The 243,793-nt window shown below is 36.5% G+C and overlaps 2 protein-coding genes across 2 annotated transcripts; one reads left to right on the top strand and one right to left on the bottom strand.

The window, feature by feature from the left end:
- Positions 1-64,491: 64,491 nt before the first annotated feature.
- On the top strand, positions 64,492-243,011 carry LOC149783494 (uncharacterized). The gene is made up of 13 exons (XM_089931748.1): positions 64,492-64,507; positions 147,741-147,812; positions 228,834-228,849; positions 232,030-232,050; positions 234,909-234,929; positions 236,592-236,612; positions 237,161-237,181; positions 238,052-238,072; positions 238,388-238,408; positions 238,768-238,788; positions 240,482-240,499; positions 240,863-240,883; positions 241,725-243,011. Coding segments are annotated over exons 1-13 (306 nt in total). The 5' UTR covers positions 64,492-64,506; the 3' UTR covers positions 241,756-243,011.
- LOC149783495 (E3 ubiquitin-protein ligase TRIM56-like) lies at positions 112,150-113,744 on the bottom strand. Its single transcript, XM_089933128.1, has one exon. It carries the CDS (start codon positions 113,492-113,494, stop codon positions 112,496-112,498), a length of 999 nt encoding a protein of 332 aa, XP_089789254.1. The 5' UTR covers positions 113,495-113,744; the 3' UTR covers positions 112,150-112,495.
- Positions 243,012-243,793: the final 782 nt, after the last annotated feature.

The following is a 243,793-nucleotide window of genomic DNA, read 5'->3' on the forward strand; positions in this document are numbered from 1 at the left end:
ATTATTTACTCGTCAGCAAGTCGTATTTTGACACTGTCAACAATGCTATAAAAGGAGACCTAGGACAAAATATTTCATTCACCAAAGGAAAAGTCACGGTGAAACTCCATTTTCGAAAACGATTCTCTAACGAATTATAAGTCATGTGTCCAGTGTACAGAGGCGTCGCTCGATAGTGAGGACACGGTTTAGGACATATGTTAAAATCAGCCTTTCGTTCGGTGGCTCCCGTGTTGAAACTGATGGCGACAAGAGGATTGCAAGCTTTGAAAGATGCCGCGTTGGCGCAAGGCAAAGAATTTCTCCACAATGTCATCATCGACAACAAAACCCTAAAGAAGCATTCTTGAGAGCAAATATGTCTTGCAGCAAACGGGTAAAGACATTTTGGGCCGACGAGAAACGCCTATAAATGCACTGAGCGCTGACATGTCAAGCATTCCTGCTTCCCTGACACCACAGCAAGGACAAGGCAGAAAGAGACGGTGAAGAAAACACACCTTCAGGTGACTTCTTACACCTAAAGATAGAAAGACTGAGAAAATAAGAACTGTATGAGACTTAGACGTTTTTGATTATTAAAAAATCATAGAAACAAGCAATGATATACCGAGAGTCTTGTGCCTGTTCCAAGTCGGAACTGGATATGTTTCCCATGCCACCCACCAGGATTACGATGCAACAATCCCAATGGGTCGAATGCATCCTGTCTTCTCTTTGGCAGATTCAGCTCCCATCGAGTTTGAAATCATAGGACAGCCCGAAGATTACATTGATCTGAATAGTAGTTACTTTCACTTGAATGTACTAGTGAAAATAAAACGGCAGACAACTCAAATCCTGGAGAGAATGACAATGTAGATCCCGTCAACATATTTATGCATTCCGTGTTCAGCTCAGTGAATTTGTCCTTGAATAACAAACTGGTCAGTACAGCATGGGTACATAACCTTACCAAGCGTACCAGGAAAATCTATTAACGTACGTAGAAGAAGCTAAGAACACTCATATGGATGCTTGTGTGGTATGGAAACCTGACACAGCAGGTGAGAAAACGTTTAATGACCGAACAATTGAAACAGAAGAACGCGATCCTCACAATACGGGATATATCGCTCGACGACTGAAAAGGACGTAGTTTAGAACTCATGGATCGTTTGCATTCGGACATGTGGTTGCAGGAAAAGTATTTGCTGAATGATGTGGATGTTCGCCTGGGACTGAATCTCAGCATTTGATGGCTGATGTTGCCAATTACAAAACCATTATCCAAGAAGCCCGACTCTACGTGCGACGCGTGGAAGTGGTACATAAAGTGGGAAACGACATCAGTCACACTCTGAGCAGAACGACTGCCAAGTATCCGATACGACTTGTGGAAGTGAAAACTTTCACCATTCCCGCTAACTATCAATCCATGATCGACAATCATCTGTTCCAATGCCAGTTTCCCAAACATTTAATCCTTAGCAACGTGAGCAATACAACCTTCAACGGAGTCGTCACTGCCAATCCTTTTGAGTTTAATCATAACAACGTGGCCAAATTCGAAATCAGTCGCTATGGCAAAATGTTTGCGTACCCGACCCTTCGAAAATAACTTTCCTCAGAAGAATTATTTGAGATCGTACTCGTCACTGTACGAAGTCACCGGACAGTTAGGAACCAACGCCAGTGACGGCATTACGTACGACGATTACGCAGGAAGCAAGCTTTGTGGGCTTTTGATTTCACTATATGCCAAGGAAGCGACGAGGGACATTTTAACCTTATAAAATCCAGCCAGATTCGAGTGGAACTTCAGTTTGCTACAGCTCCAACCGAGACTGTGAACATGATCCTGTATGCTGAATTCTATAATACCAAAGCAATTTACAGTTTGAGAGTAGTCATTCTAGACTATTAGAAGCTATGGAAGACTGTTAGTCCTCTTTACACAGTGGATAGTCTTTGTACATGGAAAGTGAGGAGACCATGCCGGTGGAAGACAAAGACAAAGACGAAAAGGACAAAGTGATAATGTTCAGATGGCCAGAACAAGAGCAGCATTTAGTTTCCTTATTTGCCAAACATTTGGCATAAAAAGAAGACATTTATCAAGAAAGATTCTATGGATGTCAAACGATCATCTCAGTCAAATTCAATACCAAAAATGTCTGATGCTGAGTCAAAAAGAAAAAATTCGACGAGTAACTGGAAGAAGCGTCTCGTCTCGTCTCGGAAAAAGCCGTGTTACATCAGTGGTATAAAGGCTTGCGTGAACATTCTTATCTTCCATTTACGACTCTAGAGATATATCACATCGAAGCTCTCTTGGCTCAGGGTGAAGAGGCAAAACGAAGAAACGGTTACTTGTCACACAAATTTAAAGAGAAAGTCAAAATTGAATTGATCACTTATAATTAGCTGTGAAGAAGATCAAGAAAATGAAAACAACACAAAAAATGGATACCTGGGAACTCTATTACCTTTTGAACCACAGTTTGTACACTGCTTCTTCTAATCATGTCGTGTGTGCTAAAGATGAACTACCTCATTGCGAACATCGAGGTTATCAAGCTTATGTTATCAACACGGACGACAGTCATCTCCCAGGAACCCACAGGGTAGCCGTCTATGTTCCTAAAGAAGGATGTGAAGAGTATTTCAATTCGTATGGATTGATCCCTTTGGAAGACATCAAAACTTTATAAGACGAAATGCCCAGACGACACGATTCAATAATGTGAAATTACAAGGCACATATTAGTAGTGAAGGGGGGCACTTTAGCCTCAATGGGAATTAGCATTAAAAACACCCTTGGGTTAGATTAGCCTCAATGGAAATTTAACATGGAGAAAAATCATGGGTCAGATTAGCCTCAATGGAAATTTAACATGGAGAAAAAATCGTGGGTCAGACTAGCCTCAATGGAAATTTAACATGGGAATAAATTGTGGGTTAATATACGTACAAGGGGAATGGAACATGGGATTTTAAAAAAAAAATTTTTTAAAAAAGGGGTAGGCAATTCAAAGGCTATCTCTTTTCGAGAAATATGGCTGGCCCTGAAAAGGGCCTTTGGTTTATGTTAATATGCCCTTAACATAAAGGGCATTTGCGACATCTTCTTGTCCTCAAACTTCGTCTTACAGCAGGGCCATACATCAGAGTCCTCTTGAGGCAACCTTGTCTCTCTATATAGACTCTTCTTATCCACAGGCTGCTGCTGGTCCTGTGGACAACGGTCCACTTGGATCGGACATACATGAGCATGTCCGTCCTGAACATCATTGTTGACACAAGGGTTGAAGATTCAACGTCGGTCCACATGTTGAGGCTCCGAGAATAGGTGAATCAATGCACTGAACTGCGCTTATTTATAGGCAGAGGTAGGATTGAAACGGATTGAGTTCATTCACCAATCCGAACACGCGTTACAAAATTCAGTCAGCCCGCATCCAATCCGAAGAGAGCAGTCTGTGACGTCACGTAGTCTATATAGATTCGCTAGCGCTTGTGTGCAGTCAATCTATGCGACAGTGATTCAACATGACGGAAACTCAGAAAACGATCCAATGGGGTGCACCAACAGGGGAGACCGCCCAAGGGAACCCGGACTTACTTTCAGAAGAGGTGAATTGGGATTTTGTGGATTTTCTCTCCTCGCAAGAATTTGTTCCGGAACCTTCGTTACCTTCTTCATTACCGCAAGTGGAGAATTTTAGACAGAGACAGAAAGAAGAATTGGAGAAATTTATACAACGACAAAAGGAAGCGGAACAAGCTTTTCTCCTACAGCAAGAAGAAGAAGAGGTAAGAAAAAAAACAACAGCAACAACAGCAAGAAGAAGTAGCAGCAAAGAAACAAGAGGGTGAAAATCAAACGGTCACGGTACTGTTGGACATTTTAGCGGAGTTAAGAAGTCTGAAACAAATGTATCAGACTTCTTTATTACGACCGAAGAGAATACGACCTTCCCGAGCTAAACACGTCAACCCTGTGACTAAGCCTACCGTACCACCCTTAGTGATTTCAACCCAATCATCATCAACATTACGCAGTTCAGAAGTAGGCCTTGGCCGTGGCAAAGGCATAAGACAGTTAAAGTTGATTGCTTAAACTCACCCCTACACCATAAAGAAAAAAGGCCCTTTTCAGGGCCACCCACATTTCTCGAAAAGAAATGCAATTTCAATTTGCCAATAACTCAATAAAAAAACCCACCCATTTTACCCTTATAGTACGTGTCTGTGTATGAGTGCGTGAGTGTACGTTCTTATTTTAAAATCAAAACTCAAAGACACTTACCTTTTATCATTAATTTATTCTTTTATCCATTGTTGCAATCCAATTCACAATTCACAACATAACACTTTAATTAAAAGTTCATTGACTTCTTCTTTTCTCCTTTTTTAGTCTCTCTCTTTTTTGAATTTCTTCACCGTCTTTTCCTCATTTTCTTCCCTTCTTCTTTTCTTCTTCTCCTGTTTCTTTGCCTCTTGTAAATAGAATTGTCTTTTTTCTTCCTCTTCTTGCTCTGAAGAATCCCTCTCTTCTTCCGAAGAATCCCTCTCTTCTTCTGAAGAATCCCTCTTTTCTTCTGACTCCTCTTCTTTCTTTTTTGGGCAATCTGGAGACCAATGTCCTTTTTCTTTACAATAATAACAGGTATCTTGACTTTTGTCTTTTTTAGTCCCTGTTTTTGTTCTTTTTTGACGGTCTGGACACTCTGAAGACCAATGCCCTTTCTTCTGACAGATATAGCAAGTATCTTGACTTTTATCTCTAAAGGAAGGAGAGTAGTCCGTAGGCTGGTCTGAAGAGAATTTTCTAATGACCCCTCGCAAAGCTCCGACGAAACGTTCCATCTGGTTAGTCTCTTCCATCGTTGTGCTCGGCTTGAGAGTGAAATGAATAGTGAAAGGACAAGACACACACCCTTTTATATACGCTGGTCTGCTATGACTATAAAGTAGCTCATGGTGTTTGAAATTGAGTCATTTGACTTTTTGCTTTCAAGATGAAACGATCCCATTCATTCGAGAAGAAAGAAGAAGAAGAAAGTAAGAGGCAGAAACGTGATCTATCGCCTCGTACCAGGGCTGAAATCTTGGCACAAATTCATGCCAGTGATTTTGAAGAGGACATGAGTGAACCAGAATCCCAACCCTCTAAACCAAGTTCACCACCCTTAGTCAACCCTGAAAACTACTATTCCATTCGAGAGACGGAAAAGTGCTCCTCTAGAAAATTTAGAACTACGGCTTACAAATACACGGTGAAGTTTAAAGATTTCAAGGCTGAAGTGCCGTTAGAGAAAGCAGAAGTGTTCATCACTGGGGTGTGGGATTCTTTGCTCACTGCACTCAAGCGACAATGTCAACCCAAAGAAGACGATCGCTTGAGACTTTCCATACAACACGACGGTTTGAAATGCCCTGTTTGGATCGAGTTTAGCACCCCTGCAGAATTGACTGCTTCCAAAGTCATGGACAAGATTCAACACGTACAACAATCTAATGACCAGTTTGACATCACCGATGGAAAAGCCACACTAGACATGACCCACGTCTCTCCTCCTCAAGGGACAGGACGCAAAAAGATGTTATTGGTGAACGACCTTCGCAGCACCATAAAGAGTCTCGTCCAAATTAACAACCCTCAAGACCAGATGTGCTTAGCCCGAGCCATCGTGGTGGGACGAACCTATGCCAACAAGAACGACACGGCAGAATGGAAAAGAGCCTGGAAAACTATTCGACAATCGGACCGAGCCAAACAACGAAACGAAGCAGAACTCCTGTTGCAACAAGCTGGCCTGTCCAAAGACACACCCTGTGGCATTCCTGAAATGCAAAAATTGCAAGATGCCCTAGCTCCACGCTACACCTTGAAAGTGCACCCTCAAGAAGTGCGCGGACCTCTGTTGTTTCGAGGCCAAGACTTTAAGGACGGAAAATACATTCATGTCTATTATCACGATGAACATTTCGATACCATTACCAGTATCACCGGATTCCTGGGATACAGTTATTACTGTGAGAAATGTGACCATGGTTATAACAATCGAGAGCAACACAAGCATTGTGGATCGAAATGCACAGGATGTTTGGCCTCTTCACCCTGTCTGAGCGAAGAACCAGTGCCTTGTTCAACTTGTCTGCGCACGTTTGTCAGCCCTACCTGTTACCAACAACATCTGAAAACTCAAGGTTCACAGAAGAAATGCGCTTGTCAACTGCTGAGATTGTGCTCTACGTGTGAACAATCAAGGCACACGTATGTTCAGGAAAGAAAAAATGTCACATTTTTCAGCACATCGTGGACTTGGAACACCAATGTTACGTGCAAAAATACCAACCCCCACCAGAGAAAGAGGACGGTCACAAGAAGAAAGGCAATTTCATCTTTTTCGATTTCGAATGCATGCAAGAAACCGGCATTCACATTCCTAATTTCTGCGTGGCTCATCGAGCGTGCGAGAAGTGCATTCAAGAACCTATCTTCAGTCATTGCCCTCACTGCAGCAAGATTCCCGGAGGGCGTGAAAAAATCTTTCGGGGACCCAACACGTTAGCCGATTTTGCCCAATGGGTCTTAGACCCCGTCGACAAGACGTGGAGCCAAGAGGACATCGAACGTTACGGAGATTGTCATCGTCATGCCACGGTGATGGCTCACAATTTCTCCGGATACGATGGACAGTTTCTTCTCAGATACTATACGGAACAAGGCACCGAGCGTCCTAAAGTGACTTTGAACGGAGCCAAAATCATTTTCATGCAAGTGGGACAAGTACAGTTTAAAGATTCGATGAGCTATTTGGCCATGCCTTTGAGTCGAATGCCTAAAACGTTTGGAATGACAGAAATGGCTAAAGGGTACTTTCCACACTTTTTCAATACGGAAGCCAATCAACATGCCGTTCTACCCCATTTACCTGAGGCTCACTATTACGACCCCGACAACATGCGTACCGAACAACGAGAAGCTTTCTACGCTTGGTACCAGATTCATGCCTCGGACCCTTTCGACTTTCAGGAAGAAATGCTAAAGTATTGTCGTTCCGACGTGGACATTTTACGACGTTGCTGTGGAAAATTTCGAGAACTGTTCATGGAACACGGAGGGGTCGATCCTTTGAAAGAAGCTTGCACCATTGCCAAAGCGTGTTCCTTAGTGTATCGACAACGATTCATGCCTGAAAACACCGTGGCTGTCATCAACCCTCAAACGACCCACTATGTCAAACGTCAATACTCGGTCAAAGCCCTACGTTGGTTACATTACTTGTGCGACAAGGAAGACAAGTGGATTCAGCATGCCCGCAACGGAGGGGGCGAAAAGACCATCGGAACGTATTCGGTCGATGGCTGGGACTTAGAAAACCCCAAGATCGTGTACGAGTTTAACGGTTGCTTATTTCACGGATGTCCCGTCTGTTACCCTGACCGTGGCACTAAAAATCAGTTTTTGCAACGAACCATGGAAGACGTGTACCAGGACACTTGTCAGCGACGCCTAAAGTTAGAACAGCAAGGATACCAAGTGGTGGAAATGTGGGAACATGAGTACGATCACCGTATGAAAACCGATCCCGAGTTTAAACGCCTCGTGGAAAGTTACCAGTTCATGGACCCGCTGAACCCGAGGGATAGTTTGTACGGAGGAAGGACCAATGCCACCTGTTTGCTGTACCAAGCCGACGAAGAGAAAGGAGAAGAAATCAAATACTTGGACGTGTGTTCGCTGTATCCCTACGTGTGCAAATATTGTCGCTTTCCTGTAGGGCACCCGCAATTGCTGACGGAACACATCGACCTGGTCAACATTCGACAATACGAAGGCTTGATCAAGTGTAAAGTTTTGCCTCCCACGAACCTATACCATCCCGTCTTACCTCACCATTGTCAAGGCAAACTGAAGTTTCCCTTGTGCCGTACTTGTGCCGAAACGTGCAACCAAGACCAACCTTGTCAGCACAGCCAGGAAGAACGGGCCTTGACGGGAACCTGGGTCAGCGTAGAATTGTTCAAAGCTCTGGACATGGGATACCAACTGTTAGAAGTGTACGAAATTTGCCACTTTCCCAAGACACAACAATACCGCAAGGGTGACCCTACTCAGAAAGGCATTTTCGCCGACTACGTGGATGCCTTTTTGAAACTGAAGCAAGAAGCCAGCGGCTATCCTTCCTGGTGTCACACTCCCGAAGACCAAATAAAATTCAAAGAGAAATACTACGAACAAGAAGGCATCACTTTAGACCACATCGAGAAAAACGAAGGCAGGCGATCGTTTGCCAAAGTGATGTTAAATTGCTTGTGGGGTAAAATGGCACAACGACCGTGTTTACCCAAGACGGAATATTTGACAGAACCTTCCCGCTACTTCCAGATGATTCACGACGAAACCAAATACATGAAACACGTGGACGTCGTTCGAGAGAATTTAATCTTGGTCAATTACGAAGAAGATCTGGACTTTGTACAAGACGACCCTTTTGGAAATGTCATCATTGCGGCTTACGTGACAGCTCATGCTCGCTTAAAATTGTACGAAGCTTTAGAACTGTTAGGGGAACGCGTCCTGTACTTTGACACGGACAGTTGCATTTACATCCATCACCCGATTCAACATCACCCTGACATCGAAGGAGACCGTTTAGGAGCCTGGACAGACGAGCATCCCGACGACAAGATTCTAAGTTTCGTCAGTGGCGGTCCCAAAAATTACGGCTACGAATACCGTGACAAACAAGGAGAAGTGCACACGACGTGCAAAGTAAAAGGACTGACTCTAAATTATCGTACCAGTCGAGTGGTCAACTTTGGGGTATTGAAAGAAGCCTTGCAATCGGGAGAGGATGGAAACTTTAAAGTGACCACTTACCAACCGAACAAGATTGTACGTTTACCCACTCACCACATCGTCAGTCGACCTTTGGAAAAAGTTTATCAAATCGTGTACCAGAAGCGAGTTCGACTTCCCAATCATTTCACCTTACCGTATGGACACGTTGGTATAAAACATTGGTTGTAAGAGGATAGTTACCCCACCAGAAAGATGACTTCGCCACAGCAAGAATCGAGTGAGAAACCCGATGAGAACTCCAAGTTCAAACCCTACCATTTTCCAGTCTTCTTACCTGACTATTGTGATTGTGCCCGTCGATTGGACACGTTTCAGAAATGGCCTACGGATAGGGAAGGATTACCTTCTTCGCATGTTTTAGCTAGAACAGGATTTGTCTACTTGGGACCTGAGTCAGGATTGGGATACGAGGTACAGTGTTTCGCTTGCGGACTGAAGTTACGAATGGATCTATGTATCTATAAAGATTCAGCTATTCTGGAACATACTCGATGGTCTCCGCACTGCCCTTACCTTTCTATGGCCTTTCCACCCATCACACTACGGTACAATGTTGACGGTACCTTAGAGATGGTGCCTTCCAGAACAGGACATAAAAAACGTAAAAAAGGAAAGATGTACAAGCTGGAGACTGCATTGCGACTAGTATAAAAAGGGGGCTATGATCAAGATCGATAGTTCATTGTGACTACCAAGACCGAGCGAACAAGATGAATACTTTCAGAGAAACACAGAACAAGTTGTTTAGAAGGGCACAATTCAAGTGTGAGGCTTCGGAAGTGGAATGCGATTGTGAGCCTTGCGATGGGTACGATGCTGTACCTTGTGACCTGAGAGATGCCGTAAAGCATCATGGGAACTTTAGTGTCCCTACCCCTATCATGGAAAGTGATGCTGTGCGTGTCAAACCTGTGGGATGCGAAAGTGATGCCGCTCGTCCTCTTGGACATTTTACTGGGTTTCGTTTTAAAGGGGAATGTTCACCTTCACGTCTACCCCCCTACGGATGTCATCCAGCCCTGAGCAAACTCCTATCCATGTCACTCAACCCTCATCGAAACGAACCTGTGAAAGACGAATATTCGTTCCCTGTGCGTTTGTCGGAATACTGCGACTTTGAAAATCGTCGTCAATCGTTCAAAGGAAAATGGCCTAAGTATCTGGGAGGACCGACCCCCGAAGAATTAGCCAGAGCCGGATTTTTCTACTTGGGCGAAGGAGATAAAGTCAAGTGCTTCAGTTGCGGTGTGTCACTTCACCACTGGGAACCGCAAGATTCGGCCTACGTTGAACATGCTCGATGGTCACCGAATTGTCATTACTTACCCTTAGTGGGACCGAGACATTGAAGTAACTTCTTACCATAATAATCTGTTCATGGATACTTTACAAGAGAACATTCGTGCTTTGCCTGTGGAGTTGAGAGAACGCATTTACCGAGAGCTGGTCAAAATACAAGTGAAACGTAAAGAACAATTGCATCCGTTATGTCACCGGTGTTTGAACCACTGGTACCTGAAGGCTATACAAGGATTGATTCAATTGAAAGTGTTCCATCGGACAGACATTGATCAACGATCCTCTAGTTTTAAAAAGGATTGGTTTGGTATGGACGATTGTAGTTACATCATTGTAAACGTACTGCATCGAATTCCAGAGGAAGAGTTAACGAATTACCAACATCTTGAACACAATGTCAACTTGGTGAAAGAGGAAACTTCTGAACGAATTGTAATGTGTAGATTAGTGACTCAACGATTTAAATTCGACACTGAAGTGAAACCATGTTTGTGCAAAGAGTACATTTCTTGTGTCAGACCAAAGAGGATTTAGTATGACCTATTCATGGATACTTTGCTAGAGAACAGTCGTGCTTTGCCTGTGGAGTTGAGAGAACGCATTTACCGAGAGCTGGTGAAAATACAAGTGAAACGTAAAGAACAACTGCATCCGTTACGTCACCAGATCTTAAACCACTGGTACCTGAATGGTATAAGAGAACTGATTCGTCAGAAATTGTTTCAGTGGTCAGACCTTGTTCAATACTTCCAGGCCCCCGATGATTCACGTGTTGATCATTTTGGTTACTTCGAGATTCACCTAGAGCAACCCATTGAGGAAGACAAGGTAAAGGATTACCAACATTTGTTACGTGGAATCTACTTAGCGGAAGAGGAAACTTCTAATCGAACTCTGACGTTTCGGTTACAGTATGCAAGATTTACATTCCCAACTGAAGAACGAAGATCTCTGGCTAGAAAGTACGTGTATTCTTTTCGAAACAAAGAGACTATAAAAACAGGCTGCTATGCCACGACTTATGTCGTATGTAATCCAACAGATTCCGTGGAAGGAACTCAATGACCATATTCAAACTGTGGATCATTACCATCGATTATTACAAGAACTGTATCCATTCAATTTGGGACGACAAGTGGTGTGTGTCTTAGTGACTTGTTTTCTGGGATTTCGTTTACCAGCCGATTCTTTGTGGACTCTTTACGATCAGTACTTACCACCTCAATGGCCTTAAATGGTCACGAAAAACTCCTTTTGCTCAAAGCCTTGCGTTTTCATCTGGATACTTCTCGACCTCAACAGGAAAAAAAGATTCGTCAACTTTTAGCTACCCAAGACGTGTATGACGATGTGTGTGTAGCTTGTGACTTACATCCCCATTGGACAGATGTCCGTGCCTGGAAAGAATGGGGTTTTGAGGCTTGGACCCAAGAAGTGGCCCAGTATGCACGAGAGTTGTTCAAGGAAAAAAGTTACTTTTCAACCCGTGCCAGAAGAACCCGTCACCCAGGACAGGACTGTCGTGGACAGGCCTGAAAGACCCTTTCGGGAGGACACTTGTGTGACCTTACCCCCTACTATAGAACTGGTTAGAACATTACCCAAAACATGTTGTACAGACACTTGTGTTTATTCCACGTTCATAGTTATCATGTGCCTTTTATCCTTGTACTTAAGCCTTTGGCTTTTATGTATTTTTGTCTTTCGTATTCATGTTTGAAAAAAAACATTCAATAAACGTGTTCTGAAAAAGTATATAAACTCTTGTCTTGTTTGTTTTTCGTGTCACAAGTGACATTTCTCACACCATGGCTACGTCTGCTGTCTCTGCTCCCTCTTCCTCTACTGTCAAAGTCATCGACGAACACTTAGATCGTGCCAGTTGGGAGGCTTTGTATCTTCGCCATCCCTTTAACATGCTCATTGCTGGACCTAGCGGTTCAGGCAAAACCGAATTCGTCAAACGTTTGATCGAACATAAACATCATTTGATCGATCGGCCCCCTCAACGAATCGTGTGGTGTTACAAAGAGTGGCAATCGGCGTACAGCCTCTTGCGAGAAAGTCAAGGCGATTCCATCGTGTTTGTGGAAGGCATTCCTAAAGAAGACGATGACATCGTCTCTGACTCCCGTCTAACCCATTTGGTCATTTTCGACGACATGTTAGGAGAAGACGAAGAAGAAATTAAACTGTGGTTCACGCGCAAAGGGCATCACCGTAATGCCAGTGTCGTTTACATCACCCAAAATTTGTTTCAACAAAGTAAAAGCCCATCGCACCATCAGTCTCAATGCGCATTACGTGGTCTTGTTTAAAAGCCCTCGAGATAAATCGCAAGTGCAAGTCTTAGCCAAACAGTTAGGAACGCCTTGGCTGACTCAGGCTTACGACGATGCCACTCAAACTCCACACGCCTATTTACTCGTCGATTTGAAACCTACGACTCCCGAGGATTTGCGATTTCGTACCCACTTGTTTCACCACTGGTGCCAAGACGGAGGGCCTGTCCTGTACACGTCTCCGTCCTCGACTTCATTTCACTCCCCATGAAAAAAAAATCTATAAAAACCTCAGACCCTTTCTCGTCTGCCTCACACAGTGTGAACATGACGTCCCTTCAGTCGCATCTTCCCGTCAAATTGATTCGTGCCTTGTATGGCATCAGTCGAGAAAAAGATCCACAAACACGAGCTCGTGTCTTAGAAGCTAGTCTCAAAGAAGTCTTACGATGGTTCACGGTGACGGCACGTCAATTACTCCAAGGAATCATTCAGATTCCTCATCAAACCAAACGCTTTTTCGATCGAAACAAAGTCGCTTTGGTCCAACTGGCCGATCTCCGCATCGACACTCAAACCAAAAAAACAAATCATTTTGAAACCTGGAGGGAGCGGTACTCTAGGAGGGGTCATCATTCACTCACTCTTAAGATGGGATCCTAATGCCCCCAAAGTTATCCCCAAGACAAAAGTCCAACGAAGCCCCAAGAAGAAAAAGAAAAAGACCAGGTCCCCAAGAAGAATAACTTCTCCAGTGGCGGGACCCTCCTCTTACCAGACACCACCACCCCGGAAAAAGAAAAGAAGCCCCCAGAAAAAGAAACAGAAAAAAAGTCCCCAGAAAAAGAAAAGTCCACAGAAGAAAACTAGTCGCAAGAGAGGCACCTCGGCCAGGACGATACCTTACACTCGCAAACCACGACCTGCCACGGCAGTGACTGCGTCTCCGGCAGCCTCACGTTTGTCCACTTCTCCGTTGATGTCACCAGGAACTGAAGAGTACTTGGAGACGTTGATCACACCAAGAACTTCTCCGTTGATGACCCCCAAAAGAACTTCCCCAGTGGCAGGACCTTCCAATTTAGCGGCAGTGGCTGCTGCTCACAAAGTACCTTCTCCCAAAATCAAAGTCCATGAAAGATCGGGCATGTTAGAAAGTTTACTGGATTTGTCCAAGCAAGAACTGGCTCGATTTAGTCCGTTACGTACCCCTGCATGACGTGTCATGCCTGTCCTCAAACTAATACGCCGTAAAGACAATCAGTGGCGACGTATTCCAGTATAAAAAAGGCCTGTGACCGAGTAGGGTATCAGTGTTTTTTGGTGCTCCGAAAGACTCAAAGATGTCACCCTCCAGAAAACCCCAAGCAAAGAAAAGGAAAGGACTGCCACCACGTTTAGCCAAACATGGGGACCTGTTATCTGTCCTGTCCAAAGCTTCTCCACCCCTACGAAAAAAACTCATTCAAACGGCTTCCAAAGAGGTCATCGATACCGTGTGCGAATGTTGTTTGAACGTCTTGAAAGGCACGATCCCTTTGTCCAAACACCAGAAACAATGCTTAAGCAAGCATCGTCACGTTCTTCGCCAAATGGTTCGAAAAAAAATTCCCATTCGTCAAAAAAAGAAGATGTTGGTCCAACGTGGAGGCATTTTGCCTCTCTTGTTAGGCCCCATACTGAAAGGGGTCTTGGGAACCATGTTGGGAGGACTGGTGGGAGCAAGATAAAAAGGCCTTCGGAAGTCCCAAGATCTCAGAATCGACCCCTGACAACCCCATGGAAGGACGAAAACTAGCTTTAGTGCCTTACAAACGATGGATGGAATACCATCGGTGGCAAGAACAACGCACCCCGCATTTACCTCCCAATCCCAATGTGAGCGAGATGTCCCAGTTACAACACGAATTACAGTCTTTGATGGATCGCCAAGATTTGTCCGAAACAGAAAAATTGCAAAAGTACGGTCAACTCTTGCAACGACTGCAACTCTTTCACCAGAAAGCTTTAGACGAAACAGATATACCCACTTTGAAAGATTTTAAGACCTTGATGAAAAGTCCAGCACCATCACCAGTACCAGTACCAGTACCAGTACCAGTGGTCAAGACAGAAAAAGGAGAAGAAGAAGAGGAAGGGTTTCTAACTCCACCAGAAAAAGTACACAAGTTAACAACACCACCTACCTCCAGAATTGGATGGATTAAAAAGATGATGGCCACCCCTTCTTCATCACAAGAGAAAAAGAAAGTGAAGACAGAAGTGAAACAAGAACCGATATCCCCTGCTCAGACATCCTCCTCCTCTTCGACACCTATTGCCGGTCGCACACGCAAAGCCTTGCAATCCAAGAAAATACCCCATGAGAAAAAGAGTAGCCTCTTCCAAGAGTGGGTGCCTTATTAACACACAAACACAAAAAATGGAAAAAGTCTTAGCCAGCATTTACTACGATCCCTCGCATCCTGCAGGTTACGCAGGAGTTCAAAAATTGTATCGTGCTGCCAAAACTCGACTGAAATGTCTCCGTTTACCTCAAGTGCAACGATGGTTACAAGAACAAGCTACCTACACTTTACACAAACCCATTCGACGCAAGTTTGCCAGAAGTCGCACCCGAGTGGAAGGCATCGATCATCAATGGCAAGCCGATTTAGCCGATGTCTCTCATTTGGCCAGCTACAATCGTGGCTACAAATATTTGTTTTGTGTCATCGACGTCTTTTCCAAATTTGCCTGGGTCGTGCCCTTGACTTCCAAATCGAGCAGCGAGTTAGTGCGAGCCATGCAACGGGTGTTGAAACAAAGCGGTCGTCACCCTCTTCGATGGCAAACGGACAAAGGCACCGAATTTCTGAACCAAGCTTTCCAAAAAGAATTAAAGAAACGTGACATTCATTTTTTTACCACCGAGAATCCCGAAACCAAAGCCAGCATCGTGGAACGTTTTCAACGCACTTTGAAAGAACGCATGCGGAAATATTTTACGCATCAACACACTCTGAAGTACATCGACATCTTACCACACCTGGTGCAAGCGTACAACCAATCTTACCATCGAAGCATCGGACGTGCCCCGCAAGACGTGACTCTCGACAACGAAGTGCGAGTGTTTGAGCGTCTGTTTGGTACGTCCCCGACGAGGGCTGTCCCCAAGAAAAGTGGAGAGTTGACCGTAGGAGATTGGGTGCGCATTGGCAAAACCAAACGCACTTTCGACAAAGGTTACTTACCTAACTGGACGACCGAATTGTTTCGCGTCACTGGACGAGTGCATGGCCGTCATCCTGCCGTCTATAAATTGGAAGACATGAACGGAGAAGTACTCAAAGGAACGTTTTATTTACCCGAGTTACAACGTGTCACCAAAAAAGAAGACGACGTGTACGACATCGAAAGCATTCTCGAACGCAGAACCCGTAAAGTGGGCAAACGACGTGTCAAAGAAGTCAAAGTACGTTGGAAAGGATATCCACCCAGTTTCGATTCTTGGATCGACGCTTCGCAAGTCATCGACTATAAAAAGAAGTGACCATCATGCCCTTTCACACAGCAGACGCAGCTACGTCGACCACTCCTTCTTCACCTAGTTCTTCTGTGCAAGATTTACAAAAACAACCCTTGTGGGTGTGGTGTGGAGAACGTGTGCCTAAAACGCAAATCGTCTTTTTCTGCCAAATCTTCGTGGTGTATTGCGTCATCGGGGCAGCCATCGCCAATCTAAGTTTGCAACAAGGAGACAAACAATTGTGGACCATTTTATTGAGCAGTTGCATCGGTTACCTGCTTCCCAATCCCTCCCTGAAATTCTCCTCGAACGGGAACCTTGTGTCCAGTGCCAGTGCCAGTCACCACTCCAACCACAACCAGAACCCCATTTTGGGCGGAGACACGCCTCTGACGTCCACTAACCCCTCGGACAGCCACAGAACTCTTGAATTATGAGTCACGAAAACCAATTTTACTTAACCTTACCCAGTGACAGTTCCATGGAGGTGTTTCCCCACAACACGTTGTGCTGTTACACGGCTAAATTACCTCAGGCCATCCAGTTAGATCACGAAGCCCATTGGGAAGTGGCTTTAGTAGAAATGATTCACCCGACCCAAGTCCTCAATGTCCTTCCCAATCAAAATAAATTTGATGTGGAAGTTCATGACGAGCAAATGCAACAGTGGATGGATACCCATAGCAAATATGACAAGAAAACCCGTACACCAAATCTAAAGTGGACCACCTATCACTTGTTCATTCCCCCAGGCTATTATTTTAGTGGTCAACATTTGGTCAACACCATAGCCACCAGGTTTAATGGTGTGTTTCTGAAAGCTTTGGAAAGTGTCAAAAAAAGTGTCACCCTGGAGTACCACAAAACAGCTCGTCGCTTCCTGATAAAATTTCCTGAGGGGCCCAAAATCATGTCTTTCTTATTTCTGAATTTGTCCATCCTCACTATTTGCCTGTCAGCAAGTCGTATTTGGACACGGTCAACATTACTATAAAAGGAGATTTGGGACAAAATATTCCATTCACCAAAGGAAAAGTCACGGTGAAACTCCATTTTCGAAAACGGTTTTCTCACGACTCGTAAGTAAGTCATGTATCCAGTGTACCGAGGGGTTGCTCGACAGCGAGGACACGGTTTAGGAGATATGCTGAAATCAGCCTTTCGTTCGGTGTCCCCGGTGTTGAAACCGATGGTGACAACGCGGATTGCACGCCTTGAAAGATGCGGCACTGACGCAAGGCAAAGAATTTCTCCAAAATGTCATCATCGACAAACAAAACCCTAAAGAAGCCTTCATGAGGGCAGGCAAAAATGTCTTGCTGCAAACGGGCAAAGACATTTTAGGCCGACGAGAAACACCTATAAATGCCCTGCACGCTACAGAGTCAGGCATTCAGCAAGGACAAGGCAGAAAGAGACGACGAAGAAAACACCCTTTCACCAGACTTCAAGCTAGAAAGGCCAAGTAAAGAAGAACCGTTCGAGACTTAGACGTTTTCGATTATTGAGAAAGAACAGAACAAAAAAATGATGCACCGAGAGTCATGCGCCTGTTCCAAGACGGAACTGGATCTGTTTGCCATGCCCCCACCACCATAATGACGATGCAAGAATCCCAGTGGGTGGAATTTCACCCCGTCTCCTCATTGACAGCCTCAGCTCCCATCGAGTTTGAAATCAAAGGACAGCCCGAAGATTACATCGATCTGAATAGCAGTTACTTGTACTTGAAAGTCAAAGTTGTCGATGAGGACAATTCGACCCTAGATGGCGATGAGGTAATAGCTCCCGTCAACAATTTCATGCATTCCTTGTTTAGCGGAGTGGACTTGTACTTGAACAACAAACTGGTCAGCAGCAGCATGGATACTTACCCTTATCGAGCGTACCTGGAAAATCTCTTGACGTACGGAATAGATGATAAGAACACTCATCTCAATGCCTGTGTGCTATGGGAAGCTGACGAAGCATGCCAGTTTGAAAGATTCGAAACTGATGCAAGCAAAACACCAAACAATGACGGATTTGTAGAACGAAGAGACAAAATCAAAAACGGACAAAGTTTAGAACTGATGGATCGTTTACATCTGGACATGTGGTTGCAAGAGAAATATTTGCTAAACGGGGTGAATGTTCGCCTGAGACTGAATCGTAGCAGTGCCGCTTTCCATTTGATAGGTACTACTGTTTGCAAAACTGTCATCGAGGAAGCCAGGCTCTACGTACGCCGTGTGGAAGTGTTACCTAAAGTGGGAAACGACATCAGTCAGACGTTGAGCAGAACGACCGCCAAGTATCCCATACGACGCGTGGAAGTGAAAACGTTCACCATTCCCAAGGGACAGCGATCCATGATCGAAGATCATCTGTTCCAAGGACAGCTACCCAAACGTTTAATCGTTGGTATCGTCGAGAATACAGCCTTCAACGGAGCTGTCGAAAAAAATCCTTTCTACTTTCAACACTTTGGCGTGTCCAAGATCGAAGTCAGTCGCGATGGCAAGACCTTGTGTACCCGACCTTTCGAACCTGACTTTGAGAAGAAGAATTACTTGAGATCGTACTTGTCCCTGTACGAAGCCACCGGCCAGTTAGGAACCAACACCAGTCACGGCATTACGTACGAGGATTACGCAGGAGGTTATGCTTTGTGGGCTTTCGATTTCACTCCAGACCAAGGCAGCGACGAGGGACATTTCCACCCTATAAAATCCGGCCAAATTCGTGTGGAAATTCAGTTTGCAAACCGAGACCCTGATGTAACGGTGAACGTCATCCTGTATGCCGAATTTGATAATACCATAGAAATCAATAGTTTGAGAGATGTCATTCTAGATTACTAGAAGCCATGGAAGACTGTTATCCCTCTTTACCTAGTGGAGAAACTTTGGACATGGAATGTAAGGAGACTGTGGAAGAAGAAGAAGTGATCATGATGAAATCGAGATGGCCAGAACAAGAAGCCCATTTAGTCTCCTGTTTTGCCAAACACTTGGTCGACAAAATGACGGAATTGATCAAGAAAAATTGTTATGGATGTCAAAACGATCATCCCAGTCAAATTCAACACGATAAATGCCTAATGTTAAGTCAAGAAGAAAAATTGGACGAGTATCTGGACGATGCTTGGAGTCTCATCTCGAACAAAGACGTGTTGCACCAGTGGTATAAAGACTTGCGTGAACATTCTTGTCCACCATTAACCACTCAAGAGATCCATCGTATCGAAGCTCTCCTGAATCAGAGTGAGGAAACAGAACGAATAACCGTTTATTCGTCAGACATTTTCAAGCAAAAAGTCAGGATCGAATTGACGACTTATTATTACCTGTGAAGAAGAAAAAAACATGGATACCTGGGAACTTTATTACCTTTTGAACCACAGTTCGTATACGGCTTCTTGGAATCCTGTCGTCTGTGCTAAAGATGAACTCCCTCATCGCAAACCTAAAGACCATCTAGCTTACGTGATCAACACGGACGACAGTCATCTCCCAGGAACCCACTGGGTAGCCGTTTACTTTCCTCAAGAAGGATGTGTGGAATATTTCGATTCGTACGGATTGCCCCCTTTGGAAGACGATATCATCGACTTTATGAGAATAAATGCTCAAACCACCCGATTCAATAATGTGAAATTACAAGGCACAGATTCCTTGGTGTGTGGACAGTATTGTGTGTATTTTCTTCATCATCGCAGCCTGGGCTATTCCTTAGAACATTTAGTGACTCATTTTGATCCTCGTTCTTCTGCTAGAAACGATGTGAAAGTAGATCGATGGTTTTGTGACCATTATGCTTATCTTTTGTCTCAAGCTAGGAAACGTAGTGTCCATCAATGGCCTAATGATTTCCAACAGTGGAAATCACAATTTCATTCACAACGTTGTCAGCCCTGTTTAAAGTAGATTGTCCATTGAGAAAAAAAATGTTGGTGATTTGAAAAAAAATTGTTTGATGTTATAGTGTTGGATTATTGTTAAAAAATGTTAGAGTTGTTGTTTAGTGTTAAGTGATTTTTGAATAAAAAATGTTGTTTTGAAAAAAAAATGCCTTTGTCTTTTGTTTAGCTATAAGAATGTTGGATTGATGCTCTTTCATTTCTTACTATCCCTCTCATGAAACTCACTGAACGTTGCGACTCGAAATCCGTGTGGGGATGTTTTCCTTCACGTCCGCGCTTTGACTTTAAGAACCGGGTTGTTTCCAGTCTAACCATCCATTGTCGACTCATCCTCCTAAGAAGATGTGCTCCAAACTAGCTAAGCTCAACGAAGCCTACGTGAATTTGCATAGGGTCAGACACAGTCTGATACCGAAGCCAGAAGAAATAGAGAATGTGAGAATGTTAAAAATCACTGAAGACCTGATAGAAGAGCTCTTCAGAGAAGAAATGAACAGGGAAAAAGAAGAATGGACAGAGAAGTACAGACTTCAGAGACAGCAGCAACAGCAGCAACAACAACAGCAGCAACAACCTGAAGCTGACAGAGGCTTTGTCGATTGTCGTATCGACACCAAAGAGTTCTTCTTTTCTTTCCGAAGAAGCAGACCTATCGCCAGAAAGTCTATCCTCAGAGGACATCGCATTCTTAGAAACTAAAAAAAGAATGCCATAGCAAACAAAAAAAACAGCCCTTTTCAGGGCTACCCAATACTCTAGAAAAGAAATAACTATCCATTTGCCAATGTGTGTAGGTAGAGTAGTGTGAAAATAAACACTAACTCTTTATTAAAAAATGTGAGGGTATATGTTTGTGTGTTTGTAAGAGCTCATGTAAGTTGGTGTGGATAGTAGATTAAAATGATGTCTTTTTTGGTGTTTGAGGTGTTTGAGGTGTATATTTGGGTTGGATTGGATTGCTTTGCGTATGTGGATAGTCTATTGAAGTGATTTATGAAAAAATTTTAAAATAGTGATGGGTAGCATAAAAAGTGAGTGAGTGTTTCTTTTAGGTCCGCGCGTTGTTGTTTTTGTTTTTGGTCATGATCTAGGTAAGATGAATTTTATGTTTTTAGGGGGATGTTTTCCTTCACGTCCGCGCTTTCAGTATAAATTAAAAACTAATCGTCAGTTGGACCCATCGTCGACCTGTTAACAGCAAGACAATGAATACAAGGATTGTGAAGCTGCTAGAACTCCAGATGCACCTGGAATATGCCAGGCGCATAGTAAACGAACTATCAGCGGAGGCTATCGTAGAAGAAGCAAGAATGAAGAAAGAAGAGGAGGAGAGAAGAGAGAGGGAAGAAGAGGAAAAGAAAAGAGAAGAGAGGATGTCGTTCAATATTCCCGAGACAGAGGATTGGGGTATTGAAGCGAATCATCCTCCCTCTGCGCTCCCCAGAAGAAAGGTGAAAGAAGACTGGGGAAGAAGATGCGTGTGTGGCGCCAGGCCAGGAAGGTGCAACCATTAGATAGGTGCATCAGGAGTTCAAAAAAACCAACAGCCCTTTTCAGGGCTACCCAATGCTCTAGAAAAGAAATAACGATCAATTTGCCAATGTGTGTAGGTAGAGTAGTGTGTATATAAACACTAACTCTTTTTTAAGATAGTGTGAGGGTATGTGTTTGTGTGTTTGTGTTTGTCAGAGTAAATGTATGTTTGTGCGAATAGTAGATTATGGGTTTCTTTATTGTTTCTTAGCAAATGTGAAGAGTATAGTTTGGGTTATATTATATGAAATGAAAAAGTAGGGGGATGTTTTCCTTCACGTACGCGCGTTGTTTGGTCATGATCTAGGTAAGATCCATTGTATGTTTTTAGGTGGGATGTTTTCCTTCACGTACGCGCTTTAAGTATAAGAACCCACAGTATTCGTCGTTCAAACCATTCTACATAGAAGATGGCTTCAAACCACCTGGATAAATTTCAATCCTTGCAAGACGTCCTTGACAATTTGGGCATGATAGAACAAATGCTCGTACGACTCGTTGAAGACCACTATTCTTATAGTCCGCATAGAGTAAAAATGGAAATTAACAACTTAAGAAAAGCAAAGGACATGATCAGTGGTGTGATGAAGGAAATAAAGGAGGAGAAGGAGGATGAAGAGGAAAAGATAAGAATAAGAACATGGAACGAAAAAATTGAAAAAGAAGAAGAAAATGAGAAGAGGAAGAAAGAAGAAGAGGAGGAAGAGAAGAAAGAAGAAGAGGAGGAGAAAAAAAAGAAAGAAAAGAAGAGAAAGAGTGTTGGAGATAAAATAAGAAGTTGGTGGAGGAAAAGAAGAAATTAGAAGCAGAAGAAGAAGAAGAAAACCCAAAGGCCCTTTTCAGGGCCCCCATATTTCTCGAAAAGAGATAGCCTTTGAATTGCCTACCCCTTTTTTAAAAAATTTTTTTTAAAAATCCCATGTTCCATTCCCCTTGTACGTATATTAACCCACAATTTATTCCCATGTTAAATTTCCATTGAGGCTAATCTGACCCACGATTTTTTCTCCATGTTAAATTTCCATTGAGGCTAATCTGACCCACGATTTTTCTCCATGTTAAATTTCCATTGAGGCTAATCTGACCCACGATTTTTCTCCATGTTAAATTTCCATTGAGGCTAATCTGACCCAAGGGTGTTTTTAATGCTAATTCTCATTGAGGCTAAAGTGCCCCCCTTCACTACTCATATTCATTGGTGTGTGGACAATATTGTGTGTATTTTCTGGATCAACACAGTCTTGGCTATTCTTTAGACCATATAGTGACTTATTTTGATCGTCGCTTCTCTAGAAACGATGGGAATGTAGATCGATAGTTTTGTGACCATTATGGTTATCTTTTGTCTTTAGCTACGAAACATAGTGTACATAAGTGGCCCAATGTCTTCCGCCAGTGGAAGTCTAACTTCACTTCACAACGTTGTCAACCTTGTCCAAAATAGATGGTTAATTGAAGAAGAAAAATATTTATTCTTGAATTGAATTGTTAATTAAAAAAAAAATATTGGCTTTTAGTTATTTGAATAAAAAATATTGTGTTTTGACAAAAACGGTGTCTGTTGTTTGTTTGCAATTTGTATCATGAACCATGCTCTTTGGCTTCTCTCTATCCCTCAAATCGAACTATTTGAGCGTATTGACTTTAAATTGTGAAGGGATGTTTTCGATCGTATCCACACCTGAACGATATAAAAGCGGAGTAGTCTCAAATCTGACCATCCATTGTCCACTCATCCTCCTATGAAGATGTGCTCAAAATTAGCGTAGTTGAACGATGCTTACGTTAATTTGCATCGTGTCAGGCTAAGTCTGATACCGAAGCCTGAAGAGACAGGGACTGTCAGAATGTTAAAAGTAACTGAAGACCTGATAGAAGAGCTCTCCCGAGAGGAAATTAACAAGGAGAAAGAAGAATGGACGGAGAAGCACAGACTTCAGAAACAACAGAGAGAGAGCAGCAGCAGCAACATCAGCAGCAGCAGGAACCTGACAGAGGTTTTGTCGACTGCCGTGTCGACACCAAAGAGTTATCCTTCTCTTTCCGAAGAACCAGACCCTATCCAGTGGTAAAGTATGTTGCCAGACAAGGCCGCAATCTTACATCATAAAAGATTGTCATAGATCGTCGTCCACAAGAAAACATCCCTTTTCAGGCTACCCAGTATTCTAGAAAATAAATACTAATTCAATTGCCAACGGTATGCTATTAAATTAGAAATGCGTGTTTAAGCACATTATTTCTTTATCTTTTTAGAAGTGCCCTTTGTTTCCGTAGCTTATCAAAATTTTAAATTAGTGAATGTTAGTAAAAATAGGCGTGAATGTTTCTTTTAAGTTCGCACGTTTATTTATTTATTTATTTTTTTTTTTTTTGATAATATGGGTAACTTACTTACTTACTTGGATTAAAGTGACTTTCGCTCCAATGGAGCATGTATCACTGTTTAATGCACGCACAGCGTGCTTTTTAATTACTTCTGGGGAAAGGAATGAAAGTCACATCCCCCAGGCTTTTATGTGTTCATGGAACACTTATTAATTAGGCCTTCAGATTGAGGTACTATTTGGTTCCTAGCGATCTGAATGTATGGCCGAGGTGAGCGGGATTGGACCCAGCACGCACTCGTTGCTTAGGTTGCTTTGCTTTGTTGATTGGTGCGAGTGGGATTGGACCCAACGCGCACTCGTGTATATTGCTATGGGGGCATGCACTGCATGCGTGATGTTTTGATGATGGTCGTGGTAGAGGAAGAAGAGGCTTATGGATCGGGAGGCGGTTCATGGCACATTTTTGGCGATTCTAAGTTCCAGGGTATATTTTCTAATTTGGAGGATAACTCTGTGCTGTTTTTAGAGTAGGTTAAGGATAGATACCCAGGTTGACAGTCGTGGGTTTTGATGTTGCGACCTTGTGTAGCAGGCCCTGATGGTCTTAAGTATTTGAGACCACCTTGATTGGTCTTGGTTTTTAGGGTCTTAGTATTCTAATTAGTGTTGTTTTTCGTTGCAGCTTTGTGCTGCTGGATCTGATGGTCTTTGGGTTTTAGACCACCTTATACATGTTAATTTGGGGTTACACTTCCTTGAGCAGAGAGTTTATTATTTTGCAGCCTTGTGTTGCCTGATCTGATAGTCTTTGGAGTTTAGACCACCTTATATATCGATAATTTGGGTCGTATTGTTCCTGATCTGTTTAAGTGAGGACGATCCTGATGGTCTGTGTTCAAGACCACCTTATATGATCTGATTTAGGGTCATGTCGGTACTTCTAGTTATTTTTTGATTGCTGGCTGTCATCTGGGTTAGAAGGTGGTCGCAGAGGTGTTAATTTTCATGACAAGAGACTATACGATGCTTAAAGAGTAAGGAAGGAAGAAGGTATAGATAAAAAAATTAAAAATGTTTTGTTTTTATTTTATTTAATTTTTTTTTTCCCTCAATTTTACGTCTAGAATTCCTTATTTATTATGATTCCTTGTCTTATTGGCTTGGAGTGAAAAATTGTTTTATAGTTATTTGTATGTTATTATGTAGCCCTGTTTGAATTAATTCCTATTTTCCTATTTTAAGTTTGTGTGGTCTTAACTGGTTTTAATTATTAGGGCTATGAACGGCAGTCTCAGTCTGTGAACCCACGAGACCAGGCCGTCATGATTCCCAAACAGTGATTTTGTATTATTTTTGACTGGTCTTGATTTATTTGCATTTCTTTTAATTATAATTAGATTAGATTCGTCCTTAGTTGGTCTTTATTATTCGGGGCTATAAACGGCTGTGGCAGTTTGTGAAACCACGGGACCTAGCCGGCCGTCATAATTCCCAAACAGTGATTTTGTAATATTTTAGACTTGTCTTGATATGCTTTTTTAATTTTTTTTTAATTAGATTAGATTCGTGTATAAAACTTATGATGTTTTCGAATGTTAGATTGATACTGGGCTTGTGTTTATCATGAATTCTGGGTATGTGACTGGGTATCCAATATTAGGTTGTTTAATTTTAAACTTAGTCCTTTCTTTTTCAAGTGTGTGGCAGTTGTTAAAAATGTACTTTATGTCTTCTGGGACCTTGCAGTGGCAACATATAGGGTTACGTGGTTGTGGTCCTATGTACTGTCCGAAGCTGTTGGCCAGCTTGGTTTTGCCTGTGAGTATTCTATTTATGAATTGTTGGTCATTGCCTTGTTTTGGGTGATTTCCTATTTCTGCAGACTTCTTTAATTATGTTTTTTTGCTTCCTGCCTTGGGTGTTTATGTTCCATAACTCCTGTCATTTATTGTCAATGAAAGTTTTAGATATGCTATAGAGTTCACATATGCTATAATCTAGGTCGATGTGAGTGGTTTCGTTTAGTTTTTGTTTAGCTGTTATATCTGCCATATCGTTACCTGGTATGTTAATATGGGACGGAATCCACATAAATTCTACTTGTAAGTTATTATTCTTTAGGTATTTTTTAAACAATAGATTGGTTTGTCTAAGATAATTTTCTTTTGATTTGGTGTTGTTATTAAGTATGGAGTTTATGACGCTTAGCGAGTCACTTATTATTACCGCTTTGGATATTTTGTTCTCTTCGATCCATTTGAGTGCTTCAAGTATGGCCCATAATTCAGCTGTGTATATGGACCAGCGGTTAGGTAGTCTTCGTCCTACTTTAATGTTATGTTCGTGAATTACGTAAGCTGCTGCTGTTCTGGGTGGTTCTGCTATTTTTGATCCATAAGTTTAAATCTTAATGTAGTTGCAATATTTTCAGTTGATATCTTCTGTACAGATTGTGATTAGTTTGAGTTCTTGTTCGTTTTTATTTCCATATTTTGTAATGAGGGTGTTAACTGAAGGGTTGGTATTTATCCATAGATCATTGTCATAGTGATTTGCAATTTCTGCTTGGAGGTAGTCTATAGGAAGTTGTTTAACTAATTGATGGACTAATTCCCCTGCTGGTATGTGTTTTGTTAATTTAATTCCAAAAGGTATGTTGCATTTAAAGGTGTGTTGCATTTATTTATAGCTAGCCGGGGGGGGGGGGGCGGTGTGTCGGGGTGTGTTGTTAACCTGGCTGCATATCCGAGGGTGAGTTCTTGTCTTCTAAGGTGGAGCGGCAGTTCTCCAGTTAAGATTTGAATCTCCACCAGCGATGTGGATGGTAGTGCTCCAGCGCAAATAATTAGGGCCTTTCTTTGTATGCTATAGTTTCTTGAGGTTAGTTTGGGGTGCCGAGTTGTAAATTTGGCATCCGTAATCTAGTTTAGATCTAATTATTGATTTATATAATGCTAGTAAGGCTTTTTTGATTGGATCCCCAGGTGGTTCCTTTAAGGTTTGTAAGGAGGTTAACGTCTTTATTGCACTTTTTTTACTAGTTCGTTTATATGATGTCCCCAGTTTAGTTTAGAGTCATAGTGCATTCCAAAAAACCGTACTACCTTTACGAATTTAATTTCTTGATTTTGGATGGTTAGTTTTGGAAACTGATTTTGTGATTTACTTTTGGCGGTGAACATTACTGCTATGGTTTTTTCATGTGATAATTTGTGTCCCCATTTATTAGTCCATTTCCCTATTTCGTTTAAACTTGTTTGAATATAGCTGATTAATTTGTGGTTGGAGGGGTTTCCTCCTCTCCATAGTCCACTGTCACCAGCAAATTGTGAGAGTTCAATTAGTTTTGAAGTTAAGTTGGTTTCCAAGTCATTAATCATGATGTTGAAAAGGGTTGGGCTGAGTACGCTCCTTTGTGGTGTACCGTTTTCAAGTGTGTGTGGTTCAGAGTAGGTGTTACCGACTCTGGTTGTTATTTTACGGTCGGCGAGAAAGTTTTCAATGAAGTTAAACATTCTACCTGTGATGACATAGTGGTTGAGTTTTGCTAATAAGCCTTTTGTCCATACAAGGTCGAATGCCTTTTCGAGGTCAGTAAATACTGCAATTAAATTCCTATCAGCTTTGCGTTTGGAGGTGAACGCTAATTTGATTGCGGTTTCCAATCGTATTAGCTGATCCGTGGTGGATCTTTTGTTTCTAAATCCGCATTGATTATTGGAGATTAAATTATTGCTCTCTAGGTGGTGTTTGAGTCGGTTGGTGACTATAGTTTCCATAATCTTACAAATGTTGTTTGTTAGGGAAATGGGTCTGTACGAGCTAATATCGTTAGGGTATTTTCCTTGCTTGGGTATTGGAATTACTATTGCGTGCATCCATTTATCGGGTAATTTGTCTAAGGTCCATATTTGGTTTAGTAATTTAATAATTGTTTGTTTAATGTTATTTGGGATATATTTGTATATTATGTACCCTATTTGATCTTCCCCATGGCTAGTTTCGTTTTTGGTTTTCAATGCTAGGTCCCATTCATAAGCTGTAATATCTTTATTTAGGTTCGAGACTTTGGGACCGGGGTCTTTAAAGAGATTATTATGTGTTATTTCTACTTTGTCCCTATGTAATTGAAATGCTGGGGTGTGCTTGGTGTTACTACTCATTTCTGAGAAGTGCTGAACTAGTCGGTCAGCTTTTTCTTTATTAGTAATGACTCCCGCTCTTTTCGGGGTGGTGTTAGTTGTCTTCCCTCTAATTGTTCTAATCTTATCCCAGACTTGTTTAGTACTAGTTGTGATATTGGTGCTTGTGCAGTAACTATGCCATGTTGTTTCCTTAGACTGTTTAAATAGGTTTTTAAAGGTTTTCTCCCTTTCTTTTTAAGTCGTGAAATCAATACAATCTTTAGTGCGTTTAAATTTATTGAGGGTTTTTTTCTTATCAGTGATGGCTTGTTTGTATTCTTCATACCACCATGGGACTGCTTGTTTATTTGGGTTACCACTCGTTTTGTGTATGTTGATGGTGGCTTTAGTATAGTTTTCATAATAGTTATGAATATTATCATTTTCTATGTTTTTGGTGTCTACTTTACTTAGTATTTCATTAAATGTGGTCCAATCTGCTTTTGAACATATCCATGTAAGTTTTTGTGACGGGATGTTTTCCTTCACGTCCGTGCTTGGCCAATATATAGGGAACACTAGTTAGTCTGGCTATCCATCGTTGATTTGTACAGAAGGAAATACGAGTAGCAGACTCACCAAACTTACTGAACTCCAGATGCATCTGGAATACGCCAGGCGACTCATAGATGAGTTGGCTATGGTAGCCATAGCCGAAGAGGCTAGAATAGAAAAAGAGGAGGAAATACAGAAGAAGAAAGAAGAGGGGGAAAAGAAAAGAGGAATCCTACCTCACGTAATGATGAGACAAGTGTGTGAGGTTAAACCCGAGGTGAGGATAACTCAACAAGCAGAACCACCACAATCACATCAGCTACAGCCGCTACCACAACCATTACCGCCAGTAGCAAGAGTCGAAATCCCACAGATGGAGTTGCGAGAACAAATACGTCGACAACAACAACAACATCATTTTCGGATCTGGCAGCGTAGGAGAAGACAGGGGGAATGTTACACTATCCCAGAGACAGAATATTGGGGTGCTGAGGCTAATCATCCAGCCTCTGCACTCCCAAACACAAGGGTGAATTGCGAAGGGGATTGAAGTCGGATATTTGTCTGTGGTTCCAGACCTGGAAGATACAACCATTAGACAGATGCATTTGGAGTTTCTTTAAAAAAACAGCCCTTTTTAGGGCTAACCAAAGCTGTAGAAAAGAGTCACTAATAACGTTGCCAATTTGTGTGACTGTGGAGTAGTGTGAATATAAACACTCACTCTTTTACTAATATGTGTGTGTGTGTGTTTGTGTGTGTTTGTATGAGCTCACGTAGGTTTGTGTGGATGGTAGATTTTTGGGGTTTGTGAGCGCTCATGTACGTTCGTGTGGATAGTAGATTATTGGGGTTTGTAAGCGCTCGCGTACGTTTGTGTGGATAGTACAGTGTGTGGTTGATTAACTTTCCTTCTGTTTGGATAGTATAATTAGGTTTTGATTTTGCCTCTTCTCGTGTGTGGATAGTATATTTGGGTTTTGTTTTGCTCATTTCCGTGTGTGAATAGCATATTTTGGTTATGTTTTTTTGCTTCTTCGCGTTTGTGGATAGTAAATTTGTGTTTTATTTAGCTCCTTCCCGTGTTTGGATAGTATATTTTGGTTATGCTATTTGCTTCTTCGCGTGTGTGGATAGTAAATTTGTGTTTTGTTTAGCTCCTTCCCGTGTGTGGTTAGTATATTTGAGTTTGTTTTGTTCGTTTTTTTTGTTTTTTTGTTTTTGTTTTCTGCTTCTTCGCGTGTGTGGATAGTAGATTTGGGTTTGATTTTGCTTCTTCGCGTGTGGATAGTATATTTGTGGTTAGGTATCTGGCTCCTCACCTCTGTGTGGATAGTAGATAATATGTGTAGTGAATGTAAAGGATATTTTCCTTCACGTCCGTGCTTGACAGATATAAAGTCAAAGCGTTCGTCGTTCGCGTCATTCTACGGTATAAGCAACGAAGATGGCAGCGGTGTCTGATTTATTTAATAGCTTGAGAGATAGCTATTTTTGATAATGGTTAAATAAGAAAGGGAGATTTCCAGGCAGCCTGAACTATGTGACGTGCCTCAAAGTAGCGAAAGACCTGGTAGAAGGAACACTAGAGGAGGAAGTAAAGAAATTAAGAAGATTAGTTAATCCCTCCTATGTGAGAATGGGACGTTTAAAGGAGGTACTGGATCATGTCATAGAATTCAAGTAGTTTTTAGAAAACATTGTATTGGATAGAGAGGTGGTATGTAAAGTGGGGTCTCAACCAGCTGATAAAAGCAGAGGAAATGATGATAAAGGTGCTGTGAGTAGAGGCAAAGAACATTAAAGATAAGTGGACAAAGGAGAATAAAGAAGAAGAGAACAGAAAGGCAAGAGAAAGATTTGAAAGACTAAATAACAACTGGATCAGGATGCAGGATACATTTAGGGCTATGTGCCATCCTGAATGGATGCCAGATACAGAGATAAAGAAAAAGAAAGGAATGATGGAGAAGGTAAGAAGATGGCTGAAGAACTTGAGAAAATAGAATAAGAACATAAAGGCCCTTTTCAGGACCACTTATATGCCTCGAAAAGAATTGCTATCTTGCCTCAATTTCTTTTAAAAATCTTGTGTAGGTGTTTGTCTATTGTCTGTGCTATATAAATATAAGTCCCACTCCTTTGCTCAGTAGTGTGACATCACCTCCCATGGTTACAATATTGTAACCTATCTCCCATACCATGACGTCAGACGCTATACAAACTCCACTTTCCCTTGTCCGTAAACATGCCCAATATTCCCCATGTTCAATTCCCATTGTCGCTACACATCTTGTCCCTATATCGTCCCAGGGGTTCTGTAATGTATTTTCATATTGTCCCTATAAATCTTGTCCCACATCATCCGGGGAGGAGGGTCTGTAATGTATTTTCCCATTGTCCCTAAATCGTCCCACTTCACTACTCACATTACTTATATACGAGTATATGTTTCTACCTGGATGTTGTACCGTTTGAAACCGAATAAGTTTATCTAAGGCGGCTGGGATATCACCAGGTTGGCTCTTTTCTTTGTCTTTGTTCGTTGTATTTTCCTTCTTTACTTTAACCCTGCATAATCAACCCACAAGCGGGTCGGCTTTACGTGTCAGAAATGAAGTGCCCTTTATATTTACAATAGGTGAACACAGGAAGAGATACGCATTTCTGATTAGTCTTATCCAAAATTTGATCCTTAGAATTTTTGCCTGATTGAGATTTGGAAATGCTCTTATGAGACTGAGATTAATTTTGTTTATGGCGAGAAAAAAATTAAGAGGAAGATTTATTGATAAATGAAACTTTTTGGGTCAAGGAATAATGATCATATCTTCGAGCAGCATCTTCCAATGTTTACACTTATTTCTCATCATGATAGGTCTTGACATTGCCATTGTTGCAATTGTTGAACGCTTAAACCATCATGAGGTGTCTGGGGTTATTGTAAAACTTATTAACCTTCCTCTAGGAACACCCCGCGTCAAATAGTTATGTTATCATGCAAACCAACAACCTTTCAAGATATATTACTTAACCACGTCATAATCAGCACTCTATTGCACTGATAGTGAAATGTATGTATTACTATCTCTGCAAATGAGTACACTTTGTAATAACAAAGTACAACGATAGCCTCTCCAATGTTTTCAACAATTTGTCACAGAGAAGAACATATTAATCAACTTATTTTTCCTAAAAAAGGGATACTAACTTAATATTTCTGATAACATAGAAACTTGAAATTGCATGCAAACTGGGTCACATGCTCAACGTGCCTGTTCTGATATTTTTACATTCGATATTGCATTTCATTTTTTTTCTTCTCTCTCTGTGCATTTGTATTTAACTCCTTTTTTTCTCTGCCTCCCCCTTCTCTGTCTCTCTGTTATTGTATTTCTCTTTTTTTTAACTGCATCTGCATTTGTTTTTCCTTTAAATCTTTCTGAATTTGCTTTTCAAAATTTCTGAAGCTCAAACTTTTGAACCCTTTTTTCTTCTGTTATTTTTCAAGTACAATGATGCTAATTTTCAATTAAACCAGATACATACTTACTGACCAAACTCAAAAGCACCTGAATCCACAAATGTATTCCATCAACATATATAATCAAATTAATATTTCCCCCCCCCCCAGTCTAAAGATTATTTTACTTCCAAAATAGCAAACTGCCTGACAAGCTAAAGCGAATCGTCCCTTTTCAAAGACTGATGCTTCTTAAACTTTCGTATCCTGGAAGAGACCCCGATTTTTTTAACGTCTTTATGGTCTTAAACTAAGTAACAGAATAAGCAAAATTCAACAAGCTTAGTAAACTTCAACAAATAATGTATTGTCCAAGAATACAGATTGATAATGTGAAAGGAACAGTAGATTATTGTAAATTCAATCCCAAGTAATCCAAAAAATTGTAGCCAAACTCCAAAATGTTAGTGTTCCCAAAGAATTCCAGTACTGAATGTGCTGACATGCCAGAAGCGTGAGTGAGCATATGTGCTAGCATTCTTAATGCATCACAATTACAAAATTAAAAAATTTCTCTGAGTTCACAATATAGTGTTTTAGTTCAAAAGTCAATAGGCTGTTTGTAATTCCAAAGAATAATTTAAATAAGTAAATCCTCTCAAATTATAACTTAGAACAACCAAAATTGATTCAATTAGACATGTCAAACAGGAATTAATAATGTTGATATAATTGACCTGTAGCAGCAACCTTTTCTGAAAAGATCCATCATCTTAATGGAACGTTACCTCCAACTGTAAACAAGGCTAGGTCTGTTTACATAAATTGCAGCAAATCAGCCTGACAAACATCAGATACATCATGGTTATTTCCAAGGAAGACACCAATCTTCTGAACTTGAATCCATGTAAACATGTTGCTTACAAATGATATACATAACACTTATACCATTTAAATAGTTCTAAAAATGATTGATAGCAATTGCCATAGTCATTACTCTATGCAGTACTATATCTTAGTTTGTTTTAGAAGCTTTTGCTACATTAACGTAGGAGTTTGTATTTTCCAGTTTGGAGATTTGATAGCACAGGACCTTGTCCAGGTATCCCTAGACTACTTACAAGTTAAATCCAGTTTTGTAACATTTTCATTGCAGTTTCAACAATTGCATGTAAGCTTTCTCACACATTTCAAAATATTTTTTTTCATAATAGAATTTCGAAAATATGGAGGAACCTTGACAAATTCAGTACCTTTACCCTGGAATAGCTAGGTCCCTTGACATTTCTGAAGAACTGTTCTAATTTCAAATGCAAGTATATTGCTTATCATGAAGTCACATTTGTTTGTGACAACGAAATCCATCCACCCATTCCCTCTTATTGTATTTCTGCAGTATGTTTAACTGTTTGATTCACAAGTGTTTGCATTATAATAAAATTGCATATTTCTCTCAATTACTGCAAGAGATATATTATCTTCACTTTGGTATAGGGGATTTAGATTCCACTACACTTTTCCTGGATCAATATATATATATATATATATATATATATATATACACATACCTGCTCCTGTCACAAAGTAATGTTTTCAACGTGGTGTTTAATGTTGTTCACATAAAATATTATTTGGGTCTTTTACTAGATAGTAACCGATTTCCATCCCATGGCTTGCCTTTAGTTCTGTCACTGATCTGGACTTGATTACTTTCCATCCACTCTGACCGTTACTGGAATGTTTAAAATCTGTTCTGCAATATTTATTTCATCTAGAGTTTCCTCTCCGTTGAGATTTGAATTGCTATGTTAAAAGACAAAGCCCTCAGATCTTTATTTGCCTGAATTTGGGTATTTTTTTTAATTCTTCTAACTGTTTTACCAGTTATTGTTTCAGCGAAATTTTCTAAGGTTTGTTTGTTGTTCAATACTTCCCATGCTTTATTTTAGGATTTTACAACCTTTACATGCATTCCCTAAACATATCCTACTGGTCTTTTTTTTCAGCCAGTCAAATATTGTTCACATTAATGATTTCTTGGTCAATGCATCATGCCTCCAATATAGTCTTTGAAATTTTCCCCTCTTCAAATTTTGTTCATTGATGATTTCTTTGAATTGAAATTTTCTGACACTTAGGAATTATCTACCCTTTCATAGCAGCAAGAAATAAACTTTGCACAAACGATTCCTGCTCTGTTTAGAAACCCAAATCTGTTCATAAATGATTCAACATTAGTATCATAGTCAATGATATGTTCATATTTAAGTTCATTAAATGGTTACTGACCATGACCAGATAAGCTATTAGGAGGGCACAATGCTTTTGCACAAAGATCTGAGCCATTTACGTTTTCATTGTTTCCCCTGTGCAAAATATTCATTGATTTCTATCTTAAATTAAATAAATCTGATGTCATTTTTTATTTGATTTACTACTTATTGTGTTGAATTTACTTTCTATTTTTGTTTAATCTATCCATGCATTTCATATCATTTGTGACCAAGGCTATGTGTTTCATTAAGTCAGTTATTTGTCGCTAAGACAAACATGTATCTGTCATATCATGACTAATCCCACTCAAATATCTATATTGTCCTCAAATTTAAACAAAGTCTTCATTTAAAAAATTTATATATCATTCCTGTTATGAGTCCAGAAATAAATTTAAAAAGCCAGTTGCATCCCCAAAGACTCTCAAGTACATAAATCTGATATGTGTGTTTCTTCTGCCATAAGTTCCAGGTAAAGTAATGAATTTTCAGTACTTGACGAATTCAAAATGGCAACGTTTATTTGCTAAAATTATCTTTTGTTATTTCTCAGGATCCCACTTTTGACACCACTTATTGCATTTTTTCATGTTCCTTAAACCGCCATAATGACTTCTGGGTTAGCCTGATGAATATTTAAGGTAATAAATTTGGAAACATTGGCATGTCGTTTTTGTAGATATATATGAATAACAAAATCATGATAAACAGAATATATAACAGCAGAGAGGTGAATGAAAAATTGTGTGATATTTACTTATGCCCAATATATAAAGACTTATGTTTTCACATTCTATTGCATGATCTCTCGTTTTTCTCTAGTTGCAAAGTTACAATTTTCTATAATATAATGAATATTAACTTATAGTTATAGGCTTAACATAAGAGGGATTCCGCATCAAAACAATTGTATGAGTATTTGTATAATACATATTCCCTTATTACAACAATTATATGGAATTTAAATATTTTCCTAAATTATAAATTTTATCGTTTAGAACTAAATTTATAAGTATTTTATATAATATCGACATCCCTTATTTCTTTTTACCTTTTTCATATTTTTATGTTAAAAGTTTCTTTTACACTCGTGCTTCCCAATTTGTAAAAAAAACAAAATATTCTTTCTGAACTCCCATATTAGTTTGACAACTAACCTAGTCTTATTTATAAACACCCATATTTGCCTGTGTCTTATTTATCAAGACCCACATTTGCCTGTGTCCCAACTGCCAGATAAGATGTGAGTTAAAAACTCACAGCAGCATCCCAAATATTATTATACTTTTTTTTTAATTTTATCTTCAAACTTTTTTTTAAGCTTGCTCATCCCAATTGTTTACATTTTTTCTTAAACTTTCTGTATTCCAATCCCAGGAACAGCGAATAACCTAGTCATATATATAAACACCCACATTTGTCTTCTGTCTTTCTTTCTGTGTGTGTTATTGTAAAACTTATTAACCTTCCTCTAGGAACACCCCGCGTCAAATAGTTATGTTATCATGCAAACCAACAACCTTTCAAGATATATTACTTAACCACGTCATAATCAGCACTCTATTGCACTGATAGTGAAATGTATGTATTACTATCTCTGCAAATGAGTACACTTTGTAATAACAAAGTACAACGATAGCCTCTCCAATGTTTTCAACAATTTGTCACAGAGAAGAACATATTAATCAACTTATTTTTCCTAAAAAAGGGATACTAACTTAATATTTCTGATAACATAGAAACTTGAAATTGCATGCAAACTGGGTCACATGCTCAACGTGCCTGTTCTGATATTTTTACATTCGATATTGCATTTCATTTTTTTTCTTCTCTCTCTGTGCATTTGTATTTAACTCCTTTTTTTCTCTGCCTCCCCCTTCTCTGTCTCTCTGTTATTGTATTTCTCTTTTTTTTTAACTGCATCTGCATTTGTTTTTCCTTTAAATCTTTCTGAATTTGCTTTTCAAAATTTCTGAAGCTCAAACTTTTGAACCCTTTTTTCTTCTGTTATTTTTCAAGTACAATGATGCTAATTTTCAATTAAACCAGATACATACTTACTGACCAAACTCAAAAGCACCTGAATCCACAAATGTATTCCATCAACATATATAATCAAATTAATATTTCCCCCCCCCCAGTCTAAAGATTATTTTACTTCCAAAATAGCAAACTGCCTGACAAGCTAAAGCGAATCGTCCCTTTTCAAAGACTGATGCTTCTTAAACTTTCGTATCCTGGAAGAGACCCCGATTTTTTTAACGTCTTTATGGTCTTAAACTAAGTAACAGAATAAGCAAAATTCAACAAGCTTAGTAAACTTCAACAAATAATGTATTGTCCAAGAATACAGATTGATAATGTGAAAGGAACAGTAGATTATTGTAAATTCAATCCCAAGTAATCCAAAAAATTGTAGCCAAACTCCAAAATGTTAGTGTTCCCAAAGAATTCCAGTACTGAATGTGCTGACATGCCAGAAGCGTGAGTGAGCATATGTGCTAGCATTCTTAATGCATCACAATTACAAAATTAAAAAATTTCTCTGAGTTCACAATATAGTGTTTTAGTTCAAAAGTCAATAGGCTGTTTGTAATTCCAAAGAATAATTTAAATAAGTAAATCCTCTCAAATTATAACTTAGAACAACCAAAATTGATTCAATTAGACATGTCAAACAGGAATTAATAATGTTGATATAATTGACCTGTAGCAGCAACCTTTTCTGAAAAGATCCATCATCTTAATGGAACGTTACCTCCAACTGTAAACAAGGCTAGGTCTGTTTACATAAATTGCAGCAAATCAGCCTGACAAACATCAGATACATCATGGTTATTTCCAAGGAAGACACCAATCTTCTGAACTTGAATCCATGTAAACATGTTGCTTACAAATGATATACATAACACTTATACCATTTAAATAGTTCTAAAAATGATTGATAGCAATTGCCATAGTCATTACTCTATGCAGTACTATATCTTAGTTTGTTTTAGAAGCTTTTGCTACATTAACGTAGGAGTTTGTATTTTCCAGTTTGGAGATTTGATAGCACAGGACCTTGTCCAGGTATCCCTAGACTACTTACAAGTTAAATCCAGTTTTGTAACATTTTCATTGCAGTTTCAACAATTGCATGTAAGCTTTCTCACACATTTCAAAATATTTTTTTTCATAATAGAATTTCGAAAATATGGAGGAACCTTGACAAATTCAGTACCTTTACCCTGGAATAGCTAGGTCCCTTGACATTTCTGAAGAACTGTTCTAATTTCAAATGCAAGTATATTGCTTATCATGAAGTCACATTTGTTTGTGACAACGAAATCCATCCACCCATTCCCTCTTATTGTATTTCTGCAGTATGTTTAACTGTTTGATTCACAAGTGTTTGCATTATAATAAAATTGCATATTTCTCTCAATTACTGCAAGAGATATATTATCTTCACTTTGGTATAGGGGATTTAGATTCCACTACACTTTTCCTGGATCAATATATATATATATATATATATATATATATATATATATATATATATATATATATATATATATATATACACATACCTGCTCCTGTCACAAAGTAATGTTTTCAACGTGGTGTTTAATGTTGTTCACATAAAATATTATTTGGGTCTTTTACTAGATAGTAACCGATTTCCATCCCATGGCTTGCCTTTAGTTCTGTCACTGATCTGGACTTGATTACTTTCCATCCACTCTGACCGTTACTGGAATGTTTAAAATCTGTTCTGCAATATTTATTTCATCTAGAGTTTCCTCTCCGTTGAGATTTGAATTGCTATGTTAAAAGACAAAGCCCTCAGATCTTTATTTGCCTGAATTTGGGTATTTTTTTTAATTCTTCTAACTGTTTTACCAGTTATTGTTTCAGCGAAATTTTCTAAGGTTTGTTTGTTGTTCAATACTTCCCATGCTTTATTTTAGGATTTTACAACCTTTACATGCATTCCCTAAACATATCCTACTGGTCTTTTTTTTCAGCCAGTCAAATATTGTTCACATTAATGATTTCTTGGTCAATGCATCATGCCTCCAATATAGTCTTTGAAATTTTCCCCTCTTCAAATTTTGTTCATTGATGATTTCTTTGAATTGAAATTTTCTGACACTTAGGAATTATCTACCCTTTCATAGCAGCAAGAAATAAACTTTGCACAAACGATTCCTGCTCTGTTTAGAAACCCAAATCTGTTCATAAATGATTCAACATTAGTATCATAGTCAATGATATGTTCATATTTAAGTTCATTAAATGGTTACTGACCATGACCAGATAAGCTATTAGGAGGGCACAATGCTTTTGCACAAAGATCTGAGCCATTTACGTTTTCATTGTTTCCCCTGTGCAAAATATTCATTGATTTCTATCTTAAATTAAATAAATCTGATGTCATTTTTTATTTGATTTACTACTTATTGTGTTGAATTTACTTTCTATTTTTGTTTAATCTATCCATGCATTTCATATCATTTGTGACCAAGGCTATGTGTTTCATTAAGTCAGTTATTTGTCGCTAAGACAAACATGTATCTGTCATATCATGACTAATCCCACTCAAATATCTATATTGTCCTCAAATTTAAACAAAGTCTTCATTTAAAAAATTTATATATCATTCCTGTTATGAGTCCAGAAATAAATTTAAAAAGCCAGTTGCATCCCCAAAGACTCTCAAGTACATAAATCTGATATGTGTGTTTCTTCTGCCATAAGTTCCAGGTAAAGTAATGAATTTTCAGTACTTGACGAATTCAAAATGGCAACGTTTATTTGCTAAAATTATCTTTTGTTATTTCTCAGGATCCCACTTTTGACACCACTTATTGCATTTTTTCATGTTCCTTAAACCGCCATAATGACTTCTGGGTTAGCCTGATGAATATTTAAGGTAATAAATTTGGAAACATTGGCATGTCGTTTTTGTAGATATATATGAATAACAAAATCATGATAAACAGAATATATAACAGCAGAGAGGTGAATGAAAAATTGTGTGATATTTACTTATGCCCAATATATAAAGACTTATGTTTTCACATTCTATTGCATGATCTCTCGTTTTTCTCTAGTTGCAAAGTTACAATTTTCTATAATATAATGAATATTAACTTATAGTTATAGGCTTAACATAAGAGGGATTCCGCATCAAAACAATTGTATGAGTATTTGTATAATACATATTCCCTTATTACAACAATTATATGGAATTTAAATATTTTCCTAAATTATAAATTTTATCGTTTAGAACTAAATTTATAAGTATTTTATATAATATCGACATCCCTTATTTCTTTTTACCTTTTTCATATTTTTATGTTAAAAGTTTCTTTTACACTCGTGCTTCCCAATTTGTAAAAAAAACAATTAATACTTTCTGAACTCCCATATTAGTTTGACAACTAACCTAGTCTTATTTATAAACACCCATATTTGCCTGTGTCTTATTTATCAAGACCCACATTTGCCTGTGTCCCAACTGCCAGATAAGATGTGAGTTAAAAACTCACAGCAGCATCCCAAATATTATTATACTTTTTTTGTAATTTTATCTTCAAACTTTTTTTTAAGCTTGCTCATCCCAATTGTTTACATTTTTTCTTAAACTTTCTGTATTCCAATCCCAGGAACAGCGAATAACCTAGTCATATATATAAACACCCACATTTGTCTTCTGTCTTTCTTTCTGTGTGTTCCGCCTGCAAAACAATAGATCAGTTCAAAATACAAGGTAGAATCCCCAGTTTCATTTGACTTTTTTTGTATTTTTAAGTTCAAATTTTCTTTTAAACTCACTCATTTTTGTTCTACATTTTTCTTATTTTCTTCCTAGAACATCCAATTAATACAGTATTACAATAATCACTCAGGAAATTAAGGACAGTGGATGTAATTCTTTGGTTGTGAAGGCCAACTAATCTAGGTTCCATACCTAATAACTTTTGAGAACCATGATATATCAAACATCTATACATGTGAGCACTGACTCTGATGTAACATTCATACATTTCTTGGGCATGTCGTAATAGTCTTTAATGTAATACTATAATTTCTGAAATGTAATGAAAGCTATTTACAAGTTTACTCCAAACTGGATTGGTAATTGTAGTTATTTAACAATGACTTAGCCATGCATAGGGCTATACAGATATTGTATGCAATAATATATTTATATAATTAGATCATATGAAAATAATACAAAGTTTGAAACTGCATCTATGGGCAACTTCTCCCTTCCTAAAATATCTTCCTTCAGTCCCAAGTATATTTTACTTGAACAGCCCTTGCTATATTCACCCATGAAATTAAAAAACAGTGAAAGCAATAGCTCAAGTTTTGAGGGACAACTGATCTATAGGTTACATGTTTGATTCTAATAGAAAACCATTATTTACAAGAAATAAATACTGGTATGAATAAAGGGAGACAACAACTTGTATGACTATTACTATTTTGAAGAATGTTCAAACTATAAGGTGCAGAAAAAAGACATTACTCTAAATATTTGTAAAATCCCTTCATAATGGACTCAGATGTTTACACAATGAAAACATTGGCCCAGTCGCTCATATTTAGACATTTTTTACTGTATTCAGAAATGAATCAGTACAGGGTCCATAGGTATCTCTGAAACAATTATCTGGCTACTTTAATTGTATTGATTTCTTGTACATAAACTGTTGTTATACTTCATTGTTTTTCTTGAATTCTCATTGAATGACATCTCCTGCAAGATATCGTATATATGGCATGTCTCTACGCTTGTTTTACAGTGCACAATAATACAAACTAAATTCTTTCAATCTCTGGTACAGATGAAAGACAATGCAACAAATATCATTATAGCATTAAAAATTTATTCACAATTCCCACATTTCCTGGGTAAGAATCAAAAACACAAAATTACTGTGTAGCTACTCCATTTATTAAATTTTGTAGAACAAAAACATGGCAGGAAATTGTAAACAAACCCACAATGCTTTGTGACCATTCATTTAACAAATTGATAAATAACAACTTCAATTAATTTACTTTCATGAATGAATCAACAATAACTTTTTTCCTGCAGATGTAATATACCTTATATGCATGCTTATAAGTCGATTTGACCTTAAGTCGCCCCACCCCCACCCTTTTTCCATTTTAGGGCTTAAAAAACAAAATTTCTCATTCACCATCCTATAAGTCAGGGAGTGTTTTGCAAGTAATATCTGTTTGAAGGGGTGACTTGTCAGTGACGCAGAGCTGAGTTGCACCATGGAAAACTAAACAAGCCCAACAACACAATATCCCATGAAATGAAAGATAAGTCCACACTTCTCGCAATTCAAAGTATCCTATAAATGTCACTATCTAATGTCAAAGGTGCAAAGTCCAAGAATTCGTCCTGTCTGATAAAGTTCTGAAATCTACCGTAGTAGTCGACAGTAATCCATAATCCTCATGGTCCAGTCATTTTATATATTGTTCAAATCCATTTCTACCTCTTCTCTGTCATATAAAGGTGCTAATGTAGAGAAAGGTTAAGTTGATTATACTGTCAGGATTCAGCTGAACAAATGACAGTTATAAAGCAAGATCACACAGAGTTCAAATAACCACCCTTTCTTACTTGGCATTGAGCAAATGTCATACTCGCAGTTCAATCAAAGGTTTGCCACATACAAAAATAAACCGAGTGCTGCCATTACAAGCTAAAAGAAACTAAGGTCAAACATTCACAGGAAGATTGAGAACTCTAACACAAATACATGTACTAATGTTGCAAGTGAATCAAAAGGATTGTCAACCTGAAAATGGGTGAGTGATGCCTTTACAAGTGAAGGGTTTATCAGGTCATATGCATTGGCAGAAAACGTTGGAAACATCAGCTGGAAACAAAATAAATTATAGAAAATTAAAATATAAATCAAAACTTCTGATTTTTTTCAAAACTTACTGCAATTTCAATATGAAATATCAGAATTGTATTTGATGTATATGAATATAACATGTGATTGTGTTGAAGCATTATTATAAGTTGAAGACTGAAAATTAGGGATAAAACTCTTGTATCATTGATGACATTTATTATTCCTTGACCTTTGCTAATGCAGTTTAATAAGCATATGTCTGCAAAAATTGTATACCCATTCTAAGACACTGTTGAAACTCTTGTTGAAAAATTAGCAAGACATGAAATTCTTCATTGCTTTTATTGGTTCGCATATACTATTTGTTTATTTTTGAAAGCTGAGGCTGTTGGGGGAGTCACATCCTCTTTTGACGATCTTTATTTCTGTATTAATATAGCTATCCAACTAACTTAAAAAATAAGATTAATGTTCCTGATAATCAAAAAGGAGAAAGTAGCTAAGAAATATGTTTTGTTAATATCTGATTTCTAATAAAGCCCTTAGTACACCATGACTATGATTTACTGATTAAAAGCTCATTTTGGCTTATATATCCAATATGTGATTTTGTTTTCTGTGTGTGTAAAATATACAGTTACTTAGGCCTCATAGAAATTGCCTCATGACCAGAAGTAAAGAACACATGAGCTGACGCAAACATTGTTGGCACTTTGAGAATATAAAGCAATAACGAAAAACAAGTCCAGTGCACAAAATACATCAATACACATAAACAAATACATGAATAGCTTTTATATTATTTAACTTTTGCATGGTATTTATGGATGAATAAATGTTATATTTGACAAAAAATGTAGCATCAAATATATAATAATCAGACACACACACACACACACACACACACACACACACACACACACACACATATATATATATATATATATATATATATATATATATATATATATATATATATATATATATATCAACATGCATGCACCTACATGAACACTTTTTGTTTTGTTAGCATAAACCTTTAAATAAACTTTATATCTGAAGAAAGTCATCATTATTAGTCTTGTATGTATCTTTTAGTTTGCTTGTTACCTAAACCTGTTTTCAAGACATTCATCTTTTTACCTGCCTGGGACAGCTCCGGTGCTAGGCATCATTATATACTGGCACACTGCAGACATCATAGCGATATGACTCAAATTGTTAAAACTACATTAAAAATTTAAAAAACCAAATAAACATGCCTGGCTCATCATTTAAGTTGTTTTAAACAATGCGCCCCCCACCCATCAAACAATCACCACACACAACGTTAAAGCTGAATGGCAAACATACTCTTTGTAACATATAAACGTTAAATGCCTCTCAATAATGAAATCCACACTGAGAACGGTAGCACATACTTGTAAAATTACTATCTCCATACTGAAATAAATGCTGAGAACAGTAGCACAAAAATGTAGAAAGACTGTCTCAATGCTGAAATCCACAGTGAGAACAGTAGCACAAACTTGTAAAATTACTGTCTCAATACTGAAATCAATGCTGAGAACAGTATCACATAAATGTAAAATGACTGTCTCAATGCTGAAATCCACACCGATAACAGTAGAACATACATGTATAATGACAGACTCAATGCTGAAATCCAAGCTGAGAACAATAGCGCATAAATGTAAATTGACCGCCTCAGTAATGAAATTTACTCTGAGAACATTTGTAAACTGACCATCTCAATACTGAAATCCACAATGAGAACTATTAATTACACTCTATGTCATTGTTAAGTTTTCAAAACAAGGCCCACTTTCTTGTACAAGTAGAACAGGCAGTGGTCTGGCACAATAATAATATAAACTCTTAAATCATCTAAGATTGAATTTTGGATGGTGAGTGCTTTACACTTTACTTTGTCAGCTCTTAGGGTATTAATTATCGGGCTGTCCATTAAAATTGCATATGCCATGCTGATTACATTCATTTCTAGCATGATGATAAGAATGCATGCAAAGAATCACCTTCGAAATTAACCCATCTGCCCAACAATACTTAGTAATCTACATTCAATCCACTAAACCCACTGTATCTGGGCTTCCACCAAACATTTCTGCTAATTTAGCTTCAACTCGTCTCTATGCACTTTCATTTAATGACGCTCAAATAATTTATAGCAAAACTTTAAAAGGTTATTATGTTTAACTGGTCTCAACTTGAAAATAATACTAATTTCAATCGGAACAAACCCTAAAGTATAAGGCACGCTTGCTTGCTTTTAGATATTTACAAGCCACTTCTCTAAATATTATTCACAAATCATATCCCATACAACTACCAAATATGTAACAAAATCCATTACATCATAACATTAATTAAAGTATCTATGAAAATAATGATGTTATATTTTTATTTTCATACAATCTGCCTTTAATCTATTTCCTTTCTTAATACAACATCTCATTTTAGAACAACTATAAATTCATACATTCATTTTCTTTCTTGATTATACAATTCAATTTAAGACCACAATAATTGAATACATTCATTTTCTTTGACACAATTCAATTTAAGACCACAATAATTGAATACATTCATTTTCTTTGACAGATGCCTACATTCAAAAGACTGAAAAATAAAAGGAAACACACAGGTAAAAATGCATCCAAAACCTCTGTTATGAATATATCAACATAGCTCCTATGGCCTATGCTATTTCGTACAGCTATTCAAGAAACTATTTACCTAAGTAGGCTCATGTATATTCACCAATCCATCAGAGAAATTACACACACACACACAATATATATATATATATATATATATATATATATATATATATACATATATATATATATATATATATATATATATATATATATATATATATATATTTAAAAAAATGATTAGAATAGCAGTTTTCACACGTTTCTTTCAATATTCCCAAAATCTGAAGTAAAAGTTATATGCATGCTGAAAGCATGTGTTGATTGTTAAGTATTCTTGCTGTAGTTGTTCAAACGAATAGGTGTACAAGTGTTAATTATTGGAAATTTGAATGGATAAATGTACACATCAATGCATATTAGAAAATTTTAGCAGTATGAAATTTGTACAGACACTGTTCATAGACCCTGAAACATAATGAACCGTACACGTGCTTCGTCTTTCTTAACCTAATTTTGCTGTTAATGTTTCCCATTGAATTCAGACACATAATGATGTGTGACAAAATTATTAAATAGTTTAAATATGTATTCAATTTTTGCAATGGAATTACATATATTACAGATTAAGTGCAAGCCGCGACGGTACGATATCAGATGGCAAGTAAACGGTGTTGATACTCTGTTGATGCTGTATATTAGATGTTGAATTCAGACACAATGATCTGGGAAAAAAATATTGGATTTTGTAAATCATCTGTGTGCAATTTTTCAATGGAATTACATGCATTATAGATGAACTGCATGCCACGATGGCATGATAGTAAGCGGTGTTGATACCCTATTTATCATATACATCAGATATAAATACACGTATATGTGCCAATGAATTGTTCTCTGAAAAAAAAGCAAAAAACTGTAAAACCCTGCATTAACACGACCCTGATATTAACGCGATCCAATTTTTTGGACCCCTTTTATTGTGCTATAGCATGGTTCCGCTGTGTGTGTGTGTGTGTGTGTGTGTGCGTGTGTGTGTATATATATATATATATATATATATATATATATATAGAGAGAGAGAGAGAGAGAGAGAAACATAGATGTCAATGTATCCATCTGCATTTTTTTTTTAAATTTGAAACTTGTGACAGTACAGATTTCCTTCTAAGCCTGACACTGAACAATCCTACTGGTGGATCAAAACAATAAGGATGGTAGTGCCATCAGTATCATTCAATATATTACTGAAATTGTAATCTTTAGTCAAACTATTTACTCAATAAAATAATAATGTAATTCCATTAAATAGCTTCTTCATTTTTTTTTACAAAATTCTCTGCAACACTCGAAGTATTGAAATCTACTGATCAGATGCATTCATAGTATGTTTACACACTCAGGTATTTCTGATATATTTGAATATAAGCCTATATACCGAGTTTGATCAAATGCTTTTAAAGAATTAGCATGCATTGTGCAAAGAGACTCATCCAATCAACTGAGGACTGTTCCATTTAAACATACATCATACCCAGAGAAGGCAGTTTTAAAACAATATATGTTAAGGTACACCACTTCCTCAACAACTCATGCACAACGGGGTCCAAAAACATAGACCTTGCCATAAGCGAGGCAGTGAGTTTATAGTGGGGCGTCCATAAAAATATGAAATGATATCATCCTTGCTGGATATTGAGAAAACTGCTGGAGGGCATAAACTGGTTTGTTTTATGACAGATTACCAGTTTCAAAATCGTGTTGGGAGTAATTGCCAATAAAGTGCTTTTTCTAATGTAGTAATTTGTTTTTATGTAAAAAATGACCTTTATTTTCAAGATATCCGATTGAAGAAAGAAAGTTAACATTATTCCAACTTTTTTCAGCAACCTTCACATGTATGTGAAAACACTGTGTACTACATCACTGCTTTATGTTGATGTTGAGAAGTCTCTTTCCCTGAACCTTCTACTCCCTGTTTAGCTCTCTATTCTTGTGGAATGCACTGAAAGAAGTATACTAAGCAGGGAACCAGACTAGTTATTGATTCAAATTCACAATCAAACAAGGTTCATTGTTCTAAAATAAAATATTGATGCCATGATTTTTTTGCCAGTAACAGTGAAACTTCTTCTCATCCGTGAGGAAATCTCAGAGTACCAATTCAGGAATTACAAATTAACTATAAACTCTGAAACATATCTGTGTAATCAGAAGTTTATGTCATCAAATATTCACCATGCTTGGTTGAATATGCTAGATTAGTCCACCCCCTTTACTTGATAAAAAAGACGCAATTAACATGGAAATACAAGGAGGTCTGATTTTAATTCAGTGCAACAATATAACTAATACTTATACAAATTAGGAATCTAAACAGTCGGCACTTAATTAAGTTCTCATAAAAACCCTCGTGAACATAGATGCTACGGTCGAATGACATATTTCATGTCTGAATACAACAGGGCACATTGCATTTATGATCATTACACTTAATTGAACTAAAATATGTAACTAAAACAAGGATTTCACTTGATAAAAAAAAGCTTATTTAATTGGTATTTATTTATGAAAGTACTGCTTCAACAAGGTATTATTGGCGTTTCATTCATCAAAAGTTCATTGCATACTGTTATTTACGGTGTACCAAGAATGTTCTTTGGAAAGAAATTTTAACAAAATACTTGACTTCGTATCAAAAGTTGATAATTTCATAATGTTGATTCACATCTCTAAGTGATATCAACCATTTTCAAAGATAAAACGAGCAACATATCAAGGTTTCCGTTACCAAATTGTATCATGATTTTCTTCATGTTCATCAAATAGGGGTCCAATAATTTTGTACTTTCTATTAAAACAAAATTGGATCCATGACTGACTCCGCATTATATTAGGGTTCGTGAGTTATGAGGGCACAAGTTATTGAGGGAGTTGTGTACTTTGATTGCACAGACTGCATATTGAAATGACAATAAATTTCTAAATTGTATCAATGGGTGAGTACCCCCCATTAAAAGTGCCTTGCCTGGGTCCCATGTATGTTTTACTGGAACAGCCATGATACATCCTTATAAACATTTTTACAATTCACTCATAGCCATTTTCTGCAAGCAGTTTTAAAACAAGAAAATGCAAAGATCTGAACAGTTATCCATGAAATAATATAAATTTGTTAGAATTATGTACAGCTCTCACTCTTCTTTAGTATCAAATGCATATAAAAGAAGGTGTGATCTTCAGTTATAAAAATACTATCAAAAAACATGCAAAACAAGATCAGGAGAATGGAAATACATTTATTTTATTATGCCATTTTATTGTGATTTAAACCTGATATCATGACAACAGACATGAGCTGATATTGAGCAAGGTGCTCACAAGATGCTTCCGTAGCATGAACTGCTATCTTGATAGTGTTCAATTGAACACATCAAGTAGGTTACTGCATTCCAGCTTTGGCAAGTTATACCATTTTAGATATCCCATACAGCAATCACCTGGTGAAAATAGGTGTGGACATTTAGGTTGGGATACTACTTTGGGAAAATATTAAATAAATTTTTAATATGAGGTAACTGTGACAGTTTTCACAAGAGACCCAAATTCAAATAAATATGCAATCTATGTGTAAATATGTGACAAGGTAGTAGAAGTAAAGCAAAACAGAAATTTTAAAACAATGTTTTGAATTAGGTTACAGTTATCCAATTTTTGTTCATGACAAACATCCATCTAATACGCACTCACTTTAAGTTTAGCAGCAATAGAATAACATGGTGTTCAATCAGAGAACTGATAAAAGCTTTAAAGATATATATATAACCTATAAATGCAGTCACATACATGATATTTATTCATCACAAGACATTAAACAGTGGAAGCATAGTGCAAAGCATTAAGGTACTATAGGAATAATAGGTATTAATCAAAATAAAATACCGTTACATAGGCAGGATGTCAGTGAAACCTCATGATGCATCAAACCATTCAATACTCAGTCTGAAGCAAGAACAAAAAGATAATGAATGTCCTATTTGTCTTGAGAATTAACAATTAGAGGTTCATAATATTGAGTCCTCACAACAAATGCATAAGTAATAAGGAACATGTTGTGAACAATGGACGTTTCCTTTGGATATCATCCTAATTTTAATTTGGTCTTTAACTTACCAACTGATTCTGCATACAACAAAAGTGAAACAAAAGCATTTGAAAATTACTTTTTCTTCAGAAAAATGCAAAGGTCAAAACCAATCGTTACTGACATGAATATGCTATAAGCATGCATGTTTCATGAGATGAGGAGGTGTGACGATGAGGTGAATGGCAGCAGATTCAGGCAACATATGCAGACCTTTCATTAGGTCTAACAATTAATGCAAGCAATGGGAAGTTTACCCTCTCAAACCTGTGCCACCCACCCCTGAATATTTTTATCAATAGCATGTAACATATCAAGCATGCATGCATGTGATACCTCCTTGGAGATTCATTTGCCTAAAATAAATAAATTACACAAAGTGTATCCTCTATTCAGGCTTATAGAAATATGACAAATTGTATCCATTGTTCATCCTCAAGTAAATGTGCCACACTTCATCAAGTATTCACATTCAAAGTTATAGAAATATGACAAACTTTATTCACTGTTCATCCTGATCTAAATATGACAAACTTCATCCACTATTGATCTTCATATAAACATAACAAAATTCATACCCTATCCATCCTCAATCAACTGTTCATCCTCATCTAAATATGTCAAACCTTATCCACTATTTATCTTCAAAGCATAGAAACATGCATGTAATATCTTCCTAATTCTTTCTGTGAAATTTTTCTAGAAGCCAATTGGAAAATAGAGCAAGTAGGTTGTATCTTATCTCTATTTTTTAAGTCCCTCACCAATGACTATAGTTTCTTAAGCACAGTTACCCAGATAACAAGATATCAGTCTGCCCAAAAGTTGTTGATAGTCGCTGCTTAGATACACAATATATACTTCCTACCATTGTCAAACTATTAATCAATACAGGAATGTGCAGGTCATTTACCCTTGCAAATCCAGTGGTAAAAACAATAAATATTTCAAATCAATATATGGGTGTGCATAACCTAGAAAGGCAGTGATATTAACTTTCTTAGAGCCACAATGGCCAAACAGTGACTACAGCATTTCAAATTTCCAGTTAAGCTGTATCTTCTTCATGCCAGTGGAGATCACATTAATTCTTAGTTTTGAAATTTTCCCCAAACGGCACAGAGAAAAATACAAAAAGTCAACAACATATGCATGAGAACCCAGTTCTGTTTGTGAAAGGAGCTTTATGTACATAATCTTGAATTTATATTATCCAAGGTGTAAGCATCCAAAAGATTTTAACTCTTTTTTTTTCTAATCTATAAGATGTTCCAGTCTATTGTTAACTTAGGTTAGATGTCTCCTTTCAAGTGGCAGGCAGATTCATTACTTAGACTTACTAATAATAACATATTTCTTTTATTTTCAAATATTTAGTCATACCTGACTAAATTAAACAACAGGACAATGGCTGTCTTATTTACTGATTATACAATACACTACTTATAAGTTTATACAAAAACCTTGAAAAACAATGAATTGTTAACATTCTTCTAAATAAATGAGTCTTTTATGGGACTTATTTATCCGAGTTCCATTCTTTTGGAACTGCCAGGTACTGAAACCATCTTGAAATGCTAATATACCAAATCTGGTAACAAAAATAATTATAACATGTCTGATTTAATGTTTTTACAAGATACCTGGTGGTGCACTATAAATTGATTTGCCATGACTTTTGAACTTGAACCTAATCACACTGACATATGATCAATGAATGTTCAAGATATACTCACATGCTAAGATTTATTAGCGCAATAAAAAGTATTATTTTAAGGCAATAAAGGTCCAACTTACTGAACTAGCTTAATTCAAGGTATTCTTGAAATAGATCAACAAAAATATTCAATCCTACTTATTTGTGTTATCATGCTCATTAGACAATACCCAAGTTAACACATTCAACCTTACAATCAATGACAGGGTGTGAACTAAACCATACTCCTTTATATGGGTATGACTTTGAAGTTTTAAAAAAAAGATGAGCTGGTTTGATGCAGAATGAATTTTTTGGTTGCCTGAATCATTTCAAGAATAATTTAAATCTAAGGGTGTTGAAAATACATGCAAATGAACTACTTAACAAAATCTTAAGCTATATTAGTATAGCACAAGAAAAAGTAATGGATATTGTTTTACTTTTAATGTTAGAAAGCACTTTTTTATAGCAAAAGCTATGTTTCTATGACAATACTTATTCAATCTAATTAATGTAATCTTGATACTTCTGGAATCAAGCCCTCCTAAAAAGAAGAAATCATCATTTGTGCCCATATCATATTGACAAAGGGCAGTAACTCAACAATTACCTCCCCTTGCTGCTGTCATGTGTTGCTAGTTTTTAAGAAACATAAACAAGGCTGCTCTCACAGCATGGAGACTTTTAAGGTAATATGATATGGCAAGCATATTCTGAGAAACAATTTACCTACTTATGACATGGGCATCCTTTCAGGGAGAAATATTATATTCCTGTATGAAATATATTTCATTCCCCTAACTTGAAAGCATGATAACCTACACTCATGTGATCCATGAAAACTATACCCAGCTAAGATGCTTGCTGAATTCTTCCTACCTGCAAACAGTTCACAGAAGAACCAAGCGAAATGCTAAATATGCCCCTGAGATGGCTGTATTGACTTAAACTCGATCTGGGCTATCTGGGCAGTAGTCACTGGACCTATCAGATTAAAATTTTGTCTCTGCAAGGCTAAAACCAAGAGATAAGAACTTGAGAAGGTTGACTCTCAGCCAACAGTCTATGTTATGCCTTGGAACAAACGGTTACATTTAAATGTTAGGCTAACATATCAATCTGATATCATTAGCTGAAATTCTTATGCAGCGACTTTTCCTATGAGATTTCATAGTATGCCAATAATCTATTTCAGCCAGTATACATTTTTTTCCACAGACTTCACGTAATGCTTAACAGCATACCTCTGAGCATTGCATTATTCAATGCCCAGTCAGTAGGACCACAAGAAAAGCGCATAGAAATAATTAATTTTATCAACGACCAAAACGTTGACATATTTTTTGTGACAGAAACATGGCTAAAAACATCAGGCGATGAGCCCAAGTGTGCGTATCTAACACCCACTGGCTACTCCATCAAGTCATTCCCCCATCATTCTTGCGGAGGCAGAATTGCTGTCATCACAAAGAACTCCATAATAAAAAATCTTAACTATACCACAACATTCAATTTTACTAATCCAAACCACACTCACACTGGAGCAAAGGTCAGTCCATTTTTTCTGCCTATACCGCCCTCCTCCTAGTAGAAAAAACAAGCTGGCTGACTCTCTTTTTGGAGCAGTTTCTGAATCTCCTGGACTATGGAAATTTGATAGGTGGCAACCTGATTATTCTTGGAAATTTCAACTTTCACTTTGTCTCTCCCGGAAATTCAAATACATCAAAACTCATAGATTCTATTAATGTTTTCAACCTCAAACAGTAAATTAACCTGCCCACCCATAAACATGGTCACATTTTAGATTGGATTCTTCATAGACCTGATGATAACATTCTACGGTCCTCCCTGGTATTCCATGATCTTGCATCAGATCGCCTCAGCATTATATGCCATCTTGACGTATCAGTCCCTAACCCTCCACCTTTATCTGCTACTGAGAGAAACCTCCGTATGATAAATAGAACCAAACTAATGCACAACATCCATGCTAACCTAACAACTTGCTTACCTCCGACCACAGAACAACTCGAAAACTGTCTGCGTTCATTACTTGACAAACATGCCCCAACTACCAAGTGCAGAGTGATGTGTGATGTGATTTTGATTTTTAACGTAGCTTTAACAATTTTTCAGTCATATCACTACAATGTCTGCAATGTGGCAGTTTATAGTGATATCCAGCACTGGGGCATCATGCCGCAGACATGTAGCATGATGTCCCACCCAGTCACATTTTCCTGACACCAGGCCGACCAGTCCTATCACTTACCTCTTAATGCTGAACGCCAAGCGAGGCAGCTGTTAGTACCATCTTTTAAGTCTCTGGTATGACTCGGCCGGGGATCGAACCCACGACCTCCCGCATCCGAGGCTGACACTCTAACCACTAGGCCACCGGAGCGGTACCAAGTGCAAAGTATCAATTCAAAAGTGTTATCCATGGTATAGCAGTGTTAGGTACCAGCTTCGCACTGCTAAAAGAGACTGCCGTAGAGCTGAGAGGCTCTGGCTTTCCACCAGACTCAACATTCATAAGCACATCTATGAAGTCGCTAAGAAGAATGTCACAAATATAGTCCATGCAGCTAAATCAGCCCACTACACTACTAAGATCATGGAAAGTTCCAGCTGCAAAGAGCTCTTCGAGATTACTAACAAGCTAATGTCAAGGAACAAATCAACACCACTTCCAACTACCTTCTCTCCTGTCGATATCCCGGACATGTTTGCAAATTTATTCTGTGACAAAGTACAAACCATTAGAGATAAGCTTGACAACACGATTTCAATTGACTCGTCATCACCATACAGTTGGGATACAGAATTTGAGTGACAACCATTAGCAGCATTTGAACCTGTCTCTATGGATTTCATACGTATAATAGTGATGAAGAGTGCACCAAAGTCATGTGAACTTGATCCAATTCCAACATCACTGCTGACAGAGTGCTTAGATCCAGTATTACCTTCACTAACTGATGTTATTAAAACCTCTCTCTCATCTGGGGAATTCCCATCATTTTTCAAAACTGCCACTGTAAAGCCTCTGCTGAAGAAACCAACACTAGACCATAACGATTTAAAGAACTACTACCCAGATTCTAATCTCCCATTCATTTCAAAAATCTTAGAAGAGGTTGTTCTATCCCAGAGTGTATCTCATCTAAATTCAAATAGTCTTTTTAGCAATGTACAATCTGCATATCACCCTTGCCAATGTACTGAAACAACTCTTCTAAAATTAGTTAATGACATTCTCTCTGCGTTGGATAGTGGAAAAATTACAGTCCTCACCCTCCTTGATTTGTCTGCAGCATTTGACACAAAAGACCATGATATATTACTGCACCATCTCCAGCATGTATTTGGCGTTCATGATACAGCCTTACTGTGGTTCAAGTCCTATTTGGTCAACAGGATACAAATTGTATCTGCAAATGGTGTAGAGAGGTGCATTTCTGATGTGAAATCATGGATGATTTGTTACAAAATTTGTTCTCTGTGCTACATTTGACTGTCGGAATCTAGTCCAACATGCCTTTCTGACCTCACCCATGTGTCCAAACCAGCAAGATATGCTCCTCTTCTGACAATCATATACTCATTATTCCCACTATGAAAACAAAGTCATATGGACAGCGTTCTTTGCATACCAGGGCCTAGCAACGTGGAATGAATTGCCCACTGAACTAGACACAAAGACACAGTGGTCACATTCAAGAGGGCTCTCAAAACTCACTTATTTTGACTGCAAGAACAAACTTAAAGACCTAATAATGTTTCCTACCTGAGATATTCTCAGCATGTTTTTTATTTTTTAATGTTTTTCTAATTTCGTGTTGTTTGTTTTTGTAATAATATTATTATGTTTCTGATCTTATAGAAATTGTCTAATGTTGTAAAGCGCTTAGAGTTTCTAAATATTAGGCGCTATACAAAGTCCTCATTATTATTATTATTATTATTATTATATGCAAGAGCTCTGCAAGGTCACATATCTTGATGGGTCTATCAAAGATTGGGAACAAATAATCACTCTCTGATAACCAAAACAGTGCAGTATATTCTTGGCTACATAGCCTGTCTGCATCATTAGATCAGCACAACAATCTGATCTGAACTGTAGCTCAGGTCAAATAAAGTAACTTGCAATTTGTTCACAATACAAGCTATCAGGAAACATATTTGATATGATAAGTTTCTGTGAGGTTCTGGTTAAAGGCTCAGTTTTACCTGAACTGAGCAATGTCACAACCATTCAGTTTTGGAAACAGAATGAGGGGCTGTTGTTTGTTCAAGTGAAAATTAAGAGGGAAACATCATAAATGTTCATCATGAACAAAATTCCCTCTGTCATGATGCCTGAATATGTCAAATATCATGGAGTGATTGCTTTCAACAGTAAATTGGGCCAACATTTTCTACTTGTACAAACAGAGGAAAAGGTCTAACAGTTGTGGGATTGAGAGACTTAAGAGACAATGCACCTGTCCATGAATGCACACCACATTCCCTCAAAAGCCATCAAAGTGGAGTGCATTCTTGCTTGCGAGATTCTCTCCTTAACCAAAGGTTGAAATTACTTCCTTTGCAAGGCTCCACTGATAAAAGCCTGGAATTATGAAGCAGTATGTCCAGATAAGGATGGAACATTTGTGACTAAGGATGTTTGACCAGAATCTTCCATGGTAGATCTATCATCAGAACCAGAAGATAATTTATCCAGGCCTTGTCCAATCTTAGAGAGGCAAAAAGAATCAGAAGTTTTCTGCCTTATCAACTTCTGCATAACTTTTTAATACCACAACCATGGTTGGTTGGCAAATTAACTGAAAGTTTGTCTATGATTCAAGCTTTGAAGTCCTGAATTGGAGAGATTCTGCCTTGTCACAAAAAGTTCTATCATCAGACATCTACAAAGTGTTCAAATCCTATGAAACATCGTTTGAACAACAGACCATTCAGCATTTGCAATATGACAACTATTTTTACAGAGTCAGTCAGGACAGTGAGTCTGCCATGAATGTGCTGGATTTGTACAATCATATTGAACTGGTAGAACCAAAGCAGAAACTCACAAACCAGAACACACAGGTTGGATGATTTGGTTCCCTTGTCTGTGGAGGTAGGTCTTCACCGTCAAGTTACCCAACATAATTAAGACTGTTTTCTCATGGAGACGGTCATGCCAGAACTGAAAGACTGCAAATCGGGGAAGTCATATAAAATTTCCACTGGTGACAAACTCCATACCCAGATGGACACAATAATTTACAGAGGCTGATGGAGGTTGAACTTTTCTCAATTCGCTAGAAAGTTGAGATTGTACAAAAGGGATATAGAATTGTTTCTGCCCCTTAATGGAATAGAGTTTAAACTATGTTTCTAGAGCATGTTGCATAAATATGTCAACATAACTGTCGATCATTCAGCTGGAACAGGTAGATGATTTTTGTAAAGCCCAAAGGTATATTTAGTGGGGCTCAAAACTGGTAAATATATTGTCAGTATGCAAACTAATAATTTATGTGATAACAGGCAGAGACATGAAAGAATGCATTGATTAGGCCAAGACTGATGGCATACTCATCCAATTGTTCCATCTTGATTTAAAGGTTTGGAAGAACTATATATTGGTTGAATCAACTCAGGTCAATGATCAACCAACACTTGAAGTTGGTCTTCTGCACTAGGCACATTAACCCTGAGATTGAAGTTTTTGAAAATCTCCACTGCCTGCTTGTCAATTAATGACCAGAACTACTATTGCAAATTTTGTTCTACTCCAAAGCTGATGGTATGTGTGTCATACAAGAGGACAAACAAGGGGCAAGGACAAAAAGTGAAATCCAAAGGTATTCCAAAACTACTTATATCACCCACTCTATCTGCATAAATACTGTGATCCATTGTGAGTTTAACTACAGCAGTACAGTGCCCACAGCATGCTGTCTGTTGACATTCAGTATAGTGAAGATCTGATGTGCTTACATCCAACAATGGATAGGACTGAGTATACCGCTAAGGTAGCAGCATAAGAAAATACCAGGTGCCATCCACATTTCCCACTAGGTCGGCCATTAAGTAACTGTCGATCAAGACAAATATAACTAGATTATGTCTTTACGTCTGCTTTCAGAGTCATAAAAAGTAAGATAAATCACTTAGCATCTGTGAAGCAAAGTATGCCATCTGGACAATTCAGAGGCTTTCTTTTCAGAAAGTCAAATTCCAGTGACATTATCTCATTAGCGATTTTCTGGCAGATATCATGCATGGGGGTCAGAGGCCTGAATTGCAAAGGTCATTAAGAAAGCAGCACAACACTCCATTGCAAACGTTCTGACAGCCTGTACCAAATAAACTTAGCTTGTCTCACTCACACCACATCATGCCCTGGTATTAATAATGACACCATTTAAGCTATGGTTGCACTTTGTAGGCTAGACTGAAGAAGTCTGGAGATATGCAGCATAGAAAATGTCCCCTCATTCAAACTTGCCATTCAGCCTACACATTCATTTAATCGCAGTCAATGGTTCCTGCAAAGTATGAAAAACTGTTGACCAGATATATTGTAACTACATGCGTATACTGCATGAAAATAATGAAGTACTTTAAATGCAGATGTTAGTTTTCACTCATTATTGATCAGAAGTGTGTGTGTGTGCAATTTGGATTTTAAACATAGCTTTAAAAATTTTGTCTGCAGTGTGTCAGTGTATAGTGATGTCTAGCACTGGGACATCATGCCGCAGACATGTAGAATCATGTCCCACCCAGTCATATAATCCTGACACCAAGCCAACCTGTCATAACACTAACCTATTAATGCTGAGTGCCAAGCAAGGCAGCTGCTTGTATGATTTTTATAAGTCTAAGTTATGTCATAGCCAGGGCTTGAACCCATGACCTCCATCATCTGAGGTGGATGCTGTATCCACTAAGGCTACCAGAACAGTGTATCTACCGTAATTTTTCATACTAATTTAGTTTTCTTTGAACAGAATAATATTTAACAGACAAAATGCCAAACGGTGTATTTTCATTAATTTAATTATGTTTTTTCTCTGCTGAATCTAACCTGAAAATAAATATAATCATGCCATATATCTTGAACTTACTGGGAGATTGAGAGTTTGACCTCATACCAAGGAGATTCCTACATTATCCTGGAGATGACATTTGTGGAAAGAATTTGAAATACAACCTACATGTGCCTATATTTCCCATTCATAGCCTTAAGAGCTTTCACTATATCAGATATGGAACATCTTTGGCCCCTGTCAAGAGGAATCCAATCTACTATGACCTTTTTGGGTTGCTGAGCTGAAAACAGAAAACATATATATAAACTAAACTAGCTAATCATTCTTATCTTTATCTAGATGGCAATATTATAACAGAATTTCTAGATTTTTATTTTCATAAGGCTATGCACATGAAAACAAATCTCAGGAAGAAAGGCACCTTAAAACCTACAGTACACAAATACAATTAACATGTGTGGCTGAGTAACCTTTTTCCACTCTTCATTAAGGGTACAGTCCAATCATCTGAAACATTTTAAAAAATGCAGGGAAAGAGAAATGTCATATTCTGGTACAAAATACAAATATATAAATTCAGTAAGATATAACATATTACAGACCATGATTAATAAGTGTTCATGATAGAAAGGACATGGAACAGTGATAAAATGTATGTTCCACGTAAAACAATAAAAACTGTACACAAATATTTAGAACAAAGCCAGGAATAAAAGAATCCATTAACTGGTCCCTGATGGAAATATGATAAAAATGAAGAAATGTATGTTCCATGTAAACAATTACAAACTGTACATAAATATTCAGAACAAAGCCATGAATAAAATAACCCATTAATTGGTCAGTTTCATCCAATTACAGTCCTTTCATAACAATAATCAAATAAATATCACAAACATCAGTGTCAAGTTGAGAATAGATTTTACTATACAATTTTTATTTAAGATATGATTTTTACTTTTTATTTTTAAAATACGAAAAGCAAAATTAGAATAACTGCAATCCCACAGACTTGATGTGTTTCTCATAACAGGTTATTGCTAAACAGATTACATCTAATGATGAAATCAAAATTGAATTAATATTTGTATTGACACCTCGTTCTAGTACTGCTTAGTGGAGCTAAAAGAAGTACACATAATTGTAAGCAATGTCCTCTTATTTAATATGCATATAATACTCAATCAACATGTGCATCCATATTCCCAGGAGGAATGTATTATTATCACATGTTTATAATGTGACAGCAGCATCAGTGAAAATTAACCAATCATTTCTAACAGTGCAGATCATATTTTTCTCAGCCCAGTAAAACACAGACTTTTTTGTGCATGATAATTAGCAAGCGTGCAGCCTATGATACAGAACTAAAGATAAGAATATGTCTTGAGGTAAATTAATTAAAAATTCTGGAATACCATAGAAGTAAAGGAGATGAAGCAGGGGAATAAATATGCTACCCAAAATGCATATTGTAAAATAATGGCTAAGAACATATATGAAACAATGTTACAAAATATGACTCTAAAAATGCTTTTTAGATTGCTCAAAAAAAAGTGGCCACTCTAGCGTTTACATGACAGCATATGGCATATATCCAGATCAATCACAAAACAACATGAAGGCTTATCAGAACGTGTAGAACTAAAACCAGAATGGACTAAACACAGCAAGTAATTGACCCCAATTTCATTAAAATTTTCTTAGAGTTTCTCCTCCATATAAGACTACATGTTCATTATACTTCTGACTATAATAAGATTTGTTTCTGATGTAGAAATAGCATCAACTAAATAATAATAAAGATATTACAAAATTGCAATGTGAGGAAGAAATTCTGAAATTTGTACTGAAATTGGGACCTGTATCTCACAATACTATTTGAAGTTGGATTCATGACATACCCTCGGAAGTAAAATGTGCATTTTTTTTAAAACATGCTGTCATGAAATTTGTTCATTCAGATAAAGCACACTGATGCAGCAGACTTACCTTCCTTAGCATCAGTGATCTTTATGAAGTCCAAAAACTGCTCCTGGTGCTTCAACTGTCCATGTTGTACATACCTCCCAACTATCACCTGGAAACATACAAGTTTGGTGTTTTGTTATTTTACTGTTGGCTCACTGGTAGGAATGAATTTTTATAGTAAAATACTAACCCAATCCCATTACACTAAGAATTAATTCTACAACCACCTGAGTCCAGTCCACCCATAGCATTGAAAAAGTCTGTCTTGACTTGTGTGACAAAAGTAACTCTTGCAGATTACTTTCTCTTACCCAGCTTCACTTGCACTCTGTAGACTGGATATCATCACTTTTAACCTGATCACTGTCTGAGACAGGATGCTCACATTGCATGGAGGGTGTGGAGGAATATACAGTAATGTGACTGGGCAGGTTGTTTTGAGAAATAAATTTTTTAAATAAAATTTCCTTTCTCCAAAATACATTATCCAATAACATTAACATTAGGAGAGCAGGTAAGAGGAAACGAAACATTTTAAGCATCCAAACTCTCGTTTAAGCCACCCTGTACTCAGAGTAGAACTCCCCTAATGTTACATAAGACAACCGAATATAATCATATATACAGGTCAACTATCCTGTGGACTCCTGCAGTCAATAAATAACTAAATCAGTACAAAGCAATGTTTTTTTTCCTTGGTGAATGCAACAAAAGTTGACAGGTTCTACCTCAGAATAAAGTTGAGCCAAGACACAGGATTGATTCCACTTCAGGAACAGGGTTAGCAAGTGAGGTCTGGATAGACCTAAGTTGGTTAGCAAGTTGGAGAGATTTTGGTTGTAGCTAATGTCAAGAATAAATAATGTCATTTCAGCAATACGTTGAGGTCAGATTAATTAGGAATGATTACCAAATTTCCACTGTTAACTTCTTAAACCCTGGAGATTTTTGTTATTTTTGCCTTAAAAGCAAGTAGGAAACACATTTTGGGGGCTGCTTATCAATACATCCAAATAAATCTGTGTCCAAGAAATTTATATTTATCCTGGTGCCTTGTTGGGTTAGAAGCTCTATTTTTCATTGGCTATTTTGCCCTCGCATGTGCAGAAGGATAAAAGTTGGAGTTCTTTTTTTCTTTCTTTTTGCTTATTGGACCCATCATTTTCATGTCCTGACCACGTTTTGCTTGAATTCCCTAATTTATCATATTTTTTGCAACGGTTCACTCGTATATGTGCAATTCAGACTGGTCTAAAATCAAGACACAAAAACCGATTCCAACAATGGGCAAACATTTTTGTGGAAACAAAATTGGGTCTCAAAACATTTCTCCTGTATTTTGTAATGCAAGTAGAAACTACAGATTATTGGGTATCCTTGTAGAGCTACATCAGTCTAAGTTTCTGCAATATAACCCATTTTAGTTTATCTCAAATGACCTTGATGCGGCAGAGCTTGGAACTATGGTACTACCGCCTGATGCACAAAGTGGCACCAGGGGTAAATGTGTTAATGATGGGACCATACTATGAGCTCTTAAGTACAACATGCAAAGTTTGATCATACGGCTTTGTGTTAGAAATGCATGTTTCCCAAGTTGAAATTGACATCATCATTTGACACTAACATTTTATAACAGTGTTTACAATGGTCACTGATTTGATTTTCTAAGGAACATCCACTGGACCCATGTCTTTATCGGAGAGAGACCATATAAGTTTCTAAAGGGGGTTGGGTTGGAAAACTATAGTCATGTTCTCATTCTTAGTATATACATGACAATATGGCAATCCTTGTTTTACATGAAGCAAACATATCTTGTATTGACTGAAATAATAACCAAACTACCCCAATCAAACGATGAAGTCCATATATTAAATGACCAGTCTATTACTTTATACATGCAATTAGAATTGTATATGCATTTTCAAACTTGTGACTGGGTCATTACTGCTTAAGGACTAAACATGTGTTTCATATTTAAGTTTAAATTCAATGTTTCTGTTTTGATTTTTAAAACAGAAGTGGATGTCATCAGGAACTGAACTGATTATAACTGAGAAGATTACTTTTCAAGTTTAAATGGTAGAATGCATTACATTTTACAAATTGTGTCACTCATGACAGAGGTGACATGTGAGTGATCTGTAAAGGCACATTACACCACTCAGCCAATCATGGACCCCACCAATTTTGTAGCATTTAATTTAATAATTACTCTTTAATAAAATAAATAAAATTAATTATGAAAACAACATATAATAAATCACATCGTAGTGTAAAAAATAAATTGTTAGGAAGAATGTTGTAAAATAAACTTAAGTGTCTATCAGTGTAACATCATTGTTTATGTCAGTGGTTTTCAATCATTTTAGGCAACAATCATAAAAAATATTTGTTTATGATCATAATGATCTCATTTGAAATTTTGATATACTTTGTGAATTAAACGAAATCTTGTCACCAATCTTCAACTCTCCAGAACGTCCTCGTATCAGGACCAGGGGATTGGGAACCAAGCTTTTCATGATTGATTTTACGTCATAAAGCTGAAGTCTTTACTTGGTGATGTGAATGGTCAAAATGTGTCTTCTTAAAATAAAAAAGTGCACTGGGGTATAGTTTTCCCCCTTTTTTCCCCCATTTTCAAATGTGCAAACTCTTTATGCTGATGCATATGCAGGCCAAGAACACACACACACACACACACAGATATATAGTTTGTGCAACTGATATTTACATGCTGTCACAGGTACATCCTAACACAGATGATAACTTCTTAAGCCTACTATGTTAAATACAATTCTACAGTAAAATGTTGTCATTCGAGTACTGAAAGATTTTTATCTATACTAAAACATAAATTCAAGAAAATTTGACAATGTTTTCTAATTCTAAGATGTCTTTCAATGAATGTTACAAAACTGCAATGCTTGCCCTGTACCCAACATGACCACTCTTTGGGTTGTGAAGAATCAGCCATCCACTGTATGCATTGCTATGCTTGGTTAAGCAAATTTTCTTGCCTGGGCTGGATAACAAAAAAAAGAAGAACGATGAATGCTTAACATAATGAAATGGAAATTGAAAGTCTTTCTGATGACTGTAAATATTGACTGTCTCTCCTATAAAGTCTTCCATCATGGTGACAACAATACATCACAGATAAGTAAATAATGTGAAATCAATTAATTGTGTTGGTATATGTTTTCTGTTTTGGAGAGAAAAAGCATTTCTACGGTCATAAATTCATGGGTTGTCAAAGACATCCAGTTGATTTCAAAGAAGGATTATCATTCATTGACATCTGTACGTTCCTGGTTGTAGCAACCAATTGTAATTGAACTTTTCATAAATCTGACCTTTGACATTTTCCTGTTGCCTTAGGAGCTGGAAACGGTGATGACATCACCTGGTCAAATAGTTGCTGCAAGGACACCATGTCTGCAAAGCATTTTTGTTCTTGCACATAATGGTTTAGGAAGTTTTACAGACAGACGGATGGGCATATAGAAGGTATCAAAATATATATGATCTTCATTTTGCTGAAGGAGTTACTTATAACACTAGTAACCACTATAAATTGTTTATTTTGCTAACAAACAGCTGAATTATTGAACTTCACTACCTTCTATTGTACCGTATTTAACAACCTATAAAACGATACTTTTTGACCAGAAAATCTTAGCTTGGTCTCATACTCCGAATCGACTGATATAAGGATTATGTGATCTGAATTACTTTATCATATTTTTCCTATGGAAAATAATTCTCCAGGAGTAAAAAAAAGAAAATATAACATTATCCATATGTTATAAGTTATGGTGTAAAATTATAACAGACGTATATATGTATGTATGCATGTATGTTTGTATTCATAAATACCATTGTAAATGTTATTAATAAAGTTCACCATACTAATCATGTTGTAAGTAATGTGTGTGTGTGTGTGTGTGTGTGTGTGTGTGTGTGTGTGTGTTCATAAATACCATTGCAAATGTTATTAATAATGTTCATCATAATAATCATGTTCTTCTTATAAGCAATGTAAAGTATGAATATGTAGATATGTATGCATGTCATAAAATCCATTTATACCATTGTAAATGTTATTAAATATGATTGAAGATACTACCACTAGTAATAATAATAAATTATTATTATTATTATTATTATTATTATTATTGTGTAGCATATTTTCACATCTGAATACAGTTTGTGGTCTTTTTACAATTTATTTATCATTCACTCTATCTCACATTTCTGACATGACGTCTCTCTCTCTGTGTCTATCTCCTAAATTTCTGCCGTAATGACACAGTTCCCACCCAAGCATCAGTAAATTCCCAGTGATCTATGCCTCGCTAGACGGTTTTCACGCGTTACTCTTGCCTCGTGGTGATGCTGCTTTACACGCATGCGTGGTTAATTCAAATCTGAGGTCAACAGCCGATGAATACACAGGTGTTCTTTTCTAACAGGGATTTATACTAAAAAAGTGTGTTCTAAAGGATTTAACGCTATGGATCATTATACTTACCATCTGGATACAAAGGTTAGTCTAAATAAATTTATTCAATAATAGCGCACGGTCCGATCATCCGAAGTCACAGGTTCTCGACACGAGCTTGATGTTAAGACAAAAATAATAATCTAAAGGAAAAAAATCATACAGAGTGACAAATATACCCTAGATTACCCCCATGACCCGTTCTGACATAGGACCCTCTCTATCATAAAATCATACAGAGTGACAAAAATACCCTAAATTACCCCCATGACTCGTTCTGACATAGGATCCTCTCTATCATAATATATCGCGTCGAGCACCTGTGTCCAAAGTTACATAGCACGGACGTCTCAGCACGTGTGGTGCAGCATAACGTTGGTCTCCTCCGCCAGTGAAACAAAAAAAAAGGTGGAGAACAACTTGCTGGTCTAGGATCCCACAGTGAGTATTTTAAACAATTACATGATCGTCAGTATTAAAAATTAACATAGATCAGATGTAAAAGCAGCAAGCACCAGTAATAGATGTTGTTTGTAATGTATGTTGTTTAAATTTAATTACATATATGTGCATTAGATTTTACAAGTTAGAAGATGAATAACCATGACAAGACATATTCCATCACAATTTTCTTCTTGCACCTAATGATCAGATAATCTGTATGTCCCACTAAATGAGACAGACAGACAGACACAGAGATGTCTTCACGATTGTAAATCTGTATTATTCACTTACCTGATGACTGATTTTACTTGTGTACAAGTGCAGTACCATATTCCATAATCAATTAATACCTATAAGTTAAGCGATTCCTTCTAATTTTTGTAGCCACTTCCATTATTAAGAGAATCACATGACTTTGTAGTGGTATTTACATGCTATTTAAATATGCTATGGCTGTATTTAGTCATTCCATGATAACACCTGTTTAAAGTCAAGAGTATGCAGACCAAATCACATTAGTGAAGCTACTGATAGGGAAATGAGGCTACCCAAGGGTATTATGAATACCATACCATATAGTCAAAGCAAATGCCAGGTGGTTACTATTGTAACTTAATCAGCCAGTGACAGTTTTGAACTTGCAGACAGAACCAACAGCAATTTAAAGTACATCTAGCATGAGCAAAGATAAAAACAGTTGCCACCTAAGTACAGGAAGAGCACATGCACTTTATACAAAATCTTAATTGTTGGGAATGAAGAGGTCGTTATACTTGCAAAGAAAATTAGACAGCATGCAAAATGGTCATTCTTGGGATTTAATCTAATGGAGACTATATTGATCACTGACATAACCGTTGTGAAAATTTAAACTCTGTAACTCAGTAACCTTTCCAGTCAGGATCATTAAATGTAACTAAAAGTACCTAATTTATTTCACAAGAAGTATTTTAAATGTATTGTGTGCTTTTAGCTACATATAATAACACTGAGCCGAAAATTTATTGAGTTACAAATAGGATAAAACTTGCTGTGTGGAATTAAATTATAATAACTTCCAGTTTCATAAATATTAAAAGTATCACTGTTTGCTGTTTGAGATAACCAGCAATATGGACATCAGCATCATTAATACTAAAATGCATTTTCCAGGGGGTGTAGGATTCGATCACAGATACAGAGAGAAGGATGCATATGTATTCCATCACATTTTTCTTTTTGCACCTTGTGATAAAAATCAAATATGGTCTGATATGAGAGAGAGAGAGAGAGAGAGAGAGAGAGAGAGAGAGAGAGAGAGGGTGAGCGAGAGAGAGAGAAAGTTCAGCTCTTTGTGGATTTTTTTTTGTTCTTTTTTTTAAAAGTTATTGTGGCCATGTTGCTGAAGCTTTTGTCAAAGAGAGAAAACATTAATAAATGAAACAGTAAATGTAAACTATGAAAGTACATACCATACTCCTTCAGGCATAACAAAATTTGTCATGATGTGTGGAACAAAGTCAAAAACACAATCCATGGTGTTGATTTCGCCTTGTCTTATACTCAGCATCGACTTATATATGGAAGAAGGATGGATAATCTGCCAATTTTGCTGATTCAACTTATATTCCACATCGATTTATAGGCCGGCAAATACAGTACTCATAATGATGAATTTCATAAGAATGTCATTTTGAACTATTTGCTGATCAAACTTCCTCTATGTATTCATAGCTGGAAAACAGACAGCAGGAACAAGTGTCATATATGTCATGGATTTGGCATATGTGCCCCAAAGTTGTGTGTGTGTGTGTGACATGGATTTTTAACATAGCGTTAGCAATTTTTCAGTTATGTTGCTACAATGTCTGCAGTGTGGCAGCTTATAGCAGTGTCTAGCACTGGAGCATCATGCCACAGACAAGCAGCAGCATTTTACACCCAGGCACACTATCCTGACACCAGGCTGACCAGTCCTAACACTAACTACTTAATGCTGTGTGCCTAGCGAGGCAGCTTTTAATACCATTTTTTATGTCTTTGGTATGATTTGGCTGGGGTTCAACACTGCGACCACCCACATCCTAAAGTTGTTGTCGGAGGTGTGGGTAGAGAACTGTTATGACTGGTGTATTGTGGGAATGGTCAGAATATGCTGTATTACCGTATATATTCGCCTATAAGCCAAATAATTTAGGAAAAAATAAAGGCCTGGAAGATGTTGTTGTGATTTGGATTTTTAACGTAGCTTTAACAATTTTTCAGTCATATCGCTACGATGTCTGCAATGTGGCAGTTTATAGTGATGTCTAGCACTGGGGCATCATGCCGCAGACATGTAGCATGATGTACCACCCAGTCACATTATCCTGACACCGGGACGACCAGTCCTAACACTAATCTCTTAATGCTGAGTGCCAAGCGAGGCAGCTGTTAGTACCATATTTGTAAGTCTTTGGTATGACTCGGCCGGGGATTGAAACCACGACCTCCCACATCCGAGGCAGATGCTCTAACCACTAGGCCATCGGAGCGGTAAAGGCCTGGAAGAAGGGTCAGAATATGCTGTGTTGGGCAAATTGATTTGTGCTTATGAAATAGTTAGCACTATTTAGCTTTATAATTATATAATCTTCAATTGCTGCATTTTGAAAATTGTCTGTCAAATTATTAATCAATGCTGCTATTGATATACTAAAATTTGATGGAGCCACGACACATGTATAATAAAGTATGTATATTTTGATAGCAAATCCTTTTTTTGGTTTTATCAAACAGTAACTAGCTACAATGTGCTTGAAATTAGACTTGTATAAAAGCACTGCATTGGCCCACACAGAGTAAGCTCACAATACCACACCCACAACAAGATTGATGTTTCAAGATAATCTCACTTATAATAAGCTGTATTCTTTATGGCTTTCCAATACTGCATTATCATGGGTACTGTATCATGTACTAAACTATAAGGCAGCTTCACTATAAGGTTGTATGCCTTATGGTACTCAATGATACCATTATAATGAGTACTGTATCAAGTACTTCATTACAAGGTAGTCTCACTACATGGCAGTATACTATATGCCTCTCATGTACTTCATTAAGCCACTCACAATATAAGGCAGTATACTCTATATCATTCATTGACAGCATTGTCATGGGCACTCTATCATGTACTACATTATAAAGCAACCTCACTATAAGGCTGCAAGCCTTATGGCTTTCATGGCCACCATTACAATGAGTAATGTATCAATTACTTCATTACAAGGCAGTCACACTACATGGCAGTATACTTAATGGCTCCCATGGACATCATTATACTGAATACTGTAGATACTATGGTTTTATTAACTCCGAGTAATTTATGTTATTCAGTATAATTTCTTTATGGATAATACAGTTGTTAAAGATGTATTTATAAATGATGATAATAAATAGATAGTCTTTTTTATTATCCTAATGTGATAATTTCAATATAATCATGCTAGTGTATACACTTGTCACTCAACTCTTAACAAGTTCACCTTCTACATTTGCGAAGGAATTTGTATGGCAGTTGAGGTTTAGGCAGTCTGAAGGAATCAAAATATATCTAAGTTTCATTACAGTAAAATAGTTTCTTGACAGAATCAAATGTGGCTTAAAATGCAAATACTGCCTATGAAATTTATCTGTAATCACCATATTTGAATATGGTATGTACATATGCAGTTTACGCTGTTGATGTACACCTGGGTATATGTTCTGAATATGGTATGCAATATGTACAGTGTATGATATTGATATATACCTGGGTAGTTGTTCTGAAGATGCTATGTATATGTACAGTGTATGATGTTGATATATGCCTGGGTAGATGTTCTGAATATAGAATGCAGTATGTACAGTGTGTGATATTGATATATGCCTGGGTAGATGTTCTGAATATGGTATGCATATGTACAGTGTATGATGTTGATATATGCCTGGGTAGATGTTCTGAATATGGTATGCATATGTACAGTGTATGATGTTGATATATGCCTGGGTAGATGTTCTGAATATGGTATGCATATGTACAGTGTATGATGTTGATATATGCCTGGGTAGATGTTCTGAAGATGGTATGCATATGTACAGTGTATGATACTGATATATGCCTGGGCAGATATTCTGAGTATTGAATGCACATGTGCAGTGTATGACGGTAATGTATGTTGATTAAGATTTACAAAAGAATAGTCACTGAAATTTGTTTTAAAGTCATAGTGGACCTGGATGTGAACCTGATTCACAAATCTAAGCATAATGATGTGGTACACAATACTGTATGTTCAATAAATTATTTGCTATAAATTAAAAGTGATGCGCCAAGTTTAAACATAATATTTAGTAAGTAAATGCTGAATAAAATATCTTTCATATTAAAATAGACTTTTTGTTTGTTGAAAAAATAATGGTGCACTTCCCCATTCTGAATGCCAACCAGGAGTTTGAGCCTTTAACGTAATAGCTGTCACTGGGATGATTGTAAATTGGGTATGTGCATTTGTTGTTCCAATTACAGAAGGTATGTACATGGCTGGATGGTCCTTTTCTCTATAATAACCAAACTATGTCTCAGGAGCTAAGCCCTTTGGCAGTTTAGGGCAAGTGGGTGTTAGGTATGGGCCATGGGGGCCAGTGTGGCAAAGAAGGATGAATACAAATGTATTTGTATGCCAGCAACTGTAAATATATATATATATATATGATAGGGTGGGCATATCAATAGTTTGAAAATTATGACTCAGCTGATAAGGCCTTGGGGTTAATGTCAGCTCTATCAATTTGTAGTCAATATATATTTGGATCTAGTGTGAAGATCTCAATAGTTTATATGTTATACCACAGGGAATGAGATCCTAATGGACAGTGAATAACCTGAGGATATGGTCAAAAGATCCCAGTCATATGTGTGTTAACACTTGGACCATTGAAACCACCCATGAAATCTCAGATATGAAAAACAATCAACTCAGAAGATTTTAAAGCAAATGCAAATTCATGTATATTCTTCACTCCTGCCCCATAAGAATCAAAATTCTAATACTGTTGGTACAGTCTACCCACAGTGGACTATTATTGACCCAAATTCCATTTTGAATTAACAATATAGGAATATTTAAAAGACATAACACATGTAAATATGGACTGTGTAACAATAAACCCTGCAACCGGAGGGATAACAAATGTGGCTGTAACTTAGACCTATGAAACTGACCTTCAAGTGAGACATCAGAAAAATGTATTCAAAACACCATCTATTTTATTTCAACCTAATATTTATTTTCACTGACTCACTGGATTACTATTTATGAGAGAATAAACAATATATGGACAGTTCTCCCTTATTACTGTGTTAATGGAATCATAGGCAATAACCAAAAAAGTAGTTCAATGTGTGTATAGACAAGCAATATCAGTTATACTCTAAAGCTCACAATAGCACTCAAATTCTACAACTATGCAAAGAATTATCCTAAATGTGTTTTCATTACTCTGGTGATATTGCATTGAATGCATTATCTATTAATTCTTAAAGCTTCTCAAAGCATGCAAGAATTTAAATATAAATACAAATGTGTCATAAAAGGATATCTGATATGTACATGTATACAGTAGGGTTTAATTCGGCAGAATACAACTTTTGTTTATTTAAGTGTCATATCTTCATTAAATAAATTATTTTTCTTCTTCTGCTAAGTTATATGCCAAGGTAATAATGCAGATACAGTAGTTACAGATGGTATGTGGTACATGGACAGTGTAAAATAACAGACATTACCACAACATAATAATAAACCTGAAATTGTATGGTAGGAATATAGATATCTACTACCTTATCCACAAATTGTCAAATTTATAGGTTGGGAAATCAGTTGGTATTTTGGAAGGCTGTAAACAAAATAAAAAAAATATGGTTAATACATTAGAAACATTACTGACTTTGCTGTTAAATCAAACTTGCATTAATTTTTAAATAAAAAATTACTGAGGTAATACATACTGATGCAATGAAATACCTCTGGTTGAAGCATATGATTTAGTACTGTACAAAGCTTTTCATTTCCTATGTTCAAATATTGATAATTATTTATTTACTGTATATATTACCAGGTGTATAATAAAGTAACATCATTTCTTGGTGTTGAACAATAACATTATATATTAAATGTATAATAAAGTAATAAAATAGTTCTTGGTATTTAACAATAACATCATACCATTTTTAACACTGCTCCACCTCTATCTTATAACAGGAATTACTTGTCTGGCTCTAAATTTCATACATAAAAGAAATAATGTACCAGGTTGATGTCTTAACTGGAACTTTTACCAAATTAGAGCCAAACATACAAGAGAAGACTTCCTGAAAATTAGTTTTGTTTATATAACTAATTAAGGTAATAAACAAGAGTCCCGACTTATGCATCAGAAGGACAAGAAATAATAAGATTTTCATGACGGCTGCCATTTTATATAATTTATGACCAAGGAGACACTGTAAGAAAGTATTTTGTTCACTGTCTTATCTAAAAATGACTTTTGTTCATAAGAAATAGTGAAGACTTTCAATATGTCTGCCATGATGGCAATTTTAGAGGTCAGCACCATTTTCAGTCATGACCAGCAAGAGATAAAAAGAAGACTACTGGTGAAAAATTGATGTCGTTATGACTTTGAATCTAGGAGGAATAACATAAACAAGGTAATCATTTAGAGAAAACCCAATGTACATATCATGAGTAGCTATATTTTCAAGATGGCAGCTGTGGTGGACATATCAAATATCTGATCAGCACCATTTTCATTTAAAACAACAAGACCTTGGGAAGAACATGTATTCAAAGCTTCAAAGCAATCCTCCATGTAGCTTAGGGACAGTAGAGATTACACAACTGTGCTAATGGATAGCTCCTCTGGTCTCTTGCGCACACAAAACTCTCTAATCTCAAAGCTCTTAGAGGAATCTATATTCCAAAATAAATGTGTACGTATCCAGTGGATATATAACAAAAACAAGAAAATTCAGACTTACTAAAGAAAAATTCTATCTGAATATCACTTACACCTTTCATCTTTTCAACTGCCCATTGAGTTTGACTGCTTCTCCAAGGGAGTGGAAACCAACACATGGATACAAACCAGTCTTGCTTGAACTGATCTCAAACTCAAACACCTGGATTGAAAATAAGAAAAAAAACTTAATGGTACCCTCAGGTGTGATTGGAAAGACTAAAGTGACAACTTAGAAATATATTTATTCTAATTATATAACCACTTAATCTACATGGTTGACATGGTTTTTTATACACATGCCACAGTTACCCTATTTACATAACCACTTAATCAACATGGTTGACAACAGAATGCTGTCATATAACTTTGTTTTCATACTTGGAATAATGAGTATACGATTGTCAGAAGAACTTAAGTATCTTGCTGTTGTGTACACATGGGTGAGGTCAGATAGGAATGTTGGATTGTGCGACAGTGAAATGTAGCACAGAGAACAAATTTTGTATTTGATTCTGGATCAAATGGATAGCCAGTGTAGGGTACAGAGCAACGGGGAGGTGTGCTCTGATCATGGTACTCGAAGTATGATCCAAGCAGCTGTGTTTTGAACTTTTTGAAGTTTCTGGAGCAGATATTGAGATGAACCAGACAGAATTGAGTTACAATAGTCCAGTCTTGAAAGCACTGATGAACACACAAGTGTTTTAGAGGCATCAGCTGATGCGTCTCAGCTCAAGATATGCAGCCTTGCATATGTTCATGACATGTTGGTGCAAAGTGAGAGTACTGTCCAGAGTAACACCTAGGTTTCATACTGATTGTATGAATTTAATGTTGGTGTTGTTGATATTTATTGTTTCAGGTAAAGGATGTGAATGAGAAAGTCTTTGTGTTGTGATCAGAATCGCCACAGTTTTATTATCATTCATCTGCAGCTTGTTACATGTCATTTATGATTACACATCAGAAATGTACCTCTCTATACCTTGGATGGTAGCATCAACTTCAGTTGGGTGGCTAGATTTGTATATTTGGGTGTCATCATCATAGAATTGGTGAGACACTGCATGATGATCTATGACACTTGAGAGTGACTGAGTGTACATAATAAAGAGAACAGGTCCAAAAACAGACCCCTGTGGAACATCACAACATACATCAACTGGGCTGGAGTGTATTCCATTTGCAGATACAATCTGTGTCCTGTTGACCTAGTAGGGCTTGAACCACAGTAAGGCTGTATCATGAATGCCAAATACATGCTGGAGATGGTGAAGTAATATATCATGGTCTACTGTGCCAAATGCTGCAGACAAATTAAGAAGGGTGACAACTATTATCATTCCGATATCCAACGCAGAGAGAATGTCCATAATTACTTTTAGAAGAGTAGTTTCAGTACTCACGTGGCAAGAGCGATATAGCAGATTGTACATTGCTAAAAAGACTGCTTGAATTTAGATGAGATACAAGCTGGGATAGAACAACCTTTTCTAAGATTTTTTATATGAATGGGAGATTAGAAACTGGGCAGTAGTTCTTTAAATCATTATGGTCTAGTGTTAGTTTCTTCAGCAGTGCCTTTACAATGGCAGTTTTGAAAAATGATGAGAATTCCCTGCATGAGAGAGAGGTATTAATAACATTAGTTAGTGAAGGCAATTCTGGATCTAAGCAATCAAGCGGCAGTGATGTTGGAATTGGATCAAGTTCACATGACTTTGGTGCACTCTTCATCAGGATTGTACGTACAAAATCCATAGAGACAGGTTCAAATGCTGCTAATGGTTGCTGCTCAAATTCTGTATCCCAACTGTATGGTGATGACGAGTCAATTGAAATTGTGGTGTCAAGCTTACCTCTAATGATTTGTACTTTGTCATGGAAGAAATTTGCAAACATGTCTGGAAGGTCAACTGGAGAGAAGGTAGTTGGAAGTCATGTAGATTTGTTCCTTGACATTAGTTTTTTAGTAATCTTGAAGAGCTCTTTGCAGCTGGAACTTTTCATGATCTTAGTAGTATAGTGGGCTGATTTCGCTGCATGGACTATATTTATGATATTCTTCTTAGCGGCTTCATAGATTTGCTTATGAATAGTGAGTCTGGTGGAAAGCCAAAGCCTCTTATATTTACAGAAGTCTCTTTTAGCAGTGCAAAGCTGGTCCCTAACACTGCTATACCATGGAGAACACTTTTAAATTGATACTCTGCACTTGGTAGCTGGGCCATAGGTAGCTACTTAGATAAAAACATATATGTAGCTGGCTTCAATCAAAACCCATGTGTAGCTGACTAGAACAAAACCCATAGGTAACTACTTAGATAAAATCATATGAGAAGCTAGCTTAGATTAAAACCCAAGTTTAGCTGACTTAGATTAAAACCCAGAGGTAGCTGGCTTAGAACAAAACCCATGTGTAGCTGACTTAGAGTAAAACCTATGTGCAGCTGACATAGATCAAAGCCCATAGGTAGCTGACTTAGATAAAAACCCATGTGTAGCTGACTTAGATCAAAATCCATGTGTAGCTGACTTATATCAAAACCAATAGGTAACTGACTTAGATCAAAACCTATGTGTAGCTGTATTATAACAAAACCCATAGGCAGCAGACTTAGAACAAAACGTAAAGTTAGCTGGCTTAGATCAAAACACATAGGTAGCTGGCTCAGATCAAAACCCATGTGTAGCTGACTTATATCAAAACCCATAGATAGCTACTTAGAACAAAACCCTTAGGTAGCTACTTAGATAAAAACGTGTAGCTCGCTTAGATCAAAACCCATGTGTAGCTGACAAAGAACAGTACCCATAGGTAGCTGGCAGAAAACAAAACCCATACAAATCTGGCTTAGAACAAAACCTATATCAAGCTGGCTTAGAACAAAACCCATAGGTAGCAGGCTTAGATATAAACCTATGTGTAGCTGACTTAGACCAAAACCCATAGGTAGCTGGCTGAGAAAAAAACCCATAGGTAGCTGGCTGAGAACAAAACCCATAGGTAGGAGGCTTAGATAAAAACCCATGCGTAGCTGACTTAGACCAAAACCCATATCTGCTGGCTTAGAACAAAACCATAGGTAGCTGGCTTAGATCAAAATCCATGTGTAGCTGACTAAGATCAAAACCAATGTGTAGCTGGCTTAGAACAAAACACATAGTTAGCTAACTTAGAACAAAACCCACAGGTAGCTACCTAGATAAAAATATATATACAGCTGACATAGATCAAAGCCCATGTATAGCTGACTTAGATCAAAACCCATAGATAACTGACTAAGAACAAAACACATAGTTAGCTAACTTAGAACAAAACCCATAGGTAGCTACTTAGAACAAAACCCATAGATAACAGACTAAGAACAAAACACATAGTTAGCCGACTTAGAACAAAACCCATAGGTAGCTACTTAATAAAAACATATATACAGCTGGCTTAGATCATATCCCATGGGAAGCTACTTAGAACAAAACTCAAAGGTAGCTACTTAGAACAAAACCCATAGGTAGCTGACTTAGATCAAAACCCATGTATAGTGTAGCTGACTTAGATCAAAACCCATGTATAGTGTAGCTGACTTAAATAAACACCCATAGTTGGTTTAGATCAAAAACCATGTGAAACTGACTTAGAACAAAACCCATAGGAAGCTGACTTAGATCAAAACCCATGTATAGTGTAGCTGACTTAGATCAAAACCAATAGGTAGCTAAATTAGATCAAAACCCATTGGTAATTGGCTTAGAAAAAAAAAACATAGGTAGCTGCATTAGAGCAAAACCCATAGGTAGCTGACTTAGAACAAAAGCAAAAGGTAGCTGTCTTAGATCAAAACCCAGAGATAGCTACTTACAAAAAAAAACTATAGGTAGCTACTTAGATAAAACATATATGCAGCTGGCTTAGATCAAAACACATGTGTAGCTGACTTAGAATAAAACCCATATAAAGCAAGCTTAGAACAAAACCCATAGACAGCTGGCTTAGATGAAAACCCATGTGTAGCTGACTTAGATCAAAGCCCATAGGTAGCTGACTTAGATAAAAACCCATGTGTAGCTGACTTATATCAAAACCCAAGTGTAGCTGGATCAGATCAAAACCCACTGGTAACTGGCTTAGAACAAAACCCACAGGCATCTGGCTTAGATCCAAACACATGTGTAGCTGACTTAGAATAAAACCTATGTGTAGCTGACATTGATCAAAATCCATAGGTAATTGTCTTAGATAAAAACCCATGTCAAGCTGACTTAGATCAAAACCGATAGGTAACTTACTTAGAACAAAACCCATAGGTAGCTACATAGAACAAAACCCATCGCTAGGTGACTTAAATCAAAACCCATGTGTAGCTGACTTAGATCAAATCCCATGTGTAGCTGAATTAGAACAATACCCATATGTAGCTAGCTTAGATCAAAACCCATAGGTAGCTGACTCAGATCAAAACACATAGGTAGCTACTGAGATCAAACATAGATGTAGCTGACTTACATCAAAACCCATGTGTAGCTGACTTACATCAAAACCCATGTGTAGCTGACTTGGATCAAAACCCATTGGTAACTGGCTTAGAACAAAGCCCATAGGTAGCTGACTCAGATCAAAACACATAGGTAGCTACTGAGATCAAACATAGATGTAGCTGACTTACATCAAAACCCATGTGTAGCTGACTTACATCAAAACCCATGTGTAGCTGACTTGGATCAAAACCCATTGGTAACTGGCTTAGAACAAAACCCATAGGTAGCTGACTTCCCGTACGAAATAATTAGGCAGATTCCACCTGGAACTTAAGCAGACTCCAGGCGGAATCTGCCTAAAATGTTAAAAATCAGGTTACTACAAAGGCGGACATGGAAAATTTGAAAAGTCAAAGATGAATCCATCTAAGAGTCCGTCTAACTCTAAGATGGACTTTTGTCAAATTCCTGCTATAAATACATCTTTAGGCGTAATTTTGGACTTGGTTGATTTTCCATCCACCATCTAGGTGGAATTAGGAACTTAGTCACTGGCATCTATTATATGAAAGGAGTAATCAGGACTTAGTTTATTTTCTAACCAACATCTAGGCGGAATGAAGAACTTAGTCATTTACATCAGTTAAAGAAGGCATAATTAGGACTTGGCTTCTGTGTCTGTAAAGTTAAATGACTGAAAATATAGTGATATTTTGTGATTGTAATATCACTGACAGTTCAATAAAAATATCAATAAGATATAATAAAATTTATTGTTTCTGGTACAATTTGAATGATTTTCAGCAGCATTTAAAATTATTTCCTGTTTCTGATAGCTGTAAATTTTTATTGTTTATTTTGGACACAATATTTTTAATAACTTCTTACCACAGCTTTCCTTGTTAAATTTCTTTTTCAAATTTGTTGTTGTTGTTGTATTTTTATTTAACTTCAATTGGATTTAACTGCCCTCAAACAAGTTTTCATCTTGTTTTCTGTTTTAAAACATAATTTCACTTTTCTCCTGACCTGAATTTCCTCGATATGGACCCATTTTTTAATCTTGTCTCCGAAACTCTTTTTTAAATAATGCTCTATCCGGTCCCATTCCACAACGAGCTTTCAAATAAGTATTTGTTCCGTTTATTGTTTAGCAGAGGATCGTTGTATAAAGCTTTCTGATTGGTCAATATTTTGTAATTGGCCAATGAATCGTCGCGTAACAGAAACTGATTGGAAAGAGCATGTTTACTCAGCATGGTGATTCGAATTTTCGAGCGGGACGAGAGATTGAATAACCATTTGAAAAATGTGCGGCAATGAGAATACCCTAAACGCAAATTTGATGGGAACATAACTGGTCAGTCTGTATGAAAACTGAACGCCAGGACAAGCATTTTGCTTTTTGTGCTATAAAAGAGCTTTACAGTAGCGGCTAACGTGCTAAATAGGACATGGAATTGAATCGGGACGATTTCGAAGTAATATACAACTCCAAACTGATTAACTTCAGAATTTAAGGAGGGACAACGTGTAGATCACTGGTGGGAATTGTTGCCAGATATCCATGTCTATCAAAGATAGTCATATCTTTGCGGAGTTTTCTTGGCCGAAAAGTAGAATCTACTTTCAATCTCGTGAGGCATTATTGTGTATATTATCAAAATATTCTTGGTGTGTTGGAATTCAGTGTAAAATAAGAGTTATTATATCATGATAAACGTTTTTCGCGGATGCTTTTGGTACAAGGACTAATTCGAGAGACCACAACAGCATCATAGTTTGTGCAATCAAAAATCCAGTCTACAGTACAAATGACATAAGGCAGGCTCCTAGCTTTTCTTCTTCTCATAATCAAATTGTCTCAAATGGATGCTTTTCTGTAATTTTGCATTATTTTCACGGCGGAAATTTTCAATACAGATTAATATTTAATATTTTATATATGTTTATGTGTTCACAGATGCCTTTGCATATGTTCCAGACTTGATACTTTGATTTTTAAAACCACTTATTTATTTAGTGTCAGATACTTCATATCATGTTATATATACTGTATATGTTGTACATCACAGAGAGAAGGCCTCAAGGTAGATTAGTTATGTAACTAATTGAATTACCTTCTCTAAATAAAGTCATTATTATTATTATTGTTTTTATTAGTATTAACTCCCATTTCTCTTGCCTTGGATGTCATATAATTATAACATCAGTATAATTGTTTTCATGCACACTTAAATATCACCTTGGTTAATAAAGTCCTGTTTAATTCATATCCATTATTTCTTTGAAATGTCTGAAACACTAACAAAAACTTCAGTAAAATACTATATAATGATCGAAATTTTAGTGAAATCTTACAGAAGTTGTAGTCATTTTCTTTGTGAAACCTCACAAATATTTCAAAGACATTTGAGTGAGACCTCAACATAATTTCAATGGAAGTTTTTGGTCAAAATATGTGTGAAATCTCACCAAACTTTAAAGTGAAATGAATATTACTAAGTGATGCCATGTTGGATTAAATTTTGTATGCAAGAAAGAAAATGGCATTGCCCCTTAGGACAAGTAAAACCTAAATCTTATTTGATAATGTCTGTCAAAATAAAATTTATGATCCATTTTAAATATTACTGTGAATATTTATCATTGATTCCCAATAATATCTAAAAAAATCATTAGGCAGTTTAATACATAATAGAAATGTGAAGTATATTTTTTATGGTTTAGGCAGAAAATGCTTAAGAAAACCCATATGAAATCTGCCTTGACATTTTCATTATTGGATGGGGTTTCTGCAGGTATTTCCATGTAATTAGGCAGAAATAAAGATTCCGCCTAGTAACAGTAATTTCAAGTAATATTCCACCTTGAATCTGCCTAAAAGTGATAATAAGGGGAATCTAGGCTAAATAAGCGGAATAAACAGATTCTGCCTGGTAGACGGAATAAACAGATTCCACCTAGTAGGCGGAATAAAGTAATTCCGCCTAGTAGGCTGAATAAACAAGTTCCACCTAGTAATAGATGGACTAATTTACATATTTCGGGCTGTATTCCACCCTGAATCCACCCTGAACCCACCTAAAATTTATAATAAGTGGAATCTAGGCTTTAAGTAAAATCCGCTTTAAAATTCCACCTGGAATCTGGTTAAAGTCAGGGTGGAAGTTTTCGTACAGGTTAGATCAAAGACCACAGGTAGCTGGCTCAGATCAAACACCATGTGTAGCTGACTTAGAACAAAACCCATAGGTAGCTGACTTAGATAAAAACCCATGTCAAGCTGACTTAGAACAAAACCCGTAGGTAGCTGACTTAGATAAAACCACACGTGTAGCTGACCTAGATCAAAACCCAAAGGCAGCTGACTTAGGTGGCGCTCTACAGTTTCATATTTTGAATAGGGTTAGGATTTTAAAGAAGAAGAATTTCCCTGCTTTCCTCACTGGTTATACTGGCTATTTAAAAAGGACCTTACATATCTTAGGTATAATTAAAAGAACCTTTACTTCCCTTTATTTTGATGTATGATTGATGGGTGTACTATGGGTTATAGAGTATACAGCTTGGCCTTACTTTAAATGTGAACCTTTCAAAAAAGTGCTAGCTCTACTTGGTCATTTTCACTTCCTGAACTTCAGAGGTAAATTGTATAAAAAAGAGCTGATAACTTTTTTTTACATTTTACATATTTGGTAATTCATTCATTGTACTTTCAGAAGCTGGTATTGTCTAGTCTGGCAAAATTCGTTTAATAGCTGCTATGTATAGTGTACTTTAGACTAATTCAGGCTGATTTTTTAACAAAAGGGAACAGTCATTTTAGTTAGCAGTGTGCTTAAATCATGTAAAATTTCCAAAAGTACAAAATCCAAAATAAATATAATCCACATTACATTAATGTAGCATAGAGGTATGCCAACATTCTCTCCACTGTGCATGTTTTAAATGCAAACTACTTCACCTTACATACGTCACTCTCTCAAAAGTACATATTATCTGGTGAGCACCCCCTTAGATCAAAACCCATAGGTAGCTGACTTAAAACAAAACCCATAGGTAGATACTTAGAACAAAACCCATAGCTAGCTGACATAGTTCAAAACCCATGTGTAGCTGACTTAGATCAAAACCCATAGGTAGCCGACTCAGATAAAAACCCATAGGTAACTGACTTAGAACAAAACCAATCTGTAGTTGACTTAGACCAAAACCCATACGTATCTACTTAGAACAAAACCAATGTGCAGCTGACTTAGAACAAAACCCTTTGATAGCTGGCTCAGATCAAAATTGTTATTTAGTTGGCTTAGATCAAAACCCATGTGTAGCTGACTTAGATCAAAACCCATCGGAAGCCGACTTAGATCAAAACCCATAGGTAGCTGACTTAGAGGAAAACGACAAAGGTAGCTACTTAGAATAAAACCCATAGGTAGCTGACTTAGATCAAAACCCATGTGTTGCTGACTTTAAAAAAAACCCATAGGTAACTGACTAAGAATAAAACACATGGTTAGCTGACTCAGAAAACAACCCATAGGTAGCTACTAAGAACAAAACCAAAAGGTAGCTAATTAGAACAAAACCCATAGGTAGCTTACTTAGATCAAAACCCATGTGTTGTGTGGCTGACTTAGATAAAAACCCATAGGCAGCTGCCTTAGAACAAAACCCATAGGTAGCTACTGAGATAAAAAGATATATGTAGCTGACTTAAAACATATATGTGGCTGGCTTAGATCAAAACTCATGTGTAACTGACTTAGATCAAAACACATAGGTAGCTGACTTAAAACAAAACCCATAGTTATCTACTTAGATAAAAAAATATATGTAGCTGGCTTAGAACAAAACCCTTAGGCAGCTACTTAGATAAAAACATATATTTCGCTGGCTTAGATCAAAACCCATGTGTAGCTGACTTAGATCAAAACCCATGTGTAACTGACTTAAAACAAAACACATATGTAGCTACTTAGATAAAAACATATATGTAGCTGGCTTAGATGAAAACCCATGTGTAGCTGACTTAACAAAACCTACGAGTAGATGACTTAGATCAAAGCCCATAAGTAGCTGACTTAAATGAAAACCCATGTGTAGCTGAATTAGAACAATACCCATAGGTAGCTACTTAGATATAAACATATACGTAGCTGGATTATGTCAAAACCCATGTGTAGGTGACTTACACCAAAAGCAATATGCAGTTGGTTCAGATCAAAACCCATGTGTAGCTGACTGAGAACAAAACCCATAGGCAGCTGGCTGAGAACAAAACCCATGTGTACCTGGCTTACAGCAAAAGCAATAGGCAGCTGGCTTAGATAAAATCCCGTGTGTAGCTGACTGAGAACAAAACCCATAGGCAGCTGACTGAGAACAAAACCCATAGGCAGATGGCGGATATCAAAACCCATGTGTAGCTGGCTTACAGCAAAAGCAATAGGCAGCTGGCTTAGATAAAAAACCATGTGTGGCTAACTGAGAACAACACCCATAGGCAGGTGGCTGAGAACAAGACCCATGTGTAGCTGACTTACAGCAAAAGCAATAGGCAGCTGACTTAGATAAAAGCCCATGTGTAGCTGGCTTAGAACAAAACATATTGGTAGCTACTAAGATAAAAACATATATGTAGCTGGCTTAGATCAAATGCCATGTCTAGCTGACTTAGAACAAAACCCATGTGTAGCTGACTTAGAACAAAACCCAAAGGTAGCTACTTAGAATAAAACCCATAGGTATCTACTTAGATAAAAACATATATGTTGCTGGCTTAGATTAAAACCCATAGGTAGCCAACTTAGATCAAAACCCATGTGTAGCTAAACTAGAACAAAACCCATGTGTAGCCGACTTAGAATAAATCCCATAGGTAGCTGACTTAGATCAAAACCCATAGGTAGCTACTTAGATAAAAACATATATTTCGCTGGCTTAGATCAAAATCCATGTGTAGCTGACTTAGAACAAAACCCATAAGCAGCTGGCTCAGATCCAAACACATGTATAGCTAACTTAGATCAAAACCCATAGATAGCTGACTTAGATAAAAACCCATGTGTAGCTGACTTAGATCAAAACCCATAGGTGGCTGACTTAGATCAAAACCCATGTGTAGCTAACCTAGATCAAAACCCATTGGTAGCCAACTTAGATCAAACCCATGTGTAGCTAACTTAGATCAAAACCCATAGGTAGCTAACTTAGATCAAAAGGATCCTATGATAATCAATGCACTCACACTGAGTAAAAACAACGAATAAAATTTCATCGGGTCTTGAATAATATTTATGGGACCACATTTTGTTGGATGTTCTCTATCCAGAGTGAAACACTGCAGAATATAAAATGTTGCTAATATTTACCTGATGCGACTTTAATGGGGACAAAATTTTGATGAGGTAGGTTGATCATGTTTTAAGAAAAGGGAACAATAAGGTCCTTGTAGATTTAATTTCTTTGGAAATCAACAATGTAAAAATCAAGAAAAAAAAAAGATAAATGTCAAATGCAATTTTCTGATTGAGCAGGATATAAGTAAAACGAAGAGAACAGATTCATAATATTGTCATTTATCTCCCTTGAACAATAAACCATTAACCTTTTTTCCATTCTTCGTAAACCAACCCCTTTTCGTCTGTACATCAATCCCCACTTTCATGACATGACCCACAGCAACAGTCTCCCTTGTGTGATGATGAATAAGACCTATCTCCATAAATATCCTGAAAATTTAAGAAATTTGAAAATTGAATTTTTAAATACAAACAAACCTTATTCTAACCTGCTTCTGTTTACAAATATATGAATTTAACATAACAAAATCCTGGCAAAGCCTGCATCAATCTACAAATATGTACCTAGCAAAAGAACCTTAGCAGAACCAGCTTCTGTCAATACATATCTACCTACCACAAACAAACTTACTTTCTGGCCAGACTGAACACCCCACATATCCTAATGGATATATAAAACGTCAGACCTTCTAAAGAATTTCTTCCATGATAACAACAAGAAGCCATGACAATAAATTTATCAAAATGCAAAGGTTGATCGTATTATGAGATAAACATATATTTGTAAACATTTGTAAACGAAAATTAAAATAAAATTATTTTGGTCCAGTTGACTTTGAATTTAGCTTGAAACAATACTATAGCAGAAGGGTTAAAACTAAAACACTTCAATATTGATGTTTTGTAGAATTTGGACAAATGTTTCCTTGGTCATTCAGAGGTGTATGCGCATGTCCAAATAAAAAGATATGCAGAGGGGGTCATGATGAAATTAGGTGTGGTTCATGTTGAAGCATATGCCTATCATTGGATAAATATGGTCCCTTAATTTATGTCAATTTGTACATTAAATTGATTGTGACCTTCACAATATTTGCCCTGGACACAATGGCCTTGGAATTTTTAAAAGTTGTCTTAACATTCAAAAGGCAATGCTGATCTTAATCATCATTATCTGGATGAGATTTAATGCATCAACAATTTATCTGGCTATTTATGTTCAATGGATACATGGAACAAAAAGAAAAGAACTGATATTCTGCAGTATAGATAAACAGTTTTCTGCATTGAAAAAAATAAATGTCTGCAGCTTGATGCCCCAGTGGTCGGCCCGGTGTCAGGATAATGTGACTGGGTGGTACATCATGCTACATGTATGCGGCATGATCCACCAGTGCTAGACATCACTATAAACTGCCACATTGCAGACATCATAGCGATATGACTGAAAAATTGTTAAAGCTACATTAAAAATCAAATTCACATCACAACACATCCATCATCAGTGGTATGTTACGTATATGTATATATGTATGTGTGTGTGTGTTTTACCCTCCATCATCCGCATGGTAGCCAATACTACAAGGGTCCCATCCTGGTTGTCGATTTGGGCAATAATTCTGGGGAACCAGTCCAATAGCTATCTCTATCATTGGCCCTTTTGCCAAAATAGCTGTGATAAAGGAAAGAAAAAAGATTAACAACATATGAGCAATAATAAAGGGTATAATGGAGAAGGGGTAAAAGATGTAGCAAGCAACTTCGACAACACTGGTCATTCATTTAAGTCTGTTCCTTTGGTCAGTGTTGGTTATACAAGATTTATGCATAAGAGTGTTAGGGCTGGAGTAACAATATATATATATATCATCCACAACATTTCTGTACATGTACATGTGACTGGAACTTTGCTGATCTGCATTTGAGAATAATTTTGAAGAGATAAAATGTAAATATTGTTAACAGTATAAAATAAATGCAAATTTTAACTAACCAGCCACTCAATGGAGATAACCATACCCACTAATTAGCATAACATTTTCTTGAAATTCAGCGATGTTCCTTCTTTAAAATTTACATACATGCCAACCCACAAGAGGTAAAAGCATAATTTTTCCTATTATAAGTGGCAAAAAAGTGTAATTTGGGCATAAAAATGTATAAGCTATATATTACTGACCAGAATCACAACACGTATGAAAAAGATAAACTTTTACAACTAACCTGGTTCTGCAGCTGGTCAAAATTCTTGACACAAATGGAAAAATCCATATGGATTAGATGGATAATAATTTTTAAAAAAGCATTTTTTCTAATGACGTTGTTCGTTATTCTGTTTAAATAATATTTTTTTTCAAAATGTTCAAAATATGAAAGATCGTTCCAACTGGTTACAACAATCATCATGTGTATGCGAAAAAATCTGTATTTCGTCACTGCTTTTTGTTTTCTTTATGAGTCTCGTTCTCATAGTGGTGTTTTAATATTATCCCCAAATAAGGAGTCCACAGAGCAGGGAACTAGACTAACTGTTGGTACACCACCAAACAAGATTCCTTTTTTCAAAAGCACGTGATATTTATTTTGTGAGGCAATCATCTACGTCAAAACTCAATTTTTGTATTTTTCAATTAGTACAGTATTGATGTTGTGATTTCATTGGAAGTAATAATAAAACTTATTATCATCCTTGAGGATATCTCTGAGCACCAGTTTAACAGTTCTCTGAAACTCACTTGCCCACAGTGATCCATGTCTGTGAAATCAAGCTCTTTTCTTTACAAAGTATTCATTTCGCGTGGCTGCCTTTTTATCTCTGATCATTTACGTTTGTAGGATTTTCGTGCCTTTAAACTTTTCTTCTATTCCACCTCTTTTATTTGAATCAAAAGACATAATTAACTTTATAATACAAAGGAGGCCAGATTTTAATTCAGTGCAACAATACAACAAATACTTCCGGAACTCAGTTATCAAAACACAGTTGGCACTAAATTAGGTTCTCAGAGAAATGCTCTCGGACATAGCTGTCATGGTAGATTGACGCATTTTACATTTAATTGCAAGAGGACACATTGCATTTATGATGATTACACTTAAAAGGAACTAAAAGATAGAACTAGAACACAAATTTCAGATAATACAAAAATTATTTAATTTGTATTTATTTGTTAACCCGAGCAATACATCAATGTTTCTGTGACCAATTTTGATCGTTATTTTATTAAGGTCAACAAATAGGGATCGCTTTTTGGGTATTTTCTGGTTTTAACAAATGGGATCCATGCATGACCCCGCATTATAAGTGGGTTCGCGAGTTATCGGGGCACGAATTAGCAAGGGAGTGGTGTATCTAGTTAAGTGGGGGCAGATTTTGTAAAAACTTAGTACATTATTTTGGACTTTCTCAAAAATATTGTTTCAGGTACTGGTATTAGTCTGAATGTAAGCACTGCAGTTTGAACATTTTCTGTTTGCTGATCAAGAATTATTTAACATGCCATTTCCTGGAGTCTGGACAATTTTCTCATATTTGCAAAAGTTGTTTTCCCCCAAACTGTATTACAGTAGATGAGATGCAGTTGAATGTAACTTTTGTAAAACAAATCTGTAATATAATGGAACGAAGGCCTTGATTTTCTTTAGGAGACAAAGAAAAGAATTTATTTTCTTTGAAATATAATTTATATGATGAGAACACTACAAGTTATTATCTACAAATATTTCCAGAATTCTATCTAAACATGTCATTTTCACATCAGTGTTATCAAAGAGAACAAGCTGTATATCAGTTTGCAATCTTGCTCTTTCTGCCATGTAGTTATCAACAAGACTTTTGTCTGTATTGAGGATCATATTATTTTCAGTGCACCATATCTGATGTCTGTAGAGAGTAGTTTGAAAGTTTTTTCAACTTCAGCTTGGTTACTCTGAACATCAAACAAAGCAGTGTCATAAGCATACATGACAGCTGATGAGACTGCATCTCCTACTTTTTGAGGAAGTTCATTTATGAACAAAACCAATAACAAGGGCCCCAAAACAAAGCCTTGTAGCACCCCACAACTTTTCTTTTTAGCTTTGGATAGGTGTCCATTTAATGTTACCTGGGGAGACCAATTGCTCAAGTAGATGTGAACCACTTTAAAAGCAACTGCACTACACTGATAGATTTTCACTAAGAATTTCATGATCTACTAAGTCGAAAGCATTTCGAAAATCATAGTACCAACTAACTTTCATTCATCAAAGGCTTTCAGCCACTAGTTTGAGATGGTGAGTGATGTTAACAGGTTTTCCCACAATACAATCATAAGAAACTGCTCCTGGTGCAACTTATGATCATAATATAAAACAAAATAATCATTTGAAAAAACTAACAAACTTACCAAATATTTTCAACTTTGACTTCAATAATTTCACAATATTTATTGTCACACAAATTTGTTCTCCAATAATATTGGTGCTTAAGTTATTCCATGTGCATGCCAGTGTTCAAAATCATAATTAAGTCACAATAATTTCTTAATTTTTGCAGCAAAAATATTATACTTTTCTCTTTTAATAATAAATCTGTAAAATAAACACCCAAGTACATCAACTATATACAAATAATCCAATACATTAACTTATCTTTTTCTCCAATGGACACAACCTTTTGATATGCCAGTCGAGCTCTTTTTGCGTCTTTGGCAAAGATTTATTTAGCCTTTCTTTTTGACTGACTTTTTTTGCTCAATGTGCAATCATTTCTTTTCCTTCTGAATGAGAGCTTTTTTCCTTTTAAGTTGGCGCTTGTATTGGTGACATGTATTGTGCATATTCTGACAGAGAGCTATATCTGTTCTCATGCAAGAAATATTTCTTCTTATGGTAATTAACTGCACTTTTTCCTGATGTCTTCTGAGCTTCTGAGTTTCAATTTTTCTGCATGCAGCTTCTTTTGTAGGTGCTGTTCCAAACACTTCCAACCACAGTTACTTTAGAGAAGTTTTCAGATCACATAATGTCAGTCCTAAATTTCTGTTGACTTTTCACTCCAGCCATTCCCATTTCCATGTGTTAATTAAACTTTTATGTAAACTTCTCGTGTCATGGTCTCTCTCAACAAGTTGGGACTCCATCTTTTGCAAGCATGCTTTTTCATTCCATTGCCATCAGTTTCCATCACACAAAGGTTCATTGGATGAATTTAAACTCTTGACCAATCAGAATACTTTTATGAAAGTCGTGTTTTAACTAATATATGGAACAAATAAGTTACAAGGATCATTGCAGATTGGGACTGAACACACCATTTTTTAAGAAATATTGAATTCAAGCTGGGAGAAAAATGGTTTTATTTTTTAAATAAATGACTTTTGTAAATGGTTTTTATTTATTAAAGTCCTGCCTCCAGTAGGTGTAGGTGACATTTTAATTAATCAAAATTACATTGAATATCATAATGTATGCTTATCTAAGAATGTCATTGGAAAGAAAATGTAAACAAAATTATGACCTCTTATTAAATGATGACATTTCATAATGTTGATTAAAATTGCCAGGTCCTATCTACCTAATGGTACTGTGACAGACATACTGAATGTCAGAATGGCTCTTTTTTCAACATAACCAAATAGAAAACACAAGAAGTCTTTTAGCCAAAGCTATCAGTTATATGATTATCCACCCAGGAGTGTAGTAAAAAAATGTTTCATGATGGTCACTTTGGTGTCCACACTGGCCATCAAATCAGCCCAATTTTCAGCTGGGACCAACTTAAGAGATCAAAAGAAATATTTTAGTGAAAGAACTTGTTGGTTATAAGAAGTGCTATGGTGAAAACCTCATATCAATATGACTTTCCATTCAATAGGAGTAATGATAACAAGATTTTGAATATAGCATAAAGCAGCTGTGTCAATGATAGTAAACATCAGATTAGCTCCATTTTCATTTAGGTACAATGAAACATCTTCAAAAGTCTTTTGTGAAAAAACCATATTGAAATGATAATCCATTCAGAGGAAAGGTGAAAACAATATTTTCAAGATGACCACTGTTGTGGCCAGATTGGCATCATTTGTATGTAGGTCCAACTAGACCTTATAAGAAGATAAGAGTTTGTTGATAAGTTGATGATAAGAGTTTGAAGATGGCCGCTGTGGCAGCCATAATGGATGTCTGAGAGGCAGTATGCTCACAAAGGACCAATCTGACCATGGGACGAATGTTTGTAATTTTCACCACAATCCTCCAAGTACAATAAAATAAGTGCTGATAATAAACTTGTGCTAACATATGGATGGACAATGGTATATGACCAGGGGAGTTAAAAAGGGACTACCAGTACTTACTAATGGAACACTTGCTGTTCTCTTTGGTCAAGGGTTTTGGAGCAATAAACTGGCCCACAGGTATAGCTTTAGATTGTGTGTCATAACTGAAAAATAAAACTTAAACTTAGGAATAAATATGGGATTCTACTTGTGCATTCCAGTTTACTTGTATTTAAACCTATATAATTCATTCTTTCCCAAAGATAATAAAATAAACAGGAATAAAAGTAAATAAAATTCTGTCAAGTTTGAGCACATCACAAGTTTCGAAGCAGCCATTGTGCAGCCATACGGGTGTAATATTGGCACCACTTTTACACATGAGCAATTAGATATCATTATAAACCTTTTGGAGATATCCTGATGTAAATATAGTCATTTTGATCCTACAAAATATCATAGGAAGTCTTAAGTAGAAATATTCAATATTTGCAAAATGGCCACCATGGCAGGCATATATAATGCCAGATCTGTCCCATTTTAATTTTAAACCAATTAATATTATAAAAGGTGTTTTTCCTCGAAGAGAAGAGATAATGTTTTCAAGGTAGCAGCCATACTGGGTGTCAGATCAGCACCATTTTCATTAAAGTTTAAGTAGATATAAGAGAAACCTTTTGGTGAAAATAATCAGTCTGAAGATCCTATGATATTTATCAGAAACAAAAGTATGCATGTGATGTAAAGTGGCAGAGTAACATACTAATTAGCTCCATTTTCTTTATGAAACAACTAGACTTTGTAAGAAGTCTTCTGCTAAAAGGCCCACAACAGTATGACATTCCATTTTATAGTTACCATAGTAATAATATGACTTTGAAAATGGCTGCTGTGGTGGCCACGCTGGATGTCAGAATTATTCAACTTTATTTAGGAGCAACTGTACATCATAATTACATGCAGGATCATGATGAAACTCCTGCCGTACTGGAAATCATTATGAAGCAACCAGACATCATACACAGTCTTTCAGTGAATACACCATGTACATATGGCCTTCCGATGAGATGTTACAATAATTGACATTTGCAAAAACTAGTGAATCCAATGATCAAATCAAGCACACAAATATAATTAAATGAAAGCAGAAATCCATGAATAACAACATTAAAAATTAAAAACACATTTTATTCAACTTTATATAAATTATAAATGCAATGTGGGCAAAGAAATGTAAATATATAACAAATTATTATTAATATTATTACATGTATTATTATTATTATTGAAATAATACTAATTTCAAGAAAGTTTAACTGTTATTCTATTCTTATTTATGAATGAGAAGTAAGCTCAGAAGCAACATTTCTGGTCCATATTGGCTACCATGAAATAAACTTCCAAGCTTAATCTTGTTAGGATATGCACCTCACCTTCAGTATATGACCTATAACCATCAAGCATCACTCAATACACTAAATATATTTGGTAACCAAGGCCAATGCAGGTACAGCAAGTTCGACTTTAGTTTTGTATATGATGATCAACATAAGTGCATGCACTTTACAAGAAAGTGAATTTTATTCTTTATAAATGCAAATTTACAAAAAAATGACATTGTAAAGGAAATTGTGCTATGAGATATTTGCATCCTTACTGGTTACAGTTTCACATATGTAAACAACCAACAGATGGCATGTGTCCAAATATTACTTAGATAATCCATTTTTTTATGATAATATAGAGCCTGTGATAATACAGCGTTAGAGTATACAAGCAAATTCATACATATCTTTACCACTGCAACAAAACTGAAAATATATTAAAAAAACACAACAATAAAACTGTCAACAATTAGTTTCAATACCTTGTAATTTTCTGTACGAGTAAAATTCATGTCCATTTCCAACAAGTAAACTTAAATGTGTCAACACCTTACATTACATAGTACTGTATATATAAATGTGAATTACCATCAAATTAAACAAAGAAATAAAAAATTTTTATTCCAATCAGCAATTATGTGCAACAAAAATAAAACAAATTCGGGATATACTAATTGGTAAATTGCATGTTTTAATGGTTGACCCTAAGGAATAATGGTGGAATAAAATGGGTGCTCTATTGCATAAACTAAATTACAGTAATCTCGATACATGTGTGGTACCTAAATTAAGGTTCCTGCCACAAATTTAGAAAAAGATTTAAGACATTTTCCAGAATTTTCTAGACCAAAATTTAACAATTTCCAGACCTTATAATGTCACATGTTTATTGACATGTATAACTGACATGATGCTTTAGTCTTAAGTTTGGAAGGACCTTTCCAGGCTTTGAAGTCATCAGCTTCTTCCCAGTGCCACAAGGGTTATAAACACAATGTCCAGGCATTCTTTACAAAACAGGTCCACACTGGCACACAAAAAAGATCAGTCCAAGGATGTCAAAGTAAATAAAATACAACAAAATTAAAGTGAATACTGTACTCACCAGCACAAAAACAAAACTTAATTAATGAAATAATCCATGAAGCAGGGCTAATAGATCAGGAGAGCTGAAATTCAATGACTTTTCAATGACCAGTTTTCGGCGACTACTCACATTATCAAGTGTTCTGTTTCAGTTACTAATTTAAATACAAGAAACAAATAAAACCAATACAGAAATAAATAAATTTAATATGAAAGGGAAATGATATTTAAAAAAAGTCATTGTAATCCAGGTGTTAACCATTGCCCTTTAGCTTCTATACTTTCTTCTCCAGCTGCAACTCCACTACTATAACTTCAGAACTGCTGCCAGAATTGTATCTAATGGGGGTGGGGGTTTACCCACTTGTTATGAAAATAAGGGGGAGGGGAGTAGTATAAAATGGAGAGAGAGGACGAAATGGTCATAGTTCACTATATACCTAACACTACAATATCCTTCTTTCTTCCAGCTACAGTCTGTTGGAGTCCTAATGAAATCAGAATCATTAAAATATGATGCCTCTATTTGTATACGCATTAATATGTTGGTTTTTCTAAGCTTAATCTCTTCCTCACCAGTGTATGAATAGTGTTCTGTGCTGAAACACCTCTGCTAATGGAGCATATACATAACTAGTTTAGCCAGCTGGAACAAGTTTGGAAACTGTTTGTAAAGTGTCAAACTTTGAATAGTATTCAACCTTAAAGCTGAATGTATTGAGCTTTAAAATTGTATCACATTTAAGCCAGAAAGTCTTTGTGAATGGTCACTTTGACCTTTCTTCTTTTCTGCTCTCCCCATGTCAATGTTAAAACGTGAGAGGCTAGCATCTATGACTCATTTACATTTGACCTGGGCATTGCAACGCTGACCTGGGAAAGTAAATATCTGAGCTACCAACCATAACCGCTTGATAGGAACCCATATCAAATTATCATTCTGGAAGAGAAATTTATATGCAGTGTAGCTCAGAGATTCTAGGCTAACTAAATTCTGATGAAGGAAATGATTTTCTTGGGAAAATTTAGGAACCACTGCATACAATTGGCCAGAGTAAATTAATGTGTACACTTTAGAAGTAATGTGAATTGGCCAGAGTAAATTAATGTGTACACTTTAGAAGTAATGTGAATTTAAAGTGGCGACCAAGGTCTAAATTTTTTAGTCTAAAAATCATGAGAGAGGAGAAGTTTGGCTCTGAGGAAGCCTTAAAAGAATAGTTCCTTCCTCGTTAAACAATAAAAGGGGACCAGGTGGCTGTCTTGTAAGAAAAGACATGGTTTAGTGCTAGGATGTGCAATTTCTGAAAGAGAACAGAATTAAAGTACACAATTTTATTTATTCACGTAATTTTCTATTTTTGATTGTTTGTTTTATGCATATGTGTTTGATATGACTAGGATCCATATTATGTATTGTTTATTCAATTTCATGGAAATCTGTTTATGCTAGAGTTGTTATGCAATTTATCTCTTTAATTTTAGAGTTACTAGTTCACTGATATAATTAACGATTGCATGCTATCCAAATTATCATATGTGTAGGATTTCATAGGGTTATATGAAATAATTTCCTTTGTAAGGACGATACTGTTTATCATCAGTTAAAGATAATTGCATATTTATATCTGATTTATAATGTTTACATAATCATGTAAGTTAGGGATTGCTGTGAGCTAGAGTTTTGTGAATTTTATGCAATAGTAATGGTAGCGTAATGAGATATGGCAATGTTAGATACACCGCTCATGTGTTAATTTATGGTCAGTTGCTGTGAAGCGAGGGTGATATTCTATCAGAATTTATGCAGTGTGGATTGCTAGGATGCTTTTGAGCAACATAAGTGAGAGATTTTATGTATATGTGGATAGTGGTACATAAAGAGATTATGGGGTAATTTTGTCCTTTGAGGAAACAGCTCTCTGGGGAGAGATGGGACAGTCCAAAAAAGGAAGTGACGAGTTCAGAATAAAGGACTAGGAAGTTCAGGAAGGGATGAAGAGTTTGGAATAGGACAACTCAAGAAATAGGAAGACCTGGATACATGGTCAAGGGAGGAATGTGATATTGCAATCAGCAGTGGACATTGCGTTCTTTTCACCACATGTAGTTATGATGAAATAAATCCAGATTTGACACTGTTATCAACTTCTGACATAACTCAGATTGAATTGGAGTTGCTCCTATTAATTGTTATTGATCCAATTTTGTTATTTTTCTTGTCTAAGGGAGCTCGCATTGCATTATTTCTTCCCAATAGTCTTGCTCAGTTCTCTGTTGATATTCTATCTGCCCACTAACACTGGGCTAAGAAATCGAGGGAGGTCATCCTCTAGATAACTCCAGCCAAATCCAATTAATCACCCCTCTTACTAAGATGGCAATGTTACACAGTTCCTTATGTTTATTATGCACATTTTTTTCACTGCTCATGGGTAATGTCTTTTCGATACTTTAGCACCAAAATAAGATTTTTAACGAACATAAGCTCTGCTGGTTATGTTTCACTTTCATAAATCACTTGTTCTGATAGTGGTATTTTGATCAAATAAATATATTTACTTCATAATTGTATTTTTCGATTATTTATGAAATTAATCTGAACCCTTATAAGGCTATATGTAGCTATGCTCAAGGTATTTTGAATGATGTATTTTTAAGAAGAATTGTAAACAACATTTTTGTATTTACCCTCATTAGTACATATTTAATTATTGTTTGGGTTTTCCTTTTCAACTCATAAAACCTTAAGATATTACGCCAAAAGCTGATTAAAAATTAAAATCACCATTTCCGGACTCTGTGAATTTGCAAACATGTTAAAAATATAAACACTTTTTATAGTACACTGAATTAAATAACTGCGATATCCCTGCATTTCTTCAAGTGAATTCAGAAGGCAGTGACAACATATATCCACATGTTATTCCTGTCTAGGATAATTTGTTGGTAAATTGTCCACGATTGTACATTAGAATTCAACTTACATTGATTTACTTCGAATAAAAACATAATCCACGTAAATCATTTAATATAAATCCGTATTACTTACTATTCATTGTTTAAATCGCACTCGTTCTTCTGTCGGTAAACTGAGTAGTAAATAAAATATCCAGGCAATACATTAGGCTAAAACACTCCTCGAGAATAAGAGTTAATCCGTTTTTATAAGTCCTGAGATTTTTTCTAACAATCGCTAGATGAATAGTCCAGAAATTTACAGCTCTTATGCTGGTGATCAGACCAATTGAAATTACATAGCTTGTGTTTGAAAGTTATGAATTTTTTATATGGTGTGTCGATTTTGGTCAAACAGTTGACAGACATTTGCATTGTAATATATTTTCGAGCTTTCAAAATGATGTCAGTTACAGTTCTGATTAAATGCATGACCCACTCAGTTCAAAGGTCAATTTCAGCCAACGTGCATCAGCTAAAGTTACAAACCCTCCTCAAAGAGGGAAACATCATCATATGCGACTGCATTGAGAGGAAATATGCGGAAACTTACATCTCTCATTTCCCCAGGGAAATCCCCCTGGACATTTTTCAGAATGGCTTTGAATCAAGGACTCAAAGTGAAAATCCTCTCGATCCGCCGTGACACGTACAAGGCCATCCCCGGCCTATGCAACAGAAAGATCGTTGCCAAAATTGATATTCGTGAGGCAAATAAGGTGCCAGAATTATTTAAGGTTTACGGCATCCTGATCCAGACATGGTTTAATAATTGCCACCTATCGAATCCATGTGGTGAACGTAACACAATTGGCCACATCAAAAGGGACTGCCCCAATAAATCACGAGCCAACCAACAAAACAAAACACCAACAACAAAACAAATCAAGCTAGAACAAAAATCAACTAGCAAAACATATGTAGCAGCACTCATGACAGAACCTTAAACCACCCCCAACATCACTCGCACCACAGCCAAACATAACCCAACTATCACCCATAACACCCCCACCACAGCCATTCACATTTCAGACACCACAAGCTGCAGCAATCTACAATGATACACACACAGATGATGATTTTAGTGACATGGAAATATAGGCTGCTGCACCAACAACAACCAAAACAAAACGGGGTAGCAAATCAAAATCAAAATAGACTGAAAGGAAAGTGAACTCACCCAAAACAAACAAAGTTCACAAGAAAAGACAATTAGAAGCAGAGACAACAAAAACCGAACAAATAAAACAGATGTTAAAGGAAAATGAAACACGAACCCGCCTTAATACAAATTATCCCCGACAATAACACACCAAAACGGACATAACAGAGAAACACACGAACAAACCGAACACGCCCAACCGGACCAGCTAGACCACTCCTACACAATAAAAACACAATCCATATTTTGAACACCCCAATCAGTCCAAGAAGCACTAGCACAATGAGAAAACTCAAAATGAAGCATTACCCAAGCGAATGACCCACCACTCCCCACTTGACAACTTAAGCGATAACGACAATGACAACGAAGAAAAAACTAAAAGTAACTCATTATTTTTAACCATTTTAGTATAAAAACCAGAAAACATAAACACAAACTCGTAACACAGTCTAAAAAAACAATACAATGGAGAAGAAACTAAAACTTCTATCACTAAATATCAATGGAATGGACTTTAAGAAAGCAAAAGCACTTATACGTAAGAAACACACAACACAGAACAAAACATCATTAATTTTAAAGAAGATCAACTAAATGCAATCTTTCTAACACAAAAAGAGAATGCATCAAATATATCAGGAGTAGGCATAATTATAAATAACAAATCAGTATATTCCAACTGAAAACAAATACTAATGCCCCCAGATTTAAAAGAAAGACTAATACACATAGAAATACATAAAATACACATCTTGAACATATATATGCCGCCCAGAAAAGAAAACAAATTCCCTTCATATACAAACTATCTGATTACCTACAATCCTACAATAAGCATAACATGGTCATTTTAGGAGATTTTAACCCAGTCACTAAGGATATAGACAAAATAAATGGGCTAAGAAATGGGATAGAGATGTTCTTCACCATGACGAAGTCCTAATACACCACAACAACTTAGTAGACACCTTCTGACTATTGCATCCCAATGCCATTGAATACACTTGCACAGGAGAGAAAATGGACTCCAGACTCAACCATTCATACATTAACGCGAATTACACACAAAATGTGCTAAACAGCAACATCTTGAAAGAAACAATCGTGGACCATAAGGCAATAGATCTAGAGTTAAAAGTACATAATTCAAACAAATGGGGAAAAAGTCACTGAAAATTAAATAGCACATTAATAGATCTCCCTGAATACCGGGGAAAAAGATCAATGAGCTAGTTCAGTTCATTCAAGGACTAAACACATACTTCATATGGGATTACATAAAAAAATAGCCCAAATAAGCCAGAAATATTCCAGAATCCAAGCGGAACAGCATAAACTAAATGCACCAAAGTAATAAATACATCAAATTTACCAGAAGAAGAGCTAAACATAGTAAAACAAACATTAGACAAAGTAACAGAATAAAAACTAAATGGGGAAAGAATGAGAACATGACTTTTCCATAACCTGTAACAAATTGAAAAAATATATAAACAAAGGGAAGAAATAAGAAGAGGCATGGAATGAAATATGACTAAACTTATAGACAATGAACATGAGATAGAGGGAAAAACAAACATACAAAAATACACAAGGAAATTCTATAAGAAACTTTATGCCACACAAAACATAAACAATGAGACAATCCTAAACTGTATAGAAAAATCCCAACTATAGCTGAAGACCAAAAAACATTATGTGATGAACACGTACTTGACCTAGACATCAGTAAAGCAATAAACGAATTAACAAAACGCAAGTCACCTGGCCTTGATGGACTAACCCCAGAGTTCTACCAAATCCCACTTACACCATTACTAATTTAGGAACCTATATAAAACATTAAAAGCATAAGAAATGACAGAAAGAAATGACAGAAAGTATGAGAACAGGTTTAATTACCCTCCTCTTTAAAAACAAAGGTGTATCAAATGATATTAAAAACTGGAGACCAATCTCATTACTAATCCTAACCAATATAATTAAAACCACATTAGGCACGATCATAAACAAAAAAAAAAACATGTGTCAAAGAAGAGCGAAACCTACAAAACAATATTCTCTATATCAAAACAATATTTGAACACATGGAACACAATAACACAAACGGGGCATTAATCTTAATTGATCAAGAAAAAGCCTTTGACAGGATCGAAATAAACTACATTATAAATGTCATACACAAATTTGGATTCGGTGACACTTTCTGCACTTGGGTAAAAACATTATATAATAACATTCAGTCAACGATACAATTAAATATGGCCAGAACCAATACCTTCCCAGTCCAACGATCAGTAACACAGGTGTCACCTCTATCAATGCTACTCAGAGGTCTCGCTAGGATTTTAAAACTAGGAATCGAGGACTCCCATTTTGGCAAAAATATGAGTCCCACCAGCAGACGTTGCACCCTTCCAAACAAACTATGCAAATTATAAAAACTATTGGTTGCCGCTGAGTTTAATTTTCTACATTTTTTATAACAACGACGAAAAGCGCTTGTTTGTCCATCAGAGAGAGACTAAATTTTGTCAGTCCAAAGAATGTCTTATTCCAACTACTTAGCTAGGCAACACACACTTATCTACTGTCCCATCCCAACTATAAGTTCGAGCAACTTAAGTAATTTTCTGAATCTCAGTACAGTCTACGTCAGTTTGATGCTTAACCCCAAAATATTTATCCAAATTTGTGAATGACATTTTGTCTAAGTTTCAACATGTCTTGATTCCGAGGTCACGTGCACTGCTTATTCCGCTATGCTCAGAAATTAAGACAATAATAAAATAAAAATTTGTTTATTTGATGTACTTTTATAAATGATCACATGTACATCTCTGGGTCTTTCTGTCTCAGAATTCAATCAAAGTAAATATCAATACATTGTCCCACCCAGACGCCAGTCAAAGCCTTTGAACCTGCCGTCCAGCTATTGCATCATGTTCTTTTGACGTACTCTTATAATGACAACATGTACATTAATGGGTCTTTCAGCCACTAAATTCTGTCATTGTAAATATCAGCAGAGCTAATTAATCAACACATTTTACCACTAAGCAAGTGGCTGAAGCAGGACGGGAACGTCTTTGAATTTTGCCGCCCACCTATTACATGCGTAGGGAGGACTCCCGCCTAAGTGAATTTCGGCGTCCAAGATAAAACATTGGCATCCAAATACTCGTGATTAAGCGTTTCGGAGACCTCTGCTACTTTACATACTAGGAAATGAACTGCTCCGAAATAATATACAAAATGATAAAATCATTCAAGGCGTGACAATACCAAATATGAAAGAAGAATGTAAAACATTTCAAGACGCCGACGACTGCGCCCACTTTATTTCAACTCAACAGTCAAACCAATACCTTATAGAACAACCAATTTGGACTTAGCTCCAGATCTAAATTAAACACAGCAAGACAGAAATCCTTCTGATTGGAAACTGGCGGGGAAACCACCCAGAGCTTCTCACGGACATGCTAAAAACACAAGTCAAAGTATTAGGCGTATCTTTAGGCCAAAACAGCAAATACCTAAACGTCAAACATATTACAAACAAACTACAAAAGCACATAACAAACTGGAGTACTAGACATATTAACTTAATATAAGAGGTACACATCGCTAAAACCTTACCATACAATGCAACCTGGCATGAATTCGACGTCACCGATTTCGAATTTGTCTTTCTCAACAAAATAGAAACATTCATAACCAACTTCATATGGAATGCAAAAATACATAAACTACCCTAAACACACCTTACAAACGAAAACCAACAAGGTGGAGCAAATCTATCCAAAAGAAAAAACAAGTAGTGAATTACCTAGATACAATTAAGGATCTCTCTTCGGAACCAGGCTACTATTGGCAAGGACTATAACTATACTGGTTTGGCATTTTCTATCACACAAACCATAAATATATCGAACCAGTAATGTCACTAAGAAAATGTACCCCCAAACGGGAGCGACAACTAATGCAATAAAAACATAGAAATAACAAGGAAATTTGGATAATGAAAAAACAAAAATGACATTCAAAATATCATACAAAACAAGCACAACTATAAAAAACCAACACACAATTGAAACTATAAACCCGCATTTAACAAGGGATAATATATGGCTCAACTGGTCAAAAATGAAAGGCACAAGAACACAATCCAAACTACACGAAAACCTACACAATGCATGGTGGACACAAGAAAAAGCCTACCAAAGAAAAATGATAAGACAGTTATCACCTTGCCCAATATGTAAACAACGATTAGACACCAAAAGGCACATAATACTAGATTCTATAACCTTAAACCCGCAAAGAGAGGAAATCCGAAATATAATAAGAACCAAATTAGGCAACTATGACAACAACCATTTACCATATACAAACGACATAAAAGACAAAGCTCTATACCAAGAAATCATTGGATACATCCTATATACTATTGAAATTAGAAGACGGAATGTATGGATCACAGAGAACCCAATACAATTGGAAAAACATACCATAACCTCCCAACCAAATAGACTATAACCTTCCTGTCACGTTGCCTGCCCGCGATTATGTAAGTCAAGAACAAAGGCATTGGTTATAGTGGTCCTGTTCGTAACTGTTACGAGAGCCCAGCTTGTTGCGTGTGACAAATCACATGTGGACGTTGAAAGCTTTGTTCAAGAACAAAGGAACCTTATTGGTGTCGTAAATCTCATGACATTGACAGATGGCTGGAGCACTGTCTGCTACGTTGAATAGAACAGGGTAGAATCGATATAAAATTGGGATTGAGAGAGGGTGTAGTCACCATTTCAACCAAAATTTAACTGAGTGCCTTAGGCTAGAATACCCAGTCACCTATTTAAATTTTTGGTGAATTCTTGGGATATTTTTGGAATAATTTTCAGCTCCCAAATAGCTTGCAAGAAAACATTCTCGCTCAACCTTTAGAAGAAAACTTTAATTGATGTTACAATAACAACAAATTAAAACACTATATGGGTCGACACTTAAGGTTTGTCTTAATGAAACTGGTTCCTGAGCTTGTTTACTCCCCGCTATGAACTTCATCCTCTGGGACCCAGAATAAAAAGTTGCGCTGGCAAGGGAAGGGTACATACCAGAGAATTCCTGTCTCATGGCAGATTCTGACTTCATGGCTTTCAGATGCAAAGTATTGTGGAATCCATTCACATATATCTTCCTTACTCCCACAGGCTGACAAATAAATAGGCATGATCCTAGTAATGAAAATGATGCAAATAATAATAATAATAATAATAATAATAATAATTTGCTTTTATTAAATACATCACTGCATTCCTCCACTTTTCAAGCTACATCAAAAATATCAGCCCCAGCATCAAATAATAATCATAAGAATGGAATCAAAAGCGAATGTAAGCTGCAATGTAATTTTCTGTCCATGATCATCAACAATATATATATATATATATATATATATATATATATATATATATATATGATAATAATAATAATGAGGACTTTGTATAGCGCCTAATCTTTAGAAGCATTAAGCCCTTTACTTTAAACAACACCTTTAAGATAAAAAACATATATAATGATATGATTACAAAAACAAACACCATAAAATTAGAAAACATGAAAAAAACATGCTGAGAATATTTAAGGTAGATAACATTATTAGGTCTTTAAGTTTGTTCTTGCTGTCGAAATAAGTGAGTTTTGAGAGCGCTCTTGAATGGGATCACTGTGTCTTTGTGTCTAAGTTCAGTGTGGAATTCATTCCACGTTGCTGGGCCCTGGTATGCAAAAGAACGTTGTCCATATGAATATATATATATATATATATATATATATATATATATATATATATATATATATATACACAAACACAGACGGACACGCATATTACACAGACGAACACAAAAGGTCAATACAGTTATGTTCCCATATGTATTCCATGATTGACATCAACAATGTAACTGTTAATGCAGGGATCTCAACAGTTGACATAGATGCCACAACTCTGTATCCCCAAGCCATGACCCAAAGTGCATGTCTCTGATGTTACTCTTATATCTCTTTTGATCTCATTATGACAGATGAAGTCAGAGCCAAATGCCTATTACAAAATGACAAAATTTTGCCTTCCCATGTTTAGAATGGAATTAACTTACTTTCATGTATATAGCATACCTAGTATAAAAAGAAAAGGTGTGACCAGCAATGGACTGGCATTTGATGGATCACATGTATATCGCATAACCTAGGATACAATGAAATATGTGACCTGCACTGGAATGGCATTTGTTGGACCACATGTGTACTGCAAAACCTAATACACAAGGAAATGTGTGACCTGCGTTGAAATGGCATTTGATAGATCAGATGTATATTGCATAAACTTATATGCATGGAAATATGTGACCTGCATTAGAATGGCATTTGACGGATCACATATACTGCATAACCTAGTATAAAGGAACATGTGTTACCTTTATGGCTAAATATTATTATTTATTTTCGTGTCTTCTCAAAATTATATACTGTTTTATAAACAAGGACTGAATTTTCTGTAAAATCAACTTGTCTTCTTGTAATTCGTTAAACCAGTCCACAAACCTGTTTTGATACAGAGACTCGTATCGTTTTTTAATATATACCACTATGTCGGCCAATTCTGTGCGTCGGGTAATTCTGCGCAATGATACGTCATTTCTGTAAACATCCATCTTCAATCAAGAAAGAGTGATCGCAATTTATTTAAGAAAAAGCGATATTCATAAAGTGCACAAAACTATTCGGCATTTCGACTCGACGTGCATATGAAAATGTGGTTTCTAAATGTCAGAAACGTGAGATTTTCGTGACTTATGTCTCTTGAGACCAGTGCGTGCACATGTGAAAACCGGTGCAAGAGCTACATGTACCATATTTGCGACTCTACCATGCAGCCCTTCTTGCATTACAGAATAGTGTTAGATGCAAGATGCAAAAGTAAGGTTTTACTTACCATTAACTAGATTCAACTTTAGGAATCCTGTTCCATGCAAGAATTATACATTGTCTTCTTCACTGCACATACATCGTATACATGCGACTCTATTTTCAAAATATGTAAACTATGCGGCACACACGTCAACTCCGAACTATGATTGGCTCAAAAGGTTATACTTATTATCACATGAGCTCGGACTTGTCTTTGCAGTAATTCACGAAAATCGCACGTTTCGGAGCCCGTAACTTCTGTTTGGTACAACGCAGAGAAGTCAATGATAGCACAATGAATATAAAAATATATCTGGAGTTAAACAAGCCATATAGTATGGTCGTGTGCCTTTAATGGGGGAAAGAGCAGAAGGAAATCGAGAATCATGGGTGAAACGAAGTATTTGGAAGTTACGTACCGTCTCTTATATATTACGCTATGGACGGTCCTGTGTCAGAACGGGTCAGGGGGGTAATCTATGGTATTTTTGTCACTCTGTATGATATTTTCCCTCAGATTATTGTGTTGTTTTTTTTTCTCAACATCAAGATCGTGTCTAGCACTTGTGCATTGTAATCAAGAAACGACAATTTCTCATTTCATCTTTGAGATTCAACAATTTGGACTAAAAATTTGGCTTAAAATGAATAGCAGTCCGTTTTCTAATCCGAGATTCCTCCGACGATTCCCACCCCAGTTTTCATAGCTCAACATTTAGGTTGGGCTGTGAGGTCATTGCAACTGCATATCGAAAATATGGAATTTGCCGCCACCATATGGTAGCGACATATAGTAGTCGCTTACCAGTGGGCCTAGAAAATTTAAACTTATGTTATATCGGCTCCTACCTGCATGAAATCGATAGGAAAATTATTTATTTTTTCAGAAATGGCAATACTGTAAATGTTATGGGTTTAATCCGTTGACAGGCTAGGCGAAATTACGGCATAGATCAAACCTAACCCTTAGACCATCAAGTTGTTATCCACCTTTTTTTGTTTGTTTGACTGGCGGCGGAGACAAACGTTATTATGCACTACTCGTGCTGAAGTCGTCCGCACTATGTATCTTCGGATGATCGGACCGCGCGCTATTAATTAATAATTATTTTTAATCTAATCTTTGAATCCAGACGGTAAGTATAATCCCTCTTCTAATGATCCACAGCGTTAAATCCTTTAGAACACACACTTTTTAGTATAAATCCAAAGATACATAGTGCGGACGGCTTCAGCACGAGCAGTGCATAATAACGTTGGTCTCCGCCGCCAGTCAAACAAACAAAAAAAAAGGTGGAGAACAACTTGCTGGTCTAACCTAACCCTGTACTCGTCATTTGCATTACTAGTCACAGGGCTTCACAAATCTCAAAGAACGACATCGGAAGTCCAATAGTGACGTGATACCAACAACAATCTCCTTTTTAATGTTGTTGTACAGAAATTCAATTATTTTAAATGAAATCCAGATACTTTTTGTAAAAACCAATAATCTGGCCAGTCTGATTCATCAAGCAGAGAGCACAGGTCAACGTGGTATTCACTAGATACAAAACTCCAGGTTCTCGGAATATATAAATATGGAGAATTTTGTGTTCTTTCGTTTTTGTATTTTTTATTTAAACCAACATAAGACTTTCATTTCAAAAAAATTCTCTACAACATTTGAAAGTGTGGCATGTTAGATTTGTGTAATCATGCGACTGGCAATACAAATCACGACCAGGTATTATTTCATCAATACCTTAGTTTTATCTTGTCTTTCAGCAGATTAAAGACAACGATTTTCATACTCATACTTTTTGAGACAATTGGTAATTTTCATATCGATTTCATGCATGTTTTACTCGATCATAACAAAGTTTAAGTTTGCTCGGCCATAAGGTATGCGGCTACGCTTTGCCACGATCATGGTGGCCTGTTGTGATGCTAAATTGGTTTTCATACCTTCTCTATGTAACGAGATATACGGATATCGAGCAATCAACTGAACATTTGGAATGACTCGGCATATATGTTTATTGCATGCACCCAAATGAGCCATACTGCACCCTCCAAATATTCTGGTTAGAACTCGATACATTTAATTCATGATCAGTTTAGTTACGACTCAATTACGTGTTTGTTTCGGGCGTCAAGTGGAGACGGAAAATTCCTGGGTTTTTCACGACTTTCATAAATATTTGCGCAATTTAAGGATTATTCACGGTTTGGAAACAAATTATCAGTTCTCTCGACTTTTTCCAGATTTCCCGGCAGGGTGGGAACCCTGACATACAGTGTTTTGTCCCAAGTATTACATACTGTTGATATTACATATTGTCTTATTGTCTGATATACACTAGGAATAAAGCTGTATCGATGTAGCGTTTTGTCCATTATGCCGATACAGCATATAGTCAATTATTAAAATTGCCGATACCGATTATGAGACCGATTATTTCATTTTTATTTGTTTTATAACAATGACTGGTTCAGAAACATAAACCAATTAGTGTAATGCAAGCAAGTATTCAGCCATGTGAGTTCTAATAAGGTTGTTTAGGCGGCAAGTACTTTTTAACTTCTATTCAAAAACTAACAAAAACCGGACAAGAAGTACACTGCTATTCATAGAAAACAACGATCACAAACATAAAACTTGAAAAACTTTAAAACGAACACTGATAAAACTCATCTTTTGCCATTTGAACATATAAATGAATGAACTTACGTTCAATGATGCAGGTCGCCATTACTGGATTTCAATAAATGACTAAAAAATGTTAATAACGATAGCCCAATAATAATTAAAACTAATAACACGCAAGCTTAGACGTCACTGTACAATGGCTGCAGCTAATACTGAAAGCCTAGTTAAGGTAGTTTGTATTTGTTGATATGATCTAAGAAAGACAACTGTTACTCTCTATTCTGTAGTGGCCTTGAAGGAGTTACCTTCGTGTGTGTTGATTAAACACGTGACTTGTGTTTTCGTCTACGAGCTATTCTTTTGAAGATATCACCACTTATGATGATACAAGCATGCTATCAACATGGTGGCAGCGGTGAACGCATATCCTGATAACGTCTGCAACGTTGATTTTCGCTGGATAAACGCACAGAGTTGAAGAAACTCCGAAAATCTGACCAAGCCAGGTCGCGAAAATAGATCACATTTAATTGAACATTCGTCCCGATTTGATTCGTTCGACATGGCGGACTCGTTAAAGCCACCTGGGACTTTAGACATTACTGAAGGAAACATAAGTGAAAACTTCAAGAGATGGAAGCGACAGATAGAAATATATTTGACCGCTAGTGGTTCCCAAAACAAAGACAAGACAGTTCGAACCAGCATCATTTTACACTGTGCAGGACCGAAGGTAATTGACATTTATGACCAGTTTGTATGGGCAAATCAAGATGACAAAAACGATCCAGACAAAGTTCTGCAACAGATTGAAGCCTACTGTAATCCACGGAGGAATGAAGTTCTTGAAACCCACAGGTTCTGGTGTGTGAAATATGATGACTTTACATCGTTCGAACATTTCCTTACCGAAGTTAGGAGAAGAGCAGAGTCGTGCAATTTCAAAGAAAAAGACAGAATGATAAGAGATAAAACTGTACTCAGCACAAGTGGTAAGCTCCAAGAATTGTTGTTGAGAGAAGAAAAGCTTGAACTTGACAAGTGTCTTCAAACTTGCCGAGCATTTGAACAGTCAAATAGACATGTGCAAGAAATCAGACAAGACAAAGTACATGATTCGGTGAACAAAGTTGATAACGCGAAACCACGATCACAAGCAGGTGTATCTGGTACTGGATTGGTAAGACCGAAACTTAAGTGCGGTTTCTGTGGACTGTTTCATGGACGAAGCAAAGAAAAATGTCCAGCCTGGGGAAAGAGATGTAACAACTGTGGTGTGAAGAACCATTTCAAATCATGCTGCAAGAAAGTGCAAACAGTTGACCAAAATGACAAGCCCGAAGAAGCTACAGAAGAAGAATTCTGGCTTAACTACATTGACAGTTCGATCAATTCAAAGGCAAAAGCCAAAATGATTGTAAATGACTGTGATGTAACATTTCACATTGACACTGGGGCCCAGGTAAATACAATCCAACAGAGATTTGTCCGAAAATCTCAGAGAATACAGAAAGTGTCACATCTCAGAATGTGGAACAAGTCAACAGCGAAATCCTTAGGGGAGGCAACTCTGACAGTGACAAACCCAGTGAACAATGAAACTTATAACGTAACTTTTGTAATTGTGCCAAATGAGCTAGATTGCTTGCTAGGTTTGAAAGCGGTTCAAGAACTGAAACTGGTCACAATTAACACCGATAATTTTATCGGAAGCGTCAAACGCCATCTCGGAGATCTTGGTGAAGTGAACCTCAGACTCACAGATGATGCAAAACCCAGGGCATTGCCAGCTCGCAACATACCGCTGGCAGTGAGAACTGAGGTGAAAGAACAAATTGACCTACTGACAGAACGCGGCATTTAATACCAGTTACAGAACCAACTGAATGGGTTAGCCAGATGGCAATTACAAAGAAGAGCAATGGATCGTGGAGGATATGTTTAGATCCTCAACCGCTGAACAAAGTGTTAGTGAGAGAACGATATAGACTTCCAACTTTGATGACGTAGTTCCAGGATTACATAATGCCAAAGTATTCACGAAACTCGATGTGCAAGAAGCATATTGGCATATCAGACTTGATGAAAAATCCAGTCTACTTACTACTATGATAACACCGTTTGGAAGATACAGATGGGCTCGACTACCGTTCGGACTGAATGTATCCAGTGAAATATTTCAGCGGAAACTGAATGAAGCTCTTAGCGACCTTGAAGGCATATTTACAATTGCGGATGATATTATCATCGTTGGTTGTGGTGATAATGAAATAGCAGCTCAGAAAGACAATGATGAAAAGCTGGCAAAGCTTTACAAACGCTGTGAAGAGAGGCACATTGTTTTGAATGAAGGAAAGAAGGATATGGGCCCTGAAATCACTTTCCATGGACACAGAATCACGCCACAAGGTATCAAGCCAGATAACGATAAAATCAAAGCTGTTCTTGAAATGAATGCTCCGACGGACGTTACTGAAATCAAACGATTTTGTGGATTGGTACAGTATATGGCTAAATTTGTGCCAAATCTGTCTGAGGCTATTGAACCATTGAGAAACCTGACTAGAAAGAACACACCGTGGAAATGGACAAAACAATGCACGGAAGCTTTTGAAAGAGTGAAACAACTGTTAAAGCAAACATATGTGTTAGCAATCTACGATCCAAATAAGGACTTGGTATTACAAGTTGATAGTAGTAAAGATGGCCTAGGAGCTGCTCTGCTGCAAGATGGACACCCACTTGAGTTTGCATCAAGATCTTTGAAACCAGCTGAAAGGAACTGGGCACAAATAGAAAAAGAAGCGCTTGCAGTATTGTATGGGCTAGAGAGGTTCGATCAGTACACATATGGTCGCCCAGTGATTGTTGAAAACGACCATAAACCTCTGGAAACCATCCTGAAGAAACCACTCAGTCAAGCACCAAAGCGGCTACAAGACATTCTAATGAAGATGTTTAGATACAATGTTACGTTTCGGTACGTCAAAGGATCTGAATTAATCATTGCGGACACACTAAGTCGTGCTTATAGTTTGTCAGATGACACTGAACTGACTAGGCTGAAAGTATGTGAGGTCGAAATGTTTGATAAAATTCCGGATGCGCGAATTACAGAAATCAGGAGAGAAACTGCCAAAGACACAACTTGTCAGTTGTTGATTGACCGTATTATAGAAGGATGGCCCAAAAACAAAAATGACCTAAAGCCTGAAGTGAGACCTTATTTCTCTATCAGAGACACACTGAGCTTTTATGACGGTATAATACTGAAAGGGGAAGCTGTTTTAATTCCAAAAGCTTGGAGAGGACAAATTAAAGAACGTTTACATAGTGCCCACCTTGGCTTTGACAGTATGGTTAGGAGAGCACGAGGAACCGTTTTCTGGCTGGGAATGAATCAAGAAATAAGACAATTAGCAGACAATTGTGAACACTGCATGGAGAGAAAGCCAAAACTCCAGAAAGAGCCCCTGCGGCAACATGATGACGGCAACTACCCATGGGAGAAAATTGGGTTAGACTTGTTTGAAATACAGGGTAGAAACTATTTGCTGGCGATTGATTATTACTCAAATTTTATAGACGTTGATTTACTCACCACAACATCATCAAGTCAAGTCATTATCAAACTCAAGAAGCAGTTTGCGCAATTTGGAATACCTAGAATAATCATCAGCGATGGTGGACCACAATTTACGTCTGACGAATTCAGTCAGTTCACGAAACAGTGGGGCATTCAACATCGCGTGACTTCTCCTCATCACCCAAAGTCAAATGGCAAAGCCGAAGCCGGTGTGAAGATTATAAAAGGCATGATGGTTAAATGCCTGAACTCTAGGACTGATCAGTACGAAGCACTGCTAGAACTAAGGAATACTCCAAGACAGGACACTGGTCTAAGTCCGGCCCAAATGATGTTTGGGAGAGAAACAAGATCAATGCTACCTTTGGTTCAAAAGAAGTCGCCCAGAAACAAGAAGCGAGATGCTAGGAAGGACTGTATCAAGAAAAGTTATGACCGCAGTGCTAGAATTAAACTAAAACTTGAAAACAGCCAGCCTGTATATTTCCGACACAAACCAGATAAACCCTGGAGAAAAGGTGTTATTACAGAATCAAACGACCGAAACTGTATTGTAACTTCAACGGATGGTGTTCAATACAAGAGAAATAGTGAACACATAAGACCGACATCAATCCCAGTACAAATCCGCGATAAATCACCGGAAAGAACAACTGTACAGGAGCAAACGGCTGACACGCATGTAAAGGAACCTGATCAGAGGCGTCCCGTACCAGAGTCGACATGCCTGGAATCAGCGACTACACCAGTTATAAGACCCAGGCGCGAAGTGAAGACGCCAACCTATCTCAAAGACTATGTGAGGTTTTGAGTCAGTTTTATGCAGTTGTGAGGGACATAATAATCCCCTGTAGTGATCTAGAAATGTTTTCAAGTGTTACAGTTATTGTTAGCTAAATTAGTTGAATTTATTTGCATTGCATTTTGATGACTGCATAGTATAATATCCTGTCTTCTTTAAATCATTTTCAGTTAAAGTCTAGTCAATAATTTTTATCTAAGTCAAAAAATCCAAAGCCAGTACTTTTTGTAACTGTAAATTTTATAACCTGTTAACTTGTTCATAAATTGATGTTTTGTTTAGATCTCAATTAGTTTCGTTAGAGAAAAAGGGATGTTGATATGATCTAAGAAAGACAACTGTTACTCTCTATTCTGTAGTCGCCTTGAAGGAGTTACCTTCGTGTGTGTTGATTAAACACGTGACTTGTGTTTTCGTCTACGAGCTATTCTTTTGAAGATATCACCACTTATGATGATACAAGCATGCTATCAACAGTATTTAAGCAACAGTAACATTTCTCACTTCTCGCCAAGGAACGATCCGCAACGATCTGAAAAAATCGGGCCTGCGCCACTAAACAGCTCCTCGCTCGGAATGCTTGAAGGTGGAGCAGACAAATAGCGGCTAGCTAATTTGGCCAAATAGGAGAACTGAAACCTGTGAGCGTTCCACCAGCCGTATATGTCTTCTTCTCGTGATAACAGATGGCTGGCCAATTCAAGCATCGCGTCAACGGCGTCATCTACGTGCGTTGTTTCGTTGACGGTACGGACAGGTTCGTCACAGGCCACAGAAAACAAATTCCAGAGCCATGAAGTTAATGGTCCAGTGGTGTTTGCATCAGTTTTAATTTTTCTTATTTGGGTCAGGGGTTCCTCCTGCTTGTCAGCTGATGCACCTATGATTCATTCTGCTCTAAGCCATTCTTTGGATCTGGTCACAAGTAATTCTTCGCTGAATAGGTGATGATTGAATCGTGGATCCAATATGGTGGCCAAGACAAGCTTCTTGTTGCTGGCAATGTCCGCCAACCGGTGACGCCAACATAGCATTGTCTGAATGCCTTGACTCGCTTCATGCTCTCGAGCCAGCAACATTCGGAGCATTTTCATCATAGGAAGAATGACGGATACTGATGTTTGGCTATCACTTACTTCTTTGGTAATGTCCGCGAATGGGCCTAATGTGTCCACAATATTGTTAATCAAGATCCACTGTTGGGCTGTTAGGCTAGGCAGGTCATATAGAGTAATGTAAGCCCCCAAGACATGTTTTTGTTCATATAACGAAACCAACATATTGTATGTAGAATTCCAGCATGACTGGACATCCTGGGCGAGTTTCTTATGGACAACGTCAAACGTTTCCTGCTGCTCTACGAGCTGCTGTTGTGCCAAGAAGGAGTGCCGGATCTTGCTGACTGGATCGTGAGATTGCCAAAACATCTTTGACAGTTCGTTGCGACAGAATGCCATCACTGACAACGAGCTTCAGCATGTGTGCAAAACAGCTGATGCTGTAGATTTTAGCCAGAAGCATTGCTTTAACTATATCTGAACATCTGTCACGCAGATGAATATGGATACGAGTTTTGGGAATTTTATATTCCTCGCATAATTTGTCCAGTTTGCTTGACAAATGTTCTCTTGTGTGTGACTCATCGATAGGCACTGCTGCTAAAATCACCTGTTTCCGCTGAAAGTCTTCCGTCAGCCAGTACACCGTAAGACTCAACAAGGCTATGCCGATGGACGGGTCTGACCACGCATCAGAGGTCAAACTAAAGTCAGATTGGGCAGAAACTAAATCACGCACCTTGCTTTGTATCGCTTTATGCATGTCAGGTATCAAAGATGTGGAAAAGTACTTCCGACTTGGAATTTTATAGCGCGGTTCTGCCTTGACGATCAGACATCGAAATCCAATGTCTTCAACAACGGCAAATGGTTGCACATCTACTGCCATGAGCTCTGCAATAGCTTTGTGCCACCTAATAGCTCTCGGGTTGTCAAATGCAAATGGCTTCTTCTGGTCCAGTACTGCGTCAATAGTCAGAGTACGAGGAGTTGCTGCAGCTGCTGATGTTAACTGCACAGCATCCTTTTCAATTTTTATCTGCTAGAAACATGCCATGTTCGACGATGTGCTTGCAGCACAAGTGCTGGACAAGATTTGATGTTGTATAGCTTTTAGAATCCTTTCTACCTCTGGAAATGTATGCTTTGCAAAGTGTGCAATCTGATTTAGACTCGTCGACTGCATTTAATTTGAACTAATTCCAGACTAAACTTGAGTGTTTTGAGGTCAACATTATGCATAGGCTTGGTAGTATATTTAATAGTGTACAATCACCAGTCAATATTAATAATCCAATTGATTCGCGCTCTTGAAACAATGTTTTAAATCAAGTAAGTTACTACTAAGTTGTCCACATGGCTGGATGGATGCACACACCACGCTGCGAGTCGTATGCATAATCAGCTCAGCAGTTGGGGTATCCAGGGGTAGCGTCGCTGGCGCTGTCATGCCAATATCAATACTGCATAATAATTGTATGTCAGCGTTCAGCTGCTTCAGCGTACTACCGCTATTCGTTGATTAGCAGCATGGCAGGACAGGTTGAAGAACAGATTAACTATAGTCATAGTTTCGTAGTAGCTGAAAATTTCACTAGCTATCTAATATGCCTAGCTATCTGCTAATGTGTTTGCTGGAAGTTCAACAGCCACGCGAGTATTCATTGACTGGATGGCTGCTGTGATTGGGATGAGTACATGAATGGTATTTATAATTTGTTGTGTGCAAACAATCAGCGGTAGTTTACAGCAAGTGTGTACAAAAGTATTTGCTTTTAAGAATATATCGTCTTTCAATTAACCCTCAAATCAAATGTTTATTCCTTAATTTCCAGTATTTAATTATGATTTAAAATTCAAGCCATGTCAAGATGAATGTTATGACCGAATTTATGTTTTGGAAATTTGTTTACATCTGTACCGATTATTTCTGCCGATACCGATTATACCAATCGTTCTAATAATCGGCCGTATTATGAGAATGGCCGATTAATCGGTACAGCTTGAAACATATGCACATATCAGGGCAAAATTAATATAACCAGATAAAAACAGTTCGCATTCAAAATATATATGACAAACTGAAAATTTTTATAAACAAATTTTAAAAAACCTTATGCAGGAAATGGACTAATCAGTGGCCATAATTTTTAGAACTCATTCAATGACATGAGCTGAAACTTTGAGTTACTTGTACAGGATAACGGTCGATACGATAATGGATACTTACGGGGATTATTTCAGTAGAATCATTAATCATTCCAATCAAAGAAGTCAGTTCGCTTGACTTGATTTCAGATGGAGAAAACAGTTTATTGTCCACACGTATCTTTGGTGTTTCATCAGTTTTTGACAACACTGTAGAAGTAACTGTTCAAGATTTTGGTCCATCTTTATTTTTTCGATATCTGTCCTTTGATCGATTAAGTTCTGTACATTGTTATTTGCATTAGAATAGATTTTTAATTCAGCCTGTACATCTCTAATGAAAACTGGATTTTGTTGTCGCAGGTCTTTGTAAACATTTTGTATTTTGTCCTTCATTTTTGCGACTTCTTGATCAAGTATTTGTATTAACTGTAAATGCTGCTCTTCTAGGGCTTTTATTTCTTCCATCTCTGCATCATCAAGCCTCCTACCAAGCTCTTCTCCCATCTGGGCAGAAGCACTGATAATTTCAATTTTGTTCATTATATACTTTATCTTCGTCTGTACACTTTTTGTCACATCGGCTGCAGCATCTGCTACGGTTTCTGTGGCATGCTTTTCGTGTTTAACAGCTTTACACGTGTAACAAATTAAAGCTTTACAGCCTTTGCAGAAAAGCTTGATATCCTCCTCGGGGTGTTTATCACAGAATATGCGTTGCCGAAATTTTACTTTCATTTCAGAATCTAGACTTCCCAAATCACTTATTTTGTGACTCCTACTCGCTTTCGATTTTTCGTGGACAAAACAGCATGTCTGGCACAAATTCTCCTCGCAATCCAAACATCTACTGCTTGCCACGATTTCCAGACCACACATATCACATGAAAATTTCTCACCCGAGTCCGTGTCGTAGATGTAAAAATTTGTTTTGAAGCCGGACACACCCTCCACAGGCAACTCAACGCTTTCCCTGCAAAGGGGGCAATCAAATCGACCGTCGTGAAGTTTAGCACGTACGTAATCTTCCAGGCACTTGTAACAAAAACTATGGTGACATGATATTAGCTTTGGATTTTTAAAACTATCCATACAAATGCTGCACTCTTGTCGATTCGCCGCCATTTTTGTTTTAGTTGAACTTGGTTCACTATGGTCAGGTATAATATTCAACAAATTCCAATACAAGCACCGGATACAGTACCGGATTCATAATGGCTAGTTCGCAGGAAGCGGCTCCCTAAACACAGTAATGTACGGTAATGGACAGTAATGGAGGGTAATGTACAGTATCGGGCTGTAATGGACTGTAATGGACAGTAGCGTAATGGAGACAAAAATGCTATAATGTAACAGAAATTACAGAATGGAATAAACTAATGGAACTAGTTTTATAAGATTTATATGCAAAAATGTATTATTACTTTTGTTCCATCACGATTGTTATTTAAAATTTTACATTCCAGACCACATGAATTAGCATATCCCTCTGACTTTATCATTCTTTCATTCCTCTCATTTAATTCTATGTATGTATGTATGTATGTATGTATGTATGTATGTATGTATGTATGTATGTATGTATGTATGTATGTTTGTATGTATGTATGCGTGCGTGCGTGCGTGCGTGTATGTATGTATGTATGTATGTATGTATGTATGTATGTATTTCAACTGTCTTGACCTGTTTCGAGACCTCAAGCATGTGTGTTCTTTAATTATGTTTATAATGGAGTAAAACGTAGAAGTTGAAAAACTTATGTCCAATCATTTTGTTCTGTATACACACATGTGATTCTCTGGAGAATAAAATATGTATAACAAAACAAAATATACATGTTGATACTTGTGAACGGTATTTAGCAATCTATGTTATCAAATAATAACATAGAGTTGCATAGCTATGCAAGTTAATATATTTATCTTTTTATTTCTGTCTTCATTTAAATTTCTTTTTTGGAGGGTGCTCTCTCCTGTTTGATATTTGCAGACCAGTTAGGGAGACCCTCCTGCCCTACTTGTAAAATGTTTGCTATATTGTTTGTGTTTTTATATTGTATGGTTTATTACGATTGTTTATTTGTTGTTGTTGTTTTATAGTTTTTTTTTCCCAAAAATATTATTTTTATTTGATTGGTATATTTTTTATTTATTTTTTAAATCTAGAGATTCATCATTCTCGAGGAAGTATTGTTCTGCCATCCTCATTTCTTCTTCTTTCTGCCGTCTTCTTTTTTATTTCCTTCTGATTCGATCCCTTTCCATTTTAAATCTAAAGTTTCTGGAGTTGTCGTTGTTGTTGATTTGGGTATCAGTTTTTCCATAAGTTGTTGTCCTTGTAAAGTTTTCTCTTGTACTTTCATTTGCCTAAGGTTACTTGTTACTTCTCTGTTCTCCGTTTCTTTTTGTTCCGCTGTTTTTTTTGTTTTTTTGTTTTTGTTTTTTTTTTTTTTTTTTTTTTTTATTTGGTCTTAGCTAATGGATTCAACGATTGTGTTTGTTCCTGATTTTTTCCTGTTTGGGTTGTTGTTGATGGTTTTACTGTTGTTGTTCGTGGTATTTGTAGCATTTCTTTTATCTTGTTTATTTGCTCTTGTTGAGGTTTTTCTTGTCGTTGTTGTTGTTGTTGTTGGAACTGTTGTTGGAATTGGTGGAGTTGTTGCTTTTGTTGTTGGAGATTTTGCACTTGTTCATCTGGCTGCTTCTTTGTAGTTGCTTGTTGTTGTTGTCTCCCATTGTTTTCATTTGTTTCTTTATGTATATGATCTTGATGCTGTTGCTGTTGTTGTTCTAGTTGTTGTTGTTGTTGTTGGATTTTTTTGTCTTCTGATTTGCTTGTCTTGCTGTTGTTGTTTTGGACTTCGCATTTCTTCCTCTTTTTTATTTCTTTGCGGATGCTCGTTGTTGTTGCTGTTTTCTTGGTATTCTTGGTTTTCTCTGTTCTTTGTTTCCTGTTGTTGTCTCTTGGTTTTGAGGGCATTTATGCGGTGTATGTCCAGTCTGTTGGCATCTGCTGTATTTTCTGTGGTAGAAACACCTTTATTCCACGATTTGGTCAAAAATCTGAGTAAGCATCCGAGTAAAAAGAATGCCCTTTTCACTGTTGTTAATTTACTTTTTCTATCTCCAATAGTATTGTGCCATTGTTTATTGATGTCAGGGGTTGTTGCTAATCGTGATGAAATTACTCCTATTTTAAGGTTTTTCCTCGAACTTTTTAACAGTAGCTTCCAGGGGTATTTCTAGAGGCATATCAGGCAGATTTAATTCTCCATTTTTAGTTTTATTTTACGCAGCATTGGTGTAGATTTATTAACTGTTGTATTTTTCACCCGCTATATTTAGTTCTCCAAATGGTAGTACAAGCTTGGATCCTTTTGGGCGTACAAATATATCCTTGATATCCCTTCGGGTTGACTGAAAAAAAAATTGCAGGTAATCTGGGTTCTGGTCTTTTATTGCCACCATAACTCCAGATACTCCCAGTACACTTTCCCTGGGTATCCCCGACATGTATATCTCTTGTGTTCCTTTTCTGAATGTGCATTCAAGAAAGGACCCCTCATCGGTTTCTGTTCGTCTTGTGTTAAAATACTTCTCTAACTCTCTGACGTCTTTGTTTGCTTGGTGGGTAGCCATCTTTTCTCGTGCGTCTCGTGCTGCTTGCGAAATATTTTCCATGTTGGAAATGTTCAGTAATTTGTTTCTTCTTGAATTGTAAATACTTGTTTTCTGTATGATTCTTAACTCATGAAGTATCATTGAAAGTGACTTGCATGGTTTCTAGTTCAGAATCCTGTGGACGTCCTCGCTCTTTACGTTGTGCAAGGGGGGGGGGGCACCAGACAGATGCCCCCCATTTCCAAAAAAGAAAAATATTTAAAAAGTATTTTATGTTTGTGTGTTTTCCCCTCAGATATGCTGTATGTTCCATTTAAACAGAATTTTGCATCAAAAATTTAAATTTAAATTTTTGATGGGGTATTTATTTTTCCCTACTGTTATCTAAAGGGTCGTTCGTCCGAGCCTGGTTATATTCACCTTGCTCGAAGTCCCTTCCCTTGAAAATCATGTGACCTTTGCTAGAGGTCGCCTAAGTCTCAGTGCTTGCTATGTGTATTAGTGCTATATTTTCTGTATGTTTGAGACAGCAAATATAAATCAAGTTTTTTCCCAGTTTTCTTATTTCGATGCTTCGAATTCGGAATCCATTTTATTATATTTTATGTTATTTTCCGTTAATTGATTTTCAATTTAGAATTTTGGCGATCGGAACAGTGTGATATATTAGGTTATGAAAAAAAAATTATATTGTTTTATTCGAGTGTTAATCTGTGTCGTTCCTCGCAAAAAGTGCTAGAATTAGAAATAGGTAGGCTGTGCTTGATTCAAGATCCACACTTCTTTATTATCATTGTATTTCTCCTGAATCGAGTTAGGATTCCTTTTATTTTTTTAATAAATTATTTCTTTAAAAAAATCCGAAATTGTTTGTATAACTACAGGATTGTAGATTGTCAACTATACAGTACGTGAGCTGCATGGTTTGAGATAAAGAAGGGGTCAGTGGGATATTTACTATGTAGCATTCTCTGTTTGTATTTGGTTTTTTTTTGTGTCTCTTTGTGTTCTATATGGGGTGTTTTTCCAAGACTCTTTCATAGGCCTGTCCACTTCGCGTAGCGCCATGTGACGTAGCCCCATCATGTCATCGCCTTGTACTTTCCTCATATAGATTCCCCGTGGATTCCCTGTAGTTTCGTATTTTTAGATTTAGTAGATTTTCAAATTATGTATATGAGTTTTAGTACAAAACAAAAACAAAACATTTAAATTTTTAAGACTTGAAATTGGGTCATGTTGTTTGGTGGGGCTCATGTTTAGGTCGGAGAATGAGTTGGAGGCTCTGGCCTGCGCACTGACAGTATCACACCCCTAATGGGTAGCCAACCAAAGCTGTCCCTCCCATTCCCCTCCCATTTATGTTCCCTCCTCTCCCCCAAATACCAATCTTAACAAGTTATTTCATAGTTATCTATCTATCACTATTATTTGCCCACATGCCCTCGTTCCAACAATGTAATCTGAAACTTTATAAAGTGTATTTTTGTCAAATTTCCCATCTAAAAATAAAATGTTTTCTCTTTTGTAATTGTCCATTTTGCATATTTCCCCTATTAACTTTAGTCTTTCTTCTTTTATTTTTTCACATTGCATCATGGTATGGTATTTACTGAAAGGGGCGTTTTTACACAGTGCACATTTTGGCGATACTCTGATCATGTGCCGTCTCACTGCCACCTCTCCTGTCAACCATGCATTGTGCATGTATTTGAAGCAGAGGCTTTGAATTTTAAGTGATCCTAATTTGTTTCAGTGCCCCCAGGCTCTTTCCTAATTTACCCCTAAATTTTCTTGTTCTACTTTACTCCTACTTTTTTTGTTGTATCCTCTCTTGTTCATTGATATGTATATTTTTCATCCTTTTCCCATAAGTCTGTTTTATCACGATATTTAATTAGTAATTATTTAATATGCCTGAACTTTCCAGGTATTTCTAATTATTTACTAATATATTATTTTGATATATTTCCCTCCTATTCCTCATCGTAAAACCGTACCAGTATATATATACATCCCTTCCCACGGTAGGTTGGGTTCAGATTTTAATCTTTTTAATCTATTTAAAATGTTGGCATATTTAATTAAAATGGGATTAGGTGATGCTAATCCCCCCCCCCCACCTTTTCTCTCGTTCTGTATAACGTTTCTTTATTTATATAGCGGGTTTTATAGTCCCATATATAATAATAATATAATTATCTAATTTTTTTAAAATGGCATTTTCTATTTCTGTAAATTTTAAAATATAGTTTATGTTAGAGTACATGTATGTTTTGGCCACCTGGCCCGTTACATTATACATAGTGGCGTTAGTGCCGAGATATTCACATTTTCTTCTATTTTCTTTTTCATGTTTTTACAGTTTTCCTGTTTATCTCTTTTCCCAAAGTAAGACTCTCAATGCCTTAACTCGGTCCTTGATTAGATTGGTGGGGGGGGGGGGTTAATCTGGGGTGATTGACCCACCAGTTCCCTATTGATTTTAGACCCTGAAGCCTTACCAAATTTTTCAAATTCCTTTTCCAGGTGTTTCAAGGAATTTGGGTCTTTTATAAAGTTAGTACAATCATCTGCATGTTGTAGCATCTGAAATTCATCCTTTATATTTGGAACTTTAATACTTCAATTTTACTGTTCAGTCTTATTCTTATACTTAGGATCTCAATTGCTCTTACATAAAGTAGCATAAATAGTGGGCATCCTTGCCTCACTGATCTTTGTATGTCGAATTTTCCCGTGTTCGCTCCATTGACCTGTACTCTTGAGGTTATTTTGTTGTACAGGATTTTAGTCCACTTTTGAAAGTTATTTCCAAATCCAAATTTTTCTAAGACTTTTTGCATATAGTTGTGTTCTAATCTGTCAAATGCTTTTTCCTGGTCAAAAAGTACCATAGCACCTTTTAGCCCACATTCCTGTATATAATCTATAATTGTTTTAATACTTAAAATGTTATTCTGAATGTCCCTCCTTTTGGCCCCACATGTTTGATTTATGCTTATAATTTTATTCATTCCCTTTTTAATTCTTTCTGCTAAAATTTTACTTAATAACTTATAGTCCGTATTTAGGATGGAGATGGGCCTCCAATTTTTTAGATCTTCCCTATCCCCCTCCCGTTTGTATATTAGTGTTACAATCTCTTCCCTCATGCTTTCTGTCATAGTATCATTTCTTAAATGAATATTGTTGTATAATCATTCTAAAATGGGATACAACTCGCCATGGAATTTCATATAAAAATCCGCGGTGAGTCCGTCTCTACCTGGGGATTTTCCTTTAGTCAAGTTATCTATACTATTTAAAATTTCTTCTCTTGAGATGAAATCATCACACAAGTTCATGTGTTCCGATGATATCATCTCGCAGTCTATTCCTTGTAGGTACTCCTCTATTGTGTTATTATTAAAATGTTATGAGGTATACAATTTACTATAAAATTCTTCAATATGATTTAAAACTTTCTTTCTGTCGGATACCTTTCCTTCATTAATTTGTAAAATTTCAATATATTTTTCACACACCCCTCCTTAACTTCTCTCTTTTATATAGGCCCTCCGCTTTTTTGTATATTGAGGTAAATTTTCCAGCCCTTATCTCTCCCTTTGTTTTCTTCATCTAATATCTGATTTAATTTCCCTTTAAGTATACTTTCTCTCTCATTTGTATTAATTTTTTCTAGCTGTCTTATAATCGCGTCTTTTTCCATTTTTTGTTTTTCCTTCTTTTTATTGAATAAGTACCAACAGCTTTTTTAAAATAAAGTTTTTAATTTATCCCATTCATTTAAGATATCTATGTTTCCCTTATTATATTTTTTTTATTTATTTCTACTTTAATTTCCTCGATAAAATCTTTCTCATCCAAAATCTTGTTATTCAGTTTCCAGTTCCCTTTACCACATTTAAGTTTATTATTCAATTCTATTTCTAAATATACTAACTTGTGATCTGAAACTTTAAAATCCGTAATGCCTGCTTCTTTATATATCTTTTTCTCCATAGCAGGTACAATATAATTTATTGAATCTACTCCCTTTGTATATTTTGTACTCGTATGTGTATTCCCTCCGAAGTAAATTTAATTTCCTATATACGTCTACCATTTTGTGTTTGTTTAGGAAAAATTCCATCTCTGGTTTAAACCTTACGTAATTTGTAGTTAATTCCCCATCTCTATCTATATTTTCCCCCACCCAGTTAAAATCTCCCCCTAAACTAAATTTTCCATGGTATATTTTTCCATGTATTTTGATAAGTTTTGTAAAAGTTGTTGTTTGTGGTATTTATTAGCCGTGTTTTCGTGTTCCGTCAGTTTTGAGTCAGTTTCGTTTTCCGTTCCTGTCTTAATGTCGTTTTCACTGTATTCTTTACCTCTGTCACTGTCTATTTCGCTCTGGTCTTCACTCTTCACTATCACTTTCTTGTTCCTGTCTCAATTTCTTCTTCCCCCCCCCCCCCCACCTCGTTCTTATCCTCCTTGTTTTCATAAATTGACTGCGGACTTTCCCGTTCTGTGTCACTATTGCCTCTCTCCTAGAGAGGGCTTTCCTTATTTTCTCAGTCTCAATTTTGGTAAGGGAGTAGATGTGATTACTCGATGGGTATCACACGACATCAAAAAGTAATGCATTATTTTATAAGGATTTAATTCTTTCTTTTCTAGGCTATTCGATAAGTTTCTCCAAAAACTTTATAATGGTCCTATTATTAGAGTCATAATTATATAACCTCGATTCAATTGCTTGAAACTTTTCAGGAGAGCAAATATAGCTGTGATTGTAATGATCTGTAAGTTTAGGAAACTGTAAATCTGAAATTGGATTTTATTTACTTAAATATAGTTATATGTGTACATGTCTTGCATTTTTTTTTTGCGGAGTACATGATGGATTGTTTCGTTTTAATCAATATATCTTCTGTTTAAAAATGATAACATTATAGTAGTGAATAGGGATAGTATAGCCTCAGTGGGAATTAGCATTAAAAACACCCTTGGGAACATATAGCCTCAATGGAAATTTAACATGGAGAAAAATCGTGGGAACATATAGCCTCAATGGGAATTTAACATAGAGAAAAATCGTGGGACGATATAGCCTCAAGAGGAATTGAACATGGGAATTGGGACTGTATAGCATCAAAGGAATTTAAACAGGGTGGGACTGTATAGCGTCAAGGGAAATTGAACATGGGATTTTTTTTTTTTTATTTTTTTTAAAAAAGGGGTAGGCAATGGAAAGGCTATCTCTTTTCGAGAAATATGGCTGGCCCTGAAAAGGGCCTTTGGGTTTTTCTTCTTCTTCTTTTAACTTCTTAACTTCTTAACTTCTTCCACCATCCTCTTATTTTGTCCATCATTCCTTTCTTCTTTTTCTTTTCTGTTTCCGGCAGCCAGTCCGGGTGGCCCATGGCCCGGAACTTCTCTTGGATTTTCATCCAGTTTGTGTTCAGTTTATCGAATTCATCCCTTTTTTTCTATTTTCTTCTTCTTTTCTTTCATTGGACCACTTTTCTTTGATCTTCTTGACCTCTTTGGTCAGCACATTCCTCATTAGTTCTTCAGCTTTCTTAAGTTTTTCTAACCCCCACTTCGCGAAACACCAATCTGTCCATTCTACAATGTCTTCTAGAAAGAACCTTGCACTCGTCACATGATCTATCGCTTCTTTTAACTTACCCACTTTGACATACGGTGGGTTAATTAAACCTCTGATTCTCTTCTCCTCATCCTCTATCATTTCTTTTACAATATTTACGGATAAGTGGAGGCTGGTTACTTGTCTTGAGACGAAGTCTTTTGTCACTGCATACCTCCATTCCTGTTCAACCCTTTCTACTACACTCAATCCATCCACCATCCAATACCAACTTCCCATAAGATCGTTGTATAAAGCTGAAGCTGCTGGCATCTTCTTGTTTGCTTATTCCGTAGAATGGGTTCCAATGGCCAACACTGTTAGTTTTATACTGAAAGCGCGTACGTGATGGAAAACATCCCCTAAAAACATAAAATTGATCTTACCTAGATCATGACCTAACAACGCGCGGACGTGAAGGAAAACATCCCCCCTACTTTTTCATTTCATATAATATAACCCCAACTATACTCTTCACATACGCTAAGAAACCCATAATCTACTATTCACACAAACATACCTTAGCTCTTACAAACACACAATCACACAAACACATACCCTCACAATTTTGAAAAAAAGAGTTAGTGTTTATATTCATACTACTCTACCTACACACATTGGCAAATTAATAGTTATTTCTTTTCTAGAGTATTGGGTAGCCCTGAAAAGGGCTGTTTTTTTTAACTCCTGATGCACCTATCTAATGGTTGCACCTTCCTGGCCTGGCGCCACACACGCATCTTCTTCCCCAGTCTTCTTTCACCTTTCTTCTGGGGAGCGCAGAGGGAGGATGATTCGCTTCAACACCCCAATCCTCTGTCTCGGGAATATTGAACGACATCCTCTCTTCTCTTTTCTTTTCCTCTTCTTCCCTCTCTCTTCTCTCCTCCTCTTCCTTCTTTACTCTTGCTTCTTCTACTATAGCCTCCGCTGATAGTTCGTTTACTATGCGCCTGGCATATTCCAGGTGCATCTGGAGTTCTAACAGTTTCACTATTCTGCTAGTCATTCTTCTGGCTGTGTTGATCAATCAACAAGGGTAGCTAGACTGCCCAGTGAGTTTCAATTTATAGTGAAAGCGCGGACGTGATGGAAAACATCCCCTAATAACATAAAATTGATCTTACCTAGATCATGACCAAAAAACAACAACGCGCGGACCTAAAAGAAACACTCACTCACTTTTTTATGCTACCCATCACTATTGTAAAATTTTTTATAAATCACTTCAATAGACTATCACATAAGCAAAGCAATCCAATCTAACCCCAAATATACACCTCAAACACCAAAAAGACATAATTTTAATCTACTATCCACACCAACCTACTTTATCACTTACAAACACACAATCCTATACACAAACACATACCCTTAAAATTTTGGAAAAAGAGTTAGTGTTTATTTTCACACTACTCTACCTACACACATTGGCAAATTGATGGTTATTTCTTTTCTAGAGTATTGGGTAGCCCTGAAAAGGGCTGTTTTTTTGTTTGCTATGGCATTCTTTTTTAGTTTCTAAGAATGCGATGTCCTCTGAGGATAGACTTTCTGGCGATAGGTCTGCTTCTTCGGAAAGAGAAGAAGAACTCTTTGGTGTCGATACGACAATCGACAAAGCCTCTGTCAGCTTCAGGTTGCTGCTGCTGCTGCTGCTGCTGTTGCTGCTGTTGCTGCTGTCTCTGAAGTCTGTACTTCTCTGTCCATTCTTCTTTTTCCCTGTTCATTTGTTCTCTGAAGAGCTCTTCTATCAGGTCTTCAGTGATTTTTAACATTCTCACATTCTCTATTTCTTCTGGCTTCGGTATCAGACTGTGTCTGACCCTATGCAAATTCACGTAGGCTTCGTTGAGCTTAGCTAGTTTGGAGCACATCTTCGTAGGAGGATGAGTCGACAATGGATGGTTAGACTGGAAACTTCCCCGGTTCTTAAAGTCAAAGCGCGGACGTGAAGGAAAACATCCCCCACACGGTTTAGTGAGTGTCATGAGAGGGATAGTAAGAAATCAAAGAACATCAATCCAACATTCTTCTAGCTAAACAAAAGACAAAGACATTTTTTCAAAACACAACATTTTTTATTCAAAAATCACTTAACACTAAACAACAACAACATTTCTAACATTTTTTAACAATAATCCAACACTATAACATCAAACAATTTTTTTTCAAATCACAAACATTTTTTTCAATAGACAATCTACTTTGAACAAGGCTGACAACGTTGTGAATGAAATTGTGATTTCCACTGTTGGAAATCATTAGGCCATTGATGGACACTACGTTTCCTAGCTTGAGACAAAAGATAAGCATAATGGTCACAAAACCATCGATCTACTTTCACATCGTTTCTAGCAGAAGAACGAGGATCAAAATGAGTCACTAAATGTTCTAAGGAATAGCCCAGGCTGCGATGATGCAGAAAATACACACAGTACTGTCCACACACCAAAGAATCTGTGCCTTGTAATTTCACGTTATTGAATCGGGTGGTTTGAGCATTTCTTCTCATAAAGTCGATGATATCGTCTTCCAAAGGGGGCAATCCGTACGAATCGAAATATTCCACACATCCTTCTTGAGGAAAGTAGACGGCTACCCAGTGGGTTCCTGGGAGATGACTGTCGTCCGTGTTGATCACGTAAGCTTGATGGTCTTTAGGTTTGCGATGAGGGAGTTCATCTTTAGCACAGACGACAGGATTCCAAGAAGCCGTATACGAACTGTGGTTCAAAAGGTAATAAAGTTCCCAGGTATCCATTGATTTGTGTGTGTGTGTTTTTCTTCACAAGTAATAATAGGTTGTCAATTCGATTCTGACTTTTTGCTTGAAAATGTCTGACGAATAAACGGTTATTCGTTCTGTTTCTTCACTCTGATTCAGGAGAGCTTCGATACGATGGATCTCTTGAGTGGTTAATGGTGGACAAGAATGTTCACGCAAGTCTTTATACCACTGGTGCAACACGTCTTTGTTCGAGATGAGACTCCAAGCTTCGTCCAGATACTCGTCCAATTTTTCTTCTTGACTTAACATCAGGCATTTATCGTGTTGAATTTGACTGGGATGATCGTTTTGACATCCATAGCAATTTTTCTTGATCAATTCCGTCATTTTGTCGACCAAGTGTTTGGCAAAACAGGAGACTAAATGGACTTCTTGTTCTGGCCATCTTGACTTCATCATGACAACTTCTTCCTCTTTGTCTTGGGATTCTTCTTTTTCCACGGTCTCCTCACATTCCATCTTTAAAGTTTCTCCACTAGGCAAAGAGGGATAACAGTCTTCCATAGCTTCTAATAATCTAGAATGACTTCTCTCAAACTGTTGATTTCTATGGTATTATCGAATTCTGCATACAGGATGACGTTCACTGTCGCTGGTAGTTCTTTTGCAAACTGAAGTTCCACACGAATCTGGCCAGATTTTATAGGGTGGAAATGTCCCTCGTCGCTGCCTTGGTCTGGAGTGAAATCGAAAGCCCACAAAGCATAGCCTCCTGCGTAATCTTCGTACGTAATGCCGTGACTGGTGTTGGTTCCTAACTGACCGGTGGCTTCGTACAGGGACAAGTACGATCTCAAGTAATTCATCTTCTTGTCACTAAAGTCAGGTTCGAAAGGTCGGGTACACAAGGTCTTGCCATCGCGACTGACTTCGATTTTCTTCACGTTGAAGTGTTGAAAGTTGAAAGGATTTTCAGCGAAGGCTCCGTTGAAGGCTGAATTCAAGACCATACCAAGGATTAAACGCTTGGGTAACTGTCCTTGGAACAGATGATCTTCGATCATAGAATGCTGTCCCTTGGAAATGGTGAATGTTTTCACTTCCACACGTCGTATGGGATACTTGGCGGTCGTTCTGCTCAACGTTTGACTGATGTCGTTACCCACTTTGGGTAACACTTCCACGCGTCGTACGTAGAGTTTGGCCTCTAAAATTTTGCTTTTAGGAATGCCAGTCTTAGTAGTATCAGCCAACAAATGGAAAGCGGTACTGTTGCGATTCAGTCTCAAGCGAACATTCACCCCGTTCAGCAAATATTTCTCTTGCAACCACATGTCCAAATGCAAACGATCCATCAGTTCTAAACTCTTGTTCTCTAAGATTTTGATTTCTCTTTGCTCAAAGCCGGAATTGCTTCCATCCATTGCGTCGAACTTGCCCGCTTCGTCAGGTTCTCACAGCACACAGGCATTGAGATGAGTATCCTTGGCATCTATTCCGTACGTCAAGAGATTTTCCAGGTAGGCACGGTAAGGGTATGTATCCATGCTGCTGCTGACTAGTTTGTTATTCAAGTACAAATCCACTGAGCTGAACAAGGAATGCATGAAATTGTTGACGGGAGCTATGTTCTCAGTGTCTTCTACTCCAGCACCATCCTTATCTAGAACTTGGACTTTCAAGTACAAGTAACTGCTATTCAGATCGATGTAATCTTCGGGCTGTCCTTTGATTTCAAACTCGATGGGAGCGGAATCGGTCAATGAGGAGACGGGGTGAAATTCCACCCACTGAGATTCTTGCATGGTCATCATGGTGGGGGGCATGGCAAACAGATCCAGTTCCGTTTTGGAACAAGCGCAAGACTCTCGGTGCATCATTTTTTCTGTTTTTTTGTTCTTTCTCAATAATCGAAAACGTCTAAGTCTCGAACGGTTCTTCTTTTCTTGGCCTTTCTAGCTTGAAGTCTGGTGAAAGGGTGTTTTCTTCGTCGTCTCTTTCTGCCTTGTCCTTGCTGAATGCCTGACTCGGTAGCGTGCAGGGCATTTATAGGTGTGTCTCGTCGACCCAAAATGTCTTTGCCCGTTTGCAGCAAGACATTTTTGCCAGCCCTCATGAAGGCTTCTTTAGGGTTTTGTTTGTCGATGATGACATTTTGGAGAAATTCTTTGCCTTGCGTCAGTGCCGCATCTTTCAAGGCGTGCAATCCGCGTGTCACCATCGGTTTCAACACCGGGGCCACCGAACGAAAGGCCGATTTTAACATGTCTCCTAAACCGTGTCCTCGCTGTCGAGCAACCCCTCGGTACACTGGATACATGACTTACTTACGAGTCGTGAGAGAACCGTTTTCGAAAATGGAGTTTCACCGTGACTTTTCCTTTGGTGAATGGAATATTTTGTCCCAAATCTCCTTTTATAGTAATGTTGACCGTGTCCAAATACGACTTGCTGACAGGCAAATAGTGAGGATGGACAAATTCGCGGTGGACGTTGTAAGTGTTTCCACCTTCCTCGTCAGCGTTCGTGGCAGAATCCACTTTGAAAGGAATGACACGCAGTAACGGCACGTAGGTGTGTCCCACCACGTTATACTCCACCACATCGGAATACACAAAGATCAAATTCAGTCCTTGGTTCAGTTCTACTGGGGCACGAAATAACTTGCTAAAAGACTCGTTGTCGTAAACGATGGGTAATTCGTAGTTCTTGAGTATGGTCGTTCTCATGTTCATGTCTCCGCCCAACATGTCATACAATTCAGGACAAAATAAAATGGACATGATTTTACTCCGCTCAAATTTCATCGTGAAGCGACGAGCTACTTTGTGATATTCCATGGTGACACTTCTGTTGTTGACATGCTTCAAAGCTTTCCCAAACACTCCATTAAACTTGGTAGCTATGGTGTTGACCAAATGTTGACCACTGAAATAATAGCCTGGGAGAATGAAGAAGTGGTAGGCCCACGTTTTAGTTTTCTCATTATAGGTTTTTTAACGTCAGATGTTATGGGTCTCGTATCCAATTCCCGTTGCAATGGCACGTCAAGAACTTCCACCTCAAATTTATTTTCATTGGGAAGGACATTGAGGACTTGGGTCGGGTGAATCATTTCCACTAAAGCCACTTCCCAATGGGCTTCGTGATCTAACTGGATAGCCTGAGGTAATTTGGCCGTGTAACAGCACAACGTGTTGTGGGGAAACACCTCCATGGAACTGTCACTGGGTAAGGTTAAGTAAAATTGGTTTTGGTGACTCATAATTCCAGAGTTCTGTGGCTGTCCGAGGGGTTACTGGACGTCAGAGGCGTGTCTCCGCCCAAAATGGGGTTCTGGTTGTAGTTGTTGGAGTGGTGACTGACACTGGCACTGGACACAAGGTTCCCGGGGTTCCCGTTCGAGGTGAATTTCAGGGAGGGATTGGGAAGCAGGTAACCGATGCAACTGCTCAATAAAATGGTCCACAATTGTTTGTCTCCTTGTTGCAAACTCAAATTGGCAATGGCTGCCCCGATGACACAATACACCACGAAGATTTGGCAGAAAAAGACGATTTGCGTTTTAGGCACACGTTCTCCACACCACACCCACAAGGGTTGTTTTTGTAAATCTTGCACAGAAGAACTAGGTGAAGAGGGAGTAGTCGACGTAGCTGCGTCTGATGTGTGAAAGGGCATGATGGTCACTTCTTCTTTTTATAGTCGATGACTTGCGAAGCGTCGATCCAAGAATCGAAACTGGGTGGATATCCTTTCCAACGTACTTTGACTTCTTTGACACGTCGTTTGCCCACTTTACGGGTTCTGTGTTCGAGAATGCTTTCGATGTCGTACACGTCGTCTTCTTTTTTGGTGACACGTTGTAACTCGGGCAAATAAAACGTTCCTTTGAGTACTTCTCCGTTCATGTCTTCCAATTTATAGACGGTAGGATGACGGCCATGCACTCGTCCAGTGACGCGAAACAGTTCGGTCGTCCAGTTAGGTAAGTAACCTTTGTCGAAAGTGCGTTTGGTTTTGCCAATGCGCACCCAATCTCCTACGGCCAACTCTCCACTTTTCTTGGGGACAGCCCTCGTCGGGGACGTACCGAACAGGCGCTCAAACACCAGCACTTCGTTGTCGGGAGTCACTTCTTGCGGGGCACGTCCGATGCTTCGATGGTAAGATTGGTTGTACGCTTGCACCAGGTGCGGTAAGATGTCGATGTACTTCAGAGTGTGTTGATGCGTAAAATATTTCCACATGCGTTCTTTCAAAGTGCGTTGAAAACGTTCCACGATGCTGGCTTTGGTTTCGGGATTCTCGGTGGTAAAAAAATGAATGTCACGTTTCTTTAATTCTTTTTGGAAAGCTTGGTTCAGAAATTCGGTGCCTTTGTCCGTTTGCCATCGAAGAGGGTGACGACCGCTTTGTTTCAACACCCGTTGCAGGGCTCGCACTAACTCGCTGCTCGATTTGGAAGTCAAGGGCACGACCCAGGCAAATTTGGAAAAGACGTCGATGACACAAAACAAATATTTGTAGCCACGATTGTAGCTGGCCAAATGAGAGACATCGGCTAAATCGGCTTGCCATTGATGATCGATGCCTTCCACTCGGGTGCGACTTCTGGCAAACTTGCGTCGAATTGGTTTGTGTAAAGTGTAGGTAGCTTGTTCTTGTAACCATCGTTGCACTTGAGGTAAACGGAGACTTTTCAGTCGAGTTTTGGCAGCACGATACAATTTTTGAACTCCTGCGTAACCTGCAGGATGCGAGGGATCGTAGTAAATGCTGGCTAAGACTTTTTCCATTTTTGTTGTGTTCGTTGGTGTGTTAATAAGGCACCGACTCTTGGAAGAGGCTACTCTTTTTCTCTTGGGGTATTTTCTTGGATTGCAAGGCTTTGCGTGTGCGGCCAGCAATAGGTGTCGAAGAGGAGAAGGATGTTTGAGCGGGGGATATCGGTTCTTGTTTCACTTCTGTCTTCACTTCTGTCTTCACTTTCTTTTTCTCTTGTGATGAAGAAGGGGTTGCCATCATCTTTTTAATCCATCCAATTCTGGAGGTAGGTGGTGTTGTTAACTTGCATACTTTTTCTGGTGGAGTTTGAAACCCTTCCTCTTCTTCTTTTCCTTTTTCTGTCTTGGTCACGGGTACTGGTACTGGTACTGGTGATGGTGCTGGACTTTTCATCAAGGTCTTAAAATCTTTCAGAGTGGGTAGAGCTGTTTCGTCTAAAGCTTTCTGGTGAAAGAGTTGCAGTCGTTGCAAGAGTTGACCGTACCTTTGCGATTTTTCTGTTTCGGACAAATCTTGGCGATCCATCAAGGACTGCAATTCGTGTTGTAACTGGGACATCTCACTCAAATTGGGATTGGGAGGTAAATGCGGGATGCGTTGTTCTTGCCACCGATGGTATTCCATCCATCGTTTGTAAGGCACTAAAGCTAGTTTTCGTCCTTCCATGGGGTTGTCAGGGGTCGATTCTGAGATCTTGGGACTTCCGAGGCCTTTTTATCTTGCTCCCACCAGTCCTCCCAACATGGTTCCCAAGACTCCTTTCAGTATGGGGCCTAACAAGAGAGGTAAAATGACTCCACGTTGGACCAACATCTTCTTCTTTTGACGAATGGGAATTTTCTTTTGAACCATTTTCCGAAGAACGTGACGATGTTTGCCTAAGTATTGTTTCTGGTGTTTGGACAAAGGGATCGTGCCTTTCAAAACGTTCAAACAACATTCGCACACGGTATCGATGACCTCTTTGGAGGCCGTTTGAATGAGTTTTTTTCGTAGGGGTGGAGAAGCTTTGGACAGGACAGATAACAGGTCCCCATGTTTGGCTAGACGTGGTTGCAGTCCTTTTCTTTTCTTTCCTTGGGGTTTTCTGGAGGGTGGCATCTTTGAGTCTTTAGGAGTACCTAAAAACACTGATACCCTACTCGGTCACAGGCCTTTTTTATACTGGAATACGTCGCCACTGATTGTCTTTACGGCGTATTAGTTTGAGGACAGGCATGACACGTCGTGCAGGGGTACGTAACGGACTAAATCGAGCCAGTTCTTGCTTGGACAAATCCAGTAAACTTTGTAACATGCCCGATCTTTCATGGACTTTGATTTTGGGAGAAGGTACTTTGTGAGCAGCAGCCACTGCCGCTAAATTGGAAGGTCCTGCCACTGGGTAAGTTCTTTTGGGGGTCATCAACGGAGAAGTTCTTGGTGTGATCAACGTCTCCAAGTACTCTTCAGTTCCTGGTGACATCAACGGAGAAGTGGACAAACGTGAGGCTGCCGGAGACGCATTCACCGCTGTGGCAGGTCGTGGTTTGCGAGTGTAAGGTTGCGTCCTGGCCGAAGTGCCTCTCTTGCGACTAGTTTTCTTCTGTGGACTTCTCTTTTTCTGAGGACTTTTTCTCTGTTTCTTTTTCTGGGGGCTTTTTTTTCTTTTTCCGGGGTGGTGTTTGGTAAGAGGAGGGTCCTGCCACTGGAGAAGTTATTCTTCTTGGGGACCTGGTCTTTTTCTTTTTCTTCTTGTGGCTTCGTTGGACTTTTGTCTTGGGGATAACTTTGGGGGCATTAGGATCCCATCTTAAGAGTGAGCGAATGATGACCCCTCCTAGAGTACCGCTCCCTCCAGGTTTCAAAATGATTTGTTTTTTGGTTTGAGTGTCGATGCGGGGATCGGCCAGTTGGACCAAAGCGACTTTGTTTCGATCGAAAAAGCGTTGGGTTTGATGAGGAATCTGAATGATTCCTTGGAGTATTTGACGTGCCGTCACCGTGAACCATCGTAAGACTTCTTTAAGACTAGCTTCTAAGACACGAGCTCGTGTTTGTGGATTTTTTTCTCGACTGATGCCATACAAGGCACGAATCAATTTGACGGGAAGATGCGACTGAAGGGACGTCATGTTCACACTGTGTGAGACAGACGAAAAAGGGTCTGAGGTTTTTATAGATTTTTTTATGGGGAGTGAAATGAAGTCGAGGACGGAGACGTGTACAGGACAGGCCCTCCGTCTTGGCACCAGTGGTGAAACAAGTGGGTACGAAATCGCAAATCCTCGGGAGTCGTAGGTTTCAAATCGACGAGTAAATAGGCGTGTGGCGTTTGAGTGGCATCGTCGTACGCCTGAGTCAGCCAAGGCGTTCCTAACTGTTTGGCTAAGACTTGCACTTGCGATTTATCTCGAGGGCTTTTAAACAAGACCACGTAATGCGCATTGAGACTGATGGTGCGATGGGCTTTACTTTGTTGAAACAAATTTTGGGTGATGTAAATGACACTGGCATTACGGTGATGCCCTTTGCGCGTGAACCACAATTTAATTTCTTCTTCGTCTTCTCCTAACATGTCGTCGAAAATGACCAAATGGGTTTGACGGGAGTCAGAGACGATGCCGTCGTCTTCTTTAGGAATGCCTTCCACAAACACGATGGAATCGCCTTGACTTTCTCGCAAGAGGCTGTACGCCGATTGCCACTCTTTGTAACACCACACGATCCGTTCAGGGGGCCGATCGATCAAATGATGTTTATGTTCGATCAAACGTTTGACGAATTCGGTTTTGCCAGAACCGCTAGGTCCAGCAATGAGCATGTTAAAGGGATGGCGAAGATACAAAGCCTCCCAACTGGCACGATCTAAGTGTTCGTCGATGACTTTGACAGTAGAGGAAGAGGGAGCAGAGACAGTAGAGGTAGCCATGGTGTCACTTGTGACACGAAAACAAACAAGACAAGAGTTTATATACTTTTTCAGAACACGTTTATTGAATGTTTTTTTTATCAAACATGAATACGATAGACAAAAATACATAAAAGCCAAAGGCTTAAGTACAAGGATAAAAGGCACATGATAACGATGAACGTGGAATAAACACAAGTGTCTGTACAACATGTTTTGGGTAATGTTCTAACCAGTTCTGTAGTCGGGGGTAAGGTCACACAAGTGTCCTCCCGAAAGGGTCTTTCAGGTCTGTCCACGACAGTCCTGTCCTGGGTGACGGGTTCTTCTGGCACCGTCACTAACACGGGTTGAAAAGTAACTTTTTTCCTTGAACAACTCTCGTGCATACTGGGCCACTTCCTGGGTCCAAGCCTCAAAACCCCATTCTTTCCAGGCACGGACATCTGTCCAATGGGGATGTAAGTCACAAGCTACACACACATCGTCATACACGTCTTGGGTAGCTAAAAGTTGACGAATCTTTTTTTCCTGTTGAGGTCGAGAAGTATCCAGATGAAAACGCAAGGCTTTGAGCAAAAGGAGTTTTTCGTGACCATTTAAGGCCATTGAGGTGGTAAGTACTGATCGTAAAGAGTCCACAAAGAATCGGCTGGTAAACGAAATCCCAGAAAACAAGTCACTAAGACACACACCACTTGTCGTCCCAAATTGAATGGATACAGTTGTTGTAATAATCGATGGTAATGATCCACAGTTTGAATATGGTCACTGAGTTCCTTCCACGGAATCTGTTGAATTACATACGACATAAGTCGTGGCATAGCAGCCTGTTTTTATAGTCTCTTTGTTTCGAAAAGAATACACGTACTTTCTAGCCAGTGATTTTCGTTCTCCAGTTTGGAATGTAAATCTTGCATACTGTAACCGAAACGTCAGAGTTCGATTAGAAGTTTCCTCTTCCGCTAAGTAGATTCCACGTAACAAATGTTGGTAATCCTTTACCTCGTCTTCCTCAATGGGTTGCTCTAGGTGAATCTCGAAGTAACCAAAATGATCAACACGTGAATCATCGGGGGCCTGGAAGTATTGAACAAGGTCTGACCACTGAAACAATTTCTGACGAATCAGTTCTCTTATACCATTCAGGTACCAGTGGTTAAAGATCTGGTGACGTAACGGATGCAGTTGTTCTTTACGTTTCACTTGTATTTTCACCAGCTCTCGGTAAATGCGTTCTCTCAACTCCACAGGCAAAGCACGAATGTTCTCTAGCAAAGTATCCATGAATAGGTCATACTAAATCCTCTTTGGTCTGACACAAGAAATGTACTCTTTGCACAAACATGGTTTCACTTCAGTGTCGAATTTAAATCGTTGAGTCACTAATCTACACATTACAATTCGTTCAGAAGTTTCCTCTTTCACTAAGTTGACATTGTGTTCAAGATGTTGGTAATTCGTTAACTCTTCCTCTGGAATTCGATGCAGTACGTTTACAATGGTGTAACTACAATCGTCCATACCAAACCAATCCTTTTTAAAACTAGAGGATCGTTGATCAATGTCTGTCCGATGAAACACTTTCAATTGAATCAATCCTTGTATAGCCTTCAGGTACCAGTGGTTCAAACACCGGTGACGTAACGGATGCAATTGTTCTTTACGTTTCACTTGTATTTTGACCAGTTCTCGATAAATACGTTCTCTCAACTCCACAGGCAAAGCACGAATGTTCTCTTGTAAAGTATCCATGAACAGATTATTATGGTAAGAAGTTACTTCAATGTCTCGGTCCCACTAAGGGTAAGTAATGACAATTCGGTGACCATCGAGCATGTTCTACGTAGGCCGAATCTTGCGGTTCCCAGTGGTGAAGTGACATACCGCAACTGTAGCACTTGACTTTATCTCCTTCGCCCAAGTAGAAAAATCCGGCTCTGGCTAATTCTTCGGGGGTCGGTCCTCCCAGATACTTAGGCCATTTTCCTTTGAACGATTGAAGACGATTTTCAAAGTCGCAGTATTCCGACAAACGCACAGGAAACGAATATTCGTCTTTCACAGGTTCGTTTCGATGAGGGTTGAGTGACATGGGCAGGAGTTTGTTCAGGGCTGGATGACATCGGTAGGGGGGTAGACGTGAAGGTGAACATTCCCCTTTAAAACGAAACCCAGTAAAATGTCCAAGAGGACGAGCGGCATCGCTTTCGCATCCCACAGGTTTGACACGCACAGTATCACTTTCCATGATAGGGGTAGGGACACTAAAGTTCCCATGATGCTTTACGGCATCGCTCAGGTCACAAGGTACAGCATCGTATCCATCGCAAGGCTCACAATCGCACTCATCTGCAAACTCCGTTACGCAATTACAATGGTAACCACATGGACAATCGCAGTTTCCTTCCGGACATTTTCCGTCGCAATGCATGGGTCTTATCCATCCAATATTAGTCACACTAGAGGAAGATACAACTTTTTTACAATCCCCAAATGCCTCTTTCAAAGTATTCATCTTGTTCTCTCGGTCTTGGTAGTCACAATGAACTATCGATCTTGACCATAGCCCCCTTTTTATACTAGTCTCAATGCAGTCTCCAGCTTGTACATCTTTCCTTTTTTACGTTTTTTATGTCTTGTTCTGGAAGGTACCGTCTCTAAGGTACCGTCAACATTGTACCGTAGTGTGATGGGTGGAAAGGCCATAGAAAGGTAAGGGCAGTGCGGAGACCAACGAGTATGTTCCAGAATAGCTGAATCTTTATAGATACATAGATCCATTCGTAACTTCAGTCCGCAAGCAAAACACTGTACCTCGTATCCCAATCCTGACTCAGGTCCCAAGTAGACAAATCCTGTTCTAGCTAAAACATGCGAAGAAGGTAATCCTTCCCTATCCGTAGGCCATTTCTGAAACGTGTCCAATCGACGGGCACAATCACAATAGTCAGGTAAGAAGACTGGAAAATGGTAGGGTTTGAACTTGGAGTTCTCATCGGGTTTCTCACTCGATTCTTGCTGTGGCGAAGTCATCTTTCTGGTGGGGTAACTATCCTCTCACAACCAATGTTTTATACCAACATGTCCATACGGCAAAGTAAAGTGGTTGGGAAGTCGCACTCGCTTCTGGTACACGATTTGATAGACTTTTTCCAAGGGTCGACTGACGATGTGGTGAGTGGGTAAACGTACAATCTTGTTCGGTTGGTAGGTGGTCACTTTAAAGTTTGCATCCTCTCCCGATTGCAAGGCTTCTTTCAATACCCCAAAGTTGACCACTCGACTGGTACGATAATTCAGAGTCAGTCCTTTCACTTTGCACGTCGTGTGCACTTCTCCTTGTTTGTCCCGGTATTCGTAGCCGTAATTTTTGGGACCGCCACTGACGAAACTTAGAATCTTGTCGTCGGGATGCTCGTCTGTCCAGGCTCCTAAACGGTCTCCTTCGATGTTAGGGTGATGTTGAATTGGGTGATGGATGTAAATGCAACTGTCCGTGTCAAAGTACAGGACGCGTTCTTCTAACAGTTCTAAAGCTTCTTACAATTTTAAGCGAGCATGGGCTGTCACGTAAGCCGCAATGATGACATTTCCAAAAGGGTCGTCTTGTACAAAGTCCAGATCTTCTTCGTAATTGACCAAGATCAAATTCTCTCGAACGACGTCCACGTGTTTCATGTATTTGGTTTTGTCGTGAATCATCTGGAAGTAGCGGGAAGGTTCTGTCAAATATTCCGTCTTGGGTAAACACGGCCGTTGTGCCATTTTACCCCACAAGCAATTTAACATCACTTTGGCAAACGATCGCCTGCCTTCGTTTTTCTCGATGTGGTCTAAAGTGATGCCTTCTTGTTCGTAGTATTTCTCTTTGAATTGTATTTGGTCTTCGGGAGTGTGACACCAGGAAGGATAGCCGCGGGCTTCTTGTTTCAGTTTCAAAAAGGCATCCACGTAGTCGGCGAAAATGCCTTTCTGACTGGGGTCACCCTTGTGGTATTGTCGTGTCTTGGGAAAGTGGCAAATTTCGTACACTTCTAACAGTTGGTATAACATGTCCAAAGCTTTGAACAATTCTACGCTGACCCAGGTTCCCGTCAAGGCCCGTTCTTCCTGGCTGTGCTGACAAGCTTGGTCTTGGTTGCACGTTTCGGCACAAGTACGGCACAAGGGAAACATCAGTTTGCCTTGACAATGGTGAGGTAAGACGGGATGGTATAGGTTCGTGGGAGGCAAAACTTTACACTTGATCAAGCCTTCGTATTGTCGAATGTTTTTCAGGTCGATGTGTTCCGTCAGCAATTGTGGGTGCCCTACAGGAAAGCGACAATATTTGCACACGTAGGGATACAGCTAACACACGTCCAAGTATTTGATTTCTTCTCCTTTCTCTTCGTCGGCTTGGTACAGCAAACAGGTGGCATTGGTCCTTCCTCCGTACAAACTATCCCTCGGGTTCAGCGGGTCTATGAACTGGTAACTTTCCACGAGGCGTTTAAACTCGGGATCGGTTTTCATACGGTGATCGTACTCGTGTTCCCACATTTCCACCACTTGGTATCCTTCCTGTTCCAACTTTAGGCGTCGCTGACAAGTGTCCTGGTACAAGTCTTCCATGGTTCGTTGTAAAAACTGATTTTTAGTGCCACGGTCAGGGTAACAGACGGGACATCCGTGAAATAAGCAACCGTTAAACTCGTACACGATCTTGGGGTTTTCTAAGTCCCAGCCATCGACCGAATACGTTCCGATGGTCTTTTCACCCCCTCCGTTGCGGGCATGCTGAATCCACTTGTCGTCCTTGTCGCACAAGTAATGTAACCAACGTAGGGCTTTGACCGAGTATTGACGCTTGACATAGTGGGTCGTTTGAGGGCTGATGACAGCCACGGTGTTTTCAGGCATGAATCGTTGTCGATACACTAAGGAACACGCTTTGGCAATGGTGCAAGCTTCTTTCAAAGGATCGACCCCTCCGTGTTCCATGAACAGTTCTCGAAATTTTCCACAGCAACGCCGTAAAATGTCCACGTCGGAACGACAATACTTTAGCATTTCTTCCTGAAAGTCGAAAGGGTCCGAGGCGTGAGCCTGGTACCAAGCGTAGAAAGCTTCTCGTTGTTCGGTACGCATGTTGTCGGGGTCGTAATAGTGAGCCTCAGGTAAATGGGGTAGAACGACGTGTTGATTGGTTTCCGTATTGAAAAAGTGTGGAAAGTACCCTTTAGCCATTTCTGTCATTCCAAACGTTTTAGGCATTCGACTCAAAGGCATGGCCAAGTAACTCATCGAATCTTTAAACTGTACTTGTCCCACTTGCATGAAAATGATTTTGGCTCCGTTCAAAGTGACTTTAGGACGTTCGGTGCCTTGTTCCGTATAGTATCTGAGAAGAAACTGTCCATCGTATCCGGAGAAATTGTGAGCCATCACCGTGGCATGACGATGACAATCTCCGTAACGTTCGATGTCCTCTTGGCTCCACGTCTTGTCGACGGGGTCTAAGACCCATTGGGCAAAATCGGCTAACGTGTTCGGCCCCCGAAAGATTTTTTCACGCCCTCCGGGAATCTTGCTGCAGTGAGGGCAATGACTGAAAATAGGTTCTTGAATGCACTTCTCGCACGCTCGATGAGCCACGCAGAAATTAGGAATGTGAATGCCGGTTTCTTGCATGCATTCGAAATCGAAAAAGATGAAATTGCCTTTCTTCTTGTGACCGTCCTCTTTCTCTGGTGGGGGTTGGTATTTTTGCACGTAGCATTGGTGTTCCAAGTCCACGATGTGGTGACAAATGTGACATTTTTTCTTTCCTCGACATACGTGTGCCTTGGCAGCATTGGTACATATGACTTGTTCACACGTAGGGCACAATCTCAGGAGTTGACAAGCACATTTCTTCTGTGAACCTTGCGTTTTCAGATGTTGTTGGAAACAGGTAGGGCTGACAAACGTGCGCAGACAAGTTGAACAAGGCACTGGTTCTTCGCTCAGACAGGGTGAAGAGGCCAAACATCCTGAGCATTTCAATCCACAATGCTTGTGTTGCTCTCGATTATTATAAACATGGTCACATTTCTCACAGTAATAACCGTATCCTAGGAATCCGGTGATACTGGTAATGGTATCGAAATGGTCATCGTGATGATAAACATGAATGCATTTTCCGTCCTTAAAATCTTGCCCTCGAAACAACAGAGGCCCGCGCACTTCTTGAGGGTGCACTTTCAAGGTGTATCGTGGAGCTAGGGCATCTTGCAATTTTTGCATCTCAGGAATGCCACAGGGTGTGTCTTTGGACAGGCCAGCTTGTTGCAACAGGAGTTCTGCTTCGTTTCGTTGTTTGGCTCTGTCCGATTGTCGAATAGTTTTCCAGGTTCTTTTCCATTGTACCGTGTCGTTCTTGTTGGCATAGGTTCGTCCCACCACGATGGCACGGGCTAAACACATCTGGTCATGAGGATTGTGAATTTGGACAAGGCTACGCTTAATGCTGCGAAGCTCGTTCACCAATAACATCTTTTTGCGTCCGGTCCCTTGAGGAGGAGAGACGTGGGTCATGTCCAATGTGGCTTTTCCATCGGTGATGTCAAACTGGTCATTAGATTGTTGTACGTGTTGAATCTTGTCCATGACTTTGGAAGCGGTCAATTCTGCAGGGGTGCTAAACTCGATCCAAACAGGGGATTTCAAACCGTCGTGTTGTATGGAAAGTCTCAAGCGATCGTCTTCTTTGGGTTGACATTGTCGCTTGAGTGCAGTGAGCAGAGAATCCCACACTCCGGTGATGAACCCTTCTGCTTTCTCTAACGGTACTTCGGACTTGAAATCTTTAAACTTCACCGTGTATTTGTAAGCCGTGGTTCTAAATTTTCTAGAGGAGCGCTTTTCCGTCTCTCGAATGGAATAGCATTTTTCAGGGTTGACTAAGGGTGGTGAACTTGGTTTAGAGGTTTCAAATTCTGGTTCACTCATGTCCTCTTCAAAATCACTGGCATGAATTTGTGCCAAGATTTCAGCCCTGGTACGAGGCGATAGATCACGTTTCTGCCTCTTACTTTCTTCTTCTTTCTTCTCGAATGAATTAGATCGTTTCATCTTGAAAGCAAAAAGTGAAATGACTCAAGTGTAAACACCATGAGCTACTTTATAGTCATGGCAGACCAGCGTATATAAAAGGGTGTGTGTCTTGTCCTTTCACTATTCATTTCACTCTCAAGCCGAGCACAACGATGGAAGAGACTAACCAGATGGAACGTTTCGTCAGAGCTTTGCGAGGGGTCATTAGAAAATTCTCTTCAGACCAGCCTACGGACTACTCTCCTTCCTTTAGAGATAAAAGTCAAGATACTTGCTATATCTGTCAGAAGAAAGGGCATTGGTCTTCAGAGTGTCCAGACCGTCAAAAAAGAACAAAAACAGGGACTAAAAAAGACAAAAGTCAAGATACCTGTTATTATTGTAAAGAAAAAGGACATTGGTCTCCAGATTGCCCAAAAAAGAAACAAGAGGAGTCAGAAGAAAAGAGGGATTCTTCGGAAGAAGAGAGGGATTCTTCAGAGGAAGAAAGAAGACAATTCTATTTACAAGAGGCAAAGAAACAGGAGAAGAAGAAAAGAAGAAGGGAAGAAAATGAGGAAAAGACGGTGAAGAAATTTAAAAAACAGAGAGACTAAACAAGGAGAAAGAAGAAGTCAATGAACTTTTTATTAAAGTGTTGTGTTGTGAATTGTGAATTGGATTGTAAAAATTGGATAAAAGAATAAATTAATGATATAAGGTAAGTGTCTTTGAGTTTTGATTTTAAAATAAGAACGTACACTCACGCACTCATACACAGACAGGTACTATAAGGGTAAAATGGGTGGGGTTTTTTTTGAGTTATTGGCAAATTGAAATTGTATTTCTTTTCGAGAAATGTGGGTGGCCCTGAAAAGGGCCTTTTTCTTTTTATGATGTAGGGGTGAGTTTAAGCAATCAACTTTAACTGCCTTATGCCTTTGCCACGGCCAAGGCCTACTTCTGGACTGCGTAATGTTGATGATGATGATAATGATTGGGTTGAAATCACTAAGGGTGGTACGGTAGGCTTAGTCACAGGGTTGACGTGTTTAGCTCGGGAAGGTCTTATTCTCTTTGGTCGTAATAAAGAAGTCTGATACATTTGTTTCAGACTTCTTAACTCCGCTAAAATGTCCAACAGTACCGTGACCGTTTGATTTTCACCCTCTTGTTTCTTTGCTGCTACTTCTTCTTGCTGTTGTTGCTGTTGTTTTTTTCTTACCTCTTCTTCTTGCTGTTGCTGTAGGAGAAAAGCCTGTTCCGCTTCCTTTTGTCGTTGTATAAATTTCTCCAATTCTTCTTTCTGTCTCTGTCTAAAATTCTCCACTTGCGGTAATGAAGAAGGTAACGCAGGTTCCGGAACAAATTCTTGCGAGGAGAGAAAATCCACAAAATCCCAATTCACCTCTTCTGAAAGTAAGTCCGGGTTCCCTTGGGCGGTCTCCCCTGCTGGTGCACCCCATTGGATCGTTTTCTGAGTTTCCGTCATGTTGAATCACTGTCGCATAGATTGACTGCACACAAGCGCTAGCGAATCTATATAGACTACGTGACGTCACAGACTGCTCTCTTCGGATTGGATGCGAGCTGACTGAATTTTGTAACGCGTGTTCGGATTGGTGAATGAACTCAATCCGTTTCAATCCTACCTCTGCCTATAAATAAGCGCAGTTCACTGCATTGATTCACCTCTTCTCGTCGCTTCAAGATGTGGACCACAGTTGAGTCATCCACCCTTGTGTCTTCCATGATGTTTCGGACAGACTTGCTCATGTATGTCCGATCCAAGTGGACCGTTGTCCACAGAACAAACACCAGCCTGTGGATACGTAGGATCTACGTTGAAAGACAAGGATGCCTGAAAAGAGTGCTAATTTACGGGCCAACAGTGAGACGCAGCCTAAGGACAAGAAGAAGACCAATGCGGTGCCATTTATGTTAATGAATACATTAACATAAACCCAAAGGCCCTTTTCAGGGCCAGCCATATTTCTCGAAAAGAGATAGCCTTTCCATTGCCTACCCCTTTTTTAAAAAAATTTAAAAAAAAAAATCCCATGTTCAATTTCCCTTGACGCTATAGAGTCCCACCCTGTTTAAATTCCTTTGACGCTATACAGTCCCAATTCCCATGTTCAATTCCTCTTGAGGCTATATCGTCCCACGATTTTTCTCTATGTTAAATTCCCATTGAGGCTATATGTTCCCACGATTTTTCTCCATGTTAAATTTCCATTGAGGCTATATGTTCCCAAGGGTGTTTTTAATGCTAATTCCCATTGAGGCTATACTATCCCTATTCACTACTCATTACCAGTATATTAGATATCTGGTTGACATGAACTAGTTCATTTGTAATGGTACATTTATTAAATTTCATTTTGATCTTTAAATAATTATCAATGAACCTCCAGTCAGAAGCCCAACCGTCCCTGGCACTCAAAGTAAATTCACAGCGTCAGCTAGTATCCTAGCCATCAATGACCGTCCCATTAAATACACATCTGAACGTGACGTTAGCATGGAAACGTCCACAAATAAGCGTTAATCAGATGACGGTGACTGGCAGACTTCGAAAAGTCGTCGCTGTTCCTCGTGGTCATTTAAGAATAATGTTTCTACATACGTCAATTGTTCGAACAGATATACCAGCCTAGTTGACAAAGATGACACCAACGACCTCGCACTGGAATCAGTAAAGACAATCAAGGTCAGTTGACGGACAATATTGCACTAAAAAAACAATTAAACGGTGTGCGCGTCTACTGTCCACATGAACCACAACCAGATGCATCGGACGTGTAAGGTGTAAGTTGTGCGTCGGGCATATAGCAAGCACAAGAACTCTCTAAAATACCAGCGATGTGTAACTTGGATAGGAAATGTACCATACTCTATGACACTAAGTTTGTCGCGATTATGGAGTATGTTGGTGCATTTCCAGAGATGACAATTCATGGAAATACATTAAAATTAGAAGCACACGAAGAATACATAAGAACTACATAACGCGTAAAAGTCGTGGCTGCAAGTATGGTAAAACAGGACTCCGCACAAAAAGGGGTACGACAAAATAAACCAAGGAGAAGATGTTTATGACATTCCCAGAAAGATCAAGGTTGTCCAAAACATTAAACTCAGACACAAAATACAAGAACGACAACCGGCTAAAGACGTTTACAACAGAAATCTTGCCGACCACATTCTAAATTCAGAAAGTAAAGTGTATTCTCAGAACCCTTTCATTATAGTTGTCCGACACGTTGATTCCGGTCCATCCATCATACTGTACACTGATGCACGGATACAGGATATTAAACGATTCTGTTGTACGATGGAGGAAACGGTATTAGGTGTGGATCAAACATTTAATCTTGGAGAAATGTATTTAACATCAACAGTGTTAAAAAATCAGAGCACATTTAAGAACCGATACCGGAGAGTCTCCTACTTTTTCCGGCCACTCTTTTCTACATGGTAAATCTGACTTTGAAACTTAAATGCTTTTTTCTCACAAGTTGCCAGTCATTTCACAGATGAAGAAATAGAAAACATTATTGTCGGCTCAGATGACGAAACTGCGATTTGCAAAAGTTTAAAGAGGTCATTCCCTGGAGCGACATAGATTGTTTGTACTCTTCACTTGAAATAAAATGTAACTGATTATTTTAAAAATAGGGTCGGCGTCACCGTGCAAGATAGAAAATCAATTGTTAACACCATTTTCGATGACGAAGGAATTGCACATGCCGATAATTATGTAGTATTAGAAGTGAGAATAAAACATGCAACATATGTCATTTCGGAAAAAGCGTCGGGTTTCCAGCCATACTTCGAACGAGTCCTACCAATACTGAAAGATCATGTTAACTTTCCTGCGAGGGTAAAAGATGTGGACGCCCACTGGACAAATAATAATGCAGTCTGCCAATATCATGAAGATTGGAACCAAGTGGAAGCAAAGAAAAATTAGATCCGATCTGATAGACGTACTACAATCGATTCTCAGTTCCTAGTAAAATGACGCCGAAAGATTGATTGGAAGAGGCAATTTCAAGCTGGCATCCAATTATATGCACCACGGAGTTTACATTGACGTGTGGAGAGAGAGAGAGAGAGAGAGAGAGAGAGAGAGATGTTCCATTTTTGGCATCATTTTAATTAAAGCGTATTATGAGCCATAATAAAACATTATAACAAACCACATTTGTTATTTATGATTTATGTATTTAAGTCCGTACAATAAAAATTATAATATTTAATGTACATTACTATAATTAATTTCGCAGTATTGTATATTTGTCCCTATTACTGTCCATTTCAGCACATTACTGTGTTTAGGGAGACCCCCGCAGGAAGTTGACTGGCAAAGCCGCTTATGTACTTGAAAGACTCGTTGGTTTAAATTTTCAAATATTTCCTGTGTCTGTTTGCCAAAGGACATATTCAGAGATAAGTGTTCCAGAAATATCTGTACAAATAAAAATTAAATTAAGATCATAAGCGGTGGATGTGTTGTATGTGACAGTATTTCAGAAATACTACTATGGAAACCCGGGATGCTAGGTTTTGGAGAGCTTTGCCTTTGGAGAAGAAGGTACATTAGTATTTCTTCTCGATAATATGTTATAATTTTTAGGATAAAACAGTTATATTTTTTAGCATAAAATGGTTGCAGAAAACATCGCTATAATATTGTTTTTCATCTGTTCATAATGCCATATAAATAATATGTTGTTTTCTGTTTTGCTTAACTTCTTGTGTTTTAATGCCTGTCAGGGAGCTAGCTTCGATGTCGTAACCTCAACTTGACTTGTGATTGGAGGTAGGAGTAGGTGTACTAATATTATTACTAGTCAGGGAGCATATGTAAAGGTGTCTGTCCAATGTACATTTATTCCAGTTTTTCACATAACTAGCACGATGGACAAGTTCATAGAGAAATATGAATGGTCCCTTCATAGATCCCCACAGAACAGTGCTGTGCCTAGTATAATACAGGTTTATGCACAAGATGACATTGGTTTAATTTGTTTATATTAAATTGCTGTGTAACTGATGCATCATTTTCATGGCAAATTCGAGCCTCAAAGTCATTGGCATAGCTAGGATATTTTTGCACCTATGCAGATCATACTGATGGTGCCCTTCCTAATCTATAGCTTAAAATAATATTTCGTGGTCCCCAGGGTTTTTCATACTCGTTTTATGCTATAGTAAAAGTCACACAGGTCAAGTATGTAGACATTTAAGACTGAAGTGCATATGGCAAAATCAATGTTAAAGTACATTGACAATTTTGGACGAAATGAACCTATGGGTGTGATCCAGTACAATCCGGATAGAATGTTGTGTGCTGTGATGTCACAATGAACGCTGCTCATATCGATAAACAAACTCGTACTACCCTACATTGTGACGATTCCACTAAAAATGTTCTCTTCTTGACCCAAGTTTAGTACATAGCCACAATTGTAAAAAACCACAGAGATCAATCATTTTCATCAGGAAGTTTCTTGATGACACTTAAGGTGCAGATCATTCTAAAATCAGGATTGAAAATACTTTGGTTAAAGAAAATTAATGTTAAATTTCAAAAGAACAATTTATATATAATTGAAAATGATTTTAATTATATAGTTTTTAAATAGCAGAATGATGTATGTTAATAATGTGCCTTTTATTTTTGCAGGCTAAGATTTGGATGGAAAATTCAAACAATGAGCCTAGCTTTGTAATGTTTTTTTTAGCCTAGGCCAAGCAAGTCAAAACCAGTACACAAATTAAATTTTTTGGTAAGTGGTTATGTTAGGATTGTATTTAATGTCATATATGTAGTGGTCTAATATGTCAGTCAGTTACATCATCTTTTAGAATTTGCATGTAAAACCCAAATTCCATGACAGTTTAGTTTATAAGAGCGTCATACCTGGCATATTTGTTTTTCTTTATTATGAGCCCGCATCTTATTGAAGGGTCACAGAGTTTAGCATCTGAATGATATAAAATTTTGAAATAAATTCCATTGAGTAAATTTGAATATCCCATCCCACAAAAAAGCATGCACATAAGTATGGATATATTAAATTGTTTTAGAGTCCAAATACAAATAAATGATAATTATCATAAGTTTCAATATTTATATTGTAGTTTTTACAGTTTACATATTTTTTACACTATGTTAATAGTAATAGTACTTCTAATTTTCATAGAGGGTAAGTCATTCAGTCAAGACTTTTCATCCCTAGAGTGAGGATAATAAACAGAAAGTGTACATGATATTCATTTTTGTGTTGAGATGTTGTACGAAAACAATGTAAACATTATATTGCATGAAAATGATAAAATTACACATGTTTGAGGAAAACAAACTTTCTATTATTGTTGATGCTTACATAGGAGAAATTTCGTTGAAAAATAACACAAATTATATTTAACTGATTTTCTTTATTACTTATCCAAGGTATATCTTGGGCTAAAAATACCATTATATATATGAAACAAATACCCTATAAATTGCGATCATTTTATATTTTATTAGCACCAGGTTTGAAGGTATTGGTTTATTAAAAACAGCAACATATACACAATCTTTAGGATCATTCAACATGAAGCATTTCATAGAGGATAAAACAGCACAAAGTAAGATTGCTGAGGCCTGCGAAAAGCCTATTGAAGTTGAAGCACGTAAAAAGCTTAAAGGCAATGTGTCTTAAATAAATACCTTTCTAACTCTAGATTCTGTGCTAGATGTACAAATTATTATGCTCATTAATGAAAGAGAAATACAGTGACCCCCTCCATATATGCCACCCACAATCACCAGTGGCAAATTCCTTTACAAGACCAGTTTTCTCAGCAGTGAAGATTTTGTGTACAAAAATACCCCTTCTTACTTCATTAAGTAATCCTATTATAGTTACTGATGTCTGTTTCCCAATTTTAGTTCTCAATAATGAAAGAAGTGCTGGCCAAACTACATTATAACATGTACCAGTAATGGTTATTATTATATAATTATATCATCTTTAAACATACATTTACAGGAATTGGTTCAGCAATGTTGTGAGAAAATATTTGGCTTTGCACAGCTATGGAGATTTTTGTTTTGATGATTATAGCTGGATATATTTGTCAGGATCATAACATGGTCACCTTAAGCTATGTGTAGATTTTGTTGATTCATGCAAGAAGAGAAATTAACCTTAAACAAAACAGGGTACCTGAGAAAGACCAAAACATCATGTTGCAGTACATGTTTTGCCACCTTTATAAATATGGCATATAATTTTCTCTACAAAATTTCATCTGTATGATTAAATTGTTCTACTGTACAAGTAGCAGCATAGGAATAAATCATCACAAAACTTGTACATTTCATCATGTAAACAGAAAAGCTATAATTTAAGAGAAAACGTTGAAGTTATTTGACTACAACAATTGGGAGAGTTTGAGACTTTTTGTTAAAGAATTATGAACAGTGTTGATGTTGGAAAGATTCAAATAAACAGTATTGTACAAGATAAGATTATTAAGCATTAGTGAGTAAAAGGAAGTAAATGGAAAGAGAATGATTCTAAATGCCAGCTGATGTTTGTACCAAGATTTACATGGCATTTTTGAATGTTTTTTGCAATGTATGTGCAAATAATTGTCCACTTGCATATCATGTGTAAAATTAACAGTTATCAATGTATGTTTGGTTGAAATAAGTCTGTTCTTAAGACAGGAAAAACCTTTTAATACTTAATTTTACTTTGAAATAAAGATACATTGAAGTTACATATAGCCATCTCACCAGACTGTCTGTGTAGGGGTTCAAGTCTCGGGCATGGCCAGTTGGGTACATGAGAAGGCTTGCCAGTAGCTTTGCTTGTGTCTATGGTTCTTTCCAGGATTTTCCCAGGTTCTTCCTCCACCATTTGTACTGGCCACCATGTATAGCCTATCTTGTGCTGAAAAATGGCGTTAAACCCTACATCAACAACAACAGAAAGCTTTCTTACTACATACACATATCACAAATATATTTCCTTTCTGTAAAGGCCATCTCTCTTATACAGTCACTTTTCTGGTGCAGAATGGGTGCCTATATAAGAGAGGAACTCCTGTACATTCAAAACTGTCTTCAGATATCATTTAATTTCTCAAATTGACTGATCCCAATGGAATTTATCAAATTATTTGTGAAAGTTTATTCATGTATGAAAACCTATGTCTAACCAGCTGGCACGTTAAGCCATATTTCCAAACTTTAAAATTTATCACATTAATCTTGGCATTTATGATTCTTTTACCTGCATTTTAATGGAACAGTAATCTATTGTTAAAATTATGTTCCATAATCTCTGTACTTGTTCTTATTGTATTAAAATCGATTTAAGTTTTAAAGTACAGCATTAAAATCTTTGAAATTTCTTACACTGCCAGGTGCATTTAAAATATAGGTATTAAGAGATAATAACTTATCACTATTTACTGAGTTTAAGATGAAATGATCTTAAATAATTAGAACTCTCATAGAAACAAGTCTGCATAAGATTGAAATTTAGAGCAGTTGAAGGGATTTTGTACCACCAAAGACAAGCATTATATATTTTTTGGAACTTTAATTTTTTTTGGTTTTCATTTTCATTAGTGTTTCGTCCTCGTGAGCCATACACACAGTATGATCTCCATATCCTTGCAAGCTGTCTGTTGAGAGAAGAAGGTAGGTTCAGAATGACAATTTTAATTAATCCATGACAATTGTGCTTAATACAAATTTGTGGAATTTTTTCTTTGATTTAATTCAGTTACCTTTCTTACTTGTCATATTATTACTGGCATTGTATTTGGTTAGGTATTTTCTTATGGTAGATATCTTCTAATGGTACATTATATCACTTTAAATCACATGCTAATTGGCATGTAGTGGGAATTAATACAACTGGAAAATAATGCTTAATAGTTATTGATAATGAGCAGTATTTGTGTAATCAGATATTGCTACTTTATTGAAACTTTATTTGATAAAGCTTTGCCTGTATATGGTGGTATCTTTAAAAATTGTTGTGCACACAAACACACACACACACACAGTGGAAGGCAGGGTGAGACCACTGCTGGGTTAGGAAACACCTGGCTGCCATAAATGGAAGACAAGGTGAAACCACTTTTTGGTTAAGAAAGACTTGACCATTGACCGAAAAAGACACCTGACTGTTGATTATGACATTTCTGTAGGCAATTTGCTGGGTGGATTCCATACTACAGATATATTGCCCCTTCCATCCCCACCCCACCTCCTACTATCAACTGAGCAATACCCATATTTTTACTTGTTGTTATTGTTCATGTCCTGGTTTGTTTTAGCCATGTTATGATATGTTATACTTGACATAACAACCTGAATTAACCATATTGAAACAGGAGACCATTTTGCCCCAATTCCCTTTCGCGAGATGATTCGATAAATGGCAGCCAAATGAAAAATATGAAACTGCACATATCACAGGAAAACTATACCAACTGTGATAAACAAAATAACAAAACAATAGAATTTAAAAAAATATTTTTATCAGGTTAAAGTATGCTTGTCATTAAAAGAGATTACTCTTGTACATTTATGAATATTTTGAACTCTTGAACAAATATATAACTAGATAGCAAACAAACATTACAATTTTCTCTTAGTAAACGATTATAATTAATTAACAGTTGGTTAAGCGGAACTGGTTATTGATTGTGAAATTCTGACCAATTCTCTTCACTAAGACACACACACAAGCATGAAAACAGTTATATACATAATTATGACATATAGGAAATGATATGTCTATTTTGGTTCCAGATGTTGTTGTTACAGTTTAAGCATTATCATTTTATGTTTCATGAACCTTCCCTGAAACTGTTACAAATGATTATTGTACGTAGTAAAGAATATCATAGACTTTAACTCAGCAACAGTATTTTGTACCATATATTTCAAATCTTTTCTTATTATTTATCAGAGAAATTTAGTAATTTTCTCACAGCTATTATTTTCTTTCAATACCATTTTCTTTCAAGCATGGAGTCAGTCGAGATTTTTGGGGGATTTCCATTTATAGGCCAGACTGGTGGCCCGATAATGTGAAATTCCATCCAGTACCCTCATGAGAGACAAAAAGGTGTATGTATTTAATATGCAGTAATTGTTTGGTACCTAATTTTGCAAAGTATGAATGTAAGTACAGACAGGCTACCACCTGTTTTTCTCACAGTTTTGTTATAGTCTAGAGCATATGTTTGTCCATTAGCTATTACTACTTTTGTAACCACTCAAAAGGCTATATCTCTGATTTCAGTTAAACTTTATAAGATGATACTAATATTGGGAAAGCTCAGTGAAATATATGATCTGTATTAGATGATTTTGTATCACATTGACTTAATATGTTAACACAGATGAGTCCACAATTTTGATCTGATTCTGCCCCAGAATTGTGTCTATGTTTATATATATGACTATGATGGTATGTGTATGTGGATTTGTCATGTTGACACACAAAGTCAGGTTAAAATCTCTGTAGAGTAACAATTAAAAAATCTCTAATCTGTATGATAAAATTATTTATTCATTTTATAAAACATCTGCTTGTATTATCCTGCATTCCTGAGTCTGTAAAATCCAATGAAAACAATTTCAGTTCTGTTTGGTACATATTTGTAATATCTCTCAGCCTGTGCACCTCCAACTGTTGTTGCATGTCTAATGAGAATCTCTTGCAGCACAGACATTCGTCCTATTACTCTTGCCATTAAATACTCTGAATGTGGTGCAGCTGGTGACATTTGCTGTGCAGTCAACCTGGCCTCCAGGACATTGCACAGCAAAACCTTTCCCCATCAGCCATGCTTCAGTTCAACACAGGTTGTTTTCTACTGTAGTCCCCACAATATATTGCTTTTCTGTAATAGTTTCACAGGTAATTCCAACAGTTTGCGAACTTTGACCAGGTCTCTTTTCAGGTCTAAATCTAATGGCACTGTGTCTTGCATCAAAAGCAACATTTATTTGTTCAGAATGCTGAACACCGTGCATGACATTAACCTGTCTGACTAGTTTCAGCTTGTGTGCCATATCTATTTCATTAAGCTCCACAGTTGCTTTGCCTACAATGTTGGAGGCCCTATGCATAGATGTTCTGCTAGGTGGCGGAATGTCAGTGACTGCAAGCAAGTATCTAGCCCTGGTGTTGCCCATTGGTGTATCTTGTAGTCCAGCTTGAAACATCATATTTACAGCAGCAGGATTTGGCCCAGGTTTATTTGTTTTTATCTCCTCATACAACTTATACTCTGGTGACTTAAAGCTGCAGTATTTACACACCATAGTTTGCTTCCAAGCAAGTCCCCATTTTATTTCATTAGCAATTTGGAACTTTGGTCTGCCACATATGTTGACTTGATTACCATGGCGATAAATGATAATATTCCACATTTCAACATTTTGTTTTCATACAGATCATACATGTCCCATTGTGCTCATTCAGTTCTGTATTTTTCTGATCCAGTTTTGCTTTGGTTGATAGTCATAGAATTTTTGCAGACCCAGATGTGCCATTACAGTCTGGTGCCTGAACTGACTGGAGACCCCCATTTGTCAGCTTTGTCACTGTTATGGGAGAGGTCTTGTCTGCATCCATTGTTCTGGCCACTGGAACAGATGCAGTGCTGGAACATGGTAGAGTATCATCAGTCAGATATATGACTCCTTTGTTATGTGGACTATATCCAGGTTTAACAAAAGTTGTCTTCCTCTTCTTGTACCCTTTCATGGTTTCAGTTACAATGACTGCATGTAAAATACAAAAAGTATCCTGTCTCTCTCACTTATATAAGTAGGAAAAGGCATGCTAGCTTGGTTTCAGAGAACTACACCAACTCTGCAATACCACTGGAAGTCTATTGTATGAGGACTCCTCCCCTTCATGGGTGGAAATGATGACATGAACTTGGTTAGTATCCCTAGCTAGCGTATTTAGATGCTTCCAGATTTCAGGTGTTATTTTTGATTGACAGGCTCTGGTTTAATTGCTTCACACCTGATAAGGAAAACTATTGATGTTTATGACAAAGGAATGGAGAGACTTTGCCATAGAATAAAATTTGTCAACTTCAGGTTTTAAATTCTCATTAAAATTTAAGTTTAAATTGTCATATAAAAATGTGTCATTTACTTTGAACTGAATTTTCTTGGAAAGTTGAACAGTCAAGTTTAATTTCTGGCACTTTCCAGATTGGTGTTAGCACTAAAAACTAATTATAGTTTATTTGAAGTGTTTATCTTAGTTAGCAAAATCACAATTAAACTTTAAGTTTTGCACATTTTTGACATTCAGCCATTTAGAATTGGCTTGTGCTTGTTTTACAGTGGTGTGACAGCTAAAAGCATATAACTCATATTCATGGATGAAATTCTTTAAAACTTTGCAGCAGTATTTAAGAGACATTGATTTGATCATGGATGGAAGTTTTGTCCATTGAGATGAAATTGTCTAACCCTGTCATGGCAGTATTGATTAAACTTTAAATTGCTATAAACATTTTATTATTAACATGACATTTTCATACCTTGTGCATATTGACTGTGGCAACTAGAAAATATAATTAAAATGTAAAAAATTTAATTTAAATAATTTTTAATATTTAAGAAAAAAGAATTTTTTCCAACATAAATTCACAGAAATTGTATCTGTTGGAGATGACACTTGTTATTAAAAGCAACAGTGTGTTCCTACACCATATACCAGTTGCAATGAAGGATTTGTTTTCAAGGCCTGTCAACGAAAATCTCTTTAAATGCTGTGCTAGCATGTAATAGTGATTGTTGAATATGAACAGGAAGTGTAACATCCAATAGATTATATGGCCTATTGTCATATAGGGATCCTAGACAAATATGTGGAAGGAAAAGCATGCCCACAGAGTGGCATTAATGGTAAAGTTGAGAAGTCTGACTATTCCAATGGAGCTCGATGCATCCGATTTATGCCACAATAGTTTGTGTGTGAATGTGGATCACCTGATTCTAGAACCTCATTCCATTAAAACCAATAGGCAGAGCTGTAAAGGTTATGGGCATTGCACTGGCCGTGGTGACATTCCAGACTGCATGATAAAGTTGAAATTGTAACACGGAATAATACAGGTACATGTATCATGATATATCCTATACACCAACCCACATCCATATTAAATTATGTCTTGCATGGAAGGAATGAAGGATGGATGGATGGATGTGTTGAGTAAGAAGGAGAAAAGAGTGTGGTCTTCATTTTAGTAGACCATGCTGGTATGACAGTGCTCTCTTGAATACATTCCTTCCTTCCTTCCATTCATTTATTCATTCATTCAATCATTAATCTAGCAGCAGAGGGGGTGAATCCCACAACTTTTAGAAGCCTCCAAATGCCGAAATAAGCCCTTTATAAAACCCACGCGCTGTTGTTCATGTAATTGTTGACGCGTTTTGTTGTTGTTTTCCCCCAGAAGGGGCGCCTCCTACAACTTCAGTGACTTTGTCGCCAACGCCGAAATAAAACCGCGAGGGCGCTTTGTTGTAAACGTGATGACAAAGTCATCATTGTCGCCGTTGTTGCTGCGTTTTGTTGTCGTCGCCCCCTCTGCTGCTCTCTAGCTGAAAATTGTATCTAGCCCAACTCGATACCGTGTTCGAGGATCATGTAAGTTTATCGTTACAAATCCATGTGGTTTTGCCTGAGCATGACTAAAGAAATTCTTGAATTTATTTATGTCCATGTCGCCGCTGCACCAAGTTTAATGTATATTTCGTAGTGTGTGTACATCAACCCCATTAAACACCGCCAGGATATTACAATTATCCCTGATCACTTTTGGGATTTGTGTATATTGCTGGGTTACATAAATCACATCAGTGTTTTTATGTCTGCCGCGTGAAAATATCCTGGCAGGGTTTGATTGTTATCCAACATCACATCATCGTACATGACTAAATTATTGATGCCCCCGTCCATATCATCAATACTTGGTGCTTCATCGATATCAGTGATAAATTCAACAACATCATCGCCGCCGCTGATCGATTTTGCATTCTTGTTAAAATCTTTTCACACACTGTAGCATCGCTGATAGTCCACAGATGGAGCCACCAAATACAACTTATCATTATTAAATTAAGTAACAACTGCGTCTTACCGCTCCCAGATGGGCCTATAATTATCATTCAAATTGAATTTGGTAGCACCGAGTTATGTTTGATTGGCTCTCGTCGTTTTGTAGCAGAAAAGTCAGTGATCTCCATTAGATATATTATAAAATAATATGGATTTATATTGTGTGAAATGTAGAACACGTACCCCAACTGCAGACATAACAACCACTAATCGACAAGCGCTCACAGGCAAGTGTGAACGATGCGGCACAAAAAAGTTTAAATTTATTCCGTCAGGTGGAGTGGCGAAACCAAAGTCAGCGTCGAGTAAAAAAAAAAGGAGGTGATATCGCAGCCAAGTTAGGAAAATTACCAGGAACTCCGTGGGCTAATTACCCAGGAGAAAAACATCTCCCAGGATATAATTACTGTGGTCCTGGAACCCGACTTGATATCAGACTTGACGCCTTAGATCAACCAAACCCCAGAGAAGAACCAGTAAATCCCATCGATAGGGCATGCCATGTTCATGATGTAGCTTACCGAAATAAGGATTTGCAACAGCGCCATCTCATGGATGTGAAATTAATTCACGCGTTAAATGCCATCACTGATAAATCTTTCAAAGAAAAGTTAGCTAGCTGGTTAATAAAATCTGCAATGAAATCTAGGCTTGTATTAGGCACTGGTAATTCATTATAATGGAGTCAATTTATTATTCCCCAAGAGGATACTGGAGAGGTAGCACAGCAATCGGCAAGCTTGCCAGTGCAGCAAAAGTCACACGTGATACTGCTAAGAACTGGTTATCCCGACAGGCAATAAGGCAAATTTACCGACCACCGCCTAAACAAATTCACTTTGCGCATTTCAATGTTAGTGTGCCTAATGAAGTTCATCAGGCTGATATATTATTTCTGCCACATGATACCATTCGTCGCCGAACATACAAGTATGCGTTAACTGTAGTTGATGTTGCAAGTAGATACAAACATGTGGAACCGTTAGTGACTAAAACAGCATCTGAGGTTGCTTCTGCGTTTGAACGAATTTATCAACGAGGTGGTCTGCGATGGCCACAGCTGTTACAAGTTGATCCTGGTAAAGAATTTCAAGGTGCAGTATCGTCGTTGATGAAGCAACATAACGTTACCATCAGACGAGGGCATACTGTAATTCATCATGATCAGGCAATTGTTGAGCGATTTAATTGAACACTTGCCGAGGAATTCATTCAAAGGAATTCATTCAAGATAAAAGATCACGCGAATGGGTCGCAAGATTACCAAGCGTGATAGCTGCGCTAAATAATGTAATTACTCGAACAACCAACATGAAACCTATTAACGCAATTACCAAAAAAAATATACCACAACGACATGATTTTTCAGCACAACCAATACTGGGTGATGTCACTGTGAGATATTTATATGAACCAGGTGAACTTGAAGGCGGAAAAAAAAGAGCGACCGATCCTATCTGGAGCATCACCACACACAAGATATCTAACATAACTAGATCCACTGGTAGACCAGCAATCTACAGGCTGGATTCAACTGCTCCTCAACGTGGATTCACACGTGAGCAATTACAGTAATTCCAGAGGACACACAATTACCACCCCGATCACTTAACTAGCACCCAAGGTGCTGGCGCCTCTACGTCGATTACATTCAAGACAGGTCAGCCTCACATTATCACGTGTATGACCAAGATTGTTATCTTTTCTATCTACGGTAAATTGTCTTGAATTTTTATTTGAATACTGCATAACATTATACAATTACAGCTCGCACAGTAATTATTCTGCTGTTTTAACGCGTTAATAAATTCAACATCAAGGTCGAAGTCGCGGTTATTTTGTTTGTCACTCTGTTTGTAGCCGGCTAATTTTTTTCTTATTATGTCGCTGTTGTTCTCATCGCTATTGGCGTTTGACTCTTCCAAGATGATTCTTCTCAGTTGAGATATTCTTCTGACTCTGGACACAGCCAAGTAGACCAAGTTTGACCATTCGATTCGATCATCAATAATCCAGACAGTTGTATCACTGATAGTCAGTCCTTGAGATGAATGTATCATCGCTGCGTATCCCAGCGTCCACGGGGATTTATTAGCACACAGTGCATCTTTAGCAGCGTCAATGTCAACTAGCACAATATCATTCAATACTAAATTCTGTTTCCTTGACTGTCCTGGCATATCAACATCTATATTCTGTAACCGCGTATCAGCTGGTCTATAACATAACAGCACTGGCAACATTGGAAACTTTTCTTGTTGTAATTGAAATAGCTGCTGTTGGAGTGTGTCTCTAACTATCTTTCTACTTGCCACTATCAAATCATCTGGTTTCCACGCGCTCCAAAAGTCGCTTATTGAAGTTTCAGGAATCATCTCGTGCATAATTTCGCTTTGAATTTTATTCGGTTGAAATCTGATTAATGTTTTAAATTCCTTCAACGTTGCATCAAGTGCTCTATGATCATCAGACACTTCTTCATAATAATCAAGAAACTCTTTTAACCACAAATGCGGAGATGGACCAACAAAAGGTGGTGGCTGACCGTGATCGCCTCACATTGTCACTGCAGTATTCGCTGTTAGCAGCCAATCCAGGAATAATTTTAATATATCTAACAGTACCTTACATATCTTATCCCAAATTATTTTCCCGGGAATATAATTTGTTCCCATTCGATCTGACGTCCACACACCACCGCTGTATTTGAAAAAGCTGTGATAAGTACAAGAATTGACTCCTCGTTGTTTCTTCTCCCTGGCGAGCCTGTGTGTAGGTGTTAGCACAATCATATCTGAAGATTTTCCACAAAATAATTCAATCGCTCGAGTTGTCTTACCAGAACCACCCGGTCCGTTCAAATAAACAGTTTTGTGTCTAGTGATTGGATCATACACAGATGGTGCGTTCGACATTTCTGATAATTCTGATTTACAATAATCATCCTTAATTTCAACATCAGCAGATTCACAATATCCATGTAACATCTCTTTTTTTATTCTCCATGAACTCCATGATTCGTCGCTGCTTGTAAAACGAGCCAGTGATTCTGAATATCTTTTACTGATATAAAATGAATCCGTTGCAACTCTAACTGCAGTGTCAGGAAATCGATTTATCATTGATAGCAGATTTATAGAAACATAAGCCAGCATCGAAGATCTTAAATGTGTGTATTGAGGCGATTCTCCGCTAATATAACTTACAATTGTGCTCAACTTCCCCCGTCGGACAAGAGCGCATCCTCCCGATTACAAAATATATTTCTCGCAATGGCATCAGCAATTATAAAATTTAATTCAGCATCATCGATAATCAGTCGACAGGGATGTAGTTTATGATCATATACACCACCTTGAGTAAATTTACCGATTATTCTTCGTCCGAGATCTTTTGCTGTTTTTTCACTATTGCTGAGTTTAATCTTAAGAACTTTAGGAGCCTCGCCGACAATGACATCCATGAGAGTATTTGGACTCTCTCGTGCATACTCTTCAATGACTTCATCTACACTGATACGCTCCGGTGTTGGCAACCAAACTGAAGTCTGCGGTCGATATGATATGATTGCTTCACTGACAGTCAACGATACCAGTATTCGGCTGTCAAGCATATATCGCAATAACACTATTGGCGCCCAACGCTTTTCACTAAAGTGTCTGCCAAACTAAACATAACAGCATGGATGAAGCTCTTTAGCAAATTCAAACGACGTCACACAAGCAAATCCTGTCAGGGGAAAATCGGGTAAAGGACCATTTATCGCAACTTGTGTCGTCGAGTTCGTGGGATGTCCAAATCTTTTAAAGTATTCGTTGCACTCGCCCATCCTGAGAAAGCTTCCCGGATAGCATGCAGTCATATCCACGGAAATCATATCCCGGTAGTCATACCGGGTATTCCACAAACCGCCGTGTCCATACTCGACACAACTCAATCGTATATCCAAGAGAAACTCACTTCGGGTTGGCCTTCACGAATTTCTTTCTCTGGCGGTGCGAGCGGCAACATTCGGAACTGTAAAACAATTAGTTAATAACTGCTAGTATTTTCTTTGATTACATATTTCTCAGGAAGTTTTTTCATTTGTTGTTGCAGAGACTCCGTCCGGTATAATTCACCGTTAGATCTTACAAATTGATCATACTTGCCATCTTCGGAACTTTTAAACAACCACATAGACACAGGATCATTTTTACTTATCTGATAAATAAATATCGTAACTGCGTTAGTCCAAGCGTGAGTGTTATGATCAATGATATTTATTGGAGCTCTGTATCGATTATATTTCGATTTGTATAATACTTCATCTGTTATCGTTGTTACGGTTATGGGAAATCTTAATGCTTTTTCTAGCTCGGCGACATCGTTTATTGACGCTCCTGTATCCTTGTCTCGCTCCGCCCATGCTGCTATCTTGGACTGTCTTAATGCAGTCAGACCGTTTCCGCGCATTGCATTTTTAAAATGTTCCATTACTTGCTCGGCTATGCAATTCAGCTTTGACAATCTCATCGGGGTGAGTTTATCAATTTTTGTTTTTTCTTATCGGATAGATTCCATAAGTGACTGAGGTCACAGGATACGCTAGAGCGTAATATGGTTTATCAATCCCAGTCAACATTCCTGGTTTGGAATCTTTACTTAACAGAATGGTTTTTCCGCTAGCAAGAACAGGATCACGTTTATCATGGATAATCCACGTATCAGAATCTGCTTGGACAATACATTTTATTCTGAAAAGATATTTCCGACTGCCTTAATGAATATCACGGTAATCGATAATTGTTTTTGCTCGTGCATCATTCATTGTAGCATTGATGACTTCATCAGCGACATTGACTTTGTCAACGACACCTTTGGTGTCGCGTATAATTTTAAATGACGACCACACGTGAGATGCGCTATCGTCGCGGAATTCTTTTTTGGCATTGCTGATAATATCAAACAGATCAGTCAGGGCTCGTCTCCGCGAGTCGGGGGTTAGTCTATCAAGATCGAATCTCCCGGTGCCAATGGGAGATACTCTTTCAAACTCCTCCATATTATATTTAAGACAAACATTTAAATAAGAAATATTATATATAGAATGAACCGGTGCAAGTGGTTTCAAGTTGGGTCTGTAATTCCTTGTAATAAATCCTGCAGAAAAGAATTCTGCGGGACACATTCCCAAAGCGTCCGAAGGGGGAGTTTAGGACCAATACCGTGCCTTCGATGTGGTGTTGGGGTCAGGGGTAAAACACAGTTATGTGCAAGTTGCGGAGGAAAGAGATACCGTGAACTAAAGCGATATTGCAACAAACAAAATAACGAAGTTGCGCTAAAATATGAGCGCGATTATTTAACTAAGTTTTCAGACAAATTATAAATTAGACAAATACATTATTATATAAATGAGCCAAGAATTTGCTTCACATCCTATCATCGAGAATTATGAAGCGAATCGTGAGGGAATAGTCAGACATTGCAGGTTGAAAAAACCAGTTGGTGTTCTTAATACTTCTGGTTATCTATAATTCAGCACTGGGGGTAAAGCCTATTATATTCACAGGTTCGTGTTCGAGTGTTCCTTTGAAGAGATCAAAGACGGTCTTGTAATTGATCACATTGATGGACAAAGACTTAATAATGGATTATCTAATCTACAAGCCATCACGCAGAGCGAGAATTCAGCACGAGGTGGTACTGGTAAATTTAAGGGCGTTGCAAGAAGAGCTGTCAGATCTTTCAACATAAGTACCTGTGAAGAGAAAATATTTCAGTCGATGAACTCAGCTGCCAAGTATTTCGGTATTAACCCGCGTTCGGTTCAACGTGTGGCAGATAAAGTAAACAAATCTGTCCTCTCAAAAACATATAAGCAGAAAATTTTTTTCATTATTTACTTAACTAAAGTCCGAGGATTTTTAATGTAAAATGGGAGATAACTCCGTTAAGCATATCTCATGCAATTAGTTCCCTCCCTTTGTCAATGTGATTGCGCAACACTCCTTGAGATTGTGCAATACCCAAGCGGTATAACAATTGAGTCACACTCTATAACACTTCCGCGTTCACGAGTACAGGTAACACGGTCTCCAATTACTTCCCGTTGATTTCATCAGGGTGATTTTATCAAATACTATCACACGGGAGGGCGTACAATAAATAATATTTTTTTTCACAGATAAAATCTTTATTTTATTACATTTGATCGGCTTTATGGTTCATCTGTATTTTTTCTGCGATTAGATTTAAGAAAACAAGCACGAAAAACCGAGTGAGCTATTTTTGAACTTCCAAGTATCAGTCGGTTTATATACTATAGCATCCGAATTATGTACGGGGTTTCGATGCCCAACAAAGTTGCACAACTTTCCACGTTATCGACATTTTGCCACCTCACGGGATTGATTTTGGGGGAGGGCGTACAACTTTGTTGGGCGTAGAATATAACCCCGTATCTGTCTGTGCCGTCCTTAGCTACTACTGTAAATAGTGTAAATACTATATGTTGTGCTGTCCTTAGTTACTACTGTAAATAGTGTAAATACTGTATGTTGTGCTGTCCTTAGTTGCTACTGTAAATAGTGTAAATACTATATGTTGTGCTGTCCTTAGTTACTACTGTAAATAGTGTAAATACTATATGTTGTGCTGTCCTTAGTTACTACTGTAAATAGTGTAAACACTATATGTTGTGCTGTCCTTAGTTCCTACTGTAAATAGTGTAAATACTATATGTTGTGCTGTCCTTAGTTACAAATGTAAATAGTGTAAATACTATATGTTGTGTTGTTTCTATATGAACCTATATCATTTAGGTAAGCTAGGGGTTCACATGGGTTCTCGTCGTTCGCAAACACGCCCTCTGCGCTCGCTAGACTGTTATTTGACAGGTTAGGGGCTCACATGGGGGTTGTGTTTGCGCTCCTGAGTTTGGTAGCTAGATAAGCTAGAGACTCAAGGAGATGTGGTGTCCATTTTTTTCTTCTTTTAAATATATAATATTATATATATGAATTACGAAAATATTAATATATGATTGTTGCTATTAAAAAATTAGAAGAGCACTGATTTAATATATCACTAAATCCTGAAACGGTTATGTCTGATTTTGAATCATTACATGAAGCTAAATGCGCAGGGCATTATATTCTTCCTGCTCAGTATCAGTTTATAAAAAGAATTCAAAATAATTTGTATAAATTGCTGGCTACAGTAGAAGAAGCACAAATAAATGAATTTGTTTCATTGTCTCATGTAATTGAAAAGATTAGATTGAAATTAGCTCAAGAGTATGAAACAAAAAAGATAATAAATACTCGGGTAAAGAAATTAAACGATTGTTTTTTTTTTTGTCTTTACTAAATTCGCATGATTTTTATCTGTAAACACCCTATCAAAATTAGCAAATCGGACGATTTCTGCGATTTTTACTAGTAAGCACCCTATCAAAATTGAGAAATTGGTCGATTTCTGTGATTTTTACTAGTAAACACCCTATCAAAATTGAGAAATTGGTCGATCTGTACAAAATATATATAAAATAAAATATTTTTACTGTTCTGCGAAGACCGAAAATTGTTTTACGATTGAAAGTCCTTAGGACTGAAAATTGGTTACGATTTCACTAGCAGACTAATATGTAGTGTTTCGTTCCGTAAATCAAGAAGATTCCCACGCTGGTCTGTCAGCGCGAAATTTATTCTGGTCAGCCACGGATTATGACATCGTAGATAGACCGGATTGATCGGCTCTTGCACAATCAGAAATCCAGGTGGTACATCTTTCGGAGTAAATGAATAAAGAATAAATCCTTGCTGGGCTTGATTTGATACTGTCGTGTCCGTGCTGTAACTGCCATCATTGACATCACACACAAGATTGACCGCGACCACTTCGGTTATATTTACGATGCCTGGGGATACATGCTGGCCTTCTCCGGTTGGGCTATTGTTGTGTCTGAGGATAGTTGGCTCCGGTGGTGTTTTTCTGTATCGTGTAAGTATATCATCGAAGGACTCATTGATGAGGTCGGTGACAGATTTTCTTAACTCTGGTATGTTATAACCGGGAAGTTTATAATCTGGCAGCGTGGCTTCTGTCAGTGAATAGTGGGCTAGAAATCATTGTTTATAGCGATTTATGTTATCAGTGTGATCAGTTTGTGCCTCGAGTGCTCGCTGGTTAATATATTCCATGTCGAATGCAAGCTGATTTAATATTTCAATCCGCGTAGTGAATTCGCTGCGTGAACTTTGTAAATCAAAAAGATGTTCTTGGAAGAGCTGCCGTAGTCGCGCTAGTTGTGTTTTATGTAACTCTTTAATTTCTCTAAAATATTCAATAATATCTCTTAGGTCAATAAAAACCGATTTAGTTCCTCCTCGGGGATCTCTTTCATAAATAAAACTCCACCTAATATGGTCCTCATAGTAGAAGCCAAAATCATTACCCAACGTTGCATTTTTTATACCATCCAGACGTCGTTTGTATGATGGTGTAATTTCATGGTATGATTGTGTGTTCATTGTATAATCAGACTTTATCGGCGTTGGCGGCGTTGGTCATGTCGGTGGAGCAACTTCAGGCCATCCTAACACTGTTCTGATCGAACTCTGATATATATCCACGGCGTAGTCTGGGGTGTTTATTTTGATGGCAGAAGAAAGCGCTGGCTCATGAACAGTTATTGCTATTTTGGATTCCTTTGTTGTGATATTTTTTATTCGACGTTGTAATTCCTCATTGCTTTCTTCGATTTGATAAGACCCGGTTGGTAACTCAACGACATTCCAGTCTGGCATGCCATCGGGTTTATTTTTGTGTGCAAACACAAAGGAATTATTTGCTGGCAATCCACCAAACGATCTTGATCTGATATTGGGCCAACTGTGATATACTCGTAATTGTGCTAACGCGATCTTGCTTACTGGAATTGCAGTTGGAAAATTAATACTGAATTCTGGCTTAGTTGAGGTTACTGTTAACAAAGATGTTCTCGCCGGGTTTGTATTTGCGACCTTCTGTTGCAGTAATTCCGTTGACATTGTTGTTATTTATCTTTTGTCGTTTCAAATCGAAGTACTTTGTACTTTGTGTGTAGTCTTCATACATCTTTGCCATTTGCGCGAATTCGGAATCTGATATTGTTGTATCATCGAGACTGGATGATATCAGCGCCGACAATTTCGACAATTTCGATAGGCGCTCGTAGCCGCGTTGTTTAACTTTTCATATTCGTGCAATTTTGTTAGTGCACACGAGGATATTTTTTTCGCAATAATATTAGCAACTCCTGCAATTGTCGTTGATGTTGAAAGTGTAATTGTGACCGCAATTGCAGTTCTCACTGGTGTTAACGCTGATAATAATACTCCTGTGGATGCAACTAACGCAGACACCGAATACACTATTGTGTCTAACACGATCACACGTCGCTTGTATTTTTTTACCTTTTTAACTCTGACTGCCATTCGCGTACTTGATCATATCTGTATTGTTGCGCATCTGCCATCGTTGCCATTTATTATATTACGCAGTAAACAATTGAGGTGTTTCGGCTACAAATTCCAAACACCACCAGTAAGATGTTGCAGTTAATTTCTTATCAGCTGCTTCCAGTATAAATGTTTCTTCGGTTCCCTTGTTTAATATGATAGTCACAATCTCGGAATAATTGTCAGTGGAATGTCTCCAGGGATATGTTGTGAAAATTTCAAATTTAGCGGCACTAAACACAGACAGTCTATACACGCCAGTGACTGTTGCGGTATATTTGATAGTATTATTTTGTCTCGACCATTTGCAAATCCAGATGATACTGTGTATACTATGTTGGTAAAATGCCCAGGAGTAACTCCAGGTGGGATTTTAATCAAAGTGAATTTGTTAACGATTTCAGGAATCCCACTTACGATATCCTGTTGTGTTTGTTTGATTGTGTCGGTGTTAGTTTTGATATCGGAAAGTTTCATATCGACGGTGAGTGGATCACCAAAGAACTCTCCGGTTTCATAAATTTTTCTAAAGTTTCTGCGAAGATTTGCAAACGCGTTTACATGAACATCATACTCGTCCCGCAACATGGATAGTTTACCGTCAACGGTGTCAACATAATTTTTTGTCGCGGCATCTTCCAGGGATGTTGGATCTCTTAAAACCACTATTTTATTGCCGTTCATGCTGAGTTCACCTGTCATTGTATCACCGGTCTTTTTCACTCGTTCCCTTGCAGCTTTTTGCGTATCATTTCGAAGCGCCACGATTGATATCAGCGAATCTCTGATTTTTCCGCTGTCAGTGAACACAGGGATGTTACCCGGAGTGGCTCCAATAACCCTACGAATTATTTCGTGCCATTTGATGTCGCTGGTTTTTAATTTTCCGTGCCGGTCCTGAAAAATAACAACCTCATCTGGGTCTATTCCAGTCAGACTTAAAAGATTATCGATTTCATCCTTGGTCGCATATTTTGATAAATCCACGTCGGCGCGCTTCACTTTTCTGTTGAGAAGAGATCTTCCGTAAATATGAACCATTATTTGATAGGAAACTGTTTAAATCGACCCGTGGTATACTCGTGCACAACTTTGTGAGGCGGTTTGGTCGACGCTAATGTCACATCAAGAACATTTAATACTTCACGGCCACATATTGGAGGATCGGTCAGTGTTTGTGTTGGCAGCGTGGAGTACCAAACTTTCCCTGACTTTGACGCGAGGACGTCTTTTGTATATCGGAGAAATTCAACTGGCGGCGCTAACCCATACGAATCAAAATAGATAATTCCACGTGGATCGATCGCGTAAGCAGCCCAGTGAGTTCCTGGACCATCGCTGTTATCAAGATTAATAATTCTGGTTTCTGGATTATTCGGTTGTTGTGGTAGTTGGTCTCGCATAAAGGCACCTCTGAAATTTTTTTATATTTAATTGTTTAACAGCATCGAGCAAATCCAAATTTGACATTGGTGTTAGAACCGTTTTGGGTACCATGATGGTGGAGTTTCTGGAAGTCTTAGCCCCCGTCCCTTTTTCTTTTGTATCCTTTCCCTGTGGCTTTCTTTAGTGCCATTCCAGCAGCGGTTCCAACAGCTCCTAACGCGGCGACTTTGGCAACAGCTGGGGCAGCAGCGGCTATCAATGCTGGTATTGCTGCGAGAAGAGGAAATATACCGCCGGTTTTAACCATGTTCTTGACAGCTGCAGGAGAGAAATCAAGCTGAGTCCCAGTTTTCGCTTGCTTCGCCTTCTTGAAATGATTAAGTTGTGTTTTAGTTAATGACAGTTTGTTTGGACCGCCATTAGCGATTTGATCATGTTTTAGTGTTATTTTTGTCCCACATGTGCTCGCGTTCTTCGATTGTAATTTATTAGCCTGACCAGGAGTCAGAGTGACATTAACGTGACTGTATGACATTTCTTATAACTTTGCGATTGATCAAATTGTCTACATGTTTTCCACTGGTGCATCAACGACTCTCATTCGACCACCAGCACCTTCAAGTAACATTGCTTTGTCACTGAGAATGACTGCGATTGCTCTAGCACCTCCAGGAACTGCTGTTGGACCAACTACTGCTGCTGATGCTCGAGCCAGGCGAGCCCGAATAACTATATCAACGACAGATTTTCTGAATAAATCCAAATGCTCCAGCGAAAAGTAATAGATCGGATACAACGTTGTAAAATCACGCTGTGATATCTGCAATCCAGTGTCAACGTTTTGATCACGCCCATCATAAGACATCAATCGATAATATGCCCGTACAACACCATTCTGTTCAAAATTTAGATTAATGACCTCAGCAGGTTCCGTTTATTCTTAATGAAACCTCAGAAACTCCAAATGTGTCAAATATCATTGGACTTACTTCTTGGTTATTTATTCTAGAATTTGCCTGAAACGCAGTAAATATATGTCGCGCTACTGATATTCCCTGTTGTGATCCTAATTGCCACGTAAACAATCCAGCAGCGTTAATAGAAGTGCTATCTGTTGTCATTGCTAACCATGATAACAACGATTTTCCATCTTGATCCATAAAAGAAAGTAACCGTTGTTCTTCAGTGACTGATGGAGTCATTGTTGGCATCCACAGAGATAGTTTTGTTAACACTACTTTACCAGGATCAACTCCATTAGCTCGCCATATTGCATCATTATCAGAGTTTTTTTTTTTTCTGACGAGCACTACTGTATGTTCAGCGCCAAATATAACCTTTCGGACATTTATACAAAATCCAAAAATATGAGACAGTGGAATAGCACAGGAAAACTCTTCCTTGCCGTTCAGCATTGTTCGACGCGCGGCAAAACCCAAGTTGAAATTTTCGTTCATGGACGCAACTGCATTCCCAGCCACGTTCATCGTTACATTTCTGTTTTCGGGATGATCAGATGTATCCTTCACAAACATCATTGTTGGACCAGCTGATCTTGTGTAATCATCAGAACATCTTGCAAGACCAAGTATCGTCGTGGCAACATCGACATTGTCCAAACACGACTCAGTATCTTTTCCATCAATTGAATATGTGGCTTTGTGAAATAACGCTATCACACCATTATTAACAAAACCAACACGATCGCCTATCCCATATCCAGTATCATCCGCTTTTACGATTCTACCTACAATTTCAATATAAGCTTCACAAGGCAGAAAATATCTACTCGTATCATGAATCTGAAATTCAATTCTCCCCTGCGCGTTGGGTGTCTTTGCATCATAGGAATAATATTGATAATCGCGCAAGGATTCATCCTTTCTGACTGGTTTATCGATATCAAATGCTACGTTGGATACGCGTTGAAACATCTTATTGTAATGTATTATTATCTAAAACGAAGACCACTTCCCGCTATTAAACTTGAAGCGATACTTTTTTCTATTTCTTTGGAAGGTATCAGCGACGCCAGTTTTCGATTTGCATTTTCATTTATTATTTTGCTATCATCTGCGGGCATGTTCGCGGTGCTTGGTAATTTTACCATCTGAGGTTTTCTGCGTATTAGTCGTGCTAGTCTATCTTTGATTGCCAAGAACGCTTTGCCGGCAGCACCACTGATTACGCCAGGAGCTTTATCTTTAATAATATCAATAGCTTTTGACGATAATTGTTTTGCAATTGGCCCCGCCTTTGGAGCTATTCTTGTAAAAAGTCCTTGAATAACATTTCCAAGTCCATCTCCATAATATGCACTATAAACAGGATATCGCTAATTAACCACTCTGACTCGTTGAGACATATGATGAGAGTCATGTATGATCATCTTATTTAATTGTTATTTATCTAATCGCTGTCAACATGTTCATCATTAAGTTCTCGGTAGATGTGAGCATCCATGATACCACCTTGAAATAATCCCTGACAGATATCAGCCGCTTCATTAATTATTTCTGGCGAGTTATTTCCAGCCCGCGCCCCTCCTAAGAGAACTTCTAACCGCGATACGTCATAAATGATATTATCAGGACAAGTAAGACCACTTCCCAAACCACTGCCAGTTGTGTCGGTGCCGGGCGCATCGTAAAATACGTCTGGAGATTGTGGTCGTTTTTTCCCCTCTACATCTCCCTTAAATTTTTTTATACCCGGGATCTTCTGTATCAAGAGGCAAATTTTTAGAAGCGAAATGTATTAAAGGAGTCCAATGTTCGGGTTCTATTTTTTTTAACGTATTGAGGTTTTAGATAATTTTTTCTAGAATCATAACCATGTGCAGCAATATCGAGTAATTTATCCCGGTTAGTAAAAGCACTAAGAGCCTTATTGGTAAACAATCCTACAGGTGTGGATTGAGGTTTTTTTTTTTTGGTGCATCGATGAAGTTTGCTCAGGCGGTGAATAGGGAGGTGGAGGATCTTGCGGTTGTCTACCTTCGTGAAGATCCCGCATTACCTTTACAAGGCTTGAGTATCTTGGATCGTTAGATTTGACCGCTTTTTTGTCTTAGTATACACAATACACCCATCTAACAAAATTGTCATCAGTTGCAGACTTATATTTCGGGCTTAAAACTTTATCTTTGTTATATAAACCGTCTAATATCAATCCAGGTAATTTTTTTTCTGGTGTGTTTTTAAGGAGTTTAATAAAACCCGGCTCAAATTTTGCAGTCAGTTCAACACTTTCTTTGGGTGCAGCAGCTTCGGCGACTTCAATACCTTCTTCGGCGGTGGGTGGAGGTCGAGCTGCAGCTATATCAGTTGGAAAATCTTGTAAAAATTTTTTTGTTTGTTTGGTTCTTCTAGCAATTTTTTCAGTCTGCTCGGCGGTTTGTTTTAGCAGTGGAAGAATACCTATTTCATCTCCCAATAAAGCTCTTTCTGTGACCGCTGCAGCTTTCTCAGTAGCTGTTGTAACGGGTTTAAATAACTGTTCAACACCTGTCGCAAATTCAACTTGTGCTTGCTGCCGTTCTTGAAGTTTTTGTCTTACAGAATCTCTCACAGGAAGAATTTTTTTTATTGCTTCTAGTCGCTCTCGGGCCAGTCTAGCGGAATGTGCTTCTCCAATGTTGCCCATTATTGTTAACTTAAATTTTTAATTCACAGCAGCAGAGGGGGCGACGACAACAACACGCAGCAACAACGGCGACAATGATGACTTCGTCATCGCGTTTACAACGAAGCGCCTTCGCGGTTTTATTTTGGCGTCGGCGACAAAGTCACTGAAGTTGTAGGGGGCGCCCCTTCTGGGTGAAAACGACAACAAAACGCACCGCCAATTACGTGAACAACGGCGCGTGGGTTTTATAAAGGGCTTATTTCGGCGTTTGGAGGCTTCTAAAAGTTGTGGGATTCGCCCCCTCTGCTGCTCAGCTAGAAAGTCATCTCATGTCATGTTATTTTGTTTAGAATTTTTTAAGCTTTATTTATTTTGCTTCTTATTTCTTTATTTGTGTCTTCATATTCAGAAAAAAACTGTTTCGACCTCTCCGTAGGTCTCATCAGGTGGTAGTAAGTAACACAACTGCACATAACATGTATTGTGTTCCCTATGGATTTCCCCACTACAGATTCACAACAGAACACTTTTGATGATGACATAAATACAATGTTTAATAATGGATGACTTGCATGAGCAATTAATTATGAATATGTGCATGTATGTATAATCCAAATTTTGGATTACATTAACATAAGAACACACAGACTTATTGATGAACAATACAAATAAATTAATTTAGCAAATAAAAAGACAAGGAGTGAATGGTTCACAACGACTTGACAATGAAACGATAGATATAGTTTACTCAGTAACCAGTGTTGAATTTTACTCGTGTAGTAAAATGAATTCACTCAGTGAAATTATGGTGATAAAAAAGAGGGACATACATACAACTTATCTTTACAGCCCCGAAAGATACACTGGGTTTTACGAACCCCAAAATTAGCCCATGGCTAACAAATTACATGTACAGAGATACACTCCATCATCTGTACACTTTGTTTCAGCTCCACGGCTGGTACAGTTCAGCTTCACAGCTGCTACAAGCTCTGGACCCTCAAAACACTTCAAACACTCGGAACACTGCGAACATTAGACCCTCCGGACACCCAGGACATTAGACACTCTGGACACTCCGGATATTAGACATTAGACAGCTGAACATATATCCAATACTGTGTACTATACATGATATGGGCATAATAATATAATGACGTTATACATGGTAAGTTATATAGATTACAGTATCAGCACAATAATCACAAAATGACAGGTTCAAAAATAAACCTAACCCTGGTCGATAAGAATCCTACTATATTAAACAGTTCTTTAAAAAATGTAGCTTTACATTACTAATATAAATCCCTTGCTAAGTCGAAAACAAAAATAGAAATATGTACATTATACTGCGTACACCAAAGCTACATAGCAAACATACAAAAAATAAACGTGGTAATACAGTAGTTATAACTTATAGACTAGAAATTAATAAACCTACATACCTCTACAGCTAGAGATGTGCATGTCCTTGAAGCAGACTGCTGGCTGAAAAGACTTATCCACATTGTAAAGAGATTTACATATGGTGAGGTATTTATACACATTGTGCATTGTAGGCATTCAGTTCATCTCGTCCAGAGCATTTCGCACGTGCGGCATGGCATGACCTGAACTCAATATTTCAAAATACGACACAATATACATAAATCATTCTTGGGGTATCGTTGTACACAAAAAAAAAAAACGAAACCCAAGTACATGTATTCAGTAAATAAAAGAATTTAATTCCGTGACAATCAGACTGTATTATATTTCCTTGTCTTGATAGTGTATGTTTCCTCGTTTGTGGACATTTTTTATACAACTGATGGTAAGTGCAGCCTTCATCCATTGTCTTCATTGATCTCGGAGTCCTTGTTAAAAGTTTGAAAGTTTACCTCCTAAGTGTGTCTTGTTGAATGCATTCTTGCCTCAAAGTTTCTGGAATAGTTCACATTTTTAGGTATTGAAACAGTCTGATTGATCTATTCACAGCCTCACATTTCTGTGTGTTTGTGTTCAGTCACAGTTTTTCTACAACATCACAGGAGAGCTTCATTTTCAGAACTTCTAAAAGGATATTCTTATCATTTTCTGTCATGTTAAGATGAGACACTTGATGAGGGCCCAGGTATGCTGGTCGCATCTACCAGATGTTAGTACTTCCTCCACCCACAGACCTTTGAATAATACCAGCATTCTGTGCAGTCCCCTGAATAACAGCACCGAGTGGTATCCAGTACTTAGGGAAATTGACATTTAATTTTTGTAATATCACCACTATTGTCCTCCATAAGTTGCTTGAATAACAGCACCGAGTGGTATCCAGTACTTGGGGAAGTTGACATTCAATTTTTGTAACATCACCACTAGTGTCCTCCATCAGTTGCTTGAAGATTAAACCGGAGCGTGTTTTAATGTCCTGGCTGACAATTTTCCTTCTCTTGTTCTTATTGCTGGAAACATCTTTTCACTAAATATTGCAGAATTACACCGTTTGAACTGTAAACGACCCAAATGGATGGGGTTCGACTGTTTTTCCATTTCCCACTTTGGATGCAGAATGTTGTAAGCATCTTGGAAGCCAGCAACAACCTGTGCATCTCCATCTTTTGTTGCATGTCTAATGAGAATCTCTTGCAACACAAACTTTTTTCCCATTTCTCTTGCCACTTCTTACTCTGTATGTGGTGCAACTGGTGACAGATTTTCTGTACAGTCAACATGGCCTGCTGGATATTGCACATCAAAACCTTTCCCTTTCAGCCATGTTCTAGTCCAACACAGCTTGTTTTATACTGTAGTCGCCACAGTGTATTGCTTCTCTGTAACAGTTTCACAGGCAATTCCAACAGCTTGCGATGAACTTTAATTGTATTTTCATGTCCAAAGCTAATGGCATTGTATCTTGCATCAAAAGCAACATGTACTGGCTCAGGATGCTGAATACCATGCATGACATTAACCTGACTAGTTTCAGCTTGTCTGTCATTTCCATTTCATTGAGCTCCACAGTTGCTTTGCCTACAATGTTGGAGACCCTTTGCATAGATGATCTTCTAGGTGGCGGAATGTCAATGGCAAGCAAGTATCTAGCCCTATATTGCCCATTGGTGTATCTTGTAGTCCAGCTTGAAACATGATATTTACAGCAGCAGGATTTGGCCCGGGTTTATTTGTTTTTATCTCATCCTACATTATATTGTCTTGTGATTTAAAGCTGCAGTTTTTGGCAGATTAACATCATTTGTACATTTTGTAAAAGCCTGTATGGCATGATGTTTACATTCAAATTTGCTAAATTACTGTTGATTGGTTTTCGAGAAGTCATTACCACATTTGTCTGTGTTTCAAAAAGACCATATTTAATGGTGAATTAGCATCGATTGTACAATAGGCATTCTTGTCTAGATGCTGTATAATATGGATATTTTGTTCTAAGCAGCTTTGGTGAAGAAGTTAATATAAGAATATTGTAATTTTAGTAATGGTGACCTTATATGTCTGATGGCAGATGGGCATTATTTATAGAGATATGAAAAGCGTTTTATGGCAGAATGAACGAAACATTTGGTACATTTATTTTTAGAGGCTTTTGTTGAGAAATCATTTCAAATTATTGTTTCTTAATAATGACCATATGTGATGGTGTACCAGTATCAAATGTATCAACTTACTAGTCCTCCCTCATCAGGATTCTTTTGGTCAAAATTGTTCAAATTATGTTATACAGTTTTGAGAAGTGGTTGTAAAAGCAACCAGATTTTACACTTGATTGGCATAATTTGTATAAACTTGAAAAGCCTTCAGGACAGGATTCAGTCTGTCAAGTAGTGGTTTTTAAGAAGTTTATAAAAAAAAAAACAAATGTAACAAGCACATGACTAGTACACATTGACATGGGCCTAAAATTGCATTGAAGGGTACATTTGGATGTTTCATTTGAAGCACAGCCTAGTCAATTGGAAGGTATTGTGTCAGTGTCATGCTGAGGTTATTTTGCAAGACAATAAACCTTGCCTAGTCCATATGAACCAGTTATAACAAAATACCTTCATATGTTGGACAGTTACCCTGTCATGATCTGGGATATCATGACAAGAGAGTCATACACTCCCTGTAATTGCTTTATGCTATGTGAATTCACAATACAAAAGAGGCTTACAAGAACTTCAAATCCGGGCTACTGGTTGACATGGCTGCTAAAATCCAAAGGTATTCATAAACTATGCATGTATACAAATGACGGCTGCAAAAAGTTCACGAAGCTTACATGCCTCCGAAAGAGCATTCCTATAAGATTTTAATGCACTTCCACTAATTGTTTATACAATTCAGAGGGGTATTACAACAAAGAATTATATAGCAGTGTTGTAATCAGAGATAAAGCCTCAAATGACTTAGAGATCCAGGTCATATAGTCTCTAAAAGTTTCAGCATGTAAAGGTAGCTCAGTTGTATACAGGGAATACACACATTCCATTTCCATTTGTATTTCTTAATCTCCTGTGATAAATTTTCATTAATTATGACTTCTACAATTTTATTCACTATGTATCTGTATTTGTGATGTCTTTCAAAATCTGAATTTAAAAAAAATCTCATGTGTCATTGAAGGAGGGTGCATGTCAGTCTAAATGTCCGGTGTCAGCTTGACAATTAATTATTATTGATATTAGACAATCCACCTTATGCATTGATGCTATTGTAATTATGTATTATTCTTACAGGAACGGGAGACTACCTTCAAATCATATTTGTATGATGCATCCACTTCAATCCATATATTTTGATTGGGATTGGGATTGGGATTTTTACTATACCCTAAGAAATATTCCAGTAAATAGTCAAACGATTAGATCATTTTCTTGACTTATACCACTGAGTTTTATCATTGGAATAGAAGTACTATATTGGCTATGTAACTGGGAATAAATACACCTTTAGTATATCTTTATCCATCTCATTTGTTACAAATTCCCCACATTGTTTATTCAAATAGAATTTATATAAGATCATGCTCTCATTGACCGAAGCAGAAACGTGACCTGTGTCCATTGTCATGTTCATTTGCAAACCCCAGATATAATTGTGTATTAATATACTCATTTATGTTAAGAACATGCCATTTAATTAGATAAGGAATTTCCAAATACAGGAGGCCATCACTGTTAGATACAATTAGATACAATTACTTTCCTGGATAACATTTACTCTACTGTGTTGCCTGAACAACATCATGTACATTTTTTAAAAATATATTTCTGAATACCAGAAATGGCCAAAACAATGTAACTAGGAATTTTTCTTTGTTTTATTCTAATGTTGCCTCATCAATTCCAGCATTTACCTCCTACGATTATGTTGTACAACCCCTGCTGTAATTAAATCTAATGTTTCAACATTAGTGTTGAGGTTTTGTGGTCTGTTTAATGTTTAACATACCCACAATTTCTTTGACCCTTAAATGCACTCGACTTTCATAGGCTGTTTGTGCGATTCTTCCCTACGATGAAATACCACTCTGTCTATATTGACTGCAACTGTCACAATTGCATAATGTATGTCACAACACTTTAGCTTATGAACTTAACATTAATAAATTTATATTCAGTGTGTCGGTGTTGGCATGTACGTCATATTATCAAAATGTTTGCATCGCTCTAAGCTTTTCCAGTTTTCCCAAACATAAACTCAAAAGATAAATAAATCCTTACTGGCCATCTCTCAGCTGTAGGAACATTTTTCAAGGTCTATATCATTTTCTCTCAAACTACTGAAATTCCTATTCCATGAACTTAGGTTATTTCTGTTGATTTTGTTCCTGTATCGTCGCAAACAAACGTAACCGACTCCTTACTGGGAAGCATTTAATAAGTCAGAGTTTCTGTTAAATTTGATTTCTTCATTACCAATTTGAATTTCAGTATAAAGAGTGCTAATTTTTTTTTATATAAATGTGCTTGTATGGTCAAATGACTTAATATTCTTTGTTCAGATATCTAGAATATGTCAAGTGGAAGTCATTAACTCCTGATTACAATGCATCATTGACCACAATTTACTTTTGTACAGAGCTTAGTTATACCCAACACTTCCTACGAGTGACTACGGGCCAATTAAACAACACAGCAGATCCATACATTGCAGTAAATGTCATTGTTGATATATTTATGTTGTTTTCTTCTCATTTATTACCAATTTTTCATGTGTATCTATTACCATGCTTATTTTTGTCTTTCATACCAAGTTACGAACCATCTATATTTCTAAAAGTCTTCATTCAGTAATTGTTTTTTGCCTCCTATTCTTCTGTTTTCATATAGTTGGACATTTTCTCTATATTCCATATTTGTATTAATAAATTCAGCATTTTATCTCATGTTATGATTTGTGCTTCACTACATCTTTATTTCTGCAGTTAGTGGCCTGACTGTAAATAGGTCGATAAATCAGACCCAAACCGTATAACATTATTGACTGTAGTTTTAGGTGGTGACACAGACTGTTCATTGAAACCAGCAAAAGTATCCTGTCAATCTTGCCTGCACAGATGGATGCATATTATATATACTTATTTTTATTTCTGGCAGCTGTTGAGCTACCATCGCACAATGGGTTCTTTTGGCAATGTGTACCTAACATTTCCAAATAAAATCCTATGTTTGGCAACATGTATATCCAAGGTTAATAGCAAAACACTGTTATGTGGCCATTATGAATTTCGCTGTAGGTATGGCTGGTACAGTAGAAACTGTTTTGAAAGACCACCTCTTCTGCCAAACAACAATGGTCTCACAATACAGGTGGTCTCTCATAACAGGTCATTACACTACATAACGAATATATCCATGCATCAAGAATGTGGTCTTTCAAGACAGGTGGTCTCATAGCAGTGGTCTTTCAAGACAGATTTTACTGTACCAAATACAAGCAATTTTCTAAACTGTACACAGTTGTGTTTCAGAAAATAAATTGCACACATTAAGTTTGCATATTTTAATAAACGAGTGCCCATCATCATCAGTACAGATTGGGGTGGGTGGGCCTTGGCTAAAGGCCTGGACTGAAACAGGAAAGAGGATATATTTGCAGTTAGTCTCCTGACTGACACAGGAAACAGGGTATATGATGTCATACCACAGTCACCTGTAAATGTCCTCCAAGAAAGCTCCCATAAGTTGTAAGAAGTCGAAGTTTTGCAACACTGCTGAACAGACTTACTGCTGACCGAGGGAAGCAAGATTGAAACTATTCTGCTCATTCAGTAGCTTCACTAGGATATCAATAGCTATACAACACATGGAAGCTTAAGGGAATTTAAGATTATATTTGTGATAATGCAGACTCTGTAATGGTATTCGGCTTATGAATTAGAACATGCTTATGCTGTGAAAAATCGTACTTGAGGCATTACATACGGGCCATCGTAGAAATAAATTTTAAAATTATTTGAAAATATAAATGATTTAATACGACTCAATGTAGTTGATTTTGCATAACGAAATATTGCTGGATACATGCTGCTTCGATATACTGAGGTGGTTTTCCGTTCATATTAAACGCTTTTGTACTAGCACAAAAATTAAGTACCACTTCAGAGCAAAAGTGTTGGTGGTGGTGGCATAAAATTATAAACAGCAGTTATGTAAAAACTGGTGGTCCTGGGGTACATTTGATGATATGGTACAAATAGAGTAAAAATATGTTCATGATACTATGACTAGTCAAGATACTCAAAGATCATAGTTGATCCCAATTGCGGACATATTTAATAACACCTTTTCCTTAAGGTTCTAATAATTGTTATATATTGATGGTTGGCTGTTAATTTCCATAAAATGGTTAGCAATGCATAAGAAAAATATGTTTCACTCACTGAAATAAATAGATTACCCAGAATTGCGTATGATGTTGATTGAGTTATTTCTGAGGGTCAATTAAATAAGCTAGCTGAGATTGAAATCATTTCACCGCAGTTCCATCTTGAACCAGCAGTTCTAATAGGAGTAACTCTTCCACATAATTTATTATGTGATTTGCATGACGGTCTCAGAGTGCATGAGATGTATTTTTTGCAGACATACACTATCTATGTCCTTACGACATAGTAGCGGGCCCTGAGTTATCGAAAGCGCTCACCGTTACAGATCATTGCCATCTCAGGTCTGTCGGCGTGGGACTAAGACAGTTCTGACAGAAATTGAATTTAAACTGTAAATTAAATGTCGTTGCTATGAAACTTGGTGTCATTTGGGCGCTCCCAATTTAATGTATTATGCTAAGTTACGGAAAGAAGTGGAACCAATAAGTTGTGAAAAACTTAACAAATTATGTGATATTCTGTCATGAAACTAAAGTTTAAGAGGAAATAAAAGTATCATATATAAAATCAAAAACATTTCTAAAACGTTATACGTAAGTTCAAAATAATCGGCTGTTCGAATTAATGCCAGGACCGAATTGAGTTGACGTACCAGTATTCTTGAATCTGTTCAAGTGCCAATATTCTTGCTGCAACACAGAGGTATTGCAAAAACTCCTGTAACTGAGCTCATAATGGTACTTACTGGTGTGTCATTGTTATGACCTTGCGCAAACATTAGCCACGTGCAAATAACTTGAAAGTTAAATGTACCAGTCCACCAAGTTTTCTGTCTCTATATATCATCCCTATGAGGACTAACTTACGTGGAAAGCTCTAGGTAAAGCAGAGTAAAGACACTGAGGGGGCAATTTGTTGTTGCATCAATCGGTTTAGAATTGCTGGACAAGTGATTACCTTGTTTGATTCGCAATCGGAATCAAACTGTGGTTCGACCAGCTCGCGCCTGTCTGTCAAGAAGAAACTTGCTCTACTTGTATCAGTAAAATACAACATTCCATGTCTTGATACACAGTTAATAGAACATCAAACTAATTTGTTATATTCCTACAGTTTATGAGCTTATAGAGCATATGGATGGTAGCCTCCATTGAATACAATAAGTCGAATAGTTTATTGCAAATCGTATTAACTGACGAATTGGCATCCAAGAAGTGTTATGCAAGCTAAACACTATATATTGAAAGGATCTTACTGATGTGTTATAAGGCATAGTTGGCGAAGGTATAGGTAATTTAATTTGGCATTGCTATACTGTATTTATACTTGAAGCATGATTGCAAAATGTGAATGTTTCCTAATTTCGGTCTTAACTACGACTGTGTCATTGGATGGATGTATTACATATTATGTTAGATAGTAAAGGTTCACTGTGAAGTGGAGACTTATTTCATAATTCTTTCATTTCAAAATATTCCAGGTATATTTGCACATGTCGTTGAATACGACGTTCTACGTACAACATTCACTTGATTTACACACATTGTAGGCTGACAAGATTTATGAATTCTTAAAGTATGTGTCTGTTGGGTTGTGTTGTTTTGGAGACGAAAACATCATTGTCTGGATATTAATGCTGTGAAACTTTTCAGACGACTTGCAAAAGCTGGTTTTCTAATTCCCAAGTAATAACAATCCATAAGTTTTATGACACTCTGGTTCGCTAAGAGCAATCAACAGTGAGTTTCGAATGTTGTTCGGAAAAATTAATTTTGAAAACAAGCAATCATTCCATTTTGTCAATCTCGTTGTGATTTATGTTGCTTTTTCAAATAAGATTGCAACATGTTACTGTCTCGCATTGGATCATAAATACGATTGTCTCATTGGCTACATTTCTAGTATTTTAGGTTGGAGAGAAGTGACTTAATTGCATACCAACAGAGAATTGGAAAAGTTCTATATGTCTTCTTCATTACATGATTCAACGAATAACACGAAAGTCATAAACTGACATGGAATGCAAAACTATTCATGCATTAATGCTCACACAGATCTTTTGACCTTTGGAGACAGGTACACATCCTAGCCAAGCCCAAATGATGTCAAACTTCTTAAATGACTAAGATCTGCACTCTTTCTTCAGTTCTTGGGGGGGGGGGGACATTGTCCCTCCCCCCCCCACCCCCGAATTTACATGTGCTGTCAAATTGCTGTAGCCTATATACAAAAATTAACAAGCCCGTCAAGTTTTGCCCCCCCCCCCCAAAAAAAGAAGATTGAATAACGTGCCTGACAATAACTATACATACGTTTTATGTGACTCTTGCTAGGTTAAGAACAATCAACGTTATATATAGAACATTGGTGGAAGACACTTTTTGAAATTAAGCTATCACAACTATTAACGTCGTACGTTAGAATACACAGAAATGTAAACAACGTTGGTGCTCGTATAGTGCCGGTTTATTGGTCCGCTCTTGAGTCTCCATTCCTCTTCCTGTTCACTCCTTAGAGAGCACGTCAGCCCTACCCGATTGCGTCCGAAAACACTGCTCTTCTTGTCTCCTTGTCTCTCTGTTTCAATACGTCTTTCTTTTTCTATCAGGACAACGTAAGGTCTAGTGTGTCATCAGCTCAAATTATATTCTGTCCATGTACCTTAATATCTATCTATCTATATATATATGTGTGTGTATGTCTGTGTGTATATATATATATATATATATATATATATATATATATATATATATATATATATATATATATATATATAAAGAATATAAATCATATGGCGAATAACAATCCTTTCATGTGCACTATATGCAACAACAAGGGATCACGTGTGTCAGGGATTGATTAAGATAATTGCAATAAACTGACAACGAACAGTGCAAAACTAGCATCTAAGTAGCCTGAGCGCTTTCGATTCTTTAATGAGTCATTTTCAAGGGCAAATACAAAAGATAGACAAGACAAGCAATTAAATTTGTTTATTTAGCTACGAGAATAATTGCTATTGAATACGGTAAGGCAAGAAGCACAAAGAGAATACGAGCACAGACTTTGAGCTGATAGTAACATGGATGATAAGGTGTCCTTAGAAAAAGGAGAGACAGAGATGGACAGAGACAGTGTGATGTGGATCCAATGGTGTAGGTCAGACGTGCGATCTGAATTGGAAAACAGGAAAATAGATTGGGACTGGAGAACTGACCACTAAATCAGTACAATTATTGTGCCAATGGTATTTATATTTATATTGTGGTTTTTTTTTTTTTTTTTTTTTTTTTTTTTTTGCACAAACGCATGATATCTTTATGATGAGAAAGAAATAAGATATGTGATGGCTGAATAGTTTAAACCATCATACCATTCAAAACGAGATTTGTTTGCGCATAACACGTTGAGAATATATATATATATATATATATATATATATATATATATATATATATATATATATATATATATATATGCCACGTTTATGACCAATGGAAAGACGGCTACATGAATACTGTATATATGGCGCAACACTTAACGGAAATCAATTGGAAAGTTGAAACTAGTTGCTAAAACGCCTATTCTTTAAGATCGCAGAACATTTATTCTGATTTCGTTTTAACTGCACATACAATATATTTTATATATAGCGGAAACAATTATGCTAAAGTATGTTCCTGAGGGACACTCTAGGGCGGATCTAATCAGTGTTAATCCGATCCTTTCTAATTGTGAATCAAACAGGATAAGCACGTGTACAGCATGGCTTCATCAAACGATAGAGCAAATATGCGCCTGTCTAGGGAGAGAACGGCAAAAAGTTGGATAGACAGAATGACCATCATGCGTGAAATCAAGCTAAGTCAGACGAACGAAAAGGAACGATAAACCATGACTTGACAGAAAATATCAAATGATAGTGGAGACATTTACACGTAAGGAAACTCACTCGTATATCTTCATATCTTTTAGGACGTCAGTGCCGACCACATGTTGCCTTGATGATGCTGTATGTACATATGTTCAGGTGATCAATATCAATTATATATAGTTATCACATTTATTGCCTATACTATGAGCTAGTAGTAACCTAATGTTGGCCATGTCCTTAAAGAGGCAAAGAGATAAAGATTATTGACTCGCATTACTATGACTGTCACACTCTCTAATTAATTTAAATGTAGAAGATTGCATGAATTGACTATTAAACTATCAATGAACGTGTTCAAATGTTGATATTTGAGAGGTTTTGGTACAACCATACGATATAAATTGTTGTGATTGCTTCCTCTCCAAATTAAATTTTAGAAGCAATGCTTGATATTCACATGTGATTGCCCTTAACGGAAGTGAGTGTCATGTAACTTATGTATTATTACTATTGCTTAGAAATATAAATATAGGTGCGGATCAAAAGTCACTTGAGAAGTCTGACTTCGTTATAATTCTGACCAGGATGCCTAGAGGTCTTCAAAACATGAAAACCTTGGAGACAAAAATCTATGAATGCATGAATTTGTTCTACACACGATTTTGTTATTGACAAGAACGGTGCATGTGCAATTTTGGATTGACGCACCTGAATGTTTCAAATGTAGCTTCAGTTTAGATCTTTACATCGGTAAAATAAGCATGATGAAATAAATAAACAAATAGATTATAATACACGTGACACCATACAGCAAAACATGGGACACTTACAGAACTGATTGCGGTCAGTTTACCCTGCAAAGCACATAATAGACGTTAGCTTTGAAAGTTCATATACTTTATAGCAAAGTGAATGATGTTTCCTCGGACTCCTGTACAGATTTACAATCTCGGTATAATGTTCAAGCATTGTTTCATTGATATTCTTATTATATATAGTTTTATAAGGACATGGGTCTTGATATATTTGTATGGGCCCTATATCTTCGATATAACTTGCTTTTGATGTCAAATCATTTTTATTTGTCCATTAGGATATCACAAAGAGAGAGAGAGAGAGAGAGAGAGAGAGAGAGAAAATGTCGACGAGAAGTCTGTAACCTGCATATAATTCGCGCCTGACTATTGAGTACATACTATCCTGAATATAAGGCTTATCTAGCGTCAATGCCACATTTATGACTAGTTGAAAAATCGATAGCTGCATAGTGTTTTCTCATCATAACGTCATTCGAAAGGTTCATGCAATTTGCAATTAGTTGATCGACCTTTTCCTTACAAACCAGTTTATGTTAAGTGCTAGGAAAGGTTAAGCTACAGGAATATGTCTAATTAGTTTGATTTTGTGTTAGCTTACATAATCTCATGAAAGTGTATATGTAGCTTAACGAAATTAGCAAAGCTTCTTCCATAGAGATGTAGCATGAATGGTGTAGCCAGTATCCGAAACCAAACCCCAATGATTGCAAATTCATCAAACAGACTACTTTCCATAACGGTTTCAACTAAACGGTTGAAATATAAAAGAGGTCTGTTGACGTAGATAACGTTGAAATAATGTGTGGATAGTATGGCCATCATAATGCAGACATTGATGCAAAGACAGAGAAATAAAATAATTAAAATCCTCGCTTTCCTGAAAATATCCAATGATACGGATCAAACACGGACGTTCAAGAACGCATTGTCCTTACCAGCATCAGTGCATTGATTTTAAAATGTCCATGTCAACGATATTTATATTAATCTATCTCTGTTTTCCTTAGTCAAGACGACTAAAATCAGTAGACTTTAGTTAATATATGTGTTGTAATGCAAGCCAATGACGCAAGCCAGCAGACCTCGAGGAAGAAAGACAGAGACAAAGAGAAAGAAAGCACATAATTTAGCTGATATTAACCTAATGTATAGAATGTCCTTAAATAGAGAGTGTTTATGTGTTCTGGTTATATGGTTTGACATTGTATCTGAATAGTTAGCGGGAAGAGACATAAGAGCGGGAGAACTGACTATTAAACCACCAACATTCGTGCACCAATGATATTTACATTTGTTACTGTCCAAACGGGTTTGATCGGCATATAATATCATGCAGTTACCTGAATTATGTCAGAGGAATATGGGAAAGATACACCTGTACATATGGATCAGAACGAATATGAAGTGAAGGATGTATGCAGATATTCTAAATCATCAGTTAGCATTATAATAAATAATGTCTCCCTAACCTCAACTATTACTCCTATATTTAAACACACAATCGTAATTAAGACCAAATACGACAAAATAACAGCTTCTAGGTTGCTTGGAAAAAAAGCATAATACCTAAAGAGATTGTCATAATGGAATGAATTATATGTTCATCTAATGTCATTGATTAGATGTCTCTACGAACGACACAAACATTGGACAAAAATCATAGAGGCCAAGAGACATTTTAAAATTTACAAATGATCAATTTTATTCCGTTATATCGACTAATGAAGCAAACAAAAATTACAACATCCACTAGATTATTGTATGCATTCCACCTAGATGTTAGAAAAACGGAGATATAAAGAACTGACGTCCACCCTCGACCGGCTATAAACATTTGTATAAATAGTCTCGTGTAACCTTTACGTATATATTTTCCACGGATTATGGTTCAACTAGGCTACTGCTAGTTCAAACTCTCCTTACTGTCTCCACATATTTTCGCTTATTTGTCTTATTCAATAATAGGATGAGAGAAAGGAGGGTTTGGGGTGGAAAGGTAGATTTAACGGTAATACCAATCGCATATAACACTTATGTGAAAAACATCCTGCATCTGACACACACAAGTCTAGTCCACCTTTATGAAGATTTAGAGGATGGATCCATAAACAATTTTTACCCTGCTTGGCACTTCATGAATGGTATTTTCAAAGTTAGCTCAATTAGAGGTAAATGAGTTAACATTATGTTACTATACACCCCGATCCTGTTGAAATATGGCAATTTAAGTTGATTTTGTATTAACGGCACTTAGGAACGTGCACTAAATCTTACAGAAGAAATAAGAATAAAGTTCATCTCATTTTCGTTTTGTTGCAAGGGGATATAAATTCTTGTCTTTAATTATTATCCAGAGAGTTAGGGAACCAGTTCTCAACATTTACAGTTGATTGTTCTTGTCTGTAAATATCTCTCTCTCTCTCTCTCTATATATATATATAATTTATATATTTATATATTCTATTTGCTTGAGAATAGAAACATTGTTGCATATTTATGTCTTGTGAACATTTTGCATGAATATTATTTTGCTCAGGATAGTTATTGGTTTCTAAACCATCAAGCCATGCGAAACGCGCAAGGTTTAAATGGAATATATTTATTCTGCACGCATTGTCGGATAATGATATGAATGATGTAAGTGGAATACTGGATCAGATACAGCTATAATAGTTATGATAGTGAATCAGTTTTAGTTCATTGCGTAGGTTATAAAAGAAAAGAAACAAAATAAACAGTCAAAAATGTACTACAATTTCTAGCACCATGCAAACACATAAAGGGTGACTATAGTAAAAACTATTTCACTTTTACCCCGCAAAATATTGCATGGAAGTCAGTTTGAAAATTAATACAGTTTGTTGTAAATTGATCGCCTTTCTGTCCGACTTGAGCACTAATTTACTGTCTCGATAGACTATAGCAAACTTCAGTTATTAGTGATTTGTTATGTTGACAAATGATTCGGTGGATAATGTACTCATACATTGTATACGGATTATGTTATTACATCCTCAGTTTCTTTCTTCGATCTCACGCCAGAGATTTCATCGAAGTTGTGTTTGTCCCTTATGGGATGATAGAGAGAGAGAGAGATAGATAATAGTTTGGAGGATTCAGATTAAACCATCATGCAACTATCACATGATAAATGTGAGCACAACACCCTAAATATGAGACATGACTAGCGTTGTCATATTTATGAATATTGGAAATATGGTTCGATGCATAGTGTTAAAATTACACTGATTGACAAATTTATTTGAAAGGTTGCTCCGATTTGTAGTAAATTGATAGACTTTATCCTTACATTTGAGCTTACCCTATGTTCTCTAAGAGCTTAATCTATAGGAACATGACTAATTAGATTTGTTACCTACGGATTTAGACACATGAAAGTCTATATCATACTGAAAGGAATATACTAACGTCTTTCCCCAGAGGCACACCGCCACAGATGTTGCCAAAATTAGAATTGGAGACCTACTAAAGTTTCTTTCCAGAGAAACACTAGCACGGATGTTGCCAAAATAAGAATTTGAGACCTTCAGATTGAAAAATCGACAACCTTCCACATATTCTTCCCTGGAACGTAACACCAACAGTAGAATTTTTACCGAGAGAACGTTGAACTGTTGTGTGGATAGATAGATACACCGTGATACATTGAAGCAAGGAGAGAGAGAGAGAGAGAGAGAGAGAAAACGGAGTTTACAAAATGAGAAGTAGCCGTGTAAGAATTCATTTAGCTGACTCCTATCGCTGCATCAATTTTATCGCATCAGTGACAACGACATGTTTCCGAAATATACCTAGGTTTAGACGAATGAATTGAGGGTAATTTAGTTAAGATATTTCGGGCAATGAGATATAATGAGAGGAGTAGGTGAAGAGAGACTAGTAGCACATTTCTGAGTTGATTGTAACCTAGTAGGATAATAAATCCTTTGAGAGGGTGTGGGAGAAAAACAAACAGACAAAAAGACAAACAAATATAGGGTGATATGAATGCTATGGGGTAGGTAAGATTTGGTCTCTGAATTGTCAACAGAAGACAGAAGGGTACTGGAAGACTGACCATTCAACCAATACAATACGAGCATCAAATCTACTTATATTTATGTATGCTGTGGCATATACGCACACTATAAATTGCCTAGCTTTGAAATGTTTTTCATCGATTGAGCAATCATTTGTCACATTATTTTGCACTCATCCTGCATTATTTTTAACCCTCGTAACCACATCACGTGACACACGTGTGCGCAATACTTTGAGAATAAATATATACCATGTTTACACTCATGTGAAGGACGGCAGCATGAATAGTGTTTACCCTGCCTAACACGTCAAAGATATTAATTCGAAAATTGATACATTTGCTGTAAGTTGTCCTACTTATAATTTAGTCTTGATTTTACGTTATGCCTTCTGAAGGTTTAATATGTAGGAATGTGAAATATTCACATCGTTTTGATGTTAACAACTGATACATTTATTATGATCCAATTTATTGTTGACTGAGACATAAGCTGACCAATTGAGAGAGAGAGAATGAGAGAGAGAGATAGATTACATTGGTTGGATTGTTCTTTGCATAAGGTTAATTGGTGTCCTCTGCATGCCTAATCTGACGACTTTGTTTGATATTTCTTTGTATTACTTCCACCAAAAATCATAGGAGTTACCGGTCTATAGTCTTTAACCATGTAAAAGAAAAAAGCGAAACCAAATAACCTTTTTACAAGTCAACAAAAATGTTTTCCCTAGAATATAAGCAAGCGTTTAAAACAAAAAATTACAGTATTGTAAATTAGATGCCATATAGTCCTAAAATATCATAAATTCAAAGCACAGAGTTTCAAATGAACTCCAGTCGGGCCGAACGACTGTTGAAAATGTTTTAATGCATTTTTGCATGGAGCTACATATGCCGCTCATAAGGTTTGAATTATTATCTCCATAGATATAGTTGTGACCCTCCAGTTAACAATTCATTAACACGTATTACATATGTTGGATATAACAAAAGATCTCACAAATCAGTTTATATATATATATATATATATATATATATATATATATATATATATATATACTGAAATTTGAGCTTTTTGGTTATAACAAACATACGTAGTTTTGTTATTCAATAATAGGATGAGAGAAAGAAGGGTTTGGGGTGGAAATGTAGATTTAACGGTAATACCAATCGCATGTAACACTTGTGTGAAAAACATCCTGCATATGACACACATAAGTCGAGTCCACCTTTATGAAGATTTAGAGGATGGATCCATAAACAATTTTTACCCTGCATGGTACTTCATGAATGGTATTTTCAAAGTTAGCACGATTAGAGGTAAATGAGTTAACATTATGTTCTATACACGCCGATCCTGTTGAAATATGGCAATTTAAGTTGATTTTGTATTAACGGCACTTAAGAACGTGCACTAAATCTTACAGAAGAAATAAGAATAAAGTTCATCTCATTTTCGTTTTGTTGCAAGTGGAGGATATAAATTCTCGTCTTTGATTATTATCCAGAGAGTTAGGGAACCAATTCTCAACATTTACAGTTGACTGCTATTGTCTGTAAAAATAGATATATAATTTATATATTCTATTTGCTTGAGAATAGAAACATTGTTGCATATTTATGTCTTGTGAACATTTTGCATGAATATTATTTTGCTCAGGATAGTTTTTGGTTTAAAAACCATCAAGCCATATGAAACGCACAAGGTTTAAATGGCTATATTTATTCTGCACACAGTATCGGATAATGTTATGTATGCTGTAAGTAGAATATTGGTTCAGATACAAGTATACTAGTTATGATAGTGAATTAGTTTTAGTTCATTACATAGGTTTTAAAAGAGGAGAAACAAAATAAACAGTTAAATATGTACTACAATTTCTAGCACCATGCAAACACATAAAGGGTGACTACAGTAGAAACTATTTTACTTTTACCCTGCAAAACATTGCATGGAAGTCAGTTTGACAATTAATACAATTTGTTGTAAATTGATCGCCTTTATGTCAGACTTGAGCAGTAATTTACTGTCTCGATAGACTATAGTAAACTTCAGTTATTAATGATTTTTAATGTTGCATATGATTTGGTGGATAATGTACTTATACATGGTACACGGAATTTTATTATATCCTCAGTTTCTTTCTTCGATCTCACGCCAGAGATTTCATCGAAGTTGAGTCTTCCCCTTAGGGGATGATGGAGAGAGATAGATAATAGTTTGGAGGATTCAGATTAAACCATCATTCAAATATCACATGATAACTGTGAGCACAACACCCTAAATATGAGACATGACTCTCTTAGGTCAGATTTGGGCTATGAATTGTCAACATAAGACAGAAGGGGACTGGAAGACTGACTATTGAACCAATACGTAATGAGCATCAATGATGTTTATATTTATGTTAGTCGTGGCACGTACGCACAATATAAATTGCCTAGTTTTGAAATGTTTTTCATCGATTGAGCGATCATTTGTCACATTGTATTGCACTCATCCTGCATTATTTTTAACCCTCGTTCCACATCACGTGACACACGTGTGCGCAATACTTTGAGAATAAATATATACCATGTTTACACTCATGTGAAGGACGGCAGCATGAATAGTGTTTACCCTGCCTAACACGTCAAAGATATTAATTCGAAAATTGATACATTTGCTGTAAATTGTCCTACTTATTATTTAGTCTTGATTTTACGTTATGCCTTCTGAAGGTTTAATATGTAGGAATGTGAAATATTCATATCGTTTTGATGTTAACAACAGATACATTTATTATAATCCAATTTATTGTTGACTGAGACATAAGCTGACCAATTGAGAGAGAGAGAGAGAGAGAGAGAGATTACATTGGTTGCATTGTTCTTTACATAAGGTTAATTGGTGTCCTCTGCACGCCTAATCTGACGACTTTGTTTGATATTTCTGTGTATTACTTCCACCAAAAATCATAGGAGTTACCGGTCTATAGTCTTTAACCATGTAAAAGAAAAAAGTGAAACCCAATAACCTTTTTACGAGTCAACAAAAATATTTTCCCTAGAATATAAGCAAGCGTTTGAAACAAAAAATTACAGTATTGTAAATTAGATGCCATATAGTCCTAAAATGTCATAAATTCAAATGCATAGAGTTTCAAATGAACTCCAGTCGGGCCGAACGACTGTTGAAAATGCTTTAATGCATTTTTGCATGGAGCTACATATGCCGCTCATAAGGTTTGAATTATTATCCCCATAGATATAGTTGTGACCCTCCAGTTAACATTTCATTAACACATATTACGTATGTTGGATATAACAAAAGATCTCACAAATCAGTTAATATATATATATATATATATATATATATATATATATATAGTGAAATTTGAGCTTTTTGGTTATAACAAGCATACGTAGTTTTGGTATTCAATAATAGGATGAGGGAAAGAAGGGTTTGGGGTGGAAATGTAGATTTAACGGTAATACCAATCGCATGTAACACTTGTGTGAAAAACATCATGCATCTGACACACATAAGCTAGTCCACCTTTATGAAGATTTAGAGGATGGATCCATAAACAATTTTTACCCTGCTTGGCACTTCATGAATGGCATTTGCAAAGTTAGATCGATTAGAAGTAAATGAGTTAACATTATGTTCTATACACGCCGATCCTGTTGAAATATGGCAATTTAAGTTGACTTTGTATTAACGGCACTTAAGAACGTGCGCTAAATCTTATAGAAGAAATAAGAGTAAAGTTCATCTCATTTTCGTTTTGTTGCAAGTGGATGATATAAATTCTTGTCTTTAATTATTATCCAGATAGTTAGGGAACCAATTCTCAACATTTATAGTTGATTGCTCTTGTCTGTAAAAGTAGACTTATAATTTATATATTCTATTTGCTTGAGAATAGAAACATTGTTGCATATTTATGTCTTGTGAACATTGTGCATGAATAATATTTTGCTCAGGATAGGTTTTGGTTTAAAAACCATCAAGCCATATGAAACGCACAAGGTTTAAATGGCTATATTTATTCTGCACACAGTGTCGGATAATGGTATGTATGCTGTAAGTGGAATATTGGTTAAGATACAGCTATACTAGTTAGGATAGTGAATTAGTTTTAGTTCATTACGTAGGTTTTGAAAGAGGAGAAACAAAATAAACAGTGAAATATGTACAACAACTTCTAGTACCATGCAAACACATAAAGGGTGACTACAGTAGAAACTATTTCACTTTTACCCTGCAAAACATTGCATGGAAGTCAGTTTGAAAATTAATACAGTTTGTTGTAAATTGATCGCCTTTCTGTCCGACTTGAGCAGTAATTTACTGTCTCGATAGACTAGCAAACTTCAGTTATTAGTGATTTGTTATGTTGACAAATGATTCGGTGGATAATGTACTCATACATTGTATAAGGACTATGTTATTACATCCTCAGTTTCTTTCTTCGATCTCACGCCAGAGATTTCATCGAAGTTGTGTTTGTCCCTTATGGGATGATAGAGAGAGAGAGAGAGAGATAGATAATAGTTTGGAGGATTCAGATTAAACCATCATGCAACTATCACATGATAAATGTGTGCACAACCCCCTAAATATGAGACATGACTAGCGTTGTCATATTTATGAATATTGGAAATATGGTTCGATATATAGTGTTAAAATTACACTGATTGACAAATTTATTTGAAAGGTTGCTCCGATTTGTAGTAAATTGATAGACTTTGTCCTTACATTTGAGCTTACCCTATGTTCTCTAAGAGCTTAATCTATAGGAACATGACTAATTAGATTTGTTACCTACGGATTTAGACACATGAAAGTCTATATCATACTGAAAGGAGTATACTAACGTCTTTCCCCAGAGACACACCACCACAGATGTTGCCAAAATTAGAATTGGAGACCTACTAAAGTACTAAAGTTTCTTTCCAGAGAAACACTAGCACGGATGTTGCCAAAATAAGAATTTGAGACCTTTAGATTGAAAAATCGACAACCTTCCACAAATTCTTACCTGGAAAGTAACACCAATATTAGAATTTTTACCGAGAGAACGTTGAACTATTGTGTGGATAGATAGATACACCGTGATACATTGAAGCAAGGAGAGAGAGAGAGAGAGAAAACGGAGTTTAAAAAATGAGAAGTAGCCGTGTAAGAATTCATTTAGCTGACTCCTATCGCTGCATCACCTTTATGGCATCAGTGGCAACGACATGTTTCCGAAATATACCTAGGTTTAGACGAATGAATTAGGGTAATTTAGTTAAGATATTTCGTGTAATGAGATATAATGAGAGGAGTAGGTGAAGAGAGACTAGCAGCACATTTCTGAGTTGATTGTAACCTAGCAGGGTAACAAATTGTTTGAGAGGGAGTGGGAGTAAAACAAACAGACAAAAAAAAAACAAACAAATATAGGGTGATATGAATGCTATGGGGTAGGTAAGATTTGGTCTCTGAATTGTCAACAGAAGACAGAAGGGTACTGGGAGACTGACCATTCAACCAATACAATACGAGCATCAAACCTACTTATATTTATGTATGCTGTGGGACATACACACACTATAAATTGCCTAGTTTTGAAATGTTTCTCATCGATTGAGCGATCATTTGTCACATTGTATTGCACTCATCCTGAATTATTTTTAAACCTAGTTGCACATCACGTGACACACGTGTGCGCAATACTTTGAGAATAAATATATACCATGTTTACACTCATGTGAAGGACGGCAGCATGAATAGTGTTTACCCTGCCTAACACTTCAAAGAAATTAATTCAAAAGTTGATACATTCGCTGTAAATTGTCCTACTTATAATTTAGTCTTGATTTTACGCTATGCCTTCTGAAGGTTTAATATGTAGGAATGTGAAATATTCATATCGTTTTGATGTTAACAACAGATACATTTATTATAATCAAATTTATTGTTGACTGAGACATAAGCTGGCCAATTGAGAGAGAGAGAGAGAGCAACAGAGAGAGAGAGAGAGCAACAGAGAGAGAGAGAGAGAGAGATAGATTACATTGGTTGGATTATTCTTTACTTAAGGTTAATTGGTGTCCTCTGCATGCCTAATCTGACGACTTTGTTTGATATTTCTTTGTATTACTTCCACCAAAAATCATAGGAGTTACCGGTCTATAGTCTTTAACCATGTAAAAGAAAAAAGCGAAACCAAATAACCTTTTTACAAGTCAACAAAAATGTTTTCCCTAGAATATAAGCAAGCGTTTAAAACAAAAAATTACAGTATTGTAAATTAGATGCCATATAGTCCTAAAATATCATAAATTCAAAGCACAGAGTTTCAAATGAACTCCAGTCGGGCCGAACGACTGTTGAAAATGCTTTAATGCATTTTTGCATGGAGCTACATATGCCGCTCATAAGGTTTGAATTATTATCTCCATAGATATAGTTGTGACCCTCCAGTTAACATTTCATTAACACGTATTACATATGTTGGATATAACAAAAGATCTCACAAATCAGTTTATATATATATATATATATATATATATATATATATATATATATATATATATATATATATACTGAAATTTGAGCTTTTTGGTTATAACAAACATACGTAGTTTTGTTATTCAATAATAGGATGAGAGAAAGAAGGGTTTGGGGTGGAAATGTAGATTTAACGGTAATACCAATCGCATGTAACACTTGTGTGAAAAACATCCTGCATATGACACACATAAGTCGAGTCCACCTTTATGACGATTTAGAGGATGGATCCATAAACAATTTTTACCCTGCATGGTACTTCATGAATGGTATTTTCAAAGTTAGCACGATTAGAGGTAAATGAGTTAACATTATGTTCTATACACGCCGATCCTGTTGAAATATGGCAATTTAAGTTGATTTTGTATTAACGGCACTTAAGAACGTGCACTAAATCTTACAGAAGAAATAAGAATAAAGTTCATCTCATTTTCGTTTTGTTGCAAGTGGAGGATATAAATTCTCGTCTTTGATTATTATCCAGAGAGTTAGGGAACCAATTCTCAACATTTACAGTTGACTGCTATTGTCTGTAAAAATAGATATATAATTTATATATTCTATTTGCTTGAGAATAGAAACATTGTTGCATATTTATGTCTTGTGAACATTTTGCATGAATATTATTTTGCTCAGGATAGTTTTTGGTTTAAAAACCATCAAGCCATATGAAACGCACAAGGTTTAAATGGCTATATTTATTCTGCACACAGTATCGGATAATGTTATGTATGCTGTAAGTAGAATATTGGTTCAGATACAAGTATACTAGTTATGATAGTGAATTAGTTTTAGTTCATTACATAGGTTTTAAAAGAGGAGAAACAAAATAAACAGTTAAATATGTACTACAATTTCTAGCACCATGCAAACACATAAAGGGTGACTACAGTAGAAACTATTTTACTTTTACCCTGCAAAACATTGCATGGAAGTCAGTTTGACAATTAATACAATTTGTTGTAAATTGATCGCCTTTATGTCAGACTTGAGCAGTAATTTACTGTCTCGATAGACTATAGTAAACTTCAGTTATTAATGATTTTTAATGTTGCGATATGATTTGGTGGATAATGTACTTATACATGGTACACGGAATTTTATTATATCCTCAGTTTCTTTCTTCGATCTCACGCCAGAGATTTCATCGAAGTTGAGTCTTCCCCTTAGGGGATGATGGAGAGAGATAGATAATAGTTTGGAGGATTCAGATTAAACCATCATTCAAATATCACATGATAACTGTGAGCACAACACCCTAAATATGAGACATGACTCTCTTAGGTCAGATTTGGGCTATGAATTGTCAACATAAGACAGAAGGGGACTGGAAGACTGACTATTGAACCAATACGTAATGAGCATCAATGATGTTTATATTTATGTTAGTCGTGGCACGTACGCACAATATAAATTGCCTAGTTTTGAAATGTTTTTCATCGATTGAGCGATCATTTGTCACATTGTATTGCACTCATCCTGCATTATTTTTAACCCTCGTTCCACATCACGTGACACACGTGTGCGCAATACTTTGAGAATAAATATATACCATGTTTACACTCATGTGAAGGACGGCAGCATGAATAGTGTTTACCCTGCCTAACACGTCAAAGATATTAATTCGAAAATTGATACATTTGCTGTAAGTTGTCCTACTTATTATTTAGTCTTGATTTTACGTTATGCCTTCTGAAGGTTTAATATGTAGGAATGTGAAATATTCATATCGTTTTGATGTTAACAACAGATACATTTATTATAATCCAATTTATTGTTGACTGAGACATAAGCTGACCAATTGAGAGAGAGAGAATGAGAGAGAGAGAGAGAGAGATTACATTGGTTGCATTGTTCTTTACATAAGGTTAATTGGTGTCCTCTGCACGCCTAATCTGACGACTTTGTTTGATATTTCTCTGGATTACTTCCACCAAAAATCATAGGAGTTACCGGTCTATAGTCTTTAACCATGTAAAAGAAAAAAGTGAAACCCAATAACCTTTTTACGAGTCAACAAAAATATTTTCCCTAGAATATAAGCAAGCGTTTGAAACAAAAAATTACAGTATTGTAAATTAGATGCCATATAGTCCTAAAATGTCATAAATTCAAATGCATAGAGTTTCAAATGAACTCCAGTCGGGCCGAACGACTGTTGAAAATGCTTTAATGCATTTTTGCATGGAGCTACATATGCCGCTCATAAGGTTTGAATTATTATCCCCATAGATATAGTTGTGACCCTCCAGTTAACATTTCATTAACACATATTACGTATGTTGGATATAACAAAAGATCTCACAAATCAGTTAATATATATATATATATATATATATATATATATATATATATAGTGAAATTTGAGCTTTTTGGTTATAACAAGCATACGTAGTTTTGGTATTCAATAATAGGATGAGGGAAAGAAGGGTTTGGGGTGGAAATGTAGATTTAACGGTAATACCAATCGCATGTAACACTTGTGTGAAAAACATCATGCATCTGACACACATAAGCTAGTCCACCTTGATGAAGATTTAGAGGATGGATCCATAAACAATTTTTACCCTGCTTGGCACTTCATGAATGGCATTTGCAAAGTTAGATCGATTAGAAGTAAATGAGTTAACATTATGTTCTATACACGCCGATCCTGTTGAAATATGGCAATTTAAGTTGACTTTGTATTAACGGCACTTAAGAACGTGCGCTAAATCTTATAGAAGAAATAAGAGTAAAGTTCATCTCATTTTCGTTTTGTTGCAAGTGGATGATATAAATTCTTGTCTTTAATTATTATCCAGATAGTTAGGGAACCAATTCTCAACATTTATAGTTGATTGCTCTTGTCTGTAAAAGTAGACTTATAATTTATATATTCTATTTGCTTGAGAATAGAAACATTGTTGCATATTTATGTCTTGTGAACATTGTGCATGAATAATATTTTGCTCAGGATAGGTTTTGGTTTAAAAACCATCAAGCCATATGAAACGCACAAGGTTTAAATGGCTATATTTATTCTGCACACAGTGTCGGATAATGGTATGTATGCTGTAAGTGGAATATTGGTTAAGATACAGCTATACTAGTTAGGATAGTGAATTAGTTTTAGTTCATTACGTAGGTTTTGAAAGAGGAGAAACAAAATAAACAGTGAAATATGTACAACAACTTCTAGCACCATGCAAACACATAAAGGGTGACTACAGTAGAAACTATTTCACTTTTACCCTGCAAAACATTGCATGGAAGTCAGTTTGAAAATTAATACAGTTTGTTGTAAATTGATCGCCTTTCTGTCCGACTTGAGCAGTAATTTACTGTCTCGATAGACTAGCAAACTTCAGTTATTAGTGATTTGTTATGTTGACAAATGATTCGGTGGATAATGTACTCATACATTGTATAAGGACTATGTTATTACATCCTCAGTTTCTTTCTTCGATCTCACGCCAGAGATTTCATCGAAGTTGTGTTTGTCCCTTATGGGATGATAGAGAGAGAGAGAGAGAGAGAGAGATAGATAATAGTTTGGAGGATTCAGATTAAACCATCATGCAACTATCACATGATAAATGTGTGCACAACCCCCTAAATATGAGACATGACTAGCGTTGTCATATTTATGAATATTGGAAATATGGTTCGATATATAGTGTTAAAATTACACTGATTGACAAATTTATTTGAAAGGTTGCTCCGATTTGTAGCAAATTGATAGACTTTGTCCTTACATTTGAGCTTACCCTATGTTCTCTAAGAGCTTAATCTATAGGAACATCACTAATTAGATTTGTTACCTACGGATTTAGACACATGAAAGTCTATATCATACTGATAGGAGTATACTAACGTCTTTCCCCAGAGACACACCACCACAGATGTTGCCAAAATTAGAATTGGAGACCTACTAAAGTTTCTTTCCAGAGAAACACTAGCACGGATGTTGCCAAAATAAGAATTTGAGACCTTTAGATTGAAAAATCGACAACCTTCCACAAATTCTTACCTGGAAAGTAACACCAATATTAGAATTTTTACCGAGAGAACGTTGAACTATTGTGTGGATAGATAGATACACCGTGATACATTGAAGCAAGGAGAGAGAGAGAGAGAGAAAACGGAGTTTAAAAAATGAGAAGTAGCCGTGTAAGAATTCATTTAGCTGACTCCTATCGCTGCATCACCTTTATGGCATCAGTGGCAACGACATGTTTCCGAAATATACCTAGGTTTAGACGAATGAATTAGGGTAATTTAGTTAAGATATTTCGTGTAATGAGATATAATGAGAGGAGTAGGTGAAGAGAGACTAGCAGCACATTTCTGAGTTGATTGTAACCTAGCAGGGTAACAAATTGTTTGAGAGGGAGTGGGAGTAAAACAAACAGACAAAAAAAAAACAAACAAATATAGGGTGATATGAATGCTATGGGGTAGGTAAGATTTGGTCTCTGAATTGTCAACAGAAGACAGAAGGGTACTGGGAGACTGACCATTCAACCAATACAATACGAGCATCAAACCTACTTATATTTATGTATGCTGTGGGACATACACACACTATAAATTGCCTAGTTTTGAAATGTTTCTCATCGATTGAGCGATCATTTGTCACATTGTATTGCACTCATCCTGAATTATTTTTAAACCTAGTTGCACATCACGTGACACACGTGTGCGCAATACTTTGAGAATAAATATATACCATGTTTACACTCATGTGAAGGACGGCAGCATGAATAGTGTTTACCCTGCCTAACACTTCAAAGAAATTAATTCAAAAGTTGATACATTCGCTGTAAATTGTCCTACTTATAATTTAGTCTTGATTTTACGCTATGCCTTCTGAAGGTTTAATATGTAGGAATGTGAAATATTCATATCGTTTTGATGTTAACAACAGATACATTTATTATAATCAAATTTATTGTTGACTGAGACATAAGCTGGCCAATTGAGAGAGAGAGAGAGAGCAACAGAGAGAGAGAGAGAGCAACAGAGAGAGAGAGAGAGAGAGATAGATTACATTGGTTGGATTATTCTTTACTTAAGGTTAATTGGTGTCCTCTGCATGCCTAATCTGACGACTTTGTTTGATATTTCTTTGTATTACTTCCACCAAAAATCATAGGAGTTACCGGTCTATAGTCTTTAACCATGTAAAAGAAAAAAGCGAAACCAAATAACCTTTTTACAAGTCAACAAAAATGTTTTCCCTAGAATATAAGCAAGCGTTTAAAACAAAAAATTACAGTATTGTAAATTAGATGCCATATAGTCCTAAAATATCATAAATTCAAAGCACAGAGTTTCAAATGAACTCCAGTCGGGCCGAACGACTGTTGAAAATGCTTTAATGCATTTTTGCATGGAGCTACATATGCCGCTCATAAGGTTTGAATTATTATCTCCATAGATATAGTTGTGACCCTCCAGTTAACATTTCATTAACACGTATTACATATGTTGGATATAACAAAAGATCTCACAAATCAGTTTATATATATATATATATATATATATATATATATATATATATATATATATATATATATATATATATATATATATATATATACTGAAATTTGAGCTTTTTGGTTATAACAAACATACGTAGTTTTGTTATTCAATAATAGGATGAGAGAAAGAAGGGTTTGGGGTGGAAATGTAGATTTAACGGTAATACCAATCGCATGTAACACTTGTGTGAAAAACATCCTGCATATGACACACATAAGTCGAGTCCACCTTTATGACGATTTAGAGGATGGATCCATAAACAATTTTTACCCTGCATGGTACTTCATGAATGGTATTTTCAAAGTTAGCACGATTAGAGGTAAATGAGTTAACATTATGTTCTATACACGCCGATCCTGTTGAAATATGGCAATTTAAGTTGATTTTGTATTAACGGCACTTAAGAACGTGCACTAAATCTTACAGAAGAAATAAGAATAAAGTTCATCTCATTTTCGTTTTGTTGCAAGTGGAGGATATAAATTCTCGTCTTTGATTATTATCCAGAGAGTTAGGGAACCAATTCTCAACATTTACAGTTGACTGCTATTGTCTGTAAAAATAGATATATAATTTATATATTCTATTTGCTTGAGAATAGAAACATTGTTGCATATTTATGTCTTGTGAACATTTTGCATGAATATTATTTTGCTCAGGATAGTTTTTGGTTTAAAAACCATCAAGCCATATGAAACGCACAAGGTTTAAATGGCTATATTTATTCTGCACACAGTATCGGATAATGTTATGTATGCTGTAAGTAGAATATTGGTTCAGATACAAGTATACTAGTTATGATAGTGAATTAGTTTTAGTTCATTACATAGGTTTTAAAAGAGGAGAAACAAAATAAACAGTTAAATATGTACTACAATTTCTAGCACCATGCAAACACATAAAGGGTGACTACAGTAGAAACTATTTTACTTTTACCCTGCAAAACATTGCATGGAAGTCAGTTTGACAATTAATACAATTTGTTGTAAATTGATCGCCTTTATGTCAGACTTGAGCAGTAATTTACTGTCTCGATAGACTATAGTAAACTTCAGTTATTGATTTTTAATGTTGCGATATGATTTGGTGGATAATGTACTTATACATGGTACACGGAATTTTATTATATCCTCAGTTTCTTTCTTCGATCTCACGCCAGAGATTTCATCGAAGTTGAGTCTTCCCCTTAAGGGATGATGGAGAGAGATAGATAATAGTTTGGAGGATTCAGATTAAACCATCATTCAAATATCACATGATAACTGTGAGCACAACACCCTAAATATGAGACATGACTCTCTTAGGTCAGATTTGGGCTATGAATTGTCAACATAAGACAGAAGGGGACTGGAAGACTGACTATTGAACCAATACGTAATGAGCATCAATGATGTTTATATTTATGTTAGTCGTGGCACGTACGCACAATATAAATTGCCTAGTTTTGAAATGTTTTTCATCGATTGAGCGATCATTTGTCACATTGTATTGCACTCATCCTGCATTATTTTTAACCCTCGTTCCACATCACGTGACACACGTGTGCGCAATACTTTGAGAATAAATATATACCATGTTTACACTCATGTGAAGGACGGCAGCATGAATAGTGTTTACCCTGCCTAACACGTCAAAGATATTAATTCGAAAATTGATACATTTGCTGTAAGTTGTCCTACTTATTATTTAGTCTTGATTTTACGTTATGCCTTCTGAAGGTTTAATATGTAGGAATGTGAAATATTCATATCGTTTTGATGTTAACAACAGATACATTTATTATAATCCAATTTATTGTTGACTGAGACATAAGCTGACCAATTGAGAGAGAGAGAATGAGAGAGAGAGAGAGAGAGATTACATTGGTTGCATTGTTCTTTACATAAGGTTAATTGGTGTCCTCTGCACGCCTAATCTGACGACTTTGTTTGATATTTCTCTGGATTACTTCCACCAAAAATCATAGGAGTTACCGGTCTATAGTCTTTAACCATGTAAAAGAAAAAAGTGAAACCCAATAACCTTTTTACGAGTCAACAAAAATATTTTCCCTAGAATATAAGCAAGCGTTTGAAACAAAAAATTACAGTATTGTAAATTAGATGCCATATAGTCCTAAAATGTCATAAATTCAAATGCATAGAGTTTCAAATGAACTCCAGTCGGGCCGAACGACTGTTGAAAATGCTTTAATGCATTTTTGCATGGAGCTACATATGCCGCTCATAAGGTTTGAATTATTATCCCCATAGATATAGTTGTGACCCTCCAGTTAACATTTCATTAACACATATTACGTATGTTGGATATAACAAAAGATCTCACAAATCAGTTAATATATATATATATATATATATATATATATATAGTGAAATTTGAGCTTTTTGGTTATAACAAGCATACGTAGTTTTGGTATTCAATAATAGGATGAGGGAAAGAAGGGTTTGGGGTGGAAATGTAGATTTAACGGTAATACCAATCGCATGTAACACTTGTGTGAAAAACATCATGCATCTGACACACATAAGCTAGTCCACCTTGATGAAGATTTAGAGGATGGATCCATAAACAATTTTTACCCTGCTTGGCACTTCATGAATGGCATTTGCAAAGTTAGATCGATTAGAAGTAAATGAGTTAACATTATGTTCTATACACGCCGATCCTGTTGAAATATGGCAATTTAAGTTGACTTTGTATTAACGGCACTTAAGAACGTGCGCTAAATCTTATAGAAGAAATAAGAGTAAAGTTCATCTCATTTTCGTTTTGTTGCAAGTGGATGATATAAATTCTTGTCTTTAATTATTATCCAGATAGTTAGGGAACCAATTCTCAACATTTATAGTTGATTGCTCTTGTCTGTAAAAGTAGACTTATAATTTATATATTCTATTTGCTTGAGAATAGAAACATTGTTGCATATTTATGTCTTGTGAACATTGTGCATGAATAATATTTTGCTCAGGATAGGTTTTGGTTTAAAAACCATCAAGCCATATGAAACGCACAAGGTTTAAATGGCTATATTTATTCTGCACACAGTGTCGGATAATGGTATGTATGCTGTAAGTGGAATATTGGTTAAGATACAGCTATACTAGTTAGGATAGTGAATTAGTTTTAGTTCATTACGTAGGTTTTGAAAGAGGAGAAACAAAATAAACAGTGAAATATGTACAACAACTTCTAGCACCATGCAAACACATAAAGGGTGACTACAGTAGAAACTATTTCACTTTTACCCTGCAAAACATTGCATGGAAGTCAGTTTGAAAATTAATACAGTTTGTTGTAAATTGATCGCCTTTCTGTCCGACTTGAGCAGTAATTTACTGTCTCGATAGACTAGCAAACTTCAGTTATTAGTGATTTGTTATGTTGACAAATGATTCGGTGGATAATGTACTCATACATTGTATAAGGACTATGTTATTACATCCTCAGTTTCTTTCTTCGATCTCACGCCAGAGATTTCATCGAAGTTGTGTTTGTCCCTTATGGGATGATAGAGAGAGAGAGAGAGAGAGAGAGAGAGATAGATAATAGTTTGGAGGATTCAGATTAAACCATCATGCAACTATCACATGATAAATGTGTGCACAACCCCCTAAATATGAGACATGACTAGCGTTGTCATATTTATGAATATTGGAAATATGGTTCGATATATAGTGTTAAAATTACACTGATTGACAAATTTATTTGAAAGGTTGCTCCGATTTGTAGCAAATTGATAGACTTTGTCCTTACATTTGAGCTTACCCTATGTTCTCTAAGAGCTTAATCTATAGGAACATGACTAATTAGATTTGTTACCTACGGATTTAGACACATGAAAGTCTATATCATACTGATAGGAGTATACTAACGTCTTTCCCCAGAGACACACCACCACAGATGTTGCCAAAATTAGAATTGGAGACCTACTAAAGTTTCTTTCCAGAGAAACACTAGCACGGATGTTGCCAAAATAAGAATTTGAGACCTTTAGATTGAAAAATCGACAACCTTCCACAAATTCTTCCCTGGAAAGTAACACCAATATTAGAATTTTTACCGAGAGAACGTTGAACTATTGTGTGGATAGATAGATACACCGTGATACATTGAAGCAAGGAGAGAGAGAGAGAGAGAAAACGGAGTTTAAAAAATGAGAAGTAGCCGTGTAAGAATTCATTTAGCTGACTCCTATCGCTGCATCCCCTTTATGGCATCAGTGGCAACGACATGTTTCCGAAATATACCTAGGTTTAGACGAATGAATTAGGGTAATTTAGTTAAGATATTTCGTGTAATGAGATATAATGAGAGGAGTAGGTGAAGAGAGACTAGCAGCACATTTCTGAGTTGATTGTAACCTAGCAGGGTAACAAATTGTTTGAGAGGGAGTGGGAGTAAAACAAACAGACAAAAAAAAAAACAAACAAATATAGGGTGATATGAATGCTATGGGGTAGGTAAGATTTGGTCTCTGAATTGTCAACAGAAGACAGAAGGGTACTGGGAGACTGACCATTCAACCAATACAATACGAGCATCAAACCTACTTATATTTATGTATGCTGTGGGACATACACACACTATAAATTGCCTAGTTTTGAAATGTTTCTCATCGATTGAGCGATCATTTGTCACATTGTATTGCACTCATCCTGAATTATTTTTAAACCTAGTTGCACATCACGTGACACACGTGTGCGCAATACTTTGAGAATAAATATATACCATGTTTACACTCATGTGAAGGACGGCAGCATGAATAGTGTTTACCCTGCCTAACACTTCAAAGAAATTAATTCAAAAGTTGATACATTCGCTGTAAATTGTCCTACTTATAATTTAGTCTTGATTTTACGCTATGCCTTCTGAAGGTTTAATATGTAGGAATGTGAAATATTCATATCGTTTTGATGTTAACAACAGATACATTTATTATAATCAAATTTATTGTTGACTGAGACATAAGCTGGCCAATTGAGAGAGAGAGAGAGCAACAGAGAGAGAGAGAGAGAGAGATAGATTACATTGGTTGGATTATTCTTTACTTAAGGTTAATTGGTGTCCTCTGCATGCCTAATCTGACGACTTTGTTTGATATTTCTTTGTATTACTTCCACCAAAAATCATAGGAGTTACCGGTCTATAGTCTTTAACCATGTAAAAGAAAAAAGCGAAACCAAATAACCTTTTTACAAGTCAACAAAAATGTTTTCCCTAGAATATAAGCAAGCGTTTAAAACAAAAAATTACAGTATTGTAAATTAGATGCCATATAGTCCTAAAATATCATAAATTCAAAGCACAGAGTTTCAAATGAACTCCAGTCGGGCCGAACGACTGTTGAAAATGCTTTAATGCATTTTTGCATGGAGCTACATATGCCGCTCATAAGGTTTGAATTATTATCTCCATAGATATAGTTGTGACCCTCCAGTTAACATTTCATTAACACGTATTACATATGTTGGATATAACAAAAGATCTCACAAATCAGTTATATATATATATATATATATATATATATATATATATATATATATATATATATATATATATATATATATATACTGAAATTTGAGCTTTTTGGTTATAACAAACATACGTAGTTTTGTTATTCAATAATAGGATGAGAGAAAGAAGGGTTTGGGGTGGAAATGTAGATTTAACGGTAATACCAATCACATGTAACACTTGTGTGAAAAACATCCTGCATATGACACACATAAGTCGAGTCCACCTTTATGACGATTTAGAGGATGGATCCATAAACAATTTTTACCCTGCATGGTACTTCATGAATGGTATTTTCAAAGTTAGCACGATTAGAGGTAAATGAGTTAACATTATGTTCTATACACGCCGATCCTGTTGAAATATGGCAATTTAAGTTGATTTTGTATTAACGGCACTTAAGAACGTGCACTAAATCTTACAGAAGAAATAAGAATAAAGTTCATCTCATTTTCGTTTTGTTGCAAGTGGAGGATATAAATTCTCGTCTTTGATTATTATCCAGAGAGTTTGGGAACCAATTCTCAACATTTACAGTTGACTGCTATTGTCTGTAAAAATAGATATATAATTTATATATTCTATTTGCTTGAGAATAGAAACATTGTTGCATATTTATGTCTTGTGAACATTTTGCATGAATATTATTTTGCTCAGGATAGTTTTTGGTTTAAAAACCATCAAGCCATATGAAACGCACAAGGTTTAAATGGCTATATTTATTCTGCACACAGTATCGGATAATGTTATGTATGCTGTAAGTAGAATATTGGTTCAGATACAAGTATACTAGTTATGATAGTGAATTAGTTTTAGTTCATTACATAGGTTTTAAAAGAGGAGAAACAAAATAAACAGTTAAATATGTACTACAATTTCTAGCACCATGCAAACACATAAAGGGTGACTACAGTAGAAACTATTTTACTTTTACCCTGCAAAACATTGCATGGAAGTCAGTTTGACAATTAATACAATTTGTTGTAAATTGATCGCCTTTATGTCAGACTTGAGCAGTAATTTACTGTCTCGATAGACTATAGTAAACTTCAGTTATTAATGATTTTTAATATTGCGATATGATTTGGTGGATAATGTACTTATACATGGTACACGGAATTTTATTATATCCTCAGTTTCTTTCTTCGATCTCACGCCAGAGATTTCATCGAAGTTGAGTCTTCCCCTTAGGGGATGATGAAGAGAGATAGATAATAGTTTGGAGGATTCAGATTAAACCATCATTCAAATATCACATGATAACTGTGAGCACAACACCCTAAATATGAGACATGACTCTCTTAGGTCAGATTTGGGCTATGAATTGTCAACATAAGACAGAAGGGGACTGGAAGACTGACTATTGAACCAATACGTAATGAGCATCAATGATGTTTATATTTATGTTAGTCGTGGCACGTACGCACAATATAAATTGCCTAGTTTTGAAATGTTTTTCATCGATTGAGCGATCATTTGTCACATTGTATTGCACTCATCCTGCATTATTTTTAACCCTCGTTCCACATCACGTGACACACGTGTGCGCAATACTTTGAGAATAAATATATACCATGTTTACACTCATGTGAAGGACGGCAGCATGAATAGTGTTTACCCTGCCTAACACGTCAAAGATATTAATTCGAAAATTGATACATTTGCTGTAAGTTGTCCTACTTATTATTTAGTCTTGATTTTACGTTATGCCTTCTGAAGGTTTAATATGTAGGAATGTGAAATATTCATATCGTTTTGATGTTAACAACAGATACATTTATTATAATCCAATTTATTGTTGACTGAGACATAAGCTGACCAATTGAGAGAGAGAGAATGAGAGAGAGAGAGAGAGAGATTACATTGGTTGCATTGTTCTTTACATAAGGTTAATTGGTGTCCTCTGCACGCCTAATCTGACGACTTTGTTTGATATTTCTCTGGATTACTTCCACCAAAAATCATAGGAGTTACCGGTCTATAGTCTTTAACCATGTAAAAGAAAAAAGTGAAACCCAATAACCTTTTTACGAGTCAACAAAAATATTTTCCCTAGAATATAAGCAAGCGTTTGAAACAAAAAATTACAGTATTGTAAATTAGATGCCATATAGTCCTAAAATGTCATAAATTCAAATGCATAGAGTTTCAAATGAACTCCAGTCGGGCCGAACGACTGTTGAAAATGCTTTAATGCATTTTTGCATGGAGCTACATATGCCGCTCATAAGGTTTGAATTATAATCCCCATAGATATAGTTGTGACCCTCCAGTTAACATTTCATTAACACATATTACGTATGTTGGATATAACAAAAGATCTCACAAATCAGTTAATATATATATATATATATATATATATATATATATATATATATATATATATAGTGAAATTTAAGCTTTTTGGTTATAACAAGCATACGTAGTTTTGGTATTCAATAATAGGATGAGGGAAAGAAGGGTTTGGGGTGGAAATGTAGATTTAACGGTAATACCAATCGCATGTAACACTTGTGTGAAAAACATCATGCATCTGACACACATAAGCTAGTCCACCTTGATGAAGATTTAGAGGATGGATCCATAAACAATTTTTACCCTGCTTGGCACTTCATGAATGGCATTTGCAAAGTTAGATCGATTAGAAGTAAATGAGTTAACATTATGTTCTATACACGCCGATCCTGTTGAAATATGGCAATTTAAGTTGACTTTGTATTAACGGCACTTAAGAACGTGCGCTAAATCTTATAGAAGAAATAAGAGTAAAGTTCATCTCATTTTCGTTTTGTTGCAAGTGGATGATATAAATTCTTGTCTTTAATTATTATCCAGATAGTTAGGGAACCAATTCTCAACATTTATAGTTGATTGCTCTTGTCTGTAAAAGTAGACTTATAATTTATATATTCTATTTGCTTGAGAATAGAAACATTGTTGCATATTTATGTCTTGTGAACATTGTGCATGAATAATATTTTGCTCAGGATAGGTTTTGGTTTAAAAACCATCAAGCCATATGAAACGCACAAGGTTTAAATGGCTATATTTATTCTGCACACAGTGTCGGATAATGGTATGTATGCTGTAAGTGGAATATTGGTTAAGATACAGCTATACTAGTTAGGATAGTGAATTAGTTTTAGTTCATTACGTAGGTTTTGAAAGAGGAGAAACAAAATAAACAGTGAAATATGTACAACAACTTCTAGCACCATGCAAACACATAAAGGGTGACTACAGTAGAAACTATTTCACTTTTACCCTGCAAAACATTGCATGGAAGTCAGTTTGAAAATTAATACAGTTTGTTGTAAATTGATCGCCTTTCTGTCCGACTTGAGCAGTAATTTACTGTCTCGATAGACTATAGCAAACTTCAGTTATTAGTGATTTGTTATGTTGACAAATGATTCGGTGGATAATGTACTCATACATTGTATACGGACTATGTTATTACATCCTCAGTTTCTTTCTTCGATCTCACGCCAGAGATTTCATCGAAGTTGTGTTTGTCCCGTATGGGATGATATAGAGAGAGAGAGAGAGATAGATAATAGTTTGGAGGATTCAGATTAAACCATCATGCAACTATCACATGATAAATGTGTGCACAACCCCCTAAATATGAGACATGACTAGCGTTGTCATATTTATGAATATTGGAAATATGGTTCGATATATAGTGTTAAAATTACACTGATTGACAAATTTATTTGAAAGGTTGCTCCGATTTGTAGTAAATTGATAGACTTTGTCCTTACATTTGAGCTTACCCTATGTTCTCTAAGAGCTTAATCTATAGGAACATGACTAATTAGATTTGTTACCTACGGATTTAGACACATGAAAGTCTATATCATACTGATAGGAGTATACTAACGTCTTTCCCCAGAGACACACCACCACAGATGTTGCCAAAATTAGAATTGGAGACCTACTAAAGTTTCTTTCCAGAGAAACACTAGCACGGATGTTGCCAAAATAAGAATTTGAGACCTTTAGATTGAAAAATCGACAACCTTCCACAAATTCTTCCCTGGAAAGTAACACCAATATTAGAATTTTTACCGAGAGAACGTTGAACTATTGTCGGATAGATAGATACACCGTGATACATTGAAGCAAGGAGAGAGAGAGAGAGAGAAAACGGAGTTTAAAAAATGAGAAGTAGCCGTGTAAGAATTCATTTAGCTGACTCCTATCGCTGCATCACCTTTATGGCATCAGTGGCAACGACATGTTTCCGAAATATACCTAGGTTTAGACGAATGAATTAGGGTAATTTAGTTAAGATATTTCGTGTAATGAGATATAATGAGAGGAGTAGGTGAAGAGAGACTAGCAGCACATTTCTGAGTTGATTGTAACCTAGCAGGGTAACAAATTGTTTGAGAGGGAGTGGGAGTAAAACAAACAGACAAAAAAAAAACAAACAAATATAGGGTGATATGAATGCTATGGGGTAGGTAAGATTTGGTCTCTGAATTGTCAACAGAAGACAGAAGGGTACTGGGAGACTGACCATTCAACCAATACAATACGAGCATCAAACCTACTTATATGTATGTATGCTGTGGGACATACACACACTATAAATTGCCTAGTTTTGAAATGTTTCTCATCGATTGAGCAATCATTTGTCACATTGTATTGCACTCATCCTGAATTATTTTTAAACCTAGTTGCACATCACGTGACACACGTGTGCGCAATACTTTGAGAATAAATATATACCATGTTTACACTCATGTGAAGGACGGCAGCATGAATAGTGTTTACCCTGCCTAACACTTCAAAGAAATTAATTCAAAAGTTGATACATTCGCTGTAAATTGTCCTACTTATAATTTATTCTTGATTTTACGTTATGCCTTCTGAAGGTTTAATATGTAGGAATGTGAAATATTCATATCGTTTTGATGTTAACAACAGATACATTTATTATAATCAAATTTATTGTTGACTGAGACATAAGCTGGCCAATTGAGAGAGAGAGAGAGAGCAACAGAGAGAGAGAGAGAGATAGATTACATTGGTTGGATTATTCTTTACTTAAGGTTAATTGGTGTCCTCTGCATGCCTAATCTGACGACTTTGTTTGATATTTCTTTGTATTACTTCCACCAAAAATCATAGGAGTTACCGGTCTATAGTCTTTAACCATGTAAAAGAAAAAAGCGAAACCAAATAACCTTTTTACAAGTCAACAAAAATGTTTTCCCTAGAATATAAGCAAGCGTTTAAAACAAAAAATTACAGTATTGTAAATTAGATGCCATATAGTCCTAAAATATCATAAATTCAAAGCACAGAGTTTCAAATGAACTCCAGTCGGGCCGAACGACTGTTGAAAATGCTTTAATGCATTTTTGCATGGAGCTACATATGCCGCTCATAAGGTTTGAATTATTATCTCCATAGATATAGTTGTGACCCTCCAGTTAACATTTCATTAACACGTATTACATATGTTGGATATAACAAAAGATCTCACAAATCAGTTTATATATATATATATATATATATATATATATATATATATATATATATATATATATATATATATATATATATATATATATATACTGAAATTTGAGCTTTTTGGTTATAACAAACATACGTAGTTTTGTTATTCAATAATAGGATGAGAGAAAGAAGGGTTTGGGGTGGAAATGTAGATTTAACGGTAATACCAATCACATGTAACACTTGTGTGAAAAACATCCTGCATATGACACACATAAGTCGAGTCCACCTTTATGACGATTTAGAGGATGGATCCATAAACAATTTTTACCCTGCATGGTACTTCATGAATGGTATTTTCAAAGTTAGCACGATTAGAGGTAAATGAGTTAACATTATGTTCTATACACGCCGATCCTGTTGAAATATGGCAATTTAAGTTGATTTTGTATTAACGGCACTTAAGAACGTGCACTAAATCTTACAGAAGAAATAAGAATAAAGTTCATCTCATTTTCGTTTTGTTGCAAGTGGAGGATATAAATTCTCGTCTTTGATTATTATCCAGAGAGTTTGGGAACCAATTCTCAACATTTACAGTTGACTGCTATTGTCTGTAAAAATAGATATATAATTTATATATTCTATTTGCTTGACAATAGAAACATTGTTGCATATTTATGTCTTGTGAACATTTTGCATGAATATTATTTTGCTCAGGATAGTTTTTGGTTTAAAAACCATCAAGCCATATGAAACGCACAAGGTTTAAATGGCTATATTTATTCTGCACACAGTATCGGATAATGTTATGTATGCTGTAAGTAGAATATTGGTTCAGATACAAGTATACTAGTTATGATAGTGAATTAGTTTTAGTTCATTACATAGGTTTTAAAAGAGGAGAAACAAAATAAACAGTTAAATATGTACTACAATTTCTAGCACCATGCAAACACATAAAGGGTGACTACAGTAGAAACTATTTTACTTTTACCCTGCAAACATTGCATGGAAGTCAGTTTGACAATTAATACAATTTGTTGTAAATTGATCGCCTTTATGTCAGACTTGAGCAGTAATTTACTGTCTCGATAGACTATAGTAAACTTCAGTTATTAATGATTTTTAATGTTGCGATATGATTTGGCGGATAATGTACTTATACATGGTACAAGGAATTTTATTATATCCTCAGTTTCTTTCTTCGATCTCACGCCAGAGATTTCATCGAAGTTGAGTCTTCCCCTTAGGGGATGATGGAGAGAGATAGATAATAGTTTGGAGGATTCAGATTAAACCATCACTCAAATATCACATGATAACTGTGAGCACAACACCCTAAATATGAGACATGACTCTCTTAGGTCAGATTTGGGCTATGAATTGTCAACATAAGACAGAAGGGGACTGAAAGACTGACTATTGAACCAATACGTAATGAGCATCAATGATGTTTATATTTATGTTAGTCGTGGCACGTACGCACAATATAAATTGCCTAGTTTTGAAATGTTTTTCATCGATTGAGCGATCATTTGTCACATTGTATTGCACTCATCCTGCATTATTTTTAACCCTCGTTCCACATCACGTGACACACGTGTGCGCAATACTTTGAGAATAAATATATACCATGTTTACACTCATGTGAAGGACGGCAGCATGAATAGTGTTTACCCTGCCTAACACGTCAAAGATATTAATTCGAAAATTGATACATTTGCTGTAAGTTGTCCTACTTATTATTTAGTCTTGATTTTACGTTATGCCTTCTGAAGGTTTAATATGTAGGAATGTGAAATATTCATATCGTTTTGATGTTAACAACAGATACATTTATTATAATCCAATTTATTGTTGACTGAGACATAAGCTGACCAATTGAGAGAGAGAGAATGAGAGAGAGAGAGAGAGAGATTACATTGGTTGCATTGTTCTTTACATAAGGTTAATTGGTGTCCTCTGCACGCCTAATCTGACGACTTTGTTTGATATTTCTCTGGATTACTTCCACCAAAAATCATAGGAGTTACCGGTCTATAGTCTTTAACCATGTAAAAGAAAAAAGTGAAACCCAATAACCTTTTTACGAGTCAACAAAAATATTTTCCCTAGAATATAAGCAAGCGTTTGAAACAAAAAATTACAGTATTGTAAATTAGATGCCATATAGTCCTAAAATGTCATAAATTCAAATGCATAGAGTTTCAAATGAACTCCAGTCGGGCCGAACGACTGTTGAAAATGCTTTAATGCATTTTTGCATGGAGCTACATATGCCGCTCATAAGGTTTGAATTATTATCCCCATAGATATAGTTGTGACCCTCCAGTTAACATTTCATTAACACATATTACGTATGTTGGATATAACAAAAGATCTCACAAATCAGTTAATATATATATATATATATATATATATATAGTGAAATTTGAGCTTTTTGGTTATAACAAGCATACGTAGTTTTGGTATTCAATAATAGGATGAGGGAAAGAAGGGTTTGGGGTGGAAATGTAGATTTAACGGTAATACCAATCGCATGTAACACTTGTGTGAAAAACATCATGCATCTGACACACATAAGCTAGTCCACCTTGATGAAGATTTAGAGGATGGATCCATAAACAATTTTTACCCTGCTTGGCACTTCATGAATGGCATTTGCAAAGTTAGATCGATTAGAAGTAAATGAGTTAACATTATGTTCTATACACGCCGATCCTGTTGAAATATGGCAATTTAAGTTGACTTTGTATTAACGACACTTAAGAACGTGCGCTAAATCTTATAGAAGAAATAAGAGTAAAGTTCATCTCATTTTCGTTTTGTTGCAAGTGGATGATATAAATTCTTGTCTTTAATTATTATCCAGATAGTTAGGGAACCAATTCTCAACATTTATAGTTGATTGCTCTTGTCTGTAAAAGTAGACTTATAATTTATATATTCTATTTGCTTGAGAATAGAAACATTGTTGCATATTTATGTCTTGTGAACATTGTGCATGAATAATATTTTGCTCAGGATAGGTTTTGGTTTAAAAACCATCAAGCCATATGAAACGCACAAGGTTTAAATGGCTATATTTATTCTGCACACAGTGTCGGATAATGGTATGTATGCTGTAAGTGGAATATTGGTTAAGATACAGCTATACTAGTTAGGATAGTGAATTAGTTTTAGTTCATTACGTAGGTTTTGAAAGAGGAGAAACAAAATAAACAGTGAAATATGTACAACAACTTCTAGCACCATGCAAACACATAAAGGGTGACTACAGTAGAAACTATTTCACTTTTACCCTGCAAAACATTGCATGGAAGTCAGTTTGAAAATTAATACAGTTTGTTGTAAATTGATCGCCTTTCTGTCCGACTTGAGCAGTAATTTACTGTCTCGATAGACTATAGCAAACTTCAGTTATTAGTGATTTGTTATGTTGACAAATGATTCGGTGGATAATGTACTCATACATTGTATACGGACTATGTTATTACATCCTCAGTTTCTTTCTTCGATCTCACGCCAGAGATTTCATCGAAGTTGTGTTTGTCCCGTATGGGATGATATAGAGAGAGAGAGAGAGATAGATAATAGTTTGGAGGATTCAGATTAAACCATCATGCAACTATCACATGATAAATGTGTGCACAACCCCCTAAATATGAGACATGACTAGCGTTGTCATATTTATGAATATTGGAAATATGGTTCGATATATAGTGTTAAAATTACACTGATTGACAAATTTATTTGAAAGGTTGCTCCGATTTGTAGTAAATTGATAGACTTTGTCCTTACATTTGAGCTTACCCTATGTTCTCTAAGAGCTTAATCTATAGGAACATGACTAATTAGATTTGTTACCTACGGATTTAGACACATGAAAGTCTATATCATACTGATAGGAGTATACTAACGTCTTTCCCCAGAGACACACCACCACAGATGTTGCCAAAATTAGAATTGGAGACCTACTAAAGTTTCTTTCCAGAGAAACACTAGCACGGATGTTGCCAAAATAAGAATTTGAGACCTTTAGATTGAAAAATCGACAACCTTCCACAAATTCTTCCCTGGAAAGTAACACCAATATTAGAATTTTTACTGAGAGAACGTTGAACTATTGTGTGGATAGATAGATACACCGTGATACATTGAAGCAAGGAGAGAGAGAGAGAGAGAGAGAGAGAGAGACAAAACGGAGTTTAAAAAACTGAGAAGTAGCCGTGTAAGAATTCATTTAGCTGACTCCTATCGCTGCATCACCTTTATGGCATCAGTGGCAAGGACATGTTTCCGAAATATACCTAGGTTTAGACGAATGAATTAGGGTAATTTAGTTAAGATCTTTCGTGTAATGAGATATAATGAGAGGAGTAGGTGAAGAGAGACTAGCAGCACATTTCTGAGTTGATTGTAACCTAGCAGGATAACAAATTGTTTGAGAGGGAGTGGGAGTAAAACAAACAGACAAAAAAAAAACAAATATAGGGTGATATGAATGCTATGGGGTAGGTAAGATTTGGTCTCTGAATTGTCAACAGAAGACAGAAGGGTACTGGGAGACCGACCATTCAACCAATACAATACGAGCATCAAACCTACTTATATTTATGTATGCTGTGGGACATACACACACTATAAATTGCCTAGTTTTGAAATGTTTCTCATCGATTGAGCGATCATTTGTCACATTGTATTGCACTCATCCTGCATTATTTTTAACCCTCGTTCCACATCACGTGACACACGTGTGCGCAATACTTTGAGAATAAATATATACCATGTTTACACTCATGTGAAGGACGGCAGCATGAATAGTGTTTACCCTGCCTAACACTTCAAAGAAATTAATTCAAAAGTTGATACATTTGCTGTAAATTGTCCTACTTATAGTTTAGTCTTGATTTTATGTTATGTCCTCTGAAGGTTTAATATGTAGGAATGTGAAATATTCACATCGTTTTGATGTTAACAGCAGATACATTTATTATAATCAAATTTATTGTGACTGAGACATAAGCTGGCCAATTGAGAGAGAGAGAGAGAGCAACAGACAGAGAGAGAGAGAGAGATAGATTACATTGGTTGGATTATTCTTTACATAAGGTTAATTGGTGTCCTCTGCATGCCTAATCTGACGACTTTGTTTGATATTTCTTTGTATTACTTCCACCAAAAATCATAGGAGTTACCGGTCTATAGTCTTTAACCATGTAAAAGAAAAAAGTGAAACCCAATAACCTTTTTACGAGTCAACAAAAATATTTTCCCTAGAATATAAGCAAGCGTTTGAAACAAAAAATTACAGTATTGTAAATTAGATGCCATATAGTCCTAAAATGTCATAAATTCAAATGCATAGAGTTTCAAATGAACTCCAGTCGGGCCGAACGACTGTTGAAAATGCTTTAATGCATTTTTGCATGGAGCTACATATGCCGCTCATAAGGTTTGAATGATTATCTCCATAGATATAGTTGTGACCCTCCAGTTAACATTTCATTAACACATATTACATATGTTGGATATAACAAAAGATCTCACAAATCAGTTTATATATATATATATATATATATATATATATATATATATATATATATATATATATATATATATATATATATATATATACTGAAATTTGAGCTTTTTGGTTATAACAAGCATACGTAGTTTTGGTATTCAATAATAGGATGAGGGAAAGAAGGGTTTGGGGTGGAAATGTAGATTTAACGGTAATACCAATCGCATGTAACACTTGTGTGAAAAACATCATGCATCTGACACACATAAGTCTAGTCCACCTTTATGAAGATTTAGAGGATGGATCCATAAACAATTTTTACCATGCTTGGCACTTCATGAATGGCATTTGCAAAGTTAGATCGATTAGAAGTAAATGAGTTAACATTATGTTCTATACACGCCGATCCTGTTGAAATATGGCAATTTAAGTTGACTTTGTATTAACGGCACTTAAGAACGTGCGCTAAATCTTATAGAAGAAATAAGAGTAAAGTTCATCTCATTTTCGTTTTGTTGCAAGTGGATGGTATAAATTCTTGTCTTTAATTATTATCCAGATAGTTAGGGAACCAATTCTCAACATTTATAGTTGATTGCTCTTGTCTGTAAAAGTAGACTTATAATTTATATATTCTATTTGCTTGAGAATAGAAACATTGTTGCATATTTATGTCTTGTGAACATTGTGCATGAATATTTTGCTCAGGATAGGTTTTGGTTTAAAAACCATCAAGCCATATGAAACGCACAAGGTTTAAATGGCTATATTTATTCTGCACACAGTGTCGGATAATGGTATGTATGCTGTAAGTGGAATATTGGTTAAGATACAGCTATACTAGTTAGGATAGTGAATTAGTTTTAGTTCATTACGTAGGTTTTGAAAGAGGAGAAACAAAATAAACAGTGAAATATGTACAACAACTTCTAGCACCATGCAAACACATAAAGGGTGACTACAGTAGAAACTATTTCACTTTTACCCTGCAAAACATTGCATGGAAGTCAGTTTGAAAATTAATACAGTTTGTTGTAAATTGATCGCCTTTCTGTCCGACTTGAGCAGTAATTTACTGTCTCGATAGACTATAGCAAACTTCAGTTATTAGTGATTTGTTATGTTGACAAATGATTCGGTGGATAATGTACTCATACATTGTATACGGACTATGTTATTACATCCTCAGTTTCTTTCTTCGATCTCACGCCAGAGATTTCATCGAAGTTGTGTTTGTCCCGTATGGGATGATATAGAGAGAGAGAGAGAGATAGATAATAGTTTGGAGGATTCAGATTAAACCATCATGCAACTATCACATGATAAATGTGTGCACAACCCCCTAAATATGAGACATGACTAGCGTTGTCATATTTATGAATATTGGAAATATGGTTCGATATATAGTGTTAAAATTACACTGATTGACAAATTTATTTGAAAGGTTGCTCCGATTTGTAGTAAATTGATAGACTTTGTCCTTACATTTGAGCTTACCCTATGTTCTCTAAGAGCTTAATCTATAGGAACATGACTAATTAGATTTGTTACCTACGGATTTAGACACATGAAAGTCTATATCATACTGATAGGAGTATACTAACGTCTTTCCCCAGAGACACACCACCACAGATGTTGCCAAAATTAGAATTGGAGACCTACTAAAGTTTCTTTCCAGAGAAACACTAGCACGGATGTTGCCAAAATAAGAATTTGAGACCTTTAGATTGAAAAATCGACAACCTTCCACAAATTCTTCCCTGGAAAGTAACACCAATATTAGAATTTTTACTGAGAGAACGTTGAACTATTGTGTGGATAGATAGATACACCGTGATACATTGAAGCAAGGAGAGAGAGAGAGAGAGAGAGAGAGAGAGAGAGACAAAACGGAGTTTAAAAAACTGAGAAGTAGCCGTGTAAGAATTCATTTAGCTGACTCCTATCGCTGCATCACCTTTATGGCATCAGTGGCAAGGACATGTTTCCGAAATATACCTAGGTTTAGACGAATGAATTAGGGTAATTTAGTTAAGATCTTTCGTGTAATGAGATATAATGAGAGGAGTAGGTGAAGAGAGACTAGCAGCACATTTCTGAGTTGATTGTAACCTAGCAGGATAACAAATTGTTTGAGAGGGAGTGGGAGTAAAACAAACAGACAAAAAAAAAACAAATATAGGGTGATATGAATGCTATGGGGTAGGTAAGATTTGGTCTCTGAATTGTCAACAGAAGACAGAAGGGTACTGGGAGACCGACCATTCAACCAATACAATACGAGCATCAAACCTACTTATATTTATGTATGCTGTGGGACATACACACACTATAAATTGCCTAGTTTTGAAATGTTTCTCATCGATTGAGCGATCATTTGTCACATTGTATTGCACTCATCCTGCATTATTTTTAACCCTCGTTCCACATCACGTGACACACGTGTGCGCAATACTTTGAGAATAAATATATACCATGTTTACACTCATGTGAAGGACGGCAGCATGAATAGTGTTTACCCTGCCTAACACTTCAAAGAAATTAATTCAAAAGTTGATACATTTGCTGTAAATTGTCCTACTTATAGTTTAGTCTTGATTTTATGTTATGTCCTCTGAAGGTTTAATATGTAGGAATGTGAAATATTCACATCGTTTTGATGTTAACAGCAGATACATTTATTATAATCAAATTTATTGTGACTGAGACATAAGCTGGCCAATTGAGAGAGAGAGAGAGAGCAACAGACAGAGAGAGAGAGAGAGATAGATTACATTGGTTGGATTATTCTTTACATAAGGTTAATTGGTGTCCTCTGCATGCCTAATCTGACGACTTTGTTTGATATTTCTTTGTATTACTTCCACCAAAAATCATAGGAGTTACCGGTCTATAGTCTTTAACCATGTAAAAGAAAAAAGTGAAACCCAATAACCTTTTTACGAGTCAACAAAAATATTTTCCCTAGAATATAAGCAAGCGTTTGAAACAAAAAATTACAGTATTGTAAATTAGATGCCATATAGTCCTAAAATGTCATAAATTCAAATGCATAGAGTTTCAAATGAACTCCAGTCGGGCCGAACGACTGTTGAAAATGCTTTAATGCATTTTTGCATGGAGCTACATATGCCGCTCATAAGGTTTGAATGATTATCTCCATAGATATAGTTGTGACCCTCCAGTTAACATTTCATTAACACATATTACATATGTTGGATATAACAAAAGATCTCACAAATCAGTTAATATATATATATATATATATATATATATATATATATATATATATATATATATATATATATATATACTGAAATTTGAGCTTTTTGGTTATAACAAGCATACGTAGTTTTGGTATTCAATAATAGGATGAGGGAAAGAAGGGTTTGGGGTGGAAATGTAGATTTAACGGTAATACCAATCGCATGTAACACTTGTGTGAAAAACATCATGCATCTGACACACATAAGTCTAGTCCACCTTTATGAAGATTTAGAGGATGGATCCATAAACAATTTTTACCATGCTTGGCACTTCATGAATGGCATTTGCAAAGTTAGATCGATTAGAAGTAAATGAGTTAACATTATGTTCTATACACGCCGATCCTGTTGAAATATGGCAATTTAAGTTGACTTTGTATTAACGGCACTTAAGAACGTGCGCTAAATCTTATAGAAGAAATAAGAGTAAAGTTCATCTCATTTTCGTTTTGTTGCAAGTGGATGGTATAAATTCTTGTCTTTAATTATTATCCAGATAGTTAGGGAACCAATTCTCAACATTTATAGTTGATTGCTCTTGTCTGTAAAAGTAGACTTATAATTTATATATTCTATTTGCTTGAGAATAGAAACATTGTTGCATATTTATGTCTTGTGAACATTGTGCATGAATATTTTGCTCAGGATAGGTTTTGGTTTAAAAACCATCAAGCCATATGAAACGCACAAGGTTTAAATGGCTATATTTATTCTGCACACAGTGTCGGATAATGGTATGTATGCTGTAAGTGGAATATTGGTTAAGATACAGCTATACTAGTTAGGATAGTGAATTAGTTTTAGTTCATTACGTAGGTTTTGAAAGAGGAGAAACAAAATAAACAGTGAAATATGTACAACAACTTCTAGCACCATGCAAACACATAAAGGGTGACTACAGTAGAAACTATTTCACTTTTACCCTGCAAAACATTGCATGGAAGTCAGTTTGAAAATTAATACAGTTTGTTGTAAATTGATCGCCTTTCTGTCCGACTTGAGCAGTAATTTACTGTCTCGATAGACTATAGCAAACTTCAGTTATTAGTGATTTGTTATGTTGACAAATGATTCGGTGGATAATGTACTCATACATTGTATACGGACTATGTTATTACATCCTCAGTTTCTTTCTTCGATCTCACGCCAGAGATTTCATCGAAGTTGTGTTTGTCCCGTATGGGATGATATAGAGAGAGAGAGAGAGATAGATAATAGTTTGGAGGATTCAGATTAAACCATCATGCAACTATCACATGATAAATGTGTGCACAACCCCCTAAATATGAGACATGACTAGCGTTGTCATATTTATGAATATTGGAAATATGGTTCGATATATAGTGTTAAAATTACACTGATTGACAAATTTATTTGAAAGGTTGCTCCGATTTGTAGTAAATTGATAGACTTTGTCCTTACATTTGAGCTTACCCTATGTTCTCTAAGAGCTTAATCTATAGGAACATGACTAATTAGATTTGTTACCTACGGATTTAGACACATGAAAGTCTATATCATACTGATAGGAGTATACTAACGTCTTTCCCCAGAGACACACCACCACAGATGTTGCCAAAATTAGAATTGGAGACCTACTAAAGTTTCTTTCCAGAGAAACACTAGCACGGATGTTGCCAAAATAAGAATTTGAGACCTTTAGATTGAAAAATCGACAACCTTCCACAAATTCTTCCCTGGAAAGTAACACCAATATTAGAATTTTTACTGAGAGAACGTTGAACTATTGTGTGGATAGATAGATACACCGTGATACATTGAAGCAAGGAGAGAGAGAGAGAGAGAGAGAGAGAGAGAGAGACAAAACGGAGTTTAAAAAACTGAGAAGTAGCCGTGTAAGAATTCATTTAGCTGACTCCTATCGCTGCATCACCTTTATGGCATCAGTGGCAAGGACATGTTTCCGAAATATACCTAGGTTTAGACGAATGAATTAGGGTAATTTAGTTAAGATCTTTCGTGTAATGAGATATAATGAGAGGAGTAGGTGAAGAGAGACTAGCAGCACATTTCTGAGTTGATTGTAACCTAGCAGGATAACAAATTGTTTGAGAGGGAGTGGGAGTAAAACAAACAGACAAAAAAAAAAACAAATATAGGGTGATATGAATGCTATGGGGTAGGTAAGATTTGGTCTCTGAATTGTCAACAGAAGACAGAAGGGTACTGGGAGACTGACCATTCAACCAATACAATACGAGCATCAAACCTACTTATATTTATGTATGCTGTGGGACATACACACACTATAAATTGCCTAGTTTTGAAATGTTTCTCATCGATTGAGCGATCATTTGTCACATTGTATTGCACTCATCCTGCATTATTTTTAACCCTCGTTCCACATCACGTGACACACGTGTGCGCAATACTTTGAGAATAAATATATACCATGTTTACACTCATGTGAAGGACGGCAGCATGAATAGTGTTTACCCTGCCTAACACTTCAAAGAAATTAATTCAAAAGTTGATACATTTGCTGTAAATTGTCCTACTTATAGTTTAGTCTTGATTTTATGTTATGTCCTCTGAAGGTTTAATATGTAGGAATGTGAAATATTCACATCGTTTTGATGTTAACAGCAGATACATTTATTATAATCAAATTTATTGTGACTGAGACATAAGCTGGCCAATTGAGAGAGAGAGAGAGAGCAACAGACAGAGAGAGAGAGAGAGATAGATTACATTGGTTGGATTATTCTTTACATAAGGTTAATTGGTGTCCTCTGCATGCCTAATCTGACGACTTTGTTTGATATTTCTTTGTATTACTTCCACCAAAAATCATAGGAGTTACCGGTCTATAGTCTTTAACCATGTAAAAGAAAAAAGTGAAACCCAATAACCTTTTTACGAGTCAACAAAAATATTTTCCCTAGAATATAAGCAAGCGTTTGAAACAAAAAATTACAGTATTGTAAATTAGATGCCATATAGTCCTAAAATGTCATAAATTCAAATGCATAGAGTTTCAAATGAACTCCAGTCGGGCCGAACGACTGTTGAAAATGCTTTAATGCATTTTTGCATGGAGCTACATATGCCGCTCATAAGGTTTGAATGATTATCTCCATAGATATAGTTGTGACCCTCCAGTTAACATTTCATTAACACATATTACATATGTTGGATATAACAAAAGATCTCACAAATCAGTTAATATATATATATATATATATATATATATATATATATATATATATATATATATATATATATATATATATATACTGAAATTTGAGCTTTTTGGTTATAACAAGCATACGTAGTTTTGGTATTCAATAATAGGATGAGGGAAAGAAGGGTTTGGGGTGGAAATGTAGATTTAACGGTAATACCAATCGCATGTAACACTTGTGTGAAAAACATCATGCATCTGACACACATAAGTCTAGTCCACCTTTATGAAGATTTAGAGGATGGATCCATAAACAATTTTTACCATGCTTGGCACTTCATGAATGGCATTTGCAAAGTTAGATCGATTAGAAGTAAATGAGTTAACATTATGTTCTATACACGCCGATCCTGTTGAAATATGGCAATTTAAGTTGACTTTGTATTAACGGCACTTAAGAACGTGCGCTAAATCTTATAGAAGAAATAAGAGTAAAGTTCATCTCATTTTCGTTTTGTTGCAAGTGGATGGTATAAATTCTTGTCTTTAATTATTATCCAGATAGTTAGGGAACCAATTCTCAACATTTATAGTTGATTGCTCTTGTCTGTAAAAGTAGACTTATAATTTATATATTCTATTTGCTTGAGAATAGAAACATTGTTGCATATTTATGTCTTGTGAACATTGTGCATGAATATTTTGCTCAGGATAGGTTTTGGTTTAAAAACCATCAAGCCATATGAAACGCACAAGGTTTAAATGGCTATATTTATTCTGCACACAGTGTCGGATAATGGTATGTATGCTGTAAGTGGAATATTGGTTAAGATACAGCTATACTAGTTAGGATAGTGAATTAGTTTTAGTTCATTACGTAGGTTTTGAAAGAGGAGAAACAAAATAAACAGTGAAATATGTACAACAACTTCTAGCACCATGCAAACACATAAAGGGTGACTACAGTAGAAACTATTTCACTTTTACCCTGCAAAACATTGCATGGAAGTCAGTTTGAAAATTAATACAGTTTGTTGTAAATTGATCGCCTTTCTGTCCGACTTGAGCAGTAATTTACTGTCTCGATAGACTATAGCAAACTTCAGTTATTAGTGATTTGTTATGTTGACAAATGATTCGGTGGATAATGTACTCATACATTGTATAAGGACTATGTTATTACATCCTCAGTTTCTTTCTTCGATCTCACGCCAGAGATTTTATCGAAGTTGTGTTTGTCCCTTATGGGATGATAGAGAGAGAGAGAGAGAGAGAGAGATAGATAATAGTTTGGAGGATTCAGATTAAACCATCATGCAACTATCACATGATAAATGTGTGCACAACCCCCTAAATATGAGACATGACTAGCGTTGTCATATTTATGAATATTGGAAATATGGTTCGATATATAGTGTTAAAATTACACTGATTGACAAATTTATTTGAAAGGTTGCTCCGATTTGTAGTAAATTGATAGACTTTGTCCTTACATTTGAGCTTACCCTATGTTCTCTAAGAGCTTAATCTATAGGAACATGACTAATTAGATTTGTTACCTACGGATTTAGACACATGAAAGTCTATATCATACTGAAAGGAGTATACTAACGTCTTTCCCCAGAGACACACCACCACAGATGTTGCCAAAATTAGAATTGGAGACCTACTAAAGTTTCTTTCCAGAGAAACACTAGCACGGATGTTGCCAAAATAAGAATTTGAGACCTTTAGATTGAAAAATCGACAACCTTCCACAAATTCTTCCCTGGAAAGTAACACCAATATTAGAATTTTTTCCGAGAGAACGTTGAACTATTGTGTGGATAGATAGATACACCGTGATACATTAAAGCAAGGAGAGAGAGAGAGAGAGAGAGAGAGAGAGAGAGAGAGAAAACGGAGTTTAAAAAATGAGAAGTAGCCGTGTAAGAATTCATTTAACTGACTCCTATCGCTGCATCCCCTTTATGGCATCAGTGGCAACGACATGTTTCCGAAATATACCTAGGTTTAGACGAATGAATTAGGGTAATTTAGTTAAGATATTTCGTGTAATGAGATATAATGAGAGGAGTAGGTGAAGAGAGACTAGCAGCACATTTCTGAGTTGATTGTAACCTAGCAGGATAACAAATTGTTTGAGAGGGAGTGGGAGTAAAACAAACAGACAAAAAAAACAAACAAATATAGGGTGATATGAATGCTATGGGGTAGGTAAGATTTGGTCTCTGAATTGTCAACAGAAGACAGAAGGGTACTGGGAGACTGACCATTCAACCAATACAATACGAGCATCAAACCTACTTATATTTATGTATGCTGTGGGACATACACACACTATAAATTGCCTAGTTTTGAAATGTTTCTCATCGATTGAGCGATCATTTGTCACATTGTATTGCACTCATCCTGAATTATTTTTAAACCTAGTTGCACATCACGTGACACACGTGTGCGCAATACTTTGAGAATAAATATATACCATGTTTACACTCATGTGAAGGACGGCAGCATGAATAGTGTTTACCCTGCCTAACACTTCAAAGATATTAATTCGAAAATTGATACATTTGCTGTAAGTTGTCCTACTTGTAGTTTAGTCTTGATTTTATGTTATGTCCTCTGAAGGTTTAATATGTAGGAATGTGAAATATTCACATCGTTTTGATGTTAACAGCAGATACATTTATTATAATCAAATTTATTGTGACTGAGACATAAGCTGGCCAATTGAGAGAGAGAGAGAGAGCAACAGACAGAGAGAGAGAGAGATAGATTACATTGGTTGGATTATTCTTTACATAAGGTTAATTGGTGTCCTCTGCATGCCTAATCTGACGACTTTGTTTGATATTTCTTTGTATTACTTCCACCAAAAATCATAGGAGTTACCGGTCTATAGTCTTTAACCATGTAAAAGAAAAAAGCGAAACCAAATAACCTTTTTACAAGTCAACAAAAATGTTTTCCCTAGAATATAAGCAAGCGTTTAAAACAAAAAATTACAGTATTGTAAATTAGATGCCATATAGTCCTAAAATATCATAAATTCAAAGCACAGAGTTTCAAATGAACTCCAGTCGGGCCGAACGACTGCTGAAAATGCTTTAATGCATTTTTGCATGGAGCTACATATGCCGCTCATAAGGTTTGAATTAATATCTCCATAGATATAGTTGTGACCCTCCAGTTAACATTTCATTAACACGTATTACATATGTTGGATATAACGAAAGATCTCACAAATCAGTTTATATATATATATATATATATATATATATATATATATATATATATATATATATATATATATATATATATATATATATATATATATATATACTGAAATTTGAGCTTTTTGGTTATAACAAACATACGTAGTTTTGTTATTCAATAATAGGATGAGAGAAAGAAGGGTTTGGGGTGGAAATGTAGATTTAACGGTAATACCAATCGCATGTAACACTTGTGTGAAAAACATCCTGCATATGACACACATAAGTCGAGTCCACCTTTATGAAGATTTAGAGGATGGATCCATAAACAATTTTACCCTGCTTGGCACTTCATGAATGGTATTTTCAAAGTTAGCACGATTAGAGGTAAATGAGTTAACATTATGTTCTATACACGCCGATCCTGTTGAAATATGGCAATTTAAGTTGATTTTGTATTAACGGCACTTAAGAACGTGCACTAAATCTTACAGAAGAAATAAGAATAAAGTTCATCCCATTTTCGTTTTGTTGCAAGTGGAGGATATAAATTCTTGTCTTTAATTATTATCCAGAGAGTTAGGGAACCAATTCTCAACATTTACAGTTGACTGCTATTGTCTGTAAAAATAGATATATAATTTATATATTCTATTTGCTTGAGAATAGAAACATTGTTGCATATTTATGTCTTGTGAACATTTTGCATGAATATTATTTTGCTCAGGATAGTTTTTGGTTTAAAAACCATCAAGCCATATGAAACGCACAAGGTTTAAATGGCTATATTTATTCTGCACACAGTGTCGGATAATGTTATGTATGCTGTAAGTAGAATATTGGTTCAGATACAAGTATACTAGTTATGATAGTGAATTAGTTTTAGTTCATTACATAGGTTTTAAAAGAGGAGAAACAAAATAAACAGTTAAATATGTACTACAATTTCTAGCACCATGCAAATACATAAAGGGTGACTACAGCAGAAACTACTTTACTTTTACTCTGCAAAACATTGCATGGAAGTCAGTTTGACAATTAATACAATTTGTTGTAAATTGATCGCCTTTATGTCAGACTTGAGCAGTAATTTACTGTCTCGATAGACTATAGTAAACTTCAGTTATTAATGATTTTTTTATGTTGCCATATGATTTGGTGGATAATGTACTTATACATGGTACAAGGAATTTTATTATATCCTCAGTTTCTTTCTTCGATCTCACGCCAGAGATTTCATCGAAGTTGAGTCTTCCCCTTAGGGGATGATAGAGAGAGATAGATAATAGTTTTGAGGATTCAGATTAAACCATCATTCAAATATCACATGATAACTGAGCACAACACCCTAAATATGAGACATGATTCTCTTAGGTCAGATTTGGGCTATAAATTGTCAACATAAGACAGAAGGGGACTGGAAGACTGACTATTCAACCAATACGTAACGAGCATCAATGATGTTTATATTTATGTTAGTCGTGGCACGTACGCACAATATAAATTGCCTAGTTTTGAAATGTTTCTCATCGATTGAGCGATCATTTGTCACATTGTATTGCACTCATCCTGAATTATTTTTAAACCTAGTTGCACATCACGTGACACACGTGTGCGCAATACTTTGAGAATAAATATATACCATGTTTACACTCATGTGAAGGACGGCAGCATGAATAGTGTTTACCCTGCCTAACACTTCAAAGAAATTAATTCAAAAGTTGATACATTTGCTGTAAATTGTCCTACTTATAGTTTTGTCTTGATTTTACGTTATGTCCTCTGAAGGTTTAATATGTAGGAATGTGAAATATTCACATCGGTTTGATGTTAACAGCAGATACATTTATTATAATCCAATTTATTGTGACTGAGAGATAAGCTGACCAATTGAGAGAGAGAGAAAGAGAGAGAGAGAGTGAGAGAGAGAGAGAGAGACAGCGATTAAATTGGTCAGCTTATGCATTACACAATGTATATTGTGTCCTCTGCACGCTTCATCTGACGACTTTGTTTGATATTTCTTTGTATTATTAGCTACTAATATCATAGAAGGAGTTACGAGTCTATAGTCTTATTCATGTAAAAGAAAAAAGCGAAACTCAACAACCTTTGTAAAAGTCGACAAATATATTTTTTCCCTAGAATACGAGCAAGCGTATGAAACAAGAAACTACAGCATTATTAATTAAGTGCCATATAGTCTTAAAATATCATAAATCCAAATGCATAGAATTTCAAATGAACTCCAGTCGGCCCGAACGACTGTTTAAAATGCTTTAATGCATTTTTGCACGGATCTACATATTTAGTTCATAAGGTTTGAATTATTATCTCCATATTTTTAGTTGTAACCCTCCAGTTAACGGTTGATCAACACATATTACGTATGTTGGTTATTACCGAAAAGCTCAAATATCATCTCTCTCTCTCTCTCTCTCTCTCTCTCTCTCTCTCTCTCTCTCTCTCTCTCTCGGATCAACTGTATTCTCTTTAGGTTTCATCCCGTTAAAACAGTTATGAATAAGGCTATGGACCTTGCCTACTTAATTTCACTTTCATTTGACATGTCCATTGTAATGAGATTAGGTCACGAATCATTCAGAATAGCTAAATGCATTTTGGTATGAGCATAGTAGGAATACTTTTGATGCCATTCCCACTTTTCCAAGAAAGATTATTATTATTATTATTATTATTATTATTATTATTATTATTATTTAAGGTTATTGAATATGATTTGGTATATAATGCTGAGGTTTTGAATATCATACACATCCGCGTGTGCATTTACAAAAACAAAAAACTAGTAAAAACCTGTTAGTGTGTTCTTATTGTGTTAGATGTTGGACGCAAAGACCGTAAAGCTATTTACTTCGATACAAGAGGGTGTTTTGCATTTTGTCAATCACTTGTGTTCAAATTGCTGTGTATTTGCAATGCCCTATATCTAAACTGTAAACATGTACCCGCTAAAACGACAACGCGCCTGTACTTGTAAAGCTGCCAGCATCGTGCGCCACCTATAGGTATATAAGTATATTAATATATAGCCTGCGTTTTATCCTCATACCAAATCCTACCCGTCGAGCGAGTGAGTACAAGGTAGATGTCATACTATTTCTTCTTCTTCTATTCTTCTATCCATACATGCATATATTCAAACAACACAAACACGTACATAAATGTTTTGAAAAGTGTTCATTTACATGCAATGTATATTTACAATGGAAGAGTTTATCTGATAAAGATAATTTTTTCTTTCCAGAATTATAAAGTATTAAATACCTTTTCAGACTCAGACGTTAACTTTAGTGAAGAACAGAAGGTGACTTGCATTATTGTCCTTGTAGATGCATTATAAACACCTTATACATTTCTTGTCTTCTATCTCAGGTCTTCAGGACATTCAGTTATGTTATATAATGCGAGTAGACTTGATGTGTCCTCCTGCTTTTGTAAGGCGCAACTGGTGACCTAAGTAATAGAGCGTCAGCCTCGGATGCGGATGATTGCCTGTTCTAAAGGCAACCAATTCATAATATAGACTTAAATTGATAACGGAACCTGCTTTGTTTGGCGACCAGCATTTAAAACTTAGTGTTAGGACTGGTGTCTAGATAATGTGATTGGGTGGGAAATGATGATACATGTCTGCGGCACAATGCCCCATTGCTATATACCGATATAAACTGCCATACTGCAGAGATTATAGCGGTATGACTAACAAATTGTTAACGCTGCATTAAAAAACCAGATCACACAAAAAGTACTGGTTTGTTTTGGTGTTTCAAGGAACAGCTGCACAATTACTTACTTAGTTACAGGATCATTTGATTAAGTTTATTACCCATGGACACATCATGGAAGCTGACCAGATTACATGCACTGGTACAATTCGGTCCCGCATCATTTTGGTTTAGAGTTCTAGTCTAGCATATGAACCACTGAGCCATTGCAGCTTCTGTCTACATTAGTCTCCTCTTACTACATTTAGGAGACCACATAAGTTCACATTGTTCTCACTACCAATCCACAAGCACAAGTCCAAAACTCCCAGCCCGGGAAATGTGGAGTATTGGACCAGAAGGTTGGAATCTTAATCCTAAAATCAGGATTAAGATAAATCATAATTTACCTATGATACTTTGTAATTACATAAGCATAAAGAGAACTGTGGAAAACTAAAGAATACTGTCCTATTGCTACCACTCTTTTTCATTCCAATAAAAAATCTGAAGTATATAAACATGAAAAAGTAGTATTAGATCCAAATTGTAGAAACGAATGATTATTTAAATATGGGGTAATATTGATAAGCTTGATATCACAATTAAAATTGATCTAACATACTCCATATCGACACCTAATACGTATTGTATATAGCAATAATAAAGCACACAAAAAAATAATGATTGTATAGTGAGTAGATACTAAAGAGCAACTCATGTGACATGTTACAGTGAACATAATGTAGATATTTATATTGTTCTGAAACGTTGTATTTTAATAGTATAAGCAATGCATACGCCAGAAATGTATTTCTGAGACTCCTCCTTAAATATGCAAGAACGTCTGTTGTTGTTCATGTTGCTGAATAAGATAATATATTGAAAGTATAATGATGGCTGTCCAGGATCTTTAATTAGAGTTGAAAACTTACCCATATGTTAAAATATTTTCTTTACCAAGATGGGCAGTATCATGTATGTTCCGTTACATAAGCTACCCGAATTTGAATGTTTATTTGTTTTTACTTTGATGCTAACTCATAATTCACAATATTTACGGCATGTTTTATATTTCTTTGAATTATGTATATATTCTAAATAATAATTGATCACATGATGTATATATATATATATATATATATATATATATATATATATATATATATATATATATATATATATATATATATATTTACTTCTGCAAGTTTAATACTCTTTAAGTTGATCCTCTCTAGTCATCATTGCAATTGCTAAAATAGGTTACGCAAGCATATGTGTTTCCAGCACAGTATAATTCAAATTACCAGAGGAGTAACCGTTGATTGTTATATTGCAGATATTATTGTAAAACTAAATAAACCAAACTTCTTCAACAACTAATTATTTGCAATGGTAATGATCGCTGGAATGGCAAAATACATGAGTCATAACACGTCTCGAACAAGGAAACTCTGATAAACTTAGTCTATAAGTTTCATTTTCAGATTGGCGTATTGTATGCATATTATAATAGTTTACAATTACATTAACTAACACACATCAAAGGCAATGGCGGATTATTTTATATAATTACACTGATAATTGGTCACTACCCAGTGAAAACGTAAATGCGTTTATAATTATGATTAGAATGAAGCGTTCTTTTCAACAATAATGCATGATAATCGAACTGTTTGTTTCCCAGCATCATCACCACATATACAATTATGACACAATATAGAAAATATGAGTCTATAATAAATCCTGAAACTGACTGCATTCACGCAATTCTTTTTTTCTAGAATGCATCCTGTAATGCTGTTCGAATTGTGAAAGTCGTAAATTTGTTCAAAGAGCATGATTAATAAACAAAACCAAAACACGTTTATATTTTAACTTTGTTTTCATCTGTGTATTTCGATATTTTTCATAATAACATTAATCATCTGTATTATGCTGATAAACATAAACACCTGTCCATCCATGTATGCGTGAATGCATGCATACATACATGCATACGTGCATGCACGCATTCATCCGTCCATACATCTATATATAGCAAAAATAAATAAATGAATATATCACTTTTCTACACCACTGTGACCGAATAAAATGTCCGTAGGAATGTTAAGCATGTGATGCATAGTTTAACTGGTTTATGAGTGATATTAAATTTTTGAATGTTCATAATCATTGCTATAGTTTTAAGCATAGGTATATATTAACCGCGTAGACATCACCTTTTTCCCACTCAAACAATACCTTGGGTATAACAACATGCATAGGACATGTATCCCTTGAAAATAACATCTCCTGTGCAAATTCGCCCATTTGTGTCTACCATTTTATGAACCTATCATGGATTAATTTGAGTATTCATTGGCTAGTTCATGTATTAGTTTGATTTTGTTTTCTCTATTCGTGACGAAAAGTGGCATTTCGTTTGAAAATGTCATATATTTCTTTTCCATATTCCATTGCATAAGCGCATACATGAATACAATTTTAAAACATACAATTGGGATTTTTTTTCTACTAAATGTGCAAGGATAATTTTACTGTCTCTAACATTAACTTTTTTATATTCTTTCAGAAACATGGGTAACTCAGTAAGTATTAACATGTATTCTCTTAGCCTAGATGTTCAAAGTGTTAGAAGATTAGTATGTGATTAAATAATTTATAATAATAAAGTAGAAGCTCAACAATCATCGGTTATTTTTTGATGACTTTGAATTTGTCACGAAGGCTGGCAAAGTAGTTTAATCATGAAGCCATATTCCCCGCAGGCGTATCTTTTTAAATCAAGAGGAATGTTCACACCTTGTATCTGTGAGAAACGTGCTTACAACTTCTTTTCTGTGGGAGCGGTGAGGACGGTACTGTGGCCAGTAATAATATACTGAATCACGTATTCAAGTTCAGTGTACAAGGATGTGTAGGTACCACGTGTGTCTTAGTTCAGTTTTAATTCAGATTTATGATTATGCTGCAGGTTTTCTGACTGATTAAGAAGAATTGCACAATATAACGATGCACTGATCTGATTATATATTCTAATTGTTTCCAGTATTCATGAATGTGTAACTCTACATGTTCTGAAAGCCAGGAAGGTGTCAATATGTTCATATATTTCCTTATATTATGCATATACCGCTATCGTCAGAAAACGGAGGTCGCATTTACTTGTTGTAAAGATGCATTATTGTTATCAGTTAATATGTATACCCATGATCTTTGGTCAATGAATCAATTATGCTATCTTTTCAAGGCAGGCGTATTATGTTATGGCATTATCCGTCTAGTCCTCCATTGCCTGTCATCTTGAGATGGAGATACTGATAGGTCATTGTGTACATACATAACAAGCCTAGGCCTTTGTATGCTATTCATGGTCTTGGGATAAAAAATTAGAACAATAGTCTAATGAAAATGAGTTAGTTTAAAGCTTTCATAAATTTAATCAGGAGAAATGGTTTTACATTCATACAAATTGCTAAAAACGAAGCAAAAGTACTTTGCCAGCATATATATGACTGCGATGATTGATTACGTAATTACAATTTATGTCAGTTCTTTAAATGGATTAGAAAAATAATAAATATATGTGTAATCTATTGATAAATACCGAATTGCTTGTTGGTGAACATTTTTCGAAGCAACAATGCAGGATTCACTAGTAGCCATAATATTGACCTATTTCCTTTTGTTAAAGTGTATATTGTTATTAAGTGGCATAATTCCAAACATTTTGCAGCTCATTTAATAAGACACCTTATATTTGTGTAAGGGGCAGTAAATAATTCGATACATGCAATCGATCCCAAGTAATATATGATCTCTGCTATGGTTTGACTGTAAGTATTACTCAAGTCCATGGTTCAAAAAATAAGCTTGTAGCTATACAAATTGTATTAACCACTGTTGTTTCTTTCTGACTGATGTCAGTGTTTGATTTGTCAATAATAAGGAGATGTTAAGATATTTGCAAGAGGTGTGGTATTTGAAAACAAAACAACATTTTCTCTAGAACTTTTTAAATCCAAATGTTATTATTTTCCCAGTGGTGTGATAATACAGCAGGTATTCAAAATACGTTGGGTATATATTAACCTGAATAATATGAATTGTAATGGACTGAACCAATCTTTTTTATCTTCTATGTCTTGTTTGATGAGAAGATTGATCTATGCTTAAGGACTATGTCCAGGGACCGAAGGAGATTGAATTGTTGTAATTAACTTAACATGCAAATGTTGTGATATATACATTGTCTAAAATTCCACATCCTATAACAGCATACTTCTTACAAACTTAATTGTATCTGTGTACATTTCCACCGCTCCGGTGGCCTAGTGGTTAGAACGTCCGCCTCGGATGCGGGAGGTCGTGGGTTCGATTCCCGGCCGATTCATACCAGAGACTTAAAAAATGGTACTAACAGCTGCCTCGCTTGGCGTTCAGCATTAAGAGGTTAGTATTAGAACTGGTCGGCCTGGTGTCAGGATAATGTGACTGGGTGGGACATCATGCTACATGTCTGCGGCATGATGCCCCAGTGCTAGACATCACTATAAACTGCCACATTGCAGACATCGTAGCGATATGACTGAAAAATCGTTAAAGCTACGTTAAAAATCAAAATCACATCACATCACATATGTGTACATTTCTTTCTTTAGTTGATTAATTCATTATGTAATCAATAAACGTTTCGTGTCGTCTTAAGTTATATGCCTTAATTAGTTTTAACAGTTACTGGTTAAGGCCTCTACATCCACCTTGACTAAGAAAATATAAATCCTGACGGAATAAATCGAGATTATGGTTTGACTAGTTTTGTATAACACTTGTAAACAGATCTCCAAGAAGTATGTAAAACAAATACGGTAATATAGAGTTCATGGTATTTATAGATATGCATTGCATTTCATTCAGTACTATGTGGCAAAATCGATTTTTTGGAAGAATATTTTGTTTTAGTTTTGTTTCTTTACTTTATCTAGCCCAGTTTGATCATATTCAGTTTATATTTTGTATATTTAATATTAAATCAATTGCCTGAAGTATATTAAACATACATTCAATGCCGTTGATTCTGATTGAATAGCATTTGTTAAACGAATTAAAACTAATCTAAAATAATCTACAAACTATACAAACCAAGCACATAGTATTATTGAATATTTCCTCAAACAATACTTTATACCAGATCCATTCGCCTTTTCTCAAGTCTACTGGAGAAGGTTGTATTGTACCATGCGTGCACGCTACACCGTTCCTACCATCGCTATAGAACACCAATTCGATACAAATAAATTTACGACATATCTCACTCCACGCTTCATACATCCAATTTCTTTTCAAAACGCAAGAGAATAAATGAATATTTTATCATAAACATCAGTTAGTTTAGGATATAAGATTGATATATGCTGTCAACCTTTGCCAACGATATTCTATTCTACAAAATTAAATAAATCTCCTGATCGATATTCGTCTAATATTAAATCAGTGGTGTACTACATTCCTTTTTTTAGACAATATTTACAATCGAACACAAATCAAAATAAGCGTATCAAGACATGTGCATTACTTAATTCGAGCTGTCGAAAATTGCGAAGTTGTGCATATTGTTCTTACTTTGTATAACTAAGAATAAATGTTCCATTTTATTAGATTCAGATTTGATGGTTCAGACGTATCAATGCATGACAGAATACATTTTGAAACCAACTAAGCAAGGAATATATTTTCGTCTTTTACACCACCTTTATTACGTTTTTCAGGACAGCTCACCAGCTTATGATGTAAGTAGTAATGAATCTAAATAAGCAGCTATTCTAAGCAGATATGTTTATGTATGCACACTTTGGATTATTTTCGTTGGGTTCTAAAACCCGATTAATATTTCCGTAGACTATTTATGTTATGAAGTACCGTTGCCTAATTGCAATAGCCAGTGTAACACATATGTTTGTAAGTTCGTTATCAATACAACAATTTCAAGATGTGAGCTTCAGTACAAAAATATATACGGATCTTCTCAGAATTACCCATGCGTGATTACAAATGGCAATGGGTGATAAGTTCAGTTTCAGACCGGGGTCAACGACTTCTATACCCAATCACATTTCTTTTTTCTTTATTGCATGTGTATTTGGAGTGTAATCCGTACAGGTCAGATATCATACACGTTGCAAGCCATGTTCGACAACACTCAATAGTTTACTCTAGCTGGACTCTATACTTTCAAACTGCTTACTGTATTGTAACAGTTTGAAAATCACATTCCCATTTTCCAGTAAACAGATATAATTTCTGAATATTCCATAGAAATCGTCTACAGCTTAGTCTTTGTATTGACACTTCTTCGGGCGGACGTTTGACTTTCTGAATAAACAGGTATTCTAGAATGAAGCCATACTGAAATATTTTTTTCAAGCAAAACCGGCCACAACGGTTGCCTTCGAGATAGTTGCTGCTACATTAATCCCAACTGTTGATCATACGTTGTTTCAGCATTCGCAATTATAGAATCATCCAGGGCAACTGTAGTCTAGTCGATGACAGATATCGCATCAGCGTACGACGATATATGCTGGTCTGCTTTGTTTATTTCTTTTCTTTTTTGGTAGCTTTCCTGGTCCACCACAATTGTTCATTAATAACATCACCGTGAAGATCAGTTGGTGGAGAGGCTGGTTTTGTTCATCTGTAACATGCACACGTTCAGTGGTCTTTAAATACCGATACTAAACAAGGTTAATGGAGTTTTACGTCCGAAAAATTATTCCAAATTTTAGTATTAACTTTTACACATTTTACTTAAAATAGAGTTTTTCATTACTATTACCAGTAGGAAAATGTGAAATAAAGACAAGCTGTTGAAAAAATTTCAGAATCATATTAGTTATGTGTATGTCCGCATCATTGTTCTGTTGGCTTTTTTTCAAACACTAACGTCCTTGCAACAAGTTCTTGCATTTCGGGAGATTTGTGAATGCCCAGTCCATCACTTCTGACATTCTTTCGTAGACAAATTATAATTAACCTGTCGACTATATAATCGTGATGCTTATATAAAGTTTACATTAACTATATTCACTGTGTTGGATGATAAAATTAAAGGCCCTGAAAGAAGAAACAAAATCCATATTCTGTATTGATATAATGCTTCATTGTTGCATCTTTTATTGATTTTACGAACATTAAAAAGAGATATTTCCAAGAATTTAGGTTTCATCAGTGACGAATATTATGTCGTGTACTCCACTGGCATCACAATCAATCAAAGTTGAAGCTAATAATACGATACAATGTCTCCAGTTTTTATACCAACTTGTCTGATCTATGTAATCAAAGCACCAATTTATCTCTAGCAGCTTAGGGTGCAATATCTATATTCCTAAAACAAATGTCGAGTTTCAAAACTGTATTTAATCAATAATAGCAATGAAATATTGCGTCAACCATGTTTACGTATACTGTTAATCATTATTTAATATGTATATCTTTTGCTCTCCCAGACATGTAATTTTTATAAAATAACTCATAATGAAACCGTCATAACCATACATATTTCTTCGAGCATAATATCACATTTGTTTTTGTCTTTTGCGTTTATGTTTCAGTCTCCTCTTCATGTAAGTATTAACATACCTGGAATTTGCATCTACTTCTTGAATGAACAAGACATTACTCTTCGGTTTGACTAAAAAATACATGTATATTTTTTATTATGCTGGGCGTTATCATCTACGTGGGACGAAAACATAAACAATTCGTGCTAAAGAAACAATATGCTTTAGATTTAACGAGTATTCACAATTAATAGAGTAGTTAAATAACGTATGCATGGCCAACAATTTCGGAACGTTATTATTCGTTTTGATGCTTCATTTCCAAGGTTCCAAAATTGGAGCAGCTGTTAACAGCGTGGGAAGTACTGGCATGTAAATGTGCAAGCAGGAGGACTCATCCATGATGGATCTTCAAAATATGAATTGTAAACAATTCCAGTTTAAATGCACAATCGCGAGAAACTTACATTAAAAAACTATTGCTCCTCATCATTTGATCAAGCAACAACTTGGAACACCCGACGTGTTCCCCACACGCCTGTGATATCAGTAATTTCCTAAATCACCTTTCGCACATTCCTAACATCAAGCCAGTTAATGATATGCTTTTTTCAATATGTATGTATGTATGTATGTATGTAAATATGTATGTATGTATAATATGTATGTATGTATGTATGTATGTATGTATGTATGTATGTATGTATGTATGTATGTGTGTGTGCGTCTGTGTGTGTGTATGTATGTATGCCTGTTTGTGTGTGTATATGTATGTTGTGTGTGTGTGTGTGCTGCATGTATGTATGTATGTATGTGTGTGGGGGTGGGATGTGGGAGGATGTGTATGTGCGTGTGTGTGTGTGTGCGTTTGTATGTATGTATGTATGTATGTATGTATGTGTGTATGTATGTATGCATGTATGTATGGTTGTATGTATGTATGTATGTATGTATGCATATAAATATATATATGTTTCAGTCATGTATAGGGTTTGCATGGAGGTTGTTGCAAAATACAGTGAAATTTTACACACGTTTAGAGAAGTTTTGTGTATGATATCTATCAATTTTTTATGTTCTTTCAGGCCCATGAGTGGGCTTCTGTCGTAAGTATTCAATCTTTCTAAAAATAGTTGCCTGCTCTTAGAAAATAGGAATAGTATGTATGGATAAGAGATCGAAATGATGTTTAAGACAATGTTATTGACAGGGAACTGATATTCATCAAAGTTAAAAAGTTAGTACTAATCATGTTTAGTATTTCTCATTAATTTTATTAACTTAATTCGAAAACCTTTGCAATAATATTATTGACATTCAACATAGAATATCACATTTGTTGTGACTGGGTGCATAATGATGCTCTCGTCTATTTGCGTATTCAAAGCTCATTTATAATGATTTCATTTTCCTAGCAGACATATCTGTTATCAATCCATGATGACATATGCACCCATTTTTATGTCCGTTTGAGTGAAATATTATGTTACTACTATTATTTTTGTAATCTAACGCAGGAAATATACTAAGAAAACGTATGCGTTATAAAATCGAATCTGTACTTGACTGTATGTAAAATTGCTGGTATTATAGATAAGTTCATTAATGTGTAGAAAGAAGTTAGCTATTTGCGTCTTAGCAAGAAAAATGCATTTGCCCGGTGAAAATAGTTATTTTCAAGTATGTACGTTTGACTGTATCTATGTATGTATGTACGTACGCACGCACGCACGCATGCATGTCTACATGTATGTATGTGCACATACATGCGTGTGCGTTTATATGAAAGTATTTCCCAGTGCGACCACCATGAACACGTCCGATGAGGTTAATGATTAATTCTACGGAGATATGGCCTTTAATCCATACGTACGTAATTGTCAGTCCGTATATATAATTCGAATACCATTAAGGTGTTTAATTATGTTCATGTGTCCCTGTCTCGAGTTCCTCTATATATATCTTCACGAAAAGAAGGATATGATCGCCGCTGTTGTAAACGAGCGATACTACATTAAGTAAATATCCCTGAATGACGACCTTCATATTGTGTTGACAATTGCATTGATTTAATGACAAGCTTATACTCGTATGGCATTAGCTGCCTAAACATCCAGTACGTATTGATTTTCTGGCCCATACGTTTATTCGTCTGACAAAGATATTGATGAACTATTTCCAAATACCGATGCAAAATCTTTAATTGTTGCGATGTTTGTAAGTGTCTGGTCAGTACTTTCTCAAGCTATCATGACACTATTATGGCTGTATAACTAAAACAAAATAACAAAAATCAACAACTAAACAAGATATAATCATTTACAATTTTATATTGTATTGCTCGCATTTTATATTATACCAGACATATGAATATTGATTAGTGGAATTTCCAGCGAAGAATGCACCATCACTGTCAGGTTTATGAATTGTGTACTAAACTCGAACAACGATTAGCATTATACTACTAGTCAATGTCGCCTCTGTTTCTTATTCTGCTTAACCATACTGTTAAAGAACAGAAGCAAGGAGCAATTATGTACATTGTCCGATATATGTATGCAATACCAATAAAACTATCTAATTTTCAAACCGTTATAAGATATAATTTATCTGGAACGTTTAATATGTTTTCTTCAAATAAGAAGTAAATTATAAATTAACAGTGATTTTCTATGACTCAAGTGAATGAACCATAGAATATATAATGAAATCAATTAAAAGTGGTGAATTTTATTGCGTATTAAGTTAATTTTGTCACGTTTTTACAGACTAAGCAAATCACTTCTATGGTAAGTATTAGACTATCTAAAATAGTATTATGGTCAGAGTACATATGGGATTATGTTGCATAAAAAAAAAGATATTTAAGACTGGTATATGTGTTGCAAAATATATATTACGTGATTACCATTAATGGTTTAGCATTTTGTTTTCTTATATCATATTTGACTTAATATTTGGAGCGTTCGGTAAGGAAAGAAAACTACATGAACAAAAGACAAATTAAAACAAGCAGAAGAACAACTTGACAGAGTTTTATAATTATATGTACGTGTATCATGTTCTCGAAACCATTCATAAAAGCAATATTTTTCTTTGTTTTGTTTCTCGTATATACACATCTCAGAGCAATGTTTCAACCCTCGCAAAATGCGTCTAAAAGATAAATTATTCAAAATACTGCTGTTGTTAACTTTTAATTTTTTGGCACCATGTATACACATGTATCCTTTAGGGATCCTTTATGCTGTCTTAATTGTATCATAACATAAGCATTGAAACCAACAAAGCTAGGTATATTTCCGTTTTCAATAGCACATTTATTATCATATTTCAGTCGAGCTCCTCTGGATACTCTGTAAGTACAGATTTATCTAACATAGAAGCACTCTTTGTATTTATTTGTGTCCAAATATGTATTGATGTTACCATCATTCATCTTATTGAATATATTACACCTTTACAAATCTCATTACGTGATCCTAATTTTTTATCTTTGGAGTATAATGGATCATGGCTCAAATAATATATCTGGGCTGTGATAATATCGGTTGATACGCACTTCATGAGGGAGAAAACTTTAATAATTACTACAGATCAGTCATAATGATAGAAAGTTCCGAATTGATTAAACAGTTGTTAACCATCAGTAAGTTATCGACCACATGAGCAGCCCGAAGCCGATCAGTGCGTATGGATAAATGGCATATCTCATTACAGAAGTGGTGAAGGCATACAAAATCATCTTCTTTTAAGGCTTCAACAACATATTTGTTGCTGATGCCTGTTAACGGTCAGGTTTCATAATTGATAAACGCATCGATAACGGTATTACTAAGCAAACCAACTGAATACAACCTAATTGACGCATACGCAGCCTTCTGCCAACTAAAGCTATGATGTACATATGTATGTATGTATGGAAGGATGGATGTATGAATGTATGTATGTATGTGTGTATGTATGTATCACGATTTAGCAAAACGTAAATGTAGATTGTCTGTATGACTTTTCCTCTCATTAGGTAAAGCGTCTTCTGTAACGCTTGGAGTAGACAATTAACAGTTGAAGTTTCGACATAAAGATTGTATTTTGTTAATAGATATATATATATATATATATATATATATATATATATATATATATATATATATATATATATTGAAAGCAAACAAGTGTGTTATATTTAGTCGTGTGTATTACCAACTTCGTATGTTTGCTCTTGCAGGGCAACTCATCGAGTTCTTCTGTGAGTACTATTTATTCATCTGAAAGTCAGATTCCACCTAAATACAATAGTCACTATAACACGCCTCTGTGTTGCTATTATCCTTGTAACATTTCAGGGAGGTATGCTTTATTATGAAAACACTTCCATCTGGTGATGATTACCGATTTCAGCTGATGAAGTTGGCTTTGTTTCTCTCTCTCTCTCTCTCTCTCTCTCTCTCTCTCTCTCTATATATATATATATATATATATATATATATTATAATAATAATAAAAACAATCAAGCTTGTTACATTTTGTGTGTATTACCAACTTTGTATGTTTGATTTTACAGGGCAACTCATCGAGTTCTTCTGTGAGTATTTGTTATGCATCTGAAAGTCAGATTTCACCTAAATACAATAGTCACTATATCATACCTTTGTGATGCTATGATCCTTATAACATTTCAGGGAGATACAACTTATTATTACAACCCTTCTATCTGGTGACAAATACCGATTTAATCTGATGTAGGTGGATTTACATCTCTCTATCAGGATTTATCTATCTATCTACGTTTCTCTCTCTCTCTCTCTCTCTATATATATATATATATATACATATATATATATATATATATATATATATATATATATATATATATATATATATATATATATATATATATATTTGGGTGCATGTATTACCAACTCTGTACGCTTGCTTTTACAGGGCAGCTCATCGAGTTCTTCTGTGAGTACTTTTCATGCATCTGAAAGTCAGATTTCACCTAAATACAATAGTCACTATATCACATCTTTGTGATGCCATGATCCTTATTACATTTCAGGGAGGTACTACCTATTATGAAAACCCTTCCATCTGGTGACACTTACCGATTTAAACTGATATAGAGTGGATTTGTGTCTCTCTTTCTCAAGTTATATATATATATATATATATATATATATATATATATATATATATATATATATATATATATATATATATATATAACACTACTCTATCAAAAATCGAACTTCATTTACAGAGGCAATTTCCTATTGTAGTATGCATAGCAAAGGCTTTGCAAAGAGCTTACAATGTTACATAATTTAGTTGGTGACAGCGCGTGATGTGGAGCCGGGTATGTGAAAATAGGTGAAATTATAATGTTTCTTATCACATGATGTGCCGCAACCAGATGACAGTTCTGGTCGTGTAAATACCCACTGCGTAACTACTAAGACGGACGGTCGAACAAAGCTAGATGTTATGCTTCATTCCTTATTAACAAACAGCAGAGACATAACACAGACATCCAGTAAAAAACTCTTTATACATCTTACCCCATAATTAGTATTTTAGAAGCACATGTCACTGGTTCAATTTAATGAATGCCTGAAAAGAGATGTTAATGTTGCGTAACTTTATTTTACTAAATATCGTATGAGGAGAGTATTACTCTCGTTTCATACATATCTGTAATCGTAAATATATAGAGACTAACATCTTCGTTTTAAAATCGGAAAGCTATGAAACTGAGCTTAAAATATGCCAATATACACTAAGCTTAAACACAATGTATGAAGAACATAATTCAAAGTACCCCCATACTCTAATATAAAGACAATCTAGGTCCTTGGCAAAAAACAACTGAGCCTGAATAAAATGTCATTAAAGCAGTCAATATTAATTATCATAGATTTCATAATGTTTCAATGTATTGTGTTGCTAACTGTTTTATTTACTATTATATGACAACAACATAGCGACGATGCTCATGATGATTATAATTATGCTCCCCATGCTATGGGGCGTGACAGTTTTTTTTCTTCATCCTAAATGAAGATGTCAATTATGATTATGTTAATCCTGCTAGTAACACAGGAAGGCCTTTGATACCAACATGTACAAAGGAGATCTAGTAGTATGAGGATACTGTAGGCGGAAACGATTTTTGGCAGGAAGCAAGCGAGCGAGCAATTTAGAAAAGTAAACACAAACAATGATTCACACAGAATGGCCTTGATGATGCATCCTTCGAACATGTGCATATATGTTAGTACGTTCGTGACCAGACCTATGCAATTAATTGTATTTATGATAACACGCATTTATGTAATGTATGTTGCCAGAAGGTTTTAGTTCCATTGCATACTATTTTTTATCAGCAACCATACCGGTATAAATTGGTCAGTACCTTCATGACCGAGCTTATAGACATGGTCAAGTAAATGTTCTAGGTTTTAAAGTATCCCAATGTAATAAAATATTTTAAACGATTTTTTTGCAGCTTTTTTATTTAAATATTTATAAGTTATGCTGTTTTAAGAATCTTGCAAAATATCCAAGACATGTAAATGTATTAAAGAATGCATTTTGAAACAATCTAACCGGGTTATTTTGCATCTCGTTCAATTACACCTTTATTATTTTAATTCAGGGCAACTCGTCGGGCTCAGTAAGTATTTAACTAAAACGAATAAAATAAATTCCCTAAATATATATATGCATTTATAAGATGTTTGTGTCCTTTTTATGTTGCAGACATATATTCGGAATATAGTACTCGAATGAAATGGATTTGTACCTTTAATCATTGTTTTATTATTTACTTTTTCAAGCAGCTTTTTCCTTAGGAAATTATCGTAAAAACGCTATTCCAGATGACATTATTTTTTTTAACCGTTCTTTTCCTCTGAAATCATAAAAATGTCATTTTCTGTTTGACTCAAAATAATGCCATACAATGGCTCACACATGCAAATGAGTTAGGTGTATATTCCATCATCTCTAATGACCACTTTATTGTGTTTTTCTTCAGGGAAAATAGGATTATGGATTTGTAAGTACTAATCTATCCAAAACGTAAAATATCTATGCATAGTAAATCCGCAAATATATATATATATATATATATATATATATATATATATATATATATATATATATATATATATATATATCGTCTACATATATCACATAGTATCGCCATCCACAGCAATGGTACAATATTACGAACGTTTTATTAAATTTTAAATAACTATTTATATATTTATAATCAAATTATAAGTAATGTATACGATCTGGCAGGCAGAGAATGGTTAAGAATGTAACTATATATATTTATATTTATTTATTACAACATCATAATTTAAATAATATCTGTGATGAGCATATGTCGTGACAAAAGATGATATTGTTCTTAAAAGTTAACTTTAGATTCAAAGAATGCAGTCACCATTTTCAAAGAACAGTATTTTAAGCTATGGTGACACTAAGTCACAAAGATAGATGCAAGCTAATAGATTAAAATGCAGTATTGTTTTATAAAGATAGTTGTTAAATTACAAACATATTTTGCTAAAACTCATGTTAGTTGAAGCGTTACAATTAGATTTTAACAAACAAGCTCTTGACAGAGAATTAGATTGATAATTATTAGGCATAAAGCATATATCAAACAGTACAAACACATCTATCCCGTTGTATGAATCAACCAACGGCGAGTAAAGCTAGATATCACTTTTACATACTATTAGCCGCGATTAGTAGTGTAAAAAATGATTCACGTTCAATGTTGCAATTATATATGTTTTTTTTTACAAATAAGTAACTGTTAAAATAGGAATAATTTTTTCTTTTCTAATCTACACATGTTAGTCTCTTATTTTCATGTGTTCCAGATGGTTCCTTGAACGCAGTACCAAAAGATGACCAAAGGGAACCAACCACCAGGGAAGCACGAAACTATTTATTCCAGATGCTAAAATGAATGAAATTCATTCTAGCCGTTTCTTTGTTATTTAAGAGTTTGGTTGTCTTAAAATGAACATCAGAAGATGACAACAATCTACATGTTTATTAGAACTTGAACGTTTTAATGTTTGTTCTGCAGTCGGCAATTTAATTTTAAAGGAACGTCAACTGATGGTGTGAAATAATGTGCCATCAGAATCATGATATTATCCTCTTATACAAAAGGAGTCTTTCCCTTTTTTATGTACTATTAAACATTTTGTCTAAATTATTCAACATTTAATATGCATCACATCACCATGACATTAAAAAGGATTATCGACTGTTTATGATGACTTGTGCTGGCCAATTAAAAATGGTATAGGAAAGGCAAAAGAGTTAGTATAACCACTTGCATTCCTGCCTGCAGTCAATATAATGTTTAAATATTTCTAGGTTCATATACAGTATTGTTTTTAAGATGACCGCTTACATGGAAATTTTAAACGTATCTCTGCTTATCAACAATTCACTAATTCTGAAAAACAATATACGTAAAAAAATTCAAGTATAAACCTAATTTTTTCTCTTTGAATCAACTTGCATACATGTGAATGAATTGATTGTATTTTGTGTTTTTGCATCTGGAATAGTTGTTTGAAGTGAGTTTGTTAATTTCTTCATTAATATTTGTATAGTCTGCATTAGTTTGTTCTGCAAGTTATGGTACCCTTTTTATATATAAAAACTTACTTGTGTGTTTTTAATTATCTGATGCATTCGAGCATGTTTCATGTAGGAGTTTGAAAAGGTGATGATAGCTAACATAGGTTAATGTCCAAGAATTAATATGCAGTACATATATTAAATGTTTAAGAAGCCACCGTACCAAGTTTAAACATCCGGTGCATTTTGAGGTTATATATATATATATATATATATATATATATATATATATATATATATATATATATATATATATTTAGAGTAGTATGTCTCCTTCATAAGATTTTGAAATCTAGATCTGAGAGACATAAATTTGTAATGTATACACATAACCTATATTATACATAATATGTATAACAGTGAAACCTAAGTCTTAAAAAACAAACGTATTTTGTTGTGAAATCCTGTAGTTGCTGATAGCGAAATTAGAAGTGATAGTCAGTATATCAAATGCTATATATGTACAGAAGGAAAAAGGAGTGCGAATGCAATAAAAACTTTAAACTGAATTATTATTCTTTCTTTCTTCATTCAGCATACGCAGAATTTCAGCAGTTCTTCATTTTCAGATATCATCGTTCCTGATTTCACGTGTCTACACATACACAACACTATTATTTCGTTCTCAGGCTCTACATAATTCGTTATGACTGCTTAATGAAGGTGGCAACTTGCCATAAGAAATGGGGGAAGAAGTTGAATACTGAGAAATGAAGGACAACAAATGCGTGCAGAAATATACATGATTAATCTGAGTTCAGTTTCGAATCCATATTTGTTCATCTGACATTGACAGTAGAGGTAACATTAATAAACATAGCAGAAGTCATTGCATATACAATGTTTTGGGAGGTGCTCCTGACCTCTATAATTGAACATCTTGAAAATCGAATCAAAAACCTGTCCGATTGTTGAAGAATCTCAACGAAAGGTTTGAAACCATAACGATCACAGTTTTATAAAATCTCCAATACAATAATGTCCAAAACTCTAAGTTAATATTGATTTACTATGCTGCATTATGGTACAAATAAATGGCTGAATTAAATATATAAACGAACACTATATAATTGTCAGCCTGACCGTTGCTGCTCTTTGACTGTTAAATGTATTTGAACTTGAACATAAAATCAGCTACGAGTTTCAAGTCGGTACACTCAGTAACTTGTATGGGCATGTCAGTGTTCAGGTCAAGACAATGTTCAGGTCACGACAAGGTGAAGAGGATATAATCTGTGAACTAACCCTGACTGTCTGAAAACGTCTCTTTCTGCACGTTGTGATAAAATAA

This window comes from Sinohyriopsis cumingii, chromosome 14 (assembly GCF_028554795.1).
Source record: "Sinohyriopsis cumingii isolate HCF-2022 chromosome 14, ASM2855479v2, whole genome shotgun sequence".
In the NCBI taxonomy this organism is placed as follows: domain Eukaryota; kingdom Metazoa; phylum Mollusca; class Bivalvia; order Unionida; family Unionidae; genus Sinohyriopsis; species Sinohyriopsis cumingii.

Bases quoted from the DNA above. Each gene is read 5' to 3' on its own strand.
- LOC149783494 (XM_089931748.1), top strand. The intron at 236,613-237,160 runs GTAAGTATTAGA...ATCATATTTCAG, and splicing joins CTAAGCAAATCACTTCTATG to TCGAGCTCCTCTGGATACTC. The intron at 238,409-238,767 runs GTGAGTATTTGT...TTGCTTTTACAG, and splicing joins GCAACTCATCGAGTTCTTCT to GGCAGCTCATCGAGTTCTTC.
- LOC149783495 (XM_089933128.1), bottom strand. From the start codon at position 113,494: ATGGCGGCGAATCGACAAGAGTGCAGCATTTGTATGGATAGTTTTAAA.